This window comes from Astatotilapia calliptera, chromosome 19 (assembly GCF_900246225.1).
Source record: "Astatotilapia calliptera chromosome 19, fAstCal1.2, whole genome shotgun sequence".
NCBI lineage: Eukaryota > Metazoa > Chordata > Actinopteri > Cichliformes > Cichlidae > Astatotilapia > Astatotilapia calliptera.
This window is the reverse complement of record NC_039320.1, coordinates 14,709,204-14,997,561: the sequence shown is the minus strand read 5'-3', so window position 1 is coordinate 14,997,561 and position 288,358 is coordinate 14,709,204. Positions and strand designations below refer to the sequence as shown.

The following is a 288,358-nucleotide window of genomic DNA, read 5'->3' as shown; positions in this document are numbered from 1 at the left end:
CAGGATCAACTCCATCAGTGCTGCGGCTAACAGGCTAGCTGGCTGTTAAAGGAAACATTTAAAGGTACCGTTTGACAAGAGGTATCAGTCTCAGGGTGTCTCCAGTCACCTGGCTGCCGCCGAGGTTAAACAGATCAGAGTGAAAGAATAAAACTGCTTGGAAAACGAAGTCAAATATCATCATCTGTCAAGGAGGATGTTGGTGATCCTCTCAATACGTGGACCAGGAAGCGCTGCAAATAAGGACCCGACAACAGAGCGCCCTGAGAAAAGCCTGATCGAAAATTAACCAACGGTGTTTCCAAAGCGCAGAACTCACCTCTGTTAAGGACTTTACTTTACTGTAAATAAAAATAAATTAATGGAGAACAACAACAACAGCAACAATAATACTAAGAAGAAGGAGGCGGAGGAGAAGACCTGACCAACTGGTAAGTTGTTTACTGTATTTTTTAAAGAAAATTAAACATAGTTTTTAAGTTTAAATATGATCCTATTTTAATTAATATTCGGATAAACACGTATAAAGTACTCATCTTTGGATAAAAGCTTGCCGTTTGAAACAAATGAAGCTAAACACTGGGAAAACTACTATAAAATAAAAAATAAGAAATAAATTACAGACTATGGCCAGAGTACTTTATTTTGTTAAGACAATCGAGATATTATTGAAGTGCAGACTTTCAGTTTTATTTCAAGGGGTTTACCAAAAGTTTTATCAATTTTGTAGATTGTACCTCATTTTCAGAAGACCAAAAGTATTTAAGATATTAAAAAATAATTGCTTGTTTGTTTGTTTGCTTTAGTCCACTAACCTTAATTATGGAACACATGGACGTTGCCAAGTAGATGTTCTGCTAACCCTTTACTACTGTCACCTTCCAGTCCTTGTGACACTTTCCGTATTCAGTTTTTAATTTTTTTTGCTGTATGCAGCTGTATGGGTTGCCTGTGAAGGTTCTCAGTCATCCAGGTCATAGTAGTCTAAGGAGCTTGGAAAGAAAAGCCTCTGGACTTCTTTATGTTTCTTCAAGACGTTTCACCTCTCAACTGAGAAGCTTCTTCAGTTCTAAGACCAATTGGTGGAGAGTCCCTTTGAGCTATTATCCATTTGCACTATGAAGCACTGTTCAATGAGTTTGGGAGTATTTGGCTGAATCTGAGCAGAGAATATAGGTCTGTAGACTGTACATTTCATCCTGCTACTTCTATCAGCAGTCACATCATCAGTAACAACTAGTGACCCGGTTCCACTGACAGCCACACAGGCATATGCTGTAATATTATTTCCATTACATTGGATGCGGTATGGTTCAGCTGTTTCTGTGCTTCTTCGTACTTTTCTCTCCCATCATTCAAGTGCAAGTTCTTCTTGGTTTCATCTGTTCAAAGATTTTTTTCTCAGAACTGCACATTTGAGGGTTTTCTGGCAAACTAATCTGTCCTTCTTGTTCCTGAGTGTAATCAGTGTTATTGTAAACCTTCTCTATACATCTCCTAAATGTAGATCTTGACAATGATATGCCTACCTGCTTGAGAGTGTTCTCAACTTGGTTAGATGTTAAGTTTTTCATCTTAACCATGGATATAATTCTTTTACCGTGCCCTTTAGCTGTCTTGTTTTTTTTGGGCCATTTAATGTTGCTGAGCTGCCCAGTGCATTCATACCTTTTAAGAATTTACCAGAATGTTGTTATGCAGTTCCTGTGACATTCAGCCTAAGGATGACCTCCTTTGCTTGCATCTGCATGTCTTTGGACTTCCTACTTAAGAGTTGTCAAATACAAATTCAACATTTGGAATCAGCTCCAGCCTTTTTATTGGCTTCATTTGTCAACAAATGGTGAACACTTGTCAGTTAATTGCCTTCTTACTTTTGAGTGGGGCACTAGCATACAATCGAATGCGACTGTCTTCTTTGAGGGCACAATTCATTTGCTCATGTCTTGGCAGCTGTATCCAGACAAAACTGTCACTAGTTTTCTTTCCAGTCTTTGAAATCTCTCTCTTCTTACCTCTGCTGAGCTTGTTCTGTACTTGAAGGCTCTCTTTAAATTTCTTGATTACTTCTAACTCCAGTTCCTGAAACTTGGAAACATTGTTCTAACTTTGTATATTCACTTGTCCTCATCTGTAGTCCATGCAGAAGACAGACAAAATGACACAGAAGTTATGAAACAGTGCCCCTTTATTTTTTTCCGCACTCACTCAAAAATGCATATTTACATGGCATGCCACATCAAAACAGGAACTGACTATGGACACAATCAATAACACATAGAATCTGCTCTGGGAGTTGAGGGCATGGGAGTTATCCCATGAACAACCAACCGAGGGAAACCAAAAATGAAGCAACACTTAGAATAAGGTCGGCCATACAAAAGAGTTCCTCTTTATTTAGGTTGATTAAAAAGTGACAGATGTCCAGCTGACCTGTACTGAACGTTTTACATTTTTCATGAAGGGCCAACACTGTGGTTAAGTCAGAGATGATGATAGTGTGAACTCTGCAAATAACCACAATGCTGTTGAAATTTAGGATGGAATGCAAGTACAGATGTTCATACATACAGAGGGGGAAAATGTACTATTTTAATTTATTACTGATGAGAACAAGCTGGTCAAATCTGAAGATGTCCATAGACTTTAAAATGCCTAAACAACCTAAATTTTCTAAGATAGGTTCCTTGTTCAAGGTAATAATCCACAAGCGCCATGTTGTCTTTGTCCTCTTGGAGAAAAATAAAAAATAAAAAAAAAAAAAGGGAGTTGACTCCAGAAGAGTAGGAGAGAAGTTAAATACATTAAAAAAAACAAACAAACACACAAACAAACTCCGTATACAAGTTTGTCTGTGAATGCAAAAAGAACAAAAAAAAAAAAAACCCCCAAAAAACAAACATAACTGGACAAGGTTTTCTTTTTTCTTTTTCCCGAGAAAGATCCTTTGAGAAAAATGTTGTCTCCGTTTAATCAGTATTTCCTTTGTGTTGGATGAACAGTCTATTTTATCATCATTCAAACACACATCCTTCAGGACATTCTCGCTCTTGCTCATACATACAAACACCCAGTCTCTCACTTTCACTCACACACACACACACACACACACACACAAACTCTTGCTTACACATGCAATGTGGATTCTCGATGAGGTTCTGCCACATCAAATCAGCCCCCTCCTCTTCTTGTAGTCTTCCAGGTTGAGGGACCTGCGGGGAGCGCCGTCCTTCACTGGCAACGCGTTAGAGCTCACAGACAGAGACTTCGCCTCTGCAGACGAAGAGCAAAATTACACAACTTCACTATATCACTGTGATACACACTGGCATTCACCTTGTGCTCCAAGCAAGCAGAACATCTAGGTCGTATAGCTTCAACAGTACCACAAAACACACAAGGTTAAAACGAGGGTCTCACCTGCATTGGGAACCTGTAGGTCAATCTTTACATCAAAGTCGTGAACTTTAAACAAGTCTTCCGAGAGGTCAGTGGTTGGCTTCGGGACATCTTTGTCTTTCGGGTTTGTTTGACCCTAAAACAAACAAAGTAAAGATTTCTTCAGGATAAAGAGCTACAGTTCAGGTTAGTACTCATTTCCAGTCCAATCTCTTTTAACAAGACCTCAAAGAAAAATACATTATTTTCTGCTATAGTTTTGCCATATTCTAAAATAATAGTTTTGTTTTCATTCTTTTAAATATGACAGCTTATAATTCATGAATTCACCAAAAAACAAAAAAAACAAAACAAAAAAACAAAACAAAACACTACAGTGCTGAACTCAGTTTAGTCTTTCAAAAAGTTGAGTTTATCTCAAAATGTCTTTCCTTGGATAAAGCCAAACTTCAACACCAGTTTTGGCATAATTTTTATGAGCTATCAGAGAGGGTCCTGCTTACCAGTTTGTTCTTCTCTGGACTTGAATTGTCTGGTGTTGAACCAGAGCCATATTTCTGGTTTAGGTGAGCAAGAATAGCTGCATGGACTGACGGATCTCTGGCCTGCCAAATTAAAAGAATCACAGTGACAGATCAGATCAACGGAAGTAGAAGTAGTGGTAGTTTAGGGACATTTCAGACTGCTGTTATGCTGCGTGGACATAATTAAGCATGTCTTCAGTCTTATTTATAACAATTCAGTCATTTAAACTGTCACCTTCATGATTCAGGTATAAGTGTTTGTGAAAATGAGGCACGTGTTATTTCAGTGTGTTTAAACAAGCACAATTATCCAATCTGATAAATTTATTATAGAATACTTACATTAGACACCATGGTGGGTTTGCACTGTCTTCGTGTGAAAGGATCCATTTGTTGGTTTTTGGCATTTTGTCCTTCAGCCTGTTGGAAAATAATTAATAATATAAAAATGAATAAACTAAAAATTAGTATATAGAAACCCGCACTATCAAGGTGATGTATAATCATGAAAGCTGCATTAAAATTCATAGGTATGTTATTTTTACTACACATGCAATAGGACGTGACGGTTTTAAGCCTCTGCAGGTTGTCTTGGACATACAGGTGCTATAGTATAAAACTCTTAGGCTGGCAGATGCCTGAAGTGAACCACAGTGATACTGAACACGGTCACAGTAAAGCAGCACCAGATTAAGAAAACACCTGACATGAGGAAGCACTTTGAGGAAGATTATGAATGTACCTTTTTTATAAAATGCTGCAAAAACAGACTCCAAGTGTAAGAAAACAGACTTTATAGCCTGATGCTTGAGTCATTTATGGTTTTCCTATCCATAGATGTATTAATATGGTGTTATGCTGTCAATATTTTAGCATAAAGTTATGAATAATGAGTAATTGCATTATGTAATATAGCTTTTTTTTTTTTTTTTTTTTTAGCTCATCTAAGGTTGTGATGACTGTCTATGGTGCTGTTTAAGAAGGTGAACACTTACCACAAGAGCTTTCTCAGATTCAACAATGTTCCAGCTTCTGTTCCTCTGATTAATGTAGCTGGGTGGCAAAAGAACAGTTTAAGGTCATTACAGAGTAATGATAAAGGACTGTATTTACATATCACAAAAAGTTTTTTTAAACATAATACCTGGCACTACCAACAAAACACAATTTAGCTGTTTTTCTGTAGTTTCCAATAACTTTATTTAACATTAGGTTTACTAAAACCAGTGTTTTAAACTATGTATTTTAATTCAGGAACTTTGGATAAGCAGTTTTATTAAACAGTAAAATGTTTATAAGTGTAGATTGTGTACCTAATAGCAGAGATGTTCTTGGTCCTTTGTCTGTCGAGGGCTTCTGCCCTTTCCTCAAGCTCATTCAGTTCATCCTGGATCACTTTCACTCGTTCACCATCTCCACTTTCCTCTGCCATGGCCTTCAAACCAAAAGAGAAAAAGAAATGAAAAGGTAAGCCTGATTAGCCTTTGTCTCTCATCAAAGTTCAGTTCAATGACATTTGCTGTCAGTGTCCATGTTTTGTTGGTACAGATTTACAGGTTATCAGGGTGACATTTAAAGGGCTACGATAATTCCACCTTAACTTGGAGTTTAAAAAAAAAAAAAAAAAATTCTGGTTTTCTTTTACCTTATCTTTGAGTAACTGCGTTTTCTTCATGGCATAATTTGGTGGTGCTTTCCGGAATCTGTCCTTTTCTTTTACAATCTGCAGAGAGTTTAGACAAAAATTTTTATGATCGCTCATAATTAATGACGTCAGAAAAAAGAATGAAGACCTAGTAAAAAAAACAACAACAAAAAAACGACTTACATCCTCAATGTCTTTATCATTGAACTTGTAGTTGAGAGCTTCTTTGATGGATTGCTCCTTCTTGGTGATTTCATCCAGAGTTGGTACTTGCATTCCAGCAGCAATCATCTGAGAAAAATCGATGAAACACATTTCAGCATCACTTTATCGATTATATATTTAGGACTGTTTAAACATTCTTCTTTTTTAAAAATCACCTACCGCCTCTTTCCACTTCATGAATTCACTTTCTGTGAACTCTTGATTTGATACAAACTCAAGCCTGAAAACCCGTGTGTCACCACCATGCCTGTAGATGATTTACAACATTAAGAGTTGTGTTTTTGGAAACCAGGACAACTAAATGATCCATGTATCCATGACAGTATACCTACCTTAACTGTAATCCCTTGTTTGTTCGTGTTGATCCAAGCTGGTAAACCTTTGCCGTCTCTACTACATCAACAATTTCAGCAACCTTTCAACAACAAGGGAACAAGAAACTCAAACATAAGTAAAAATACTTCCAAAATAAATAAATAAACCTTACAATAATATATTGGTGGTAGAGGAGATGTAACGAGAATATAAGCTCACCCTATAAACTGGTTTACTGCTGCTGTTCCCGATTCCTATCCTTACAAAGCAGCCAGTCACAGTCTTAGCAAAGAAGGGCATGTGGCACCAGCGCTCCAGCTTGTGTCTGGACAGGCGGATCCTGTTGAGTTCATCTGGCAGGGAAACGGGCTGTGACTTTGGTGGAGTTTCCTCTTTTCTGGTAGCAGAACACAGTTTAAAAAGTTACTCAGAATCAAGAGAAAAGCATCAAAGTTGACCATTGCTCTTGTGATGGCACTGTGGTGAATGCACTGGTTGATACACTTACTCGTCTTCATCGTAAGATGATGAACGGGAGCTGCGATCGCTTTTGACAGATGACTTGTCATCATCCTCCTCCTCTTCTTCCTCATCGTCAGAGTAAACCTCACTCGTCTTCAGCGGCTGACGCTTAGCCAGCAACTCCGCTGTTAAGAGACGACACGTCAGCGTTTGAAAGACAATCAGATTGGCACAACAACCTGTCACAAAGGAGTACAAGGCATGCCAACCTGTTTTATTTTTCTTCTTCTCTCGTTCAGCCTTTAGTTCTTCCATAGCCTGGGATTTTTTGTCAAGTTTTTCATCACGCTTGGATCGTCTTTCCTTGTTGTGGGACATGACCTGTAGACATGAGCACTTAGAGGTTAGAATTAGAAATATGATAAAGACAACGTGTAATGCCACTCCTTCTCATACCAGGCAGAAATGAGAAGCAAAAGAGGAATCTGATTTCACTTAAATTACTGAGTGAAATTAAAACTTCAGTTCAAGCTCCTATTTAGGCAAGACTATCAATTATTGATAGAGGCTTCATTAATCCTACACTGGGGAAAATCAGTTGAATTAGACACCCTAAAGTATTATAGAAGTGTAATTTGTACTATATACAGATTACTACTATATACAGTAAAAGGCACTAAAAGACGTCACAGAGATTTTTTTGTTGTTGTATATATTATAAAGTGCAGTGGGAGTACTAATATACTCCCACTGCACTAAAAACATATTGCTAAAACAATATGTTTTAGCAGGTACTGATACACACTGTTGTATAGTATGTAGAGCAGGGCGATATGGCCAAAAATATTTCGCACGATTGAGTGGAAAAGTGTTAGCATTCATCCTGCAGCTTCACTGTGTTTATGTTATGCTAACATAGCTGTGTCGCTAGCGATCACGTAGCACATCATTATATACCAGCTAGCTCACCTTCAGTAACCCTACAAACGTCACTGCTGTTTAGTTTTGTCTTCATTTATGTTGGAAGTGATAGCAGAGCTGTACGTTTGACTTTTTTCAGAAATCTCTCAGTCAGAACATGCTATGTCATAGGGCTGTGCAATATGACCAAAATCTCATATGCCGATATAAGAATTCTATCGTCCGATAACGATATAAATCACAAAAATTTAACATTTTCTGTAAATTCTGTGAATCTCGGGCAGCTCGACTTGCGTGACGTGTTTCCAGCTGCGCGTCCTTCAACCGGAGTAGAGTGTTTTAACCAATGCATGAAATTATACATTTTTAGACATAAGTTGTAACGGCCGCCGTTTTCTTTGTATTTATTACACGGCGTGCTGCGGGTTGCCTGTTCTAACGTTTTGTCAAAGGTTTATTTTTTAGCACCTGGCGGCTCTTTTTTAATTCTCATCCATAAATAATCTGCTCTTTCACGTGATTCAATTTATTTTGAAAAGTCTCAACAGGATCTTGAGCTTTATTGTGAAAGGTTTATGTGGAACATAAACAAGCGGAGACGCGAAGGTGTTACTGTCATTGTTGCTAACGACAACGCATAAAAACAGGCGCTTGTCCGTCCGTAGTGTGGTTATATTACATATAAGAGAAAGAGAGAACTTAAGAAATTAATATAACCACTACAGTGACCATCAGAACGATGAAAAAATATTGCCGTAAATCGGTTTATTTTGCGACACCACGAAACAAACGATAGCATAAAATGAAACGATTGACGTTTTTATATTGTCATCCGATATATATCGTTATATGAACAGCCCCACTATGTCATGCTTAGGTAACTAGTGAAACTAGCGAGCTGACCTCCGCTAACTTCCTGCTAACGTCTAACTCTCTTAAATGTAATAAATTCTGTTTTCATGGATGCCTGGATGTTAAACTTAATTGTTACACCTGGTAAAGCAGCAGTGCTGATCATTTTATTAAGATGAAAGAATTTAGACAGTTTTTAACTCTCAGTGATGCTGCAGTGTTCGTTTGACTTTGGGACCTGAAGAGGACGGAGTTTTGGTCCCAGATTACTCCCAGATTTACGAGCACCTTAGTCCGACAAATACAGCAATAACAACAGCCCGCTTGCATGTTGTACAAAACAATGTGCTTTGGTGGGTATCTGACAGACAAACACTAAACCAGTTCCACATCACTGAAGTTGCAACATTTTTACAAACCAATTCTGTTTCATCCGTTTCACTCAACGATCCGCTTTCCCCCCCCCTTCTCATTCTCCGTTGCCACCATGCTTTTTCGGCCATGTGCGTATGAAAACAAAGACACTGTGCATGCGCGTTTTACCCATATTCTATCGCGATATTTTATTTTCTTATCGTTGCCCAACATTGTACCGGTATTACCGTGAACAGTATAATATGGCCCAGCCCTAATAGTGTGTCTAATATTGTTTTAGATGTGTGTGAAACTAGACTCACCACTTGTGTATCTTGAACCTGAGATTGCTTCCTTTTTTCTTGCTCTTCTTCCTGCTTTTTCTTCTTCTCCTCCTTCTCCTTCTTCTTTGCTGTCTTTAGTTTCTTCTTGATTTCAAACCTTTGAAAACAAGCAGAATCCTGAGTGAATAAACTGTGAGCTCACGTCATACCTTAAAAATGCCACGTTTTTGCATTTTTTGGCAAATTTGTTGAAGTAAAATAGGAGTGCTCTAGTGTATTTTAACAAATAACTATCTTGTAGGATTTTTTTTAACAACTAAGAAAAAGTTATTTATGCCAAGTACAACTTTTTTTAACGATTTTTATTCCCCACTCACCGTCTCTTTAGCACCTCTCTTTTCTCAATTCTGTTGAACAGCTCTTGTTCTCTCTCCTTTTCTGTCATCTGCTCAAGTCGAGCTCTGTCCTCAGCATCACCCATCAAGTCATCATCATAACCATCCCTGAACACCTCGTCCTCAGAGGAATCCGAGTCAGAGCTGGAGGACGAACTGTTGCTCTCTGAATCAGACACCTCGCCTAAAAAATTTCAAGGAACCAGAGACAGGGAACACAAAAAAAAAAAAAAAAGCTGTTTTCAAATCAATTACAAAACAAAAAGGTAGACACGTCATCAGAGAGATTTTAATTCTAATATATCTGACTTTTGTCTACGAAATGTGTCATAAACAGCTTTTATAAGCAGAATTTGGAAGGGAAGCTTTTAACTATGAAGCAGTTCTAAATCCTTTTAACATTGCCAATGTAATTAGGTCCCAAAAAAAGTAAATAAATAAGTGTAAATGGCTTAGTGAAGTTGTACTGTAGGCTTTTCCTCACTCAATGTAGACAGTTTCATGTTAGTGGATTACCAAAACTGAATTGGATTTGTGAACAACCACAAATTCCCAGGAGAATTTTTTTCCAGGTTTTTCTTAATGCTGTCAGCCAGTTCACACCAGGACAATGTGACAAAAATAAACAACAGCTTAGATGCTTTGCTGTGAGACACCTGAGATAAACAGGATGAGTGAGTGAGTCATGTAATCCTAACCTCTTGAAAAACCTGTGGATGCAGCACTCTAGTGATGTATAATCTACAGTTCGTAATATGTCTGGATGTCCCGCTCTACACTTCATGGAACATGTTTTGAACATGAGAACGCGTGCAAGTCTGTTTTGCTCACCAGTTTAGTAGCATTTCAAGGATACTAAACTTATGAATAGATGTGTGACTTAATAATAACTTAATCTTAATAATAGATTAAAAAAAAAAAAAAGGCTGCAAAGAAGCCTTATTTGAGAGCAGGGAAAATCTTTTTCAATGTGAACACTGAATTAAGAAACCCACCTTCCTCCGGTGCAGAGCTTTCAGCTGAGCTGTCCCCATCTGAGCTACCAGACGCTGTCGCTTTATTAACCTTCTTCTTTGTAGCGTTCTTCTTTTCAGACCCTTTGCCCTGCTTAACCTTCTTTTTGCCTTTGGTGCCACCGACCGTCCACTACACAAAAGGAATGAAAATGTAACTTTTGATTATATAATTGACAGAGAATTGAGGTTTAGTCTCCTGTGCCTCACATGTCCAAAACTGTAAGGTCTTTTAGAGTAAATACTAATAGTGCTATACCTCGTCATCACTGTCAGATGTCTCAGAGTCTGTGGAAGCTGCTGCTTTGCCAACAGGTTCTTCTTGCTCACCCGAATCAACCCTTTTCCTCTTTGCCAAAGACAGCAGCTCCTGAAAGTGACAAAACAGCGATGTGGTTCACCTACAGTGAGGGAAATAATTATTTGATGCCCTACTGAATTTGTAAGTTTGCTCACTTACAAAGAACTGAACAGTCTTTAATTTTGTTCCACTTTAATGAAGAGACAGAATATCAATCAAAACATCCAGAAACAACACATTACATAAAAGTTATAAATTGATTTGCATGTCACTGAGTGAAATTAGTACTTGTTTGATTGACTAAAGCCCAGCCAGAATTAAGGCTCCACAGGTTAGTACTCCTGCCTACAGAATCAATTTCTTCCATTCTGATCTCATGACCACCATAGGTAAGACCAAAGAGCTGTCAAAGGATGTCAGATATAAGATTGTACACCTGCACAAGGCTTGAATGGACTACAAGACCACCAGCAAGAAGCTTAGTGAGAAGGTGACAACTGTTGGTGCAATTATTTTGATCTGAAGACAGTTGGGACCACAGTCAGTAAAACACCATTCGTAACACATTACACATAATGAACTGAAACCTTTCAGTGTCCACAAGGTCCCCCTGCTCAAGAAGGCACATGTACAGGCCTGTCTTACGTTTTCCATTGAACATCTAAATCACACGTGTCAAAGTCAAGGCCCATCAAGTATGGATGTACTATTATTGTTATTCATGGCCCGGCGATATGAGGCGCTAATAATATACAAACTACATATCCCATAATGCAGCGCTGCAGCCTCCTTGCTGAACGCTAGGCTAACTGGGAACATTCCAGCGTCAATCAAGTCAAACTTCTGTTATTGCGAAGCTAGCCGCTCACAATGGTGGAGAGAAAAGTTGATTCTGAAAGCAGAGCCTTTCAGCGCCAGTGGGTGACTGAATATATGTTTACAGACATTGCTGGTAAACCCGTGTGTCTTATTACTGGAGCTAATGTGGCTGTAATTAAGGAATTTAATTTAAGATGGCACTACGAGACAAAACGTCAGGATAAGTTGAAAAACCTAAATGCAGAGCAGAAACTACAGAAAGTAGAAGAGCTAAAGAAGAATCTGACATTTCAGCAGACGTTTTTCACCAGAGCAAAATCAAAGTGAAGCTGTTGTGAAAGCAAGTTTTATTGTAGCAGAGGAGATAGCCAAATCAGCCCGGTACCACTCTGAAAAGCTGCATGATGAAGGTGTGCGGCGTCTTGTGTCCAGACAAAACGCAGATTTTGGCAAATGTGAGCCTGAGGAGAAATACGATTGCTGATCGGGTTTGGCCACTGATTTAAGAACACAGTTAGAAGCAAAAACTTTATTGCATACTCTCCTGCTGTAGATGAAAGTACAGACATGATGGACATTGCACAGCTGGTCATCTTCATCCGTGGAGAGGAAATATTGAACATTAAATCAATGCACGGGACGACGACAGAAAAAGACATTTTTTAAAGGGTATGTCAAAGTGTAACCGACATGAAACTGCCCTGGGACAAACTTGATGGACTTACAACAGATGGAGCGCCGGTGTTGTGCGGTGAAAAAAGCGGACTAGTCAGCAAGATGTGAGTAAAGATGCAGGAGGAGAACTGTACCGGTGAGTTATCAGCATATCACTGCATCGTACACCAGGAAAGGCTGTGTGGTAAAGTCCTAAAAATGGAGCATGTAATGATCACTGTAACGCAAACCGTAAATTTCATCTGAGCAAAAAGTTTAAATCACCGTCAATTTCAGTCTTTATGTGGGAAATAGATTCAGAGTTTGCCGACATTCCTTATCACACAGAGGTCCGTTGGCTGAGTTGGGATAAAAATGCTCAATAGAGTTTTTGAGCTCAGCAAGGAAATCTGTCAGTTCATGGACATGGCATGTATGATGCGGTGAAGGCATTTCAAGTGAAGCTGCCACAAATGCACCAGTGCAACCTGCCTCACTTTCCCTGTTGCCAAGTAATGTTGAACCAAGTCAGCGGACTTTGCTGAACTGCACCTGTGCAGATTCAGATGGAGCTGCAGTGTAATGATACACTCAAGGCAAAGGACGACACTGAATGGCCCACACAGTTTATTAGTTCCATTCCTGAAGCAATGCCCAGCTCCGTCTATATGCGTCTCGAACCTTGCGTATGCTTTCATTTATTTTTTCGGGGGTTTTTGGCAGCATGTTCATATTTCTAACTTGCATAATTTTGACAGGATATATTTTTATTTTATTTAAAGTTAAAGTTTATTTTTTTAAGTTTATTTAATCTGGAATAATATTCCTGTCTGTTTTTATTCATATTTATGTTTAAAAAAACATTGTTTTAGTGTGTTCAATAAATGTTTATCTTGTTTGGCCCGCGACCTAAAGTGTGCCTTGAGTTTTGGCCCCTGTGCAATTGAGTTTGACACCCCTGATCTAAATGATTCACAGGTTTGGTGAGAAAGTGCTGTAGTCAGACAAAACCAAAAATCAAGTTCTTTGTCATCAACTCAACCTGGCGTGGTTAGAGTAAGACAAATGCCAAGTATGATCCAAAAAACACCTTGCCCACAGCCAAGCACAGAGGTAGAAACATTACGCTTTGGGGCTGTTTTTCTACTAAGGGTAAAGAACATCACTACATTGAAGAGTCAAGTACCAGAAGATTTTCTGGTATGTGAAGAGTTTTAGATAAGAGACCCTTTCCGTCAGGCAGAACACTCCGGAGAGGTCGTGGATGGGTCTTCCAGCATGACAATGGACAAAAGCATACCACCAAGGGATCAGGAGTGGCTAAAGAAGCAGCAGATTAAGATAATGCAGTGACCTAGCCAGTCTGAAAAGTGTGAAGGGAGCTGAAGCTTTGAGTTGCCAAGCAGCAGCCAAGAAAATTAAAGAACTTCTTTATAAATGAGCAAACATAAAAATTCAGCAACGGGGTCAAAAAAAAATTATTTACCCATACTGCAGTACAAATGGACAGAACTTCTCAAGCCACTTGAACTGAAATTCATATAGTGGGACAAAGTCAGCAGAAGTAGAACACTTTAAATTTAATGATCAAACCCATGGAAAGCTTCTCTTTCTTATTATTTAGCAGCAATCTGTTTCCCAGAAGTAAAATTACATGTGCCTTGTATTTCTCAAAACACCTTCTGATACTAGTTTGATGATTAACTTGCCTCATTAATGCGGTTATTCAAGACAACTACTCAAACAGACCTGATAACACACAAAAAGAAAGTGAACCTGCATACTCCACTACTATAAAATGTAGAAAAAGAAAAACAAAACTATGCTCTCTCTCTCTCTCTCTCACTTGAGAGCTTTCATTAAATATAATTTCTTTCCCTGTGACATAATATAATGCAGGGAGGATCAAGTCGGGACACTGGTCAAAGATGGTTTCTCTCGTGAAGTTCACAATAGCAGCTTGCTTGTTTAACAAAGACTCCATTTGGTTTATTCAAGGTTACCGATTGTATAGAGCAGCAAAGAATGTAAAGCCTGACAAAACTGCTATATTCTCACATGGATGAAGCAAGACATGTGGTATTTGTACTAAAGAGCAAGCAGCGTGGAGAACATTCGCAATTCAGCTTAGAAAAACAACCGCATTTTCATATACAGCTCCTGCAGTTAATGTTAAGATTCACAGCCACATGCCTGTGAAAACAACCTGTTATACTATAGCTCCTCCAAAACACTGAGGGCATCTCTTTAGCTTTACATGCATTTATTAACCATTGCTCCATATCATTAACAAGTCCTCTCAGTCTTGCAGTTTCTACTTTTTACCTGTACCCAAAGAAAGCCATGTACGTCTGCAGTTATTGTCCTCAATAATTTGGCCAAACACATATCCATTAACTCTGAGTCTGCTTCTATTGGAGGTCTCTTCTTGTTACAAAGGAGCTTTCCTCACCGCTGTCTTGAAATGTTTGCTTTGGGGCTAATTTGAGGGTTCATCTCTATGTTAAAAAGATCTAGAAATTCAATTTGTAAAAAAAAAATCAAAAACCTTAACTTAAATTTAGCTAATTTAAATTTTCCAATGACCTGACTTATTTGGGTTCGGAAACTGCTGGCTCTTCCAATGAAAACTCAAATTCAATCTTTGGGAGACTCAAACCAAGTTTCTTCAGCAGCGATTATACTCATTGTGAATTTTGCTTGAGTGTTTAAGGTCCATGGCGAAACTTTTAATATCCACACTGAAGTGCTCAGAAAAGGAGTTCCAGGAACCAATCTCAAAATAGCATTGCAGGAAGAACCAGCGCAGAGACTGGACATGAGAAGAACGGCGCCTTGGCTACAAAATAAGGTTGGTGAATTAGAGGCTTATTAAAATGCCTTCTCCTACATGCATGTTCTGGCTGTCATCTTTGACACATTGTGCCACGGATTCACAGACGTCTTACACACCCATTTTCTAGTGCAATTACAAAACAAATTTGGTTATTCAGACCATGAGGGTACTATTGAGAAATACCAACAACACTATCATGCTGTAAACATGAATTGATGCATGTTGCTCAGATTAATGTCAGGCTTAAACAGCAGCAGCGTTGTCGTCTTTCTCACAAACTGTGTAAACAGGCATGCATGACAATGAGTAACTATGGTTACAGTGTGACGCTGTGAAGCTCATGATTGCCAAGAAAAGATCTTAAATTATTATGCATACGCAAAATCAAGTATGAACCTCAGTGCTTACGTTTAAGTAATATGGATATATACTCTGTGGGTGGCTGTAGCTCAGGAGGTAATCACAGGGTTGGTAGTTCAATCCCTAGCTGTTCCAGTCTGCATGATAATATCATTAGGCAAGATACTAACCCCGGCTTGCTCTCAGATATATCCATCGGAGTGTGAACGCTAGATAGGAAGCACTTAACCATAGAAAAGGTCCTTTTATGAATAGGTCAATGAGACAAGATGTATAAAGCGCTTTGAGTCCTCAGAATAAAATAGTGCTATACAAAAAACAGTCAATTTACTATGTAGCATAGATTACCTTTTCAAACATAATATTATTGACACAAAACTATATACTGTGTGAATAATCATATTTTAGAAGGAAACAATTAACCATCTGTGTGCATTTTATGTAACTTACCCTATAAACATTTGTTGTGCTATTCAGAGCTATGCATGTCTATTTATTCAAAGTGTGCCATAATAAGAAGAATATTTGAGTCTGATTAGTGCATACTGATTCTTTTTATATCCTGGACAGGAGGAGAACTGATTGCGTACTTAAAAAAGAAAGGCAGGCTAACACACTTGATTGCAACTGTTACAGAGTATGATATTTTACTATAATGTCTAATTAACAACTTTAAAAAGTTGCTGTTATCAAGTGAAAATCCAAAATATTTCTGGGTCCTTTTAATCACCCAAAGTTTCAAGACCCGAGCAATGCCTCTGGTAACATTCGACACCTCATTCCTCAAATTTAAGGCTCACCACAGTGGATCATCTGCCTTGAGCTCACACCATCCCTAGAATACCTGCATGTACTCCTTTACTACATCCATGAACTACATCTGTGGCTTCTATTTTTCTCCTGCCTCACAGATCCATATTCAACACCTTTTTTTCCAATATATCCACTATCCCTCATCTGCATATTTCCAAACCATCTCTAACCGTCTCCAAACTGCTCAATCTGAATTGTCCCTTTGATGTACCCCCCCTTAAATCTTGGCATTTTCTGATCACTCCCACTGATCAGTGATCATCTCTACCTACTCTACCCTGTCTGCACTCTCTTTTTCACCTCTCTTGTCTGTTGCTTTGGATGGTTAACATCAGGTATTTAAATGCATGTATCTTCACTACCTCCTTGCAGCTTTAGTTACACCTGTTTCCCTCTCGTTCACATACGTTTTCTGTTTTGGTTCTACTGACTTTTATTCCTCATCTCTCCAGATTTACTTCCATCTGCTCCCAGCTCTCAATACAGATCACTATGTCATCTGCAAACATCTTAGTCCATGGAGACTCCTGCCTGATCTCACCTGTCAACCTGTCCATCAACACTGAGAAGAAGAAGGGGCTCAGAGCAGATCTTTCAATGTAATCCCATCCCCACCTTAAACCCTTTCTCTTACCACACACCTCCCTACTGTCTGTGTCCTTATACATTATCCTGCACCAGCCTCACCTGACTTCCTCATGCAGCACCACAGATCCTCTCATGGCACCCTATCACACGCTTTCTCGAAATCCACAAAGACCGTGCAACTACTGAAGATAACTATATTAATCCGCACTTGGTCAAAAAACACGCACGATCAAACCTACTGACGGTTTGAGCAACCAAAGAAGCTCGTCTTACTGACCCAGTCTGAGCTTCTGTGGTCACAGTTTCTGTTTTCTCGGGGGGGGGAACAAACGGGTCAAATACACGTGAGTTTACAGGTGATGTAAACAGCGTTGGCAGCTCTTCAGACTGACATGTTTCTCTGCCAGCTCCAGTTTGACAACAACACCACCGAAATAGAACTTCGTCTCATGACGTCATGCAGGAGATAATGTTCTGACTAAAGCAAACGCGACTCCAGAACGATTTCACTTTATCAAAAAATAAACAAACAACACACTCCATTCCAGTTTAGTCTGAACGCTAACGCACCAATTATTCAACAGAGCACGGCTGCAGTCACGCAGCTTACGGCTCGAAACCAGTCAAAGGCCCACGGCGCGGCATTTTCATGGCTACTTAATACTGCATGATTGCAAGCGTTGGGTACCTTTCATAACTTAACGAGCTGGCTCTGTTCAAACTCAAACACTTTCCATTTTATCCAGTACCAACCCGTAAACGCTTAGTAGAAACCTAGCTCCGTGTTAAGATTTGAGTGTTTTATCACAAAGGAAACAGCGGTTGTAAATAAAATAGGCCCACTCAACGCAATCAGCTAGCACACATTAGCGTCAGCCTGAAACTGTTGTCAACTTCAGAATCCACCGGTGGGGAAAAGGGTAAAAATAACACCTACCTGATCTAAATTATCGTCACTAGCGCTGTCTTCGGAGTCAGAGTCAATAACGACTCGACCTTTCCGCTTCTTTACATTCACCATGATTAGCTGCAGAGCTAACCCACTAGCTACCACTGTGTCGTCTAATGTAATGTTCTCTACGATAGCTGTCGCTGCTACCTGGCTAACTCCGGAGTCGATCACACAAAGGCGGCACTGCGCATGCGCGCCTGTATTACCAGCTTGATTAACGAAAACATGTTTAAGTGAGATATAACAAAAATTTCTGTTCTTGGTCCCTGTGTATTAAATACGAAGATTCAACCAAAGAACATACCGCAGAAACGGAACCGCTGGATATAAGAGCATATACAGTTAGCAGAGAGAGGAACCATATATGAGTACAGGAGTCAGGACAGTAATCTTTGATGCACGGAAGCTGTGTTGAGTGATTACCTTGTGGCTCATTCAGTGACATTTCTGGTCGAAGGTTTGCTGAAGGAATTTCAGTCGTGTTGGTTTACCTATTTTTACTAGGACAGCGTACACCGGCAGTCTATATATTCTTTTGTACCTCATAGCATAGTGTATGATGAAACCTAACCCAAACAAGCCCTGATGTATCTACGAGACATTTGCTTCTACATCGTGGTCAAGGTAAATGTAAACAGTTTACACTGTGTTAAGTTATTAACTGTAGTTTACGTCATGTAATTCTTTCCACGAAGTAAACAGTTTCAATCATTCCAGTATGGTTAAGCTTTTGATTAATTTGTGTGTTTAGACAAATATAATTCGAAATGTATCTGACAGTCATTCTAAACGAATAGCACGCAATCAATTTTAATTCTAAGGACTTAGAGGTAACAGTCTTTATTCACCAACTGTGTAGACAGAAAAAAGTAAGTAAACCTCCTCATGACCTCTCCCGAAACAACCTGGAGTCAGGTGATCGAATTAAGAAGTGAGAGTGGGATTATAGAAATGCCCCTCCCTATTCTAGTAAGTGTCTTGGGTTGAATTCCTCTGTCTTTAATGTTTTCCCTGTTGTGAATAATTTTTCGCGTTGTAAAACCCTTCCAGAAACCTCTTTATGATCTTTGCTAATGTCATTTTTCATACACACATGTGAATGCTCCAGACCAGCAAACTGCCAAAACTTCTGCTCACACTTGCCGATATGTGAGCAAGTGTGAAAATGGGATTATACGTAAAGAAAACCCATGAACACATAATTCAAACAAGAAACCTTTCATTTTTCTACATAAATATAGTTGTTTGAAGTGGGACATTTTAAATGCCCTCTATTGGATAATTATACAAAACGATATAAATATTGTTTTAAGTGTGTCAGGCCATTATTTTGTTTTTGAGAAACATATTCTTATTTATATTCATTTTGACTCTGTTACTCTGTTTTGTATCTCAGCAGTGAAACCTGCAGATCAGCGTTGAAATGTCCCTGCCGAGGATCACACACCTCCCTTCTGGGAGGCTGCTGAGCACCATCCTCCACCACCAGCCGCTTCTCCCCTCCATCATTCCTCTCACTGTGCCCAAAAGAGCTGTGATCCAGGGTGAATACAGACGACCTGGCCAGCCCAAAAAGACCAAGTTTGCCTGGCAAAAGATTAACTTTAATTTCTCAAAAGGTTTGGAGGGGATAAAGAAACATTTCACACTCCTAAAAAAGGAGTTTACCGACCGCTGGGTTGGCCCTGAGGGTAAACCGATTGTTGAGCACATGCTGGAGCAGAACAGAGTTGTATGGGAGTTCAGAGGTCCAGAGAGCCTGAGGGAGTGGACGGTGTCCTCTGATCGTGAGATTGGAGGCCATAGTGAAGCTTACCTGAAGCTGGGAAGGAACAATAATACCTGTTTTCTGTACGGGACACTGAGCTCTACTCCCCCACGAGATGGAGAAACACGCTACAGTGGATACTGCACTATGCGCTCAAAGCAGCCTCTGGTTAGTGTTAACTGCTGGATACCATGTTTTTGTTGAATTCAGTAGCGCAGAGAGAGATTAGTCTCCCTCCCGTGATTACTTTTCATTTAGAACATAATATAGGATGGATGCAGAGGGGAGGAGGGGGTTCCCCCATTGCAGTTTATCAATGAAAGTTTATGTAAATGCCAATTTCCAAGTCTTTTGTGTCTTCTAGGCTTCCTTTGACAGAAAAAAACACCATGATTGGAGCAGTTTTAACACTCTGCAATTACGTGTACGTGGTGATGGTCGCCCATGGATGATTAACGTCTCAGCAGAAACATACTTCTCTCACCAGAAGGATGACATATACTGTTATTTCCTATATACCAGAGGAGGGCCCTACTGGCAGGATGTTAAGGTGAAGTTTTTTTTTTTTTTTTTTAAAGTAAAATTATTTAATAAATCTATATAGGTCTGTTTAAGAGGCATGATAGTATCAAATACGTTGATCAGCCTGACTTCAAATGCTCTTCTGCAGATACCTTTCTCCAAGTTCTTCCTTACACATCGAGGGAGGGTACAAGATGACCAGCATCCTGTCTGGCTGGACAAGGTAGTGCAAAGAAAAATTCCCTCACAAAGTGATGATAAAACTGATGTATCATTACCCTAATCCCTTTTTAGCTTGTGGCCTTCACATTGTTTTTCATATTTGTATTTACAGGTTAACACCATTGGGTTTACTTTGGGAGACAAAGCTGATGGCCCATTCCAGCTTGAAATTGATTTCATTGGTGTTTGCAAAGATTATGCACACACAGAGGAGTTTGCCTATGAAGCATACAAGAGGAACCCAGAAGTCTAAGAACGGTTAATGCTGCAGTCAGACTGTTGGGAAAAATTTGAACTTATATTGACACCATTTCTGTAATGTCATTATAGATTTCAAACTATTAATATTAATGACTTGTGCAGACCGTTTATTATTAAATTATGTATTAAATACCACAATAGAACAAATATAAAAAGACAAGATCTTGGGTCTTATGAGTGCCTCAATTCTAGCAAAGTAATAAAGCAAATGAAATTTTTAATTAGTAGTTTCAAAATGCAGCAAAACAGGACAGACTTATATCACATCAAAATATCCTTTTAAAAAAGGTATTAGCGTTTGAGCTAAAAGTATTTAAAAGAAATGCAGGATTTGAACCTCAAAGACGCTGGACAGTATATGTAAGCTTCTACTACTTTTCTATAGGGGCTACAAAATGCTGAAACTGAAGCTGCAGACAATGAAATATTTACACTTCAACAGGGTTTACAAACGGCCCCAAGCAGGCACAATATTTTATGCCATGACAAGGCCTCTTCTTGCCCCAAGCATACTTTCTTTCTTCTGCTTCCGATCTTGTATCTGCTTTGCTCTCCTGCCCTGCCTAAAATAAGAATAAAGATATTCAGAGATGTGGCATGAGCCAACTGCAATGGGAGAATTTTCAGCATCAATTAAAAACCTACCTTGACTGGACTTTGTGCTGTTTGTAAGCTTCCTGGTGCGGATTTGAGACAGACTTGTTCATGGCCGTGTTTTCTTTGACATCTTCAAATGGCTTCAGTTTACCTATGTATAAAATAAATAACTCAATGCTACATCTTGTCCAATCAAATGGTGTTTCACACGAACAGGGAAAATGAGAACATTTTTATACCTTTATGAGGCTTGTAGGTGAGGGGACGTGACAGACTCGCCTTCAGATCAAAGCTGGGTTTCTTGTTTGTGCCAGGCGTTGTTGAAGTGCTTGTGTTGCCAGTGAAAACAAATGGTCCTTTCAGAGGGGGGGAAAAAAAACAAAAAAAACCAAAACATAATCATCTACTTTTTAGAAACATACTTCAAATATATCATTCCAAGGGTTGAAAGGCCAAAGTACCTGGAGTTTTTGTTGCAGAGAACGATGCAGTTTTGACACTGCTGGGCTTTAATCCATTGGCAGTCGGTTTCTGCGGGGTGCTGGAAGCCACGCAGGGTGACATGCGTGCAGGTGTCTTCACCAGTGACCTTTTATATTCATTGTCATGAGTAGCTTCTGAGAACCTATATGTAGACAGTTCTTAACTTAAATTTGAATGTTTCCACTTTGCAATACCACTTAAAGTTTATTTTGGAATATCCACTCTTGAATTCAGGTTTATCCTTTAGAATGAACCATTATTTAACAAGTGTTTGCAAACAGAGACTGCATCGCTAAGTCATAAGTTTTATACACCTGTGCGAAAGTGATTGATAACTAATGAGAAGATTAAAAGACTGTGGCTCAGTACTTTTGTCCATTTAAAAGACACAGATCCCGAAGAAATTCATTAGATTTGTTGTATCAAAAGGCCAGAGGATAAAACGGTGACTCACCGAACATTGATCCTGCGAGTAGAAAGAACAGACGGCCTGAAGGAGGTGACCTCCTTTGAAAGAGGTTTTTTGGTGGCTGAAAGCACAGTGTGCCTGCGGTTTTTGCCACCTGGTGTCTTGTTCACTGGGGCAGGGCTGAACATGGAAGCACGAGTTGGATTTGCCCTCTGTGGGATTATATACATGTGTCATTAGTGTGCTTCAGAAGTAATCAATATATACATCAAATGTGGGTGACCAGTAGATGGTGGTGCTTACCACTTGATCTTTGCCATCAACTTGCAGCAGTTTAGTTTTGTCTGACAGACTCTACAGGTAAAAAAAAATAAAAATAAGACAAAGTTCAAGTAAAAGTTACCTTTAATTTTTCCTGAATAAAACTAAGCCAAGATAATTTGGCACCTTTAATTCCTTCACTGAATTTCTGTACGTCTCCATCTGTTTCGTCTTCCGCTGAACATAGGAATCAATGGACTCCATCTTGTTGAAATGAGCCTCGTGAAGTTTTTTGAAATCTGGATAAACAAATAAAATGTATAACATATTCAAAGATTTATTTATGCATTTTTTTTTGGGGGGGGGGGGGGGGGGGTTTCTTTTTAATCGATTAAGGTTTTATTTACTCAAGCAAAATAGTTGTGCATCTATAGAAAACAGGAAAATGTACACATTTCTCTGAAATAAAGTAGGACAGGCTCTGCTGTACATAGCAGAGACTCCAAAAAAGCTTTTGCTGAATCAAGCACAAAAAGAACCATATCATTGAAAGAGGAACAAACAAAACTTACTGGGGGTAACAGGCTTCAACAAAGGCTTACTCTTCTGCTGGAGACGAGGAATTCTACCAGCTTTTGCCCCTTTTGGTGCCTTTTCTGGACACAGACCTTTAAAGGTAAAATTTGTGCAAAAGTACATGATCGTAAAGTCCAAGGAAGAAAACATAAGTGTGTATCAGCTTTTATCAACTATTGCTAACCTGTTTCAGCAGTCACTGGTGCTTCATCCTTAATGGCAGGCTGTAGCTGCTGCTCCTCACGGTCAGCAGTCTGGATCTTTTTAGGAGGCTCATTTTTTTCTTTATCGTTTGTAGAGGACACCTTTCTCTTCTTACCACCCCTGGCATTGCAAGGTGCAGTAAGTGCATCAGCTTCAGTGTCATCCTTAAAAAGAAAAATAAGCATAAAGGTTTTAAACCTCCAGAATGCAAAGAACTTAAACAGCTGCAAAGCAACCCTATGCACAGGGATATAGAGTGCTTCAGATGTATTTATGTTGAATGCAGTGTAATGTATAATACCTTTGCAGCAACTGGAGGCATCTTGGCATCGCTTTTAGTCGGTGTCGCAGTATCAGAGATTTTTCTCTTGTTACCCTTTCCTTTACCTCGACGTGTGTTCACAAACCCAGTAGTGCTGGAAACTTCTTCCTTGCAAGCTGAATCCAGGACAACCTCAGATTTCTCCTGAGCTTCATCATTAATATCTTGCCCCTGGAACAGTCATAAACGCATTAGCGCTGTGCACATGAGATGCTGACAACAAAGCCAATACATTACAAAACAGCAGTAAGTTACCTGCTCCTTCGCCTCTTTGTTCTTTTCTTCTTGATAATGCTGCTTTATGGCCTTCAGAAGTTTGTCGGCCTAATGTTGCCGAAAAAAAACGGGAAAAAATGCATTTGAGTGTAGTCTGCCCAACACACGTTGACGTTAGAGAACAGCCAGCTACCGTTAGCGAATACAAGGTAAGTCTACCATAACCCCGCTAGAAGCAAATTTTTAAAAGTACCGCTTCATTACCTTCATGTTCGCCTTGAGTCCCAGCTCCTTAGCGAGACTTCGCAATTCTGCATATTTCATAGAGTCCAAATCCATGCCGGTATGACAGTTTATTTCGCTTTTTTTAAGAAAAAAAATCCGCGCACACGTCGGTGTTTCTCCTCACCACAAACGGCGTCGGTTAAAACTACCCTCCGATTCAAAACACAGAAGCGCGACACATTTGATTGGCTCTTCACTCTAACCGGATATGCCTCTCAGCCAATCAGAACAACCGTGCATTTTCGGGATTTTGTTTTTATCCCCCATGCTTATTTTTTCTTTCTAAAATCTTATTTTTTATTAGACATTTTATACATTTAAAATATTAAAATTTAATCAGTCACAATTTTTTTGTTAAACTTGTAGAAAAGTGTTATTTGGTATCTTGCACATTTCTTTGTAAGGGCGTGGTTACGCTGAGGGCGTGCTTTCCTCTGTTGTTCAAATTCGCGAGGAGGCCAAGTTGCTGGCTAGGCACCGTGAAGCATGGAATTTAACGACAGCTTTTTAATTAAACACACCGATGACTTAAAGCTGCCGGTCACAGGAACAGTGCACAGACAGCAGATGACTTTCCACTGTCAGCAGTGCAACGCCGTCCTGGCGGACTCCACAGGCGTCTGTGGAGAGATGAAAAGCATGGACTCGCTTATGTGCTTAAGTAAGTACACTTCATTTCTAAAAGCTTGTTCGCTGAGGCATTGGGCTTGTGTTAAATGCAGTATCAGTTTACAGTGCTAACTAAACTCATAGTAGATGGATTTTGACTTGTTTTTATGGCGACTGTTTACATCATATGACCTAATATGTTCGAGTAAGATAATCAATGAGATGATAAATACATTATTCAATAGCAATATGGTAGTATGCCTGGTGATAGATGCCTTTCCTGTAGCTGCAAAGCTGAATCAGTCTTTTAGAGAGACTGCCTATTCAGCACAGTGGTGGATTATCAATGATGGATAAGTTTCATCACAATATCCTCAAAGTTTCCAATTTACAGCCAGTTACAGAGTCAGCCTTTATTCAGTCTTCTCCCCCAGCAGAGTTCAGCCTATTGTTGATGCGGACACCCAGGTACCTGTACTCCTCCACCACCTCAAAAGGAACCTTCTGAACTAGATCACATTCCCTCTGGTCTTATTCATATTCAGAAGCAGATGAATCCTCCCAGGCCATGACACAAAATCATCCACTAGTGCTCTCTACTCTCCATCCTGCCTCTAAAATCAAACCGTTGCATACTCATTAGAGTATTTCTGTAGGTGCCACAACCCAGAGCTAAACTCCTCAGTGTCTTAGGTGTGCAAGGTGAACAACAATGGAGATTGCAGAGTCCCCTGCAGAGCTCCTGAACTGAACATCACCAAACACACGGAGTACTTCCCCAGTCTCATGTGCTGTGACCTGTCTGTCAGTGGATGTGTTTCCTGACATTTCCTGTAGATTCTCTCTCAGTAGCAGCAGATGAAATTGTGTTAAATGCACTTGCGAAATCAAAGAAGGTAATCCTCACTGTGCAGCCATTACTGTCTAGATGGCAGTAAGCTCCCTGCAGGATGTAGGTGATTGCTTCCACATTTGTTCTGTGTGCAAACTGCTGAGGGTCAAGAGATGATTTCGCCTGTGGTCTCAGCTGGGCCAAGATTAGTGTCTACAGTACCTTTGTCACATGCCGTGAGGGCAGCTGTTTGATAATCGTTAAGCTTTGGCGATGTTGACTTCTTTGGTACTACTTGGGCCAGCGCACTTGCTCTAGTGTAGTTTCTTCTGCTGTCTGTTTGGGAGTGGAGGGGATGGAATAGTATCTCGGGGTCTTGTTCGCGAGTGATGGGAGAAGGGAGCCGGAGATCGACAGACGGATTGGGGCTCCAGCTGCAGTAATGCGGACGCTGCACCGGTCCGTCGTGGTGAAGAGGGAGCTGAGTATAAAAGCGAAGCTCTCAATTTACCGGTCGATCTACGTCCCTACCCTCACCTATGGCCACGAGCTGTGGGTAGTGACCGAAAGAACGAGATCGCGGATACAAGCGGCAGAAATGAGCTTCCTCCGAAGGGTGGCTGGCCTCTCCCTTAGAGATAGGGTGAGAAGTTCGGCCATCCGGGAGGGGCTCAGAGTAGAGCAGCTGCTGCTCCACATCGAAAGGAGCCAGCTGAGGTGGTTCGGGCATCTGACAAGGATGCCCCCTGGGCGCCTCCTGGGTGAGGTGTTCCAGACATGTCCCACCGGGAGGAGGCCCCGGGGCAGACCCAGGACACGCTGGAGAGATTATATCTCTCGGCTGGCCTGGGAACGCCTTGGTATTCCCCCGGACAAGCTGGAGGAGGTGGCTGGGGAGAGGGAGGTCTGGGCCTCTTTGCTTAGGCTGCTGCCCCCGCGACCCGGCCCCGGACAAAGCGGATGAAGATGGATGGATGGATGGGGATGGAATAGCCTGCCTGTAGTCCTGTCCTCAACACCATTGAACACTTGTGGGATCAACTGGGACGTGCTGTTCGTGCCAGAGTGACAAAAACAACCACATTTGCTCCCTAATGCTCTTTTAATGTCTGTTTTTTCAGGGGTACTATACTTAAACTCCACTGATGATTTTCAAAAGTTTTATGCCAATATGATATTTCTACCTAATGTCTTTCTACCTAATTTTCTTTAGGAGTAACCAATGATGTAGTCATTAGTGACAAGATGGAGTCAGAACATAAAGGGGAAATGACTAATTGGTGAGTAGGGTTAAGCTGCAGCGTTTATTGACCTTGTAGAGGAAATTTGTTTTGTACCACAAAGCATTGTCATGAGCACAGCTTAGACTTTAGTAGTATAGACAGGTTGATAATGAATGTCTTGATCACTCCCAGCATCTACAGCTCTTTAAAATGCCGTGGCTGCCGCTGTGCTCTGGGGAAAGTCATTCACTCAGCACCCTCACGTTTGGCTCTGATTCGGTCCATCTTTCTCCTCTACAAAGCAAACATCAACTGGTAAGCCCTCCGGTTTCTACTAACCACACGACCATATTGACTACTTGTGTACATGTTTGTCTGGGGAGGGTAGAATAAACATGTGGCTTATGAGCTTTCTTTGTTAACTTCATATTGTGAGCTCAGGTCAGAGATGAAACAAACCCTGTATATGTTGTACACTTGATGAGTAGGTTTAACTATTCACTTTATAAATAAGTGTGTGTGGTAATTATATTTTTCATTCTTTAATGGAAACCATTTCATTGAAGTTATTTTTTGCATCCCTCGATCTTCAAGAACTTGCTTAATTCTCTCTGCAGTTACATCCTCAACAGCAGCTCCTTGGTGAAGGCATCCACACTCACATTTGATCAGAAGCCGCTCAGACAAAGCATGAATGAGGTGGGACACTGAAATAATAATATCATGTCGGAGCAAGAGAACCAATTTTACTTTTTTCATTGGGTTTTATTGTGGTTCATCAGTGCACACACTCACTTCACAATAGAAGAGATTAGTGCATAAAGCAATCCAGTTAGGAATGAAATAAATTATAATTGCCTCTGCTGAGCAGATAAATGTGTTACTTGCTTTCCGTTGCAGGTGAGACAACAGTTTGAAGCACAGCTGGAACAGATGTCACGCATTAAGAACAGACTGGTAGACAGAAGTGTTACCAGTAATATGGTCAACTAGTGTACACAGGACACCCAGCTCAACCTGGGATTAGGGAAAATATGTTCTTCAGTCTGCTGCGTACTGTAGATGGTTTTTGGTGATGGTGGCATTTATGCGCCTCCATATGCTTGTAAAGAAAATTATATCACTAATAATGGATTAGAGCTGAAATGTGTTTGTTCCATCGGAAAATAAAGGGAAGATCAGTGAACACTAATATGTCAGATTGTATGTAAACAATGGATGCAGCTCCAGCATTCAAGAGTGTGAATACTTAAACCGGACACAGACCTGCATTCTTTAGAAGAACCAGCAGAGGGCGCCTCCTCATTAAAAAATCAATTCTTAAGGTAAAGATGGAAAAACCCTCCCGCTTCTTTGATCTGCCGCTTTCCTGTTGAGTTTATGGCCTCCGTCACTATTTTTATGTCTTACTGAATACAGCATGATTGTTTTATTTTGTAAATTATGGCCCCGCTTAGGCTATAAGGATACAAAACAAAATGGTATGCTTTATGATAGGCTAGTTGCTACTGTGTGACCATGAAGTGTCCTTGGTTAATCTGTCAGATTCACCCCTCCCTTCGGATGTGTTGCTTGCTGACCAGAATGCTTCAGAACTGGACCTCACTGTGCCAACATCCATCTTTTATATACAGTCTATGTTGACAGCTACTAAGTGAAATTACTTTTTATTATTCATTTTCTTAATTGTTGTAGGTTAAATCAGGGCATTGTTGTGAAATATAAACGTCATTCCACCTGTATTGTTACTTTGGTTCAAAACATTGTTGCTGGTACCCTCACAAGGTATTTGTCTAAAATGGCAGAATGCAGATATTAACAATTGTTACAGATGATAGCAACAGTTGTTGACACAGCTTCTCAGATCCCTTCTCTGCTGCTGATAATGACTTCTTGCCAACGTTTGAGATATATGGTCAATGTTCAGTCACGCTCAGTTCAGTTCAATTAAAATGTCAAAGTAATCTTGATTTACTGTAGTTTGTTTGTAATGGACAGCATACACTCAGTGGCCACTTTATTAAGTACATCTTGCCAGTACTGTTTTTGCCTTCTGATCTACTCTAATTCTTCATGGCACAGATTCAACAAGATGTTTGAAACATTTCTCAGGGATATTGGTCCATTTAGAGATGATAGCATCACACAGTTACTGCACATCCATGTTGTGGATGACCTGTTTCACCACATTCTAAAGGGATTATTGGACTGGATTGAGATCTGGTGACTGTGCAGGCCACCACTACCAGTCTGAACCTTTAATTATGAAAGTGAGATCGATCCATACTTGCATATTGTTTATGCCAAATTCTGACCCTACCATCCTCTTGTTCTCGTAACTTTCTGTTGTTCAGTTTTTGTAGCCTGAGTTTCCCATTCTTAGCTTTGCCTTAATTTTCTTATGCTTGCATAATGACAATAAGACAATCCCCTCTTACTGAGAGGAGTGGCACCTGCTGCGATCATCTCTATCTGCTTCAAGGCTGGACATATTATGTTTTAAGACATGTTTTTTTTTTGTTGCATAGCCTGAATGGGTGCATAACTGCTAATCTAAATTATTATTGTTGACAGCAGTTTCTGCCATACTCATTCAAACAACCATGTCACATTCAGTGTCAGTAAATTACTTTTTCTCCCCGCTCTGACGCTCGGTTTAAACGTCAGTAGATCATCTCAACAACAAACACAGCCCTCAATGCTTTGAATTGCTGCCATGTGATCGACTGCTTAGATAATTCTATTATAAAGCAGTTGAACCTAATAAAGTGGCCAGTGAGTGTATATCTCATGTATTTGCTGTAAATGCTATTTTGTTAATAAAGTTAATTGTTCCCATGATTTTAGGATCAACAGTTCAGTGAGAGCAAAGGTGGTTTTGTTCCTGCTTACAATCTTCAAAACAAGCTAGAATTAGGTTCAAATCTTCCTTCAGTAATCATTTTCTGGTGTGTAACCAGCCTCAGAGTGGTATTAAGGACAACAAACTTTTGGTTTGTTGGTTTGTGTTATATGGCATTCAAACTGTAGTCGACACCCAAAAATTTAATTGGCACCATGCTGCGTTTTATTGCTTAACTTCTGATACAGATTCTTTTTTCTTTTTAAAGTTAATACAAAACCAGACAAGAGGCTCACACATAACAAGCATGCCCATTTCCTCCCTCTGGAGTGCATAGTTTCTACACAGTCCACGTCCTCTGTGGGAAAAGTTGATCAACAAAGTGATGTCGTTAATCTTACCTAAGCTCTTGATATATATATTTTTTTTTCCTTAATGGGAACAAAGGTTGATTTGTTTTTCAGCTGCACTGTGGCTACACTGTCAGGTCATATTTGACACAATGGAGAACTACTCTGTTCTTTACTGTATCAAACTAGCAGGTAGTCTGTAAAGCCGTTGTGTCAAACAAGTCCTGACAGAACATCCAAAATGAACATTTCAGTTTCCTAATTACACTCATTCACATTACAAAGTTGGATTATTGCATGCAATACAAATCATTCATTATTCTGCTAAGACATGCATATTTTTCAAACCCATATATTAATGTTGCTAGATGTCTACTTGCTTATAAATTTTTGATTACAAATTCCAAGAAAGAGCATTACAGGGTTGTTAGAACAAAGTATCCAAGACAGGGTGGAGATGATGACGGTGCAAGTCAGTACATAGAGAGAGAAAGTGCTTTTCAAACAAGTGTCAAGTTCGCTCAGTGAGGCCTTTACAGTTACAGAATTACTTCAATATTTATTTCTAAATAAGAAGTGGGCTTTGAATGGATGTAAAAATGCTACGATTGAAGTTTAAAGCATCTCTCGTGTACTGATGTAATAACATGACGCTACAGCTGTTCTAGAATACACTTTGTTCTGCAGAAAATATCCTAAGCTTTCAGTGATAAATCCATAACTCCCCAATGAAAGAAGTGTAATCGACTGCATGAGCAAAAAATAAATAAAATAAAAACGGGTGAATATAACCCTTTCCATGTGATGCTACAGAAACCTTTAAAACACTTTCACCCGGGCACTAAACTCATGCATTATTGTAGGTTATTGCTTCTAAAACTCTAATCAAATACAATTTTATGGAATTAAATATAACACTCTGAATCCCAAAACTATGAGGTAATATGTACAATGTGATGTCATTGAGAGATCATTATTCTAGGACTAAAAGTCAATTTCAGATCCTTACCAATCAGATCCAAATCTAGGATTAAATTTAATCTCATTCCCAATAGAACATTTCTTCGTCACCATCACATGTGAGACTTGAGAGATTTTTGGCTTTTGCATATTAACTAATTCTTTTAATGCTTTATAGTGCATAAATAAAATAAGTTACTTATTTTAAGCATATATGCTATAGTAAATGACTTGTTTAAATACTTAACTTACCCTGATTGTGCCTTACATTAGTTGTATTTCGATTGCACAAACTAGCCATGTGATGAAAATGAGATTTTGCAGTAGAGTTTAGAGTAAAGCTGTGTCTCTATGCAGTGTATTTAAATGTACCTAAGTCTACCACCCTTTAACTTCGCTGAAATAGTTTCCAAAGTTTGGCGCTCCAGCTTAGCCTAGAAATCGATTTCACTATTCCTCATGAAGCAAGCATCACTACTGGTCATGCACGGCTACTATAATGTTGGCACCACAGTCCCGCTAAATAAGCTAATGCACATGAGTCTATACATATCTTAATGGAAGACATTGGTGATTTTGTTGCTTTCAAACAACTTGTCACTTGTTTATACAATATACAGTTTGGTCAACAACATGACAGTTAGGATAAAATATTGCACAAATCCCGGTAAAATGTGATTTTTTTTCCTTTGAAAAATCACAAACGTGAACAAAAGAAAGAAAATGCACAGAAGCAGCATGCATTCACTTGAGGAACAATTATGCATTTCATTAGATTACGTTACCATTATCATGAGAAGCTCTGACCAGCCTACTCTTTGCCACTTGTTTATGCTTTCAAATACATACCTGAATGCAGTTTAGATGCATGAACATCAACTGAGCTGCGAAGAATTTTTTTGTTCGGCTGATCCTAAAGAAACACCATAATGTCCGACAGACCAAGATGAGCTATCTACCTAAAGAAAAAGCTACACTAGATTAAAATAAACAAGCAGGACTTTGTTTGATTCCATTGGGTGGATCTCTAAATTAAATGTAAAGCTTCTTCTAGGAGTAATTTCACTAATCTCTGAAATCTGAGATAATTACCTGGGTAATTCAGTGGGAAACTGTCATTTTCTTCCTCAAGTGACTGCATTTTACTTCTGTTAAAATAAAAAAATAAAGAAAAAGAAAAATGAGACCAGGTTTTTGGATGAGATAAAGCATGTTTGATAAAGAAAATCTGATTGCATCTTCTCACAATTCCTTAAAAGAAATCAAAACTGAAAATCTATCTCAACCTGAATGTCCCATTATACACGCCCTACATGCAGGAGGGGGGGAAAAAACCTCCCAGCAATTTACATGGGAAAAAACTAAATAAAAACATGTTAAATTGAAAATTTAAATTGAAAGAGACCAGATGAAGGAAAACTGAATCAGAATGCTTCAGGAGACAAATCTGAAATAATACAAGTTGCCAGATTTCTACGTAAAGGACTCAACATTAAAAGGAAAACTTCCCAATTTTATCTCTATGTGCTATTTGTAAAGAAACACCTGCCGACCTGACAAAGGAGAGCACAATACAATGCAAAACAGATGCATAGGAGACTACAGTTTGAGTGGTTCAGTGGTTTTTTGTTTTTGTTTTACCCAAAATGAGTGAAAGTGTGCATCGTGTGCTTGTGTGCTGCTCAGTCTTCTCCCATTTACAACCTCACTTTTTGACCCCCAGAAACAAAACTAATCATCCAACATTATACAACTTTCTGTGGCACTTGACAGCCTTTTAGCTAATTCACCACTCTCCTCGTCCATGCTGTTGGACTTCCCATGGCAATGAGGTAGAGCAAAAAACAAAACATTAACACACCCAATGAGTCTAATGAAAATCACAGGCCTTGATCTTTGCTACAGTATCTTGTGTCTTTTGCTATGTTTCCCAGAAAATTGGGAGCAGTTACTTTGTTCTTTATCAAACTGTTTTTTGTAACTGTGGTGAAGTAATTTTTTCCTTTCTTACTATTTGGGAAGTAGAGACTATGTTTACATGCAGCCTGACGAGAATGTCACGCGTATTTCTAAAGGACTTTCAGGCAGACAAAATAATACTAGGCTACATGTAGGCATAAGCAGTGTGCATCATGTAAGTCCGACCGCCCAAAATTTCAACAGATGGTGTTCACTGATGATCCGTGGGATGCTGTGGAGGAGAAGTGGTTAATGTCCCAGCAGGAAGGAGAGCACCAGTGTCCCAGAAGCCCAAATGAGGTCATCTTGATAGTGTCCGTTTACCTCCAAATGTCTTGGTGGTGGCGGATGTTACATGTTGGTGTTGCTGGGGTAAATTTGCAAAGCAATATCACTTGCAGAGGATTCATGACTCCATTAAATGACGGTTTATTCCTAAAATAACAATTCACATGTTACCTTCATAGAAGAAATATGACCATTATTCATAATTATACTCAGCACATTCTCTCATTGCATTTGGAACAATTAGATATGCAGTGATGTACAAAAATCTTAAGCCATTCTTGATTTCTTTATATTTTATCTCAGCAAATGGTAAATATTCAATATTGAAGTAAATTCAAAACTCTTCTTTGGATGTTCACTGCCTTTGTTTTGTTCTGTCCCAAAAATCTGTTTTATTTTCTCTAAGCTGTCTGTTATGTGTAAACAGAAGAACACAGGTCATCCCTTGAGCTAAGTGCCTTTTTTGTGCTTCAATGACGAGGTGATTATTAAATGGCTTAAACACTTAAACAAATAAATGAAATATCATGACTGGATTGAAAATGAGTGAAAAAGCAGCCAATGTCAACCCCCCAAAAGAAACATCAAACAAGGGAAACAAGGAGGGAGAGAAAGCCTGAAGCCACTTTGAAAAATAATAATAATTTAGGTTGACTCCGTGGAAAAAAAATTCATAGAAATGAAGGGTGGCTCAAGAGTTTTACACAGTACTGCATAATGAATGCATTATATAATGCTGCAATCGATTCTGCTCCTTAAGTTAATTTATTCGATTACGAATCATTTCAGCTTTAAACAGAGATTACAGTAGAATCTTATGGTGCTTAATGGACACAGTGTCATTTAATGCAGACAAACAATTTTCGATGGTGTGACTTTCGGTTAATGTACAGACGACTCCTTAAAATAACTCAAATAACACAACGTAGAAGTCCGCTGGCATGCAATTGTCATCAGTTTTCAAAAAGTGAAGACAGAGGTTTAAGTAAAAGCTGACCGAAGCACTGACCTTGATGCGAGTTAGACCGAAAGGATGCAGAGATATTTCCTCTGTGGTCTGAGCTGCAGTTGCACACAATGGTAAACAAAAGCCGTGGGGAGGAGAGGGGGTTTCTTCCGCTACCAGGACACATTTCGGACTCCCAAACGAACGACTGTCTGATTTATCTTACTAAGAGAAACCGCAGCGGTGAAGAAATAAAGTTCTGGACCCTCTTCTTTCCCCGGTTACCACAAACGAGGAGAGAAGAAGGTCCTGTCGTCCTGTTCTGCTGAACACCTCCGCTCTACGCCATTTTCGCTCCGCTACTACGAGCTAACGGGAAAAGGATTGCGCTGGATGGCTGTCAATCAACATTAAACCCGCCCCGGAAGTTGTTCTTCTTGTGTCCTGAACATGGAACGCTTCACTGCCGCTAACTGGGTCACCCAAAAAACTTGAAAATAATCCATACAAACAATAATAATAAAAAAATATGTTGGTTGTGTGAATTACATTTGCCCCAAAGACAAAATACTAAAATTCAAACCTATTTAATATAACAAATAATTAACACAGAAAAAGGGATATGCGGTTAATCTTCGGAAAGTACCAAACTCACAAATTTATTTACTCTAGTTTTTCACAACGTTTAAAAAGGAAACTGCGTATTACATTAAAACCATATCTGAATTCAAAAATAATAAATCTCAGTATATTTCTTATTTATTTTATTGCTATCGCCGTTGACTCCGTTAATGACTACCAGTGTTAATTGTATTTGCCAATATTTACGATTTTTTAAACTCCTTGAATGCCACATGTCATATCTAACATCTAAAATAGTTACAAATCCACGGTTCATTTTGTTTATACATGTTTTTTGTTGTTGTTTTTTACGATTGTTAAACCACTTTTACTAGAACAGTAATCATGCACTGCTTGTGGTGTTCCTTCTGACTAGAGTGTCACGCTAACCAATGCGACAATATTACCCATAATTCCAAAATAAGACAAGGTAAAGTTTCCTTCCTTTATTTACATAAATACACTTGTCCTTGACTCCCACAGTGCATTACACTCCACAACTTGCTTCTGTTTTTGAGAAAACACCAATATTAGCACTTATTGCAACCTTGTTACCGTGCATACTGAAATCAACTTTATAAAAACACGTTAAAAACATATAAAATACTGTTAAGTAAAATTTCTTAAAATGTAACCATGTCACCATATCATTTTCAATAAAAGTAAGCAAAAATATTTTTATTAGCTCACAAAAGGGTTTAATCTGTTGCCTTTATGATAAATGTATTCATTATATTGATAGTGTATTTAAGCATATATTTGAAAATAAATACAGAAATTACTGAGGGAAAACATGTGACTATTAAAAACTTGGGCAAGGATGTCAAAAGTTGCTTGAATGAGTGAAAATTCTCTATTAAGGTGATTTTTCAGGTTCTAGGGCATTGGTAACAGGGTTGAGTGTTGTTTAAACCATAGCTGCTTCCCACCAGCCAGACAAGAGAAATGGCGGCCTTGTGCTAAATGTAAAGGTACAGTGCTTTTACAAATTACAATTTTCAAAGACCACCATCCAGAGCTTTATTATTAGCAGAAAGCAAGAATAAAGCGTGTTATTATGTTTTGATTGAGATGATTCAAATTTCCACATAATCACTGTCTCTCCTATTCAGGGCCTTAGTGCACTATAGCAAGTCTAAAACTCAGCAGGTGATTATTATTTATGAATATCTGCTGTGTGCCCGCATCAGTGTAACATGATGATCTGTTTCCTGTGTCAACTGTTGATTAGCTTTGTGGGGGCAGTGATCTGATAAATGTCACCTTTAACATTTCCAGAATCCTCCCATAGATTTTTATGGAAGATTTTTGATATTTCTGGGCCATCCACTTATAACTGGCTGCTTTAACTCCTCTCCCTTTGAGGTTCCACAGATAATACAATTTTCTTCTAAATGGGAGATCTGTGCCCACGGTTGCTGAGATGACCGTATTAAGAATACCAAGCGTAAGCAGTCCAAAGTCTAAGAGTTTGTTAACATGGGATCACTTTGTACACACTGACCTCATCATGTGGAAATCTGGATATGGTTAGTATCCACAGTTCTAACAGTATGTCACACAGAAAAAGAAGGAAAACCATGATAGGTCCACTTTATATCCCTATAAATATAGTAAGTATATCTACAGTATATTATTTGTCACTGTTGTCATTGTTATCAGCCAAATATTTAATCCAAGAAATCAACATTAACATATGAAGTTGTAGTCTGTTATATTCTAATTTTATCACACTCTACAATTTTTTAATTCCTAAAGAATAAATAAATAAAATTGCCAAGCTGGATGTAAACTGTGAGTAGCACAAAAAAGTGTCATAAGAACATCCCAATAAATGAGACAAAGAAGCATGGCACTTATTTTTATTCAAATCAAATTCCTGAATCACTTTGATAATACCTCGACCAACATCACATAACGTGATTCACATCTGACTGATGATCACAGAATGATTGATAAAATGGTTGAGCTGTGTTTCCTGCACTGGAGGGTGCTCTAGTAATGACTTCACAGACTCACATTAAAGATTTAAAAGGGGTCATGCACAGTGACATGTCCCAAAAAAAATAATAAGCCCAATGCATCAGGCGCTGGTCAGTGAGGAAAGACATTCTAAGAAATACAGAGCAGAGGAGAAATCAGCATTTTTCCTTAGCTGCAGGGAAACTGATCAAATGAGTAAAAGCACAGTATGTTATCTTTGCCTGCTCTAAGTCTACAGACTAGCTGATCCCACAGCCCAATTTCCAAAACAGTACTTATAGCAAGGCCTTCTTTAAGTCTTAAAGCCTTTGAGGGCTGGTCCAGGTGGCAGATACTTTTTGAGGATATCAAAAAACCTGCTGTGAAAGTCTCACATACTGATGAGACACCAGCATTTTTGAAATCTCCATGCCACCGTTCTCACCTCTAATTGAGTGAGGCACTCCAGTGGCTCCAACAGGCCCATAATTTGAGTCTACAGGTAGCAGTTGATCCACGGTGTAGTGGTTTACACATTCATCTAACAAATGAGATTCCAGGGTTTGATCCCAGTCGTGAAGGGCATCCGGCTTAAAAACTGCCAACATCAAACATGTGGTCCTACCCACTGTAAATACGGGAGCAGCTAAAAGTAGCTTTAGATTCTACTGGCAGCAGCTCTGTTAATTATATGAAACCGTACACAAACATGGCCATGGGTTACTGTTTAGCTAATAACTTACAAAGGGGAACCAGACACTTCAGTGAATTACACAAGAACCTGAGGAACAGGTCAGTCCGATTTTGCTTCAAGAGACAAACTCGGATTGGCTGGTCTGGCTCGCTCAAAGGAAACAATTCACAACAGATGGCATTAAAACACTGACATTTTGAAGTGGAATCACACAATTTTGAATCTTTGCATATTTATATGGACAAAGATGCAGCATGGGCTAAATATCAGTGGAGCAGCATAAATAAACTTATAAACTTACCTACTGCGATAGCAAAAAGTTAATCTGCCACGCTATAAATATTTAAATGTTCATGTGAAAAATGAACAGAAGTGGTAATAACTACGATCCTCTAAAAAGTTTCCTAATAAAGAATGTATCATTACTGGGGAAAAAAATACATAGTGACATTGCATAAAACAACCCAAGGCACGCAACGTTTCCCTTTGTTTACAGAGCAGTGCAAAGGCCGAAACTCAAGATTTATTATGGTATCCACCCAATGCTTGGCCTGAAGGACTGAACCCATAGCGTGGGCCACAGCAGCTCGTTGAGCAGCCGGATGAGATTGTGTCTTGAAATCAACGGACATGTTCAAGCGCTACTCTAAATAGAATTACAAAAAAAAAAAAAATGATAACAATAATGAAACTTTAGTGCAGGAACCGGATGCTCATCTTCTGTTCCACATCCACCTTTTCCAAGACCTGCGAATAAACAAACAAAAACAAGAAAAGTTTATACTACAGAAAAATGTGCTGCTCTAAAGTTTACATTTGCGGCTGGGCCTTAAAAGAACATCTGTTTTAAATCAATCCCAAAAACAAGTCAAAGCTCTCCTGCCATTTCAGTTAACCATCACCCCTGTCCTGGGTGCTGGTTCACCCATTACACCACTACGACTTCAGTCCCACACAAACTATTTAAATCTCAATGTTACACAGTGTGACATTTTTGTCCAGCTACCCCATAAAACACCTTTAACTGTCACTATAAGCTGAAAATAGCACATTATATATTAACTAAAACAAGTCTTTAGAAGAGTTAGAGGTTGAGACAGTTTAACTTACTTGTAAATGTCCACACAAATCAAACTGTGAAAACCAAGGCCTGAATTAACTGGGATTATTTCATCCTCATCCTCTCTTAATAACTAACATAGATACACAATCAAATTTTTGTCCTCTGGAAAACCATGCTCTGCTATGCAAAATGCATGCTTGATAGATATATATATTTCCTTCTTTTCTGTGGTTAGGCTTGGGTTCTAGTTTGTGTACCACTGAGGCCTCAGATGCTAAAAATATACCTGCACATGGTAGTGGTCAGTTTTTAATTAAAAAGAATCCTTCAAACAGCATCTGTTATGTCATTTTAAGTTTAGCAGCAATGCTTCAGTGGTTAACTTAAAAAGGAAACCACATAACAGTACAAATATGTATGTTGACCACAAAGCTTGCCTTAATAAACTCATTGAAGGAAATGCAGCTATCTCCGTTTGTGTCAGCCTCCTGGATGGTCCTATCAGCAATGCTGCCGAGTTGTTCATCTGAAATGTTAACTCCAACCATCATCCGCAAGACCTGGAACAAACCAGCAAAATCTATTTTTAAGAGTCACCAAATAACAAGGTGACGTATATTTTTGCAAGATCACACAAGATCATTTGTAGCTATTTTGGTTCATTGGCCAAGCCACACTTGACTAGGAAATACATGATAATAACTGATGGTGCACGCATAATGAGTGAAAAACGAGTGCACAAATAGTACATTTAGCCCTACAGGTTCATGCATTACACAAAGCAGGTGACACAGTGAAATGTTTTGCGCAAAACAAGAGGTGTGGCTGAGTCATTAACCCTGAGCTTATAGCAATTACAGGTCAGAGAATGTCACTGAGCTTGACCCGCTTTAAAGCGGGACGACAAATAACACAGAGGGAGTGCAAAGGAAGCCAAAATACAGGATATTAGACTGTCTGGGAAGGATCAGCCTGTAGTTAAGGTGAGATATCACATCATTATCAGCACAAGGGCAAAGTCTTCTTTGATGGTGAAATCCTCCTCTCTGTAAAACACTTTAAAACAAATGTGGTGCAATAGCACTTGTTCATTTGTCAAACATACAGTCTGTAGATATAAATTTACAGAAATAATAACTGATATTCACCGAAAGGAAAAGTAGCAACTGAAAAGGTCTTACATTCTGTAATGTACAAGCAAGAAGGTAGGTATGAAATCATATCCAGACTTTATGAGGGCTTCCAAGAGGCCTCGGATGCAAACAGCCACCATATTAAAGACATATGAGAATTTGAAGTCAAAATAGTTCTATCTACAGGGGACTGGGATTAAAATGACACAAATCTCAACCCAAATACTGTTTCACGTACTTGGAGTGGATCCGATTAGAAAAATGTTGACTTTTATTTTATTACTCCTACCATAAAAGACACCAAAGAGTAGGAACAAAGTGCTGGAGGTTATACGGACTAACAGTAGCTAATCATTACCATTAATTGCGTTCTGAGTATCTATCTGGGAACATTTGAGCACAGAACATTCAAGCTAAAGAAGACAAATACAAATAAAAATACATGGAAAGCAAAAGCGAAATAAAGATGTGGTTACACGCTGAAGGCTGGCTCAAAATCATTTATGAAATCTACGTAAAGGAAGGAGTCATTTGCTCACATTTACAGCAGGATGAATTTATGGAATTGTGGTTAAAATTGATTGCATTCATCACCTCATTTAGATCAGATTTAGCCTAAGTGGAAGTCACAAATTATCTTTCACCGAGAGAAAAACAAAAAAAAAATCAACTTAAAACTTGTGTGTGAACTGCAACAAGAATAGAGAAGAGAGGGAAGTTTGACATCCTTCTGTTCTGATGTATTCTAGTGAAATTATACAGAAAAGTAAGTTAATATGACATAGAGGTTTCTTATAAATGTTACAGTTTTTGCTATATTAACAGACGACAATCCCATGCATGTAAAATTTAACCTGTATGCTGATGTTTTTATTTGGGAAATTACAATTTGACCTCGGAAAAATGATACATGACGTCTCAACTAAAGAATGACAACACAGGGCTGACTGAACTTCTGATAAATGGGTGTAGAATTAGAGATATTAATTTTTCTTGTAAGCCCCACAGTTGCCAAAAGACTCTGTAATGTTTAAACACACTAATTATTCACTGTGTGACATACTGTGTGAACCACAAACTACATGATGACTCCAAGTCAATCCACTCACCTGCAGGAGCTCATCTCGGGAGATCTTGTCATCTCTGTCCAGGTCATACAGACGGAAAGCAACTGAATAGAAAGAAACAGGTAAGTCACATACTCTTAAACCGACGCCAAGATGATACCAGTTACACCCCAACACTCACAAAGCAGCTTGTTTGTCCTGCTGTTCAGGGGCTCTGTAGCTGGGTTCTTGTTCTTCTCATTGTCTTCGATTGGTCTGAAGTGAGCCAGGGTCCGCATGAAACCCCGGAAATTTACCTGGTCCTCTCTAAAAATCACAAGCACGAAATATCTACTATAACTCTCTGGAAAGTTCAGTCAGATTACCTTTGTGCTCAAATGCGTATTGTGGACACCACAATGAGCTAGTAACCTAACACCAACATGCAGATTGGAATGGTTTCTACATAAAGTTGTTTAAAACAAACAGGCCAAAACCAGAGAAGCCAGAATCCGTCTGAAACCATTAAAACACAGAGCTGCAATTACAACGCCTACACATGTGACCTTTTAGAATTTTAATGATATATCTAAAGACATCTGTTTGGGGTTTTTTTCCCTCCCACAGTGATGAAAACATCCAAATAACTGTCAAGTATACAACTCAAAACCCCATTTGATTTACTTCCACGCAGACTTGGCAGTAAGGACTGAGCTTCTCCAGCCTGCAGTCAGGAAACCACAACTGAAAGCCTGGTCCAGCTTTGTGGCGATGGTGCTGGTGACTCAATTTTATAGTAGTGCAAAAACAAGCTATCCAAACTACTGCAGAGCAATAACACAGACTACTCACCCCTCAGGAAAGAATGCATTGATGATTCTATCTCCCAGAGGGTTGATGGCCAACTCGGGGATTCTCTGGAAATCTTCTCGACTGTAAAAATAAGGAGACGTGATCAAAGTTAAATTCTAAACTCAGTATGTTTTAACTGTTCATTTTTACCTAACAATTCACCAGTCTTATACTGAGAGTTGATGAGCTTTACTAAGACATGACACATAGCAAAACTTATGAGGTCATGTGATGAGTGATATATGACATAAATCATCATTTGTTTATTAGAACAAAAAAAAAAAATTGTTAAAATCATTGTTCAGATTTGTTACACACTGAAAAATTTTCTTACTCCAGTTGGTTGGACTAGAAACAAATCTGTGAAATCTCACTGTTGTGAAAACTAATGAAACGATAAGGAAGTCACACTGAACAAACGTGACTTCTACTGTGACTGGAAGCACTTGAGCAAGGAAAAAAAAAAAAAAGTATAGCCAGGAACTTATTATCTGTAAACACAACATCTTTCATATATCCAAGTTGAATGAAACCAAACAGAGTTGTGTGTGTGTGTATGTATGGGGGGGGGGGGGGGGGGGGGGGGGGGGGGTCCGTCTGCCCTTGAGAAACTGACTGTCCTTTCCCCTTCAAGGAATCATTTTCAAATAGCCAAAGGGCCATCAAATTTAAATTTTAGCTGCTTAATGATTACCAGTCTCTTCACCTATCAGTTAAGACAGAATCTGAACCAGATGAATAGTCAGTGACAGGAGAAAGATTCATTACATGATTTCATCACTGAAATGAGACAGATCTCACATTGCCCACCTTTATCTCAGCACAACACTTTGTCTTAGACCTAATTTATTAATATAAATACCACATTCAGAGAGGCAAATTTGGTAAAACAAAAAAATATATATATATATATATATATACACACTGTAAGATTTTCTCAATTTAAATACCCTTTGAGGTGTGTTCATTCTCAAGTCAACCAGAAAACTTAACTGCTTAGGTGACCTCTATAACGGTGTCCTTGTAGTGTGGGCTGGTAAAGGAACAAAACAAATGAGGTGCAGCTTGTGGCTCCTGTTTATGTTTTTGCTCACCTGAGGGTGCCGTTTTCCCCTTTATCCAGGCTGGTGAAACGGCTGTACAGGCGAGTGATCTGACTGTGGGAAACTGCGGCGACAAAGATTTTGACTATCAGATGAGCCAAAGATAGCTGATACACAACTGAATCCACAATAACCCCTCACCGATATAATGCAACAGATTAAACTAGCAAAATATAGAGAGTCAATGAGTACAGCCTCAATCAGAAAAAGCATTCAGCCAAAATGCATCTCAATATGAGAGTACAGCAATCAACTAGCTAATGTCCAAGAGGTTTTGTCTTCACACAAGGACTAAACTCTAAACTCTGAGCTCAACTTACAGCCAGTTTCCTTCTTAATTTCTTCAATTTCCTCTTCTCTGAGTAATCTGGACGCTCTGGATCCCATGGTGAGATTTTTTTTTTTTTTTTTTAGATGTTAACGGAGGTCGAGATGATTCTTGCGCAAGCTCTCCAAGAGTCTCTATTAAAGTTAGCAAACAAGCTAACTAACCGAGCTAAAAAGGCTGCTATGTTCGGTTAAAAGGAACGCAGCTGGTGTTGAATCTAGAAATCTGCTGTTTATCTTCCTGCCGATGTAACGCAGCTGTAAGTCTGTCTGCTGCTACTGCTTTTCTCCGGCACACAGCGACGTTTTGACGTTACCAAGACGGGTTTCGGTGAGGTTATCTTCCTGGTTTATGGAGGAGGCGGGGTTAGGGAGGCCGCCTCCCCGTTGGGCCGTTCTCACCGGGGTTAGGTGGCAGACTTGATGCCTGCCTAAAAATGTCAAAAACGGCGATGTGTTTATACACAGCGGTGTATAAACAATAATTACAGTTTTAAAGCTTAACAATTATAATTAAAACTAATAATGGACAGGACAGAGCTGGATATATAAATGCTTTTAAAAATTGTATAATTTGTGGAAAATGTCGACAGGTTTATTTTCTGGCTGAAGTAAGAACTAGTAAATAAATAGATAAAAATAAAAATAGTTTCAACTTTTAACAGTTCCAGATAAACACACGCAAAGTGGATATCACTTCCATTATACATTATACTATACCATTTTTAAACAAAGTTCACTATGGCTCATAAAATTAAAACAAACAAATAATAATGATACTACTACTACTAATAATAATAATAATACTAATAATAATACGAAGAAGAAGAAGAAAATAATTTCAAGTTACGTTTCTCAAAATTTGAACTTTTCAACATACTTCCACATACTTTTTTGTATGATGAAATTTTGAATACCTTACTTTAAATTTAAAGCTATCAAATCAAAAATTTAAGAGGCCTGAAAAGAAGAAGTCCGATTTTTCAGGTCAGTACCCACAAACCTGGGCATTCTTCATAAATCAAATTGGGGTTTTTTATATCTCCCACAAATAACAAATAAATAAATAGACATGTACATACATACTGATGATAATTCCAATGCAGAGCTTATACAGAGACATACACTGCTGTTCAAAATGAAGGACTCAACCACCATTTCTTTCAGTTTTGCTACCAAGGATCCAGATGTTCTTCTAAGTTTTGTGTTACGCACATAACATCGACCTGGGAATCATTCAAGCATAAAAAGAAGAAATGAACCAGTGTTATGTCTACACATAACAGACAACAGAAACTGTTTTAATTTTTTCTTTTGCCACTTTGTAATCATCAGCCTGTCACAAAAACACATAATTTGTTCCTGCTCCTTAGCTGAATGAAAAATCCTGAATTAACCAACTGTAAGGGGGAGGGGGGAGAGAGAAAAAAAGGTTTGCACCAACAAGGCGATTCTAAAAACTTAGCAAATCTCAAGAAATTGGACAACTGGAGGATAAATAAAGAGTGATTGCGTGTGTGTGTATTATGTGCAAGTGTTGTTGAGAGTGTGCATATGAGAAAGGATGACTCACGACTACAGATCTACCTTTGAGTAAGTAAGGTGAACCTGAAGATTTGTCTGCCCTAAAAAAAAAAAAAAAACTATCTCCAGCACATGTCTGGAATGCATTTCATCCAGCGGTCATGAAGATCTTATCAAAATGGGTGGAATCATCATCTTGACGCAGAATAGAGAACAAAAGCAGAGGTTTGGGTGTCCTTCAAGAGGCCTGGAGAACTATTCATCCTGAAGACTACTTAAAGAAATTACAAAAAGCTTGCCTAAGACGGTTCAGGCTGTTATGAAGAATAAAGGTGGTCATACCGAATATTGAAGTTTAATCTCGTTAAAACTCTGCCTGATTTACTGTATTTCCACGAATGTTTGCACATCTTTAAATAAACTGCTGCCCCTTATTTTTCACATTTCCACGCAAAAGAAAGCCGTAAGTGACACAAGGGTTTCACACAAGCATATCAATAACAACAAATACGGGGGCTGAGAAATATAGTCAGTCAAAAATTAAAGAACCCAAACCGAGTATAATTTTAATTTTAACATGTAAGTAAAGATTTCACCACTAGATGGAGCAATTTTATAGTTTTTCCGTCACACTAGTTCATTCAGTTTTAAGGGTTTCGTGTTATGTTCAAAACTCAAAGTATACTTAGAATGACATTATCTTTGATGTGTTATAAATAATATCAATAAATAACAATAAACAGCACTTCCGGAGGAGCTAACTGGAAGGTAATTAGCTCTTCCTAATTTGAGGTAATCAGCTCTCTTCTTCCTGGAATCAATCTCTTTCGTTTTCTAAATTATAATTTTTAAATTATCACAGTTTAAACATATGTTTAAATATATATACATAGGTTCAAAAATTCTTCTCAAAATGAGAACTTGTCAACTAGACTTAAAAAGCACTGATATTTATAACAACAGTCTCCACTGAACTCTGGAGAGACAAAAAATAGTAAAGGAAATGTGACTTCATTAGGTTCAAGTGTTCGACTGTTTGTTTTTTAGGCAAAATCACTAATCAGCCAATCTCATGGCCTCAACTCAGTGCTTGTAGGCATATATGGTCAAGATGACCTGCTCAAACTGTTCAAACTGAGCTTCAAAATGGGAAAGAAGGTAAATTAGGTGAATTTGAAAGTGGTATGGTTGGTACCAGATGGGCTGGTTTGAGTATTTCAGAAACTGCTGATCGGCTGGGATTTTCTCACACAACCATGTCTGAAGTTTACAGAGAAAAGTCCAAATAACATAAAATATCCATTGACTGTCAGCTGTGCATGTGAAAACTCCTTGTAGATGTCAGAAGTTAAAGGAGAATGGCCACAAGTCTACTACTAGAATGGAAAACTGAAAGTCCCACAGGCTCACCAAAACTGGACAGCAAAAGATTGGAGAAACATTGTCTTGTCTAATGAGAGCGACATTCAGATGGCAAGGTCAGAATTTGGCGTGAACATGAAAGCTGATCCATTCTGCCTTGAACTGACAGTTTAGCCTTCTGGTCGTGGTGTGAGGGAGTTTTTCTCAGCAATCTTTGGCCCTCTTAGTACCAGTTCAGCACAGTGTTTACCCATCTTGTGATAGCTGCTTCCAGCAGGGTAACATGTCATAAACCAGTTTCATCTGAAACTGGTTCCTTGAAAACAGTTTACTCAAATGGCGTCCACAGTCACTATATCTCAATCCAACAGAGAATCTTTGGGACATTTTAGAACAACAGATTTGCATTACAGGTGTGCAGCCGACATCTGCAGCAACTATGTGATTTTATCATGACAATATGGACCAAAGTCTCTGAAGTTTGCTTCCACTACCTTAATAAATCTGTGCCATGAAGAATTAAAACAGCTCTGAAGGCAAAAAAAAAGAAGAAGAAAAAAAAAAAAAAAAAAGAGTCAAAGCCAGTATTAGCAATGCTTAGTGAGTGCATTTTTACTTTATTTAGATTTCTTTCTGCAGTGGAAAATGAGGAAATTCCTTTAAAAACATTTTAAAGGAATTTACATAAATCAATGACACTAATAGCCCCAATGCTGTAGTATAAACAAGTTTGTTTTTAATTGATCAATCTCAAGCCCTTCACCTGATCTCTGATGACCCCACAGTCTCTGTTCTGTTTCTGTAAATATAGACCTGCTCTCGGGCTCATTGGTATCCTGTAATAAACTATCAGCTTTTAAAAATCAAGATCACAGGGAGTCCAAAATCCTGTTAAAGCTCACAGCAGTTCACAGCCAGAGGATATGGGTGCATTTATGTATCTATCACACAGTGGTGTGCAAACTTAAAGGTTTCTGATCATAGGAAATGCAGAATTATCTGGAAAAGAAATCCTTCTGAGGTTAGCTGCTGAAACAGTAAACAGCAGCTATTAGAAATATCATCCAGAAAGCATGTCACCTTGGCTCCATCGGATTTTATTCCCAGCAGTGTCACAAAAAAAGTCTCTTGAGGCTTAACATTCATTGTTTAGTGGTCTGCCCTTGGCAATACCACAAATAAAGCTTAGCAAACAATTTTATTTGCAGTCCATATTATAATTGTGTATTTTGTTCTAAAAACAAAACGGGTAGCAATAAAAAGTCTCGCACGCTCTTCACTGTGAAGTCATCATAAAAGAAAAATCAGTAAAATCAAAAACGACTTTAAAATTTATAGTGTGCTCATAAGACAATAAGGTCAGCTCCACATCCGACTGATTCCCAAGTGGTGCAAAGAGAAGCTCAGTTTTCGCAGCTTCTCAAGCGGAAGAACCAGAGGCTTTGATGGTTTCACAGAAATCCTTTTAGTGGCCACACACGGTGTCCATGGCCTGCTGGATGCTGCGGAGAGACAACAAAACAAGATTACCTTAGTATTAGATCACAAAAAAAAAAAAAAAAAAAAAATAATTATATATATATATATATATATATATATATATATATATATATATATATATATATATATATATATATATATATATATATATATATATATATATCACTTTTCAGTAAGAAATATGACTGATTATCAGCTATTGATTATCTGTCAAAAATGTTATTTTTAAGGACTGATGTGAAAAATTCACTTCATATGTTCCTAGAGACCAAGATGATTTATTCAAACAGCTTTCCCCTTGACAAAAACACAGCAAAACCCACTGTTAACAGACAGGAGAGTCATAAACAAACAAACAAAAAGCCACATTTAAATGGTGCAAAGGTTTTGTACTAGTGTATAGCTACTTCTATTTACAAGAAACAAATCGACTAAAATCTGAGTTAAGATCAGCTTGAACACACACACACACACACACACACACACACACACACACACACACACACACACACACACACACACACACACACCTAATCAGATGGCTGACACTGAATTACAGAGAAAAAACCCCCAAAGACAACAGAAACTCAGGTAACTCGTTACATTAAATGAGAAGTGGTCTATACCTCTCTGCAGGATATCCTCCCTCACAAAGGTTCACCAGCGCATACAGATGTCTGAGTGCGTATTCGTACTGCAAAGAAATCAAATCGTCACACGTCAGAAACGTCACCACAAGCTGTGTTTTACACGAATCTTCAAATGTTCACCAGCTTCCTCTTTTTTTCTTTTTTTATCTGATGCCCTTAAACGTCAGAAACTGTCCAGAGAAAACAAAAGAAGATTTTCAGAATAAAAGCACACAGCTGCATGAAAGCACCTGGGAAAATACTGAGTTTAAATCATGTGATTAAGGGCTTTCCCAGTCACTGAGATGACAATTAGTGTTACGGAAGTTACCGATACATAAATTAAACTGAATTGAAGTATTTCTGATCATTCACTGCCAGATGGTGTGACAACCACGATGAACAGAGAAACAATTTCAATTCAACAAGTTCAATTCTGTTTTAAAAATCCAATTAATACTAATTTTTTTTTACATGTAATTAACATATTTCTCAGTATTATTCTTTCTTTCATTATTTATTACTTTATCGAGTGATATTACTTTTAATTTACCTTATTATTTATATATTTTTTCCTCCATTTACCCTTATCCTGAACCTAAATAATCAGAGATCACAGTGGGCAATATGCTTACTGTGTGAAGCTTTTAACATGGCTTTCATAGAACTGTGAGTGGGAGTTCAAGCTTATTCTCAGAGTGTCTGGATTAGAGTCAGCTGAATGCAAAAGAGCAGATGAATGCGAGTACGATACCTGCTGATGAATAGCATGTGAAACTGGTCTGGCACTTCCCCTTTACAAGGAGAACCAGAGTCCAGGCATGAGAACGAAATTCTACTATAAGCTTGAAATGTGGCCACAATGGTGACTCATTTATTAATGGCTTTATATGAATCACAGACACTCTGTAAACTGCAATGGGATGTCCCGGGTCTGTTAAAAAGGAGCTGAAAGACTCATAGTGTGTGGCTCTACGTCAGAAACATCAGAAACTGTCCAGAGAAAACAAAATAAGATTTTCAGAATAAAAGCACACAGCTGCATGAAAGCACCTGGGGAAAATACTGAGTTTAAATCATGTGATTAAGGGCTTTCCCAGTCACTGAGATGACAATTAGTGTTATGGAAGTTACTGATTGTAACTTTGTATTCTGGTGACGTCTTTCCCTTATAATAAGCGCCTTGAGGCAAATGCTGTTGGGATTTGGCAATACATAAATTAAACTGAATTGAATTGAAGTTTTTCTGATCATTCACTGCCAGATGGTGTGACAACCACGATGAACAGAGAAACAACATTTACTGCTCAATTCTGTTTTAAAAATCCAACTAATACTGATTTTTTTACACGTAATTAACATATTTCTCAGTATTATTCAGCAAGTCAATCCAATATCTTAGTCATGTGATTTTCTTTCATCATTTATTACTTTATTGAGTGATATTACTTTTAATTTACCTTATTATTTATATATTTTTTCCTCCATTTTCCTTTATCCTGAACCTAAATAATCAAATATCACAGTGGGCAATATGCTTACTGTGTGAAGCTTTTAATATGGCTTTCATAGAACTGTGAGTGGGAGTTCAAGCTTATTCTCAGAGTGTCTGGATTAGAGTCAGCTGAATGCAAAAGAGCTGATGAATGAGAGTATGATACCTGCTGATGAATAGCATGTGAAACTGATTTGGCACTTCCCCTTTACAAGGAGAACCAGAGTCCAGGCATGAGAGCGAAATTCTACTGTAAGCTTGAAATGTGGCCACAATGGTGACTCATTTATTAATGGCTTTATATGAATCACAGACACTCTGTAAACTGCAATGGGATGTCCCGGGTCTGTTAAAAAGGAGCTGAAAGACTCATAGTGTGTGGCTCTACCTCAGGTTTGCTCCAGTTGAAGCAGTTGTGTTTGAAGTGCTTCACTGCCGCCTTGTAGCACTGATGCTGGGAGAGGTCAGCTCTGCTGTTTACCATGTCATTGGCTTTGAACGTATTGCCGACGACTCTCTCGACCACTTTGCGCATAGTGTCGGCCATAATGTCCCTGAGCTACACAGACAAAGGTTCACACACTCTTTAATGGTAAATTGTCATCAAATGGATTTTCAGTGTACTGGCACACTGCCACAAACATTAGAAAGCTTTGTCAGTCTTTACCTTGAGGTGGGCACTGATCTCCATGAGCAAGCCCCGTGCCACACTGATGTCATTGGAGGCCATCATCTTCCTCTTCAGGATGGCCAGAGGAACGTCAGGGCTCGGGGTCAGATCCAGGTTTGTAATTGGTGGCAGGTTCATCGGAGCTGGACTGTCTGCTTTGTGATTACCCTGAAACTGTATAACTTTCATGTGGGCCAAAGTCTGTAGAGAAAGATGTACAAGCGTTAAAATAGAAGGAGGAAACAAACTTTGTTTTTTTTTCACTCACATACATGAACACATTCTGCAAGTCATTCCAACTTTAAACGAAACACTACTTCCCCCTCAAATTTCTTTAGTCTAGAACTGACAAGTGCTCATTGAAGCATTTCGTTCACAGTTTGCACAGCCTTCTTGCTCTAACCTTGTTTCCGTACTGCTGGACGTGGCTCGTGTCTGTGTGGTTCTTCACAATCTTAAACTGCTGTAGCAATGTTTCTTTTCTCAGATCCTCCTGGATGCACAAAGACAGAAAAAAAAAAGTGAATGTGATAAAATGCTTCCAAAATAACAGTCACATGAAGAGTCAGTGAATTCGTTCCGTAAAATAATGTGTGGCAGTTTGACTGTCTCATGGTCAGGTTTCTGTTCTACTGTTACACACTTATGCAAAGTACTCGGGGCTGGTTAAAGACAAAAGTTCTGCTGCTACGTTTGGAGACGTTTATCACTTCCTTTTCCTGCCAATCTTAGACGTTAACCGTTTCTTCCTTTTTCATTCTCTCAGTGGATTCATGTTTCTGGATTAAATCTACATCTACACCATAATCCGATGTGCACCTCTCCCTGCAGCCTGAAGTCTAAACATTATAAGATGTGTTAAAGCCACCACACAAGATACTCTGAAGTTCAGAGTCACAATATAACAGACAACAATTACATTTTTCTTTTTAAAATATTTTTCAAAAATGAATAAATATTAGAAGCTGTGATTTGGACACAAATGAGGAAGATAATCACACACCACATCAGAGTCCTCCATCCAATTCACGCTGTACCAGTCACCCAGGTAGGTGTCCCGTTTCTCATCATAGTAGCAGGCATAAGAGGACTCCTCAGCGTTGGCTGCTGTGGTGGCATACACTGAAGAATATACAGAGATTCTCATGTTAGGAGACTTTAGTTTTACACTAGGCAGATCTAAAGGTCGCTCGCTAATCTGTTCAACAGCCTCAGAAAAATTTGAAGGTTGTAACTGAAGATCTAAACACAAATTTCAGTAACTGCTTTACACTTGGACACATCAAAAACAGACATTAATTGAAAACAATCAAAGAAGAATCTTGATCAATGTCATGTGCAGGTCCGGTTCTGTTTATCACTTGATGTCCGACACAGTAACTGTGCTTAAAGATGACCACAAGCTGGGCAGCTGACCTCAGCATTTAATGGATTCTTACAAAAGACTAAAAGTCAAAAGCAGAAGTCCTCAAACCACGGACCTGACATCTGTCTAGTCAACATAACACGTAGCGTAACGCAGGGCTGATTTAAAAAAAAAAAAAAAAAAATTAAAACATGAAAAATAAAAATCACATGATCCTAGTCTGATCCCATCAAAAGCATAGACCAGCATCAGTTTCGCTCTCATCACTTGATGCTGGTTCATCATTTTTTTTTTTTTTTTTTACAGGAAAGTAATTCTGCTGATAAAGTTCAACTCACCATCAACGTCAGTAGGCAGGTGGTTCATCATTGACCCCGACTCACATGCTTCAATGTAGAACACCATCTATGTGTGTGTGTGTGTGTGGACCAAACACAAATGTTATGACCTTACACATCAGCACAGCTACATCAACACTTTATCAACTGAATTTTAGACTGCGGGACGTGCCCACACTTGTACGGTACATATCAAACATCACCTTTTTGTATTTCTTGTTGTCGTGCATGTATGTAATGGCTGCTTGAAGGTCTTCAACATGGAGCTGCAGACAGAGAGGTGACAAATTTGCATTAACCACAATTATACACTAGTGTTTCTTAGAGCACCGTGATGGCATGCACTGCAAACATAAAAACTGATTTATCAGCAAATTAGGAGATATGTAAGGTCCCAAAACACGGTTAGTTTACTTGGTGAGGATGTCTTCCTGGTTTGACAAGTTAAACACTAACAATGCTGATTGCAATGATAATGTTAATGTTCAAATTGTGTTAACCATTTGTGTTTGACCTCAATGCGGCGACTGCTATCTTTTCATAATATTCCATCTAATAATTAGATATTTCACCAAATTGCAAAAAACAAAAAAAACAAAAAAAACCCAACCCAGACATATCAAAGTGATTGTGAAGCAATAAGGCTCTTTGTGAATCTGGTGTAACCTGTCTGTGGTTGTTGCAGTGCCAGGAAGTTAAAAAAAACAAAAAGGTACTCACCTCATCGGCGGGAAATGCCAGAATACCAGGTGCTCCGTGATCGGTGAAGTAAACAAACACATGATCATTGGGTCCACTGCCAGGAAAATGAGAACAAAGTTAACAGGGACAAAAAAAAAAAAAAGTATATAAACCAGATTTATTGTTGTTTGGCCACGCGCTCGTTACTTCCTGTCTTTTTTAACCACTTACCTCTTCAGCACTTTTCCAGAGCCACCTTTGACTTTTGAGGCATCACCCTTCAACACTGCCAGGAAGTTTTCTGGGGTAACATCCTGCAATAACAGACACATCAACCCACAAAGTTTGCTTTCAGCAGAGAAGCCTCTTCAAACAATCATCTGGAAAATATTGAAATCAGTTGATCTTTTATAGAAATGCACTGAAGCACTCACTTCCCCGATGTAGTCTTTAGGAACTCCCTTGTACACATCACTGCCATTTGGTCTATTGATCAGTATCCCAGGGGTAGGATTCCTGGAAGAAAAACATGATTCAGACACACAGAAGGAAGTGCAAATAGCTGATAAAACACTTTGTGAGATAAAAGGGAAACAGATGGATAACAATGATTCACTCATCTGGTGACAGAGCCACAAAACAATATGACACCACAGATGTTAAAATAAATCAATGAATAACATTTATAGTGAAATGTTATGGTATACATATCTGTGCACAGATACGTACAGTTTGTCTTTCTTTTTTACAATTCTGTAGCTAGATATTTATTAACCAGATGCTCAGTCTGTGATTACAATGGCAGTGATACAAGCGCGTGACACGGATATTAAAAATTATTTTTTTTATTTTTTTTAAATCCCATATTGCATAATGTTTCTCAAAAAACAAAGCAGACTGACATTCATGGAACATTTTAAGGTGTGGGAACAGTTAACAATAACAGCATTACTCAGCGTGCATCGTGCCTGTCAACTTGAATAAACATGTCTACACATGGGTTATGATCCAAAATAACCAAAAAAATAAGGAACATATGTCTCCCATTTTAATCAGAAAGTTCTATCAAAAACTTTACTAAATGTCTGAAATGAACCTGAAAGAATGACTCGATTGACTGCCCGGTAAACTTCAAGCAAAACACAGTGAAAAGTCTTTGTTGTAAACAGCTGCTAATATATTAAAGTATCTCTAATTAAAGTAACAGCTAACTACATGTGCAAGTCGGCTGGCACTGAAATTTAAGTAGCACAGGCCAACTCTATCAAATCACTGCTAAAGCTGGGTTTTACATCGCGTCCCACTATGTAACTGCCATTGTGATTCCCGCAACCAACACATCTCCTTACATTACCCCTCCTCTGCCAGTAACATAACTCCGAGACTATTTCTATGGAAGCACCTTCCTCGTGACTCCTCTCAGCACGACTCATTCACTCAACATGTTTTTCTGAGCGATGCAGGGCCCTGCAACACAGTGACAGGAGGAATGCCAATGCAGCTTTTTGATCTGATTGGGAAATTCCTGCGAAAACCCTGAAACCCACCACTATCTCCAAAGATGATGCCAGCAGACTGTTAGTTTTCCATGAGCTAGACTAAAGATGTTCCATCAGAATCAAAAAAGACAAAGACAAAAAAGTAATGACTGACAATACAACTATTTTTATTTTTTGAAAAAGTAGATCCAAGAGTAATTTAATCTTCTGAGCATTTTTAAACATCAAGAATTCATTCATTAAAAAACAAATCCTGTTGTTCAGTGTCTACAATGGTTGCTCTGATTTGTTTGTTTATGTCAGTCAGTCACCAAAGCTGAAGGCCATTTAAGGTAATTTAGCAAACAACTGGATTGTCAGCAGTTACTTTTTGTCTTTGTCTTTTGTGATCCTGATGAAACAGTGTTAGTCGGTCTTTACAGGGAGGAGATTCACAGTTTGACACCATAGAGAGCTGGGGAAAGTCTCCAGCTTTAGGTTCCTAGGAGTCACCATCACAGAGTGCCTTTCCTAAGCCAGACTCCTCCAAAAACCTGCTTAACAACTTCTATAGATGCATCCTCACAATCTCCGGCTCATCTTTAGCCTACTCACTGTGCAAAGAGTGAAGGGGAAATCCACAAAGACTCTGAAGGTGCTTCAAAGCTATCCTCACACAGAGACTTGAAGATTATTTCAGGCTTATTGCTGAACATAGCTGTCAAATGACTTTATAACCCTACTGTGATATATTCTCCTGCTCAATTCCACATGTTTATGCTCCTCAGGAATATATGGATACATTTATACGTTATATATTTAGTAACTCATGTAAAGTGCATTATCCTATTTTTTCAAATCCACCCTAAGATATATACATTACACATATTTATATATAAGTAGTTTATAATATCTCATATTCAGTGCTAACGTACAATATTCTTGTGTATACGTGTATTTGTATGTATATATACACAAACACAGCAGATACACGTGTCAGTATATTTATCTGTTATGTAAATGTAATGCAGCATGTGAGATAGTAAAGCTAGACTTTTGTTATGGATGCATAATGACAGCAGAGACTCTTGAATTTGAGTCAGATGTAACAGGGCCTACAAACAGCCTTTTCTGGCTTAAGATTGAGTTTTTGTGTGCTATATCTTACTAATAGTTAATAGCCTACTAAGGTCAACAGCTACTAAAATTAGGATGAGTTTGTGTCAAACATTTTAAGGAAAGAAGAAGTATGAACAAGCAGAGAAACAAAAGTGCCAACTCACTGTTCATTTTCAGCCAAATCATCGTACATCATGACCACAATCTGCTCGTCGGGGATGCCATTCCTGTGGACAATCTGGTAGGCATGGCAAGCATCGGCCTGAGCGAGCAGGAGAGCAAAAGATTCGGAGGTCAGTTCCACATTATCACAGTATGCAGCCTTTTAAGCAGCGGGAGGAGCACTTGGAAAACATGCATTAGGGAGGGGAAGTTAGCTTATCAGAGCTTAAAGCGGTGCTTATCAAAAACCATGAGAGAAAACTATCGAGTCATGCACAGCTCGCACGGTGGTCGCAGTTTCACCTGGTGCCTGTAGTTGTACCAGCCGTTGGAGCCAGCCACAATAAGCACCCAGTGTTTTCCGCCACTGTTTTCCTCTTCCTGGGTGGGAAACCCAATAACGAGTCCGGCTGTCAGACCAAGCAGGGCGAATAGGACGGACCGACACATCTCCTCGCTTTCTGTGGGATTCCTGGATGGATGACAGTAGGGAAAAATATTCAGATCCTCTTCTAGATTTCAGCTATGTTTACCGAGGTGGCAACAAACACGGAAAACTGAAAAAAATAAAAACACGTAAACGTCTCACCTGATAATTCTAGGAAGCTAACTAGCCATCAGTAGCACAACAAGCTTCGCAAAACATGGACTTTTAAAAAAACACTCGGAGTGAGTTAAAGCTATTAAGACACACCGCTCAGTCCTAGAAGTTTTAAAGGAAGACAAAAACATATTTTATTACCTTTTCTTTGCGTTGTTAGACGAGGAAGGGGGCAACAACCGACTACACTCAAATCCTCAGCGGCACTCCAGTTATATTTAATGTCGGGGGGCAAAACAGTTGGCATCGTCTTCTACGGGAGCCAATCAGAGTGCTCTGGGGCGGGGCTAATCATGTGAGTAAGGTAACAGCTCTCCGTCATGTGACACTATTATGTTATAAGGCTATAACACAAGTATAAATGCATTTATGTTTTGGATGTAATTTCAAAACACCATAATCTCCTTGGACATCGGTTTTTGTTATTATTTTTTATTATATTTTAATTTGGTTTTGAGGTAATTTTGTGTTTCCTTTTGAATGATCACCTCTACTTCTTTGTCGTATTTTCTCTCTGTGGTTACTATCTCTTTCACTTCATTTTAATCACCCTTTTATATACTACAGCAAAACCATAAATATAAAATTCAATCCACGTGCTGATCACAAGTTTGATTTTATGCTTACTGACACAATTATGACTGCTCAGCTTCTGCTTAAAAGTGGGAATTTTACCCCATATTTTCCATATATGGGGTATAATGTTAGACTCAGGCTTGTTGCAGCCCGTCATTAAGGTTGGAAGAGCAGGTAGGTGGGCTTGTTTTCACAGTTAAAGCGGTGCCCTTAACATTATCAAATTAGTGAAATCACCGCTCTTTAACATCAGAGATCCAAATGAAGAAGAAAAAATAACTTTCTGAAAGAATGATTTTAACCCATACAATTCTATCAAGCTTCAAATATTTCCTATGACCACCTTTGTTCTTCAACAACCAGAGCTCTCTTATTGTAATTTCTTATAAGTAGTATTCAGGAATAGTTATCCAGGCAACTTGAATATGGAACGCCAGGACTGATATAATGAATTAATTCAAAGCTCTTCTTTTGATGTTGCTGCCTAGATGATACCACACTGCTCCAGTAATGTTGAGGTTTGGACTCTAAGGATGTCAGTGTATGACATCGCTCCACAGCACCTGTTCCCACTGATTTTCAGTTTAGTTCTTGTTTAATTTGGCATACCACAGCCTTTTCTGCCTGTGCCTTAAGAATGGCTCCTTGACAGCCATCCTTCTATTGATGAGGCTTCAGTGAACTGAATAAACAGAAGAGCTCTCCCTCAGAGCCTGTGTTAGATCTTTGCTGGATAACCCCCCCCCCCCCATTTATTAAAGACATCACTTTCTGACACTGTTCATCTGCTGCAAATATATTTTTTAAGACTGTAGGTAAAGGAAGAGCTGGCAATTTTGTTTGATTTTTTTAAAATGAACTGCACACCATAAAATATGCTAATTGTAAGCAAACAGGTTTTTGGAAATCACCTTGTTGGTGCAAAAACACTATTTTATCTTTGTCCAACTGCATTTCCTTTGGCAATTTTCATAGATTCAGGTAAAGAAATGGGAACAAAATCTGCTTTTGTGACAGGCTGACAGTCTCAAAGCGTACAAAGACAGAATTTAAAATTGGTTCTTTGTCCGTTATTTGTAAACAAGACTAGTTTCAGCCTTTAAATTAGGTGCCATTTTTATGCTTGAATGATTTATGTAAAATACTGATCTGAAAATGGTCAAGAACAAGGATTGGACTGAAAATAATGAGTGAGTTTCACAGAGTGAAAAAGCAGCCAATGTCCAAATGAAAAACTTGAAAATGAAAAAAGAAAGTCTGTCTCCTTGGAAACAAAATATAAAAGATATGATTGGTGGGTTGAAACTTTTGCATGGCACAGAACAATTAGCAAAGCAGAAGAGAGCTACTTTAATGATAAAGTTGTTTAGGTTGTTCTTTTGAAAATAAACTCATGAATAAAATCATTCAGAGTATCAAAGACAGCAATAAATCAAACTTTTATTTCTCCATATAGAAAAGAATTAAGTTAAATAGAGAAACAGTCCACTGAAATTGCGGCATCTCATTTTCAACCAATGGTCCTTTGTACATTAATCTTTGTCCCAAAATGAAAAAAAAAAAAGATGTAACAAAGTGTAAATACCGTATTCACAGTAATAAATATTGAAAACAAAATCTTTTATACATTGACATTATATATATATATTTGTGTAAATATATATAGATATAGATATAATCATATACAGTAAAAAGTTATTTTCAAGTTTATCAAACATAAAATATTAAAATAAAAATGGCCAAAAACAGAATAATGATTGCATTTTTCTTTCCATTCCCAAGGCATCTGTAACCATGGCCATTCAGAATCTGTAATAAATAAAATGTGAATTTATCTAAAGATTGTAGTCCATCACTGTAAATTAAAAAAAAAAAAATAGTGCAAGTTCTTTTTTTCTTAGGCGTAAATTAATCTTGCAAATTTCAAACTAATCCAAACGGAATGACAACAATGAAACAGAGGGTGTTGAGGACAACATCGAGTCTCTGACTTCTGTCAGTTCTGCACCACAACTTTCTTTGTAGTCTTGGCAGCAAAAAACAAAAAATAAAAAACATAAGGATTTCACATGTATGAATCCATAGCAGATATTCAATAAACTTATTTGGCAAATAGAGGACAAACAAGAAAGAAGAAAGAGCTCCACGAGCTCCTTACACTCAGCTCTGTCAGGATTTCCAAAAGAAAAAAAGAAAAGGAAATGCATAGAAATTAATTACCAGTAGCAAGAACTAACTTAAGAGTTGTTTACTGTCATGCAGCATTTCTGAGACGCAAAGCAAGGCAGATATTGTGGATGTGAGTGTCGATGAAAGCATTGGATAAATGTATACTCTGCCTGTGCTTGCACATTTCCCTGGCTTCCTTTCCCCCTCAGCAGTAAGGAACGGGGGAGGGGGGAGAGCTCCCATTTCCTGTTTGTCTCCAGCCTCCTGTTAAAAGCCAGAAGAAGGTCTGACTTCATCTCCACGCAAGCGCGCAGGGGTATATGTGTGCGTGCAAGTGTCTGTTTGTGTTTGTGTGCTTGCTTATCCTCAAACCTCTGCACCCAACTCAATGACCCCAGTCTCAATAATGGGCACTAGCTTATCTTCCACCTGTACCAGCAGGATGGTTTTGTCTATATGGGAGCGATTGGCTGGGTCTCGGCTACAAGGCACCCACCGGTGAATCACCTGCAGGGGGCAATAGAAGAAACATCCAATAAAATTTATGAAGCATTTATGACAGAACAAGTAGGTCAGAAAGGGTGTTACAGGGCAAAAAAATAGGTCATGTGCAAGCATGATAATAACTGCTAAATCACATTTATAGCACCAGAGGTGAGTGGGTGTGTAAAATGAGTGTATGAGGCAAACTATAGCCACATATTTACATGACCTAGAGTTTACTTCATCTGTGTGTGAAAATAAGTAAAGGTGCTGATTTGGTAACATCTGTGAGAACACACTTACATGCCCTTCCATGCCCTCTAAAGGGCTCCAGTCTCTCCAGCAGGTCCTTCCTGCTCTCAGTCTCATGGTTTCGTCTGGCCACTGCAGCTCTTTCCGCTTCGATAAGTTAATGTTCTCCAGCACCAGACTCACGTCCACAATCTGAGGTGAAGACACGGACCGACAGTGTGTAAAAACTTATGCAACCACAAAGGAACTGAGGGCTTTTACTAGAAAGAAATCACTGACACTGCACGCACAAACAAACACACAAAGGATAAAGTGGAGAACAATAAAAAATAAAAATAGTTATATCAGGACTTTTTTTGCTGTTGTGGATACACAGAACAGAGTATTTACAAACCTGCACTCTGTAGGAGATGTCATCTCTCCGTACTGTGGAGACAGTGGGGTTGTGTTGCTGTAGGTGTTGATGATGGTGATGGTGCTGGCTGAGGGGGTCTGTCACAGTGTTGCAGAGGCCATCATTGCCCAGTAGGCCAACCAGTGTGTGGCGTTTGCAGGGAGGTATGCTGTGGCTGGAGAGGGAGGCCGAAGGGCCAGCGGGATCAGAGGTGGAGCCCAGCCGGAGCTGCAGAGATGTAGGGAGCGTGCGTAGAGACAGCTGGCTGGTAGAGGAACGTCGACAGGGCTCCAGGCCGGTGGTGGAGGTGCGAAGCGAGGAGTGGCGGCTGCTGCCATAGCGGTATGATGACGAATGGCTCGCCACGGAGGCCCGGGCGGGAGAGTGCCGCACCAAACCCGACTGAACCGACTGGGAACTTTGACTGGTGCCTGGACACAAAGGGGAGAATTGGTTAGTTTTCATACTATGCTGTTAAAGGCAAAATGTGACAGAGGAGCAGTAGTTCTCACCCAGAGTATGTGGCTGGTATGAGTGAGGAGGGGGAGGTCCTGAGGTGCCCCCCTGAGATATTGAGCTCTGCTGAGAGTCGCCACCTGTCCCATTCCCACTGCCGCAGGACAAACCCCCTGCATCTGAATCCTCGATATTTCCGCCACTATTACAGCCTGCACCACAACCTTTCCGTAATCTGACAAGAGAAATCTTCACATTAATCTCAACGCAGATCCAAAATATACAGAAGAAATACTCAACAGAGAAGAACAACACAATAGGAAATCCAGCAAACCTGTGCCAGGTGCTGACAATAAAGTTGCGGATGTTTCCGATGCTGATGGGACCTCCCAGGATGTGTCCGAGCTGCGGGTGTGAGTTGCAGTAGGAGGTTGTCAGCGGGGATACGTAGATTGGATATCCAATAGGCTGGTCGCAAGAAGAGTTGATCATGTTACGCAGAGCCTGCTTGGCGTTCTGGATGCTCCCACGCTCTGGATTTCTATTTCTCAGGAACACTAACTCCTGCTGCTGCCCTGCCCAAAGTCCTCGGACACATTCTTTATTTACCTGCAGCAAAATTCACAAGTTTGCATTAAATAACCCGGCTTAGAGTGAGTATCATTAAACCGTTCTGTGCAGTCTGTTGACTCTGTTGCAGACCCACCTTGATAACCCGGAAGCTGAGGTATCGCCTATTGAGCATTATAATTTTATACTCGTTGGTTCCTTCGTCCAGGACGTGGCGCAGAGCTAGGAGCGACGGGGCGTTTGACAGAACGGCACTCCTCCAGGCAGGGTCCCCTTCGTGAGCGATGACCAGGTTCTGCTGGTGAGAGGAGATGGCCTCGAAAAGAACTGCTGGCTCATCGTACTCGTCGGGGGACGTGAAGTGGTCCTGAGAGGGAAAAAAAAAAAGTTGAGAAGATAAAGTTGAGTATAGGGTTTAGGACAGTTTTTGTCTCAGTAGGGGGCTCAGTGGGGCCACATTCAGGGTCTCACCTGGTGTAGTTTGAGAGAGATTCGGATACCAGGCACCACAACTTTCCTGAGCAGTTCCATGTCTGCAAAGATCCACTCATCTCGCACTGAAGAGATGCGAAAATCTCCTTTAAAAAGAGCATGAAGTCCATAAAGGAAAGACTCCAGATTGCTGTGATGAAAAGAAGAAGAAGAAGAAGAAGAAGGAAAAAAAAAAGATTAGTCGGTACTCTTTATCTGGCTCACACAGACAGAGAGAAAATAGGAAAAGACAATGAGTGCATTTATGCTTAGAAAGATGTGCTTTTGAAAGCTAAACAGGAAAACTACAGGAACAATTGTCACAACAAGTCAACCTCCTGTTACTGTTTACTCTCAGTTTATGACACATTTGAACTCCTTCACTCACAATACAATAACAATTACTAAATAACCTGGACATATGATGGGCTGCAGTTCCCAGAGCTCTCCTTCCCAGCACGCACAGTCCAAAGCAGAGCAGCACCAGAGGTGAGTCTTTCTCACTGTCCAGTGGCTACAATCCAAGCAAAACATGAAAGATTTTAGAGGGCAGCTTTTATCTCCAAATACAGATATTTTCAACATGTCTCTGTGATCCCCCACATAGTTTTTTATTTAAAAAAAAAAAACAACCCCCCATATCATCTGACAACAACTGACGCAAATACAGGACCCCTTTGGGCAGTAACAAGATGCAATGACTTTTTAAAGAGTGATTAAAATCAAACTGCTCAAGGGATTTAAAGTCTTTGAAGATCTTAAGTTGCCACTGTCATGCTATTAGAATATTTTTTTATTTATTGTGACAATGCAATGAAATATGCTTTGCTTGTACAGCTGGGGGGGAAAAAGACCAATAGCCTGCTGCAATTTGGGGGACAATAACTGTTCCACAAGCAGAATTGAAGGCCTTATTACCTTGACCCTTCGGGAGTTGCAGTACTGGATCCAGCCCAGATAGACACCACAGAAACTGTCCCTGGAGATGCCCGCAAGCCGGTGGTCATAGTCCTCATCAATGTTGGGATTGAAAGTGGGATCCAGATCGACATAGTTCCTCTCTCCACATCCCCGCAGGCCATCTTTCATGGTCTCATTGGCCAGCCATTCCTCCAGTTTAGGAGAAGCAACTACATAGTAGATGATACCCTGAGCACAGAAAGGGATGATGCATTTAGAACTTTTAGAAATCCCACACTGCACTAAAACATTCTTCTCTCGTGTCATCCCACAAACCTTGACATAGTAGGTGGTGAGGATGCGGCGTAGATCGAACACCTGCAGCATGGAGGCAGCGCTGTTATCAGTGATGCTGTAGCCCTCCAGAACATATTTGGTGACCAGCACCTCCCACGCCAGCCAGCGCTGCCCAAAGGCAGCATTAAAGGATAGGATGTGAGGGAGATGGCCTGGCTCGCAGCAGCAGCAGCCCTCATCTTCCTCCACCCCTTCAGTGATGGCTTCGACTTCCCTCTGTTGGCAGTAAGTTCCTGTGGAGGAAAAGTCAGCATGTTATTGATGCTGTGTGGGACACAGGTCCGTTCCAGTTCAGTCCGGTAAAGTGCAACGAGTGAGAGAATCGTGATTATCATTAATAGTTCAACCTATAATTTTCTGTTAACTAACTCGTTGATTAATCACTTTATCATTGGAGCTTTAATCCAATAAACCGGCAGAAGGAAGATGCTCTGTAATAAACACAAAGCTGCTGACAGAAACTGGTGATGAGTGTCATGCTTTGGGGTGTGCCTCCAATTCTATAAAACGTTTACTCCGTCACATGTTCTCAGCTAATGTTTCAGCAGGTTTATTTGCAGCACAAAGCTTCAGGCTGAATAAAACAAAGTCACGCTGATGATAAAGCACGACCAGGTGTGTTTGGGAAGGAGATAAGAATGACTAAACAAATACAGTGGAATGCCACTGATGAAATATCTCAAGTAGTACTTGTAAATAATTCTCAGGGTTTAGTTTGACCTCCTTAAAAAAAAAGAAACAAAAAACAAAACAAGTGCACAAATATGAATGGAGATTGAAACTGGAGATCTATGAAATGCCAAACACACTTGAAAGCCAATACGTGTCACATTTATTTTGCTCTATGGCAGATCTACGATGGGAACTGGCTTCACAATTTTAAAGTTAACTTTGTGCTGCTACACTACATGGACAAACATACTGGGCCACCTACACATTACTCCTACAGGAAGTGTTTGGCCTTGGAAACTCATGTCATGAAGCTCCTTGTCCACAGTTTTCATGCTGATCGTAATGGAAGAGGAGGTTTGGAGCTCTGCAGTTACTGAGTCAGCACAGCGTTTGCAACTTTTACACATTACATGCCTCAGCGACCCCACCCTGTAACTTCATGTCATCAATTCATGGCTGAGTTGCTGTGGTTCTTGCACGGTTCCCCTTTGCAATAATACACTTACAGTTGATTGTAGAAAATCCAGGAGGGAAGAACTTTCACAAAATGATTTGCTGCAGCAGTGACGTCCTTCTACAGTACCATACTTGAAACCAGTGAGTTCTTTAGAATGACCCACAAACGTTTGTTAAGACAGATGGCTAGGTGCTTAATATTATACACTTATGGCCATGGGACTGAAAAGGCCTGAATTATAAGATTAAGAGGTGTGGGACAATACTTTTGTTCATGTGGAAATATAAAAATCTTGTAAATAACAGAGGTCAGACCAGACAAAATAATAATTACACAAAGAATATAAAGAATATGTTGACACAGCTGTCCAAGCTCTAAAACTAACTGAACGATACATACAGCCTGTTTAGTGTGAAGAGTAAAAGGAGAGATGTGATATGGGCCACAGGTCTGACCTGACACTTGAAAATAATGTTTAATGAGGTACACTAAAAAGTCATAAAATACATTTTTACAAACACTTACAAAACGTTAGACCACATGATCTTGGTTAGGTTGACAAGACCCAAATAAGGTTACGTTTGAAGATTGTTTATAATATTTTAGTCACTTGGGATTCTACTTGGAAACAAATAAGACTGATCATATTAGCTGTAGTGAAACACCTGTTTTCTGAATTTCTTTTAACCTTCAGTTCTTGCACTACAACGCATTTGTTAATAATTAATTGTCATTAATTAGTGACTGAATTCCTGCAACAGCTGGTTCAACACTTTTTACAAATGGATCTCCTCACCTCTGAACTCCAGCCCTCGAAGCTGAAAGGTAACAAGGCCGTTACCAATTTCTATGAGGTGCACCAACGCGTTCAGGTAGTCAGAAGCCAAAATGAAACAGTCCCCGGTGCTGAAGTTTCCCCAGCGGCCCAAGAGGAGGTCTCCACAGAGGCTGTGCTGCAGGGAGCGGGTCAGGTGCTCATAGAAGATGGAGTTCAAATTGTTGTCGTCAGAGCCTGAGGACAGATGAAGGAAGGAGTAAAGTACATTAATAAATCACACGTCACTGCTTTATTGTGTAACCAGTGTGATCACTAGGACACAATGAGGATTTAAGTCTGCCCCAATTAAATATCAACATTTAAGCAAGCAATTCTCTGGTTACAGTTTTAACCAAAAGACATGTCGTCACCTGGATTTCTGTCCAACTGAGAGGCCAGTCGAGTGTTTGAGTGATCCACTCTTTTAGTGCTGCAAGAAAACGGAAAAGAGCAACACATTTTAGAAGTGCAAGAAAGTGTCAGAAAAATGTTTAAAAACAAAAAAACTCTTCACTTGTAGTCTCTCTCCCAGAACTTGACAGGACGGACATAAGAAGTGATGAAAATGGCGCTGCCCAGAAAGGGATTGAGGGGGGTGGAGAAGATTGCTGACACTACAGCCTGGACAAACAGCATGGCAGAGTCTGATGAGGCCTCAGGTCAAGGTCATTTGACAACTTGCTACAAGAAAAACTACAGCCTCAAAAAACAAAACACTTAACATGTTATAACAGGAAGAATTTACTGCAGTGCTGCAGACCAACATAAGAAACTGCTGACTCAGTCTATAGTATGCTGTGATAAGAGACAGCAGTGAAAGGATACGAGGCACGGCAAAGGGCTGAGCAAAGGCGTGGAAGGCTGAACCCCACGTGATCTGCCAGGGGGCGATGTAGGTGTAAACAAAGTGCAGCTTATAGAACAGCTCCCACATCTTAAAAAAACAAAACAAAACAACCCCCCCCCCAGAAAGAAACAGTCAAGAAACCAGTAATATGAATCATCCACCTGTGATATGATATGTATGCATGTGTCGTGCAGTTAATCAGAATATTCACTCAAATAATTTAAATACATTTCTCTCACCTTGCTGAAAATGATAGACATCAGGAAGAGGTCAAGCAACAGCGTCTCTGACAGTTGACGGTAGTCAAAGGTGAAGAAGAGGACAGTGAAGAGGATCGTCACATACTGGTAGGTAGGACTGCTGTAGCAGGAGCGAAGCAGTTTCAGGCCTGCCACTGTGATCATCAGTGCGCCGATTCTGGAGCAACAGCAAAGAACATTTTTTGTTTTGTTTAAGTACCACGCATTCAAACTCGCATCACTCTAAAAAGCTGATAGAAATCAGAGAAAGAGTCACAAAGAGAAACAACGGAGTCCTCACTCGGTGTCGAGTCTTTTCGGGCTGGCCAGCTCTCTGGCGCTGCCGCTGAGCTCGTTGAGAATAACGAGTGGATAGAGAACGTTCTTTTCCACAAACAGCAGCCACACGTGCAGCTTTTCAAACCACATTACATGTGCTGCATCTGACAAAAGAGAGGAAGAGCATTTGAGATGATGAAGAAAATGAAGAAAGAAAAAGACTAAATAAAAATTATTTTTCTGATTTCCCCCATGTGACTCAAATTCACTGTACTTACCCCTGACTTCAAACTGGTAGTACTCCTTGTTTTTTAAAAGAGGGTGAGAGAAGCAGTACCAGGGTAGCTGCTTGCGAACTTGAGGCAGCAGGTAGTGGGTGAGCAACCCCACCGTCCCCAGCAGAGCATACAGGACATAACTGAGGAAAGGCTGCGGGAACACAGAGATGCAATAATGCTTACAGTTTGTGTTTGCTGGTTTTAAGAACAAGAAAAAATAACTGCATGGATCATCATGAGTGTTAAAAGAATATATAATGTAACAATACAGCACACATTACATTTGATTTTCTGTATTCAAAACCAAAGAAATGACTGTACCTGCAGCGCTATGAATACTGTGCTAACGTGGATGGCGAAGTAAAGGACAGCAATGACCACACAGACGATCAGGTCGGACTGCAAACGCTCATTCTAAAACATTTGAAAAGAAACACTTAAGGGATCAAAGAAACAAAAAAAACTATTTTAGACTGAAAATTAGAACTGTGCAACAATTTTAACAACTAAAATTGATGTATACTCACCACTGAAGACCTAAGTTTCTCTGGCAGAGGGTCCTGGACCTCTGACAGGGGGTCTTCTGGATTTTTGTCTCTTAAATTGGGTAAAATCTTGGACTGTACCAGTGAGCTGTAAATCAAAGAGACGAAAATATTACCGGTTTGAAGGCCATCAACCTCCTGTGAGGGATTATACAATCAGAAGGATCGCAGAGTCAACATCTGTTAACACAACTATTTGGTGAAGCAGTGTTAAGCTATTTGAACTGATTTCAGGAAATCCATATCTAAGATAACCCACAGAATATGTTTGAGTAGAAAGTTCACACTTAACTCTTAACGGATGAAGCAGTTAATGGAAAATCCTTATTTGAACCAGATAAGGCATTTTCACCCATCCAACCATTAGGACCAGTTTTGGTTTTAAAAATCATGTAATATGTGAATTTTGCTCTAATACAAATCAAAGCTGTGGTGCATGTCTGTAAACTTACAGGAGGACAGAGGGGTCACTGCTCTGCCGGCTCAGGTGGTAAGACACTGCCACCAAGAGGCCACAGAATACAGAAAATAGCACAGGGATGTGATGAGGCTCCCAGGTCTCCTGAAACACAGTATCAAGGATTTAACACACTTCTGGGTGTCTGACCTTATGTTGCTGGTATATTTACACATACAGTTTGTTCATGTAGATGCCTGATGTTTCCAAAACTACTGGATGGACTACCATGAAACAGTCCAAGACGAATCCTGACAATAGCTTCTTTTCAATATGCTAAATTATGGTTCTGTGTATCCTCTATCCTGCCATGACCCACAAATCTCTTCCTCCAACATTATGACAGATCTTTTAGCAGATTAAAAAGAACATAGAGAAGAGGCTTCTGGAGAAGCTAGGAGTGAGCAAGAACAAATGTAGCCTATATGTGGCATAGACTACATCTGCATAATTTTAAATGTTGCTCTTCCACATGTGATGCAGCTTATTCCCACGAGGCTTACTTTGTAGTGCTATGGATAAAGACCAGCAGCCAGTATAACAGAACATAGCGACATAGGGAGAGTCTCTATACCTTCTTGTTTCATGTGTTAAATCTAACACGTTTGCAATGTGGTTTGGCATCACGGAAAGCAACAGTTAGTCTTATTTTTTATTTTTATATTTAACACCCACACCTTTATGTAGTTAGGTATACTGTACAGTAATGATGCTTTACTTATATATGTGAATAAAAAATACGTTTTATGGACATTTGTACTTAACCGTTTTAAAGGTAATTCAGATGTGCAAAACATCAATACAACGATTAAAACTGATGCTATACGAGTAAGAACTCGTATAGCTCATAACAACTCAACTATGGATGTGTCTCTTCAGCACATCTCTCTCCCATCCTCACCGGGAGGACGAGAAGCAAGTGAGGGAAGCGAGGAGACATGGAGAATTAAAGGATAATGAATTAGGACAATAAATATCAAGTAGTGTATCCTGGTGATTCCACAATAAATTCTCTACTGCAAACTGAGCATCACAGTTTTTAGTGTCGAGTGATGTTGACAACAACTAGTTGGACTGAAATTCGACACAATCAGTCATGTTTTCCTCAAACGCCAAGAACAAGAATCAGGTACTTCTTATTTTTTCCATTTATTGTCACCACCTCAACAAAATACGTTTTTTTTTGTATTTTTAACATTATAGATCAAGAATACACTCCTCCTTGAGCGTCACTTGCACTTTGTGTTTAGTCGTTATTAGGCATTGTTTGCGTTCACCTTCAGAGCTCCGTAGCAGAAGCCGTAAAGCAGAGCGACAGTGACGATGCTGCGCAGGATGCTGTACAGTGCTGACAGAAGGCTTGTAGAGGCTGCAAAGGGAACAGGGAGGATGCCAGCAATGAGAGCACTCAAACTGACAGCAACAAGGGCAGGCAGAATTGAAATCAGCACAGTGGCCTCTTATGATGCCTGGTATATCATAATGTATAAGGTAAAGCAACGTGGATAAGTGGCTGACGTCTCATCCTGTAGAGGTCAAAGTCACCCCTGCAGAAAAGTTGTGTATCTAAAAGTTACTCACCATTGCCCCCGAACACATGGATGTCCAGCTGCTCGAAGAGATACATGACGAACGTGTTGACTTGTGGCAGCAGCCCCACAAAGAAGATGATGGGAAAACACAGAGTAAAGACTGCAGGGAGAAGCAAGCAAAGCAAAATTAAACACATTTATCATCCTATAATTCTGTAATTTGCAGGAATCACCTTTCACACACAGGAAACAATACCCTGAGGCTCACTTCAAATATTACTGGTTCCTAATAGTGTACAGCAACGTCTCCAAAGACAATGCAGCAATAATTATTGATTATGGGCTGATGAAAGGAGCATTTAATATCTATATAAACCAAAAGAAAAATTTTGTTTTTAGTAGAGATTTGTTGCTCACACACAGTCTGCACTTTATGACTGTTGCAAAATCAATGGATCAGATCCCAGAAACCTATTTCATACATCTTATTAATGGTGGCAAACGTTAGAACCATTTGGATTACTTTAGAGATTTCTGAACTCGGGCTATTTTGTCAGTGCTTCCATAGTTTAAAACACTTTCAACATCTCATGATAGCTGCTGGGTTGTTTGGTTATTACTGCTCACACCAGGAATTCTACATCAGATGAGTCCTGAAATTTAACTCTTAATATTCTCAAAAAATTTTTCCAAAAATGCTTTTGTCAGCTTTGAAAGTTCCTTATTTAGTCATTAATATTTTATCAGATAAAGTGCTTATGGCCACTTGCAGGATAAGCAAACTTTTTAGGGCCCTTAATATGTTTACTTATAACTTTTAAAGCATTTCCTGGCCTGGATTCAGCCTCCAGCTTTTGCACACATACACACCCAAACTGTGCTGCTCAAAGTTGTCTTGCTACGTCACCCCCTTTCATTAAATCACTTCTAAAACATCCAGGATTTAGCATTTTGGCATGTTTCTCTTTGACTTTCCTTTAAACACTGATTGTTATTCACAGAGTACAAAGAAGTAACAAGGTAGTGTACTCACCTATGACGAGGTCCCTGGCAGAGGTGAGCACCAGGGAGCTGGTGAGTGCGACTCCATACAGGGTGAAGCGAGAGGAAGTGGTCCGCAGGCTGCTGTAGTGGAGAAGCCAAATGAGGCCACAGCACAGGCAGAAATAGACAGGCCGGCTGTATGCTATGATACGATTATGGCCCTGCAGGGACAAGGGTATGAGGATACAAATGGATCATTAAAGAAACATTTTTTTTGTGGTTCAATATAGCTCAGTAAGACATACCCTGTGTATTAAAATAAGAAAAAAAGGAGAGAAAGCCTAATGTTTTACATTTTTCTTTCTAAATAACAATTGTCTGTTGTCATAGTATTTATTAAGCAAGATAAAAAGCCATAATGCTAGCATGCGCACTTGTTTTAAACCTTGGATAACAGCAAAAAACAGTAACTGCCAAGTGTAATACAACAATCATTCTAACAATCGTTCTTTAAAGGCATCAGTGTTATATCAGCCCCATGGAGAGTGACACAGGTATAAACAGAAATAGTATCAAGTGTAAGGTTTCACAGGAGAAGGAGGATGCATATCTGCAGCGTGCAGGTTGCAACCCAAGAGGCTATAAGATGTCCTGCTTTTCTACTCTGGGAGGCAGCGACAGCTCACGCACCACCAATCAGATTAAAAAGACTTTTTTTTTTATCTCCCCACCCCGAAATGTCGAGAAATGGGAAGGAATAAAGTCCTTGAGGTGAGATGAGAGGACACCCAGGGGGAAAGAGAGAGAGAGAGAGAGAGAGACAGAGACAAAGAGTAAGAGAGTGAGCTGTGGTCTAAACTCTGACCAGCTATTTAAAGCTTGTGCCTGCAGCTGAGTATGAGCTGCATTAATAAAAGACGCCGTTTCAGAGCAGGCCACTGACACAAGGGAGGGAGGAACACCCAGGCTCATAAGGAAGGGGTGGGGGGTGGGGGTGGAGCAGCATCAACTTTCAGGACCACAACAAAGCAACAAAAAGCTGCTGAATAATAACTACAGAGCTTCAAAGTACTACTGACTTTCTACTTTTTCTACTTCTTATATAAAATCCATTTAATATCTTGTTTTGATGTCATTTCTCAATAAGTCTCCCTGTTCTAATGATTTGCAAATGACATACTTACATGACGAGGGGAAGAGGAGTCTGGTTGAACACTCTGTCGATAAAGAAAGGCACAATTAAAATGATAATGTTGACATACCTCGTACGAACATGTTATTACAAACTCTCCTAAGTAAAGAAATAAATCATTTTTATTTTTGCACCAGCTATTCCCTTAAAGGCATAACAAACCTCTGCAGGCATGCCTAACACATTTTGCAGCTTTTAAACTGCTTCTTTGCAGCAGTGCTCCTCTGTTGCACTTTAAGGTTGAGTCCTGTACACCCAGCTACTCACCTTTAGTAAGGAATACTGGCAGCTTGCAATGACGAGGCAGAACTGAAAGACCCAGATATCAGTGAAGAAGCCGTGAACCAGCAGCACGGAACCCAGAAAGGCCACAAGGACAGCCAGCACCACTGCCAACACATTCTCTAAAACCTCACGGTTCCTGTAACAATTGGGAAAAAGTCAATTCAAAAATTATTTGGAAGATTTAACAGAGAAGAAAAAAAAAACTGTTCCAAAGACTGGGATCAACAAATAAATAATGTCAACAGCTCTCCATTTAAACTGGCAGCATGTGGTGATGGGTCAGCAAACTGGAGCGACTTAGGAGGATAATATTGACTGCAGAGATCCACGTGGTGCTTTAAAAAACAACAAATCAAAAATCAATTCTTTCACTGCCAACTGTGGTTATTCTTCTTGCTGCTGTTGAGAAGCTTACAGCTAGACAAGTCTGACTGAGTAACTCCCACATAGAGATAATTACAGGCAAGTGATAGAAAGCAGAGACTCCAAATCCCCAAGCAAGATGAATGATTTTATTTTCAAAGACTTAACAATGTGGCTGATGTTCTTGCTGAATCCAGAAACAGAAACAGAATTGACAACAGTGCTGTGCAAAAGTCCTGAGCTATCCTGTTTTTGAAGAAGAAAGAAAAAGAACAAAAACTCTCTTAGGCATGCATTCTTAAGGTCTGGGTTCTGGGGAAGCCAGTCCATGACCAAAGGTGTTGCATTGTGTGTTTTTCCATCCAGGTATGCTTTTAGTGCCCTGGCAGTATGTTTGGGATAATTGTCATGATGAAAAATGAAGCTGCTGCCAAAAGCTAATCAAGGTTAACCCTTTCTTCTCTTTTCTGATCAGAGCCATTTCTGTCTGGCCTCCTTCCAGAACATAATCAATGGGTTACTGAGGGTGATCTCTGCCTGTACAGCTTACTACAGCTACACTTGGGAAAAACTTCAAACATAGTCTTCATTGATAGATATTGAGGTGTCATAACTTGTCATTAGGGAATGGGGTTGTCGTCAAATATCATCTTTATCGCAGGAAGGCCTCTTAGTTTTTAACTTTCGTCCTCAAATTGTACAATTTGTTTTCTCAAATTTCTCAGGGCTACACTGCACACCATGCTGAGACATGTTACTTTTTGGCTGATCCCCTTTTTGGTGCAAAAATACAAATTTATGCCTGTAATCTGTGCTGTATTTGACATTTTGCATAGATTTAACTAAAGACAAGGGAAGAAATCGTGTGTTTTTGATACAGACTGCTAATAACAAAGTACCAAAAGACAATTTAAAATTTGTTCTCTGTTATGTAAACACACACAATGCTTGAATGATTCAGAGGTCAATGTTAATTGGCTTTAAAAAATAAAAATAAAAACGTGAAGTGAAAAGGATCCCATGTCCAAAGAAAAACTTTGAACGACCTTCAGAAAGCCCGGAGAACTATTCCTCAATTCAACTTTGGAAACAAAATATAAAGAAATAAGGTGTGGCTCAGGACTTTGGCTCAGGACTTTAGCACAGTACTGTCGATTACCATAACAGCTTTTGAGTTTACTATTTGAAGACAAGACTTTAGCAGGAAACTGCTAAACAAAAATGCTTACGACAGAAACTTAATATCTAACATCCTAAAATGTTCACAACAAAAGCTGACAGCAGTATAAAGCCAATGTAATCAACACAAATTAAAAATTACGGCAAACAAAACAAACAAAGCGATCCCACCAAGCTGTTGCTACAAAATGTTTCACAACAAAAGCACTGTTAATAAGCAGGGATTGAACGATCTGATATACAGTATCGGCCCAGTAATGACCTAATTTACTGGATCGGATATCGGGGAGAAATAAAAAATAAATAAATAACCCAATCCATTAAATATCACAAAAGCGCCTCACAAAACTTGCGACATGGTATAACCCAGGTCATGACCTTAGCACGACGGAGGAGTGTGCGTCACGTGATTGCGTGGCTAGCGTGTGCGAGATCAACTTAAAAAAAAAGTTCATCTCTGAATGTTTGGAAAGCATTCCCATGTTAAGCTTAACAACCAATATCTGGAGCTCGGACGTCTGTCCGATGTCATTGCTAAGTCTGACTGTACAATGGTACTGTACAATAACAAATGTGTTATTACAAGAATGTTTTTTAGTTGTTTTTTTAGGGTTTGGGCAGCTACTGCCTTTGTCTGCTAATAGTGCACTTCATTTGTTTTTCAGAACCAAAAGGGTTTTTGAAATTTGCACTTTTAATTTCTTGAATATTACTTTATATACTTAGATTTAAAGTTCTGCATAAAGCTGCCCACTTTCAGGATGGATGTTTGGATGCCGGTGACAGATAAATGGTGCTAAAGTTTAAATAAAAAGATCAGTATTGCTGGACTGAGATATATTTTGGGTGCAGTGTATTTCTTGCATTCAAGTATAATAGCTTTAGCTAGAATAGCTTTACTGCTTTGTCCTCTTAAATTTGTATATGAACTAATACAAAATGCAGCAACACATAAAAACAAACAAACAGTTAAAAAATAGACTATAACAGATTCATATCAGTATCAGGAGATATCCAAATTTATGATATTGGTATCTTGCCATCTCTATTATTAAGTAAAAACTCTGATCTAAAATTGTTACATGAGGTGTAGCAGCCTGAGAGGTCATGTCGGTGAGGATCTGGGTGTGCTTTAGCAAAGCTTATGCTATGACCATAATGATTCACTCCAAGCTTGTTCAGACATTTTTACAGTTTGTTTGCACATGCTGTGTTTCATTTACCTTTGCATTAAATTAGCAAAGGTCATCCCTGTCTTAGTGGAAACAGGTGTGGTAGGTGCAATACTCTGCTTAACCGTAAAACACAAGCTAACCTGTTGATCTCTTTGAGTAGTGAATGTAATGCTGTAATTCTGACTGGACAATGGAGAGCAGATTGTAGTTTTGTTTGTTTGTTTCAATTAAAGGCTTCTTGTGTGATTTAAATAAAGGCCTGTTTTTTTGTATTTTGGACTAGTAAACCTCAGCTAATAATGCACAGATAGATGTTTTTGCAAGCTGAGACAATTTCAGGTATACACTTATAAAGCAAAGTAACATCAAAAATTATTTCTATTGAATTTCACTTTATTCTTCAAAAGCAGGCACAAAATATCCTGCAATGGGTGACATTTAAGGAAAATTTATACATGTATGTGCTAGAGATGGACCGATCCGATATTACGTGCATCGGTATCGGTCCGATACTGACCTAAATTACTGGATCGGATATCGGAGAAAAATAAAAAATGTAATCCGATTAAATATCACAAAAGCACCTCACAAAACTTGCAACACGCCGTAACTCACCTCAGAACGTTAGCACGTCGGAGCAGTATGCATCACGTGATAGAGCGGCTGTGGCATGCGGGACCTGTGGTCTGGATAGCATTTGGAGCTTCGCTAGCAACCTGGCATTTCATCTCCGACAAAGTTATCCCCGAGAGAAGTAAAGCAAGTGTGTAAGTCCATCTCTGAATGTTTGTAAAGCATTCCTGCGTTAAGCTTAACGAGCGACTGCCTCTCGCTCTCCGGCTGCTACTTCAATCGTGAAACTGCTTAAATGATCAGCTGATCGGCTTTTCTGTCGCGAGTCCGTCTTTGTTTTTGGCCCACTTTGCACCAGAAAGAGGAAACCAGCGGCTGAACAACAGCAGCACGTTTAAGCTTGATAAGCTGTTGTTAGAATTTATTTAATATTACTTTCTACACCAGGATCGTTTTCTATGTAGCTGACGCTGGTAACTGTGCAGGGGCGGATCTAGCAAAGTTTAGCCAGGGGGGCCGATAGGGCATTAACTGGGAAAAGGGGGCACAAAGACATACTTTTCTTTCTTATTCTCATTTAAAATGTCTAGCTTTTAATAAATAATTATCTGACACACAAAGTTTTAATTTGATGTAAAATGAATAGAAGTCAATTACTGTATATAGTGACTATTAAGTCTAATATATATACCCTAGTAAGCTATAGTACTTTTTCCTTTGGGAAGGTACCATCTGTGCAGTCTGCAATTTTGTTGAAGAAAGATGTTGAATCTATTTAATATTTCTTGAAAAATAATTGATTTCTGTGCATTTTTTTTCACACTGCATCAAATTAAGGTTGATTACGTCGATTAAGCATCATGAGGTGGAGCGTGAGGGGTGGTTCCCTATTTTTATTTATTTATTTTTGTTGTTGCTGGGAGTTGGAACCCTATTAGTTAGGTTGCTTAATATTTACGCTAAGTACTCTTTAAAATACCAGAATAGGGAGGATGGTGTAGGTTTAAGTTTATTAGATTGATCAGTATTGCTGAACTATGAAATATTTTTTTTGTATACAGGTATAACAGAATAGCTTTAGTGTAGTTGTTGTTTTAAACTTGAGTATGAACTTGCAGACTTGCAAAATGCAGCAAGATATTTTAAAAAACAGTTTTGTTGATTAAAAAACACTATATCGGATTCATATCGGTATCGGCAGATATCCAAATTTATGATATCGGTATCGGTATCGGACATAAAAAAGTGGTATCGTGCCATCTCTAGTATGTGCTTGAAATACAGTTAGGTAGTTCTTAAGGAGCCGAATGCTCTAGGAGAAATGTCAGTCTCAAACTAGGGGATCTCTTTTCGTTCATTAGTCAGACACTGCTGCAACCCACTTGGCCTGCTTTTTAATTTAATTGGAACTGATTAAATAAATGGCTCATGCTGTGATAGGCAGACATTTCATAAAAAGAAATATCAATTTTCTAAATAATCTAATTTATCTAAAAAACAAACCGGTTTTCTAGTAGAAAAGCTCTAGACAAGTCCAACATTCAGTATTTTTGAGTCCGACTAAATTGTGATGAAGTATGCACGTGACACACCGAATTTAAAATTTGCATTGAGGTCACCAATGGTGCTTTGTAAAAATAAAGCTGAAGCAGATGGAAATGACCTGATGTGAAGCCCTACCTGTCGAACAGCGCCAGCAGGGTAAGTCGGTCAAAGTGCAGGCCAACCCACAGGTAGGGGAGAAGCCACAGACGGTAGTACTGCTTCGCTTTCCCAGCTGCAGCAGAGCCCGCAGGATCCTCTTGTCCCAGTGGTGCATCCTGAAGCTCCGGACTCAGATCTCCGTCCTGCTGTTCCAGCAGCTCTGGGTCCATAGTCAGCAGACGGTTCAAACGGATCTGAGGGAGGGAGATCTATCCCACAATCAGACAAATGTCCAAAAGACATGATTTGGAATAAAGAAGAAATTGATTACATTACAACAAGATAAAGAGATCATATAGGAGTAATAATAAAGCTTTAACAGCATTAAACATTTTCTTTTAGTACAATTAAATATTTGATTTTGACACAGGTCAAAGCTTGCACCATCACATCCCGTTCACTCTTCAAACCCTATGAGCCCTTGTTGCATACTTGGTTAGACAACACCACTGAAGACATCTTTGTTGCATATTGGCAAAAGAAGCAGAGCACATACAGTACTTTGCAAAAGTCTGTAGCCACCCTTCTCCTGTGTCTTTATGTTTGGCTCTCAAAGAGCCAGACCTTTTAAGTCTTCTTTAGCAATAACTTTTAGGCTTACATAAAAAGGCACCAATCTCAAAGGTTAAAGCAGTGTTGTGTCTACACATAACAAACAACTTAGCAAAGAGCCAATTTTAAAGTGTACCTTGAGACACCTGCCTGTTGCAAAATATACAGTTTGTTCCGGTTTCTTTAGTTAAATAGTTTAACAGACAGAAAATACTTTTTTGCAACAACAGGGTGAGTCCTAAAGAGCTATTTGCTGAAAATCTGGTAAGTGTCCTAAAAAAAATTTTTTTAATAATGAAAACTGCAAAGGGAATGACAAAGAAAAGAAGTGGCAGGGTTAAAAACAACTAACAGCAGATGAACACTATCTCAAAGTCTTTAGGAAATAAGAAAAACTCCAGCTGAGACCTGAGAAAAGATTTAACAGATGTATCTGTCCTTTCATTCATGGACTGTTTGGTGAAACCTTCTCAGATACATACTTGCCTAAGGGTTGTTAGAATTACGTAAACAGTTTTTTTTTCTTCTTATGTACTGAATTTGCACACATGTATCAAATTGTAAATTGCTTCACCTATTCCCCATTTCCTGAGCAAAACAAAGAAACGATAGGTGGCTTGAGAGTTTTGCACAGTACTGTATAACCACGTAAAACCATTTTAAACTGGTCAAGTAGACATTTGAGATGTGAAAGTCTCCTTTTTTTTCACAAACATACATGCCAAAAGGAGCTCACTGGTTGGGTACACACCAGGTCATGAGGGTAAAAGCGAACTGAGGTAGAACTGGAGAGGTGGGAGTCCGTATCCCTGCGGGGTATAAAGAAAATGAGAACACTGATGAAAGAAAAGCATCTGCTGCAATTACTGTATTAAACCATGATTCATTTCCTGATGACCTCAAACTAAATAGCCAATAGGCAATTTGCTGTGTTTTTGTACTGTACAGTCATGTTTTCCTTTTAAGCTAGGGTTCCATTAAAAATAACCATTGGAGACATGACGAACTCACTGCAGCGACTAGCAAAACACTACAATCAAGAAAAGGTCAGCAAGCTAACTTGACAAAGTTAGTAATGTATTTATTTCAATTTAAATCAAGGTAAGTGATCCGATTTCAAAACTCAAAAAATGCTGACCAAGCAAAAATCATCAGGGCATGTGTTATGGTGTTTAAATCCTTCAAAGCTTAATGAGAAGATTAAGACTTCTTCTCTTTCAGTGGCATTTTGTTAAATGTGAAGCTACTGCCATCAGAAAGTTCTTGTATTTTATAACAATGGAAACCAGGGAAAAAGGTCTAGCATGGTACAGAAGAAAAGGTAACAGAATCCACCCACGAGAAACCTTAGAGGTACTGGTAGATGCTTTCGTTTAACCAATCATTTCGCAGCTCTTTAGAGAAAACTGCTACCTCCTGATTAAAAACACAAAAAGCTCAGGGTTTGTATCCCGTCGTCTAAAAACCCACTACACAAATCAGGTGATCATTCTGATACTAACCATATGTTATTGGAGGCTCGTCTGGTTGCAGGTTCAAAATTGACCAGCGACATATCACATCCGCCAGCCTCATATAAAGAGGGAGTGAGCTTTCCTGGAGGCACACAACAAAAAGAAAGAGACGCAGAGTCAGTCCATGGAAATCACAAGCACAGAGTGGCGTCGTCTGTGGGAGTAATTTCATTAAATTACATGTTTATATGTGGAGAATTAGATGGATTTGACAATATTGCTGTATTCATCTGAGCTAATGTGATTATGCAGTGAAAGTGCCTCCTCCCAGTGGCTGTAGGCAAGTCACTCATTTCCTGCTCAGTCTTGACAAGTGGTCAGATTTTTCCTAATACATGTCTGTTGCTTCAGAGTAGTTTTACTGCACTTTTTTGTGATGAGGTACAAAACACCACCCAAAAATTACAGATGTACTAAGCCTTTCTATCAAATCCAAACCCTCCAGTATGAATCCACTGAATGTAATGGGTATTAAAAGTGTGGGGAAAACGCAATATAAAAAAAAAAAAAAAAAAAGCCTAGCTAGACATTTAAAATATTTTACGTACATTTTCTGACTCTCAGTGATAGAAATTAGGATTCCAGCAAGACAAAAAAAAAAAAAAAAAAAATCACTTTCAGGAATTTGTTACAACCCATTTCTATTGAAGTCCTTTCTGTTAAGGACCTGACCGTTTGTGCAACGCATATCCTCCTGAGAACCAAGTTAAAGAAAAATCTCTCAGTTTAACTTTTTTTTTTAGTCCACTACAGAGAACATAACGAATAGGCGGGATCTCAGGAGGACATGGCATGATGAAATTTTCTGAAAAATTTCGAAAGATAATATACTTCATCTAGTTGTTCACAGATGTTCCAAAAACCACATCTTCGCTTGAGTATTCTTTGAATCACCTTCACATCTAGAGTACATAAAAACCTGCATCAGACCACTCTCAGTCTGTCCTATACAGACAAGACAACGGGACAAGTGTACACACACACACACACACACACACACACACACACACACACACACACACACACACAAACCATGCAGCATGTCACAAAAGTAATCTGCTTCTAGTTCAATTATGAGCAGGAGTAATAATCCATTCATCACTGGTTCTGGTGAAGAGTGCATGGCAGCCCCTACACAACCCCTTCTTTTCCTTGATGTAAGTGTTTAAATAGACATGCTTACGTATAGACATCTATACCAATCTGTTACAGTGCTGTCAGCATTGGGGTATGTGCTATGATGTGACCATAAGGTAACATAAATATCCAAGTAAGGTCAAGTATTAGCTACAGACCACAATATCACAGAGATAAATGGAGCATGGATAATGGTGCCAGGCTTTGACTGATTACAACAGTCCACCGACTGTGGAAAATAGTGCACTGCTATGACTGATGGCCATGGTCATATCTGCGACAACTCTTTGAGCAAATCCAAAATATCAAGCAGCAGCTTTCTAATCAAGCATGAGGAAAATACCACAAAATATAGGTCTTATGACAAAAATGACCAGATCTGTCACCTCTCCCCAAAGAAATTCTTTCCTAACTGCTCAGCTCTGTTCATGAACTCCCTACCAAAGTCCTCCTGCAAGCTGGTGGCACCAACAGTTGAGGCCTTGTCCTGAGAACCCTCCAGGTGTGCGCTTCCATTCCTGGCCAGCAGGGACGCGCTAGCGCTCAGCACTGTAACCTGGGACGAGGTTCTGGATGGCTGACTTTTCACCTGGGAAGTAGAAGGCTGGGAGGCCTGGTTGAGAGCCTCCTGAAGACTGTTGGGAGGAGAAGGGAAGAAGGGGAGGAAATGAGTGGTGGAGTCCAAGGGGTTGGTATTGCTGGCACATAACGTCAAAAGGTGAGCAGGATATGACGTGTAGTTTTGAAATGGTGGGATTTGATGCGGAGGCTACAGACTAATTTTTGCTCCTCACACAATAATCGTTTTTTGTGATGGTGTCAGACATGGTTTAGACTTGTGAATGAAGAAGTTATTTCTTATTGTTTCTCAAGTTACAATCATTTATAAAGCTGTGTACCTAACTCCATTCTTTTAATTCTTCTTAGGAAAAAAAATCTACTAAGACGTGAATGTCCTGTCAAACTTTAGATGGAGATTATCCTTAATGAAGCTGATAAATTCAGGCCTCTGATTACAACAACAGAAATCAGACTAATGAATGCAGACAATTCAGAGGATTTTCATCAAAATAATAAACTCAATTGCTTTCCCTTATAATGTTGGATTAAGAAAACTACCTGAGAAGGCAAAGGTGTCTAGTGCAGCATAAGTACATAAAGTAAAAATGTGCTGGGAGTGAAGGGACAGTGAAGGGTGGAGGAATCAGTGAAAGAGGGAATGATTTTGCAAGTTTATTGACCCCTGGCAGGCTGCACGCTTGCTTTTGTTGCTTAAGGCTCAGCATTTAGCAACGTGACCTTGTAAGATAGATTAAAGAAAACAGAGCTTTGCCTAGAGCACAAGTAAATGGGAGGGGGTTTAAAGAGACCTCGGAGGAACCTGATGTGCATCCACAGAAATATATCAGTGGAAGATTAACATATTTTTTCTTTGAGCATCGACACAACTGCTACTTTACATCTCTGAGTGGTTTTCTTCCTTTTAATCATTCTACAAACCAAGGAGTAACGGTTCATTTGTAGTATTCTGCAGGGAAGCATGGAGCACAGAAAAGATTAATACACTCCAGACAGTACTCTGATCTAATATAAAGGGTGCTAGAGACCTGCTGAGTTTGACACTTACTAAACTTGTGTAAAGATGTGATTTGCCCATGTAATAAAATGAATAAAATGTTGCATCAGGGATGTGATCGGGACAAGCCACAACATTGGAATTAAATTACATAAAGGCATTTTTTTTTTTTTTTTTAAAAAGAGCTTGAATTTAAAAGAAAAAGGTGGGGACATTAAAACATCTTTGTCCAGTGTGCTGAAAAACTGTCAAAACTGGGCTCTTAAAATCTAGAGAAGAGCAACTGGGAGTATCACAGATAATAAACAAACAAAATAAAAACATTCTATCGTCACATATTATTATTTTATCATGTCAGGAAAGACTGCAGACCTAACCTGTGGCTTTTTAATGATCAGTATAATCAGTCTCTCTCTGCACAGAAAGTTCTTTCTGAAGGGCAGAGCAATGTGATACAGCGGGGCGCCTGTATTGCTTAACAAATCATGCGCACATCTGAGAGGAGACGGCGTGTCAGCCAAGTAGATTAGTCAGATCTTGTGGCCTTGTGCCTTTGAATTTGTAAGGACTCCAAGTGGAATTTAAAAGATTGGATGGGATGACAACAGGAGGAAGAGAGAAGTCTTGAGAAAAGGAGGACCAAAGAAACCACATGCAGAGTGGAGAAACCAGTCCAGTCATAAATGATGTCCCGTTTGATGTCATGCACAGCAGAAGACCGAAATTGGTGGTGATGTGGCACAGGAAAGAGCGCCACCTGGTAACATGCTCATACCAGGCAACACAACAATAGAAACGACCCCCTGCTCCATTCACGGCGTACCTGAGAGGAGATCCAATGATGGAGGTGGGTGGGGTGGGGTTACTCCCTGCGTTGTGTCGCCGCCGCACAGCCTGCCGACGAAATGTGCTACGTTCGCGGCGAAATATGACCGTCTCCTCACTTCCTGGGGCTGTCGTGATGAGAGACATCATTGGCCAGTTAGAATGGATAAGTTTCCTCTCTTTATGAGAGCTTTATGTGGACACGAGGACATGATTTTTCCGTGTGTTATGGCTGCTTTCAGGTACATTTTAAAACGGTTACAGAGCAACACCGAAACACAAATTAATGACATAGTCACTGAAAAATGAACCTGGTATGCATATCCTGCATCTTACTCTCTAAACAAATTGTCTTCCTACACCTTTATTGTCACAATAAAAGGTACAAGAAAATATTCCCCAATATATACCAAAATGTGAAATATTTTAAAGATGGAGGTGCAGTATTTAAACCATATCTGATGAATTCTGCTGACAAGCACATGCTCTGGTCATGTGGAACTGGAGGCAGGATGATGGCAGAAACAATGAATTTTGCTTTTACGGCGCTACTTGATCTGTTATGACCAGCAGCTCCTTTTAGCTAAAGTTAGCACATCCGCTAAGTAGGCACAGCCTGTTTACGTCTTATGCTCCATCAGATAAAACACTCCAAGGGTCGATAGGTGAAAGACTAAAAAAGTATGCCAAACAGATAAGGGCAATAAAAGCAACAAAATGACACAGCAGCTCCTAGCTAAACTTAAGTATCTCCTACTAAATTTAGTTAGCATTGGGTGCAAGTCAACAAGGAGTGCTGCAGCAGCAAAACCACCCAGTGTATCAAGATGAGCCAATGTGGCCTTTTGTTTGCATGATAAATAATGCACAACTTATTCACTGAAAAAGTACTTAAGCTTGTCACAGAGGTAGGGTTTGAATTCATCGGCTTCTTCCAAATCGGCCAAATCTCCACTAAAAACCACCACTGATAACTTCAAGTGCAGTCACGGACTTATATTATAACACCAATAAATATCCCTCGACTGACTGTGATATAACAGTGTATAGTGAAGTTATGACATGTTTCTAGCCAACCAGTCATATGCCCTGGCATATCCTGCCTCCAATACTGTATCCAATCCCACGAGGTGCACACTCCAGAAGCCAAAAAATAAGAACCCAGACAGAGCAAATGTGAGATCAGGTTGCAAATTTGAAGAATGTGGAGTATGGAATGTCTATTATACTATCTGAGCTTTACACTAATAAGAGAGCTGCTGCTTGTCTAACCTCAATACAAAGCACACACTGTGCCATCATGCTAACTGATCTACACAGGGAACACTATGCTTGCCACTCCATGGTAACTTACCATGGCTACACTGAACGAACAAGAGAGACAGCATCTTGTCTGCAGTCTTGTCTCACGCACTCACTCCCACACAAACACACACACAATTTTGAGGCAGCTGGACGACTACACCTAAACAGATTAAAGTTGATCAACTTTACCAGTGTGCTCCTGTTTCATGTGCCAGAAACCATGAGTATGACTAAAGGTTTCCAGCAAAGCAATGTTCACTGTGTTCAATACATATCCAAACCATCACCAGCGATTATGTAAACAATTTGCAAGGCAGGTAAAAACAAAACCAGACTAATAACCCTTAATTCTGTCTGCCAGCATAAAAAGTAGACTAGTCATGCATCACTAATGCAAACCACACAGAATGCAATGTGTACAGTACATTGGAGCTCAGTGTGTGGTACATACCCCGTAGGGAAGCAGCATTAGCATCCTGAGGCTCAGCGAAAGCTGCCTGGTTGGGCAGACTGTTTCTGGAGCGAGTCACTGATTCCAGCTGGGAGGCCCGACCCAGCAGGGATGCCGCATCCAGGACTTCCCCTTCTTTGGCTTCCAAATCTGACTTGGAGGTGGTAAGAGGTCGAGGTCCTGCTGGAGCTCCTAGGTGGGTGGGATCATTAAGGCATGCAGCCGTACCGCTGTCTAAGCTCAACACTCTGGCATGTGTTTTGGCACTGCCTGTGCTTGGAGTACGGCGGGAGGTACGCCGCTTCCCTCCGTTTCGAACTCCTGTCTCAGGTTTTACTGTGGTGGAAGAAGAGGAGGAGGCGTTGGCTGAAATGTGCTTGGCTTTCAGGGCCCTGTAGTGGCTCTCTGGTGAGTGGCAGGAGCGGGAGGTGGTGCTAGATGAGCTGTCTGTGCTTAGGTGCTTGGTGGAGCGGAGACTGGAGGCACAGCTGAGTTCACTCTGATCACTGGAGTCATCCTCTCCACCACCAGTGAATACAGCACTACAGGGCTTGGCCATAGCACGCGTAGAGATGTAATCCCGGTGATGGCTGGCATCAAAGCTGCTTGCTCTTTTCTTTCCAGTCCGCCGGCGTCCACTGCGACCCGCTGATAGAGAAGAAGTCCTCTGAACAATGTTAGCTGAGTTTGGTTGAACGTTGTCTTTCACCTGCTCCTGCTCTGTGACAGCTACACCTGTTGAGCCATCAGCACTGGTCCTGATGCCAGGCTCTTCGGCACACTTGACAGGTTCCACCAGTTCTTGGGTTGCAGGTGACTGAGTGTCCGCAGTTTGTTTAGCAGTCAGCTCATTGGCATGTGGGTTTTTATTGGCTTCCCTGGAGGGAAGATTACCGAGACTTCGAGGTCTAATACTAGAAGTTCTGTCGTCTGCAGGAGCAGATACTGTCTCTCCCGTTTCCCGTGCACGTTCATCCCCTGAAAGTGACAGCAGGCTCTCCACATGTGTAGAGCTGGTCTGTTCACTGTGGAAGCTGCTGACAGTGCTGTTGGTGTCTCTGTCTGTGCCACTGCAGTAACTCTCAGTGGAACCACTACTGCGAGTACTCAGACTCCTCAGGCTATCGGCACTTCGCTCCCCTCCTTGGGACTTTGCTCCTCCACCAGAGGCTTTTCCACCACCACTTCCTTCCACCTGGTAAAGTCCTGAGCTACTCTCCCCTGCTTCCTTAGAGGCTGAGCGAGCAACCCTGCGTTGCTCTTTGTGTCTGTAGCACTCTACTCCAGAAGTTGAGGGCACAGCTTGGTCCTGCTGGTGCAGGGGGTCTGCCCCATCTCTGTCACACAGCCCTGGCCTGTGTGGTCTGGCAGTCTCCAGCTCACGCACAGGGTCAAGGCCACCTCTTCTGGGTGGAGGATACAGAGCAAAGTCTGGCAGACTCGGGTCAGGGAAAGCGGAACCTGCCGAGCTAGAGGTCCGTGGCAGACCTCGAGAACGGAGCTCCTTCCTGAAGGTCTGAGATTGCATGGATGAATGAGAGGTTACCTCCGTGTCACAGGAGGAGTGTGACAGGCTGAAGTGATAAGCAGCAGAGTTACAGAGATCAGCAGGCTCCCTGGACAGCTCTGAAGGACACAAGGAGGTTGACGGCTGCAAGGAGGCGAAGGAATCATTGGGAACGAGGCAGTACATCTTTGTGTCTGAGAGCAGATCTAAATGGATACAAAGAAAATATACATTGAGGAAAATACTGAGAAGTAATAGTAATAGCATATGTGACTGTGTGTTTACCATGATCATGACTACAGCTCTCAACAAGAGTCAAACTAATGTCATCTGAGGTCCTTCCACAATCTCCTGAAAATATAGGAAAAACAGTTTTTAAGAAAACCATCATCTTTGAAAACCTACACGTAACTGGGAACTACAGACTACATAACAGAACATTATGAATACAAACTGCTGCCTTGCACTAAGAAATGCTTTTTCTGGGAGGTTTCCCTAATTGTTTATGGGGAAAGGCCACACTTAATGGAGGTATGAGCTAGTCTGAATAGATTCTTTGAATGCTCTGATGACAGCACAAGATAACAATTGAACAAAGATGTAACTGTTAGGATTTGTCTTGGAAATGTTAAGGTTTTTTTTAAGGAGTTGCCATGACTTCCTGGAAGTCTGTGGCAAACTGTCTAAGTGTACAGTAAAGGGGAGGGGAGATTAAAAAACTAAATCCCTGCAGAGCCCTTGTCCCACTTCAGACCATTTAGTCTCATCACAAACTGCCAGCTAATTAGAATGGCATCGAACAGACTCACTGAATTATTCAGGCAACGCAGGCGCCTCACTCAAACACTCAGTACAATGGCCCCCTAGCACAGCTACAAGTTCAGTTGTTGTCTTCATCTCTGTGTTTCAATAATGTGCTCTCAGAGAATGACTCCCATGCTGGGTCTTACAATGTATAACCCCCCTTCCCATTTTTTTCAAAGCCAGCAGTGCCTGTCGAAAGCTGCCTCATCATGGTGTGACTGTTGAGGTCACAGCAATGCTGAGTCAGGCTGCATCTCCTGAGCAGCTTGGGGGTGTGTGTGTGTGTGGCGGGGGGGGGGGGGGGGGGGGGGGGGGAATCATGGTTGCGGATGTGGTTCTTTCACAGTCAGAACATGCATTAGTGTTACATACAAAGGATTTTTTAAACCAACCCTACTTGTAACACGTCACTTCTTTCTCTTTTGCTCTTTTTAAGTTGAATAGGCACAGAAGAAAGCTGTGTGGCATATTACCTTTGGCAACTGTTGCTCTTCGATGTGAAGATGCTATCTGAAATTTGAATGAAAAGATAAGTTAAGCTATTTGTCTTTCAAAAGGAAAGGTGGTCAGGATATCAGAGGCTTATTTCTGCAACAACATTTTCATCAAGAAAACTGACAAGGTGTGATCTTTACAGAATATGACATCTCTAAGAAGACACCGTTTGTGTATTACAAATAGCTAATTGCTGTGTACTGTCAAAAGAAAAAAAGTTTTGGGTTGTCTTCCAACTTGCCACACAGCAACTGAGCAGAATGTGTAGGCTGATTAGAGACTCAAGGACATACAGTACAAAGACACAGAACACAGCACCCATGGGGATTCAGAGGTTAAATATATCTCACAGAATAAGGGAGCTAAAGAACTTTGAATATTAAAGGAGATATCAGCCTGACAGCAATATGTAAAAAAAATAAATAAAGAAATAAATCATTCCTAAGGAAAACACTCTAGTGCATATGCACACACACACACACACACACACACACACACACACACACCCCAACAGTTGCTTCCTCTAGTCCAGCAACAACAAAAGTAAAATAACTTAGCATGCTCAGAAGACCCTTATGAGGGAAAACATCGAGGGAACAGTTTACCCTGCCCGGGATAGGGTTACCGGGGGCCCGCACTGGAGCCAGGATCGGGGAGGGTGCCCGAGGGCAAGCGTCTGGTGGCTGGGCCTTAGTCCATGAAGCCTGGCCGGGTACAACCCGAAAAGGGGACATGGGCCCACCCTCCTGCGGGCCCACCACCCGCAGGATGCGCCCTAGGGGTTGGGTGCATTGTGTGCCGGGCGGCGGCCAGGAGCGGAGGCCCTGGCGGACTGATCCCCAGCTACTGGCAATTGGAACATGGAATGTCACCTCTCTGGTGGGGAAGGAGCCTGAGTTAGTGTGTGAGGTTGAGAGGTACCGGCTAGACATAGTCGGGCTTACCTCTACGCATGGCTTGGGCTCTGGAACCAGTCTCCTGGAGAGGGGCTGGACTCTGTCTCAGTCTGAAGTTGCCCCTGGTGAGAGGCCGCGGGCTGGGGTGGGTATTCTAATATCCCCTCGGCTTGCTGCCTGTATGTTGGGGTTCTTCCCGGTGGATGAGAGGGTTTGTTCCCTGCGCCCCAGGGTCCTGACTGTCATTGGGTCCTGACTGTCATCTGCGCTTATGCGCCGAGTGACAGTTCAGAGTACCCAGCCTTCTTAGAGGGCTTTCACTTCGGTGGCCTCAGAATCTCATCTCTGCTTTTCGCAGATGATGTGGTTCTGTTGGCTTCATCGGGTGATGGCCTCCAGCTCGCACTGGAACGGTTCGCAGCTGAGTGTGAAGCAGCGAGAATGAGGATCAGCACCTCCAAATTTGAGGCCATGGTCCTCAGCCACAAAAGGGTGGAGTGCCCACTCCGGGTCGGGGATGAGTTCCTGCCCCAAGTGGAGGAGTTCAAGTATCTCGGGGTCTTGTTCGCGAGTGATGGGAGAAGGGAGCCGGAGATCAACAGACGGATTGGTGCTGCAGCTGCAGTGATGCGGACGCTGTACCGGTCTGTTGTGGTGAAGAGAGAGTTGAGTGTAAAAGCGAAGCTCTCAATTTACCGGTCGATCTACGTCCCTACCCTCACCCTATGGCCACGAGCTGTGGGTAGTGACCGAAAGAACGAGATTGCGGATACAAGCGGCAGAAATGAGCTTCCTCCGAAGGGTGGCTGGCCTCTCCCTTAGAGATAGGGTAAGAAGTTTGGCCATCCGGGAGGGGCTCAGAGTAGAGCAGCTGCTGCTCCACATCGAAAGGAGCCAGCTGAGGTGGTTCGGGCATCTGACAAGGATGCCTCATGGGCGCCTCCTGGGTGAGGTGTTCCGGGCATGTCCCACCGGGAGGAGGCCCCGGGGCAGACCCAGGACACGCTGGAGAGATTATATCTCTCGGCTGGCCTGGGAACGCCTTGGTGTTCCCCCGGATAAGCTGGAGGAGGTGGCTGGGGAGAGGGAGGTCTGGGCTTCTCCGCTTAGGCTGCTGCCCCCGCGACCCGGCCTCGGATAAAGCGGAAGAAGATGGATGGATGGATGGATGGATGGATCTTAGCATGCCCTGCTAAATAGCTCTGCTTACTAGAAGCACAATACAGATAACAATAAGACAATCTGTAGAAAAAGTATGTACATTCAATATCAGAAACAGGCATGTTCTGAAAACCCTTGTTCAAAATTCACTATTGGGACCGTTAGGAAAGTAGTGCTTCTGCTGCTTCTGTGGTTATTTCTTTTATCATTCAATGAAATGTAAACAAGCTCAGCTGCGATGCGGTGCACTTATACTGGTGCATAAACACATTGCTTTCCCCATGCTGTAAATAGGAAATAAACTCCCTGCTGTCTCCCTTCTCTTGAATATAACGCCACACAATTAGTGATTTGCTTTATAGCAGTAGACAGTATTACATGAGTTGAGTGCAACATTGCACTGTATTCCCACTTGGCAGCAACACTTTCTGCAGCCATCATATGTAACAACTTTCCTGTGGAAACCTGGAATTGTTAATTGTTTAGATTGAAAAATGTCCAAAATATGCTGTACAAGCTAGAATCTAAAAGGTTATCATAATAAGCCGCAACATGTATTAACTTGGATTTGAATAAACAGCTGGTAGGAACATTGAAGATCAGCAAGCTATTAAATATAAATCTAATGAAAGGTCTGCAGAAAGTAATACAGGGGGCAAAGGGACTTGACAATCAGGATCCTTTTATTTTCAGCTAGTTATGGAACACAGTGTACAGCAGGCCAGTGCTCTGCTTACCTGCTGGTTAGACTCCATCCCAATATAGGAGTTCCTGGAACTGCAGTCCACTGGTGGAGTCTCTTGTCGGATGAAGTCTGCCATCTCAATACCCCCTCCAGGGTCCCTTTGCAGACACACAAACACATGCACATCGATGGAAACTACTGAGTTCACCAAGATTGTTCAGCCCTGTTACATGCCATTTATCTCCTTCAGTCAAACAGAAAGAAGATGGCAGCAGCTTCAATTTAGGGAAAACACACCAAGTGAACTTCTTAAACAGGCCTTTATTTTAAATATTTTGCACAGGCTTTGAAATTCCACAGAGAGAAAACAGATGAAAGCATCCATGATTTTTTTCTGGGTCTATATTTAGCCCAGACGTGCTTATTTAACCAGATGGTATGTAGAAACAAACAACTTGCCAGGGATATAAATCATTTCCATATGCCAAAACTGCATCATAGCAGGTCAGACCACAAAACAACACTTAAAGAAATCAACCACAACATGTAGCACCAAAAAAAAAAATACTGGAAAAAATGGAGCAGGAAGTGGGGAAATTGAGTTGGTGGTGGAAGAGGAAATAAAGAAGAAGAAGGAGAAGAAAAAACACCTTAATGAATATCATCTGAGCTTGTCGGCTTCACTGCAAACTCAAACAACCTGGAATGCTGTTCCAGATGTGTGGGAAAAGCTATGACTGGTTGAGAGGTCTCATTCTCTTTTTTTCTTTGCCTCTCCCCTGTCCCAGCATCCTGCTAAGCACTGCTTCTGGAATGTGAGTATGAGTCACTTCTTCAAGTCATTTGCAGTAAAAGGCTGAAACCTCAGTGGCTTTTGTTCACTGTGAATGAGAGCTAAACCTAATGTCAGAAACCTGGCATGCGGCAGCTAAATAATGCTCAACTGGTACTAAGGAGCCCGAAAAATATCCCCACACACCCTCACAATCACATTACACAGACCATCACGCACAAGCCAAATCCACTTTATATAGCAAGTTAGGGTGCTTCACGTCGTTTTTACACCAAATTACTGACCCATCTGGCTGAATCTCAATAGTAAACTGGAGCTAATGTCAACTGGGTGTAAGGTTTTTTCAATCATGGTGGCGAAAATGTCGACGGAGCGCGCTCGGCTCGGTATTTTTCGGCAGCAGAGCAAGAACTCTTGAGTGAGGGATTTCAGGAGTTTCAGAGTTTAATCAGAACGCAAGGGAACACTGCAAAGGCTGCAAAAGCAAGGAGCGAGGGCTGGCAGGAAGTTGCTGACAAATTAAACTCGTAAGTAATTTAATAATAACAATAATAATGGAGTGGATTGATATAGCGCTTTTCAAGGCACCCAAAGCGCTTTACAATGCCACTATTCAGTCACTCTCACATTCACACACTGGTGGAGGCAGCTACAGTTGTAGCCACAGCTGCCCTGGGGCAGACTGACAGAAGCCAGGCTGCCATATCGCGCCATCGGCCCCTCTGGCCAACACCAGTAGGCGGTAGGGTAGATCTATCATATGACACTATATTATCCAATATTATATTACATTATATTATAATATGTTATATTTTATCCTCATTCACATTAGAGCCACGACAGGACCCACTAGAACATGGGAACAGGTAAAAGTGAAATATAAGAATATCCTACAGAATGGTAATATTTATCACTTATATTGCTTTTAGTCTCTTGGAAAGAGACCCTGGAATAATCTGTTTGTTTATAACAGCAACCAAGAAAAGGGCAGAGGGAAAAAAGACAGGTGGTGGTCCTGCACCCCCTCGTCAACAAGTTGGTTAAGTGAATAATACCCTCATGGGAAAATCGATATCTCTCTATGAGCACACTGTTGCGCTGAGCTAAAGGATCCTGTCTGTCCCGCAATATACGCTGAATTCTGAGGACTCTCCTTATCAATCTTGCACCTTCCGCAATGGGTGGCTCGCGTATACGGACAGGACATGGCTGCGACAGACTTCCCAAATCCACCTTCGCTTTTATAGCCGTGGTCTCTCATCTTGATTACACGAAGTAATTTACAATTACTACTCTGAAATATGAATTAAATCTGTAATAATCACATACATGTAATAGAATGTTAATAGTACATTTCCCTTTTTTAGGAAATGACCTGTATGTATCTGTGTGACATCAATAAATGGATCAGGTGCTGCATTGTCTTTAGTTACATTGATGTTATTTATTTATGGTGAAACAGTGGTGGAATATCGCTGTTGCTTTCGTATGAATGACGCGGGCATACCTGCGTGGCCGCGATCTAATCCTGTTTACATAAAGTAAACCTGCTCCCCAGCAGGTTTACGCTTACGGCTCTGTTGCTATGACAGCAAGTCCCGGATGGGCTTCGGGGAACCGAACGATCCAGGATCACGCGAAATCGTCAACAATCTCATCCAGCTAACTCACTTAGCGCGGTACGAAGAACAGGCCCCTGTTCTCCAATTTTGGTGGGCTTGTGTAAATTCTAGCCTCAGTTTCCTGTTCACAGCCAACCAGATTGGGCCTTGGTGTGGTCTTCTGCTGCTGTAGCCCATCAGTTTCAAGGCTCAAAGTGTTGTGTGTACAGAGATGCTCTTCTGCATACCTTGGTCAATTAGTGGTTATGTTAGTAGTTCATGTTGATTTTTCTTTATCTCCTCTTAACTCTGCCACCAACAAGGCATTTTTAACTAGTAACAAAGTGGTCAGTAAGTGTACTCCTACAATGTACTACTGTTTCTTAGTATTAACACTGATGAAACGTATCCCCACAAAAGGTGGGGATTAATTGAAAGCACATATATACCTGTACTGTTAAAGATAAGTGTAGATTTATGTGGCCAATGAGAAATAATCTTAACATCTTTTTAGTTTATGTCACTGTGAACACTGAAATTACATTTAAATAAGATAATGCTTCAAAATAACTAACCAAATAAGTGCCTGAAAGCATTTCAAGATGGCTGCTGAATAATGACGCTTGCTTCAAGAGCTTTGCCAATATGACAGATCCAATAAATTGGGAGGAAAAGAAGTAATAAAACCCAGTGCATGCTGTGTAAAGCACATGGCAATAACTGTAAAACCTCTATTTTTTGTCAACTGGTAGCCCTCTGGAGGTTTTTCTTTTTCCCTTTAAGGAGTACTCCCTCGTTTGGTTTGTACTTTAAAGCAAACATGTGGGAGACATGATGAATCTTCCTGCCAACACTTTCACGCCACTTCACTGGCCTACAAGTGCTGGTAGTGTGCCAAAACAAAACCAACACACAAATGAACCAGAAAATGGAGGGGATGAAACAGACTGCTAATGTAAGTAACACTAGTTTTACAGACAGAATTTAAAAAAATAAAATAAAATAAAAAATCAGCTTCATAGAAATTTATGGCCCAGAAAATGCATCCAACACATTTGTTAAACCTTAAAGAAAAACACAATAGTTCTGGATGAATCTAAACTTAAGTGTTGGCAATATTATTGAGACGGACAGAAAACTCTGCAATGGTTTTTAGAACAGCGCCACATAACAGATGTTTTAGCTGAGGAGAAATTAAAAGTCACTAAACAGTTTGTTTAAAAGTAACTTCCTGAAGTGGTGTCAGCATGTATGGTTTAATAATTTGAAGTCACCCTAAAGCAGCTACCCAGCTAACCTTTGAGTAACTTGTGTGTTTTCCAGAGTCATCACTACTCTAGACCTCCTTCCTCAGCTCCATTAGACAATGACAGATCACATGAAGTGACTGATCACTTAAAGTCAGTCACACTTTCTGATCACTCATCTTCAGTGTTGGGTAAGTTACTTTAAATTAGTAACTTAGTTACATTACTAGTTACTTGTATCAAAAGTAACTCAGTTACTTCAAGTTACTCATTACTTTCAAAGTAACTAGTTACTAGGGAAAGTAACTTTGGTTTTACTCAGAATTCTCTTGTTAATGTGTTGCTTCCATAACTTTGCCAGTCTTCTAGCTTGCTTACTTGCCACAAGTGCACTGTGCCACCTACCAATAGAAAGAAAAAAAATAATGTGAATATTTCCACGAGAGAAATCCCACGCCTGGACAGTCATTGACTGCTGCCATGATTCTAGCGTACGTCACAGCGTCATGTGCGCTTTTTACATCCAACGCAAAACCTGCAGTCGAGGTGCTTTCGATTGTACTCAGAACTCGGAAATTCTGCCTTCTGAATAGGAAGATGTAGGCAACACCAGACTGCAGATGAGCTGCATACAGGGCTGGACTGGGACTGAAAATTGGCCCGGGCATTTTGACTACAGACCAGCCCACCATTATAGGAAAAATAATAAAGCCTTTGAATGAAAACAAACGCTGTTGTGACAGTGATGTACACTGTTCTGATGGTATATATGTATCAATGTATCAATCGTTTGTTGTAAGACTCAGATAATTATTTTTTAAAAGCTAGACATTTTAAATGAGAATAAGAAAGAAAAGTACTTCTTTGTGCCCCCCTCTCCCTGTTAATGCCCTACCTGGTCCCCCTGGCAAAACTTTGCTAGATCCGCCCCTGCACAGTTACCAGCTGTCAGCTACCTAAAAAAGGATCCTGGTGTTATTTGTCTCTCAGAAACAGTTCATAACTTCCCTTCAACTCATTCATGTCACCTAAAAGGTCAACCTGTTTCTCCATCACAGCTCTGATGATTCAGTAAGGACATCTCCTGGTTTCATCTTCATGTTTCCCTCTCACCAGATGACCAAACCGATAACATGACCAGCAGCTTTTACAGCTGTGGCTCCAGCAAACATCAGCTGATACTAGAAATTAATATTGAATAAATTCTAACAACAGCTGATCAAGCTTGTGCTTGATCAGCTGTTGTCGTGCTGCTGTTGTTTAACGCGACCTCCGCTGGTTTCCTCTTTCTGGCGCAAAGTGGGTGATAAACAAACAAGAGAGAAAAGCCGATCAGCTGATCATTGATCAGTTTTCATGATTGAAGTAGAAACAGGAGAAGGAGGGTGAGCGGATGAGAGAAGAAGAGGCAGCTGTACAGCTCCAGCTTTGTGTCTTTTTCATTGTAGCTGAAGTATGGGACAAACTGTGTTCCTTTTCACCTCAATACGAAACGCGCGATATTTTCTCTGAATATGAGACGATTCTGTTTTTTACGGGACGGTTGGCAACTCTAATAATTAACCTTGTGAACAAAATAAAGTTCAACATCAGTAACATCATAGCACCCACCCAGCTGTATAGAAACTCCGTCATGCTAGCTAGTACCCAGTACGGAAAAAGTCAGAATAACGAAAATAAACTCCACCTAAACTTGGTTTATATCTGACCCAGAGAGACTGCAGGTCATAACTTCTTACCTGAAGTTCAGTTCACACTCGGACCGGCGGCCGCCTCGGGTCTCTCCTCTTGCCTCCCCTTTCTCTCATCCACCTGCTGGCCTCCACCACTTGCTAATGTTACTGAATATGTGGAAGCTCCGCGATAGCCACCACACGAAGTAACGAGTAACGACCCTATCTAAATCCCAGTAACGACTAATGCGTTCCTGATTTTGGCATAATAACTAGTTACCGTGCTCGTTACCACAATAATAACGTAGTTACTGTAACGCGTTACTTAATAACGCGGTAGTCCCAACACTGCTTATCTTACAATGCGATTTATTTCTGCTTAATGATCTTGCACATCCTCTACAGAATATTTTATCAGTTGTGCACTACAGTGCTCCATCTCCAGATAGTAAATCCGCCAACAGACTATAACGTGAACTTACCCTGGGCCATTGCTGTCCTCCCTTCGGGTCACGCCTCCATCAATAGCCCCCTCTGTGCCACCTCTGCTCCCCTGATTCTCCTTAGCCTGATGCTCCACCACCTCCCCCTCATCCAAGGCATAGTGGAGGCGGTAATTCACCGTCTTCAGCAGCAGGAACATGGCAGCAATCACACCACAGTAGATTCCCACTATCACCATGGTTGGCGGTAGGGCCTGGAAGTAGAGGAAGAAGTAGGGAAAAAGGTTACATAGACAACCCTCTAACGGTTTCATTTTTACCCATGTTACAGCATTTTATATCCATTTTCTTTCCTGTGTTTATCTCAGCAGCCCAGGAGTGATGTTGATTAAATTTGGACATTCAGACATGACACATCATTTATAAACCCGTGAACTGGAACCAAGCAGTGCCACAGAGAAAATGAGCTCTGCTAAATGCAGCTAAAAAAGATAATTACATTATTGCACCTATTGTCCCAATTATTTATGACACATCTGCAGTGTCTTAAGATTTGATTATGAATTTTATGTCTGCTTAGTGCAGCTGACAAGGAGGCTATTACAAAAAGAGGTGACTAGATGGGCTCTAGGCTCTCTCTTGTCCTTGAGATATCCTCCTGCATCTGCTTGTAGCTCTCACAAACAGCAGCAGCGCAACTCAAACTTGCGGCTCAATATAAACCACAGAGCTGACCAAAGCATTTCCACTCCAGGAATAGAAAGGAAACCACAAACCTATTTCAAACACCCCAGTTTCTTTATATAGAAGTGAGCACACAGACATTCATAATCACGTCAGCAGTTATAAATGTGCATTTTATGTGTGCAGGACATAAAGTTTGGCAAGCAACCTTTTATTGACGTGCCACAGAAAAGAGCACCTTAAGAAAGTAAAGCCGTTTAGGAAACCCGCAAACAAAGACATTTTGAGATGAAAAAACTGAACAAGCAGCTCTCAGCTATATGATTTTGATTCCTGGGCTTTTACACGGGGAAGATCACTGCTAACATCCTTGTGAACTGTGCCCCTACAGTCACAGCTGGTAGCTTCTGAAAACTGGTGATACCGAAAATCACTGCCGACCGGAGGACAACAAATAGATAAAGATGGGGGAAGGGAAAATAAATTCACTGATTACAGCCTCACACAGTGTAAATATCCAAGTGGACCTTAACCGAAACACAGAATATGAACAAAAGAGCGTTTAGGTACGATCTAGTTGATGGACAGTAGACTGAAACCTGAAGGAGTTAAAGGCTCTTTTGTTAACGTCTCCACCAGAATAAGGTTTATTTGCTAAGAAATGCTTTTGCTTAATGGATAATTTGGATAATTCAACTATACTTCAAATATTCCACTCCGTTTTCTTAGTTTAATATTAGTGTACGTTGTCTTCGCTCCAGATAATAGACCGAGACCGACCGTTAGTGAGCTGTGGCTGCTAACCTAACGGACAGTTGGTTTGGTTAACTTAAGCTGTCAACAGTCATGACAAATACATAAAGAAATACCAGTCTATGAGGTAAAAATAAATAAAATAAAATAAAATAAAAAGGAGACAAAGCGGCTCACCATGTACAGCGTGAAGGGGAAACATAGCAGAAAGAGCCAGATGTATAGATGTAAAGCGTTGACGAACGTATTCTGATCGGGGTCGTAGTACCATCCGCCTGTGATTGAAGCCCAGACCCCCTGCCTCAGGATCTGCAAAGTCTGCGACCCCATGTTGTTTTATCCCCTCCGACGAATCCAGGCGGAACCGACCGACACAACAACCGGGGTGACACGCTGGGGCTAGTCGTCGTTCAACATGACAAACGGCGCTCTGTTTTCAGACACTGGCCTGAAAATCCCCTCTGCAGCCATCTTCTCTCTGCAGCTAGCCAGCCAGCTGGGGCACTGTTCAGTCCTCCACTGAGGAAGACTGCTATCCCACCACGCCCTGCGAGGAAGTTCTTCTTCGTGGCATCGGTACTGTTTACACTAAATATAAGACCATACGTATAAGCTTTGTGCCTTCACCCTTCTGGTTTTCACTCGCTCTCCTTATTGGAAAATTATATTTTTCAGTGAGTAGGCACGTTTATTTGATTGTGACTCAACAGGGTGATGGCAGAGAGCATAAACGTATGAAATAAAATTTTAAAAATCAGCCACATATATGGAGCTTTATACTAAATATGACTAAGTGGCGACACCTGTCGGTTAAAAAAATACCTGCTACGTTAAGGATGCAAAATGGTACGCGAATCCTCTCCCATTAACAAAAATCCTGGTCCCACATGGTGAAATATGGCATGTCTGTTTTTCTGTGGTAACTAGTCAAGGTGGGGTGACCTCCAACCACTTTTAATATATATGGTGTTTTAAAAAAGTAAGAAGCCTTTTGTTAAATCATGAATTAACTGCACATTTTTTTTGTTCAATTTCACTACTTATACCCAGGTCTGATTACAGCCAGACCTGACGAATTTAGAAATCACCAAAATAAAACATATTTGACAAACTGAAGTAGGTTAAAAGATCTTAAAAAGCAACATATCATGTCATGATCTAAAGGAACAACTGAGAAACAAAGTCACAGATATCTGTCAGCCTGGAAAGGATTACAAAGATATTTCAAAGGCTTAGAAACTCCAGCCAACCACAGTGAGAGCCATCATTCACAAATGGAAAAAACTTGGAACATCGGTGGGCCTTCCCAGGAGTGGCTGAGGTACCAAAATTACTTTAAGGGTTTGATGACTCATCCAGGTCACAAAAGAATGCAGCATATCTAAAGAACGGCTTCCTGTAATGATCGAACCATGAACTCCGCGCTATACCAGAAAATCCTGAAGGAGAATGTCCAGCCAGTTTGTGCACCAAAGCTCAAGCATACTTGACTAATACAGTAAGACAATGACCTGAAACACACCAGCAAGTTGAGCTCTGATTGTGTTGTGGTGAAGAGTGGTTCAAAAATCCTCCACAGAAATGTGAAGGACTCATTGCCAGTTATCACAAATCCTTCAAAATTAGTGTAATCAGGTACAAAATGGGACGAATGAATAAACCTACAACCACCCATGAACTCAGATCATGAGATTAATAAGAATCAGGCACAGATACAGTAATGTGCAAAATTCCACCCCTCATTTCTTTACATTTTGCTTCCAATAAGTAAAAGTGTAAAGTGTCACACAAAACACACAACAAAATCCCCAGAAACCAGATGACGCAGTGTGAGATCATCTTGACAGGGAGCAGAACAAAAGGCAGCCATCATCCAAAGTAGCATGATATAAAGAATTCAGGGTTGACGCAAGACAGGAAAAACGCTACAGTGCAGCAAATCTTAATCACAGGTTGAAATAAAACAGAAGAAAAACGGATCAAATAAATGTGAAGCCTGTTAAATGTTAAGAATTAAACAGATCAGAACACATTAATCAATACCATTTAATGTATATTAAAAAAAACATACAAAAGCAGGACATTTCTTCCGAAGGAGATGAAAGTGTCTGAAACGAACAAGCCATGTTCGGGTCAAGAGGCCATTTGCTTGGCAGATGAGATGACACATCTTGTTTGTAAAGCAGACAGCGAATTAAATGATCCTCTGAAGTCACTACAACAGAACCATTAGCATGATGTTGACAGTAAGCTGACACCGATGCTGATGTCAGCTTATCATCATCAAAAAAAAAAATCCTCCCCCACTTCAAATTGCTTGTTTGTGCTACAGCTGCTTGAAGCCTATCAAGGGCACAGGACTAATGCTGCAGCGTAAAAGGAGTCTCAGCACTTACATAAACAACTGACTCCTTTTATTTTCAGTATTCTAAAAATTGATCAAATAAGCAGAGAGTTGGGGAGGTAACACAAATGTCTCAAGTCATTTTCCCAGTGAGTGATGTAGGACTGCAGAGCTGTGCGCAACCTTCCCAGTGTCTGACAAATATGGCTGTCACTGCAGTCTTGCCCTTTTCTCAGGAGGTGGTTTGTTAGGTGGAGCTGGGGCAGAGGACTTGGTTGCCTGCTCCCTCTCCTCTTGCTTCACTGTTTCTGTGGGAGGTTCAGGTTCCTTTTTCACCTCAACTGCAAAACAAAAGCCTGTAGTTAAAAGTAAACTCAAGAATTTGGCCTTGAAGGACAGACATTAAAAACGAAACTTAACTGATTTTAAAATTGAAATATTCAGCAGAAAAACTAATTGATTTTCTTTTAGTTTAATCAAACAACATGAATTCAATTCTGAAAGTAAAAGCAATGCTTCACATATGAAAATAAATTAACATATTAGTAATCTGCAGAGTGTTAAGCACTTCCAGACAGACCCTGATAGACTCTTATTATATATCATAATGATCTATAAACAAAAAACTGTTTTAAATATCATACCTGGAATGGGCTTCTCACCAGGCTTAGGCTAAAAGTTCAGAGAAAAGCAAAAAAAAATCAATACGATTGACTCCTCTTAGACTCAAAATTCAAATGAACAAACTGGACAATAGCTGACAGTACCTGATAGAAAGTTGGTGGAAATTTTGACCTCAGGTCCAAAAGGAGTGTGTCAACGCGATGCCTCTGAAACAGAGAGCTAGGCTCCTCTTTCTTCTTAGTCTTTGGTTTGGCTTTTTCTGTATAAGAGATTCATGTTAATCACTTTCTGTCAAAGTCATTATTTTAAATAAACAAGGAAAACAGGTTCTGGCTCCTTCTTTGTTGCTAGTGTTTGTGATCACATCACATAACTGATAATCAGAACTTTAACATCTAAATTGTAAACTGCCAAACTGCTTACCTCTCTCCTCATGGTCCTTGAAGTGCCACCAGTATCCCTTGGATGGGTGATAGCGACAATAGGACATGGCCTCATCAAAAGCAGACTGGATTCCATGTACAGCGGAAAGCTAAAAACAGATATGATTAATATAAATAACACTGATTTTTTTAATCAATGTTACACAAACCTATCTTTTACAGAATTACAATGAATATTTTTACCACTCTAGAGCTGATAACTGTTCCCAGGTCTGGAGCCTGATACACGACTCCAGCTATGATGTAGTAATCAGCCAAGGGAACCACTGTAGTATGAACAGAGAAGCAGAAATTCAACTGATGTGAAATGAAGACTTTACAAATCTAACAAATAACGGCTTGAGTGTTTGGAACTCACCTTGAGTCGGTGACTGCCTCTGTTGTTTACGGATTATATAAAGAATTGGCTCCTGAGCATGAAGAAGGATGTATTCAACTCCCACCATCTGACTGTAAATGAGACAGAAGCAATGTTTTCACAAATCGGCAGATGTGGCAATATTATAATAGTATTACTTGTCTGTGTGTGTATGCGTTTGGGCTCTACTTGACAATATGATTTTGATCAGAATGTCTCCCTTCATAATACTTAATGTAATATGTTTAAAAACCTTTTCACTGCTCTGTATCAAATTTCCATCTATAAAACAAACTTACTTCAGATGATCCACGGTAAGCCGCTGCATCTTCACTACCTCATTATTGCAGGTACGGTCATAGAAAGGGTTGCTTCTGTCAGAAAAGTACTCCAGCACATTTCCAGGATTAAGACCTGGTACCCAATTGCTGTCCACCCAGGATATCCCGAGAAGGTTATCTGGAAATTAAACAAGCATTCAATTTATGAAATTATATTATTAACTGATGCTGCCTGAGAAATAACTGTGAGTGCATTTATATGTTAGGGATGAAATCACATCTCAGCTTGACATGGATATTGTCAATACTGATAGCATTTTATTGATGAAAATGTCTTGTTAAACAACTATAGAGATGCCTTCTTTTTGTGTGCATGTGTGTGTTTCTGTGTGTGTGTGTGTGTGTGTGTGTGTGTGTGTGTGTGTGTGTGTGTGTGTGTGTTGGGGGGGGGGGGGGGTATGAATATAATTGAGGAACTGAGTCAGTATTAACACAACCTGATAATGAAAATGGGTCAAATGTTTATGAAGGAAACATGACGGTAATTCTGGTTTCCTGATTAACATGATTAGGCTTTTGATAATAAAAGGTTCTATTTCAGGTAATAACAAGACACTCTATTAACAGATGACTTATCTCACTGTGAAACCCGCCTTTTGTGAGAGCCGAGTTCCTCAACAGATCCGAAATAATGCTCAAACAGAGCAGCTATTTGTATTTCTTGATTTTATATCAAATAAAATCAAACTACATAATATAGCTTAATCTTTTATATGCTTCTCTATTGCCAGTATATCTATCAGATGTTAGGATACATGAATAGAGATAATGAATAAATATAACTCGGAACAGCTAAACGGACCAGTGAGCAGCGTCCATATTACCAATAATGCAGACATCACTTTACCAAGGATGAATAACCCACTATACTGGAAAAACTGAAGGCTACAATGACTTGAAGTTGTTTTCTGTTGTAACCACCACCAAAAGTCATTCTAAGGCTCTGGCAGACAGCATAAGCTATGCTAGCCGATATGCTAATAAAAAGCGAAGGAGACGCTACTCGTTAACAGATTTTCTTGCAGCACAGACGAATAAGCTTGAAGCTGCAGAAAAAAAACAATCAAGGCGCTGTTTCGAAGTTATAAATAACATGAGATTTTTATACTAATTAAACTGCACATCTAAAAAAAAGAATATAATGGATTTAGCTACCTCTGAAATCCACCGACGCCATGATATAAACAAATGGTCTCCTAAAGATTACGTCTCTGGTCTTTAGGTCGTACTTTGATTACGTCATTGTACTTTTCGGCTGAGAATGTGATTAAGAGATGAGAAATGCTTTTGCTACAGCAGCTGAAATGGTGGTGAAATATTTCTGTTACTACTACTACTACTACTAATAATAATAGTAATACGAATAACAATACTAATAATACTAATAATAATGATATGACAGATATATATGACAGATATATAATGTTAAAGAGGGTGATGGCATGTGGTATGAAAGACTTTCTCTGTTTTTGTGGCAGCAGAGCTGAATCAGTCTGTCAGAAGAGATGCCTTTTAAATAATTTATTTACAATTTAATCAGTAACCTTCTCTTCACCACAGCTTTACTAGTCTCCAATTTACAGCCAGTCACAGAGCTAGCCTTTATCATCAGTTTATTCAGTCTGTGGGTGTGACCAGCTCGATCTCAGCTTTTTTGGAAAATAGTTTAGCTTGTGGATATAGACACCTAGGTATTTCCTGTCCCAGGATAGACATAGTTCATTTGGTATTCCTCTTCCTTCTGAAGCCTATCTCCACCTCTAGTCTTATTATTCACAAGCAGAACTCCTCCCAGACCACTCATCAAAAAATATCCAGTGGTGCTCAGTAGTCCTCCTCCTGCCCATCACTAATACATTCTGTAATTGGCACAGCCCAGAGGTGTACTGAAATTCTTAAGTGTAAAGCATGAGCAGGACTGGAGGCAGCACAGTCTCAGTGGAACTCCTTTGCTGCTCATCACCAGATCAGTCAAAAGCACTGCCCAGTCTCACATGTTTTGGTCCGTACTCAGTAATCCATGAGATCGATCAATCAATCAATCAATCAATCAATTAATCAATCAATCAATCAATCAATCAATCAATCAATTCACTTTAGAATAAATATGATCCTCCCAACCTACCAGTCATTACTATCTAGAGTGAAATAAGCTGTATACAGTATGCAGATGATTGCACCGTCCACTCCCAGATTTTGTGTTTATGCAGACTGCAGAGGGTTAAGAGATGTATTTCACCTGAGTGTTCAGAAATAATGCAGAATAATGAATGTTTATTCATTATGTATTTAAAAAGTGCATGCATGAAGTGGAGTGTAGGACAGAAAATTGTGCAAAAGTGTTTTATTATTATTTTTGATCACAGATTGAAAATATGCTATGATTCTAGGATAAAATAATAATAATACCAAGATAATGTTACCCAGAATCTACACAGTCAATGTAAGAGTCCAAATGTTAACGTATAATTCTTGTGATGGGCAGACCGTATTTTCCATTAGGTTCCCATTGTATAGACTTTATAGACTTTATAAAAAAGTTCATACAAAAACTTATTATAAGATTTTTTTTTAACTAAAATTATGCTTTATGGAATATCTTATTGTAAATGTACGTTTTGTAATTACCCCATGCTAATTTTAACTAAAGCGTTCGCCACCAGAGGTCAACATTTTGCCAGTAGATGTATTGAAATGTTTTTTGATGCCTGCCATTTTTCTTATAACTTTTCTTTTCTTTTTAGGCCTAATTCAATTTCCTTATACCCTCAGTTATACTCCATTGTGGACGTGTGCACAGACTTCTGGAGGTATAATAATAAGGCAATCTGTTTAGTTATTTGGTAAGATTGTCAGCTAGTTTTTAATATACATATACATATATATATATATATATATATATATATATATATATATATATATATATATATATATATATATATATATATAAAGATCTTGATATATATATATATATTAAGATCTTAATCTTAATATATATATATATATTAAGATCTTTCAGTTATTACAAACATGCAATAACGTCGCATATTTTCGGAGTGTAGATTTAACTGATCTCATTTAGTATTTAGTATTGACTTAAAACCTTAAATTCTACCCTCACTTTCAGTGCATACAAACTCTTGTAGTAAGGCTAAGAACTGCAGAGACATTTTTACACGTGTTCGCACTTGTTGACAGCAGCATGCTGTAGATCCCAGGCGCGTGATAACGATTTCATGGGTTACATGGTCTTTATTTCTGATCAGCAGCATTTGTTCAACGCTGAAATTCCAGAGACACACCCAGACAGACAGCTGACTTCATTGCCCCAGTGACAGTCACAGGACAGACACGGTGAACAAACAACCTGACACAATGGCCAGTCAAAATGAAACCGTATGCCCGAAAATGCTCCTACACATGCCCTTCCGTCTTCATAACAGAGACTAATAACACTATCATCCTGCAAAAACCCCATCCGAATGACATCATAGTCTGTAATTAGGAGTCTGTAGTCTGTCAAGAGTAGCTGCTCTGGCAAAGCTGCTCTGTAGAGATAAAATGAGCTGGATGAGCTTTATCTGATTCATCTGAGTAGAGATGACTACATTCCTCCACTTTAAGACAAGCGTGACACCAAACCCCCCCCCCCCCCCCCCAAAAAAAAAAAAATTTATATTCACTCCGATCAAGTCTTTCCATGGGGTATATGGCTTAGGAAGGATGAAATACGGCAATTTATTACACGGTCATTTGGCCTTATTTAGAAATACAAGAAATCCCCGATTGGGCCACAAATTACCACTGGCGTCTGAAGGGGAAATAGAATAACTTCTTCTTTAAAAAAAAATGTTAATTCAAATACAGGACTGTAACTTCCCTCTCATTTCTCACAGGTTGCAGATAAATTGATAATGATATTAAACCTCTTCTTCCTGGTGTGGGACCCCCATGGGACCACTGGCTCTGTGTGTATCGACCAATCGGCGCGTTTGAAGAGAAACATACGAGAGCAGGCTACAACAGAGGAGCGCGCATCGCGTAGGGGTGCGCACACAGACGTAGTTGCGACACTGGCGAGGCGAAGGCGCGATACAGCCGAGAGGATGCAGTGAAAAGCCTCAATTTCCCAGCTAATTTACAGCCGGGCAGGGCAGCTATAATAGAAATAACGTTGAAGATGAGTGTGATCCAGGCTGCGCACGACGGCAGGGTGGATAGTGGCAAAGGCAGCCACACTGACAACGCCTGCGGATCCCCACGGCTTCAGCAGTGCGCTCACCCCCCTAACAGCAGCAGCCGGACCAAAGATGCCAGATATCAGCAGCAGCTCCAGCAGCAGAAGCATCATGGTGGGTCGATGCTGAAACAACCATCCTACAACGAACCAGCGGACGTCGTGAGACGGGCGCTGGACTTTAAGAGCCAAGGCACCCAGTGCTACAAGGATAAGAAGTACCGAGAGGCAATCGGCAAGTATCACCGGGCTCTGCTCGAGATTAAAGGGCTGTGCAGGGTTCTGGGGGATCCGGACACAAGCTCCAAGTCACCCTCCTCCCTGCTGCCGACCATCAGCAAGTCCACCACGCTGACGGATGAGCAGAAGGGGGCAATGGAGAACGCAGAGCTGGAGTGTTACAACAGTCTGGCCGGTAAGAGACATTTCTCGCATACATTTCCCACAGATGGACACAGATTCCACTTATCAGCTGTCTTTTCAGCAGAGGGAAATTCTGGGAATACTCCAGAGCTCATGAATGATTCACTGCCAGTATGAGTCATTCTCAGGCTTACCCCACAATCCGCCTCACTTTCTTTTTAATTATCACTTTGCATAAATGGTATATTTATTCACCCCTTGGCAAACTTATAATATTTGCTATATGTTTAAGATTTAACCAAAGAATCAGCTGTGTTTTAGTCCCTGACAGGACATATTAGTAGTTCAGTAAAATAATGCAAGTCTAACATTGGGTCTTGCAGTGTGATCAGGAGTTTCGCCCTCTCTCCCCTCTTTTAATCTCTTTCTAGCTTGTCTTTTGCAAATGGAGCTGGTGAACTATGAACGAGTAAAGGAATATTGCCTGAAAGTGCTTAACAAGGAAGGAAAAAACTTCAAAGCTTTGTACCGATCTGGAGTGGCCTATTACCACCTAGGAGACTTCCAGAAAGCCCTGTACTACCTGAAGGAGTCAAACAAGCAGGAACCTTCAGGTAAGGATTGCTGGTTCATGGCAAGGAACATTACACTAATATCTGAAATACACAATACATTATTTATGCAGCTTGCTGACTGTGAAAAACATTTAAGGGTGATGAGATGACTAGTAGAGAAAATAAAATAAAAACAAGTAGGAGTCATCCTTCATCATGCTTCATTGCAATTCAAAATGTGGGTGAGATTCAGTATTTCAGTCTGGACCAAATAGAAGATATCTAATTTAGTTGCTTTGAGCATTTAAAGAAACTGAGTTCTGGGACAAGGTAAAAAGACGGCATTAGTGTTGTAGTGGCTCATTAGTGTAGTGGTTTATACATTTGCCCAAAAAACAAAAGATCCCTGGAGGAGACATAAATCCCTTTGGGGTTGTATCAGGAAGGGCATCTGGTGTAAAAAAACAAAAACAAAAAACATGCGGAGCTACCTGCTGTGGTGACCCCTGTGAACAAGGGTGTAGCTGACAGTAGCTTGTGTATCATGTAAAAGTGTTTCACATGAACATGAACAGGTGCACTGCAGAGATATTTGTGGACTTCAATAAATAAATAAAATAAAACAGGTGACTGTTGTGGTATAGAAATGGAATAGCAGGCTGTTGACTGGCACTAAACTGACTTCATGCAAAAATATCAAGTGCATTGCAGATATGACAGTGAAACCACTGAGTGACATGTTTAACATAGTACAGAGTGCTTGAGACAGAGGTAGCTGGACTTCTATTGAGTTCCTGAAGATGTTTCACATCTAAAAGCTAACAGGGGGAACCAGGTATTTGATTAATAATATGAAATTTACAAGATTAAGAGTAAAATTATCACTGTGGGCTTTTGGCCTATTTGTGATTCTGTTCCTAGATGTTATTTAAATAATTGGGCAGAAATCTGGTGCCTAAGATACGCACAGTGAATCAGATTTTCTAGCACAACCTTGGCCTTTTCAATGTGGGTGCTTCATTCATGTCACCCAACATTAATCAGAGCTACAGAAAATAACACAGGAAAACTAGTCAAGTTAGGTAATATGACAACTTTAGAGGTGTATTTGTTGCTTGAATGGCAGGTGGGAAAACTGTAGATGAAGAGGAGTCTGCAAACAGCCTCCTTCACGTGGTTAATATCTATTTGTTATGTGTATGTTTGTTTATTTATGTACTAAGCTAGTAAGATCATTTACAAAAAAAAAAACTGCAGATACACAAGATCTTCATATGGAGCTTGTTTTGTTTTTGCACTGCCAAAAAGCTGTGGTATAAATGACTTCTAGCTGCTTTAATTCCATGTACTACAGAGTTGTGTTTAAATGGAAGATTTACGACCTTATTGATGCACCGTTTCCTGTCTGAGCAGGAAATAAATCAGCCTTTTCCTGCCTTTGTTTTCCAGACACCAATGTCATCCGCTATATTCAGCTGACAGAGATGAAGATTCGGAGAAATGCCCAAAGGGAGAAGAAAGAGGCCACATAAGCATTCGCTGTCCGATGACTTCTCTCTCGTCATAAATTTCAGCCCTACTGTGTGCCACCCAGACCTTAAACACCACGGCTTGGAGGTTTTGGTGTAAAATGATGTTTGCTCGCTTTTGCCTTGCACAGCATCTGGTTGCCAGTTACGTGATTGAATTTCACTGTTGTGTGCTTGAAATGTTTATTTTTATTTTTTTTTAATTGTACAAGGTATTGTGTTTCAAACTTCCAATCATATCTAGTATGAATTTATCCTGAGTATGTTTTACCCATTCCAATCTGATGCACTGCCAGTCCAAACATCGCACATACAGGCCATAACTTGTGATGGAGACAGGAGCAATAAAGGTGAATCCAGCATGTCTGCAGGCGAGTATAACTGTAAATTAGCACCTGCCCTCGCACAAGATGTCTTTTAAATGCCTTGGAGTAAATGAGTAACAACCACCTACACTTCTGTCACCATACTTTGATTTTGAAAGCACTACAAAACTCACCTTTTTATACTCCCAATTATACCTGAAGTAAAGGTGCTAGTCGTAAGTAGGTTTAAAACTCAAAATGCTTGGACAAGGACATCAAGAGCACATGGTTGCTAACTGCGGTATGAGACATATGAGACATATCACAAAATGTAAATAGGCTACTTTATAAAATCACAAGAAGATATCCTGTAGAGGTGAGCTTTTTGTGTTTATTAATGCCAAAATGAAGCACTTCACTCACAGCATTTACTGTATCTTAAAATACTGTGTTTACTGTAAAGGTATGGTTGTAATGTGTGTCTATTGATTGCATTATGTTTTGTGGTGCTGCAGCATTGGATTTCTCTTTAGTTTTCCTTTTTTATTTTCCTAATGAGCTTAACTAAATGAATAGAGAAAACATGATGAAAGCACACGTGTAAATAAATAAATGAAACAATGCTGGGTGGAAAGAGTTAACGTTTTTGTCTCGGTAGTTGACATTGTAAAGCATAATGTTAATTTTCTAGAGGGATGGTATCAGGATGCAGAAATCCTGACACTGGCAGTTATTTAAGAGTTAATCAATGCTTTTCATTTCCACCATTTTAGTTGATATGGCTAATTTCTTAGCCCCAGCTTTTAAATCTTTATATATTAAGAGTATTATCATTGACAATACAATAAAGTATAAAACTAACATTTACTCTCTTTTATGGAAAATAAAATTCATGTGCTAGCTAGCTACCAACTTATTCTATCTTATCTTAAATGCTGGATTTCGGTCTTGTGCCTGTATCAACATTAGTTACATGTGAATCAAACCATTTTAATATATCTGTTTAATGTTTGGCAAAGGGATAGCAGCAATAGCCCATCCTGTAGCATTAGCTGCAACAAGGGACAATGATAGCTTTCCTGTTTTAAAAAAAGGGTTTGCAAAACTACAGAAACTGTACTGAAAATGTTTGCATAATCACTTAGGAGAAATATTCAGTCCAACACTCCACATACAAAGATTCTTTAGATACATCATTTCAAGTTGGTGGCTAATTGGTTGCTTGCTAGCAGATGGGTAACAAAGAGTTGAAAACTCGATTTTCTTTCTTCTTTTTCAAAGTTTTAAATTGAGGATTTATAGATATTTTTGGTCAATTTAGACCCTTAGCGGATTGCAGAATCATGTTTCGAACATTATTGGATATTAAGTTACATTTTTCTTAAGTTGCAATTTGATGCTAATGCTAATATACATAAAACAAACTGCTACTCAATAATTTTTCAGCAGCTTGTACATAATTTTGTCTGTTGCTTGCATCTGAGAAGAATTATGGTTTATAGTATATCTTTTTTAATAGTTTCCACTGTTTTCTTACATTTTTAGAACAGTAAAGTTACTGGTAGAGAATAATAAGTTTAAGCTGACATGAAGCTGAGGAGACCCAAAAACTTTGGCTGCCAGGTTTGTGGGACAAAAGCACCAGTGGCCACATGGTTGGGGATTATCAGAGTGCATTGGTTTTCATCTGCAATCTGAACATATGCATGAAAGCTTAAATGGTGATTCTAAATTGTCTGTAGGTGTACTTGCAACAAACAAAAAAAATGTCTATCTCTCTGTTTGCCCTGTGATTAACTGATGATCTGTTCAGGGTGTATCCTGCATATCCCGTAAAAAGCTCCAGCCCTACCAAGAACCTATATCAGAGGTGGGCAATTAATTTTTCCCAATGGGCCAAATGAGAAACTAGGACAGTTGTAGAGGGTAACACCAATAAGCCGAACTCAATCCTACTCAGTATTATTTTTATCTTATCGGCGCAGCCCCCCACAACAGTCCCAGTTTCTCATGTGGCCCCTTGGGAAAATTAATCACCCATTCCTGCCCTAGAGGGAAAAGTGATTAAGAAACTGGATGAACATTGTGAGGCATGCACAAAGGAGGCTGCAGAGAGTATTACAGCACATCGGGTGTGTCATCATGAGTAGCATCAGCGTGTATGTGCTGCTCTGTTGTTGGTTTGGTATGTTTTGGGTATAAATTGAACATTTCACATAAAATCTACATATTTTTTTACATGCAAAATAGTTCACTGGGATAAGCAACACAATTTACTCTTGAGCTACTCAAACCCTACTGACTGGCCTAGTGAATACACGCTTGTGTTATCATCATCATGGCCCATAGTCACATAAACAATTGTAGAGCCTTAACAAAGAAATACTGATCCAGTTAAATAGTTTACTATGATTTTACTCAAGTGTGTTCCAGTGCAATACAAATCAGTCATTAACAGTATTGTTCCCAGCATGAGCAACAGTTCAGCTTATTCGTGGTAACGTTTCAGACATGACACCTTAAGTTTGTTTCAACTACTGCCCATAGTTGAAATACCGTGTTTCTACATTGAGCATGAGCACATTCTGAAAAAGCATTCACATACACAAGGACATCGGGTCACACTTAGAATAAAGAGAGCTGAAATATAAGAGGCCACTTAACATTTGGAAATAAAATGAGAGAATCAGGCATTGAGACTGAAGTCAGAGAATATTTCTGTTCATTTTTTTTTCACATAAGTGTTGCTCTATTTTAATGTGGTAGATTTACAGTCAATTAACAGGATTAACCTCTGGCAGAAGCACAGTAAATCATTCCTAAATATATTTTATTTTGTTATAAACTGCCCTGTCCAGGAAATTAAAACAAGTAGAATCTGTGAGGAAAATCCCAGTTTAAATGCATTTAGCACCTATTTATTTCAAAGCTGCTACCTTGTTATTTTTTATTTAATAAAATGACTAAAAATTGTCATGAAATTAATTTTGATATGTAGCTGTGGTCATGAAATCTGTTGAATAGTGCAACATCAGATCAGACCGAGTGTTTATTTGCACAGATACTGAAAACCCTAAAAACATTTATGGAAATCATTAATAAGTGTCAGAAGGCAAATAAAACAAATTATATAAAAATAAAACATCAGATAAATTAATTAATAAATGCAATGAAATAAACGCAAATATAAAAATAACCGAGGCTAAACTTCCACATGCCACCAGGGCCTGATTGAAAGTGAAGTCTTTCATCACTGAGGCTCACATAACCTAAAAGCCACTTTGTATCCCTTATTACATCATCTTCCTAATCAACAATTTATGAGGCAGACAATTTACATAGTTACAAACACAAAGTTCCCTTTTTAGTTTGGAGAAATGTTTCTCTTCTGGCTGCTCTTGCAGGGTTACACCAAATAGTAGACAGGAGAGCGAATGGTCTCTATTTTGAACCCAAGCGGTAGTGACATTCTTCTTTATGGTCACCATACAGAGCTCGAGACGACGTCAGACATTAGTTAACGGAGACCGTTTCTAGACTGTAGGTTGCTAATACAAAGAAGTGCACATATTATACTAGAACATCCCCCATCACTGGGATAGTGGAAGTGACTGGTGACAACAGGTGGTCAGTACAAAACAGGAATCCATCTGCCATGAGAACAGGAGTGGGTGATATACATGAACAGAGGATTTCACATAACACAATGCTTTTACAGACAAGCAGAGCCAGAGGTTTTTGACAGTGGGAAAACCTGATGCTTTACATTCATGATGCTTTTCAAAAGTGCACTTTATTAAATGCACAATCTTTAACTCAATCTTAAAATCAACACAAGTATGCAAAGCTTTATGTAGGTGAAAGCCATTACTGACTTTAGTCTGAAAGAAAAAAAATAAATGACACATGAAATCTCTTTCCTCTAATGAACAATCGAGCAGGCTTGGGTCGGATTATATTTTCAAATTCTTTTATTTTTTTGTTTGAGCAGTTTTGGATGCAAGATTTAAAGATTTACTGCAGCAAATGCCAGAAAGGGAGTGTTTTCACAGTAAATATCTTCCTAGCATTTACGACCACTGTGTAGATGGAGAAAGGTGAATAAATTCCAGATTGCCAACTGACCCAGATTTGTGGTCATCCAAAAGCTAACAGCAGGTAGAGTCTCCATGTTGTGTTGGACCAGTGAGGGTCAGGCTGGGTTATGACCAGAATCCTGGTTTGTAGCGGTGAGGTGAGTTTTTAGGAAGACTCGTCTCCGGTCTGCAGAGTGGGATTGTTCCATCCCGATACTGTCCCTCATCCAGCTGATCCAACAAATTTTCATTCCGGCGTGGGGAGTACGGTGTTGGGGCCTCCATGGGTGTGGGTAGCACTGTTGAGTCTCTCCCGAACTCTACAGTGGGTGGAGTCTCTGTGCTTGAGGTGTGGGCAGGGGAGTCGCCGTTACCTAGGGTCTGTCCGTTTCCCCTGGGCCTAGCTTCTGCCCAAAACACATCGGAGCGCGCTCGTGGTGAAGGCCGAGGTCGTGCCACAAAGTCCAAGGTTTTGGGGCGTTCAGGAGGACAGCGACGGCGGGGTGTTGGTGGGAAGACAACATTTGGATTGGGCAGCCGAGGGACCTCTGAACAGTCTTCTTTTAACACTCTGAAGCCACCTGTTGTAGCAGAATAAAAGTTGGCTAATTGTTTGGCAAAAAATTAGGATATTATTATTAAATATCAGCTAGTGGGAAATGATTCTAAACAACATCATCCGATTAAGGATGCTTTACCTACAGACTGTATATAAATGATGGACATAGTAGAAATGCTGTGACTCACTCATTAACTTTGCTTGAACAAGACATTATGAGGTCCGACTGGGAATTCACTTAATCACAGGAAAGGTTTTTACTGAGGTAATAGAGCAATGGCGCAGGTTTTTAGACTTTGCAACAGAAAATCTTTTAGCAGCTACACATTTTTCAGAATGGAGGCAGTATATAGCTGCAATCTAGCATCTCTTTGCAGATTTGTAAGCCACATCCACATTTGTCTTTGGTTTTACCTACTGAGAAAACATTTAATTAAAATAAATATGATTGTTTAAATGTTGTCTTTTCCACACAGTTTATGTTTTTTTTCAGCTAATGGCTAATGCAATGATCACAACATAATAATAGCAACATGCTGGTGGTGATGCTTAATTAACACTGTTAATCCTGATTCCCAGGCTTCTGTCTTCCTTAGATTTATGTTAGACATCATGGGAACCAGAAAAACAAATCCAATTAGTCCACAAAACATCATCCATCCATTTTCTTCTATCTATGTAGTTCAGACTTGGGGGAGACTTGGAACTTAACCCAGTTGCCATAGGGCGAAAGGTGGGTTACACCCTGGACAGGTCGCCAGTCTGACACAGGGTTAACATAAAGAGACAGGCAACCATTCATGCTTCATAACTGAAGAAGTTTCTCAGATGAGAGGTGAAACGTCTTCAAGAATCTTAAAGAAGTCCAGTTGCTTTTCTTTCCAAGCTCCTTAGATTACTAAGACCTAGATGACTGAGAACCTGCACAGACCATTCATACTCATAGTCACAACATGGCAACACAGTCAACACTTTACCTGCGTTTTCTAATGTTGTTTTTTCCGGTAATGGCTCCAGATTATTAGGTGGGCAGCTCTTCTTGATGGCTCCGTCTGATGGCGTTCGACGGAGGCTGCGTGAGGAACTTGTGGTGCAGGGAACATGTGTGGGTGTGAGCGACTGGCGCGGGTTGCGCTTGAAGCTCTCAAGGTGTGTGTTGACCAGTGGGTTGATTGGAGTTTGGATGGCCTGATGCTGTGAGACATGAGAGGGAAGAGGAGGCTGTGTGGGCGGTGAGGCAGGGCGGCAGACCAACAGCTCCTCGCTGTCAGAGCGCAACAGCGAGCGAGTGGAGTTGCAGTCAGACACTGATGATAAAGACAGCAGTGTGTATGAGGAGGGTAAGCCTCGTTCAGGTAGTGAAGGTGCCGACGGTTTGAGCGGGCTTTCCCGCCGGAATAGTCTGCGCGTCGGGGGGCTTGTGCTTCGCCTCTGGCTCCCCGTTCTGTGGAAAAAGCCCTCCCAGCGTGGTTTGATATGCTCTTCCGGTTGGGCCAACGTTAGCAAGTTGTAGCCCAGCCCGACGGCTGCAAGCAGAGCCCCACAGCCCAGCAAAACCAGTTCAGAGCGTCTGCTTCCACCTGGGCTCTTCCTGCATGGTGGTGTTCCTGGCACCTGACTGCTGAGGCAGTATTCATCTCCATCACCATCAGCAGTGGCAGCAGCAGTGTGGGTCTCCTTATGGAAGGGAATGCAGAGGTAGGACTGACCAGGAGCTGCTCCTGGTTCAGTAGTGAAGCAGCAGTCTTCATTTTCTGGAAAAAAAAAAGTACCATGTTTGAACTATAAAATTTATTTAATTGGTTAAACAACATAAACATAAAACTAGTTTCTTTCTTGATATATTGACAGAAACAATAGTGTATGTTTAATAGTGGAAATGACCTGAAGTCTATTAGTATTTCAACTCCATCTTTCTAAATTCAGTTTGCTGAAAGTACATAATCTTCATACAGCTGCAAACATGCACATCTGTGAGTCTGCCAGGCCAACCACTAAGAACTGTGTGGGAGTGAAATAGCTCACTTCCAGCCAGCCTGCCACCTTTAAGCTACAGCTCCCTCTAATATAATGTGGAGTGTGCATATGTCAGACAAAAACAGATCTACTATGCTCTTCCTGCTCACCCATCTCCACAAGGCTTGGCACTCCAGGCACTGCTGGGCTGTGTCTAGGGGATCTGCGGAGGTTTGGGGCACTGCAGGACCGTTGTCGGCTGCCCTCATGGGGAGGCTTCACACTGTGAGCAAGAAAGGGTTTTGTATTCCAAATCATGCCTTTTAACTCTGGAAGCAATTCCAATATTGGAATGCAACAAAAAAAGTATAAGCCTTACTCCACAAAACCTCAGCAAAACTACAGTCTCCTCACCTTGCATCAGCGCTATGCTCCCTGTAGGGGCCACATCCACGAGTTCTGCCCTTCTTTCTTGACCCCTTCCTCTCACTTTCCTCCTCATCAGGTTGAAAACAAGTGTTGCGACCCCAACCTGTACAACCTTCCCCCGGCGTGACTGCAAAATGACATATTGCTAAATCTTTAGAAAGAAAATGCAAAATGGGTTTTAAAGAATAGTAACAAATAAAAAAGGAAACTACACGAGCCAATAACAAGTTTGATGGAAAGTTAAGTTATGGAATTTAATAATAAAAAACTGTATTATGCTTACGCTGGATGGCTCTCAGGCGAGGCAACATCGGTGGACTAGTGGGAGGGCTGGAACCGCTGCTAAGCAAACTCCTCCGTCGATCATGGGAAGGAGATGCCTGCACAGTGATTTTGTGCTGAAAATCTAAAATATTTAATCAGACTTGCATTAGTTTTTCTAATTGTGTATGCGGTACCTTAGTAAATGCAAATCCAAGACAAAAAAAGTAATATGAATTATAATACATGAATAGCTGGCAGCAGTAATGGAGAACAATTTTGATTAATCTTTATTTCTACAATGTCTGGACTGATAATTGAGTGCGTATGTTATTAAAATCATTGAAAATTGTCAGAGTTGTACAGCATTATGCACAGATACTGTATAAAAGATGGACATCACACATTCATTTTACACATTCACTGATTTGAGTGATTTTTAGAGGTCCCGATTGTCTGATTACAAGCCAGTCCGTTTCATGCATGTGCACATTCACTCTCTAACAACATGTTAGCGTGTGGCTATGACCATTAGCGAGTTCTTCATTGTGAGTGAAGAAGACACAGTTCGTTAAAATAGGGCTGTAGGGCGGGTTGTTAAATATGAGTCCACTTTTAAAACATGTTTTAAAACCCATTTTTATTCTTTGGCCTTTGACCTCAGTGAGATTTAGTTTCTCTTGTAATGAAATTAGTTATTAACTAACTAATTAAATATTTTTCTTTTATTGTACTTATTGTAATTTTGTTATTTAGTTAGCTGTGGTTATTTTTTTAAATGCTGCTGCTGCTGCAGAATTGACCTATCAAAGACTCCAATCCGGCACACTGGATGCCATTTGAAATTATGAAGGCGTACACAGATTTACAGTTTTATAGATTTTCTATTAATAAATACACCCTCCCCCCCAATTTGCCATCCATACTGCAATCAAGTAGTTTCACTGGTCCATCCCACTAATGATCAAAGTCAGTAGTATGTGGCCCACAATATAAAATGCATTTCACATCCCTGTTGTAGGGGGACCACCACGAAAATATTCATACCAACAAACCTAAATCACCCCCAGCCAGCTGAGCATAAACATTTCAGAGACACTAACAAAGGAAAAGTGGCTAAATTTCAAGCTATCCAGAGCTCAGAGCCAGCCACACGCCAGTAGCCTTGGTATGAGCCTCGGTATGAGCAATGAAAAGACAAGTAAAGAAGTGAAAAAGATTGATGTCCTGCTGTTTGGTGAAATTAAAAACATACAAGAAAGTGAACAAAGACCCTGTCATTTATTTTTTTTTATACAAATCTGTCAGAACTGCTTTTGTTTTCAAGATAATATATGTCAAGTAAAGGTAGGTATACCCCAACCCATTTTCTTTTAATTATTTGCAGCATGTTTTCATTTTCAGTTGTTTCAGTGAGACAAGTTCCTGCAACTTACTCCATTTCAGGGAAAAATGTAAGAATTTCTGTTATCATAAAGAAAGGGACTTACTGGGACATACTGCCTTCACTTGTAGGGCTTGGAAGTGACACCTATCTTTTATATATAGTCTGTGATTACCCATGAGGAAACTATTGCTATTATCTGTCATCTGAGTGTGACGCCACACCCCAGCTATGTTGACTCAAGTGACAAAGTTGAAGACAGCTCGAAGCAATGTCTCAGTGTCATCACGAGGCCATATAAAAAGCTTTTTATGAGAAAAATTCCAACTAAGAGCAATAAAAGCAGCAAAAACCACACATTTGTTAAAGATCTTGTCAGTATGATTTACTTTATTGATCATGTGACACTGTGCTTGTCATGCTGATGGGAATGAGTCTTTATGAACATACAAAAATATAATTGGTAATAATTACAACTATTTGCATAAACAATGGGGCAAAACATACAGGCGGAGTCTATAAATTCATTTCAGCTCGCTATAATCAATCAAGGGTGAAATATTGTATAGTGCAACTATGATTTTTGTTTAAGTACCATATTTTGTTTTCATTACCTGAAGGCAAGCTGATCCTGTTTCCATCCTTAAGTTTAAGACGGTTGCGGCGGAACTTGCCCTGCCTGCTCTCCACATGAGGCTTTTCCTGGTAGAGCTGGTGAATGATGATATTGAGCTCTCGCTCCAGGATGTGGATCTCACGTTCAGCCAGTTCCTGCTCCCGCCTCCTCAACGCCTCCTCCTGATACTTCTGCTGCAGTGCCGCTCGGGTCAGCTCCTCCTCCCACGATCTCAGCTCCTGGGAAATCCAAATACAAGAGGTGAATTTAAAACAACAACACTAAAACGTACAGCAAAAACAAAGCTGTATTTACAGTGAATGGGAAAAAGAAAAGCTCAGGACATCCCAAAACTGGGGTTGTTTTTCAGGAGTTTGGCTCGGCCCCTTGGTGCCAATGAAAGGAACTCTTAATGCATCAGCATAACAAAACATTTTGGACAATTTCATGCTTCCAACTTTGTGGCAACAGTTTGGAGATGGCCCATCCCTGTTCAAACATGACTGTGCATAACTGCACAGAGCAAAGTCCTCGAAGACATGAATGAGTAAGTTTGGTGTGGAAGAACTTGACTGGCCTCCACAGAATCCTGACCTCAACCCGACAGAACACTTTTGGATGAATTAGAGGGGAGACTGTGAGCCAGGCCTTCTCACCCAACACCAGTGTCTGACCTTACAAATGCACTCCCCCCGCCTCAAATGACTGTAAATCCTAACCAGCAATTTTCCAAACTACCTGCATCAAAGACCTCTCATCTTTACCTTTTCCTTGGTCCTCAGCTGATCAAACATGTCCTGGATCTCCAGTTTCCAGTCATCTTGGAGAGAGTGGAAGGATTCTGCTGGCATTTCAAAAAAGCCTGACTCCTCAATGGCCGTCAGCTGGTCTAGGATAGCTGTGAACTGTGGCCGAGAGTGAGGGTCTGGGCTCCAGCAGTCTGTGGCACCAGATGAAACACAATCCAAGCAAATTTGCTCTTTAACTGTTTCCAGAAAGTAATAAAATATTCTGTGCAAGTTTGATGCTTGTAAGTTATGGTTCACAGAATCTGAACACACAGGAATCTTGTAGTTAACCATCTCATTTTTAATAAAATAAAAAAAATAGAAAGAAAATCTGTGGTATGTTTGGGAAAACAAACTACCATCTGGTTAACATATTTGCTTCTGAATCTCAAATATATATGTGATTCCTTTCATCTAAGCTGAAGGGCGACACTTCACATGAACATTAAATTATGTTCTTTTCTTACCCTCCATAAGACGTGCAAAGGGCTCAGGACAGGTAGACGGGATTGGCAAGGCCATTTTGTTCATCGCCACTCCATAAGCTACTGCCAGACCATCGATACCACGAAATGGGACTTCTCCAGTCAGCAGCTCCCACAACAGCACACCATAACTTTTAGATTTTTTAAAAAGGAAAAGATAAAAAAACAGTTGCTGAAAAAAAAACCCAGAAACTGAAAGATTCACGAATTCAATTTGGATATATAACTGAAAAAAACAACAACAACAACAAAAAAAACATCAACAGGTTCTCTGGTGTGCTCTCAGGAGAAAGGAGCTTAATGTACATGCAGAAGTACTTGCACAATATCTGTCAGTGTGCCTCTAAAGCTAAAAGTGTGTATGAATATATGAATGTTAAGTACGATGCTTGCTGAAAGAGACTGTGAGTGTTCACCAAATCCATTTTATTTGAATAAATGTCAAAAAAGATTAGTGTGGCACTGCATTTGTGCACCACTCATGTAAATACCAAGGTGAGATATAAAAAGGTCAAAATGAGAAAATGTCAACAGGACAGAAAAGAAGCTCACAGATCCATGTGACTAATGCTGGAGCTAAATAACCAAGAAATCAAATAAATCAGGAATGCGTGAAGATCAGTGTATGACAGGTTAGTCTTCACAGATTTAAATCAGAAGGACTTGGAAGTAATGACACAAGCTATGACCTGACTGTCTACACAGTTTGTTCACCTATATAGCAATTAAACAGGTCAAAACAGACCTCTGTTCTTAGGAATTACTGTATTTGATCTGTGTTTATGCTACATCAGGGTGGAACATTGATTAGGAAGAAGAAATAATTCCCCTTTCTTGTCTGCACTCTTGAGAAAAGAGTTACTTTTATAATGCATACTTCTTGGTCTTGGCTCCCACAATTCTCACACTATATGTGATAACGTGAACAAGTTATTAATCCAATAACGTCAGGGAACTTTGAAAATTAGCCATTTTTAAAGTCTATTCATTCATTCATTCATTCATTCATTCATTCCTTTAACTGGCTTTCCAACCAGGGTGACAGAAGGGTTGAGTCTATCCCAGTTTTCATTAGGTGAGAGGTAGGGCTGCACGATTAATCGTTAGAAAATCGCGATCTCGATTCATACTTATGTGCGATCTCATTTCCAAATGACAACGATTTAAAAAAAAAAAAAAGAAAAAAAAAAAGAAGGACGACGACGACGATTGTACCGCATTTTGATCCGGGACGTACTCTGCATGAAAACAAGTGCTCACTCTTCCTGCTCAACAAATGACAAGGGCGGAGCCTTATACCACGTGATACAGAACATTTGTTGTTTTTATGTTTATTTATTGTTTTTATGTTCAGTCTCAACTGTTACGAAGTTGATGTGCAGTTAATAAGTGCAATAAATATTTATACTGGAAAAGAAAATCGTGAGAGAATCGTGATCTCAATTCTAAGTCAAAAAATCGTGATTCTCATTTTATGCAAAATCGTGCAGCCCTAGCGAGAGGTGGGAGACAGCCTGGACAGTACATCACAGGGCTAACACAGACAGACAGTCAGCTGTTTACACTTCACCCCTACACATAATTTAAAAATAACTTTTTATCCTGACATGTTTGTGTGGGAGAAAGCCGGAACACCCAGAGAAAACGCGTGCATCCATAAGGAGATCAAGCAAAATCAACACAGAAACGCCCCAGGTGACCAGCAGGCTCAAAGCTGACGGTGCTAAACCCACCACCAATATGCTTCCCACACTGAAATGACATACCCAAATTAGACATTCAAAGTGGAACAATTGTCATCTCATTTACATACACTGATGCTTGAGTTGGTGTGACTTGGCTTCAGACTGCTCTTGGCTCTGTATGATATCTCAGAGTGGGGATATCCTCTTTGCTGTCACTTCAGGAGTACAGCTCTGGCTGAGAGCACAGACTACCCACCCACCCACTGTGTAACCCTTCTGTTAATGAAGGGCAGCCAATCAGAAGAAAGCTGGGTTAAAGGGTTTGTGAAGGAAGCTAAAAAGGCCTATTTCAGATGCATGAACTGAGAGGATTCACCAAAGGACAGCACAAAAGATAAATTTAAATTATTTTGACCTGTAAATCATGCAGTTACTCGAGCACAGTTTAAGAATAAAAGCATGGAGATGGAAATGAGGATATAAGGCTAAATCATGATATCTAAATCCTCCAAATAAACAGGGCATTGTTATGTATTTTATTAAATATTCTGCTGATTATTTCCAGACAAATATTCCTTCCAGTTGATCAGAACATCCACTGACATCTTCAGATTGCTAATTTAGTATGACCAGTGATCCAGACACCCAGTGATACACCACTGGAGACAAATATTCATATATTAGAAGCTAAAACCACCACATGCTTGATAGTCTTGCTTAAAACATGACTGCAAAGTACTGTAAATCAATCAACTAGATGACCGGCCTTTTCAACTTTTAGCATAACAAATAACACTGAAATGAATGTATGGGACCTCTGCTCTCACATTAAATATGGAAATGAAAACACATGAGCTAAGTATGTGCAGTATATCTTAGCAGTTATGGGTGTGAGGGTTGCAGGTGTTTCTCTGTACACATTTCTGTAAATCAGATATGTGATTGCAAAAATATTTAAAATATTGATCTTTTTTGCTTCCTCATTATCCGTTGGCATAAAACATCACAGTGCATAAAGCTACGGTTACATGCACTGCATTTGTATACCCTTCTCATAAAACTCAACATAATGTTCTTGTTCCCATGTGTCAGTCTGTGCTTTGTCACTATGGCAACTGCTGCCCGGGCTGAACTTTTTTCTAGTGCGTGGTGTTTTAACCGTTTCAGACCAGTTCCACAACATGATGCTTTTGGTTTTTTTCCCTGCAAAAACACCCTCCCCTGCCCACCTCCAAACGTCGCTACCCTTGGAGAATGTAGATGAGCGGATGACTTCAGGAGCCATCCAGGCGTAGGTGCCGGCAGCGCTCATCTTGGTTGTGCGGTGCCACTCTCGAGCCAGTCCAAAGTCTGTGATCTTCAGAGTCTTGTTGCTGAGATCTTCCATCTCAACCCTCTCAAGGATAAGGACTGGACAGGGTGGCAATGTAGGAGGGGGAAGTGATGAGGGAATTTTATTGCATGATGGGGAAGAGGTTGGAGGATGTGGGAAGGGGAGGTATACGTGCAGATTGGTGGGAGGATTGACGTAAAAATAAAAGGTTTCAGTAATCGCCATCAGAAATGTTTAAATGTTGGGGAAGGCAGCAGCAGGAGTACCATGATAAAACACAATGCATGTGGAAACGCAAAAAATTGGACATGTAATGATTGAACAAAACAGGGTGCGGTTGGTGGGAGGCCATGATGAAAGGATTGGAAGGATAAAAGTGGAGAAGAGAAAAGGAGAGAACAAACAGAGAAACCAAGAAATGGTGAGCTACTCCAGTAAAGCAGAGATGAAAACCACCACCCTTGATCAGTGACAATCCTCTCATTATGTATTTTAACAGCACAAACCTCAAATAAACACTGATAATATGCTTAAACTACACAAATACCCTGCTGTGACACACCCATTTTCACCATTAGGCATTAAAAAAAAAAGAAAAAGAAAAAAGAACCCAATCCCAACATGCGCAAGCCAAACAGGACTCCTCCTAACCACATGCTCCTTCTCCCCCATTCAGCTCTGCACTGCCAGACCATCTGCTGTGGCCGTGCCCAGTGGAGGGTGTGTCTGCAGGCTGTGGTGCACATCAAGAACCCCCTTCATCTGGTGCTCATGTGGCTCTAATGCTAGACGGGCAGTTTTCAAAGAAACTGAAACCAAACACATTGCTAAAGTAACTCCTGATAGGGAACTACAACATGAAACAAACACAGCTGATTCCCCTTGAGGCCAAAAATGCTCCTCTCACTGTAATGCGCAGTGCTTTAGATAAGAGCATCTACCAAATGGCTATGAAGGAGAGGCCAGAGAGGCCAGAGAGGCAGTGGAAAGTGTTCAGATATAAAAATGGCATACTGCCGAGTGGGATAGAATGAAAAGCAAAGCTATGTGTCATTAAAGCAAGAGTTGCAGTTAAGCTGGTTTTCAGGTCAGCAAACGATGGAATATAAGGTTAAAATAGGATGTGGTGGATTAATAAAACTGTTTTTTAAAATATGGGCCAAGTTTTGACCATGTTTTGTAAAAACAGTCATACCAAGTACACTTCACGCTAGAAGAGAAGCTTGAGGATGGCCAAAAACACAAAGTCTCTGGAGACCAAGAATGTGCAATAGTTCAAGGAACTCCCAACTTTCTTTGTAAACAGAGTTATGCAGCTCTAGACCAGACAGTTATCTGGCCAACACTGCAAGTATGACTGAAAATGAGACTTCCACATAGATCAGTTCCTGTGTTACAAAAAGAAATCTTAACTTTTCTGCCTTTTTGGGGGATTAGTTGCATGATGCTGCCTTCAAACCCTTCATTACCACAGCAGCGTGTGACTAGGCAGTGTCTCACTTCTCTAATCACTATAATTCATTTGTCTGGATGTTAAAGAGACCTACTTTATAGAATAAAATGGGGAATTTTTCATTGGGGAATTTCTTAAACTAAACTCAGATACATGTACCTAAATATGCCCTAATTTCTGTTTAATTTACTATGCATAAAAAAGTTCTACAGACAACATATCTAATGTTGAAACGGAGAATAACTGTCTTCATTTTAAGTAAGTGTTCATTTTGAATCTAATAGAAATAAAGTTGACGATGAGTATCTTTACTGTTGAATTGTATCATATTTAATCCTGAAGAAACTGAAGAACCTGACAAGACCAGTTGGTGTAGTTTGGAAAATGAAATGTTCTCCCATGCTCGAAAAAGGATTTCAGTTGCTCAACTGCAGTTTAAAGCTGCAGTTACATGATATGTACTGAGAGTTCTTGTGTCGTCAAACCCAACTTAACACCAGAGCCGAATTTATATTTAAAACGGTCAGGGTTGATTTAAATGAGTGAAACAAATGTTTGCATATGAACCAGAAAGCATTTTTTTTTTTTATTTCAACAGCTTAGAAGCCCCTTTGTTGTATTTTTTGTTTAATAATGTGTCCCTTTTCTTTTCAGTGATGCACAGGTGTGGGCTGTAAACCAGTTAGCCTTGCACCTGTAGCCATGATCTCCCAAAATGTGCAGAATATGTTTTTGCATTGTCTTCCTGGAATAAGCAAAGGCCTCGCCTGGAGATGTCATCTTGATGGCAGCATACAGTCATTGCATAAAGAAAATACACCTACATTAACTTCTACAGTTACACATATTTATTTACCTCTTATTATTTTTGAATGTTACATAGTGGTTTTTCAAAATATATATAAATATAAATATTTGGTTCTTAGCAGCTTTACTAAGCCAAAATGCAGAATGTGAAAAACTCAGTACACCCTTACTGCTTCCAGTAACTAGCAGCCAGTTATGCTAATCAAATACACGACTTGATTAATTGATCATTAGCATGTGTGATCTCCCCTATAAAAGCAGAAGTTTTGGCAGCATTCAAGTATATGTCAATGCAATTCCAAGGAGGAGAGATACTCGGAATGACCTTAAAGAAGCAATTGTTGCTGCCCATTAGTTTGTGAAGGCTAATAAGACCATTTGCAAACAATTTGAGATTCATCGTTCTGCAGTGAGAAAGATTCACAACTGAAAAACATTCAAGAGATTTGCCAGTCTTCTCAGGAATGTATGTCCCAGGACATTCAGCTCAAGGTCAGACAGTGCCATGCTCAGAGAATCCAGTGTCAGACTCTAGCATTTAACATGCTAACCAAGCTTGTAAAGTTCATGGTAAGGCAAACAGAAAAAGAATGAAAGAAGTTCGGCTTTAAGTTTTTCCAGCAGAAAGCTCTTGTCTCTAAAATGAATGTGGCTATCATTAGCATTGTATCATAGCTACAGTAAGCTGTGCTGCAATGGAATAATGTCCTTTGGACAAACGAGACCAAAGTGGAGATGTTTGGCCATCATGTATAGCGCCAGTTTGGGAAAAACCAGGCACAGCATTGGCACAAGCACCTCATACCAACTGCAGAGCACTGTGACAGGTTGTTTTTTCCTGCCACAGGACCTGAGCACCTTGAAGTCATTGAGTCGGCCATGAACACCTCTGTTTACCGAAGTATTTGAAAGTCAAATGTGAGGCTGAAGCTTGGCTGAAAGTGGGTCATGTAACCTGACAAGCACAGGAGCAAATTTACAACAGAATGGCTGAAAAAGACAAAAATCAAGGTGTCACAGTGGTCGGTTCAGAGTCCAGACCTCAACCGGACTAAAATGCTGTGCTAGGACCATCAGAGTGCTGTGCATAAATGAAGGCTTGCAAACCTCAATAAACTGAAGCATTGTTCTGAAAACACGAGTAGACCAAAATTTCTCCCCAAAAATGTGAGATAATGATAAAGTCAAATGGAGAGTGATTACTTTATGCTAATATTACTGAAGGTGTTTCTACAAGCTTTTGACTCATGGAGCATACTTAGTTTAAAAACACTGCATCTGCATTTCTGGCTTAGTTTTTGTTAAATAAATAATGTAATATGTTGACATATATCATGTGCATCTGAAGTTATATTTACTTCAGTTTAAGACCTGCTAAAGACCAGATCTTTTTGTTTTTTCCCGATATGTGAAAGCTTGGAAATGCCAGAGGGTGTACTTTATTTTTAAATGACTGTAGGTTTCTGACAGTAAGCTCAAATTTTGATTTGTTAGACAAAAGGACAATTTTCCATTCAGCTCAGTACATCTTACATGAGCTCAGGCCCAAAGCAGCTGTTTGTGTAGAAACAGTGTAGAATACATACAAAATATAACTGAGCATTACAGTATAGGCCTTTAGGCATTCACTCAGAAACCACAGCACTGAAAGGCGAACAGTTTGATTGTTAAGAATCAAATTAAGAATTAAAGAATCAGATTAAGGAATCGCCAAGGTTTTTACAATTCATGCCAACAGTGATATGAGTCAGCAGTGAATTAATTACAGAATTTTTACCTGGGAGCCAGAAGACTGCTGCCAATCAATTATTTTTCAGAGTTCTCCTGTGCATCTAGAGTTCTTCAAATTCTGAAGTCCTCCATGTTCTATAGACAATGAACTCCCCTGAATCTTTTTTTTTTTTTTTACAAAATAAATATTATTCTTTCACTGTCAAACTATATGACCATTCTGTCTTTTGCAGACTGATGGACCCCCCCCCTATTACTAATAAAAAATGTAGAATCTGTGGGATGTTGGTTTGGTGCTTAAATTCAGTCCTGTAGCAGTCCTAGTATCAAGGTCAATGACTTCATGTGTTGTTTTTGTAGTAGTTTAAACTTAAATATAGGGCTTGAAATTGTTTTATTTACATTTTAGATAGTATCTTAACTTTTTGGAAGGATTTTGCAGTCTCTAAAGAAAAACAGATAGATATTCTTTCATGTTATGTATGTCTTTGCTAGGTAAACTAAATTTTGAGTCACAAGAAACAACGGAGGGGGGAAAAATAATCACTGGCATAACTCTGAAATAGCTAAATGACAACTGCGGTGTCCTGCAGCGCTCCTGTACCGTGATGAGGACATGGGTTTTCCCCTAATTTCCCAGGATGGTAACCAGTTAGACTGACTTTAACGCTTTAAAGCACCCTATTGAAGTGCGGCGTCTGAGCTGATCACTGCAGAACAAGCCAATGGCAGGGAAGAGGCTTGGGCTATGTATTGTCAGAGCCTCCAATAGGCAGTCTGGGACAGAGCATTGGGCAAATCCTCACTAATAGGCTTGGGATTTAGGTGATTCAGTTGAGTAAAATGCAAGATTACAACTGCTCCATAAACACACACGAAAACTCCTTTTCCTCTCTACTCTCATTCCTGAAGTGAATACAAGCAGTGCAGGTCACAGAATGAGCATTACTTTCAAAATTCATTTCATGTGGTACTTGAATAGTGCATCAGCAGAGCTATTATTGTCCCAGAAAGACTGTAATATGATATATCTTTGGGTGAGGGCTGTTTGGAGGTGTTAAGCACCAGTGATTAGTATCAGTGACAAAGTCATGTCAGTCTTTGCAATCGTGGCATTGCTGGGTGTAGATAATAACTTCTTGGCCTCTCTTTTGTTTGGCAATTACATTCCTTATCGTATCTAAATACTGAAAACTAATGCTGTCGACTTAAATAAAAGTCCATTTCAGCATATTTCACGTTTTGCCCACACATATGGCAAGACTTATGATGTATCACAGACCTTTATTGCTTTGAATGCTATAACTTATGCATGAAAGACATCAAAGGCACAGACAGTTGTTCAATTAATTGAATATTTCACAATAAAATAGTAAGCCATGTCTCTAAGAACAAAGCCAGATACTCTTTTCTTTCTTTCTTTCTTTCTTTTTTTTTTTTTTAAACATGTTCTCTTCAGGAAACCTGTTTTTCAGATCAGACACACAATATGAAAATTGGCCTTTTTCACCATTTTTCAGCATTGGTTCTTAAACTTGGTAATAAAAAGCAAAGTGAGATGACTCTTACTGTTGCTGGACTTGAGATCCCGGTGAATAATGGGGACAATAGCCTGGCAGTGGAGGTAGTGCATGCCTCGGGCAATCTGCACAGCCCAGTCAACCAGAGTACATGGAGGGATGCGTTTCCCAGCTAGAGCCCGGTTGAGAGGGCCTCCTCGGGCATACTCCATTATCAGGCACAGGTTAGGCTCCTGCAGACACACTCCCAGCAAACCCATAATGTTGAGATGGCTGAGCATGGCAAAGAGCTTGGCCTCCTGGCGAACGCTCTCCATTGTCTGCTCCAAATCTTCATCGGGGTCCCGTCGTGCTGCCTTCACCGCCACCTCTGCACCCCGCCACATTGCACGGTAGACTTTTCCAAAACCACCAACCCCGATAATTTCTTCCAAGGTGAGCTCTGAGAAATCAATCTCAAGAACTGAGAAACAAAGAAGACACATATGAGACAAACATAAACATCAGCTAAGTGTATTTGTACTTACAGCCATCCAGTGACATTAGAAGTCAGGGTCAACCTGTCTGCAGCCTTTAGGATTTCCCCATTTTGCTTTTCAACAAGGTACATGCTTGCTAGCAAGGATCATAAAAACAGGTCATTGAGTTGAAGGAGGCCTTCTTAGAGCTCTAAGCCACCCTGCTGCCCCAAATTCAGAAACTATCCCTCTTGCTGTTACACAAGGATAAGCATCTGTCCTAAAATCTGGCTAGAATGTCTGGAGAAGGAATAAATGCAGGTTATATAGAAAAGAAGGTCTATGTGCTGATGTGAACAGACTAAGTGTTTGAGGCTGTATGTGCTCATGTTGTAGAGTCCTAACAGTAAGCAGACTGACCTTGATGAATATTTCAGGTGTGTGAAAGTAGGCCAGCTGCCTCAGTATGAAGACATGAAAGCCAACAAGACTCAGACAGCTGCTAACAAAGATAGCTAAGGTGGTTTGGTCTGCCCAAATAGCATGTGATAGTTTGTGTTTTATTACCTTAAAACACCTGCATATGCTCACATGCAGATTTGTAGTTATCAGTCAAAAAACAGTGGCTTTGTACCTGTGTTTGGAGCATCTTTATTGCTTAAAGGCCAATAAGAAGGAAGAGTATTTTCATTTAGGGCTTCACAGTTTAGTACACATAGCTACTTGTAATTATGCTCAGTGTATCTTTCTGAGGCATTGGCCCTACATTTCCCTCCAGAAGTTACTTTTTATTTTTCCCTAAGAGAAGAATTTTACATTTCTTTCTCTCTTGCACCTGGACACTGGACAAAAAATCCTTTCTGAAGCACATAACATCATTCAAATTTCATCTAAGAATATCTACAGGATTCCAGTTCTGTGACAGGCTTCCTGCCTTGTATCCTGCACACTTTGTGCGTTGTAATTTGAGAACTGAGGTGGGGTGCATCACTGTTTGTTTGAAAGGCCGTGTGATGAATAGCGGTCCTGAAGCTGTCAGGATGCTTGGGGCATCCTGTTTCTAGGCCAACAGGAATGCACTGCGCCTACCATGACACAGCACTCTACGTGGTTTTCCCCCTCTGACAAAAGATAGGAGAAAAGACTGCAGCCCTGTGCTCCTTTTCAGTGATAGCACATTTATTTCATTAGCAGAAGTATGAAGCACAGTGGGATACTCACGGTGCAAAGGAGGCACGGGGTACTGCTGTTCTGAAGTGGCCCGTATTTCCTCCGGAATGCCGGTGCCTTTGCTGACATAATTAGACGGGAAGATGCCTACCCGGTCTGCTATCATACCGGTCCACCATCCCTCATCTCCTGACACCAGGGAGTCCTTGGACAGGACTTCCACCAGATCCCCCTTTCGAAGGCTGAGCTCGTCGTCCGCAGTCGCTTCATAGTCGAACACGGCCGTCCAGAAGCCCGGTGCGGCTGGTCCCGTATCCGGCGCGGCGCTGATGCCATTTGCCGGTGTGGGCCAGCGAAAGACATCTTCCTCTGCTTCTTCCGTTGAAGAAACGCACGCCTTAGGACTACTACTGTCCAAAGCGGGTTTGAAGACATCCATGGACGCGATCCATAGGGACTACCTGGATCACTGCAGGCGCATCCACCTGGCGCGGCTGGCTGGAGGCTCGGTGCGCCCTGCTTCTACAACACACACACACGGAGCTAAGTAGCGGCTAATCCGGCACACAAACACTGCAGGAAACCACCATCCTGCTGCATCGCACGCCCCTCAGTCTCAGCTGGCTGCTATCAAACATGCAGCGCCTGGTTATTTTCAATGCACAATCCTACACCCAATCATCGCTGCAACTTCTCGGACGCAGTGGTCTTTATTCTAAGCCAATTGTGCCAGCGTGGGAATCATCCCCGGCGTCCTATTGGTGCACAGACACGTCAACAACACTTTATTTCCCACCCTTGTCCCAAGACAGTGTCCTTTTATTTAGTCGTTTGCCTTCAGAAAACCAAACAAACCAGAACAAAAATACTCAAGTTAGGGTTAAATTCCATGCGCAATTTCCTGAAATACAAAACAAACAACCCCAAAACAAAACAAAAACAAAAAGAAAACAGACAACATAACAACCCTCACTATTTTAGTAATGTGATTAAAGAATGAGTGTATATAGATAGCTGAAATCCAATCAGCTGGCATTCTGCAACCCACTTTTATATTGATTTAATTAATTCCAGCCTATTTGCAAAAACTATAACTATCCTTAAATGTTATATTTTAGAAAGTCTCCATAGTGGAAATGCAATAAAAGTGATCTACTTGTTTTCTCAGCCTGAATGGAAACCACAAGTGAACAAAAGAAAACAAGTGTGAACAAGAGTCCTCTGCTTCAGTCCACTTCCTGACACGTTTTATAAGAAGCTGCTTGCAGTTTTAATTTGCACCCTGTATTTGCACGGATGCAACATGGATGTAAATAAATAATGTGAAAACACGATGACTGACATGATGGAAACCCAACACCCAAACATAAGAAAAGACATGGAAAATATAAACAGCATTATTCAGTTTCGATATTTTTTTTACTTAACATGTCAAAAGCAGTTTAAAATTAACCTGTAAGAATGATAAAGTCAAAAGCACGAGGCTAAAACTTAAAATCTGACCTCACTAAATAAACAATATGAAGTAATAGCTGGAAAGATTAAAGAATAAAAAATGATGGCCTAAATATTGTTAAAAAATCATCTGCATCCTTTTTTCCTCCTTTGGCACAAAAGAGCTTCCATATTTTGATATAGTTGAAAAAAATATTATGCAAGCTTATTAGACAATTGCTCTTTCTAACAGGCTTATTTTTATGAAGCAGCAAACAAAGACTTCATTTATTTTGTGAGTGGGAAAGAAAATGATGGATTTATTGAACTAAGAATGATACAAAGAAAAGAAAACAAAAGAAAAGGGAAAAAAGAGTTTTAGATTCTCAAGGAGGCTTTGATTTAATGTTTTCCAAAAAGAGTAATATACAGACATTGACAATAATCCTTGTTAGAAGTTGCTTCTTATCTGCTTATGGTTGTGTTTCCTCAGTGCTGACTTTAAGAAGTGTCAAATATAAATTTGGAAGATTCTGAGGTTTAGAAAAATGCTAACAAAGCAGTTCCTCTACTGCCGGCTCTTGGTTTCTTTAACAGCATCAGGATAAACATTAAACCATAAACAGCAGGCAATTTGAGGTGTGGCTAAACAACCTAATACTCGAAATATGCTTTAAAGCTGCAGTTACATGATATGTACTGAGATTTCTTGTGTTGTCAAACTCAACTTAACACAAGAGCCTTGAAATCTTATCAGAATTCTAATGAAATCATTGGTTTGTTGCTGGATTCCTGGTGATTTAAATGAGTGAAACCAATGTTTGCATATGAACCAGAAAACATTTTTTTTTATTTCACAGAAAAAAAGAACAAAACTGTTTAATCTCAAAACACTTTGGAAATTTGCTTTTTTATTTTTGACATCTCATTGCAGGCCAGGAAAACATACCCATCCATTAAAACGTGCCCCTTTTCTGTTACACAAAAACAAAGTTAAAAGAACAGTATTCACCTCATCAATGAAACCTTCCACAGTGTCTTACAACATCATCAACCACTAGTCCAGTTACTGCACGGTGATATTTCAATGCCATCCTATAGACAGAGAAGAAGAAAAAAAGACTGGTGCCTTCAGAAGTGATTTGTATGATTATGTTTTAAAAAAAAAAAATAAAATTTTTTTTTACAGACTTAAGACATGTATTAATACGACAAAATGACAGAACCAATTTTGAGTTGCGTCCCCGTGACGACAACAGCATCATCATCGGCGTGCACATCATCTGTGCACACGGGTGTGAAGAGGATGTGCAGCCTGGCTTCGGCACGGCAACATGCACAGCACACAAACACACACTGGCCAACGTTTCAACTCAATAAGTCCTGGCAGATAAAACCAAAAACACAACCAAATGAACAATATAAACAGCCACTAACGGCAGGGATAAAAGGAAGAACACTGGCACTTCCTTTTGTTCATGAATACCTGTTCAACTGAGGACCAAAATATTTCCTGTTGCAGGATTTTTACAAAGGGACAGATAACAAAGTGACCCCCTGTGACTTGCAAAAAAAAGAAGAAGAAAGAAATAAAAACTTCACACTTCCACTGGCTCAGACGAAGCGACTGCAGATAACCTGTAGATGAGATGTGAGAGTTGTATTGTCATGCTTTTTACCCCCCAGGACACCCAAACTGTGTCTATGTAAACATACACTGAAAGTTATGTACATTATCTGTTTTGTGTTGCATCTGAATTGGGACAGCAAGCCCCTCCAACTGTCCTCCCTATTGTGCAGCAGTGGACCCATCGCTCTTCATTGAATATATGCGTATGTGTGTTTATATGTAAGAGAGAAATAGTGTGAGAGAAAGAGAGATAGCGTGAGGTGAGCATGTGTGGTCCAGGGCCAGGAAAAGAGCATCCGATTCAGCCACGAGACGTATTTACAACACTGCTCACCACAAAGGAAGAACACTGAGGAAGAGGAGGAGAGTGCTGAGAAATTAAAGAAGGAACAACCACAGGGACTGGAGATTGACATCCCCCTTGTGGAAATACAGTGTTACTGCCATTTACTGTCGCCTACTCTAAAAAAAACGTTTTTTCTTTCCAATATATTTTTTCTTTATATACTTTAAAACAGATGTTGCATCCCACCTCCTCTTTGGTAATCTCTTGGGTGATTTTAAAATTAGCCAAGAATCAATTCCCACATACACTTTCAAATTATTCAATAAACATGTTTTCTGACACTTTGGGAGTTTCTGTAGTTTTTTAAACTCTTGTTTTAAAAACAAAGCACCAGTCATGTGTTAAACGTAGTTCATTATTAATATCGGGCTACTTTCAAATCCAACCTGGAGCTACCTGCTGCTCTCACGCCCACACCAACAGCTCTCGATGCTGAGCAGTTTCACCCCAAACGGAGAACCGCTGACACTTGCTCTTTACATAGTGACTACAGCAAAAGGAGGCCAAAATTATGCAACACATACAAAACTAATACAGTAATAATAATTCTAAGGAAGGATACATTTGTAGACTTTGGCAAAGAAACATTTAATTACTTCAAAGCTGCACTAATGACCATTTCTTAACTATGAAATAAATTTATGGAAAGTGTATTGAAATGAATGAAGTATTTTAGCAGTTTTAGTAACTGAACATTTGTGCTAAATGCCTGCAATTAATCGGAAATGAAGCTAGCCTTCTGCACACGTCAGGTAAACAAATTTTTCCTTTAAATATTCAGTGATAATTCAAAGAAAGTGAAAACTCTAAACCTATTACATACTTTATTATTTCAGCCTTCAAGCTCAAGTAGATTATAAAAGATGGTCAAGTCCATGCATGAACTGACCAGCAGGGGGTGACTTTTGTGGATGTATAATGAGCAAGAAGAAAAAATAACCCTGAAATCCTCACTCTGTAACCCCAGTGAACACTTAATGATGAATTCATGGGCTGATTGCTAGTTTCAGGTAATACTAAATAAAACATGAAGTTTATTCTCTGAGTTATCAATGGGGGATTATCCAGGATATCAGGAGTTTGCTGTCAGATGTTTGCTCATCATCTCCTGGTTTGAAACACAGAGAAGACAACAGCAATAATGCCCAGCTCATGTCATCATAACGAGACCAACCAATGGATGATGTGAGGATGGATATGCCCATCATTAACAGTCGACGATGGGCGACATTGCACTCACAACCTGGTGGCTGGTTGCAGATTAGGTACCTAAATGTTCCACTCTAAATATTAGACTTTGTTTTTTATTGGTTAAAGTAATTTCAAGGGTGTCTGTAGACCTCTGTAAATATATGTAGTTTGAATGCTTGAAGGACCTAAAGCAGGGATGTCAAACCCATTTTACATCATAGGCCAAACATAGCCCATTCTGACCTCCAGGCTTTAGTTTGACACCTCTGCTCTAAATGACACGGTTGACATGGATGGATTATAACTCTAATAATAGTCTTTTCTAAACTTAAACTTGTCTGCTTTAACCAAAGTGTCACAGAAAAAAAATCAGTGAAACCCCACAAAACCTATTACCTTTGAAGGACCTTTTCTAATGTAACCATGTGATGGTGAATGAAGGGCATCTGGTATAGCTAAAAAGCTAAGCGCACAACCAATCCATAGGAAAAAGCTTTTTGTGATTGTACAGATACCTGAAAGAGAGATCTTAGCCAAATTCAGTGGGTATGTGCTCCTGGAAAGCCCTTAATTCCATGATTCCAATCAATTAATGAAGCTTAAAAAAATAGATAAATAAATAAAAGCTCATGCACCATATAAGAAGGAAACGCTCACGTTCTTCAGCAGAGCAAAGAGCTGGTGGTTGTGGGCAGCTGCAGCAAACGCCTTTCCCTCCACAGGCACTCTGTTCAGTCCATAACGACACCTTTTTATTGGCCTTTTGCACATGTACAAGTAGAATTCTCCAGAAGTCGAACTATACAGCAAAGTGCATGGAAGGAAAAGTACAAAAATACCTCTGAATTTATCTCTGCAGCAACACGTTTTTTTTGTTTTTTTTCCTATTTTCAGATTTCTGATTGAAAAGGTGAAAACTTGAGTGAGACCAAGATATCAGTAAATAAATAAAATACAATGTCATACTTTTACCTAGGCAAGATACATAACTCTTAGAAATGTGAAGACATCGTTCCATTATATAGTTTATCCCCCACCCTCCCCTCCCACTTAGCCACAGCCTCTGTTGTTAGAGCAGAAGGTGACCACATTTAAACAAATATTCAAAATATACAGAAAATATGGAAATATATTATATATAGATACGTTTAGAGTACGGAAGTAATGTTCAGGGCAGTTTGACCATGTTCACGGTGTCCACCTCTTCCCCTCCTGTTTGAATGGTGACTCGTCTGCCAGTATGAACGGACGCTGTCGCTGCTGATTTTCCTCTTCGTGTAATTTCTGACAACTCTGCCGTGCTCCTTAGGAAACTATGCAAATAAAAATAAATACTATGAATCCATCCCACTGTCACTCAACAACATATTCCCATTTTCACTATAATCATTTGTTACTCCATAGATCTGAAAATAGTTCTTTGATTCCTCTTTGTGTCCTTGTGTGTTCGTTTTTTGTTTCTTTTATTTTTTGCATTTTTATCCCCAAAATACTTTTTTGTTTTTTAAAAAAAGTCATTCTCGTCAGATGTTGAGAAAAATATAGACCTCTGATTAACTCAACCCTCTCCGGATATAAGACTGCAGTCTCTTCCAGTGGAATGCAGGACCACCTATTGGCATCGCCATCTTCTGTACTCGGTGGTATCCCAATCCCAACTGTAAGCACACTCACACAGGCTCAGGGTCGCTCTTTATCAGCCAGGCCTGTCGGCACTAGAGGGCAGGATACACACCTCCAAGCATCCTTACAGAAGGGGTTGAGAGAGGAAGAGGAGTAGGGAGGTGTAAAGGAAAACCCTCTCCTGTCCTTTCCATACAAGATTGACCTAAATTCCACAGTGAGAATTCACTCTTTTACCTCTAAAGTTGTACTTTAAACCCCTGTATGTTTGTATTGTGTCACACTGGAGTCTTTTTTTGTTTGTTTAGAAGCCCTCTATATGACAGTAGGCCTCCAGACTGGAGAAGAGAATGTAAAGAAACCAGAGGCTGAAAAGGAAGGCTGATGTGGCCAGTCTGTGTCCCCGGGGCCCGCCCAGTTCTCCTCCGATGTGGGCCCGGCGCCGGTAAAGCAGCACCGAGATGGCCAGGAAGGCGAAGATGGTGAAGAGAGTGACAGAAAAGGCCAGCGAGCCGGCCTCCACCACAAACGGCTTCCCTTTCATGTGCCAGTAAATGGCCGCCACTGACCAGGCCATGCCGATTCCCAGGAAGACATTGACTGCGTTGCTGCCAGTCACATTCCCAATGGAGGCGTCTGCGTAGGTGTCCTGGACTGCTGCTACTTTACTGGCAAAGGTGTCTGTAGAGAGAAACAATCTGTCATGAATATTTTAATTTGATTTAATTATTTTAAATGTTGTGGATAAATCACAAAAGCTGTGATGGTGAAAGCAGCTGAATTTAAACACGAACTAATTGTGCTGGTGGGCAGCAGATTAGTGACGTAAAGAGGAAGGTAAGTACACTGTAGACCAAGTTATTTCTGCTCCATATGATACCAATCAGTGCAATATCCCCACAGCTCTGGCTATGAGTCATCCACATGTTGTTTAGTCTTTTCAGAGGTTTTGGAGGGGGCAGCCAATCAGAAGAAGGCTGCCTTAATGGGAAGGAGAAGGGAGCTAAAACTGCTTATTCTAGACAGAAGTTGAACTGAGGGGCTGCACTAAGGCTCAGTGTAAGATAAATAAAGAAATGAGAATGAGCACAGGACAATGAATAGGCTTTAGAGTTAATGCTCTCTCCTCATTCATTTATGGTAATGGGAAGGCATTTTCATAGCCCTTTTCTAATCTTACAAACCTTTTGAAGCGCAATACAAAGCTCTACAAATTTGATCCTTTTCACATATAAATTCATACAGCACATTTTCTATGCACTTAAGAATTTTATCTATTTGCATTTTGAATTACTAATTAACCTGAGATGCACGCTCTTTATTTTGGACTGTGGGAGGAAACTGTGGCAAATCCACACAATAACAAGGAGAACACGCAAACTCCACAGTGTGAGGCTACAGTGTTGATCACAGCAACAGCTTCAAATAAGCGCAGAAAAAATAAAAACATTTTATGGCATTTCATTTATACGTTTTCTAGAGCAGTACATATATGTGGATAAAAGAGTTAAAAGAGTCTTAACAAAGCTAATCTTAATTGCTTTGACTCAGTACTGGTAACATTAAATTTTGATTGAAATGCTGCTAAATCAGGTTTGATGGGCAGAACTACATGAAGTCAGCTTTTTAAGCAAATCCAAGCATAAACCGAAGGCCCAAAAATAATGACAACAACAGCAAAACACAGAAAAGAAACACCCTCTCAAAGCTGCTGGGATTTCCTGATTATACATAAGGTGTCCGCTGGAGTAAATTTCCTGACGCTGTGGGTAATGACACAGTCGGTAAGTGTTACTTTTCAGTTTGCAGAGTTAAGGCTGCAAAAGAGTGTATTTAAACCCAAACCATGATCTTTTCCTAAACCTTCAGTCCTGTCTGACAAACATCTGACTTACTCCACCGCAACCCTTTCAACTTCTTAAAGCAGACTTTGTAACTCTGCAAAAAAGGCAAAAAAGGACAAAGTAAACCTTGTTAATAACTTCATGTAACAAATCAAAGCATCTGATTTTGATGAAGATTTCTGAGCCGTGTTTAACTGTCATCTAGATTCTTGTAGAATAGCAGTTGATATTTTTAAAAATGGAAACTACGTTTCCCACAAATTGTGAAAGGCTCTTCTGTGAGCCAGGCTTGGTTGTTTTAAAAAAAATTATATCTATCTAGATATATATCTATATATATATATATATATATATATATATATATATATATATATATATATATATTAGGGGTGCAACGATACACAAAATTCACGGTTCGGTTCGGTTCGATACTTTGGTGTCACGGTTCGATATTTTTTCGATACAAAAAAAATGTTCATGCATTTTTAATTTGTCATTTATTAAAATTATAAATATATATTTTAACTCAAAAGTACAGTTTTTAAATTTAACCCTAACCCTTGTGCATGTTTTTTATTTTGACAGCGAATGCGCACCTGCGGACCACTTATGTGCAGCCCCGGTTATATAGCTCGTCATATTGCAGCCACAGAAATTCTTTTGTCCATGAAACCATGAAGCTGCACTTTCTTTTTGCCTTATAGTCTGATTTGTCATAACTTCTCCGTTTTGTGGTAAGCTTTTCTTTGGCTGTCACTTCTTCACCCTGACCTGTCTTATTTGGCTCAGCAGAACTAAAATATATATCCTGCTGCTTTTACACAGGCACTCACATAAGCTCAGCGATTCTCTGCACGATCAACCTGTCACATGTTTAAGCTTGCTGCGGGAGATTTCACTTGTCATGTTTGCATAGTAAGCTAACGATTAATAAGACGATGTCAGAGGAATTGGTGCACAAATTATCATCACTCACAGATCAGTGCTGTCATTGCAAAGTGAAAGCAAAAAAACAAGCGCAAATTCAAACGCGATTTCAATATGTCACATATTGACAGTGGCTCACCGATGCCAATGACATAATTACCCAGCTACATTTCTGAAAGAATGCAAAAGCATTGACATATATTTTTCCTTCCTACAATAGCCCGACAGGCAGGGAAGAGATAGATTTTGGTAGCCCGACTGAAAAAATCGCTAGCTCCGGGACGTCGGGCTAGCGATATTGCAAGCCCTGTATCTGATTGAGGAATCACTAATCTTTGGAAAAGAGAGTTTATTACAGAGAAATGTCTCTTTCCAAAATAAAAGCTATACTATCCGCTTCTTCTGGGCTATATTCTCAGCAGCATAAGGAGAATCATGTGCTAACAGCTGTCTAAATGACTCGGCTAAAGTTAGTAGCATGCTTGTTGTTTTTGTCTTTGCACTAGGATGATGTCGGCGTAAATGTGCAGTCATATTCGTTGTGTTCCCACTAGTGCTTTCAGGTTAATCTCGTTGAAATGACCTTAACGCCACAACACGGCAAATCTCCGTTAAAGAGCTACCGCCTGATCGCCCCGTGCATGGGGCTAGACTGCGCTAACACACTAGTTCCCACCCATGTAATTGAGCATTGCACGGCACATCCAACATACTGTTTTACTTTAGTCCATGACTCGCTTACCTTCAGGGTCATATGTCACATGAAAACCAAAATAATTCCAAACGCCAGATCTGAATGAGGGTGGGGGAGGTCCATGTTACAAGGAGAGCTTAACTTCTGTCTCGCTAGCTTGCCCTGTGCTCTTCCTCCTGACTATGCTGTCTGTGCTGAGCGCTCAGTGGATCTGCGCTCGACAGTGCAGCCTAGGCGGAGTAGTCGAACGCAGATTCACTGAGCGCTCCACACAGACAGCATCGTCAGAAGGAAAGTTGATAAAATAAATTACAAATTTTGTATTGTTCGATACATATGCGTACCGAACCGAAAGCACTGTATCGAACGGTTCAATATCGATACGAATATCGTTGCACCCCTTATATATATATATATATATATATATATATATATATATATATATATATATCATATTAGTGCCACATATAGGACCTTTAATAGCAGAAAATGCTGATGCAGTGAGAGTTTTTGGTGACATATTGTTCCTGTCAGGGTGGAAAATGTCATTTTGGAGTAAATAAGATCAGCAATCTTGATGACAAAGCATGTTTACTGTTGGAGCCCATGAAGTCACAATTTTCATAACAAAAATATGAACCACATATCCATCAAGCGACATAACAAATAATGAACACAATTTCAGAGCCCAGATTTGTATGTAATAAAAATTTGTGTATTGAAAATGACACGTGCTTTTCAAAAACAGTTCCTTCTGCTACTCTTGAACTCACCTGGGACTGAGGTGCCGAGTGCCACAAAAACCACAGCAGTGACTGAGTCCTTTAGGCCAATAGTGCAGCCGAAGTGAGATGCCAGGTCGCCGATGACGGCTGTGAGCAGGCCGATTATAATGATAGAGATGGTGAAACACGCCCAGCCATTCATGTAGTCCGTGGGAGGAACACAAGCAAACAGGACCTTCCAGAAGACGGTCAGGAAGTGCATGACGTAGTCAAAACAGGAAGGAAGCCTTTCTTCCCCTGTGTCATCCTCGTCCTCATCTCCTGGGCAGAAGTGGGGCCGAGCAGGGGGAGACAGAGGGGGAAAATAGGATGACAGGAAGGAGCGGAGGGAAAAATAGCAGCATATGGACAAGGATAAAGAGACAGCCGTGAAGCAGGAGAGGTAAATATTAAGTGAGGAGACAGGGAGCAATGAAGAAGAGAGAGACAGAAGATGAAGAAGCAAAGGGGAGTATGACACAGAAAGAAGGATGACAGATGATGAAGCAGAAAGTTGAGAGAGCGAAGAGGATAAAGAACCAAGAGTTGGAAAAAAGGGGTGAGATAAAGGATCCATAAAGTAAGCAGATAAGGGATGACAGAGGGGAAAGAAGAGAACAACATTTACTTAAATGACATCTCAACTTATTTCTCAGTGTGAGACAGAGAGAACCATCTATCTGTTTGTCTGTCTGTCTGCACAGTTGTTTACATAACTAATCACATGGAAGAAACTTAATACATTTGGACACTTAGACATAAAGACAACCTGCTGAAGCTGAAAAGGACGAAAGGACAACAGGAGCAAATACAAATCCAAATTTTAATATTCCAGAATGATAACGGAGGTCAAGCAAATGCAGACTACTAACACAGGTAGTGCAGAAAACTGGTGGGAAGGGAACAAATTTCAGAAGGATGGATGAGAACTGATGATTACAGATTAAAACAAAAACCTATTGCAACAATAACGTTAAAAAAATTTCAAAACTACATTAGATATTAGAAAACTCTCATGAACTCTCCCTAAACCAAACTACGAAGTAATTCTGGGCAGGTTTTAACAAGGTTTCAGATTTACACTCGAAATGTAATTACGTTCTGGTTTGAATGACATGTTTCAATCACACTGTGTTTTGGTCAATTAGATTTGATGTTTTCTCTTGTTTAGTGAGCGTGTCAGAAGTGTTACCCAGTTAACAGTGACATGGATGTAAACTCTAGCATATTAAAAAAGCAGTGCACATAGTACTATAAATCAGCTGCCCTTGCAGAAACTCTGGGGTAACATAAGAGGGATTTTCAAGGGATGAACGCAGCCCTTTTGATTTGCAGGATGGCCAAGTGGCCAGAGAATGCTCCTTACGAGCGCATTCGGATAAAAGTTTCATCTCAGCAGCTGAAAATGTCCGTGGATACCCTCCTCAGGTGAAGGAACAGGGTACTCTCTGTGTCCCAGCGCCTCAAAGGCAACTTAGCAGAAAGGCAGGGACACTGTCAGGACTCAAAGTGTCAGACTACGTGAACTGCATGCATTTTTCAGCCAGTGGTGGATCATGAAAAAATAAAGAGCATTGCAGGATTTAATATTTCAGCAGCAAAGTGACAAACCAAGGCCTTCATGGCGCTCACTGTTGTGGCTTGACGTGATAGATGAGGTATGTGTTATGTACAAGACATTATTCAAGAGCTTTGCTTTCACCGATATGAGTTTTTGCAAATGAATAGTGGCGTCTATATTTTTAGACTGAAGACTGCGGCAAAGCAAACAGTGCTGCCAGAGTCTTCGCCTGATTAGACTCTTTCTTTATGTTAAATAATTACACAGAAAAACGCATAAAAGATAAATGGCTTGGCTTTGTATACCTTTTGCCTTTATTGTCATACATAGTCACATATAACATCTCATACTGAAGTAAAGTTTGGGTTTTACAGCCCACTAAGAGCGGATTACATTACCTGCACTGACTGTAATGGCCTCCATGAACTGCTCTCTCCAGGAGTTTGTTCCCACCACCAGAGCCAGGTTGGTCTTCTTGATAAGCTTATCCACTGTGCTCTGCATGACACGACACCAAAACACAAATCAAATCCATCCGTTATTTAGCCCCAGAGTTTTTACTCTGCATCCATGGAGCCTCCTGAAGAAAAATACTCGAGCTTCACCACACGATGGCAGTGCTTTCCAATCCCTGATGACAAAAACCCGTTTAAAGCATGATAAAAACACACACACACACACCAGAAACAAACATGGAGGGTATATTTGGAGGGCAGAGGATGCATTAAAACCAAATCACCTCCAGAAATAAATCTATGTGGGATGGGAAGCCTCGGAAGAGAAGCTGAAATTAGAAATATGTAGCTGTTCTTTTATGCAAGGTCGCAGCTGGATTAGTTATTATGATCTCTGTCTTACTACAACAACCATGTATGCGAAGCTATCTTCACCTTGTTTGAAGAGTAACCTTTCCCACCTTAAATTCATACGATTCCTCAATAATGACTTCTAGCTTGGAGTGCTCTCCCAGCACCGGCTTCCCCATCTCCGCGATGCGCTTGGCTTCCTCCTCGTCAGAAGTCAGCTTCCTGTCTGGTACATCTGAGCAGACGGTGCAGGAGGGAGCAAAAGACAAAGGAATCAAAGTGAGAAAGATGACAATCAGAACAAGCAGACGCACAGCTGAGCATCGTGTGGTGTTGCACTTTGGAGCGCACAAACAAAAGATCAGAAGGTTGCTTTATTTAGAACTTTCATATTATGCTCAGAAAACACTTTTTATGTGCGGTGTTCAAGTTACTTCTGTGTCAAACTAAAACAGTCATTGTGGCAAAGCATTAAAAGTCTCTCTGCACTGCATTTGGTGGTGAGCCAACTTAGTTGTTTAAAGGTTAGACAAACGCATTCTTTATCGATCACAGCAAAAACTCAACCCAGGCAAATATTGGGTGTAAACATTTTCCATTTTGCTTTCAATTTTTTTTATCCACATGTGCTGGACTTTACAGCAAATTTCATACTATAAGTCAGCACTTCATCAGGAAATCTGTCATGCTTTCTTATTAGTCTTATAGGTATTTACTGTAAATTCCTCCATCTCCAAAAACATTGTAGCTTTTGGTGAGCTTTCAGTCTCACTTAAGCTGACTGCTTTATAATCAGAATCAGAATCAGAAAGGGTTTTATTGCCAAATGTTGAGCCGTATTTGACGTATAGACGTATTTGGTGTATTCCAGGCTTTAGCACTCAGTATTTCTTGTATTTCAGAGACACAAGTCTCAAAAGCTCAGCATAATAAACCAGATACAGTATAACTTTGCATGTAGCTACATGATATGAGAGGTGAGAAAGGGCATTCCTTGCTCAGTGTCCACATACTGGCTTTAAATGATATTACATGATCTTTACATGGCAGAGTAGAGCTTGTTCAGTTGTCAGTGAGATGGATGTTGTTGGTCTGCAAATTCAGTGGCTGATATGATTTTTACAGTTGGGAAAAGGTCAGCAGATTCATCTCAATGACAACAGAGTAGATCCATACACCGACGAAGACAGCTTGATATCGAAGAAAGTTCACGAAAATGAGTGAGTCTTAAGTTAGAATTATTTTATCAACCTTAGGAGGAATAATGAACTTTTAAGGATTTGACAGCTCAAGCTACAGCGCTCTAACAACAAAGTCCAGTAGGACGCTTTTAGAAGTATCTATTCTTATTCCTTGCTGTATTTTCTGTTATCCACACACTGTTCCACTGGTGGATGCTACAAACATGGCTGAAATTCCACAGAAGTGCAAGTAATTGAGAGATAAAAGCTAAAAACTAAACTTTATCTGACACATTGTTTTTCTACTCCTGTCTCTGTGTGATGACAGTGATAGTGGATATGCTTAATACAGTAGAATACAGATTCTACAAGTCTCACTTAGTTCATGAAACTACAATCAGAAAAAGGCTGAACAAGTATGGCTTATTTGGAAGGAGGACACCTCCAAAGAAGACCATGGCAGGACAGCTTAGGATTGCAAAGCTGCGTATGACAAAACCAATGTGGAGATATTTGGATGATGAAAACCAAACACAGCTTATCAGCACAAACACCTCCTACTAAGGCATGGTGGTGGTTGGGTGAGTGTTTGGGCTTGCCTTTCAGCCGCAGCTCCTGAACACCTTACAGTCACTGAATCAACCTGAATCAACCATGAACTCCTCTGTATACTGAGGTATTCCAGAGTCAGATATGAGGCAGTCTGTCTGACAGCTAAAGCTGGGCTGAAAGTAGGTCATGCAACAGGACAAAGATCCCAAGCACAAACAGAATGGCTCAAAAAGAAATGAATCAAGATGCTGCAAGGGCCCAGTCCAGACCTAAATCTGGCTGAAGTGCTGTAGTGAGACCTTAATAGAGCTGCACCTAAATGAATGCTGGGAAACCTCAATGAACTGAAGGAATCTTGTAAAGAAGAATGGGTCAAAATTCCTTCACAACATGAGCGACTCATAAAGTTATGCCAGAAACCATTACTTGCAGTTACTGATGCTAAAGGTGGTTCTGAGTTATAATCAATCATGGGGATGTACTTAATTGTTTTTCACAGGAGTGCATGGAGTTTTTTTGAAAACCTTCACATGACTTCACTTTCCAGTTTTTGAGGGACAGTTGGTTTAAAGAATCAGCAGCTAAGAGAGCTTGACTGAAGCAGAGGATAAACTGAGGGGCTCCACCAGGTCCCAGTATAACATAAATGAAAAGTTTTGCAAGTAAAGCTGAAAGAGCAATAAACATGGAGATGGAAATGAGCATGACAGGTCCCCTTCAACTGTAATGTGGAAGCTCTGATGAATTTGCTTCCAGTCCGTGTGTGCCTGCGTGCCTTTGCTTTGCAAAGAAGCAGCAATGCTTTACTGAGCTCCTAAGTACATTCCATCAAGCCCCATAACATCAGTCCTGTGCTGTTCAGCTCTATCAGGAAGGAGCCCTTGTGCATCCAGAGGCCTCTCATCCTACTCTGCGTATGACACCCCCACTGAGCCACCTGGTGCAGAGACCCTGTCATCTTTTATACGACTTCAGAGTTAGCCCTGCTGCTCTTTGCTGACAACATGCTTACCATTAAATATTTACATTACCATTAACGATCACAGGCAAGTCCCCTTGATAGGAGGGCGCGTTTGCAAGTGCACACACGCGGGCATGCATAATATACCAGTGCATGAGTGCCTGCCTGCCTGCACACACACACACACACACACACACACACACACACACACACACACACACACACACACACACACACACACACACACACACACACACTTTTAAGCTAAATCAATTACACATCCAAGACAGTGTGTACCCTCAACTCCTGACAGCATTCCTTTTGCACAGTGCTGGGAAATATAATAATAACAGAACCACAAAGAGGTAATTAAATTTCTAATTTCAGGACTGTAGGTTTTTATCTTGATTGTTATCAACTGTTTGTACCTTGCTCTTGACTAGAGAACATAATTTATGGATTTGTGATTAATAATCCTCTGATTAGCATGCAAAACCATCATTAAGTGAAGAAGAGCGCTTCAAAGGAGCCATGTATTGTTTGTAACAATGACAAGAGAAGAGGACACGAGCGTGGGCATGCAGTTTATTTATACCAAACCTCTCAAGTATCAGTTCAGACTCAACATCTTTGATGGTGACAAAAAATTGTTGTGATTTGGATTTCAGATCATTAAGGCCTCATGTTAAGACCACAGCACGCACAAGAGGTGATGTTAGTGGAGATTCTTATAGAGAAGGAATGGACAACTTACCATCTGCTAACAACAGGGCTGTTGATGGAGAGGAGAGAGGGAGGAAGAGGAGGAAGAGGGGAGGGAGGAAGGCATGGAGAAAACAGAAAATGCAATGAGCAATGGAAATGCAACAAAGAAACAAACAAGAAAGAAAAATGGTTAATAAGAAGGAGAGAAATGTGATGGCCTCGGAGAATTACTTTGTACTGACCCCGAGGTGCAACCGAACGTTCGATTGGCTGATGAGGAGGAAGGATTACGGCACTTTGTAGCTTTTTACAAGCATTTATTATGTTCATTAGGGGGGAAACGGTTAGAAATCAACAAAGCTGTTGAAAGTTTTCCTTCCCCGCCTTTTTTTCATGTTTTTTACTCTCAGCTTTGGTCAGATAACTGAGAGTAAAGAGATGACAGTTTCACATGAACACATATTTAACAAGAACGCTCATCTCCTAAACTACTAATGACCTCTCCTCCTCTACAAGCCCTTTAATAAACAGAAATAGTACGGTAAATACTAACCCCTGAAACAAATTAATATATGCATCAATTGCAAAAGTGCATTTGCTGTGGGCATCTGCAACTCGTGAAATGTAACACTTCTATAAATACTGTATTATGTAAAAGCTAGATTCACTACTGTCAATATGGTGGAGGGGAGGATGACAAGAATTTATTTGGCAGCTTCGGTTAGGGGGTGTGGGCTGTGAAACAACAACAACAAAACCTGCATCAACCTGTCGTGAATAGCTGCCAGCCAGCCTAAAAACCCAATGAGTGTTTTAAGGAGTGTGTCACGAAAGCCTGCACGCTGCTTTTAAATTCTGCAGAGATTCAAAACTAAACACTAGCAGTTCATGAAAATTCCCTGAATTTAAAGATTTTAGTCATTTTAGTCATTTTCAGTTTAAACCTGCATTAATTGGTGCTTGGCCCCTCAGCAATGATAAATAATTGTCTTGTAATACACATGTGTGCATCAGTATCAGCAATCATTAATTTCTACCTAGTTGTTTGTGGTCACCACGCACTGCTGAGAACACTAGGTGGTTTTTCAGCTGCTAAACTTTCACCTTTGTGAACAAGCTAATCATAATCCAAAACATGGAGCCCATTATACTCAACTGCCCACATTGTTATTGAGTATTTTCGTAATAACATACTTGAAACTATGAGCAAATATCTGTATTTAAATCTCTTTTTGGGCCGATCAAAAAATGTCACAGGACGAGGAGGCTGTGATAAAAAAAAAAAAAAAAAAATACACTTCTGCAGTATATGTTCACCTAGAATAAGCAAGCAGGCACTTGTGCACTTGCTGAAATATTCTTAGTCAGATGTGGTATTCTGTAACACAATGATGAAAATGTCTCTCACAGCTGCTCCAAAACATCACTCCCCTTTCCCCACGTTTTGATTTGACTTTGCCTGGTTGTTTATCTGCATGCCGTAGCTGCGGATCACTGACACACTCAGATGCCCTCGGGAAAGTTTAAACCATAACAAAGATGAAATCATAAAGAAAAAAACTGGGGGTTTGTAAAGTAATTTGGCAAGAAAGATAATTGCATGACAAATTTTGCCATTAGTGAATGAAAAGCGAGGAGAAAAGCGTCCCTATGGCTTTCAGCCTCTAGAGGTTCACAGTGACAGCTCTACCTTTTGACATCTTCACGGTCAAATTCTCCTTAAATTTACAAACCAAAGATTTCACATGACTTTAAAAAAGGAATAGGACGACAAGCAGGAAGAAACTAAGCTGTCTACATCCAACATGAATGGACCGGCTGCTTACTGAAACCTTTTTCACTGAGACATGATACTAATTGACCTGTTTGTGTTCAGAGGCACCTTATCAACTCCCGAAATCAAATACAGTCCACAGTTAATCATGATTAGAAGCTAAGTGCATTAATTGCTATGGGTGACTTGCTTCATTATCATTAGTGGTCGCCGAGCTGTGTTGATCTTAAGCCAAATGTGGTGGAGTGTCCACACCACACTAAGTAATAATAGGATGACATTTAAAAAAAACTGAGAAGGGAGCGTCTAGCATTCACACATTCAGGTGCAGAAAATACACTAGAACAACTACACATTGTTAAAGTGGGTTTCTTAAAATCTCTAGCATGTATTAATTCATCAATAACTGTTCTGAACACCAGAATGATATCTATAAAGTACAAATGTTGTCTTTGGTGAACAAAAATTCAATTCAATTTACTTCTAATTTATTTATATAGCGCTGCCAAATGACAACAATAGATGCTTCAAGGTGTTTTATATTGTAAGATAAAGACTCCATAATAAATAAATAAATATTTCCAGGTAGGAAAGAAGTGTTTTTGCTCATTATTTTGTTCATAATGATGTTGATAATGTGGAATGGTACGAGGAAGTTAGCTGCATCTAAATGTTCCAATTTTCATGACATAAATTTATGTTTTATTAATCCAGAACAGCCATGTTTTGATTGCAAGGGCCACTGCTCATTTTTGTCTAACATGCACACAGAGATCATTGCTAGTTGGTCTCTTTTTATTAGTTGTTTATAAAAATATATAAAATGAACTATGTGCATGTAGTCATAACTAGGGCCTCCAGTGAATGAAAGGCTATAGTGACATGCATGTTCTTAGGCCATGAAGCCCTCATGAAGTAACAGCTCGGGGGGTTTAGACAGATTGACAAAATACTGGACTCTGATGCAAAAAAAAAAAAAAAAAAAAGCTGTTTATTTGTGCAAATGCTCAATTACTTTAAGAACAAAAATGCCCAGAATGTCAACATGTGTAGGAAGCCTCTATCCTGTATCATTTTTCACTTTCGGTGGATAATTTCTGAGGCATTTTCAGCACAACCATCAGCGTGTGCACCCACAGTCATGCCAAAAAGGGAGCAAACAAGCTCACAAATCTATTATCAGACACATAAACAGGAGTGTTTTAAAGGCAGTGGGCTGGCAGTACTGACTGCACTCACAGGCCAGAGTGCTGTCATTTTGCCAGGAATACAACTGCGATAGGGAAGATTAACCTAAGAGATGTAATTGTAGAGGTGGAGGAGTGTGCTTGTGTGTGTAGACAGTGAATGTGTAAGTGGAGGGCTAGGATATCTGTGTCTCTGTTTAATTGCCATCATCAGCATGCTCTTTTGTGTGCTCTGCCTCATCAGATCTGTCCGGCTACAAAACAGTGAGTCCTCCTCTTGATGTTGCACACATCTGGACTCTGAGACCGGCATCAATACGACACTAATGGGGCGCCTTTTCTCTCTTTAGCTCATTACGGAAGAATCATCATTTGACTTACTGGGGCTACTCTGGTTGCCAAGGACAAAGTGGCTGTGCTGGGAGTGTTGTATGTGAATACATGAAGGAGTGGATGTACGTACGTATGGATTGGGGAAAGAGATACAAAATGAAGGAGAATTTTGTGCGTGCACAAGCAAAGTATGGGAGATGGGTAAATAGATTTATGAGGCAATAACAAAAGAATAGAAATGAGCGATTGGTGGAAAAAGGAGAGTAGCAGTGGAAGCAAGGATGGAGAAAGAAATTGAGGAAGCAAGGGGTATTAAAGGATAGAATCTGAAGAGATGGATGGATGAACACTGGCAGGAACTGCTACATGCGGATAGACAGATGAAGGGAGTAGTAGATATGATAATAAAAAAAAAGAAAGAGGGATTATTGAGTGGAATGAAAGGAGTGGGTGGTTGGAAAAAAAGATGGGATCAAAGATGAACAATCTGTTGGATGCAAGGAAGAATAATAATTTAGTGAGTAGTTTAATGGAGGGATTGGCAGAAATGGGAGGGCAAGAATTTACAGAGCAACCAAAGATGTGAGGTTGAAAAAAGGAGGAGTGGAGGAAAGAATACATAGGCCACAGCCAAAACAAGGACAACTAATCTAAGGAATATGAAAGAAAAAATGGGAATCTCAGCAAATGAACTAATGGACAGGAGGACAGATGGATGTTTGTGGGGATTGAAAGGATGGATAAAGGTACTAACAGAGCTAGGATGAGTGATGCATGAGTTCTCTGATGGATAGAAGAGGTACAGAATGAGCACCATTGATCTATATACAGAAAGATGGATGGAAATGGAGAAAGAGACTGCAAGAACAGGCTATGGAGCAAAGAAGGGATTGCAGATTCTTGATAAGAAAGAGATCACAGCTTAAAGGAAAGGCTGGAGCATACAGTTGGATGTGATGTTAACTTGTCTGCATTTCGCATGTGTGACAGTCATGGTTCAAGTGAATAAGGTCCCATTCACACAGGTTAACAAACAACATGGCAACCACCAGTCATGAGGGGAAAAATGTGTTTCATAGCAGTTGCTGGAAAATCAATTGCTAAAGCCCCAAACACACAGCGACCACCTGGCAACCACTGGTTGCCATGGAAAAATGTGTATTCCCAAACTGTGAGGCACAAAACCTGCTTAAGATTGCTGTGGTCACCTGTAGCTTGCATGACTCATGACGACTTGTCTACAAATACTCGCCAGCTGCTCTCTGAGTGGTAGCGAAACTGGGAAAAGTGCGACAAACCAGAAACAAAGGCCGCTTGTTCCTAATGCAAAAAGTTGCATCTTTTAAAATGTGTCGGCCGACTTTTACTTTGAAGGTAGGCAATCTCAGTCTCCAGTTTGCGTTGCACTTTTTCAAGTTTTTTCTACGACTTTGCTTGGAATTCATGGGTATTTTCAGATTCAGAGCTCCTTTAGAGAACTAAGCTATTACAAGTCATCTTAAGGAGGATATCTGCAATCCATGTTATTGTTATTGCAAAAACTTCACCAATTTTTTCAGTCTCATGGTGCCACTGGAAATCAGGAAAATTATTAGGTCTCATCAACCACACTGTTCAAACAGATAAATAAAGACAATCTGCAGGATGTAAGCTAGAGACCATACAGCGACATGCTCAGGCAATAAAACCTCAGACTACACCTGCCGTTGAAAATATCAGAAACGGGTACAGATACCTCATATAGAGGGCTAGAAAGAATATGAGTCAAGGGTGTAAAGTGGCCAATCACCTTCAAACTTAACTTTTATGTGATTTAATGTGAAACTTTTGCGACTGTATGCGACTATGACAGAGCTGTGATATCCCTGTATTGGCAAAATCAGTTCAACACACACACATACACAGAAATGCGATCAGATAGGACAAAAAGGATAAGTGGAAGGCTGAAGATGTGGACATAGAGGGAAGGAAGGAGGGTTGAGTGATGTTCATCTGTTTCCTGCAATCGTCCAATCATGAAGAGACATTATCTACTGTACTGAGCACAAGTCATCAGTCTTCATAAGGCACACATTTGCATTTGTGAAGATATCGACACCCGTACTGCACATCATTTCCACACACACACACACACACACACACACACACACACACACACACACACACACACACACACACACACACACACACACACAAAGCGACTGTGAGAGAAAACGTGGTGCACAGGAATCTCAGCAGACAATCTGAGTGTTTCCTGCAGCTCAGAGTGATTCGTTAAATAATAATGGTTCAGGATTGCAGCTGAGTGGCCACCGTCTCCGGTCTGCACCGCTACTCAGCTTGCACCAAACACACGCACACAATTGTCAGCCTGTGAGAGAAACAAGATGACAAAGACGGATGCTTCAGCTGCCTTTATTATGTTTCAATATGCAGGCTGTGTAACGCGTCCATCATCTTGTTATGCTGTATCCATGTTTCTGACGGTGTGGAATCGGAGGGAGTCAAAATGCTGAGCACACACCATGCTTCATCTTCTCAGGCAACGCTGCTAGACTGAATGAACTGATAATTTAACTGAATGCTGGATGATTTCACTTGAGCATCCTGATAGAGGTCTTTCATGGATGAAAAGTCATGTTTTTAATCTTGCTGCGCTAATTAATGCCGCTATGAGTAACATTTTGACATAAACAAATCGTCGGCACATTAATTTTGAAATATTATAGTGATTACTGTAAACAAATACAATCATTGGCAAGAAGATTGGCACACCCTACCACACACAACACTGTGCTTAAATAACATGCAGCAGGCAGCTGATGGTGGTCTGGTTTACGACAAATGAGGAAGAGTTTTGTGTTCTCCCATCTTCCTATTTATTGCGTGTAATTCATCTTATATCATATCACAGCATATAATATGTTGATTAGAGATGCTGGTAGGTGAGTTCTGTTAACCGTGAATACAACAAAGCCAGCTTCTCCTCTCTGATCCCACTCTTTCTGCTAATATAGGTACAGTAATGATTAAAGTGGTACTCACTTGGTAGAAAACACTAATTATGGGGATTTCCCCAAAAAGCCTAACTGTTTCTTTAAACATTTGTAGGAGGAACTGATCAGTTGCTAGGTTCCATATTTGGTTTAATCTGCATCTCTAGATAACGGCTGCTTGGGAAAGCCCACAAAGCCCCAGACAGTCTGCCTCGGGACACACCAGAGATGCTCCTAATCGGCACATATGGCGCATTTCGCTTGGGACGTTTTTTTATATTAACAAGAGTCTTGTTCCTCTCACTATTACTGCCTTATCATCTCTTTGTGGCCTTTCCCTGTCTGTCTCTGGATCTTTGCCTTCAATCCTTCGAATGTTTTCTTTAACATCTTCTTTCTGTGCCTCATGTGCACATCTACCTCTGTCTTTATTTTCTTGTTTTCTTTAGCTATAATAACTTGGTAGGTGTGAGGTTTAAAAGGTAGTGATTTTAACTGATTTTCACTGTCATTTTTTATCTATCATTTATATTTTTATAAGGGTAAAACTAATTGAAAAATTAGGGTCAGCGGGCTTTACAGTCTTTCTGTCTTTTTCACTTCCTTTTAAATTAAAACTAGACTACGTAAAACTCAATGCAGGTTGGATCTTCCTGTTGTAAGTAAAAAAGAAATTTCATGATTTTACATAAGCTACATTCAGCTCTTCCCTTATTCAAAGGGGGTCACCATAGCAGGTAGCTCTGCGTGTTTTGCACAACCCCTTCCCGACGCAACCTCAAAGGGATATACGTCTCCTCCCGGGATTGAAATGAATCTTTCATTTGTTAGGCAAATGTTTGAACTAGTACACTAATTTCCTGCTTTTATGTATGAAAACAATTTCTAAGACTTATTAGAAAGATGTTCTGGTTCTGGATCAGCTACTGGCCAGCTTTACTGATATTTGGCATCAAAGATATCTCACAGAGTCCTGGATCACTAATATAAGTTTGACTGCTTCGGTTTTCATGACTCTTGAGCATTCTTAAAATAGTTTTTAATATCATGCGGCGGCTAACATTTTGACAGGAAATATCAGAGTAGCAGTTTCTGCCTCTGTAAAGGCACCATTCTGAGCTTCTGTGGATTGATCGATGTGTGGAGGTCTCTACCTACGCGCGACGTGTGACTTGCTGTGCTGCAGTGGTTTCACACGATCCCTCTGACTGATTGCGCTAAACAAGCAGGAGAGGATGTAATTAATGTGGGTTTAAAAATCAACTTTGAAAAGATGTTCTGGTGAAGCAAATGAAATGAACACAGAGGAAACATGTTCGTTAAACCTCAACGATGCACAGTGCATTTCCATGTGGAACACTAACACACTAAGCAAACTTTATTTGCTTGCAAGGAGAAAAAAAACTATTATCTCAATCGACACCTTTCAGCTGATTTTGTATTCTGCAGCTGACTCTAGAACGTTGCTACTACTGTACACATTCTTGGCCTCCAATTTTACTCTGTGTTCTGTATTTGTTTACACGTTATTTGATTCTTTGATCTGGCTTTGAGGACTAGCTGCCCATTGCTTGTAGAGATAGCATAATTCACTATTTTTAAAAAACAGGCCATATTCTGCCAAATAATGCCACTGTTACAACAGCACCACCTCTTGTCTATGTTCATTCCCTACACATCCTCCTCGCCTTTCTCCATCCTGCCTCCATATTTTATGCATCTCTTATTCCTCGCCTCTGTTTTTCTCTCTCCCCGATTTGTCCGGTCCAAATTTCACGCTGAGCTGCGCGGATCAACTGGAGACGAGCTCCCTCTACTTGTTAACACTCTGTTTATTCTGCAGCCATATCAGCCTCTCTACCGTGTCAGCAGCAGGCAATTACAGAGCAGATTACCAGCTCTGATAATGTCATCAGACCAAGGCTTCGACACAAACACGCGCAGTGAATACACACATATGCATGCAAACAACTAAACACTGAAGTTCACCAACATGTAGAGGATAAGCAAACTTACACCTGCAAGTAAACAAGCGTTCCGCAAGTGTGGAAAGAAAGTTTATCCCGCTACATTGTAACTGACAGCTGTATGTGATCATTTATAATAAATTGAGTAATTACATAGAGTAACACAGTAGTTTAAAACTAACAGTTCACAGGTTCCTGGTTCAATCCTGCCACCTGGCTGGGTATTTTCCTGGGTCTACTGCAGCTTTCTACCAAAGCCCAAGGACATGCAAGTTAGTTCATTATTTTAAATTGGTGGTAGCTGTTGATGTGAGAGTGTGTGCTTGTCTGTCTCTCATTGTTAGCCCTGCGACTGGTGATCTGTCGAGGGTGCACCCTCGCCCAAGCAACCCTGGATGGATATCGTTTCTTTATAGCCAGTGTTGCAATGGACGTATGCTGAAGTACAATCCAAAAATTATTTTATGCTTCTTTCTACTTTAACTTCACTATAGTTTGGGGGAAATGTCCATTACTCTGTCTATCTGAGAGCAGTAGTTATGTTACAGCTAAAATATATTATTAATGGTATACAAGAGGAATCATTTATCATACAGTCAAACAGGATAGTGAATAATAGAACACTGACAAAGTCCTTTTCTGTAATAGTTTTATACTCTATGTTTGCTGATAACAGTTTTACTTCAGGTTTAGCAGCATTTTTACTTTAAACAGAGTTATTTAAAATTGTAGTTTTGCTACTGGTTTGAGAATGTCTTCCACCATTGCACCAAAGCAATACTGTGTAGTTAAGATAAGATCAGGTGACTTGGTGTTCAAACTGTGTTGCTGTCACACTCCGATGACTAAGTCACAGAGACAGAGAAGTTTTGTTAAACTGAGATGCAACTGCTATGTTGCAGAGAAGCTTGTAATCATGAATCATGTTTAGCGATATCACTGGATTTTAACCTTTTGCAGTCTGGCAAAAACATCTGCATTGTGTTCTTATCTGTTTAGCGAGGACTATGCATTGGTCTGCAATCCACCAGAGGGTTCTCTCTCTGGAGACTGTGTGTTGGAGATGTGCTGAGTTCATCGGGAATCGAGGGGTCTCTCAGCTACTCGATTTAATCTATTGTGGCCACTGTGCTTACTGATGTTACCCTGAGAGCTGATTAACTGCCTTGCTTGGCCTTTGCAACCACACAGGCAAAGCTGCAGCCGCCACTAAGTCGTCTCATCGGCTTTTTAAAGCCCAAGGGGTCCTTCTAAAGCCCTCAATATCCACTTATCATATACAACATTATTATCTGCACCATTATTATGCCTTTTCTACTAAGCACTAAACTGGAAGTAACTTTTTTTTGGTTGTTTTACCCTCTGGATATAAGACAGCCTGCATATGAATATTTCAACATGTGTATTTTGTCCCTAAATGAGACATCTTTCAGAATAGCTGGCACCACACAATTAAAACAAATGATTCAGCAATGTTACTCATTTGTTGACACAAAAAAGAACAATTTCTTAGACTAAGCCAACTGAGATTCAATCTAGAAATACTGAATTTTTACAGGCAAGTAATCTTGTCAAGAGAAAAAACCTAATTTCTGCATCATTTTATGTATTTATGGTACACTGCAAAAACTCAAGATCTTACCAAGTATATTTGTCTTATTTCTAGTCAAAATTAATCTCATTACACTTAAAATAAGACACAATCAGCTGCAGGGTAACATTAGAGACTAGAGATTTTTTCCCCTTTTCCACTGGCAGATTTTTTTTCACTTATTTCAAGCTAAAATATCTTGTATTAAGTGAAAAAAATCTGCCAGTGGAAACAAGTGAAAAATCTCTAGATGACACGGATGACACGCTCCTCTTCTTTAACTTCCTGTGCCTGATTGCTACAGTGGATCATTTGCTTTCATCCTCTTCTGTCACACCAACAACCTGCATGTCCTCCTTCAAACATAAACCTCCTCTGTGGTCTTACTTTTCTCCTCCCAGATAGTAACTTCATCTTCAACATCTATCCACGGTCTCTCCTCTTCACATGTCCGAACCATCTCGACCTTGACTTTATAACCTGATGTCCATCCTGGTCACTCCCAATGAAAAGCTTCACATGTTCAACTTCGCCACCTCCAGCTCTGTGTCCTGTGTTTTTGTCAGTGCCACCATCTTCAAAACCACACATCACAGCAGCTCTCGCTGCCTATTAAATAACTATTAAATGGTAATCTAAGTCACCTGTAAAGATTTCAAATAGTTAGCCTAACAGCTTCTGCATACATGTAGACCTACATTTCACTCACTTTACTCACTTTTAGACCAATAGGGATCCAATTTTCTATTGTGTACATTCCTGTAAATTTATGGCTGGTTTGATGATACAATTTTGTAACAGTATTTGGGTTGAAATGAAAATGAAAGCTACAATGTAGCTGCAACAGTGAAATCTGGTTTAAGCGCTTTCTTCAGCTGAATTTGGTCAAGGAAAAAGAAATCATTCATTCTTTCTTTTTCTTTTTTAGGGAGGGTACTATACATAGGAGCATGGACACACAACCACACACGTGCTCCTCACACGTCCGAGGTGACTGCTGACATGCCCCAAAATAAACTGGTTTAGTCAAAATAAATCAAATCAGAAGTCAAGTGACTACTGGGAGCCATCTAGCATTAAAGGGAGGGACCTTCCCTAATGCAAGAAAAAGCACCTGAGCTGCTCCTCCTGTTAGGTGTGTCAGTGAGGGGTGAGCTTGGTTTTCGGGAGGGTAGGGGCAACACAAGGTCATCAGCGACACAGACTTTAATGAGGGCCCACACAGAAGCCGGTGCCCTTGCCGGTCCCCCCGTGTGTTAAGACAGGCTTGACACTGTAGTGTGCCACTGGCATGGCAGGTAGCAGTGCAGCTCATCCATATCTCTGTGCTGAGAACAGCCCCTCCACACACCTCTCAGGAACAATTACTGCTCTTCCAGCTCCTCATCACAGATGGCGAGGGCTTTCAGAGCGACCCCCGCCCCTCACCGCCTTTCCTCCGCGTCTCATTGTATCTTTGGTTGACTGTGTCTGTCTCTCTCCACCTCTCTGTCTTTTTTTATTTATGCTTAGACTATTTCTGTCTGCTTCCTCCTCCCTCTGCTTCTATCCCCCTCCTCCTCCGCCTTACCCCTTTGCCTCTCCCAGCTCCAAACTCAACAGTTCAATTTAAATCCATTACACCCAAGCCCCTGACAGAGTGTGGCATCCATGGTAGCCGTTACTAGACAACATTCTCGCTGTGACTCTGCAGCAAGGCCACCGCTGGCAGGGAGATGCACTGAAGGCATGTGGGGCCTTTTGACGTAAATGCCTGTGTCATTTGCTAAGTGACAGGTCCCGTCCCTCAACCGCAACCCCAATGTGGAAGGGGAAAAGATCACATCATAAATCATATCGTGCTGACGGAATGAAACATATTTGTTTAAAAGCATGACAATTCAAAGCAGAAGGATGAATCTAATTTGATAGCAATATGGCATCCTTCTATTGTCATTCCCTGTGCATGGCTGCCCCTGTAGCCCTCCTATCTGCTGAGCATGATGCTGAGTAAACATGGGTAGGAATTTAGCAGCAGTGATGGCTGAGGTAAACCTGCTCCAAGCCTCCGTCCTTGAAGAAAGAGTAAAGACACGCTAAATCACCAACACAGCATCTCACATCCTACACTAACTATTGTACAAAACCACAGTAATCATAGCAGAGAAACTCAGCTCTGACCTTTCCACTTGGAAGGCGGTGCTGTAAGCATACACTGCACTTCCACTATTGTCTTGATCCATGCAAAGTTGGGCAAACAATGTACATAAAGATAAAGATTCACAGTGAAAATATGCAAGGTTATAATCACAATCAGAGATAATTAAAGGGACTGCTCATGCAGTGCTTCCCACAATAACACTGCATCAATGAATTACCATTTAATTGCATGTTGATACAATCAATGCTGCTGTGACAGTTAGCTTGGCGCTAGCAGAAGGGGAAAATTATCATGCATTTCTTCACTATAATGGAAGGAAACTGTAAAAGAAGACATCTGCCTTTTAAAATAAGTGGCAACTGTTCTTGGAAAATGATTGCTGCCATCATGCCATTACAGCTGTCTGAAAAACTTTTTGTGGACTTGATGCAAATTCTGACACTGTTTTGAAATCTTTATTCTCTGCAATAGTCATTCCGTCATTCTGTAATACCTCCTCTGCTGTTACTGGTAGATTTAGCTGTTACTGTGCTAGATTTAGAATAAACAGGCCTCAAATCCAAACACAGAAAACGAAGAGGTGGGACTCTGGTGTGGTGGTTATCAGTGTCACCGCAGAGCATAAATGTTCTGGGTTGGTACCTGCGAGTCTGCTGGGGCCTCTGAATCTGCATTTTTTGCAGGTGCTCTGGTCCAAAGACAAAGAGCACAAAGGTTTGACAAAAGCGGCGTACGCTAAAGGTTTAGCTTGCTATTGTGCCCTTTTTAAAAAACATATTTTAATAGGTGGCCTTTTCACCACTTTTCTAGCAACGGTGAGCTGCAAGGTGATCGTTGTCCTCCAGCAGCTTCCTTCTTATTCTTCTCACTAAGCTCCAACATGTACCAGCTCAATTTAAGTTACGGTATTTTGGATGCTGAAATTCTTGCTTTTTTTCTTTATTTTTGGCATTAGCAGCCAGTTTCTCTCTTAACAACTTCACGGCTGTCTTCATGGCACTATGCAAATTGTAGATAGCAATCAAAGACCTGTCAGTTTGGAATGGAGGTCAGAACAAACCAAGCTGGTGGACACGTACATACATTTTATGGTAATGATGATTTTTTTGGGCATTTTATGCACACATTAGGAAACAAGGCACCTTGTGAAGCATCTGAAGAGCCATAGGTGACAAACTCAAGTTAACTGCTTATTATTAGCTTTCTTTACAAAACTTGAGTTTGCTTGGCTGCACTATAAACAGATGAACCAACTAAATATCTGTTTACGTCTGCCAAAGCAGATGTGGTTTTTTTTATGAATCTTTATTGATCAAAACTTCGATAGCTCCAGTTTTCAGCTTTTAATTGACAATTTTCTGTGTCGAAGGTATCCCAGTTATATAGACAGTACATTAACTCTACATAACCTTCATTATCATGTCACACCCTTCCTCTGACAATCTTCTCAATGACCCGAGAAAGAAGTGGAGCTTTAATGAAGTCAGGGTCTGCGAATGCATGAATAGCACTGGACTCCCATTTGAATTAAATCTATTCATCCATGCCAGTGTGATTTCTCTGTGGTACTGAGGAAACCGAAGGCCCTCTGAGTCGTGACATTTGTGCCATGGCTGGTGGAGCAGGCTGGGAGGTGAACACCCATCTGCCTATATCCCTGACCACAAATTCCAAACCCATTGCAATACACAGACTTTGCCTGGAATGAGAAAGATAAGGGGAAAGGAAATCACAGTGTAATAGGTTTGTGACCAGGTGTTTTAGCAGACATGTATACATGTGTCTATTTGAAAGAAAAGCAAAAACACATTTCTTACAAGCAAACACTGTTATTCTTCCACATACACCAACAAAGGAGCATCCAGATTCACTTTCTGCAGTGCACCTGTGACACACAGTCTCTGGGGCGTATTTTATGATTACATAATAATCTTTACTTAAATCCATTTCTTGCATGGGAATTAGTATCAGTGTCACACGATTCTAATTTCAGAAGTCTCTCGACATACTAAAGTAATCCCTCCCAGATTTCAATATTAATTTGTCATGTGTATTCAAAGAGAGCCTTGCACGCTTTGAAAATGAGCTGAGAACAAACCAAGAGACTTTGCTGACAACAGAGAAGGGATTTAAATGATTTTAGACAGGGGGAGGTCAAACTGTGAAACCCCCACCAGGACTGACGCAAGTTCATAAGACAGATGTGCAATGTGCAAAGCAGATCTCCAGCAATTAAGACAAGAGAAAATAGCACATCAGAGATATAAGAGATGTTCTCGAGGCTGATTTCATTGCTCAAATGTCAAGGTACTGATTATGAGAAAGAACTGCAGCACAATGCTGAAAACACAGTTTTATACACTGTAGTCCATGCGCTATTAGTATTATTAATAAAGTGGACCTATCCTACTTTTTTCCTATTTTCTGTCATAACTATGAGCTAAAACTCAAGAGCAAAAATTTATTATAAAACTAGCTTAAAGGGAGAGGTTAAACTCAGCAGCTTCACCAAGTCCCATTGTCAGATAAATACAGACTAGTTATTATAGAATCTGCACAATTACTCTAGCAAAGAATAAAAATAGGGAGCTGGGAACGAGCTTGATATGCACCTTTTACACTCTTATTAAACATCATTCACACCACAAATCACCAGACTACACAAAGCATCAAGTCCAAATTGCAGCTCATTATCATTTTGTTGAAGGACTGCTGTGTTAACTCGTATAGTAAATCTGAAATCTGACAGTCTAAGCCAAGATAATGATCAATAGTCAAAGCCTACTGCTGTGCTCCCATACTATTTAATTAATCACTGTGCAATGTTTCAATGGAGATTGTCTTTATTTTTAATTCAGGGCACAAAAGAGTTATTTAGTAGCTCCATTTCAAAAAAAACCTGGTCAAATCTATTGTCTCGCTTTGTTTTTGTGCATTGTTTATTGTGTCAGTGGTCTCTGTGGTAATGCCATTTCTGCAAAGCTGTCGAATACATTGTAACTTAAAGCGAAACACTGATCAACACAGTCTTATTTGATAAATATAAAGTCACTTTCACTGGCTGATTAGCTTAGCACAGATGAAAAAAGCGACTATGTTGCAGAAAGCCCTGCTCCCAGTCTAAAAAAAAGAATCTAAAGAGTCCATAAAAAAACAACAAATTATTTTTCATGCACTATAGCTATCACACAGATGAGGTATAAATTGTTATTTTTGTAAGTTGCAGTACTTGTTTCCTTAGTCTTTGTGTAAACCCACAACTCATTTCTTTATATTTTTCCAGTAAATCTGGAAATAGGTGCAGCTATTTATCAAAATGTATGCAAAAATAAGGAGCATATGAGGGAAAAACAGAGTATGTAGAATCTAAAAAACTTGAAGGTGAATGTTTGGTATGATGACCTTTATTCTTCAACACAGCCTGAACTCCCTTAGGAAAGAGTTCTGTCATTTCTTTAAGTAGCTTTCAGGAATAGCTTTCCAAGCTTCTTGAAGGACATTCAAAGCTCTTCTTTAGATGTTGGCTACCTTTTGTTTTGTTTTCTTCTTCTAACGTAGTTTTCAGACAGTACTTCATGGCGAATCAAAATTTGATGGTACATTTCTGCGTACATTTTCCAAGTCCACAACACCACTGGCTGAAATGCTGCCTCCACCACATTTACACCTGGCTGAGTCTAACCTCAGCCTTTTCTCCCTGTTATTCATTAAGTATGGCTTCTGGACAGTCCCCCTTCCATTTACAGCATTTCTGGTGAGGCTCCAGTGAACAGGAGGTGGATCAACAGAAGGTCCAGATGTATCTCTCAGGTCTTGTGCCAGGCAAATTTGTTCCTATTTCTTCAGGACATAAGTTTCACATATTGTTTATCAGCTTCAGATTTTTAGGCCTGCAAGTTCTTTTTTTCTCTTTTGTCCAGTTTATTCGGTTTTGTTTTTCGAGATATGCCTTATGCATTTTCAAACTTTATGTACAGGAACTAAGCTGATCTTTTAAATTAAATTCTCAGTGGGAAAGCAAACAGAAGGTGTTGAGGATTGTATAGTGAGGCAAAACTCACCTTAAATACTTCAATTTGAAGCCTGAACATTGCTTGATGTTACAGATCTTACTGTAATTGTCAGCGTTCATCCATCTCTGCCATCACTCCACCCACTTTTCTTTTTTTCCTAAACTGAGCTTCATTAAGAAAACAGACTGAGGTCCTAGGGTCACATCCCTGAATTGTTTGCCAACAGGTGGTGAGGTTGCTGCTCCTGCAGGGAGCGGCAGCTGTTCCCCATCGCTCACTCACCAAGGTCTTGCTGTTTCTGCCATCATTCGTGGAAACAAGGGCAGAGCTTGATGAGCCTCTGGAAAACTGATGGCAAACGCACCGGGAGACAGCTAAAATGGCAGGTATTAGTAGATTAGTGGCTCTTGTGTGTCATTAGCTAAGGTAATAATGGAAGGCTTTGTGGGAGGTTATGTTGTGTAATGATGCATATGATAGCATAAGCCCTTATTAAACTACATTTCAGGCCTATACTGACCCACATAAAATGTGTCATTTGATCAGTAAATGGCATCTAATCCATGGATTTTCTGATTACCACTTCCTGTGCGTTCTTGTGCGGACTGCAGCCGTCGGTTCTCTGCACACCTGTTAAATTGTAGGAATATTTAATCCACCTTTCTCAGAGGATACCATGAAGGGAATGTGTCCTTACATGCTCGTGGTGCCGTGGGAGGTTCCACTGCACAGTCACATAAATGGTTGTTCAGTGTAATCCAGCTCACGCACCTATGCAAACCTAACCATGCTGCAGTATAAGTCTCCCGTTTTGTTTTTTTTTAATCTTAAAGAGCTTAACACAAAAACACAAAAGAGAAAGGAACAGGAAAGTATTTTATGGAAATACCCGCCACAGGCCACCTGTCATCCAGACAAATTGAACTGAGGTAAAATATAAATAATTTACGCTGAACAACATAATCCAGAATCTGTTATGCTGTGCTACTTTACTTCCTCAAAACTTGAAATTAATAAAAGACATATTAATTCATAATAAGTTCATAATAAGTAGTCATACAATGTATAGTTGTGGTGTGCGTACAGTACACATCCTTTTCCTCAGATTTCCTGGATTACTATGAGATTGCCAAAAAACATGAACAGCTTCATTCTGACATACTGGCACATCCATTGGGAGATCCCCAGTGCCATCTGTAATGGCTGGTGGGGCTGGTGATAAGGAAAGTGAGTCTTTATCTCAGCCCAATTAGGCAGCTAATTGATTCAATACCAGTCATTTAGACCTCCTCCAGGCTCAGGATTGAGCACTTCAAGCCTTTGAAAAGACATCAGGTCCCCGCAGGGGAGCAACCAGGGAAAGATTGTGTTTGACCCTGCAAAGGAGGTAGATTATAATCTAGATTTAAATCCTCTAACTAGGAAGAAATGGGTAAATCTGACAAGAGATTCAACCCTTAATATTAACTGTCACTTTAATCTCTGACTAGTTTCATTGATTATAAGACAAAACTGTTTCATTTTAACTTCGCAGTGATCAATTAGCATTTTTTTTTAAAGATATTAGAGTATTTTTATGGGTGTTTATTGGAATTATTGACCAATAGAATGTTAATAGTAATATAAAACATGATATGCTTCAAAATGTGTCTATTTTTGTGTGGGCTATTGGTTCCCAGCCAAGTGTAAAGTGGATGGAATGAGAGTTAGCGCCTCCAAGTCTGAGTCCATCGTTCTCAGCTGTAAAACGGTGGAGTGCCCCACTCCGGGTCAGGAACAAATTGCTCCCCTAAATGGAGGAGTTTGAGTATCTGCAGTGATGCGGTTGCTGTACTGGCCTGTTGAGGTACAGAGCGAGCAAAGTGTGAAAGCACTGTCAATTTACTGGTGAATCTACATTCCTACCTTTAACTATTACCATGAGCTGTGGGCAGAGATCATGATTACAAGCAGCAGAAACAAGCTTCCTCTGCAGGGTGGCTCAGCTCTGCGAGATAGGATGAAGGAGTCTGGTCATTCATCTTATCTCCTCCACATTGAACGAACCAGTTGGGTTGGTTCAGGTATCTGATCAGGATGCCTCTTGGGCGCCTCCTAAGTGAATGGGGAGGAGGCCCCAGGGGAGAATAACTCTTGGGAATTTCTTGGGGTCCCCCCTGGATGAGCTGGGAAAAGTGGCCCGGGAGAGGGAGGTCTGGGCTTCTTTGGCCTTATGACTCAAACATAGATAAATGGAGTGGAGACCAGAAAACACGGGAATGCATAGATTTTGAAAAATGCAAGACAATAGGGACAAAATTGCATACACAGCAATTTTGTCCCTATTGTCAACGTCTGTAACAAGTACCACCTATCATACATGCTTATTACAAACTGCACAATTACTATAAAACTATTTATAAAAGAGCACTGCAGATTAACACTTTCTCAAATCGAAATATTTAAACAAATTTTTATCCATTCTATTTTCTATAACACCTGGATTTTCCATGTAATCTATCTACATATTTCCATAATTCCATTGATGTGCGATCAGATTAGGTGCAGATCAGGATCAAACTGCAAAGTGGGACACTGCCCTTGATTGAGAATATGCTCTCTTAGTGTCCTTCTGAAAAAAGGATGAGCCTACTGAGCCTATACTTGCAACATAAGAACAGTGCTATTTACAGAGATGGAGGTGGCCTTTCATTTCCCACGGTGCTAATCCAGCACTGCCTCTGGCTTTCCATTTCACTTTTCTGAGGAGGCAAATAACTCTTTTTCTTGACATACTGAAAGCAGGCGATTCATTTGAGGTCAAATACAGGTTGGCTGCTAACAAAGGGATGATAAGCTTGACTTTTAATGCAAGACAAAGAGCAGGTACATGAAATTCATTGAGTCATAGAGATTTATGCAGCCCGTGACCTCAGCAAAGGGAACGTAATGAGCGTCAAGTTCATAAGTGGTATGCTCTTGGTTCTATCACGTAGGACAAAGCAGATATTATTCATAGGATGATGACATGGAGGAGACTGTGTGGAGCATCACGTGGTCTCTAGTGGTTAGTCTAGTGGTTATGGAAATAAAGCAAATCTCAAAGAGATGCCATTTTAAACAATTTAGTCTGGGTATAATATTACAGTATTGTGGTCACATGTAAAGGCCTCATCCACACATACACTTAGTCTTGCTTCTTTAATGAAGACAACTTTTTCCCTTTACACACAAAGCTCGTGAGTAAAACATTTTAGATGCAGGTATCTTCAGAAACACAGAGAAGTGCAGGAAAATGTCGATGGCTGGAAAGCTGGTCACAACTGAAATAATCTGAAATGGTTCCCAAACGTTTTGAATTAGTTTCTAATCAAATGGTGTCTAGCTGTAACTCACCTCTTAAGTTAGATGTCTTTAGCTATTTCTGGGTGCAAACTCAAACAAAGACTGTGGCATCACTGAGAGTTAAAAACGGCCCCAATGCTTCCATCTCCAATAAAATGTTCAGTGTGGCTGTTGTCCCGCATGTTAGTTTAACTGAAAAAGAGGATTTATACAGTTTAACAGAGTAAGAACTTAGCAGGAGGTTAGCTTGTTGGATTTTTTGACAATATTAAATTACCTCTACAACTTTTGCATATTCACTGTTAACTACCGTGCCACTCACAGCTAAAACTGCTACCAAAGCCTACAACCATGGCCAATGCTAATGGTACTTTTTTCTTCTTTCTACACACACTATTCCTACCGCTAGTTAGTCTCCCAAAGGCGAACTGTGTTTGCAAGACATTAATTTAGAAAACACACAGCAGATGTTTCAGATTTGGTTGAGCATCACATTTAATTTCTGGCTCAGGCTGATGTCAGTTTAATTTTGTGCAACACATAAGTGTCTCATACCACATCAAACACCTCCTATATATGTATTTGTATTCAACATGATAATGTTCTACAGCACAAATGTCTTTATATTCTCAGAGGGCACTTGCAGCAACATTTTAAATTGTCTATTTGAACTTCACGTGTCCTAGCGTTGGTGATCTGGCCTGAGCATCCCGCCACAATATAACTCACCCCTCATTCGGAGGTAATGAATGTGTGTGCGTGTGTCTGTGTGAGATGGAGAGAGAAATCTGGAAGAAGGACCCGGCCAAGCTCAAAGAACAGCATGTGAAGTGCCCTTAGATGCCACAAGAGCTCACTCTGAGCGAGGCGCCTGACGGGTGGCACATTTCCCAACGATGGGCATGATTTGAATGAAAAGTGGCAGGGTTGGAGATGGATTACCACAGGGAGGAGAAGGGAATTAATCCTCTAGCCACGCACGCACAAACGCATTAACACATGCAACAAATGTAGGGGATAATAATATACTTTCATCACAAACACGCTAAAGCCAGGAATACTTTCTCCCTGATTCTGTTTTAAACAAATGCAAGAAACACACTCAAGTGTTTGCTCCTACACAACACACCACAGTACATGAATGATGACACTGCCAGCCAGTGCTTTGTAGCACACTTTTTGCAGTGTCATTTGAAGGTCCCACACTTTCAAGTCTACCCAGGATGCTCCACCCCTCCTCCATCCCCTTTGCTCATATACTGATGTTTTTCCTGAAACATTAAAGTAGCTTATTGTTTCCTCTGTCCTTCCTTTCTTCCTGAACATATCAATTATTATCACGTCTTGACTCCAACTGGCCAAGTTTATAATGGCTTTAGATGTCAGGAAGCAGACTGTTTGGGTATGATTATTAATTTGCATCTACTTACCGTAGAAAGCTAGATTAATTAGTTTGGCCAATTTTATTTGCAACTAGTGCTCAAAAGACTTGTTAATTAGTCTTTTAAAAGCAAAAATACATATAATGTGAAGATGTGACCTTTTTTGTTGTAAATATATATCTTTGTATTTTTGGACTGTCAGAATGAACAAACTTGACATTTACATTTGACATTTTTGAAACATGCTATGAGTCTGATTGCATAGAAGTCTATGAGAAATTACTCTACAGCCACTTTGATGTAATGCAAGAGTAAAACCTTCCCAGCTGGTCGCAGTTGGTACTTTCTAGTCAAATTTTAGTACAGCAGGATATTCGTTTTGCAGATTAAGCTTCCATTTTGTGCAAAATAGACTATTAATCAGGGTATGAGTTAGTGCATGGGTACCCTGAGATTGACAAGTCACTAGTACAGGTAATCAGTATCCATTACGTTTTTTCCTAAATCTGTAAAACAGTGGTTATTAGATAATCAAACCAGAGGCTAAAGGTGAAAATTAGCCTTTGTTGTCTCAGCAGTGTAAAAGTCACACTCTATGCTGTCCTGTGAAAACTAAGTGCACCCCAGCTGCTTAAACAGGAATTAAGAGGGTAAGTAGCCAAGTGCTTCTTCATTAATTGATTATCAGCTAGTCTCACCATCTCTATAAAAGCAGAGGTGCTAGAATCTTCTCAGGAATGGATGTGCCAGGAAATTCACCCTGAAGTCAGACTGTGCAAAAAAACCCCAAGACCTACATTGCACAGTCTACAGGCCTCGGTTAGCATGTTCAGTGTTAAAGTTGATGACAATGCAATTACAAAAAAGTCTGAACAGGTATGGCTTGTTTTCAAGTATTGCCAAGAAAAAACTCTTCCCTCTAAAACATCTGGCTGCAGGGTTTTGGTTTGCATAGCTGCATCTGAACAAACACAAAGACCTCTGGAAAAGATGAGACCAAGGTGAAAATGCCACATTTAATAAAACCAAACACAGAATATCAGCACTAACACCTCATACCAACAGTCAGCACTTTGGTGAAAGGGCTGATCATTTGGCTTGTTTTGCATCCATAGGACCTGGGCGCTCAGTTATTGAGTCGACCACAAATTCCTCTGTATACTAAAAAATTCTGGAGTCAAATATGATGCCATCAGTCCAACACCTAGAATTTGGAGAAAACTGGGTTATGCAACTGGACAATGAACCCAAGCACGACAGCAAAATTACAACAGAGTGGGTGAAAAATAAAAGAATCTAGGTGTGTAATGGCACAGTCACAAGTCCAGATCCCCAAAGACTGGAATACTGTGGTGATGATGTGAGATACTGATAAGCCAAGTTACTGTAAAGCTGATTTTAAGTGAATGCTGCTAAAGATGGTTCTGTAAGTTCTTGAATTCTTGAGGTGTACTCAGTTTTTCACAAGACTGCATAAAATCTACCTTTCTGTTCTTTCTACCTTGCTGCTAAAGCTTTCATTCCTGTGAAGAAAACTTGAAAAACATCTGATTATAAGCAGCACTCCACAACAGAAACCGCGCCAGGTTCAATAGTGATGTCTCCAAACGCGACTTACTGCTTTCTATCAGATGTATTTTACTGCTTTGGCCTGGATTGCTGCTAATTTAATTAACGTCAACAATCCAAAGATTTGTTACTTTATATAATTTTAAATAAGATTCCATCATTTTTGAATGTTACAAGGGACATTCAAGTGAGTTTCACTTGAGTTTAATAGTTTAATGCTGCATATTTATCTGGTTTACGCACATAAAAAATGGCAGAATTAACAATTAATACTACTTAAATCAAATGTAACCTATGCCAAAAAAAGGCAAACATTTGTGCCAAATCAACGACAACAACATAGCTTTGTTGCATATTACAATATGTGTGTTTTAGGTGAACATCCATTCTTTATTATTCTACAGAAGCCCTGGCCTAACGTCTCCACACATGTCTGACATGAATATCGACATGCCTGAAATAAAACTCAGTGGACTGGGAAGTGACAAGTCCTAATTCTGCAGCTTGTGTTGTAGCCGCGTAAGTGGACTGGCTGGACTGGCCACCTCACCAAAGGTGCTAATGGTATTGACCACTTCATTGTGAGTTAGGGAAGGGCATTGCTAGAGCTGGCAGTAAACAACTCCAGACTGACAGGTCAGGGTGACTGTTGGCTTGATTGCTTTCATTACTCAAACACTGTCCAAAGTCTGACCCAGCATCAGCGCCCAGCTTCAGCACCCCCAAAAATGAATCAAAGCACCCCCAAAGATTTCTTACTTTTTTGACAATATTTGCTGTTTGTGTGACACACTGCTAAAAATATAAAAAAGCATACAGTACTTTGTTGAGACATAACATTTTAGTATAGATACCCCCCCCCCCCCCAAAAGCTGCATTTAACCTTCAGTTACTCTTTATATAGTTAGGTAGGAGTCAGACCATGTTTCTTTTTAGCTGAAAAACATTACACCAGGTAACCTGGGTGTAAAAAAAACAAAACAAAAAAACAAAACAAAAAAAACCTTTTCCGGCGATGTTTGCTACCCTACAATCTGTCCTACACTGTAGTAAAATCAGCGACATTTGACCATCCTGTTGCTCCCATTGAAATGTATACAGCCTATTTAAAACCTAAAACTTAAAATTGTCCGTAGCCTACTGTTGTTACCACTGTCCTGTTTTAAGGACAGTGGTAACTAACTAGCTAACTAACTAGCTAACTGACCGAATGCCCATTAACCTTAGAACTCCTGTTGTGTGTGTGTGTTTTGGGGCCACCCTGGGGCGCACACATGTCAGTGCGCCCCAGGGTGGCTGTGGCTACAATGTAGCTTGCCATCACCAGTGTGTGAATGTGTGTGTGAATGGGTGAATGACTGGATGTGTAAAGCTCTTTGGGGTCCTTAGGGACTAGTAAAGCGCTATACAAATACAGGCCATTTACCATTTTTTTTTGTACAGAGAGACAGCCAGTTCTGTTGGCTTCATCGGGTGATGGCCTCCAGCTCGCACTGGAACGGTTCGCAGCCGAGTGTGAAGCAGCGAGAATGAGGATCAGCACCTCCAAATCTGAGGCCATGGTTCTCAGCCGGAAAAGGGTGGAGTGCCCACTCCGGGTCGGGGATGAGTTCCTGCCCCAAGTGGAGGAGTTCAAGTATCTCGGGGTCTTGTTCGCGAGTGATGGGAGAAGGGAGCCGGAGATCGACAGACAGATTGGGGCTGCAGCTGCAGTGATGCAGACGCTGCACCGGTCCGTCGTGGTGAAGAGGGAGCTGAGTGTAAAAGAGAAGCTCTCAATTTACCGGTCGATCTACGTCCCTACCCTCACCTATGGCGACGACCTGTGGGTAGTGACCGAAAGAACGAGATCGCGGATACAAGCGGCAGAAATGAGCTTCCTCCGAAGGGTGGCTGGCCTCTCCCTTAGAGATAGGGTGAGAAGTTCGGCCATCCGGGAGGGGCCGAACGAAAGGAGCCAGCTGAGGTGGTTCGGGCATCTGACAAGGATGCCCCCTGGGCGCCTCCTGGGTGAGGTGTTCCAGGCATATCCCACAGGACCCGGGGGCAGACCCAGGACACACTGGAGAGATTATATCTCTCGGCTGGCCTGGGAACGCCTTGGTGTTCCCACGGATAAGCTGGAGGAGGTGGCTGGGGAGAGGGAGGTCTGGGCCTCTTTGCTTAGGCTGCTGCCCCCGCGACCCGGCCTCGGATAAAGCGGATGAAGATGGATGGATGGAGACAGCCAGGTTCATAATGGATATAAGGGAGTTTTTGGGGTTTTTTTTAAAAAAAAAGGAGCCACATTCAGGTAAAAGTGTAAAATCAAATGATCCGTCAATCAAGAATAATGTTGGATCAGTGTTTCAATATTTTTTTATATTGAATTTATATTGAATATTTTATATTTCTTTATACTTTTATTAGATGTTCATGTGGTTTGGTTATTTTCCTTTTGGTTGAAAGTAAACTGAGAGAGGACTTTTTGTTAGTGATCTTAATAGTATTTTTTTCATATTAATGTAATTTTTCATCTAATTGAATACAATCTATTTGTGTATGATTGTCAGTCCAAAGAGGAAGAGGAGAAAGAGGTGAATGTGAGGAGAAAGTACAAGGTCAGGAAGAACCAGGTAAGAAAACAGACAGGGAACAGTGACAGGCAAAACAGAAACTATTAAACTGACAAAGAGAAAAAACCTTATTTTACTCATACAGTCTGGAAGTTGTGTTCTCCCTATATTAAAGCTGCTATACAGAATCTGCAAAACAAACTGGTTTGAAACATTTTTGACTCTCTTTAACAACATTCCAACATAACATTATAATTGATCACGGAGATTAAAATTAATAATATATTTTTATGTGGTTCAGCCACAACTCTACTAAAACCTCAGCCAGTAATAGGTAGGCCAACTTTTGAACCATCCAGTTGTCTGTATGACTGCCGCTGTCACGGTCCTGGGTCGGATTGACCCAGCATTTTGAGTTTTTTTATGTCTTGGTTTATTTTTGAATTATGGATTGTTCTTTATGTTTCTCTGGTGCTTTGTTGGGTTTTATGACGAATCTGTGTTTCAGTTATTTTGGTGTGTTTTTGCATTATGGATTGTTTTCTTATTCTCTTGTAGGGCTTGTGGTGGTGGTGATGATGATTATTAGTTTCATGTTTCTGTTTATCCGTGTTTAAGGATTTGTTGTTGCATGTATTGTTTGAGTTGCATGTGTTATATTCTGTCTGCGTCTTTGTTTAGTGGTTTCTTATTTTCTGTTTTATTGTGAAGGTCTGTCTCATGTGAGTGTGTTCAGTTCTACTGCTCCCCCTGTCTCGTTAGTCCAATTTCTCCCAGCTGTGTCTCCCTCCTGTTGCCCATTCCCTGATTACCACCCTGTGTATATTAGCCCTGTGTTTTCCTGTGCTCAGTGTCGCGTCGTACCCTCAGATCCTGCCTGTGTGTTCCAGTTAGTGGTTTCATGTTTGGTTTCTGTTCTGTTCTGTTTTGTTTGGTGCCAGCAATAAAGCTGAGGTTTTCAGTTACATTTCCATCTCTGAGTCCTGCACTTGGATCCACACCTCCACCTGCCCGCACACAGAGCCCTGACAGCCGCAGTACGTGCGCCACATTTGCGCGCTATCAGAAAGTGCCAAACGGTGCCCTGGTGGAGTGAGGAGCTGTAAGGAGAAGTAGAGTGCTCTGTTTATATTCTAAAAATGTTTTAAGCTAGCTTGTTTCAGAGATTCTGTACAGCAGAATGTGCACACATACTTTTTACAGTGTGTACCACCTGATAAAAATGTCAAGCTCTCCTAAGTACCACTATGAAAGAATGAAACCCATAAATCTTACAGCACAAAATTAGTATTATTAAATTAGTAAAATTAGTGTCTGCAGTAAATATTTTTATTTGTAATAATTTATTCTGTTTTGGGAGTGTTTTTTTATGTATCTGTATTATATTATACATAAACATTAAAAGAGAATCTCTGTCCAAAAAATGCACTCAGTTTACTTTTTACTCACTATGAGCATCATTCACTATTCTCCCCCAGTAATTAAGGTTAGGATATGTATTTTTTCTTTTTATTCCAATCCATTCTTCTTTGGCAGCATTTAAATAACCTTTATCAGATTTGATGGTTTTGTTACAAACTTTTCAAAAAAAGTGTTTTGCTTTTCTTTCACAAATGTGGGGATTAAATTGTGTTAAAATGTACAAAACAGTGATGTCATGTTTTGAGACAAGGACCCAAGGACAGAGAGACTTGATGAATTTAAGAATCCTATGATTTATCTTGCCTGGCTGGGCAGCTCTCTGGGTACGCAGCACCCCCAAAGCTCTAATCCTAGAATCGCCCCTGGCTGCAACAATGAGTGATGTCACTGTGAAGATCAAAAATCTAACAGTTGTTTTTTTGTGCTCCTAGTTTGATCATCATGGGAAGGAAAGAATAAAGAACTAAGAGCTAAGTTTGTTGTTGTTTGATGCAAAGGCTGCGAGGAAAATGGAGCAAGGCTGTTGCATATGAAAAAAAGGGCAACAAAACAAAGACTCTCATAGAATATTCATCAATTCTGCTCCTACACTACAGCTTTAATAAGGAGAAAAACAAACCCAATCAGCCCCACATCAGCGGTTATGAACAACAATATAATCGCTACATTATATATGAAAACGGAGAAATTCTCATATCATCCATATCACTGTGATCCAGCAGCACCTACTATGGCAGCAGGAGAATAGTGTATATGTAACCTCTAAAACACTGGTGTGTGCTTTCTCTAATATCAAATCAAACAGATTTCATCAGCACGGGCACATTCATAAAAGATAATCGTGCACGGGAAATAAATAGAGAAAAGCTTTTTCATTACCTCCTCATCACATATAGATCAAACATTTATTACCCTTGATCAAACATTCATTACCCCGTGCATTTAAAAAAGTAAGTAGACAGAGCTCACATTACTCACTGTCAACACGGTCTGCACTTTCATTGTGTTTTTATCTTTCTAGTATCAGAATTAGTAACACTTTAATCAGTCTGGCAATAAGTATACACGAGTATGTTTAACAGAAAAAAATTGAAAGAAAAACATGCATTGAATATTTTATAATCTGCATACAGAAACCACTCAAAAGGTTTCACTTTCTTTCCCTTCAGCCTATGGCCCAACAAAGCAGCTGTTCTGATTTCTTTAGACTGAACCTGGCCATTGGCATGTGTCCTCCTCAGCTCCAGCCGTCATTATCCATCTTCATCTCTCCCTCCATCTGAGCAGATAGCTCGCTCTTCCTCCACTTCCTCTTCACCTATTCTGTCTGTAACAATCCTCACTTGTGTTCACTGCAGTGAACCCAGTAGTCCTGCAGTAGACCTCGACCGTTGGAAGCAATAAAAAACAAACGCACAAGTGATTAAAAATTTTTTTTTTTTTTGCATTATTAAAGCACCAGGAGGCACCTACTGCAAGGTCTAATCATATTTACAGCAATCTATCAAAATATATTTATTATACCTGTCGATACAAATGCTTCCAAACGTCTTTACCTCCTTTTAAGCACCTGTCTCTTTAAAGTTTTTGGCTTTTTGTTTAATTTTACTCATGTTGGAAGAAATATTATACACTACTAAATATATTTTTGTGTTGTTTTATATACTAAATGCTAATTTGTGTGACTAATTAGTGAAATCTTGTTCAGATTTGATTTGATACTAATGAATGTATGTGTCACAGGTTTTATTGACAGCTTACGTGTGCATGTTGAAGCTTATTTTATTAAGAGAATATTCAAAAACTAAGAGTGGACGTAAAGGAAACGTTATACAGTAGATGCTTCACCAAAATTTTGCACTAACTGTTTGGGAATTACACATTGTTTTATACAGAGTCTTTATTTTCAGAGTCTTAAAATGAACTTGACAAGCTAACATAATTTTACATATAAGAACTCTTTTTAATCATCTTTGCATTCAGTGACTGTCTGACATCTGTGATGCTCTGCCAGGCTTTTACTGCAGCCACTTTCAGCTCCTGTTTGTTTGTGGGTCTCTGTGCCTTCATTTTGTCTTCAGCATGACCTTTCCGTTTTTTGCCTTGAGAAACTCTTGGGTTACTATTACAGTATACTTTGGGCCATTATCCATTTGTACTGTGAAGCCCAATTAGTTTTGCAGCATTTAGCTGAATCTGAGCAGAGATTATATCCCTGTACACTTCAAAATTCACCCTACTGCTTCTATCAGTAGTCACATCATCGATGAACATTAGTGGCAGCCATACATGACAATGCCACAACACTGCTTCCACCATGTTTGAATAATCTTCACCTCATGAGCTGTTCCTTCCTGTTCTCTATGCTTTGGTTTTCCCATCATTTTGATACTGGTTACTCTTGGTTTCATCTTGACAAAGATTTATTTATTTATTTTCATAACTGTGCAGACTCTTTTCGATGCTTTCTGGCAACGTTTAATCTGGCCTTCTTGTTCTTGAGTGTAAGCAGTGGTTTGGACCATGTAAACAGACACCCTGTTGTGTGTTTACAAGGCCAAAGATCATCTACCAATTGGCAAGTCCGTGGTTGGCTCCCTTCCTGCATGTGAGTTTGTGAATATTACATTAAAAGTGCTTATGCACAGAGAAAAGCACATAAGCGATTGAAGATTGTGGTAAAAAGTGCTTTGGTTGATCAAATAGAGCAGAAAGACATAATTAGGGATGGGTATCGTTTAGGTTTTATCCGATACCGGTGCCAAATCGGTACTTTTGAAATGGTGCCAGTGCTCAAACGGTGCTCAAACCGGTGTTTAAAGAATGGAGAACACAAAATTGGTCCAAAAACCTCTCATGTTCAGCTGTTTTTTGTAAAAAGATAACAATGTTGGCCTTTTCTGCAGCTATGGGGCATATATGGTATCACTCTTGGCTGGAAGCAGTGCCTAAACAATGGAAAAAACACAAACTTTGTCCAAAAACCTCTCATGTTTAACTGTTTTCCACTTTTTCTTTGGTCATTTTAGCCTTTTTGGCCAGGGTGAAGGGAATATCTGCCATCAAACAAGAAGACAGCTGCATGTAGCTACGAAGGTGTTTGCTAGTTCACCTTACATGCATTAATGTAATAACGTGGTTAGCCTACTCAACGTAAATTACACACGAACAACATTTAGCTACTCACGCAGAAAAGAACGGCTGCTGCTGCATCATCATCCGTCATCATTTCTGCTACACTGGCAGGGCTAGGGGCCAGGACTCTCCTCTTCGTGTTTTTGGGGGATGTTGCATAACAGGCAGCCCACCCGCAGTAGATGCGCTCGGTGTGAGGTCTCGCAGCAAGCTATCAAATACGGCGCATTTCTGGGCTTTTAAAAAAAACGCTATGCGTCGCCAGGTGTTTCATCGGATTTGAGGTGTTACCTCCTTTGACAGTATCACAGTATCAGCTTAAAGCACTTGTTGCTGCTGAGTTTGCATATTTTGCTGTGAAGTACAGCCAGACTTTTGACCGCTTCGCCTTGGACATTTTTAATCTGTAGCTCTGCTCTAAAAGAGCGTACGTACCTGGGCCCGCCTACTATCCTCGGAAATGTAAAATGATTGGCTAGAAGTGTATCACAGCTCAGGAAAAAAAAAGCACCGAAATAAAGCACCGAAATGTGCGCTGCTTTTCGGTCTGGTTACTACCGTTTATGTCAGAACCGGTACCCATCCCTACATATAATTATAGTTTATTTTTACTATTACATTCACAATTGGGATAAGCTTAAAGGCAATCTTACAAATTTAAAACAAGATGCTTGACAGACAGCTTGCATGTGTGCGTATGGGGAAAAAACCCCTGCAACAACACAGAAATGGAATTTAAAAACAAGAAGCATCACAGAGCAGCGGCAGAGTGACGCGGCTGTCACTCATGGAGACCTGCGTAGTAGCTGCTCTTCATCATGACTCTGAGAACATGGGAAGCTGGCGCACAGACAGTGCTGCCAGACCCAATAACGTAAACATAATGAGCTGTAGTGTTTGGAGGGAACAGCCAAGTGTTAGTTTCTGCACCCTCCGCACCAGCTTGTGAGCTTCTCCCGTTGCCTGGCCTTGAGCATGGTTAGATAACACTGCATTAGATAACGGTGCACAAAACTTAAGAAAATGCCTGTTGGCTTCTTTCAGCACACATTATCAACAACAAAAGGCAACAAACAAAACTTATGACGAAAACTTGCTCTGATTTGGATTCTTTTATCTTACTTTTATTCTCTTATTCACCTTGTTGCAAAAAAAAAAAAGTTATGCTTGTTATACAGGAGAAGAAATATAAGAAGCTAAGAGATGCACATGTCCTCATTATGAGATGCTATGATAAAAAACAATGTTTAAAGCTCACATAGTTTCAGGTAAACTATGAAATTCAAAGATTCCTGTGAGTTATTCTGTCTCACAGCAAAACAAAAACCGGCAACGTAATTTCACCAACAACGGCATGCTTGCATTTTTCACTCAAGCAAGAATATGGTTAAAAATAGCTACTAGTAAAACGTGTCTTTGCATAATAATGGCTACTTGCTCCTTTGAGAAGGTAAATGAAAGCAGCTCCTAGACTCCCTGTTCTCTTTTTATGCAGATGATGATGCTGTCTGGGGAGACTGTCATTACAATAGCGATGGTGTGATTTTGCAGCTGTTTTTATTTATTTATTTTTTTGAAAGAATAGCTGAGAATGGGCGTAAAATAAAAGGAGGGTGTCGTGAGGTGAATAGGGCGCCAATGTCGTAGAGTAGTGTAATGAAAGAGTAGGTGAAGCAAGAGGACAGATAAGCAGGGAGGCTATAAACAGTGAGATATAATACAATGACAATGTAAGAAGATAGCAAGAAGAAACTGAGGGAAAGAAGGGAAGTGGTTAAAAAATAAATAAATAGAGACAGTACTGCACCTTTTTGCAGACTCATGTCTACCATGCGAGGTTCGGCCAGCTCCAGGAAGAAGTTCTTGTTTTTCTCATACTCCTCATCATCAATTATTTTCACGTGAACAAATTTGCTGCAAGAGGGAGGAGGGGAGGAGGAAGGGGGGGGGGGGGGGGCGTGAGAGAAAAAAGGACAGAAAAGGAGAGAGAGGGGAAAGAGAAGAAGAAAAAGGTTAATTTGTGATGGAGGGACACAGGAAGTGTGCTGTAAGTAGGATTAATAATCAGCATGGAAGAAAGGTTAGGAGGTGGAAGGTCAGCTTGCTTTGGACCAGCCTGTCTGTCAGCAGCTGGACATGACACACACACTGGTTTCAGTGAGCTCATTGGCTACAACGGGTGTCATGACAACCACATTTATCACGTCGCCAGACACAAGTGGAACGAGTACGAGGGAGGTGGGGGACGTTGAGAAGCACTCCCCGGCAGGGCAGATAAAAAGAGCACAATGAACTGAAAACAGCAGCGTGTAATCACTCGGGTTGTAAAATGTGTAAACGAACATTTCGCAAGGGCAAGAAGGTGAATGAAGGATAAATGAAAAAAACTGCCACTACTACCTAAATTGATTTTTGCGGCTCAGTGTTTCAGTCAGAACCCCTTTAAACGAGATGGCCGGCTGGACACAGCGAGAGCTCGGCCACCTCTCGAGGCACAGACGTGGCAGAGGAAAGAGAGAAGCAGCTCGTTGCTGAGTTCACTGCTCCGGTTTGGGGAGAACACCCCTTTAATGAAGTGGAATGTCTGGAGGGCTCAGGCTCCTTCTCTGGAAAAGGACTGCTTGTGACTTCATCACACAGAAAAAGCTCAATATGGCACCTCAGCCCCAGCAGCGTTCTCACCACTGATCGCCCTAATTGATCTTTATAAAGAGTTATCGACAAGCGCAGGCAATTAAGTGGTCAGTAGGTACCCAGATGCCTCAGTGACTTGCCATATCGCAGCACGAAGCTCCTCGAGGAAAAGCTCTGTTGGATTCAACGGGATTCACGAAAACAGCTCATCGCACATTGTCTGGTGCTGGAAAATATAAGCAAATTCAAGTCTTGCTGCATTCACTACATCAAGGCCTTGAAAGCATTCCCTGCAAGCACAGACAGGTCAACAATACTCAACGGCGACGCTGCCGCCCCTCAGATAGGGATGACACACTTCATTATGCGTCTGACATCTTCACAGGAAGACGCTTTTCGTCTTGATCGGCCAAAAAACACAATTTTCCGCATGTTATTTAGGGAAAGTACTTGGAGAGCAGGGGTTCAGCTAGTAAGATAAGTAGCAGGGAAGCATTCATTATGGATAGCTGCTCATGTATCAAGTCAAAAAGCAGCTCCCTCTCCCAAAATCCCGCTGATGTACTTCCAGCACCATGACATGTAGCGCCGCTTGTGTCAGTCAAAGCACTGACACGCACAGAAGTCTGCCGCACAAACCAGCATGCTGCACACATGCCACGCATATAAAACTCCTAATCCGAGCATCTCGAGAGGAATGAAAATGCATAAGGAACCTTGCTGTAATGTATAGCCAAATTCCTGTCTCTGCCCGGGGTATTTTCTAGATCTGAATTTAAATTGCTGCGGGGTGTGAGCCTACAGTTTCAACCTGTTAGCACAAAGAAGATCCATGTTTGTCTTTCCCCCTCTCCTTTCACATTAGATCAGCAGGTGAGACGTCTCCAGTGCTGTGAAAAGCGCCTCAGTTGTCATCAGGACTGAAAGAAGAAAGACCTGGAGTCTGATGAGCAAGTGGAACACGGCAAACACACACACACACACACACGGCCTGGCTGCTGTAGGCAACGGTAATCTGGCCTGACATTCACAGCGAAGCTACAAATGCAGCGTCTCGATTAATCTAATCCCACATGCAAAAACCCCAAAACAGCTACATAGTTAATGACGCTGAGTAAAAATGAGCTACAGGACCCAGATTCCCAACTTTCTCTACGCACTTACTACAGTTTTCAAGCCAAGATGCTATCCTTGCTCTTAGATCCTTAGGTTAATTTAGAAATAGGCAACAAGTAATTAGACAAGTGAATTTTTTTATGCCTTAAACCTAAAAGAGTCACATTAGACACAATAATCTTAAAGTTATTGGATTTCTGCACTGCTTAAACCTAATATAGTAGAAAATCATCTGGAAAAAAAAATCATATTTAATTTTCCATGAGTTTGACCAACCTGACAAGGGACTGATGCCAATGAAAATGATCTTCTAATAATAAATGACCATATTAGTGTTATTGAATAACTTCTCAAAGAATGAGTCACATTTAGCAGGCAAATGAGTAAATGAGATCACAAAATTAATTTCTTTTTGTTTGTGTTGATAACAGAGTAAGCATCATGCTTTTGGAGCCTCTTCAACTGAAGTCAATAATAACCTTTCTGCATATTGGATACTACACTCCTGCAAACCCAATAGGCTCTGGTTTTAGGCTTTTAAAAATCTAGGCCAGGGGTCTCTAACTCCAGGCCTCGAAGGGCCAGTGTCCTGCAGTTTTTAGATGTGTCCTTGATCCAACACAGCTGATTCAAATGGCTAAATTCAAATGGCCTCAACATGTCTTGAAGTTCTCCAGAGGCCTGGTAATGAACTAATCATTTGATTCAGGTGTGGAGACCCAAAACCTGCAGGACACCGGCACTTGAGGCCTGGAGTTGGAGACCCCTGATCTAGGCAATGAAAGGAGATTTTATCCAATCACAAGCCTGTTTAGACAAGATCAGTACAAACCATAATATATCCTTCAGCATAAATTAGTACAAAGAGGAAAGAACATGAAGAAAGAAAGACTTTGTAGTGCGGTGGGTTAAGTAGCGGACTTTCACCTGGAAGAATGGGGTTCATTTCAGAACATGTGTTCATATGCCCAGGCTCGTCTGGTGGGAGTGTTTTATCTATGTTTTGGCCTATAGGATTGCTGCAACTTTTAAATGGCAAATGTTGAGGCTCATTGGTTGAGGCTCAAGAAGTAGCGCCCCCTGTATTAGAGTTTGCAGGGATGGTAATAGCATAGGACGAAGGTAAAGGGGCAGCTATGGACTATGGTTCACTCCTCTGCGAAGTTATACACTTTTCTCACCTGCTGGTTTAAAAAACTAAAAACGATTTGTTTTTTATTGTAAAAGACTGTGGTTTGGTTTTAAACACACACCTTCACATCAGTAATGCTTTATGTTGACAAGTTAGAAGTGACAGCCCTGTCTCACTAATGCCACAACCTAGTGTGTCACGCACCACCGCCAAAGGACACCTTGTGCGTAAGCGAGACACAGTGAGCAAGTGAGAAAAAGAAGAGGAAGGGTGAGAAGATAAGAGATAATAGAAAAGGAGTCCATACAATAAGTCCTTATTATAAGTTTGTATATGACTGGTGGCAAAAAAAAGGAAAAGAAAATATCTGTGTCCTGCAGTGTTCCCTTTTTCTAATTTAGAGTAATATTCACACCCATGGCACACACTTCACAAAGCATCGCAATCATAACTGCCGACAGGCTAAATATATTCATGCACAAACCTATACAGTGCTTAACAAATTTATGTAAACATCTGTCGTTAAAACAAGACAACAAATGTTTTGGAAATCTGTCAAAAACTCAGTCATGTCCAGAGGGCCGGCTCAAAATTTGGTTATAACAACATTAATCCGGTTTTGTTATTTGCAAAATAAATACCATTATTTTTAGTTCTGAACAAGTCAGAAATGAATCATACATAACATTCAGCCACTAAAATGACTCACACAAACAATTAATTTTGGTAAGTAATTTGGCATTATAATAAAAAATAATAATAACACACTCGACTATTTTTATATGCATTTTTTGCAAAATGGTAAATTTGAAAATTCATGGATAGCATTAAAAATGTCATTCAGATTAAAAGACTAGCACACACTAGTAGGTTAAACATTATTTTGGTAATTACCAATACTGTAGGACAGCTGTGGCATAAACCTTAAACTGGGTGGGGTTTAATAAATTTGTTAGACACTGTGCATGACATGAGATTTGTCTGTGAAAATTGTCAATAATTCGTTCATTCAGGCAGGTTGATACAGTTTGTGTGAGTGCATTGTCAAACATCTGCTGTGCACACTGACGCAAACCAGAGTGTTTAAAGAGAAGTTTTAATATCGCCTTTATCTACAGGGAGTGGTGTAACAGCAAAGCTTTGGATTGATGTGTTGACATAAAAGACACAGAGGGTTTGATAAAGTGATACAGTATACACAGACACACAAAGTACTGTAAGCTTCTGCTGCTCTGGTTTTATTTATAGTTTTTTGATACATTTTTTGAGTATGAGCTGCTGTGATATTAGTTTTTCGGAGGTGTAACAGGTATTTTCATGAACCAGTTGAGATGTGATTATCTAAACACTTATCTTTAGTCAATCTTTATGCAGTTAGCTTGACATGCACATTACAAAGGAGAAAAAAAGCAGCAGAAGTACAAAGACAAATGCATAGTGTTGATATGCAATTTCATATTAGTAATTTACTATATTTACTGACATGTAACAGAGAAATATGTGTGCAAAATACCAAGAAACAACAATTCCATCTATTAAATATATTAAATGACATGAGAAAATGGTACATGGCTTCAAATGAAGCTGCATGACATGGAAGTGTGTGAATGGGTGAATGACTGAATGTAGTGTGAAGCGCTTTGGGGTCCTTAGGGACTAGAAAAGCGCTATACAAATGCAGGCCATTTACCAGGCCATTACAAAGGTGGCAGATGGTGGCTTTACACATTAGCACAGGATGCTATAGCTTAATATACAGTAGTGTGCAGCAGTCTTGAGCCACCCCTCATTTCTTTCTATTTTGCTGCTAAGGAGCCGGACTTTTTTAACCTCCTAGGACCTGGCGTCCACATGTGTGGACATCACATTTTGGGTTGTCTAGACCAAAATACTAAATTTTGCTCTACAAGTGCCTGATTATAATTATACTGATTATACGAGGACATTATACTGTCACTGTTCTATCGAAATTTAAAGCAAATGTCCTCATGTGGATCTCATTGTTCTCAGAAAATACAAAATCAGGTTAAAAATAATTAAATTAATCTTTGTTTTTACATTCATCAGGTCCCAATCAGTCCAAAGAGCAAAGAGACATTAAAAATGCATGCCATGAAAGAGCTCAGGTTTTAGGAGGTTGTGATCTTGAGCGGTAGTTCTTCAGGCTTTTTGAAGCATTTTTTCTTTGGACATTGTCGGCCTTTTCACTCATTTTCATTCCAGTCCTTGTACATGATCATTTTCAGAGGAATGTTTTTTTGTTAAGCCACTCAATACTGACCTATGAATCATTCAAGCATAAAAAAGGCACCTAACTCAAGTGATGCACCAGTATTGTGCCTGTATATTACAGTCAAAGAAACAATTTTAAATGTTATCTTTTGGCACTTTGTTACCAGCAGCCTGCTGCAAAAATGTATAATTTGGTCCCTTTTGTTTAACTGAATCAATGAAAAATGACAAAGGTAACACAGCTTGACAAGCATAAACAAATATTTTTGCCCCAACAAGGTGATTCTTAAAGAGATAACAGCCAGTATATCTCAGTATACAGTATATCTCTGCATGGTGTGTAGTGTGTGCTTCAAAAATATTATGAAACTGGTCAAGTGGAGGACAAAAAACAGTGGCAGTCCTGAAAAAAAAAAAAAAACTATCTAGAGTAGATGAGTTTCAGAACAGTATCTGAAAGGTATGTCCTCGATGGGGAAAAAATCCAGCAAAGACCTGACACAGGACCTGACAGTTGCATCTGGCCCTTTAGTTGATCCATATACTGTTCACTGAAATGGTCTCAGTGGAAGCATGGCTGTCAAGAAGCCTTTTTTAAGGAAGGAGAAAAGGGAGAAAAGGCTGAGGAGTGCCAAATTACACAAGAACTGGGCTGAAATTCACAGGTAACAGGACTTATGGAGTGATGAATAATTTGAAATCCAAATTGTCAATATGCAGGAGAGAGATACAACTGTGTACAGCCATCTCTAAAACACGGTGGAGGTTCTGTCATAATTCTTGGCTGCTTTTTAGCGAGCGCTGAAGAGATCATACGAACACAGAAACATACAATCAGATATATTAATCCACCATCTAGAAAGCATCCGATTGGCATTTTCATACTGGCAGAGCACTTAAATATTATAGAGAAGGCAAATTTACTGATGAGCAGGATCTGAAGGTTTATGTATATGGTGGGGGAAAAAATTAAGTAAATATTAATAAGCAGTTTAATGTCAGTCAGAAAGGCTCTACTTTTGGTACATGACTGCGAGCTGCGAGGCTAGAGCAGGATAGAACTTATGACTCAGGAAACAAAGTTTCTGTACTTCCTGTAACTCTCAACAGATTGTGGTTCTGCACTGTACTTACAGTAGAAAGGCAAGTAAGCAAGACAGTCATTAAGTATATTACCTATGATGCCAAACTAATCCTTCAATGATGCTATCTGTAGCAAGTGGCTTTGATCCTTGTACCCCCTTACTGCATCCCTTTACTGTTCTACTTCTATGGAAATTGTGTTTGCTCTAAAATGTGGAAAAAATAATAAGTCATAAAGCTCAAGTATGAAATTCAGCAAAAATAACATAAAGTTGAATCTGCTCAGTTCTGTGTCATTGAATATGCATTCTTTGTTATGAAATAAGAAACACATCATGCAGGAAAGTACAGCAGAGTAAAAATGATGTCTTCGCACCAGTGTCCTCATTTGTTAAAGTGAATTACCCTAATGTGTCAGAATTAATGTGATAATGATTTATTGATGCTAACATACTAGACATGACGCCCTTAAGTTGAGTATTAGTGTGGGAAGTGCCAGTGGGTAATGACAGACGATTAGAGGGTTCACACCTCCGCTGCACTGGGCTGCCGGGCGGCCAGCAGTCTCTGTGTTCCCCAAGTCCAAAGCAGATGGAGAAGAGGAAAAAAAGAGGGATGGAGGGGGGGGAGGAGAAAAAAGTAAAGGGAATGAGACATGAAAGTGGAGGTGGTGCAGGGAGCCAAAGAGAGAGAGGGAGAAGAGATGGAGAGGCTGATACAGAGTGCCTCTTTCTCCCTCTGTTCTGTGGCCAAAATCCACACTGCGGCTGAAATTTGCTTTAGCTGCCACCTCCTCTCCATTTTCAGATGCCTCTTCTTCGACAGCAGATTTACTGTTTTGGTCTCCTCGCTGGCTTCGGTTCCACAAACACTAAATAATACAACCGCTCAGAGTGTGAAGCCACTGTGGTGGAGTAACACATCAGAGGAGGTGATATGTGAGATGTGTGATATCCAATCTCCAGTTTGACTTTTTGCTTGTCTGTTGGTGCAGACTGACCCTCAGATTATTGCTCAGCTTTTCAGCAAAGTTCTCTCTTTTTGAGAAAATCTTTGGAAAGACTCGGGTACTCAGGCAGCTGAAAGCATTGCAATTAAATGTGACCCTTTTTTTTTCCAGGGTCGTCCTTCTCTATAAAACACCTGCTAACACCAACCTGCTGTCTTTCTGGTTTAAACTAAAGACAGTGTGTCCAAAATGTCTTTCCTCTGTTTCCATCGACTGAGTTGCTTTTTCACCCTCACGCAAGGCTGCTTTTACACAGCATGCACGAAGGGACTCGAGCAGGGTTTTTAAACAGAACCCATTACTTCTACTTCAGTGGAGCAGCCCTTGTTGGTTGTAGGATTGTGAGAAGTTCACTTCCTAAAAAGTTTTTGTAGTAAACATCATTTGAATATTGCTAGAGGTAAAAGCAAACATGTCATAAAAGATCAGTAAAAACCAAATATTCCAAAACCAATCTCTTTTCCTTCGACAGATCTTGGAGACATCTCCGCACAAAATACCAAATAAAGCGAAGCCTATAAAGTCAGGGCGAGGACAAGGGGGGTGAAAAAAAGGCCCGGTGCCCTGTGGGAAATCAGTGCCTTAATTAAGCAGGCCTGGTTTCTGTCACCAAGCACAGGGATTATGGGCCTTACTCATTATAGTCCTGATTATTGCTTTTCCCCAGCAATCACAGAAAAAAAGCCAGTAAACACATTTGTCAATGATTTCTTGCCAATCTGACAAGCTCACATCAGATTTAATACTCCACACCCAGCAGGCCTACATGACTGGTCTTCCTCTTACCCTCATCTTACTTTCATTCTTTTCATCCCTAAAAAGAGATCAAACTATACTTGACCTACTAGTAATCATCCCAAAGAGCAAAAGCCTTGATAAACAAAGAAATTGTGACTGACCTGCTTGAGTCAGACATCAATCTTATACAAAATCAAACAAAACTGAAAGTCTCTAATTGGCCGCTTGCAAATTTGCTGGACAAACTTTAGCCAGATGAGCTTTGAGTGGGAGTTGTTTAAGGGAAAACGCATCAGAGTTCGTGCAGTGGTGCCAGATGTTGTTTGAATAATACATGCGTCAAAGTGACTCCCAGTTTAAACAGTGCACAGTCGATTCAGGAGGAGGGAGAAAGCAATTTGGCCAAATTTACCAATACTGAAGATGTGATGTACTCCCTGTTATGTTCACTCAGTGTGAGGGGAAGTGTTGGCCTTGTATGTGAGAGACAGTCATTCATCCTGAGAACCCAAAGTCAAGCCCCCGCTCTGGCAAACACCCTCCCTTCTTAAGTGTCCTTGAGCAGTTCATGAAGGGTGTGATCACACTAGAGGCAGCGGTTGTTTGTAGAGAGAAATTGATTTCAGTGTTTATACAACTAATGTTTTAAAAGGGGCATAACATTCACACACAAATATGCACTCTGTATCTACAGTACTGCCAAGGGACTTGCGTGGTGATTTAGAAATAATACAATAATCTTTAATGAAAAAAAGAAAATGTTTTTGAGTTTCTAGTTTAATAATGCATTGTAGATTTAGTTCAGTCATTTGGACCTCTGGTGGAACTTAGCCCTGTAAAGCCAGTTCAGGTCATTCTATTTTAAATCAGTTCAATTCAGTTCCCATTCTATTTAAGTCCAATGTATTTATAAAGCACCAAGTCACCAACAAGAGTTGATGTACTATAAGGTAAAGAGCAGACCCCAGCAATTAGAGGACCCCCTATGAGCAAGCACTTGGTGACAGTGGGAAGGAAAAACTCTCTTATAACAGGAAGAAAAAAAGGGGCAGCCAAGAGCAGTTGGGGGTGAGGGGTAGAAAAAAGGACAACAGAATGGATGAACATCCTTACTAAGAAAAAAAACATCAATTTGCATATATGAGTTTAAATTTGTATATAATTTTTTAAACTGTTTTTTCATCCTAAACAACAACAACAACAACAACAGCAAAACATCAGAGAGTTCGAGTTAAAAAAATCCCACTGATGATGTCGAGATCTCAAAAACTCATGTATCAAATATAACACACTTGGTGCTACAGGTTTAAATTGATCAGAAACAAATATATCAGCACAAATGATTTGAAAAAATCCTGAACTTTGTTTTAATCACTGCTTTTAAAACTCATCAGTTTCGCTCAGTGGGAATCCCGGGTGACTCACCTCTGTTACATTTTTTCCTTAAGTATAACAAAAACACTTTATATCCAAATTATGAGATGTTAAGCTTGAACCTAAGAACATCCTGGTGTGCAATAATGTGTAGAAAGAGATTTTGCATCATATCCACACATCTAAAGTAAGTACAGAATGGGAACATCACCAAACTGCCCCAAAAGTAAATCTCATGCACACCATCTGGTTGCAAGATCTGTGGGAATGAAAGAATCTGCTTGGGAAGATTCCCCTGATCCAGTCTCCTTCTATTTCCACATGGAAATTTCCGATCTCAGAGTGTGTGAATATGGAAAACTTGGACACTATTATTCTTTTTCAGCAGAAATGGGGAAGACAACTGGAACTTCTAGGGTTTTGACCTCTGCCTTATGTTTGTAGTAGTTTTTCTTGTGTATCTCATATTTCTGTTCCAGGATATTGTGTAGATTCACTCACTTCCCATGATTTCGATTATGGACTACACACTTTACACCTTGAGAAAAAAACTTAATAATAACTTCATAACACACATCGTCTTCATTGTCTGAATCACTTTTATAAAATAATCTGTAAAATTTCTTCCAAGATAAGACAAATTTATATTTGCAGATAGCACTATTGCTTCTACAACACTGTATCCTAAAAAGAAAAAGCATTTTTGCAAATAACGTATTTGGCATATAACAAACACGTTGTTTACTGTTTCCTTCCCTGGAGAACTTTGATTATTTTGTCTTGTACAATATTCAGTTGTATGGTTACACAACACTTATTTACATAAAATTGAAATCCTTCTCCAAGCTTAGCCAAAGATTGTAGTTTGAATGGAACACCAGTCTCTGATGTATTAAAGTTGTGCTTATCATTGACCCCAACGCCCTCCTGCGGATGCAGGTCATAAATATGGAGCTTCATTTATTGCAGGTGAAATCCATCCATCCATCTTCCACTTATTCAGGGCCTGCAGCCTACATGGAAAATCCCAGACTTCCCTCTCCCCAGCCACCTCCTCCATCATATCCAGGGGAACACAGAGGCATTCCCAGGTCAGTCAAGAGATGTAATCTCTCCAGCGTGTCCTGGGTCTGCCCCGGGGCCTCCTTCCAGTGGGACATGCAATAGAGGGGTAGTAGCTCTACTCTCTCAAATGACTGAACTCCTTTCTACATTCTTTAAAGGAAACTAATTTCTGCCGCTTGTATCCACAATCTCTTACTTTCGGTCTCTACCCAGAGCTCGTGACCATAGATGAGAAAGTGAAAAAAATCCAGCCAGTGATTACGATGCCACAAAAACTGTGTCTAAGAAAATAATTTAGTTATCTAGGAATGTAATTTCTCTGTGACAGGGCTGCTCAATAACACCACAATTCTTTACATAAGGTGTAAGAGGTAACCTTGGGTTCTGTAGTCCCTCAGATTGGTATTTTGGACAACTATCTGATACCTTGACTAATAAATGGAATATTAAATCATTCCAAGCCCCCAAACTAAGCTCTACTTTGGTTTACTCACTCCGCTTTTCTTCTGATGCCTTTAAAACGACCACTTAGAAACCAGCGGTAGATGTCACTTTCACCTCGTCCACTATTATTTATTGTCAGTGGCTTCAAAAAAAGAAATGCAGTGTGCCCAGCCTTCACCCTGAGCAATCACGGCAAGCTCAGGGGACACAGCTGCAGTTAACTCTGGGGGAAGTGTCATGGGTCATGGCAACAGACTGATCAATAAAGTATTACATGACTTCACAATATCAGGTAGAGGACGTAGGGGAGGGAACGTTTTATCAGTTGCAGGCGCATATGCAAACACGCACGTATACAGAAGCAGATGGAAAGGTGACGCCTCGCAGTGAGGTACACATTCCTGCAACTCACTGGGGTGTAACTCATGTCGAGAGCTTGCAGTGAGAACGCAGCCAGGTTTATTAATACTGCTGCAAAGAGGAATCATGGGTAGTCACGATGCTGGACTAGGTGTCAGATTTTATGGATTCCATGGCAGGATTGCAGCTGTCCCTTCTCAGCCCTCTCGCTTTCTTCAGCATAGCCTCACACACCTGCATCCATCTTTGTGGGAACATTATATCTCTCATTTATCTTGCCTGGTGGGCAGCTGATCAGGTTAGAGTGTGTGTTACATTTAAGAGAGGGGTGATCATATATGCCCTCACAGACAAGACACGTATGAAATTCTCCAGCCTCGGATAGAAATGTGTAATGTAAAGAACCCGCTCCCATTTGCTGCTCTTGCTTTTCCTTGTTGTCATGGATACAAAACCCCTTCACCAGCCCGACTCTTCTTTAAATGCGATGCGTGACACACGAGCACTTTCTGCAAAACTTTTCCATTCATTTTCTTTTCATGTGAAGGCATCGAGCTAAGCAACACAATGAACCTGTCCCTGGAGGGAATAAAGACCCCTAACAGGTTTACCTCTGTCTGCTGACACACACTCCATTACTTCATCTCCGACCTGCACACACATTAACCTCAGCAGCTGTTGCAGGTGGCAGGAGGAAGGACCAGGAGTTCACACAGTGGCAGCTTGCTTCCTGTGCCCTATTGGATAGTTACTCCAGCACTTAAACCTATTGTCCACATTAGTAACAGCTGAGATTTCATAGTTCTCTTGGCCCTGCAGAGGGCACAAACAGCACGTATACCCTACTCTTGACATGCTCCTTAAACATTACGTTCAGAACGTAAACTGAATCTAACAGTCAGGGCCCATGGTTCTGAGAAAATGGGATGAGCTTTTTACTATTTCATGTCTTTTTATATCACATATCTGATCAACAGGTGGTGGTAGCACGGCGTTTGGCAGCAAAGATGATGACTGAGAGTGAGTAAGCATTAATGTAAACAATGCAGGCTTTCAAATTCAAAAATGAGGAAGGAAATCCGCTTTTCAAAAATTACAAGAGGAAGGATAAAGTATCCATTGTCTGTCTTTAATCTACATGTCTGCATTATCAATTTAAAACAAATGTGTGAAAAATAAATACAATCCTTCAGTACTTTTGGCAATTGGGTTTTAACTACTTTTTTTCCCCTTTATTTGCTTTGGAAGTTTAAATTGTGAGCAGATTATACAAGTATGTTTTGGCTACAATGATCATGATCACTCTAGTTTATTATTAGAAAATAGAATTGCTTCATTATTAATGTCTGAATAAACATTTTACCTTTTTTTTACCATAGACCTTGATTTATTGGAAAGCTATGAAACTGGGTAACAATCATTAACTGGACCTCAATCAAATCTTTAATCTTAACTCTTAACACTTTGCACAAAAAAATAGCTCTCATCATGCATTCGCTAGCTTAAGTCATAGGAAAGGGAAGATTTTTCCTAATAAGATTCGAAGAGAAAGGCCAGGGTACGGATTTTGGACAGAAAGCGGGGAAACAGAGAGCTCTGATAAACCAGGAATACTAAAGACATGAGGGACATGGCTGAGAATGAAATGTACTTTCTGGAGAGGCAAGAGACTGTCACTGATCTAAAGAGAGAGGCCTGGATTGGGAGGAGGAGGAAGAGTGGAGCTGGTCGGCTTCACTTGTCATGCACCCTTGCAACACTGTCTCCATAAAAACATGATGACTGCCAGCACTGAAGGAGAAAAAGACAAAAGAAGAAGATTAAAAAAGGGAGAGGACACTCAAAGGTGAGCGAGAGAACGGGGGAGCAAGTGAAAAAGCAGACAGCCATGCTCCATATTTTCTGAGCAGAGAGCAAGGCGAGCATCGGGTGTGGGATTTGGGGGGGGTGCACGCTCTATATTTTTAATTTTTTTGTGGGGGGAGGAATGTCTGGAGCAGGCCCAAAGGTCCTCCTCAACAAGGACACAACGCAATAAAACACTCAGAGATGAAGTGTCTGATAGGGGGCGACAAGGGAAGGAGAGGAGAAAGAGTAAGTAATAGAGGATGGAGTCAAGCCTCCACAAAGAAAGAAAGAGCACCAGCCTGGTGGGGATGAAGGAGATGGTCGAGCTGAGGGCAAGAAATGCACGAGTGTTATTCTGGGTGTCTGGTGTGGGTCCGTGACAGCCCAGAGAGCCGAAGCAGGCTAAGTTAAACTGCCGGCAGCCAAATGACAAACACCATCATATATGAGTGACTTGGGAGAATGAAAAGCTCCCATTGCATCAGGGACGAGTAAATCTTAGAAATGCAGTGCACATAATAAAGCATAACCTTTCTTGTCAGAAACAAGGCAAATTGTTACAGTTTCGGAAAAAGAAAGCTGGTCTCCGCTGTTGCTCTACTTGCTCATCCGTGGGCCTGGGTCAAGACTCTAAAGCCATTAGATTCTTTGACTGTATATAAACAGTCAAAATATGTAGGTTTGCAAATAACTGTAAATTGCCTGTTATTTTCTCTGTTACTTATTTGATGACTTTAAAAATTATTAAATTTGCTTAACATACACAGCATAGTAGACTAAGTTACTCCATTCAAGAAGTGCATGGTGAGAATACTGGTGAAATACGTCTGCTGAGGAGAAGAGCCAACATCTAGCTTCAAAGCAAGAATCTGATGATGGTGCATTAGTAACACAGGATTGGTAACTTCCTAGTGCTAATCGACGTACAAAGGTACTGGAGCAATAGAGCATGATGCCATCCAGATAATATCATTTTCAGCAAAGGCTTGCTTGCTTATTTTCAGCAAGACCGCAATGTGCATGATTCTGTAGAAAGAGTTCAGGTGCTAAATTTGCAAGTGAAAATAGATTTTTTTCAAAATATGTAAGTAATAGTATCCTGTTGCTCTACTGATTAAAGTGTACACGCTGTATTTTTTCCTTAACTTTATTTCTTCTTAATTTCTATCAGAAAAAGGAAATAAAATTGTGGCTTCGAGTCTTTCTCCACTTCTTGTCACACTGTCCCACATCACTATCTGAACAGTAATAACCTTAACATATTCTTATTATTCATTAGCCCAACAGCCTTATCAGTTGGTTTTTCGAATTTAATTTAGACTTGGGATACGAGGCTATTGAGCCTCACTTCCAGATGACTGAGAATAATTTCCCCACACTGTCGCGGCCAGTGTCAAAGTTGTCAGCAAAGATAAAAGGTAACTTAGCCTACTGTCTAATTTATTTCTGCCTGCCGGTTTTTCTTTCAGCATGACCACAGTCGTTCGCAGAACACGACTGTTCCAAGATATCTGACTCCCACTGAACAAAAAATAATTTAGCTAGAAAGCAAACATAAAAGTCATGTTAATGTCCACAGGGACTAAATGTCATACATCATTGATGGCTGTACAGAAATTCTCTACTCCCCTGCTCTCAAGGAGGACACAGCACAGAGGACCTATTTTAGAAGAAAATGTGCAGTTGTTTAAATATTTTCCCTCACACTCTCTGCAAACATAAAAAGTACAGTGATCCTGCTCATGAAGAAATACGAAGAAGAAATCTTAAACAAATGGTTATAGTTGATTTATATCATACCGTATATACATATCATTATTCATCTAGCAAAACTAATGAGTCCAAGTCCACGAACGCTGTCAGAACTTGGGCCTCAGTCACAAAAGCCTAAAGACCAGTCGGTGACCACCTAGCATCGCGTAATTCTGCAGTAGTCACCAAAAAAGAGGGTGCAAGGAGATCTGAAAGTATGAAACAAAGAACTCTTTGGCCTGAATGCCAAGTGTCATATCTGGAGGAAACCAGGCACTGCTCATCACCTGGCCAATACTATCCCCACAGCGAAGCAGCATCATGCTCTGGGATGTTTTTCGGTTTTATCTTCTAATAGGACAACGACCCTAAGCACACTGCCAAGATAACAACGGAGTGGCTTTGGGACCACTCTGTGAATGTCCTTGAGTGGCCAGAGCCAGAGCTGTGCTCCATCCAAACTGATGGAGCTTGAGAGGTTCTGCAAAGAAGAAGAACGGGAGAAACTGCCCAAAAATAAGTGCATCAGGCTTGTAGCGTCATGCTCAAAAAGGCTTGTGGCTGTAATTGCTGTCAAAGGTTCTTGAACAAAGGTTGTGAATACCTATGTGCATGTTATCCTTTTTTATTTTTAATACTTTTGCAAGACTTTAAAGCAAACGTTTTTCACTTTGTCATTATGGGGTATTGTGTGTAGAATTTTAAATTGAAAATATGAATTTAATCCACTTTGGAATAAGGCTGTAACATGACCAAGTACAAATGGGGATAAGTCTTTCTGGGTGCTCTGTATATAGCATTATTATCACTTTAACCTTCAAATCAATCATTGTCCTTCAAGGAGAGGTCAGAGGTCAAATGTGACATAATATTTTAAATCTTTATAAGGTACTTTTTATGCTCTGACAATACAAACCACACTTGCAAGAATCACACACTTAGCTTATAACTTGTAGTTATAAGGCTTTTTGTCTTTTTTTTTTACCAATAAATCCTTAAGCTGGCCTTGAAGACCTCGGTGGATGTAACAGAAATCCACTCTACGCTCCTACAAAGTTTTATCAGAATTCCTTCAAACGTTTTCGAGCATTCACATTTACAAATACATGCGAATGCTACCAAAAACACGGCCTCTTTGGCAGAGCTAATGTAGCACAAATTAACAGTTATAGTACTGTGCAACAATAACACAAGTGATCATTGTCAGTATAACAGTTAAGACAAACAGGCCTGTACACTATAAATAAAGCCTAAAATAAAATCTAGTGTGCCCTCTTTGTTATGCACAGTATGTACCAAATAGAGGTATCATCACGTATCGAATGGTGGTTTTCGAGCAGTAATTTAGACGCCTACTAAATGATGATCCCTAAAGTTGGGTCATCACAATGAAATCCTTCTCTGTAATTACTAGGGCACGCTGTCACTACCTGTAATGTCTGAATTAGAGCTCCAACCACACCTGTCTGTCATGTTGGCTTTTCTGTGTGTTACGCTCTAGAGGAGCTGGGCAGCAGACCAACCCCAGCACAGGTTTCACACATAAGGCATCCCTTCCTCTGCTCCCGTTCTGCACATTAGTGTTATGTTCTGCTTCTTTTATTTTTTCCTGCACCAGGAACAGAGGAGACCAATAAAAGAAAATAAGAAATAAGACACCTCAGCAAATCTCTAATCAAGCAAAAGAAAGCACATTTATGAGTGTGAATATGTCAGTTGGCGCAAATGTTCCTGAGCATTATGTCAATTTGCGCATTCTGTGGATGTCACCATTTTTACAGCTACAGTGGAAAGAACAGATGTGGCAGAGGGATTGAAGTTTTTTGCATATGTCCAAATGTTGCTTTTCTTAGCAGGATAAATGGTGTTTTAAATATTGAGAATGAGGACGAATGTAAGACGAGGGCATTTTTTAGGGAGTGAACCGTCTGAAGAATAAATCAGTATTTCAAAATGTCAACAGCTTAGTTATTCTTGTGACTACAAAACCGATTTGAAAACAACTTGCTGCAAACCTACAGTATATTTGGCTGCCACAGTGTTACACTGCTAACACATTTCACTGCGTGTTATGCTTGTATAACTATGCATGTGATGAATAAAGAATCTTGAATCTCATAACCATTATTGTATGAGTGCAACATGAGGTAAGGGTGCTGTTGTGATATTTATTCTGCTCGTCCACTGTAACCTCCAAATTTATTTAATTCGAGGGAACATCAGTGGTCCTGACAGATGAACTCCTCCAGAAAAAAAAGTTGAACCTGGCTCAGAACTTGGCTCAGTTGCACTGCGTTAGCCAATGAAATACGGGTGCCACTGAGTGTCATTCTGCTGCTTACAATTGGTAAGACAGAAAAGAAAGGAACTGCAGCAGTGATGATAAAATCCTGTGTCTTTTGAAGGCGGGCCCTCATGGCTAGGGGTTATGGCCACAACCATGAATGTCACCCTGCATCTCTCTCATATTATTTCTTATTTGCTGAGATTTGGAAGCATCACACGATCAGACAGGAGCTGAAGCGGTCAGAAGATCATAGAGAGCACACAGTTTCAGCTTTGTTTTTCAGTCACCCAGCTACTACATTAACCAATCCCAGCTGTTCAGGTGCACATTATGGGTTGCCTTTTTTGTGACCTGAAGTTTTTTGGGGGGGATTTCACCTTTTGAGTACATAATTTGGGATATGGCCACTGTGAATTGGGCTTTGAGTGCTCCCAAAATGCAGATGACCTACAGATCAATATTGTTTTCAAATTCCCACTGTTTGGACATACACTGGTGCTAATGTGCTGCTCACATTATGTAGACACAGAGTAAACAAACCGTTTACTCAGTTTACCGAAAAAGAGACAGAGGTGTGAATGGTAAAATTTTCAGCTATCTCTTGTAAACAGCCATTACTGCTGACTTCCTGCTTTTATTAGAGTAGCATGCAGACAATTCTTGTGTGCAATGATGGGTTGTTAGTAATGTTTGGGCAGCCTCGCTCACAGAATTATCTCTAAATGGAGATGTTAAGAACAGTGCTCTCCTGCCTCGAGGTTAAGATGATCACATTTCTAAAATCCTATTTTTTTCTTGCTAAATACAAAGACTTTCGGTATACCCCCTATGTGCCATAAAGTAAAACAGGCTGAAAAGACAAAAATCATGTTTTGATTGTACAAAAAATAGACCACTCTTTAAGTAGATGTGACGTGTCTGATTTCATTTAAAGCAAAAACAGGGTGAATGAGAGTCCTAACAAGAACTACAGACGTGTGTGTGTGTGTGTGTGTGTGTGTGTGTGTGTGTGTGTGTGTGTGTGTGTGTGTGTGTGTGTGTGTGTGTCTGGCTTGGTTTCAGTGGGGGGGCTCATTTGATTCGATGCAGACATTGAAAGACATCACTGATTGGGAAGCGGATCGCACAGGGAAGATGCACACATTTCTAAAAATAGTCAGGGACATGGATTCTTTCTGGCAGGGTGTGTGTGTGTGTGTGTGTGTGTGTGTGTGTGTGTGTGTGTCAGTCAAATACCTCTGTGTCTCTGACATTTAATGACTACAAGCATACACCCTATAATACAGCAACGCACTTTAACTCACATGAACACAAACTCTTGAAAACACCATGAAATTGTGATCACTATTCAGAGCCTGGGGTCCTGCACACACAATGCTGCCATACAAACTCCACATACGCATACATAACATGCTCATAGCTAGGTTTAACTCTGCAATTCTCTACAGTACATCACAGCTTTCTAACCTTAGGGCTGGCAACCAATGCAGTGTCTTCTGATGTTGAAATGGGTCCCTTGATAAATTCCTAATTATACAGAAATGACTGTGGAATGTCTTCAAATGGCCTTTGGGCTGCATAGAACAAGTATAAAACGTCACACAGCTTGCCAATGAATTTCCATTGACCGGCTTATGAGAGCAGCTTTATTTCTGCCCTCTGGAGCGTTAAAACACTCCTCTACTGTATGTAGTCTACAGCCTCAACCTAAACATTTCCTTCAGTAGTTACTGGGGTCAATGTGTATTTTGGTCTCAACACAGGGCTGAATAGCAAAAACTAAGATTCTGAACCTTACATAAATTCATGCCCCTGCTGTTCACGTCTTCAAATGTAGTGCTGTGAGGCGAGCAGGTGCAAGGTTTCTTCAGCTGGCATGAGGGTTTGGGTGGAGGAATGGGTTGTTAACAGCAAGGTTAACCTCTAAATCAATCCGGCCCTATTATAATATACAGTATCTATCCTTGTCTTCTAGGTGCTGAGAGATAAACCCACAAGAAAAAAAATGAAGTCAGCTTTGGAAACTGAGCACAAAGGGTAGAGAAGACTGCTGGCTTTGTCCCTGAGAGAGGATGTACTGCATTATGCATTGTATGTTAGTGAGTTTAAGAGGTTAAACTCACTATCTGCCCATAAATGTGCTTGGAAGTCTGTTTTTCCAGCTCCAGTTTATGCAACAAATCCAAGCATTTTTATTTTTTCATAAGTCACCATTAAATGAAACTGATATTAGAATATTGTTCAGATGTTCATTAAACATTTGCACAATTTAAAATAAAGTTTGTTAGCTTCCAGATGTGAGTTAAGAAAGGTGAAACTTTAGCAGGAACTGCAAAGATATTAGTAATATGCTAGTGCTTTTACTGCCAGTTTAACTGTGTATTAAATTCAATCTTATATAGTGTCACTTCCCAGAAGTTATCTTATATTAAAGGCAATCCAATCACAGAACTCAACCTCTTGGCCACCTTTGTGTTGTTGGAGCCTCTTGGAATATTTTTAAAGGGCTTTATCACACAGATACTATGGCCTGTTGGAAGATAAAGCTGTACTCCAGTTTTGATGAATGGAATTCACATATTATTGTATTAGTCTCTAGAACTAATGCATGACTACCAGTCCAGGCTTCAATCCAAAGCGCAGTATCGTGTGTATGTTCCTGACAGTCTCTGGCTGGGCACCCTACTGTCCATACAATATAAGTAGACTTTAGGGAAATTTCTTTGACAGTAAAACAGTACAACAAATGATAAAATAACTTAAACTTTACTGCCTGTGCTTAGAGCGGTGGTGAAGACTTGCACATCTCCCATTAAGAAAGAGAAGTTAAGGGATTTCATGTAGCATAAGAATCATAATCTGACACTATATACTGTGCATATACACTCACTAGCGTCTTCATGAGTTGCACCATGCTAGTACTGGGTTGAACTGTCTTAATTCTTCATGGCATGGATTCAACAAAGTGCTGGAAACACTCCTCCCAGAGATCCGTGAGATTTTGGTCCATGATGAAATGATAGCATCACACAGCTCCTGCTGATATTTGTCTTCTACATATCCTGGTTCTAACAAGTGATTATTTGAGTTATTGGTGCCTTCCTATCAGCCTGAAACAGTCTGGCCATTCTCCTCCGACCTCCGACATCAACAGCGTGTTGTCTTCCAGAGAACTTCTGCTTATTAGATATTTTCTGTTTTTATACCATTCTTTCTAAACCCTACAGGGTGGGGAAATCTCAGTAGATGAGCGTGGCTGGCACCAACAACCACATTCAAAGTCACTTAAATCACCTTTTCTTTTCCCATTCTGATGCTTAGTTTGAAGTTCAGCAGGTCGTTTTCACCATGTCTACATGCCTAAACGCATTGAGACACGACCATGTGTTTAGCTAATTTGAGAATTTGCGTTAATGAGCTGTTGAACAGGTATAACAAATGAACTGGATAAAGCATTACCAACTTCCAACAGGTATCACAGTGTTGTGATTAAAACTAATGTTAGAAAAGCCTAACTAGATTACTTACTTTTAAGCGTTAAAGTGGTAAAAAAAAAAATCTGTTTGTCATATTGTGTGTTTTGGACAATAAAAGACTTGATTATAGTGAACAGAATTTCTTCGAAGTCTGTCAGGGTTAATGTGCACTCTGTATTCAAAGACCTGTAAATGCATAATTTCACAGTATTAGGGGTATTAGTGTTATTTTAAATATGCATAGAAATCTGAAAACAAATGTGCAGAAATGCAGTACGATCACTGTGTGTTTAACAGTTACTGAGAAGATGTTTGTCCTGCCAGCGTGCTGTTTTCTGTCTTCACTTCAAAGCACAGCTGACAGTTTGTTACAAAAAAAAAATTAAAAATCTTGAATTTCCTTCACATGTACTCTGTACGACTGATAGTTCCCTTGCCACATTACACCTTTCTATAATGCAGACAAGGATGCTTGCATACACACACATACACACACACACACACACACAGAAGATGAATGGCTGCATGGCGTATTCCCATCTCGCGCACACACATAGCAACAGGGAAAATAGGGGTGGAGGAGTAACAGGAGAGGAAAGAATTGAGATGAGCCAGGAGAGGAGGATGATTCAACATGTAAGGGAGGAACTCGCCTCCGTCGCACTGTATGTCCTCTGGTGTCTGATGAGATTATTGGGTGGCTCCTCCCTCCCTCCTGGCCCTCAACTGTGTTGTCTTAAAAAGATTAACCACACCATTGTCTCTGCCAATAATGACGGGATAACAGGGCCTCTGCCTCACAGGGAAAGTTGAAATGCTCTGCGCTAATTCCATCCCATGGAGCGTGTTGCCATCATCCGTCCTCATGAATCCTGATTACCATTAGCTAACAGCGCAAGAGATCGGATTGGGTGCCCGAGTCGCGCAATCTGTCCCACTAAGCACAGCCCAGTGCTGGGGAGGTATTCTACCTGTTTGGAAAAGACTGAGGCCTCTTTCCCCAAATTTACTGGCAGCAGCAAACAGTTAACAGGCCGACAGACCACACTGTTACCCGTGAAGCCAGCAGATTATAAATAACGAGCTGTGTGGGCTGATGAGCTGCTGATATGAACCTTCTCACATCTTATCATAACGCCACGTCAAATCATTATCATTTCACAACTGAGATCCAACAGCCTCTGGGCAAAACTAATTACGTCTACCTGAGTTGGAACACTGAGTACAGCATCATCTTAAAAACAGCAATCACATATTCAGAAATGACTCCTTTATGATATTTTATACTCCACAGAGGTATAATTATAATTATCCATTTTCACTAATTTACACACTATTTCATTTATAATAAAGCATAAAATATGTAAACGCTTAATGTATTTGTATTTGTCATGACCTGAGAGATGTTGACTTTCCGATCATAATTCTCTAATGTCTCTGGACTGAGGTATGCGTCTAGTACACCCTGGTCATGCAGTTTTAAAATTAACTGAGAGTTTAATCATGTTTTTAAAGTAACGTTATTACCCATAAAGTCTGCAGATCCAACAAATTCAGGGGCGCAAATCAAGTTAAACTCAAATCCTGGCTTACCTTTGCGGTCGGAAGCTACCTATAGATCCTTCTATAATCTGGGAATGCAACAGACCTTCAAGTTTTCTGTCTGTCCTTTGGATAAATTTAAAACAAGGCTTTTGAAGCCTTGCCATGAACATCAGATCTCTGACCTTGAGTGCTTGTTATTAACTTTAATTGTTTTGTGGTGCATAACAAAGAAAAATAGTGGCACCAGCTACACAGTCATCCACTTTGTAGGAACCTTCAACATACTTCGGATGTCCATCTACACTATCACTCGTAAGATTAGATCCAGCATCCTTTGCTGCATTTATGATGATGATGACCTTGTGAGCAGCAGGATATCAGCCAGGTAGAAGGAACATGCAAATGGCAAGAACCAACAGTAGAGGAAGTGGGGGGGTGGTGAAGTGCTGGTGCGCTGTATGCCTCGGGGAAGAGGGGAAATGAAGAGCATGTAGCCAGTCAGCCAGTCAGTGGAAGCATTTAGGTTCGCTGAGGCAGAGATGGGAATGCACAAATAGCAGAAGTGGGGGCAAGGGAAGAACCAGCAGGAACTAAACGATCGATACCGTCCTCCGTCACTCACCTCATTCACTATGACATTTGTTGAAAACCTCTCGAGGACAAGCTCTACAGCTGTACATGCCTATTCGATTAAGATGCCTGCCTGATGTTTTGCTCGCATTCCCCTCTGTGCCTCCTTTGGCATGCCCTATCTTCATCTCTGTTTCCCCACATTATCCCTGTTTATCTCTCTTGGCTCTTATGTTTTTCACCAAAGTTAGTTCAGGGACTAAACTCGCGAACTTAAAGCTTCTTTTATGTATTCTGTGTATTCAACTAAACATGCCACACAATCCCTGAAGTCTTTGTGACGTTGCACACAAGTTATTATCTCACAAGCACAAATCATTTATTATTTGAGCAGTGTTAGATGTACAAATGCATACACAGAAAGCTAGGCCTTCTGTGTATGCATTTCTAGTTTTAAGCTCAGCACTTTGCTGTAGCTTTGTATTCCCAAAAAAGTCGAGTCCATTCTTTTAAAGATCAGTTGCATCTCCAGTTCCTTCTGTTGGCAACACATTAAAGACATTTCATGTTTGCTTACAGTGTGAATGATTGTTGATTTGTGTTTGAACACTAAGCAGCGTGCAGTGCTGCTAACTTGGCCTGCATTCCAGGGCCCACCGGGAGAAAACGCCCACTAAGCTGCTCGTTTTCGGGGGTTTAGAAGTTAAATTTAAGAACCTATCTCAGGTGAAATGCAGACATAGTCCCTAAGTTCATAAAAAAGGTTGTGTTCTGGAAAACTTCTGGGGTTGAAAAGAGTGTTTTGTCGCCTGTCACGACAGAACATTCTGTTGAAATTTATTTAAATCTTCACTGTACTCGAGCAGCCTCCATCAATCATGTCAAAGCAAACACTAAGAAGTTATTGCAAATCCCATCTGACCCTGGTATGACTCTGTTTCATATTCACCCCCCTTCCCGTACTATGTGAGCTAATCCCTCTTTACAGTATGTGTCTTCTTTCTTTCTCTCTTGTTCGTCGACTTTCTCCTTTGCCCACCCTGCGTGACCATGTAATTCAGCCTGAACAATACAGCAATGCCTCCTGCAGCCACTGTTCCTTAGGAGCTCTGGTTTTTTTCTCGTGTCCCCCCCTGCTGTGTTTGTCAGGAACACAGTGTGTCAGCACCTAAGGAAACACCTTAACAAGGCATAGCAGGGGCAATCATGGAGATATGGTTTGCCCCATTCAGCCACCTTTTCCTTTTTCCATCCTCATCGTCTCTCTCATTTTTCCCCACTGTCTTCTCCTCCCCTATACGCTCCTTCTTTCACTCTATGTATATCTTCTACCTACCTTCTCTCCGGGCCACCCTTGCGCTCATCATATCCTCCACTTCAGCAAATGCTTCTGCTTTCATTTACTTTATTTTCCTGTCCACCCCCAGTCGGTGACAACATTATTTTTAGACACTCTTGGCAGTGTGTAGCAATGTTTGTGTGTGCAAGTTTAGGAAGCTGACCCGATTTCCTAGTCATCTCAATGCCAACTTCATTCCTAACATCTCCTTCAAGTGTGGCCCCCGACAGGGAAATAACACCTGTTCACGGCACCGTAGGTGTGCCAGCTGGGCCAAATACAGAAGAGAAGCAGGGAGGAGGTGAAATACAGGGATCGAAGGAAGGAATGAGATATTTGGGAGGGGAAGTGAATGTCCAGCAGCTGCCCAGACCCCAAGGGAGCATACTTGGGGTATTGACCTCCATCAAAAACAGCTCAGAGTCCCTGAAACACTGTGACAAGCTGGGATTAAAAGCGTGGATTTGGTAATAGTTATGACTGATAACCACTGAAATAGACTTAACTTTAAGATCTAACATTGATGCTCACTGCATGTCATCAGTGTCCGGATCTGAAGAAGTTCTGCCTTTTGCCCTGGCTCTCTTTTTTCATTTATAAGACTTTGTTTGTGCTAATGTTTAATATGTACAGCTGCACTCAATACTGGCAGTGCTAGGGTCAAAACATGTGTGCTGTTATTGCAGTTTCTAAACAATATCCCATCTCAAGCCACCATCTATGACAGCCACCTCTTTACTTTCCAGCATACATGTGTTGGCATTTGCTGTGAAGAACATTCGACTTCTAAGGTGGTCGTAGAACAACTGTCCAACTCACGATGAATATTAGAGGTTTCAGAGGAAGTCACGGAAACATGCAATGTGATCCACAGGTGAACAACATCTGAATGACTATTTAAAGTATTGGAATGAACCTTTTCTAACCTTTTAAATCCATTCAATTTGCATCTAGAACAAAAAATGTAATTTGTCCAGCGTAGCCTGGTGTTTGAGTCATGACTAAATACCTCATATAGCTTTTATTAATGCCTTCATAATAAATAAATTATTGTAGTAGTCAAACAATATCATAGTCATGGTTGAGGTATGCTGAAGGTCAGAGCTAGCCTGTTAGATGTGAAAAAAATCAGAGTTGTAACAAGTGCAATTCATTAATTGTCTCTGTATGCTTGATCCTTTTCAGTCTTAAAAGATTTTGGGAATCTTGGGCTGGGATTACCAGTCCACTGCAGAAATAACACAGACAGGAATTTGCAATTTAAAATCTCAATACTTTCTGACCTGCACGTCTGTCTTCAGAGTCTGTAATGAAATCCGTCTTGAAGAAGCCCAAACGGCACAGGAATAATGCAGGCCTGCATTAAACCCAATTAAATTATCCATTTATTTTTTTATTTGCTTCAACTGGTATCCTTAAAATGCATTGAAGCTGGAAAGTAACAGTAAAGCTGAAGACAAAGGAAACACAAAATGACCAGCCTAATCCACAAGGACCTCTCAGCTGTATCTGGCGACCTTGTGAAGGGAAGTAATGACTATTTGATCATTAGAAGATTAAAACAATACAACACCACAATAAACTTAGATTCACATCCATGAGAGAATAGGTCAGGATCATTCAAGTCTTGCATTAACCCATAGTCTGCTGTGTCCTTGATCTCACATCCTCTGTTTTCTACACTGCTTCCTTCCCATCATCCCAAACTCATCTCTGTTCAGTCACCAGCTGTTCACACATCCAAACCTACGCCTCTTTCGCTTCAAGTCTGCTGGGGAGGTGCACAGATCGTCTGCCTGCTATGTCCTTCTGGCATGCAGCAACCACTTGGATTCTCTGCTTCTTGCTTGCACACAGCCCTCATTCATTCAATTTGAGTCCACTCCACAGCCAGGCATCATTAGTTGGTAACCATTAGATTTATCTGTCTGTCTGTGTGCAGGAAGGCCGCAAGACATAGACTGATGTAAATCAATGCAAACAGGGATGACATATGACAAGGTAAGGAAAAAAAATGACATAGGAACATGGTAGACAAAGCGTGGCCCACAGGGAAGAGCTGGCTGACATGCTTTAAATGAGTGTCATCTGATCAGGGCAGAGAGTTTGTCCTTCAACACGCTTTCCCCTTTGGACACAACAGCACTATGGATAGTGAGCAAACATGTTTAGGCTACTGAGTAAACAGTTCTTCCAAGTATTCCACTTCTTAGCCAGCACTGCTGGGAATCGGAGTTTTGAAACTGGCATTTTAGGACATACAGTAAAAGACACGTAAATTATATAAGAAAAGAAAACACTATTTTATTATATTACAAATGTGCAACTGAATTACGTCTTAAATCTTAATTTATATAAATATCCATTTAAAGTCATAGACTGCTCCACAGCATTTTTTCTCCCTCCCACAGGAACTGAAGTCAGCTGAGTATGCAAAAAACTAAAAGACATGATGGATGTTTTTTTTCTGCCTATCGTCCAGGTGATTAAGGAAAAAAAAATGTAAAAGCATAGTTGTTTAATTTGAATTTAGCACAACAAAGATGTAAAGAAAAATGTATTTAAAGTAATGTGCTACTGTGGGATGTGTTACACCCAACCAATTTAGACCAACAGTTTGAATACACGACTATCTGCAGCCCTGTGAAAAACTACGATTTAGTAACTTGGAGAAGCATATTTAGCAGCAACAGCAGCTTCATTAGTCTCTCACATAGTTGTGGAGGTGTTTTGTCCCACTCTTTTCATTGAGGTTTGCAGAGATTCATTCGTGCACAGCTCTCTGAAGGTCCCGCCACAGCATTCAGTCCAGCTGAGGTCTGAACTTTGGCTGGACAATTGCATCATCTTGATTCTTTTATTTTTCAGTCATTCTGTTGTAGATTTGCTGCTGTGCTTGGGATCATCATCCTGTTGCATGACCCAGTTTTGGCCAAGGTGTTGGATAAATGGCCGTACATTTGACTCCAGAATACTTTGGTATACAGGGGATTTCACGGTCGACTTAACGACCAAAAGGTGCCCAGGTTCTGTGGCTGCAAAACAAGCCCAGAACAGCAACCCTCCACCGCCATGCTTGACAGTTGGTATAATGTGTTTGTGCTGATAAGCTCTGTTTGATTTTGTGCATTATGGCCAAACATCTCCACTTTGGTCTTGCCTGTCCAAAGGACATTGTTCCAGAAGGCTTCGCAAGCCATTTTCTTGGCAACCCTTCAACAAGTCACACATTCTCAGTCTTTTTCTAATTGTACTGTTGTGAACTTTGATATTTAACATGCTAACATAAACAGCTAATCTGAGGCTACAACTCAAGAGCTGTAGCTCTTAAGTTTCGTGCAATCTCTCTAAACATTGCAAAGTTGAAAGATGTCCACTCTGGAAAAGATTGTGGATTTGCATTAACACACACCTGAATGGTCCAATCTAGCAACATTTCTACTTTTGTAGAAGTGCTCACATGATCAGTTAATCAAGTATATTAAATTAGCAGCAAGTGGCTGCTACTTACCCTTTTAATTCCTATGGAAGCTGTAAGGGTGTACGCAGGTTTCACGGAACTGCATAGAGTCCTGTGGAAACTTTCTTTTTCACATGACTGCAGGTCAATTTTATATTACTCGTGACTTCATAAATAAAATATTCGTATTATTTAACGCAAAAAGATTCAGTTCAGCCTTGTAATGTGTTAAAGAGACACCTAAATGAAATAGTAAGATCACATTCAAGTTTTACAACAAGACAAGAGAGCTCATACAGAGAAAAAGTCAACACTTTCAGATGCTGTAAGATTGTTAGAAGTGCAGCCTTAAAGGGGCTTAAGGAGTTCAGAATTTCCTACACAGTTATATGCTACTATAATAAGTCATTTCTGGTTTGTTTAAAAATTGAATCATGCATACATGCTTTTAACATGTTGTCCAGGGCTCATGTTGTCCATTAAGAACTCTCCCAAGTTATATAAGGTATGCAATCAGGTATCTTTTGTTTACACCTCATGATTCACCTTTTACCACACAAGCATGCAACACACCACATCTCTTTCTTTATAAAAACAATTAAGAAAAGTTCATTTAATTTGCATAGAAGATTGATGAGTCATCCAGAGCACCCCTATGTTTAGTTGTCAGTTGTGGGAGGCGTTCACTAAGTTTGACTGTGCCTTGCCTCTCTTCTCACCAGTGAACACTCAAAACTGCAGATCAACACACGTTTCAAAAGGACACGCCTTTTCATTCATGTCAACCTTTTTCATCCTGAGAAATCGAGAAAAAAAAACCCCACTCTGGCATGAATAATTTATATTACCAAACAGATATGAATGAACTTTGACTGGGAGCCTCTGTCTCACAGCTGAACAAACAACGCTGCTCACGTGACCAAAACCTGAGCAAACCACCATAGCCACATGGACTCTATCTCTCTTAACTCTGCCCTCAGTGAAAGTTCTGTAGCAACAGAGCAGCACACGGCGAACCATCAACATGCAGAAGCACTTTAATGAAAATTGGATGAAAACTGGGTTTAAATGTGGGTAAAAAGCAAATAAATTCTGACGGTTCTTTCAGTGCCAGATGCACGGTCATTGTGAATGCGAAATGTAAACTGTGTGCCAACACTACATCTTATATTGCTCTTAACATTTCTCACCAAAACTACTTAATTTTGAGGCTAAGCAAGTGCATCCATTCTAATAGAGAGCTTTGAGAGCAGCCTTATTTTTAGTGAGGTGAAACGGCCAGTTCACCTCACTTTCCTCCTAATCACTGCTAACTCTTTCTGGCCTGAGGAGGTTGAGGAGATCCGTGCCTATCACTTGCACCAGCTGCTTCTTTTCACGCAACAATGAGATGCTTTCACCGCTGGGAAATGACTGGCTGCACGTGGTCATGCTATCCTACCATCCCAACCAACCTAGGTAAGTAAATGTTGAACCAACATGGCATCAGGAAATGTGGATAATACACTCTGAAATACTAAACCTCTGTCTTTGTTGTTTTGCTTGCTCCTCTTCTCTGAATACGTGGACACACACTGATACAATGAATGAAAACTTATGACTATTGTATAAAAAGATAATACAATAACAAGCTAATAAAAGTAAATGGAAAGTTATAGATATAGAAAATCTTTTAAGGAAAATTACAGAAGGTCATTCAGCAGAATATAAAAAAAACATCACTAACTGAAGCAAGTCACAGCCATTAACCATGTTCCACAGTGGGAAATGATCACTTTTTGATGTGTGCTGAATAATTTCCAGGTAAGTGGACTTTGAGAACAATAATCTTTTTTTTCTGTCTCTGACCAGTGACAAATCTGGCTCTGGACTACACATCCTGACTCAGAGAGTGACACAACGTCATGTGACCAAAATGGTAAAGAAGAGGAGGGAGAGAGAGGAAGAGAGGATGAGGAGGTGGATGATGTCACCCTTAGTGACTTTTCTATTAACAAACATGAGTAATAGACTACATATCTGATCATCAGAAGTGCGGCCATTCCTAAAAAAACAAAGTTAGAAAGAAGCTGAGGAGGAGGAGGTAGGGGGGCGGACAGTTGTTTCTTTTGACCAAAGTCTGTGCAGCCATGCATAAGGTGTGCATGCATGATTATATAAGAACATCTGCTAAACCTTTTGCACATGGATGTATGCAGGTACACAGACATGCATGCACGCACACACACACACACACACACACACACACACACACACACACACACACGCACGCACGCACGCACCTAGACCTTGTTTTATGTTTGTGCGCATACTTAAGATACATTTGGTGAGCTCAGAGAGGAAGAGTAGCAGCATTAGAAGGCTCATTAGCATAATGCAGGATGCAGGGAGAGATGCCATGTACTTAATTTGCTTTTGCCTGATCCTGTCTGATGGTATGTGTCACATACACCCTGAGCAACTCCCCAAGCTCCACCGCCACACATACACATCTACCCAGTCTGTCCTCCCTACAGTCCCATCTCTCCCTCTCCTCTTTTCATTTCTCATCTGTCTTACTATCCAATAACACCATCCTCCTTCCTCATTCTCATTCTCCTCTTTCTCTCTCTGCTATCCTCCCATCACTTCTTACCTCATGACTCTTCTCTTATTCACTTCCTCCTTTCTCTTATTTGGTCCTTTGTTCTGCTTCCAACACTGGACTTCAGATTTTGGACAGTCTGATAAAAATGCACATATTCTGACACATTTTATTTAGATTACATTATATTAAAAAGTGCTAATTGGAGGTTTATAACAGGTTGTTGACTTTTGTTGCATGCCACTTCCCTCTGTCTGCACTTATTAGCAGCAAAATGCAAAGTTTTAAAATAAGAGCAGACAATCAGAAGTCTTTTAGTGTTATATTAAAGAATAAAATGAGTTTTTATACAATGCTTTATCAGCCTTTAATATTATGTTACTGTTAAGGCATAAATGTTTTACATATTCATGGTTAGACTCAACTAAGGTTGAGCAAAAGTATTTCTCTTAATTTTAGTGCACAGGCTTAAATGTACTTAATCACAGAATGTAGCAGATAAATCTAATCATCTAAATAATCCGTAGCGTTATATCAGCTTTAATGTTCCCTCCTCATGCTCTTCATACATCAAACTTCTCTTCTTTACCTCCTGCCTTATCCAGGGACTCCTCCCCCCATTTAATTTCCAGGCTTCCTCCACCGCCTGTCATGGCTCATCTTTGTCATTAAAAATTAAAATGTTGTCTGCCTTTTTGCTCTCATTAGAGATCACACAGTCTGGGGTAAAAAAAGAAAAAGAAAAGACAAAAGGAACGTGAGCGATGCAGGATGACAAACCTACATGAGCCTGATTTAAACCTGCAACACTACAAATTCATGGCACACCCCTCACTCGGGTGAACTATGAAGACACCCCGTCTAATTTCTATGGCTTCCTCCGTTGCCTCTCGTGGCCCCTCTTCGTTATTAATCTGACACTTTCCTTCCCCCTGAGTCAACACTTTCCCGGCTCGATATTGCCTTGCCTCGCAGCCAGATAAGGGGAGGGGGGGAAAAAAAAAAAACACGCAAACATGCGCTTTGAATTTTGACAAAGAATGGCATCCCAGACTAATCATGTCCAGAATATTAGGTCAGTCTCGCTTGAATGGAGGGATGAAATTTTTTTAGAAAAGATACTAAAAGCCTTGGCATGACAGGAAAGAGATGTGGTAAACAGCATCTTCCACACCTGTCATCGACTTTGGTTTGCGGTATTTTAAATCAACATCACTCTGCATGGTCCTGACAGTACAACCAGCCGCTTCATAACACAGATGAGCGCAAAGCATTGAAAAGGAGAAAAACAGCAAATAAAGCTCTGTCTTAAGGGAACTAAATCCTCCTACCAGCACTTCTAAATCCCTAAATCTCAATAATAACTAAGGTACAGTGGGGCAAAAAAGTATTTAGTCAGCCACCGATTGTGCAAGTTCCCCCATTTAAAATGATGACAGAGGTCAGTAATTTGCACCAGAGGTACACTTCAACTGTGAGAGACAATGTGAAAAAAAATTCCATGAATTCACATGGTAGGATTTGTAAAGAATTTATTCGTAAATCAGGGTGGAAAATAAGTATTTGGTCACCTCAAACAAGGAAAATCTCTGGCTCTCACAGACCTGTAACGTCTTCTGTAAGAAGCTTTTCTGTCCCCCACTCGTTACCTGTATGAATGGCACCTGTTTGAACTCATCATCTGTATAAAAGACACCTGTCCACAGCCTCAAACAGTCAGACTCCAAACTCCGCCATGGCCAAGACCAAAGAGCTTTCGAAGGACACCAGGAAAAGTATTGTAGACCTGCACCAGACTGGGAAGAGTGAATCTACAATAGGCAAGCAGCTTGGTGTGAAAAAATCAACTGTGGGAGCAATCATCAGGAAATGGAAGACATACAAGACCACTGATAATCTCCCTCCATCTGGGGCTCCACGCAAGATCTCATCCCGTGGGGTCAAAATGATCATGAGAACGGTGAGCAAAGATCCCAGAACCACACGGGGGGACCTGGTGAATGACCTGCAGAGAGCTGGGACCAAAGTAACAAAGGTCACCATCAGTAACACACTACAACAGCAGGGAATCAAATCCCGCAGTGCCAGACGTGTTCCGCTGCTGAAGCCAGTGCATGTCCAGGCCCGTCTGAAGTTTGCCAGAGAGCACATGGATGATACAGCAGAGGATTGGGAGAATGTCATGTGGTCAGATGAAACCAAAGTAGAACTTTTTGGTATAAACTCAACTCGTCGTGTTTGGAGGAAGAAGAATACTGAGTTGCATCCCAAGAACACCATACCTACTGTGAAGCATGGGGGTGGAAACATCATGCTATGGGGCTGTTTTTCTGCCAAGGGGACAGGACGACTGATCCGTGTTAAGGACAGAATGAATGGGGCCATGTATCGTGAGATTTTGAGCCAAAACCTCCTTCCATCAGTGAGAACTTTGAAGATGAAACGAGGCTGGGTCTTCCAACATGACAATGATCCAAAACACACCGCCCGGGCAACAAAGGAGTGGCTCCGTAAGAAGCATTTGAAAGTCCTGGAGTGGCCTAGCCAGTCTCCAGACCTCAACCCCATAGAAAATCTGTGGCGGGAGTTGAAAGTCCGTGTTGATCGGCGACAGCCCCAAAACATCACTGCTCTCGAGAAGATCTGCATGGAGGAATGGGCCAAAATACCAGCTACTGTGTGTGCAAACCTGGTAAAGACCTATAGTAAACGTTTGACCTCTGTTATTGCCAACAAAGGTTATGTTACAAAGTACTGAGTTGTATTTTTGTTGTTGACCAAATACTTATTTTCCACCCTGATTTACGAATAAATTCTTTACAAATCCTACCATGTGGATTCATGGATTTTTTTTTTTCACATTCTGTCTCTCACAGTTGAAGTGTACCTCTGGTGCAAATTACTGACCTCTGTCATCATTTTAGGTGGGGGAACTTGCACAATCGGTGGCTGACTAAATACTTTTTTGCCCCACTGTATATCGATGTATACCTGTACAAAGAATTTTCTTTAGCATTTTCTATTTCTGTTGTGTGAGTGAAAGATGCAGTGCTTTGTAAGGAGATTGACCATCTTTCCATACTTTTTAACTGTGTATCCCACAAAGGTTGCAGAGGCTATCAAAATATATCCTTATATGTACAGCTATGTATCCATGCAGCTGTGTTTGTATAGTAGTGTGAAGTGAATATAAATGTATAAAAGGTCAGATTCAGTCACCAGAAAATTCACAGTGAATCAAACTGCTCGCTGGAAAACCCAACGAATGGATTCCAGAGGAGGTGTGAACCCAGAATGTTAATGAAAGAGTAGACAGTACAAACACGACAGGCATACAATCCTAAACATGCATCCACATATAGAGAAGAACATAGGTGCAGGGAACTCAAAAGCAGCATAAAAGGTCACTGTTGCTCGCACTGCCTTGAGCAAGATGTAATGATGTGTCACTGAGCTGTCAGGCAGAAAACTACAGCCAGTGGAAAACCCTCTCTGCGGCTGCCTGTCAGTCCCCCCAAAAAGCCACGTCTGAGCTGCACAACACCTGCACACACAGACGTAAACGCTCCTGCATTTCACATATGGGGTTTTCGAAACGTAAACCTGGCTAGCTCATGCATATTGCCTCAAAATCCTTTTCATACATACAAACGCAACCCCCATCTGCAGCAGACTGTGACCAAACATCACTGTAGAGCAGCAGAGCAGTCCCTCCGTGATGCTCACGGCTGTTTCTCTCGACTCAGCTGCAGCAGTGAACATCAGACCCAGCTTCGTACAATGACTGAGCAGGATGAAATGACTGTGAGTGCAACAGAAGCCAGCGCAGGACTGTCGTTACCAAAAAGCTGTATCAACAACAGTGTGATAGGTCATCGCTTTGCTGCCTCGCTCTGTAATCCAAGATCAACAATAATATTACACTGCTTTGTCCACGTCTGCCATCATAATGCCTGGACGGGCGCCAGATGTAATTTCCTGACTGACCCGAGAAGGTTTTTTCATATTATCAGATTTGAGAGCTCGGGGTGAGCATCCAAGGTTTTTACACGGGATAAGGTCAAGATAACAATGTGGAAAGGGGCAGGTTTCCTAGTAAGCAGTGCACACATTTGGCAAAAACATAGTCACTACTAGCTGAATTTACTCACGACAGGAAAAACAGGAAAAGTTGAATCATTCAAAGAATTTCACATGTTGTCAATGACTGTCACGGTCCGCTGTGACTGACCGAGTGGAGACCCAGGTGCGTACACAAGTGAACAGACGGGAGTGAGCTTTAACAGAAGGCGAGCCTTTAATATGGCTGAAAACAAGGTGTGCAAATACAGCAGGGATGGCGTGGCTAAACAAAAACCTAAACTGGAAACAAACTATGGTGAGGCTATGGCTTGGAAGACAACAGACCAGGCATGGAAACACAGAGGGTGGGAACACAGACGACGCGACACAGACTGTAAGAAACACAGAGACTAAATACACATGAGGGATGATCAGGGGAAGTGGCCACACATGGGAACGCAGCTGACACACATGAACTTAACGACAGGACAGGAGGAGTGAGCTGAATACACAGACAGTGAATGCAGGCCTTCAAAGTAAAACAGGAAACATGAGACATGAACCGGGGAGACGTAGTACAGGGGGAGGTGACATAACTGACAGCATGAACTTGACAGTACAAGACACACAGACATAAACACACGAAGGGCAAGGGAGACGTAATGCAAGGGTAACATAATTACAAAAAGGACTGGACTACCTTAAAGAACCTAAGCAAACAATAAACATCAAAATAGGTTAAGCATAACACACTGGGTCACACGACCCAGGACCATGACAATGACCTTCTTTGAAGAACCAATTTACGACCCTACGTCACCAGGACTGTAAACTTGCATTTGGTGAGTTGCATCTTATGTTGTTGTTTTACATTATGAGTAAAAAAAAAAAAAAAAGAGTTAAGGGGAAGCAGTTATCCCCCCATCAAACTCCAGAAAATTATATCTAAATTATATAAATGTAGTACTAAATTATACTAGCATTCATTTAAAAGAGGAAGTGTTATTTCCACAGAAGAACTACAAATGCACTAAGTTAAATATGATATTATGACATGTCATTTGGGACAAAACAACAGTTATACTGCGTTGAATGTATATTATTATTTTTTTCTAGTTTGTGGCAATTTTTTTACTGAACATGTTCAAATGTTAAGATGCAGGTAATTGTTCTCTATTACTCTTTTCTATTATATAGCCCAGTATAAGCCAACACTACAGTAATGACTGGCTCTTTGTGCTGTGGGCAAATAAAATTGCGGTAAATGCAATATATGTGATAAAAGTGGGTCATTTTAGCTGGTTGCTAGGTGGTTACTAGGCATGTATAATTCAGTGTGGATACAAATGATGTTATTGTAATGCAATTAAAATGAAAGCATGCTTTCATAAGGTTCTGTAGGTGCATAAAGGGCTAAAAACAGATCATTATAGCCCCTTGTTAAGTGGTTGCCAGGCAGCATAATGGCGTCATAATATATCACGAATAACTCGGTTTTTGTAGATACAAATGAAATGATATTGTTGTGAAATTAAAATGATAAGATGGTTTCTTGAGGTGCTGTAGGTGGATAAATGCTAAAAACAAGCCATTTTAGCCTGTTGTAAGGCGGGAGTGAGGCAACATGGTAACATCATAATCTCTGAAGTACATGTACACATGTGGCTGCCCAATTCCTGATGGTCTAGCAGAAGCTTGAGGCCGACGAAACAGACACAGGTTTTGCATATTATAAGATGAAGGAATTCTGTGAGTTTTTATCTCTTTTTACAAAATGTAAACAAAACTGCATCATTTAATTAAATATTTAATCACAGAGTATATTTAATAAAGTATCTACTTTAAAAATCAAAACTATTATGTTACAATGGATGTGACTAAAAGTAACTCTGTTACAAAGTATAACAATGCATGTTACTGCAGAATACATACAAGCATATCTATACCCGTAAATTACTACAAGTTCGATAGTTTCCACTTAAAGTAAAGTGAAACAGTGTATATTAAGAATTAAGTGGGTGGTTTAGCTAACATAATAAACACAAATGACTTTTGACCAGTGACTAGATTTAAATCTTGTCTTGTCACATCGAGCTTAACTGACCTGGTTGAGTTAAAATATTTACAAGTGACTAACATTGATTTTAGATCGATTTTAATGCCTCTTCTAACTCTGGTTGGGGGTGAAATGCCTGACTGTCTGTGTTGGATCCAAAAGTGTTTCCGGCTGAGGTCCAGCAGATAAACCATATGGTTGTGTGTACAGTAGTCCATTAAAACTCCTTGGTTAGGGTGAGGGTTAGGAAAAGGTGGAGTGAAAAGGAAAAGGTCAGTAACTCCTGAAATCAGAGACAAATCAGACCTCGACCAAGAAGCGGTGCAATCCTCAGTTTATGCCCCCAATCATAGCTGCTTACAGTGCCTCCCTAACTACAGTACAGTTACTGCTTGAGATGCTGGCACGACCAAGTGTCAAGCAAAAGTAATTAGAGATGATAGTGTAAGCATTTTTCCACAGCTGTACAGAAGTGGGATGCTGTGCATACATGCAGTAGCTACTGTTACTTTTTGATGACTCCTCGGATGTGGCATTGATCCACTCGTTCGCATCAAATACACCTCGCCGTACAGCAAAGACCAGCAAACATGTAAATCCACAGAGAGGTCATATACGGGTAAAGCTGTGATTTGCTGAATATTACGGGAGTAAGGCAGAATGGGTTATTCCCACCAGCTTGGCTGCTGGCCTTCATGAGCCCACTCTGCCTCTGATCCCACTAACTAATCCTGAAATGTCATCTATTTTCAAATTACCTTAAGGAATGAGCTCACGCAGACGGGGAGGAGGGGAAAAAAGGGCTAAACAAGAGTGTGGATCACAGCCCACTTGGGATATGAGTCTTTAAAAGCAGCAAGCAAGACTGTCAGAGAGGATCTCTGGTCTTTGAGAAGTCTTTGTGCACTCTGCACCACCTTCTTCTAATTCTGTAGTGTTACAATCTGTTTACTCACCCATTTCTCTCTGTGTTCTCATCGTGTCTCTATCTCTTTTGCCTTACCATATTTTCTCTAATTCTTTCTCCTGCTACATTGCTCTTTTGCACCCCCCGTTAACAAGACTATAGAGTGCCATAGCAAAGGTAGAGATGTCTGTGTGGCGAGGATAAAGAAAGAAAAGAGAGGAGAGGCGAACAGATACAGATGACAGTTGTGGGAAAGACAGAAATGCACGAGGAGAGGAAAAAAAAAAGGAGAAGATGTTGAGTCAAATATATAATGAGGCAGGGAGCATGGGGGGACTAGAGACTGAGGCCGGAGAGATGGAAAGAGGAGTGGAGAAACAAGAAAATACCAGGAAAGAAAAAAAAAAAAAAGAAAAAAAGCAAGAGAGGGAACACATCGGAGGAAAAGCAGAGCAAATTTGGCAGATAGGGGCTAAAGGAAATACAGGAGATGTTTTCCCCTTCCTTTTATTTCCCCCTAGTGTCACCCTGATTATATAAGCACCACGTGCTAAAAATAAAGCCTGCAGTACAAACTGTGAATGTGAGGCTCTGTGTGTGCGCGTACCAGTGTGTATCTCCCTCTTGTGCACACATGCCTGCACTTGATGCTCACAGAAAAACACACACACACACACACACCAACCGAACGACAGTTACACTTCAGACGGAGGCACACATGCAGCGGCGATGAGCCGATGTGTTTGCGCACCACACATTCATGCATGCGCACGTACAGCCCAGCCCGGTGAGCCGGGAAACGGGTGCAGATTCTCGCTCGTTGCCATGGTGACGTAGCCTCCTTCAAATGGAGAGGAGAAGTGCTATGACTTCCTGGAGGGACAGAGCAGAGCAGAGCAGAGGCGCTCCCACAACCAGCATGCATCACATCATCCTCCTTGGCCTTCTCCCTTTCCTTTCGCTTCTGCGCCTCTCCTCTCTTTCTCTCCTCTCTTTGTCTAATTTCCTCCTCTCAAGTCCTCGCTAGTGTTTCATTTGTCTTATTTTCCTCTGTGTGTTTACTTGACCCCTCCAGCCAACCCCAGCGTATTCATAAATCCCATCATCAGCACTCCAGAGAGCCCTCACTGACTTGGGGCCAGGAGCCAGAGGGCTGGGGCTGCTGTGCCTCTGGAGAGTCAAGGATGAGTCTGCCACTCATCCCCTTCACACCTTCATCAGTAATCTCCTCATGTGCTGCTTGTGATGCGCTCCCCTCCATCCATCTCTATCAGCGCCTGGCAGGGGTGAGACAAGGGCCTCTTAGAGCCGCTTTCATCTGTTTTAGCAGCTCCACTCCTGCAGCCGAGGACCACATCACATCAGCTTCCATCAGGAGGACGCCCGGGGAAAACGAGGGTGTCCAGAGATAGAGTGGGAAGGGTACAGTTACTGGAAACATGTGATCCATCCAGCTGACACTTATAACTGTGGCAAAAGAGCAGCGACCCAAACACTATCTGGGGCTCGAGAGATTTTTTTTCCCCCTCACATTGAGAGCACGTGCATTCACACGAATAGCAACACTCCAGTCAGTAAAGCACTAGCGGTGCATTCCCCAAAATAATGATGACACAGGTACAATCTACACACACACACACAGTCACACACACACATGCACTTTGTAGAGATTTTGCAGTTTCAACACAGATTCCCTAGCAACAACGGCTGGGCTGCTGCCATCACTGAGTACCATGAGAGAATTGGCTGTGCTCAAAAGAACATCTAAATGTAACAAACGTGAAACCTGTAAAATACTTTTGTGCTGTCAGCTCCATGTTTCCACTTTAACACCTGCCAGGTAGAATCTATTTGGCAGGGAAATCACATCCCAATATTTCAATCCACTGATATATTTTTTTAATTCATTACTGATATCTACAATGTAGTGGTTTACACATTTGGCTAACAACAGAAGATCCCTGCTTGAACTCGAAAGCAGACACAGATCCCTTTGGACTTGCATCAGGAAGGGCATGCGCCCTGAAAGATCTGCCAAATCAAGCATGCAAAGCTACTCCTTGTGAATAAGGGAAAAGCCAAAAGTAGCTATCGAAACGTCTGAACCCTCCCTTAATTACCCTGCAACAGGTCCAGGCTGCTCAGGGCTTCACATGAATTTGGTGTTGTGTGTGAATACAAGAACTTAAATATAGTCGGTTACTCCTCTGTACCATAGAACTCAAACAATAAATGCCAAACATGTTCTTTATCACAATGAGCACAGGCGTCACAGTTTATTTTGAGCCAATCTCCCATAGATTATAATCACCAGTAGAGCAGGGCGATATGGCCAAAAATATTTATCACGATATATATTTGAAAATTTGCGATAACGATATAACTGACGATATAATTGATGCAAGACAAAATACAACTCCACAACATTACTAGCGCAAAAAGACAACCTTCCATTTATTTTCACTTAAACAAGAAGCTGGTTTTTATGTACATTAAAGCTTTATAAAAATGTAACAGTGCAAATGCAAATTCCTTGCTGAAAGTTTAACCAAAAGGCATTTCCAGTAGAAATGGGCTGACATATCCTGAGCATAACCATATATAATATCCACTGAAGTTAAAAAGAGGTGCTTTGCAACATTAAACTGCAGTGTGCAGTACGTATTTTTTGGACCATAAGGTGCACGGGATTATAAGGCACATTAAGCGAAACAAAGCAGTCAGATAAATCAAACTTTATTAAACTCCTTCTTCTTGCTTCCTCCACTTCTGTACCATTGATTCATTAATGTTGAATTCTCTAGCAGCTGTTCTATTCCCATGTTGTTGCAGTATATTAATGACTAACCTCGTATTGTGGATGGATTATCTCAGTTGTTCTCCTGACCGAAGTTTGGTCTGTTTACAGCATCCTGCCATGCGATTGCATTTGTCTCTAACCATGAGGAACCTTCACGTTAACTTTTATAAGTGGAAAAGTATTAGTGTTTGTCCTCCAGCTTCACTGTTTATGTTATGCTAACATAGCTGTGTCGCTAGCGATCACGTAGCACATCATTATATACCAGCTAGCCCAACTTCAGTAACCCTACAAACATCACTGCTGTTTAGTTTCCTGTCTTCATTTATGTTGGAAGTGATAGCAGAGCTGTACGTTTGAATTTTTTCAGAAATCTCTCAGTCAGAACATGCTATATCACGCTTAGGTAACTAGCGAAACTAGCGAGCTAACTTCCGCTAGCTTCCTGCTAACTTCTAACTCCGTTAAATGTAATAAATTTTGTTTTAATGGATGCCTGGAAGTTAAACTTCATAGTTACACCTGGTAAAGCAGCAATGCTGATCGTTTTATTAAAGATGAAAGAATTTAGACAGTTTTTAACGCTCAGTGATGCTGCAGTGTTCGTTTGACCTGAAGTATACGGAGTTTAGGACCCAGATTACTCCCAGATTTAAGAGCATCTTAGTCCGACAAATACGACAATAACGACAGCCGCTTGCATGTTCTGCAAAAAAATGTGCTTTGTCGTGTATCTGACGGACAAACACCAAACCAGTTCCACATCACTGAAGTTGCACCATTTTTACAAACCAATTCTGGTTCATCTGTTTCACTCAACAATCGGCCATGTGCGTATGAAAACAAAGGCACTGCGCATGCGCGTTTTACTCATATTCTATCGCGATATTTCATTTTCCTATCGTTGCCTAACATTATACCGGTATTACCGTGAACGGTATAATATGGCCCAGCCCTAATCACCAGTACATCAGAATTGGTCCATCAAGAACATCATGCTTGTCCATAAACATGTCATTTGCAATAAAAATATTAAGAGAATACCCCCCATCCTACAAAACTCTATCTTTGATATCTTAGATAATCATCCTTTAAATGTTCAGCATGTAAAATAATTAACTTTTTAAGCTCTTTAAGGCAGAGTTGCTGTTTTTTAATATCCTGGCTTAAATTTCTGTGGATCATTGAGCAACGACTGTTAGTTTCTACCATCACCAGTGTGCCCTGAGGGCAGACTGAATGTAACACAGATTCAGTTTCTCACTGTGAGATACAAAGTTGCATTACATGAGGATACAAGCGAGTGCAGGCTGGTTAGCGTGCTAAATTCAGCAGAGATTTCTGCAACACAGTACATACATATGAAAGTCAGCATTTGAAATGACTGCCGTTATTCATCAAAACAACCTGAATTATATCTGAAAAACTTTCTTTTTACTTGTATTTGATCATTATGAAAATGTTGAGAAGGATTGCACAGAAAATGAGTGAAAAAGCAGCCAATATCCAAAGAAAAGTGTTGACAGACCTATCAAAGGCCTGCAGAAGTATTGCCAGATACCTCTTTAAAAAGATTTAGACTTTCAAGACGTTTGCACAACCCAGTACTCTTAATAATTTTAGGTAATTTTGAAGGTTATAAACTATTTTTGAACTAAATGTCTAACATATTGGATCTTTAAGTGCTCGCAAATTACGTGTAGTCATCTTGCACTGGTCCTGGTTTTACACATCTACTTCTCTTATTTTGACCTGCACATTCAGTCCATTCAAAGAAAAGTCTTGCTTCTTAGTTTTGAGGAGGTATGCGACACACTGAGCGCTAAGCTCGGCTGCAGAGAAAGTAGCTTTAATGACTGAAAAGCAGATTATAGAGCAGCCTACAAACTCTAAGAGCCACATTTCAGAGCTATTCCCACTCCAAAAACAATTTCTTTAAGCTTTTGGGGTTCCTGTGTTTGGCACAGGAATGAGGATATTTCTATATAAACTTTTTTTAGTTAACCAGTTAGTTAGAAAAATTTGCTAACATGCTACGATGATCAAATCAAAGCTGATAAGATGTGTCAGAAGCAAAGTGATCAGCTCCCAGCTAAATCAGTGCAGAAATTAGCCATGTCAAACACAATTTTCACTCCAGACAGCCACGACTTTCATGTCTTCACTTGAGAAACCCAGTGTGACATTCACAGTCATTGTTGCCCATGACCTCAGGACCTCTGTCACGACTCCCAGAAGGGACATTACATCATCTGAAAGCTTCCTACAAGCATGTGTACTTATGTACAACTCACAGAAACAAGCTAGTGTGATATAGTCTTTGTGGCGGAGTGTGGTTTGTGGCTCAGCTACAGGGGAGGGGTGGAGCGGTGGGTTTGGGGGACAGTGCCAGAGAGGATGGGCCGGCACAGCTGAGGTACATCACGTTAACCACGCTTTCCCTATTTCAGTAGCTGCCAAGGCCCGGAAGAGGTGTGTGAGGTTTGGAGAGGAGAGCAGTGGACTGGAGCACGCTGGAAAGCGTACAGCTGCACAGGTGGATACCTGTGACAGCAAAATAAAAATGAGTTTGCTAAAACAACCTGCAGAATCTTTGGGTCCTTGTGTCACAGTCTTACTTACAGTTTAAGCTTTTTTTTTTAAAAGCATCATTCCTCACTGCTCTCTCACTGCTAATCTCCTCATTGCATACCACATGTATAATGTATCCTTGGGTGATATGATCAAGGCTTGGTATAAATTCAGACAGAAAACTAATCCACATTTGGTCTCAGGGTAACTTTAGATGGATTGTAATCCTATAGCCTCCAACGAGGCCCCTGAAATTCATGGACATTAGAGGAATGTGCTGGGTCTCTTTGGCAGATAGACATATACAAATAGCGTATTGACACAAACACATTTGGAGCCATTCACACACGTATCAACTTCTTACAAGGTTGCACCAGCTAACTAACCATCTAGCTCATCTTGCAAAAATCCCCTTCATCTCTTGCCACAAATAAAAACCTGGAGGGCATCCCAAAGGCCTTGTCACATGGGCAGCCATCTACACGTTTTATTGCTCATCCCAAAGTGCCTTCTACAGCCCGTAAAACGTGGTCACGCTATCAGGCAAAGACACGTACTCACGGGCCACATTGGTACGTGTAGGATACAGCAACTGATCTCTTTCTGTGTTGTTCTGTTAGTATTACTAAGATATTCATTCAGAGTGTTTCACAGCATGTGAACAATGCAGACAGCCTGTTATGCTTAAGCTGACATTGCTTGGCTGACATTATGACAGTCTGACAAAAATAAAGAAATTAGATGCTTAGATTAGACGGTCTAAAAATACCTGATTTAGCATGGAAACTTCAAGCTGAGGGGGAAACTTGTACCCCACCGGCAGGTCTTATTTTTCCTATTTCCATGTCTCAGCGTGCAGCTTTCACATCACAGATTTGCTTTCTCTTTCTCTCTGCCTGGGTTTCTCAGTCAGTCACAAGCCTGTCTCCAAACCAAATCAAGAGAATGGAGAGTCCCACTAGCTCTCCCTTGTCGTCCCGTTGCTTTTGTCAGGCTCTCCAATTATTGCTGCGTTCAAAGAACGGACTCTCACCCAAAGAGCACAGTTCCATTTTCCATTCGTTTTCATTCAAAGCCACTTTAAGGCCTATGAGAATTCACTGAGAGACCCACGTAGTTGTTGTGCTCCCTTTTTTTTCCTTTTTTTTGTTTGCATATTTGTCACACTTACATGTTTCAGATCATCTAATAAATTTTAATTATAGAATTGCTCTAAATGGTCGTCCAAATTTTTGTAATATAAGTGTAGACGCCGTCACTGTTCCGGGATATTTATCCTTTTGTAGTAAAGCCATACCTCTAAAGTATGGAATATTTTACAATAAATGTTTACAGTTTTCTGTCCAAGATTATAAGGAGACAAAAATTTGATTTGATTGTCATTGTGAAAAACGTCCAAGCTGTACCTGAACTCACGACCTTCAACATACAAGTGAGAGGTAAGAGAGAGGACTGGCTCTTCCCTCAAAGTTGATGGGACTTCATCTCCAGAAAAAGTAAAATATTTCAGAAACAGTATGAAATTTAGAAAATCAAAGCCCGCAGTGCAATGGTCATTTTCTGGTATGAATGATGTGATTATAAAAAAAAAGAGAAAACATGGCTGATGACAATAATATTAATAGTATTAGTATACTGATTGTTTTCCTAAAGTAATGATTTGTATGTGAAACGTTCTTATACACAATTTGCGTGCAGATGTGTGCATATACACTGTTAGTGAATGAGTGCTATTGAATGGATAACAATATAATAAATATCAGTGATATGGTATCATCCTGTATACCAGTGGTTCAGCCACTTTTAGGAGCAGACAACAAAAGGTCATGTGCAGTAACAATAACCTATGCACGCTACACCGGTCACCAAGTGTTGTCTTTTTGTATCATTAGTCTCCTGTATACAGGAAATGACCACAGCATCTGCATTTATTTTTGCTAGTGCCAGTCTGTTGTTGCTTAGTAACTTTAACCATTATATAAAAGTGAAGACAGCAGGTGTTAATTTACCCTTATTACACAAACTTACATTGCCCTTAGTCCACAAACTGAAACCACAAGAAAATCTCACCATCTTTTCTTGTCTTTGCCTCCCACAGCCTGACACTACTGTACATGGGCGCTGCAGGTAAACTGAATATATTTAGCAGCACATTTCTTCTGAAATGGACCACAAACATTATGCATTCGGTGTTTTTTGAGTTATCTGTGACTATCAGCACAGATATTGCATCAGAAGAACTAACAATGTAGTTTTAAGCTTTAAGCGTTTATACATATGAAAGAAAAATGACTTTTCAGTTCAAAATGAATCAGTGGTAATCAATTACTTATTGTTTTTATTATTAAGCAAATATGTAAAATATTGAGAATTGAGAGTAGCAAAGCATAAAGAAGCTGTCTGTGCAGGCTTTTGGACTGTAATGCCTATTCATTTCTATTTCTTTTTTTAACATTTTTGAACTAACAATGAATCAGCTGAGCAACAAATTATTCGTAAGACTAATCAGCAATGAGAAAAATCATTAGTTGCAGCCTTGGAAACAGCAGACCAAAGGACAATGTAAATCATGAGCCAAGCACATGAGTCAAACTCAGATGAACACTTGGGCTAATTCTTATGCATCTACTGCCGGAGAGGAATCGTTGACACTTCAAAAATAACTTGTGTTTTCAGTTCACAGTGGAGATTAAACCACACCATCACTTTCAGCGCTGACAATGAGATTCATCAGCCTGAGTATTCTTGGGGTGGCAAACACCTGCACTAATCCGAGCCTGAATGATGTCCTCCATCCATTATACGATGATTAAATCATTACCACCCCCCTTTCCCCCAGTCACATCACTGTTATGAACCAGACATTCATCAAGGTCCTGTCTCGGCTTTTTTGGCAAGAAGGTGAGCACTGGGAGACTGAGGATGTAGAGGAGCATCTCTGCTACGCAGCCAAGCAACTCCCAGAAAATGAGGCATGATGGGTAAAGACCCAGTGACCCGTTAGGCCTGCGGTCACGCACACTGGCACTGATGCTGAAAAGCCAAAATGAGATTTAAACAAAGCAAGCGTACTACTGCTTCAGATATCACAGCTTCAGATTAGAGGATGCTGTGAGTATTTCAAAACGTAGGTCAGCCAAATAAACACAAAGTCATACGATGACCATCTTTTTCTAGAAATACATGAAAATAGCTGCAGATTTTAGGATGTTCAGCTTGCTTAGCTTCCTCCATAGAGTCTTAATTTTACATATCATTACTTCCAAAGCCAAGGGAATGTTTTTCCTACATACTACACAGTAAGATTAATGGTTACGGAAGTACTGAGGATAAAGTTATTTAATGCCATGAAGTTGGCTGGATCATCATGGTAAGTTATGGCGCACACCTAACCTGCTCCAGAGGAGGTTATATTCAGTTTCTGTTTACAATCGGCTTGTAGGGTCATATTTTTTAGGTTCCATTTAAGATTCTCTCAGAGTGAAAATAGATTCTCAGCTGAGATGTGAAAAATAAAATTAGTAATGGCACCAAATTAAACTATATTTACTAGGGGTGCAACGATACACAAAATTCACGGTTCGGTTCGGTTCGATACTTTGGTGTCACGGTTCGATATTTTTTCGATACAAAAAAATGTTCATGCCATTTTAATTTGTCATTTATTAAAATTATAAATATATATTTTAACTCAAAAATACAGTTTTTAAATTTAATGTTGCTGAAACAAAAGTAATTAAAAAAATAAATATATCTGATTGAGGAATCACTCATCTTTGGAAAAGAGAGTTTATTACAGAGAAATGTCTCTTTCCAAAATAAAAGCTATACTATCCGCTTCTTCTGGGCTATATTCTCAGCAGCATATTTTAGCGGGTCAGGGCTGTTCGGGGTTCTGTTTGTACAGTTATGTTTTGTTTATGTTGCCATAGTGACGGGTGACGCCCTCTCGCTGCGACGGTGTGTCCTTCCGGGGTCAGAGGGCGCCTTGTGTGTTGTTGTTGTTGCTGTGCGGTTGCCGCGCTGAGCAGTTAGCTAGCGGCAGTGTTCTTCTGCAGATGTCAATAAACGGCTGTGCTCCCTGGCTAGCTCACGGGAAGCAAGACCAAACGATACCTCCGTCTCCTCCTTGTCTGAGCTCGCCACAATATTAAACATATCAGGTCCCCATAAGGAGAATCATGTGCTAACGGCTGTCTAAATGACTCGGATAAAGTTTGTAGCATGCATGCTTGTTGTTTTTGTCTGCTTCCACTTGTCTTTGCACTAGGATGATGTTGGTGTAAATGTGCAGTCATATTCGTTGTGTTCCCACTAGTGCTGTCAGCGTTAATCTCGTTGAAATGACGTTAACGCCACAACACGGCAAATCTCCGTTAACGAGCTACCCCTGCATGGGGCTAGATGGCCAACACGTTAACGAGCTAACTGCGCTAACACACTAGTTCCCACCCATGTAATTGAGCATTGCGTGGCACATCCAACATACTGTTTTACTTTAGTCCATGACGTGCTTACCTTCAGGGTCATACGTCACATGAAAACCAAAATAATTCCAAACGCCAGATCTGAATGAGGTTGGGGGAGGTTCAATTTGCCATGTTGCAAGGAGAGCTTAACTTCTGTCTCGCTAGCTTGCCCTGCGCTCTTCCTTCTGACAATGCTGTCTGTGTTGAACGCTCAGTGGATCTGCGCTCGACAGTGCAGCCTAGGCAGAGTAGTCGAACGCAGATTCACTGAGCGCTCAACACAGACAGCATCGTCAGAAGGAAAGTTGATAAAATAAATTACAAATTTTGTATTGTTCGATACATATGCGTACCGAACCGAAAGCACTGTATCGAACGGTTCAATATCGATACGAGTATCATTGCACCCCTAATATTTACAGGAGTGTGCTGTGATAACTGCATGTTGCAATGGAAATTGAAATTGACACATTAATTTTAGCTCTGGAACCATTGTAAAAAGCAAAACAAACAAACAAACAAAATAAACAAACAAACGAAAGAAAACAGAAATTTGTAGAGTAGATCATTTAACTGTTTATCTGTTACTTAATAACTTTGGCCATGGGGGAGGTCTTTATCAGCAGGAAAAGCTGTAAAACTTAAAAAGAACAAAAAACAAACTGTTAAAAGTCCAAAGTTTAAGCCATATTTTCCAAAGCCCTCTAGTGGGCCAAATTGAAGTCTTTTTCTAGCCAATTCTGACCCCTGAGCCTTATATTTGACACCCCTAGTATAAGACCTGATTATAATACTTGGTTATGGTATAAAACTGTATAAATAAACAGCAGGAGGTGTCAAAAGAGCTCTCAGTGGTAAAATAAATATATTTAATCACATATATACAAGATTACAGTTTTTCTATTGCCTTATTTGTGTTGCACTTTTCAACAATGTTTTTTTTTATATATTTCCGTGACTCAGGGGACAAGACTTCAACTCAAAAACAGCTTTAAAGTAAAAAAAACAAAACAAAACAAAAAAAACGAACAAAATAATGGCCACGGTGGAGCCAGGAATTCAAACACTAAGAATCCAGGGGAAACCACAGAACAAGGGAGCACACAACCAAGAGGGAGGATATGACAAAGGGCAAGAAGAGAACTGAGGTATAAATTCACACAAGATAATGAGGCAGAGGGCAAACCGGTGGGAGACACAGTGGGAACAAATCACAGATAACAAGACACAAGAGGAAAACCAAATGCAAAGCACAAAAGACACAGGACTATCAAAATAAAACAGGAAGTAACTACACACAGAGACAAGACTAATATAGAAGTTGACACAGAAGGACTCCAGGGAAAGGTTAGGAAAATATCAAGGCTATACCTGATGAGCCCAAAGCAGAATACTAATGAAAATAGCCATTTACATAAAACAAAGAGCTGAAATTTAGGAACTACTAATTAATCATGACTGAACTAAGAACCAGAAAAGGCCTGGTTATGTTGAACTTGCTATTGACATAACACGCTACTATAAACTTCATTAGCTAATCAGCTAGCTTGGATGCTGACATATAAGCAAGAAACGTCTTATAAAATATCAGATATTTACACTTTAAGTTATATTTAAAATGCCTTTTACACTGGGTGTAACAGACTTATAGAGCACATAACTAATTGGCAAGCTAAAAAAGAAACAGTATTGTAATATATACACATAATATTCTTTGAAATGTTACTTCTGTGCTGCTAGGTTTCAGGTGAACTTTTTTTTCACAAAACAGCTTTGCCGTGTTTTGAAATGAAACCTTTCAGCTGTTCTATCTTCCTGCCACTCCCATCTTGCCTCTGACAGCAATTAAAGCAACCGAGTCTCCTGTTCAATACTGGCTCTTCCACAAGGCACTCCTTTGAAACTGTCACTTTTCTGTGCGCACGTCTCTCTGTCTGCATGTAACTGACAAAGACTGGGACACACCAAAAAGAAGAAGAAAAAAAAAGATCCAGGAAAAGACATAAAGGCGGGCAGAGTGAGACGTAAAGAGGAGATGAAGGGGAGGAAGAGAGTCTAGCCAAAAAAGAGAAGAGAGAAAGATCTCAGACAGGTTGTGTTTGTTTGCGAAAGGCGAATCCCTATTTATGGGCTACAATTACCATCACATAAGACCTCAATTATTCAGCTGCAGTTCTTTTAAGCTTTCATCTGTTACACATAGGCAAAAAAAGTTCCAATCAACTCTCAAACTCACAACAAGTAAATGTCTGAGTTTCCACTCTGGCCAAACACGATCGTCATTGTAGCTCAATGATGAACAGTGTGTGTGTGGGTGGGGGGGGGTTGTATTGCTGCTTTTGTGACACAACTCTGTTTCATACCTGCAGCTCGAGGGAGAAAATCTACAGCTTCTCGTGAAATCTCATTCCCAGCGAACAATCCCTCATCAATCTATATCTCCCCCAAGTCGGAGTCGGCCTTCCCTCCCCTTTGGGTGCCACATTTGTTCTGTTCTCCTTTTGCTTGCATTCATCAGTAGGCAACAGAAATTCTATGCTACTCTTTTTTCCCCTTATTGACATTCTGATGAAATGGCCTGGCCAAAGATGACATGCAACAGATTCCCATTAGCCAGGGCTGCCACGCAGCGCGCTGCCTTCCGAAGACACGATGTCCCATGTTTAACCACGACCCATCAACAGAGGAACACCTCCACCTCAGCTGTCTCCTGCACTCTTTTTCTCTCTCTCACACACACACACTTCCTATCCACAGACTTTTTACTCCATCTTTAATCTAGGCTGACTCAGAAACAGGCCAAACTTCAAACAATCAAAGATTAAAAGTGTCTGCTACTGCCTTTATCTTGACGCCAAATTACCTTGTCAGAGTTGGCTGGGTTGTTCCTGCAAACGAGCTAGTGGATCACTTTAAACTTAGGGTGTTTAAAAAAAAAACAGCATAGCATTACAACTGGTAATTTTGACAGATCGACACTGCAGTAATTGCTCAATTAACAGTTTCATAAATTGTGGCAAAAGGAATTAAAGCAATTTTGAGGATGTCAAAACATCAAAGGATGGATTTCCAAAAGAGAACACATGGAAAACAACAGAGGCTTCAGAATGAGCCGTTTTAAATATCTCAGAGGATTGATGCCTGCGACGTGAAAGCAGGAGGGAACAAGAAGACCAGAGATGACCCTTCCCGACACGTTAGGAATGAGAGATGCATTTCTGCCCACTTCCATGTTGACGTCTGTCAAGCTAAGTCAAACAGAAAGTGCACTTTGAAACAGCTATTAGCGTTTCTGTAATTTAATTCTTAAATAATAGCCATGTGATTTTTTTGGCTAATATGTTTAATATATTTTTCAAGCCTATTATGTAAAGTTTGGAGTCTAATTACCAAAGGAGTTTAGAGAGTCCGATATGCATGGGAGAAAGGATTAGCATCATTACTACAGTGTAAAGCAGGGTTGGGTTCAGTTCACTTTGCAGTTTAGGGAGTAAATTATAATCTACTCTGAAATCCCTAATGTTTTTGCAAAGTTTTAATTATTATAATTAATCTAGGAAGAAATTACTGAAAATGAAGGCATTATTTAAAACCTAGAACTCTGTGTTTTTATTGCAAAACCTATAGAAAAACTAATTTATATCATAAAAACTCCAAACGCTCTTATTTGCTTTCAGACAAGAAGATAGATGATGGAATTAAGAGATTAATACCATCTCATGTTTATGAACTACCTGCAAATTTACAGCCCAGCCTGTCTAGCCCAGTGAAAAGACTTGAAACCTTCAAAATGGCCTTCAAAGTTAGATTGTAATTTACTCTACCTTAACTGACAGCCAGTATTAGTTTTACTTGCCTGAAAAGCTGAGTTAATTTCAGACTAAAGTAGCATCAGCACAGCAGAGAACAAACTAACCAAACAAAACCCTGGATACGGATGCTTGCTGCACAGAGGCCTTGTGTATGGAGAATTCAATTTGAAGAGCAAAACATACACTCACTGTTAGGTACACCCATTCAGCTGCTCATTAATGCAGATATTTAATTAGCCAATCACATGGCAGCAACTCAATACATTTAGGCACGTGAACAAGGCAAACTGCTTAAGTTCAAACTGAGCATCCGAATGGGGAAGAAAGGTGATTTAAGTGCCTGATAGGCTGGTCTGAATACTTCAGAAACTGCTGATCTACTAGGATCTTCACACAAAACCGTCTGTAGGGTTTATAGAGAATGGTCTGAAAAAGAGAAAATATACAATGAGCGGCAGTCGTTTGGGTGAAAATGCCGTGTTAATTCTGGTGGTTTAGAGGAGGATGGCCAGACTGTTAATAGGAAAAGTAAAAGTAACTCGAATAACGACTCATTACAGCAAAGTTATACAGTGGACCATCTTTGAACGTACAACACTTTGAACCTTAAAGTAAATGGGCTAAGGCAGCAGAAGACCACACCGTGTACCAACCCTGTCAACCAAGAACAGAAAACTTAGGCTACAAATGACACAAGATCACCTAAATTGGACAACAGAAGATTGGAAAACATTGCTAGTCTATGAGTTTTAAGTTCTGCCTTACAATTTAAGGTCAGAATTTTGCGTAAACAACATGATCCATCTCCATTTTATGGATCCATTCTGGTTCAAATCAACTGTTCAGGCTGGTGGTCATGATGCAATGATGTGGGGGATATTTTCTTGGCAAACTTTAGTACAATCTGAGCATCTCAGCCTACATGAGTATTGTTGCTCACCGTGTCAAACCCTTGACCACAGTGTACTCGTCTGTTCCCTGGTTTCTGAGTCACTGCACTCAAATGGCCCACACAGTCACCAGATTATATTCGAATAAAGCAACTCTGTTATATGGTGGAATGGGGGATACACATCATGGATGTGCAGCTGACAAATCTGCAGCAACTGTGTGACGCTATCATGTCAATATGGACAATATGTTTCTAGGACCTTGTTGAATATGTGCCATGAAGAGTTACAGCAGCTCTGAAGGCAAAAGTGGCTTTTTAAGCTGTTTATTTCTCACTTGCTAGCTATTAATAGGTTATAAGTACTACTGATTCAGCCAAACCCAAACATAATAATCAAAGCTTAGCCCTACCCACATTCTGCTGGCTGACTTAGAAACAGTTAGCTTGGCTCATTCCAAGCTAAGCTAAGCAGCTGCTGGGGTAAACCTCATATTAAACAGGTACATATAAAATTGGTACCAATCTTCTCATCTGACCCTCTGCCAGAGAGCAAACTTCAAAGCATTTCTTAACTTATGCGAAGAGATTCAAAGTATCCCTGGGGACTTTCTTAAACTCGCAGTACATTTTGATCCAGTTCTGCTACAATGCACTTGCAAAATACTACAAAATGTCTCATCTGAATGCACACATATGTACATCATATATACCTGTACTTGGAAACCTGCTTCTGTGATTAACTCAGAGAACTAAAACATCAAGAGAGTTATCAATTGCCCACGAAAAACAGCAAAGTGACCATTATTCTGATGAAAATAACAATAGAGGAACAATAAAGAGACTCAAACAAGAGGAGATGGTGGGTTATAGGACAGAAGTACAGAGGGGAACTGCGACATTGAAGCCCATCCACTGGGACTCTATAGAGAGATCAAAGAGAATTCATAGCATTGGAAGTTTTAATTAGGCTTGTCTAAAGCCTCGCTGCCTTTCTCTTTATGAGGCCTCTGACAATGAGAAGAAGAAATACGTGCTTCCTGTCTATTTCTGGTTTCAAAGACCTGGCTCTTTGCTGACACCCACTTTGCTACAGTTTTGTGTAGTTCAATTGCAAGCGTATAGTATTCATTTCCCACTGGAGCCACTTGTTGTACAAATTAATACACTCATAGTACAACAAGCTGCAGTGTCAACCTAATAACATCTGTTATAGGTGTCACAGCTATATGATCTGCCAGAATTCCACCACCTGACTGTTTGATACAAAAAGTTTGTACATCTACATACAGCCAACTAGCAGTAGAGATGGACCGATCCGATATTACGTATCGGTATCGGTCCGATACTGACCTAAATTACTGGATCGGATATCGGAGAAAAATAAAAAATGTAATCCGATCTATTAAATATCACGAAAGCACCTCACAAAACTTGCAACACGCCGTAACTCGCCTCAGAACGTTAGCACGTCGGAGCAGTAGGCATCACGTGATAGACCGGCTGTGGCATGCGGGACCTGACGGTGGTCTGGATAGCATGTGGAGCTTCGCTAGCAACCTGGCATTTCATCTCCGACAAAGTTATCACCGAGAGAAGTAAAGCAAGTGTGTAAGTCCATCTCTGAATGTTTGTAAAGCATTCCTGCGTTAAGCTTAACGAGCGACTGCATCTCGCTCTCCGGCTGCTACTTCAATCGTGAAACTGCTTAAATGATCAGCTGATCGGCTTTTCCGTAGCGAGTCCGTCTCTCTTGTTTGCTTTTGGCCCACTTTGCACCAGAAAGAGGAAACCAGCGGCTGAACAACAGCAGAACGTTTAAGCTTGATCAGCTGTTGTTAGAATGTATTTAATATTACTTTCTACTCGAGGATCTTTTTCTACGTAGCTGACGCTGGTAACTGTGCAGGGGCGGATCTAGCAAAGTTTAGCCAGGGGGGCCGATAGGGCATTAACTGGGAAAAGGGGGCACAAAGACATACTTTTCTTTCTTATTCTCATTTAAAATGTCGAGCTTTTAATAAATAATTATCTGACACCCAAAGTTTTAATTTGATGTAAAATGAATAGAAGTCAATTACTGTATATAGTAACTATTAAGTCTAATATATATAGTAAGCTATAGTGCTTTTTCCTTTGGGAGGGTACCATCTGTGCAGTCTGCAATTTTGTTGAAGAAAGATGTTGAATCTATTTAATATTTCTTGAAAAATAATTGATTTCTGTGCATTTTTTTTTTTACACTGCATCAAATTAAGGTTGATTACGTCAATTAAGCATCATGAAGTGGCGCGTGAGGGGTGGTTCCCTATTTTTTATTTATTTATTTTTGTTGTTGCTGGGAGTTGGAACCCTATTAGTTAGGTTGCTTAATATTTACGCTAAGTACTCTTTAAAATACCAGAATAGGGAGGATGGTGTAGGTCTAAGTTTATTAGATTGATCAGTATTGCTGAACTATGAAATATTTTTTTTGTATACAGGTATAACAGAATAGCTTTAGTGTAGTTGTTGTTTTAAACTTGAGTATGAACTTGCAGACTTGCAAAATGCAGCAAGATATTTTAAAAAACAGTTTTGTTGATTAAAAAACACTATATCGGATTCATATTGGTATCGGCAGATATCCAAATTTATGATATCGGTATCGGTATCGGACATAAAAAAAGTGGTATCGTGCCATTTCTAACTAGCAGCACTAAGAGCAGTCACCTAGCCTTCCCTTATCAGTACAGATGTTTTTACACATGAATGTCTGGAGAGACAAAGCCCCAAGGTTTTAATGAACTAAAAATATCTTGGTGGATATGATTTTATGACTGACATACCAAAAAAAAAACAGTCCTATGTTCTGTTACACCCCCCAGGTGGATGCTGTTTTCTCTCTTGCTAAATAATCCCTCATGTTCTGTCTAGGCTCTGTCCTGATTGGATGCTGCTCAGAGAATCCGCCTAATTGCCAATCAGCAGAGCACTATATAATCCATGGGTAGCTGTGTTTCTGGGCCCTCTGGCCATTCTGACTGCCATACTTGTGCAGGCTTGCATGCCTTTTGACGTGTATGTGCATTTTGTGTTTCCATATTCAGATTGCTTGTAGGGGAGAGCTGCCTTTTGTTTTGATCGCCTGTTGTCTCCTGTTTATGTGTTGTTAGGTAGGTTATGGTTATAGGTTGTATATTTTGTTTCCTTTGGAGTTAGGTAAGTTTCTTTTATTTTCGTATCAGCGATGTTTTGTTTGTTATGTTGGCCTTGGCTCTCCCTGAAGTTAATCCTCAGTCTGAACCAGAACTTTAATGCTAGCAGAAAATAAACATTTTAAAACTACCATCTTGACTCCTCCTTCACTATTTTACCTTTATGTTAGTCTCTTCTAACCCCTAGACTAGCCTGGGGATGTAAAAGTTCTAAAAAGGTAACAGATCCTCAACAAAATCAAGCTATGCTAAAAAAAAAACAGTTTCATTCCCTGGCCTGTCACATATCTGTTGTTTGGCACAAAAGTTTAATGGATGGCGAATGCAAGGTAAATATTTTTCCTACAGACAGTTACGCATGCTTCTGACATTCATTTGCTCCGAAAATCCACAATAAAAAGTGCCAGTTTGATCAAATGCCACTAACTTTTAACAATAGCTAAATAGCTATAAATTCAAAGTCCTCTTGCTCAGACGTTCTAATTTTAGTTATCAGGGTTTTTTTTCACCAGTTTGAAATGGCGCTGAAAAGAACAACAAAGAGAGCATTGATGTGCTGAGCAGGAAATTGTGTTGTGGTTTTTTTCAGTTTGTGATTGGCTCAATCAAATAATCTCGCTCAGATTATCTCGCTGATCTCACTCAGAGATCTGGCTGGACTTCTCTCCTTTGTCTCCTAACGATGGAAGATTTTCAAAGTGTCCAGTTCAATAATCAGTATTGATTGTGAGGAAATTCAATCCCCTCCGTTGTGACCAAAACACTGCTTTCCTCCTCGTCCTGTTTCCTCAGGCCTGGTCAGAGAACATCTGTGGGTTCCTCTCTCTTCGCTTCTGTCTAGTATTTCACTCTCCTTCTCAAACAAGCTCCACTTTTGTCTCTGCCCCTCATTCTTTCTTCTTCTCTCTCCATCCCTCCTTTTTTGTCTCCATTTCTTCTGGCTGCCTGCATGTTTCATTTCACCGTCACAACCTCCTCCACCCCGCTGTCCTCTTGTTGCTGCAGTTGGTGGCATGTTAAAGAGCGCTGCTAGACCAAGTTGGATGAAATCCAACATGACAGTTGCCTTGACTATTGCAGGAAGGCAATGTATTTTTTTGGAGTTTACATCCAGAAATGACAGCCTCTCATTTCCTTTGACACTGGTCTGAATGTTTTAAAGGCTTCATTTCCTATAAATAACCACTGTGTACATAGGCTGGGAACACCCTGAACTAGATTCTAGTACATCACAAGTTAACAGCAATATTTTCTGAGACTGCAATACACTTACTCTTCCAAAAAAAAAAAAAAGCCAAAGCTGATACATCATTTTAAATGTAAAAAAAAAAAACAGCATTAAAAGAGTTTCACAACAGCTAAACATTAGAATTAACAAAAAATAATAAAACTACAAGACATCAAACGATGAAAGTGAAACGCTTGAATCTGATGTTGAAAAAGTGTCAGCGGCATGTTTACTCCTGCATTGCATCACCTCTTCTTTTAATAACACTCTGTAAGCTTTTGGAAACTGAAGGAACCCACTGTTATAGACTTGAAAGAAAAATGTTTTTCCATTGTTGCTCGATAAAAGATTCCAACTAGGAGAGAGATCCGAACAGAGCCGGAGGCCAGTTTAGCACCCATATTCTTTTTTAAAGAGCAGTGCTGCTGTAACATATACAGCAAGTGGTTAGACATTGTTTTGCTGAAATAAGCAATTATTTTACTATATATGTAGCTTTACCCATGCCATGTGCACTACTATACCTCACATCTAATGAAAGCCAGTATTAAATTTAAAAACTGAAATAAATAAAATGAATGAAATGTATCTGTTTGTCCATTTCATAGAGTCCTTAAATAGGACTTTATTTGCTGATGACACCAATTTTTTGGTATAGAGGAAAATTTCAAGCATCTTTTGGATACTGTGGGAAGTGAAATACTAATTGCAAAAATGTGTTGACTCTAAATCTAATTCAAGTTATCTTCACCTTTGATAAACAAAATGTATAACATTTGGAAATCTTACATTATATACCCAAAGAAATGTTCAAATGAATGAAATTGGCAGGTTTATGTTTATGTTGATAATAAATTAAATTGGAAATTGTGAATAAACTTGTGCAAAGCAAAATGTTTAAATCTGTGGTAATATTGTACAGTGTATTTTAGATTATTAACTTATTGTTAGATATATCACTTACTATGTAAATCTGTGGAGAAACAAAGATAAAAATAAAAATCATAATAATCAACTCAAATGTTAGTCAAAAGAATTTAAATGCATCATAACACACAAACAGCGCCTATGGGTGTCACGGAAATTCAACAATTTTGCAAATTATAAGATATTTCATTCTTATAATGGCTCTCTTTCACAGCATGTTTCTATCCTGTCTTCATTCGCCCTCCCTGAGCCTGGTTGTGTTGGAGGGTTCTTCCTGTTAAAAGGGAGTTTTTCCTTCATATGATTGTTGGGGTTTTCTCTGTTTTTTTGCTGATGTATTATTGTAGGGTGTGTTATTGTGATTTTTTTAGCTAAATAATTAATGTAATAACTCAAGAAAGGGGGGGAAGAAAATGATTTATCAGTTGCAGCTTAACATCATGGTCTTTACATCCAGTGGGAGAATGTACTAATTCACACATCTCAGTTCACCAGAAATGATCTAAACTGTGCGTGACCAGTTTGCCCACAAGTTTAACACCTCAGCCCTGATGCTGTGACACTCTAAGGGACATTGGTGTGAGCAGCTCTCAGTCCAAAGCACAATTACAGGTTGAGACAGAAGTAGGCCAACATCTATAAAGAGGAAACGGCACATACGGAGGCACTGCTGAGGGCTTAAATAATAAATATGAGCAGTGGGAGGGTGAGAAGAAATAAGATGGAATTAGAACGATTCAAATGAAAAGAAATTAAGGCGATATAAAGAGGAGGAGGATGGAGAGAAAATAGAAACCTGGGTAAAAATGTAAGAAAGGTTGTTTGAAAATAGGCTTGCGGGGATAAAACAGAGAGCAGCATACAAGGGAGGGGGTGTTGGGGAGGGGGCATAAGTGAGCCAGGAACAAGGATCCCCAACACGATAAGGGACAGAGGAACTTGAGGAGAAGAAAAGGAGAGGGTAATGAAAGGGGCGATAGTGAAGGAGATTAGGCTGAGTGTTGTAAAGGGAAAGAAGTCCTGCAGGCTTTGGCAGAGCTGTGATCCAAACAGCGTAACCTCTTCATCTTTCGCCAGCTCCCTCAACATGACAGCTCTTCCCGTCTTTGGACCCCAGAGGGGCAGCGCAGGCACGTTTGTTTGCCAAACTGACCCTCCTACCGACCATGCAGTCCCATTACTAAGCCTCTGGCAGGTCTGGCCTTTGACATACAAGTGGCCAAAATGTAAGCATCTCAGTTTAAAATTATTGCACAGACACTATGCATTACAGGCATCTGAATTTGTCATTCGTTACCAAACTTTGTTTGCAAACCTGTAAAACAATGCCAGTGAAATTCCATCACCTTATTAAGCTGCTGTGAAGAATGTGTAAGCAAATAGCAGCAACAGCAGCATTTATTTGGAGTAATTTCTGGCCAGCTCATGAATGTAAAGCTGCATCCAGGAACGACTCGCTGGTCGCTAACGGATGTTGCAGTCTTCGGTTGCCTAGGTAACCCTCTAATGTATTTGCTACCCTGTCATATTACAGTATCCTGCACTCTCACTGGCTTCAACCGCTTGCATCGAAATTGACAGAAGTTTCTCTCGGGATCCGCCTACTTTGCATCACCATCCATAGTCATTGGCTTTCTGTGGTCTCTGGTTGCCATGTCGCTCCAAGGCGCTTAAAACCTTTTTTTTGTCTTTGGCAGCTGTAAAATGCTGCACTTTCTAATAATCCCACTGTACAGACATAGGCAGCTATTTATACAGCGTTGTTGCATGTGCATTATCGTTTTATGTTTTCTAATTAGTTTTTATTTTTACTTCATTTTGGATTTTTGTTTTTAATTCGGTTTAGTTTCAGTTTAGTGGATTTTCGTTTTAGTTTAGCTTGTATTAATTTTAAAAACACTCTTTTATTATACAATAAAGTCGTCCCGCCCCCAAAACGATGTCATATTGTTAAAGCACACTGGTTGGTCAATTAGGCATTCACAACAGGACGTACTCACTAAGGTTCAAACCTTTAAAAGCATAGTTAAATTGCATACAGGTGGTCGATGGTGACAGTTATCAGCTGGCAGCGGCTAGAAATTCTCTGCTGGCGCTTTAATTCTTATCCTTAGCTTATGGAAATGTATTTTACAATCTAAAGAAATAAAAAAGCAAACTAAACCTTATATCTGGCTACTGCTATAATGAAAATTTACAGAAGCGTTCCACAGGGCCTCAGTTATTCCAGACCATCCAGTGGGAGTTCTTTGTAGTTATCCACAGTTAAGTCAGATCAAACAAACAGAAATCAGTGAATTTCAGAAAGAAACCTTAAATAAGTTTTTCCTAAAAGTTCAGCAAACAAGTAAACAAGTGGTTTTTTTTCCCTTTTTAAAAAAAAAGGCTCTATAAGTGAATTGTGATTTCTTTTTTTTTCGGGGCGGGGGGGGGGGGGGGGGGGGGGGGTAAATGTAGACCCTATACGTGGGAGGCAGCTTGTAATGCTGGTGTTTTGACGTTATGTTAAAAATAAAACACAAGCGAAGAAAAGAAATTCAAACTCCAAAGGTAAACAAAACTGACAGAGTACAAACAAGCAAGAAAAGAGTGAAAAACAGCACCCCACAAACACACAGACTAAAAAAAGAGATGGCAAGCAAGTGACAAAAACATCAGAAGTGAAGAAGCACAACAGACAGGGAAACAAACACAGAGTTTATCTCTATAGACAAAACTCAAGTTCTGTTGAATGTGGACCTGAAGATGTCTGCATTCACCAAAGCACATAAAAATGTGATGTCTGATTCCTGGGGCGGGCAAAGCAGACACAACTTCTTAGAACTAAGAATGTGCAGGCTTTTTAGAATGAAGGCTAAAAACACATAAAACAAAAGAGGAATATAAATATAACTCCACAGGTAGAGCCAAAAAACCCAATGGGAATTACAAAAAGGAGCTCACCCAGAAAGGAGACAAAACAGAAATGCTGAAAAAAAACAACAAGACAGAAACAGACGCCAGAGAAATGTACTGATAAAAGATAAGGGACTGAAACAAAAGACTAGACCAGAGGTTTCCTGGATTCGGGATATCTTTCTGCTGTTCAGCAAAGTTCATCGGATCACCCGCAACCTTAGCCGACCCGAGGCTTATGCTTCCTGTTCCCTGTCGTGATTCATATTGTGCTATCCAATAAATCCTTGAGGAATATAGTTATCAGGCAACTTTCCCCCTGTTGTGAGCCTAAGTGGGAGGGATTGCTGCGCTATTACCACATTCAATTCTCAACCTCTTAAGGGATGTGGCACACTGCATAGAGGATGCTTTATTTTGCACCTACTGTTGTGGGTTTGAAGCACGTGGAAAGCCCTGAGAGCAAACCTTCCCTTGGTGCAAAGCGTACGTTGTCTAATAAGTCTGCCACTCGAGTATCAACAGGGAGGATTAGGAGGAACACAAGATCTATTTCCTCTCCCTCTCTCCCACCGGCACAGACGCATCAGGGAGAAATTTCACGCATACAAACACACACACTCAGTCTCACAAACGCACCCCGACAAGCATTCAATATGTGTCGAGCATGCAGTCTGTCTTCAGCTCTGTCCTCGAGGCACCAGGGAGAGTGTTTGGCTAGCTTTTGCCTCAGGGACCGGATTGTTTTTTTCCTCAAGGGGGAAGAAGGAAAGTTGAGACAGACGGGGGGGGGAAGGGAATTGGACAGAGAAGAGATGCATAAAAAGAGAAAGAAAAAATATTTTCCACTGATTACAAGTCTGTCTGAGCTCAGATTTATCTGTCACAAACGAGCACTAAGACACACTGCCTCTCATCAAAGTGATTCCAATCAAAAGCTGGCATTTTCTTCCTGTCTTTTTACACACAGTGTTGCTCACCAAACACAATGAATCTATGATAGGACTGTCTGAACCACACTGCCAATGTTTTTTCACCAACTTGGAAAAATAAAAGCACTCATTATGCAGCGGGATAGTCACAGGCTGTCGGTATACATATTTGTGGAGCATAATTATGGCTGGGCGATATATCGGTCTATATTTTGGGAATATCTACACCTGAGATTTAGCTGCACTGTTTTAACTAAAGTATCCTAGCACAACTTTAGCATGGCTTCTCCACTGAAATCCAAAATTAGACTATTTCTTATTATGGTGAGGTAAGTTGAACATTCATCTGTGTTATTCATTGAATTAACTGGATTAACTGACTTTCTAATGTAACAGTTTTATCTGCAGATGGTTTCCTAATTTAAACTCAGATGAATGATTTACTCTACTGCGATACATCATAGTACAAGTATTGAGCTACCCCTCATTTCTTTATATTTTTGTGAGGACAATCAGAAATAAGAAATAAGAAAAATGGAAATTTAATATAAAAGACAAGAACAGAGTTTGTAAAATTCTAATAAGCTTGAAAGCTAATATTTGGTATTGGCCAAAGACTGCAACACCACTGACTAAATTGTGGCTTGAGCCTCCACCTTGTTTTCTCCTTGTTTCCCTTCCTAAATGGCTTCTTGACAGCCACCCTTCCACTGAGACAAAGCATCTCTCAGGTCCTTTGTCATCCTTGCTGAATTTTCCCTCCTGTTTTGTAAGGACATAACTTTCACATACTGTTCATCTGCTGTAGTTTTTATTTTATTTTATTTTTTTAAACCTGTCACTTCTTTTTTCTCCACTTGTCCAGTTTCCTCAGATTTTTTTAACGCCACACTACACGCCATGCTGTCTGTTAAACTGCCTTTTCTTTTCTATTTTTGATAGACTGAGCTAAAGAAATGGGAACAAATTATGTATTTTTGCAAAAGGCTGTTAAAAAGTGGCTAAACATACAATTTAAAATTGATTTTTTATCAAATGATCTGTTATGTGTAGCCATAACACTGGTTCATCCCTTAAGTTAGGTTCTTTTTTTTATACTTGAAGGTACAAAGACTTGAGTAATAATGAGTGAAAAAGCAGCCAATGTCCAAAGAGGAACTTTAAACGACTTTCAGGAAGCAAAAATATATATTATTGAAGACCACGTTTTAAAAAAATAAATCGAGAAAGCAAAAGTAAAATATAAATAAAAAGTAGCTCAAAACTTTGCAGGAAACTGTATAGAACAACTATATAAATTGATTTGATCCCTGTGACCCTCATATACTGATGGATAAAAGTGTAATATAAACAGGTGAAATTATTTTATTATGTGGAATATTGTAAAATAACCAGAATTGATCATATATATGTTAAATGACTGTCTGCAAAGTAAGGAGGAACTATTGCAGTCATTTAAATTAAATGCAAAGTTTCCTCCTGAAAGGCAGTGCAGATAAAGTACTGTAAAATGATAATGTCTAAGTAAAGCACATGTGCTTAAGTGCAGAAGCTGAGTAAATGCACTCTCTGATTCTCCACCTCTGCTGTTTGTAAAAATGATCTGACAAATACAGCTGCATAAGTAAGATGAAAACAAGAAAAGGCAGACGAAATGCTAAATAATACAAAGCATGTAGATAATAAAAGTGGATGGATTCATGATAACAAAGTGCATTTATGACACAACATTCACTTTTTCTTGTTCTGCATTCTCACTGAGATGTTGTCCAGCTATGCAGTTCCTCACAGACACCAAAAAATATTTAAGAATCAATGTCTCCAGTCTTTTAAGTTAAATATAGAAAAGTCCTGCTGGCTCTGCAAAGCAAGATTCACTGCCTACCCTAATTTAGCTTCGAAACACAAATTAAGCAATTCCTTTAAAACAGCTGATACGTGAATGTTGAGGTCATGCCTGCTTTTGCACCAAAGAGCTGCTGCCCCAACAGGAAAAGGATGAAAAAGGAAACAGGAGAAATGGGAGGCAGCATAGGAAAGAGATGAAGGGTGAGGGTTGACATGCAGGAACAGGAAGAGGAGCGAGGAACTACTGATGCATTCTGGCGTATTTTCTGCTGCAGCATCCAGGGAATATTACGGAGAAATGAGTTCCCCCCCCCCAAAGAAGGCCCCCTGAGCTGCTCACAGAGCATGCTGGTCCAGCCTGAGAGGAGAGGAGAGGAGAGGAGAGCTAGGGGACTGTGGACAGTCTACATGGTAAAACTGGAAAGAGATCACAACAAAAATCTGTTCGGGGTGTTTCAAGAGAACGAAAACCCCACTGCAGGGACGGTGGACTTTGGCAAGAGAAGACTGCTACAAGTTGGATAATCAAAGATGAAAGAAAGAAACACACACACACAGCTGAATGTGAGCTTCCTTGAATGCTCTGCATGGATCGCTACATTATGGCACGACAGTTGTCTGAGTTCGGGGAGTGAATAATGGACCTGAGGCTGATGCATTTCACTCACTGACCTGACCAGAAGATAACAGAGATCGACTGGACAGATTAGCAGAAAGAGAGCTACCAAAGTCAGTTACTTGTAATACAATTACATTTTAATATTTTAGCACCAACGTGCAGTTCCTCTACTGGCCACTTGAGGTCGGCTTCAAAAGTAAGCACACAGGGGTGATTTTATTTATAACTCACAGTTCAAATTTTTATAAGCCTTAAGTTTATGTAATATTGTGGAAGCTTTGAGTGACATGTCAGCTAGGCCACTAGCTCATCCATCCATACACTTCCATATAGCTCCAAAATGTTAGATGATGGACCAAGATGACAGTCAGATTGCTAAATTTGAGGTTTCCTACCAGATGTTGACAAACCATCGGGTGAAGTTACAGTGATCTAAAAATGGTAATTTACAAATTCCCATTCAAAAAGTAATCATGCCTCAGTTACACAGGCCTAGAAAGATCAGCACTCCCCCTGCTGACCTCGAGTCAGGGGAATAACCGTGTATGGTTGCTGAAGGTTGCGCTGGTCGCAAGACACACACTTGTCTGCAAATATTTGCTGTTTAATCTCAGAGCTGTACTGAAATTTGAAAAAGTGCAATACAAACTAAAGTGAAATAAAGCTGTGTCTGCAGAGCTGCAGGAACGTGTTTCAAAAGGCACAACTTTTATTTTGAAGGTCAGTGTTTTCTGTTTCCAGTTCTCGTTGCACTTTTCACAGTTTTGCTACTGCTTGACCAGTAGTTTGTGATAGTTCGCAGACAAGTGGGCATCTTCCATTCAAACTACAGTTCACCACAACCACTTGCTAGCGAACAGAGCAATAGCAGGGAGGTTACTGAAGCAGCATATGGCTATTTTCAACCAATTCCATGCCAGCAACCAATCAATAACCACTCTACAAGCTGTTGCAGAATACAATATTGGACTATAAATTACCAGTTAACTGACATATAAATTCAGCACTTAATAGAAAAGGAAAGGAAACACAAGTAATAACTTAAAAACAGAAAAATGGAAGCTGTCAAATTATTCTGCAGGACTGACAGGTGATCTCTGGGAAATGAAGTACTAAAAACTCACAGCAATTAACAGTCAACACCAAAGACACCTCCGCAATAAGTAAAAAGGATGATGCAAATTCCCTGCTTCTTTTCTTTTTGCAGAAGGAAGGGAAATAAAGGTGAGAAATGTTTACAAAAAAGACCTAATTCAGATTCATTCATTCAGCTTTACTGATTCTCATCTGCCTCCGGGGTTGCTCAGTGAAGCACTTTGTATATTGGTCAGACATCAAATGCCAGTAGCCAAATTCACATATTCACCGTAGTACAATTGAACATTTGCGAACACATCCCATTCTCTCATATCCTTTTCTATTGTTCTTTAAGGTACTACAAAAATAAGACAAGAGCAGGGGAGGAAAAAAAGCTGACATCTTCTCTCATCTCCTTCAGCCTTTTGCAACCTTAGCTCCTCTCTCTGTGAGCCGTATCGATTTCTAGTCCTAATGCTGCTGCGCTGTGCATGGAGGAAGATGCTGTGAAGCGAGACTGACCTTTATCAAAGTATGCAGATGCTGGATGTAGGTGCAGGGGCAGCAAGGGCACCTCCACTGGCACCACAGACCGCCGCCCTGGCAGGTAGGGACCAAAATGGGAGCAGTGACCTGTATTGACCAACACTACTCTCCGTCCCCTTTTTTCAAGTTCAAATCTACATCCAGACTTACACACAAAAAAAAGACATCAACAGCAGTGTAAAACTAAAGAGGGGATAAACACAGTCACATTTAGAGATGAAGTGACGGGCAGAAAAATGAATTAGTATTACTAAAAAAAGAAAACTATATAGTCTCTTAAAAAGCTTTTTTCCAAGACCATTGAATGAGAAGATTGCTCCTTATGAGGTCCAATATGAAGTATTAACCTGATTAAATGCAAACTGGCATTTCTGATAATGTCACTGCAATTGATTATTAGGAGAATAATTCATTAGGTGCAGTCGTATAGCCCTTTCTTATCTTAAAGATCTTAAAACTTTTGCCTGTATGCAAGTTTGTTGTATTTGTTTATTCTTCCAGTATTTAAAGTGTGAGAACACATGGCTCTGTCTTTGTCAACATTTTTGAAAAGTGCTCTATAAATAACTAAAAGCTAAGAGCTAGCACAGCCTCCACAAGTCAAAATTGAAGCAGTAACGGTCAAAGCGTCCTGACTTTTATAGTCCCTGTGGGTAAAGTATCATCCATTGTGCTTAATGGTAAACAGCCTTCGACCTCCAGTTTACCACTTCCACACTTTCAATAAAAATGTGCAACTTCCAAATCGAAGCATAAAACAACCTGGAAACTTTTTATTTTTTTTATTTATTTTTTTATTTTTTTACAGACTTTAGAAAAGTAATACTTCTCTAAAAACTTTACTAGATCATCATGGACATGTTTTTAATATTCACTCTTTTTTGTCTTGCCATTTCTGCTGACATACTTCCACATGTTTTTATGTCAAGCTGTAGATATCACAGCCAATGAAGAATTCCCACATATCCTACTTGTCACCTCTAGGAGGCCAACATCAAATGTTTTTCCCAGCAGGCAGTTCCTATTTACAGCACATGTTATATGACTGAAGGCAGCCTCAGAGTGCTTGAATAGTCGACTCACAAACAAGCTCGCACTAATTAAAGACACATATCTAATACCGCAGCACGCTCAGGTTTCAGGCTGCATATGATCATAACATCAGCTATGATGTTGCTGTGCTGAACAGGATGCGTTTAAGGAGGATCTGCGTTATATATACTACAAAATCATTAGTATTTTGTAGTATTTGGTAAGAAATAAATGTACTGGACACTTTTTCACTCAGTAAGTCCTGGGATTATCTGTTATTAAAACCTAACCTGCCATCAAGAGTTTTTGGATATCTCTATAGATAAAGGGACATCAGTATGACTACACTGCAAAAACTCATTTCAAGCTAAAATATCTTGTATTAAGTGAAAAAAAAACTGCCAGTGGAACAAGTGAAAAATTCTTCTGGCAGTGTACAGTGGGGCAAAAAGGTATTTAGTCAGCCACCGATTGTGCAAGTTCCCCCACTTAAAATGATGACAGAGGTCAGTAATTTGCACCAGAGGTACACTTCAACTGTGAGAGACAGAATGTGAAAAAAAAATCCATGAATCCACATGGTAGGATTTGTAAAGAATTTATACGTAAATTAGGGTGGAAAATAAGTATTTGGTCACCTCAAACAAGGAAAATCTCTGGCTCTCACAGACCTGTAACGTCTTCTGTACGAAGCTTTTCTGTCCCCCACTCGTTACCTGTATGAATGGCACCTGTTTGAACTCATCATCTGTATAAAAGACACCTGTCCACAGCCTCAAACAGTCAGACTCCAAACTCCGCCATGGCCAAGACCAAAGAGCTTTCGAAGGACACCAGGAAAAGTATTGTAGACCTGCACCAGACTGGGAAGAGTGAATCTACAATAGGCAAGCAGCTTGGTGTGAAAAAATCAACTGTGGGAGCAATCATCAGAAAATGGAAGACATACAAGACCACTGATAATCTCTCTCGATCTGGGGCTCCACGCAAGATCTCATCCCGTGGGGTCAAAATGATCATGAGAACGGTGAGCAAAGATCCCAGAACCACACGGAGGGACCTGGTGAATGACCTGCAGAGAGCTGGGACCAAAGTAACAAAGGTCACCATCAGTAACACACTACAACGGCAGGGAATCAAATCCCGCAGTGCCAGACGTGTTCCGCTGCTGAAGCCAGTGCATGTCCAGGCCCGTCTGAAGTTTGCCAGAGAGCACATGGATGATACAGCAGAGGATTGGGAGAATGTCATGTGGTCAGATGAAACCAAAGTAGAACTTTTTGGTATAAACTCAACTCGTCGTGTTTGGAGGAAGAAGAATACTGAGTTGCATCCCAAGAACACCATACCTACTGTGAAGCATGGGGGTGGAAACATCATGCTATGGGGCTGTTTTTCTGCCAAGGGGACAGGACGACTGATCCGTGTTAAGGACAGAATGAATGGGGCCATGTATCGTGAGATTTTGAGCCAAAACCTCCTTCCATCAGTGAGAACTTTGAAGATGAAACGAGGCTGGGTCTTCCAACATGACAATGATCCAAAACACACCGCCCGGGCAACAAAGGAGTGGCTCCGTAAGAAGCATTTGAAAGTCCTGGAGTGGCCTAGCCAGTCTCCAGACCTCAACCCCATAGAAAATCTGTGGCGGGAGTTGAAAGTCCGTGTTGCTCGGCGACTGCCCCAAAACATCACTGCTCTCGAGAAGATCTGCATGGAGGAATGGGCCAAAATACCAGCTACTGTGTGTGCAAACCTGGTAAAGACCTATAGTAAACGTTTGACCTCTGTTATTGCCAACAAAGGTTATGTTACAAAGTATTGAGTTGTATTTTTGTTATTGACCAAATACTTATTTTCCACCCTGATTTACGAATAAATTCTTTACAAATCCTACCATGTGGATTCATGGATTTTTTTTTTTTCCACATTCTGTCTCTCACAGTTGAAGTGTACCTCTGGTGCAAATTACTGACCTCTGTCATCATTTTAGGTGGGGGAACTTGCAAAATCGGTGGCTGACTAAATACTTTTTTGCCCCACTGTATGTGAAAATCTTCATTCAGCAAATTTTTGAGCTTCCAATGGGTCCTGGAACCTGGGCTAAACAAGTGATTTGATTTAGTGAAGTGATTCACGACCTTACAGGTTGTGCACTTTAAGCATTTCATAGCATGGTTACCCAAAGCACCGTGACTATACTTGCAATCATTGGTTGTTGGACTCACAATGTCCAGTTGGAGATTATTAACATATTGGCAAACCCATTACAGCGATTTAATTAGTCATGGGGGTAAACACAGATCTCTTTCTGAACTTAATTTCATAAAAATCAGCTTCTTCAGTATTTTATGGTGTCTTTAGAGGAGATGATCATCAATCTGGACCAATGAACCTAAAGACTGATACTGTCATGAATCGCTGTGCGGCAGGCAGGAGTTGGACCCAAAATGCAGGACTCACAGACTCAGGGGATGAACTCAAAACACAGCTTTATTTGCTGGCAGGGGAAAAACATAAACTAAACTAAACTAAACTGGGAAACCACAAACTAAGAACTCACAGAGAGACACAGGGAGATCCACACAGCATGAGGGACGACGCAACACTGACTCAGAGAAACACAGGGTTTAAATACACTGGGAAGTAACGAGGGGAATGAGACACAGAAGGAGAGCACAGCTGGGAGAAATCAGGACTGACGAGACAAGCAAAGCAGGACACATTCATATAAGACACGGAACTTCAAAGTAAAACAGGAAGGATCACACAGAGACGCGAACTTGACACAGTGGAGACAGCAACTAAGAAACACAGAGACATAAACCATAAGGCAGAGGACTCTAAGAATCGAGAGACACAGAGGGGAGCTCAAACATGCAGACACAGACTACACAGAACAGAGGGGACACAGAGAAACATGAAGGGCAAGGGATCGAAACTAGAAACCATAAAATAACTCACACAAGTACAATATTACAAACATCACAAGGAACTAAAAACGCTGGGTCAGGGGACCCAGGACCATGACAGATACTGCACTCCACAGCAGCCATTTTCAGTCCTATAATTCTCAGAAATTAACCCTTTTTTAATGAGCATTTTACTGTAGTATGCATAATAGAAAATGTTCACATGGCTACACAACAATAGCGTTTATCTTTTTTTTTCTTTTCTTTTTTTTTTAACTGCTCGCTTATTAGTGCAATCTGTTAATTTTAGCCTCTAACATTAGCTGATGAGAGTCATTTTCAAGTGTGTGACACCTTAGAGTAAACACATTCTTGGGGTTAATTAAAGGAGGCATTTTTCTGAATTATTTAAATTTTATTATTGCTTTGAATACCTGCAGATTTAAGGTGAAATAGCCCTACAATGCATTGCTGATTCTGGTCTCTGAAAGAATTACTGTTCTGTTGAATGAGCACTTAAAATTACAACGTTGCACTATTAAATCACCACGTATGAATAGATCTCTATAGCTATGAATAGTCATCTGTTATAGAATGAAAGCAAATTGTAAATTAGTGCAGGGTGCCTTTGTTAAAACATCTGCAGCTCTGACAGTCAAATGGGTCAAACTGATGCACTTACTTCCATCCTAACTCCATTAGGCTGGAGAAGCTGTCAAAAGTTTGGGGAGCCTGAATATACAATCCCAGTCAGATTTACACACTCTGGGGGTGGAGGATGGTTGGGGGGGCTCAGAGCTGGTGACACGCCCTGCACTGAACTGTGTTATAAATAAGCTTTAACTTAATTGCATTTCCCCAACTGAGAGAAACAAACGCACAGGCAGCATATTTATTACCACTAAACCTGTACGTGATTAAATGTGTTGGTGTGTGTTTGTATGTGCGTGTTCCTCTACGGTATTTGTAAGTAAGACCAAAGTGCAAAAGGTACACTAAGTTGGCAGAGGAAATGTTTTCATGAATCTTTTGCTACTGTACGTCTGCGGTTGTGGTTAGAGCCTGTGTGAAACATTTGTTTGGCCTTCGTTTCACTATTTTATACTTTTTTGTAATGTTATCCAATCGTTCTGATTATTTTTTTCTTTAATAATAATAATAATAATTATTATTATTATTATTTTTTCTTTACAGCTCAGACTCTCATCTGTCCTCCAGTAGGCTGTTTCCAGAAACTATTTATATCATATTTTTATTATTTATGACCTTTCATGACTGTGACTGGATGGAGGTGTAGCCCTGTATTTACCTCCAGCCAACTGGAATACACCTTAATGAATAATGCAAAACCTATGTAAAGAGCGCTCCTTTCAACTTAAGCTAATACAGCTTCTATGAAGCGAAGACTGACCCTTGATGGTAAAAGGAAACATCTAACTGCACCAATTACCACTCAAAAAGACAAATTTTCTGCATTGCAGCCACAGGTAGGTTAGCTTTAGCATAAGTTTTGCTGCGCAACACAACCACTTGGAAGGAACTGAAGGAAAAACTGCCTCCAAAAATTAATTTCAGCCATTCCAGATGTAATTTTTCATCCTCATGAAAGCTCTTTACAGACTATTTAGCTGCTGACAAACAGGCAGAAATACCCTTCAATGCATCACTTGTCATCTTAGCACACTGCAAAGCAAACTCTAGCTATAGAAGTTATGTGCATACTCACTGTGGCACTGGTCACAACAGACCACTTCAAAATTGCTTCATCTTTCTAGGAAGATGGATGTTTAACAATTTGTCATCATAATCTAACCCAAAGCGTCTTGCTCTTCTACAAAGAACTGCTACAAGCACTGGGGGCTGAAGCACAGCAATTCGTGTCGTGTTGTGTGATTCCCAGATTATTTCCCTAGTGTCACAATTAGGTAAAAAATCTTTGTCTCCTGCAGAAGTTTCTTGGCTGGATTGGCATGAAACTTACAACAAACACTTGTGATTTGCAGAGGACGCTTCACTGACTTAATTCTTCAGGTGAATATTCATTTAATGAGAGAAATATTTCTTTATCTGCAAAAAAAAGAAAAAAAAAGAAAACATGGAATGGAAACACCCATCGTCCCCAAGAGGATGAACTCTAATAGTATTGGTGACCTGTGACCTTTTCAAAGGCCCGCCCATAACTACTGATTTATTGGTGACATGCAGGTCAAGACTTAGATACACAGGCTAAAATTGGACTCAATTCGGGAGCAAAGATGGCTGATGTAAGCGCCTTGAGGCGACTTTTGTTGTGATTTGGTGCTATATAAATAAAATTGAATTGAATTGATGTATTATCAACATTGAAATTTCTATATTTAGAGCAGGGGTCCCCAATCCCAGTCCACAAGGACTGGTGTCCCGGCAGGTTTTAGATGTGTCCTTGATCCATCACAGCTGATTTAAATGGATAAAATACCTTCTCAACATGTCTTGAAGCTCTTCAGAGGCCTGGTAATGAACTAATCATGTGATTCAGGTGTGTTGACCCAGGGTGAGATCTAAAACCTGATTTAGAGCAAGCTTCACTATGAAATATAGCTATAATATAAATACCTTTTAAAAAATATCACCTTTCGAACCAAAAACGGACTGATGTTAACCTACACGTGAGGAGAATTTTTCCCCCAAGGAGGAGGTAAAGCTGAGTGGTCAGCAGGATGAGGATCAGTGTGGACATGTGTTCTGTCAGTCATGGCACCCAGAGGGGGTTACAGCTACACAGTCCTTAGATATTAAGGAAAAATGTTGCATGAGGGGATTTAGGGGAGGTGGGCATTCATCTCCTTATGAGCACAATGCAACCCCCAATGCAATGTTTTTCATACAAAAATATAAGGCGAGTTTACAAGCACAGAGGCGTGCTCACAGAGGCGTAACTACAGTGGCAATTACTGTAGGTGATTCAGGTCTGTCTGCTGCACACCACTCATTTGTTTATTAATCTTTCAGTGCCTGGTTAAACAGCCGTCTCTCCGGGGGATGGAGCATCTCCACTTCACAGCTGTGTTATCTTTAATGGGTCAAAGGAAACAGAGGCCTACATTTATTATTCTCAGCAGCTTAATACCAATGGCTCCTGAGCTAAAGATAAGAACAGCCACCCCTCAAAGACACAAATGAGGGGTCACAAAGGTTTACTACCAATTAATATTTCAGTAATTTTCTTGATTATTCATTTGTCAAAACAAAAATTCAGTCGAAGACTGAGAAGTCTGAGGTGTCTTCTTCAACACACATGGATATTCAGGTCAGGGAAGCAGCCAATAGTCATTTTTCTTTAGTAATTATTCAAACTCAAGGACTTGCTTTGAGGATAGCTGCTGAATCAGGAGATGATCAACCAATGTGAGGTTTTGCAAATACGTGAGCATAAGATAGTAACTTGTCCATCGTTTTGGACTGTGACAGTTACGCTGACAGTCTAGGATCAAGTCCATAAGGTCTCATGTATATAGGACTAGAGACTGGACTGTGACCATCAGTATTCCCCAACCGGTTGTGAGTGATTGGTGGAGGTTGGTGACTGCTGAATGGTAGCGATTGCTGGAACCACAGTAATGCAGGTTTACAGACTGATCAGAGAACCATCTGTCGCTAAAGTAAATTTTTTATTTTCCAACGAGTTGCCAAAAAACTCCTTTTGATTGCTTGGTTTGCTTGCATATGGCTGCAGTCATAGTTTGAATTGAAGTGACTTATTTCTCTCCAAACATTGCCCAGCTGCTCTCTGAGCTGTGGTGAGACTGTGTGACATAAATTGGAAATGGAAACCATGTGCCTTAAAAGCAAAAGTTGTGACTTTTGAAACATGTTAGCTGCACCTCTGAGGCATAACTTTTACTTTAACAAGGAACTTTCTTTATTTCTGGTTATATTGCACTTTTTCAAGTTTTACTATAAATGCTGGCAATCACTGGTTTTGTGCCACATTAGGGCTCCCAAATTTCTTATTATGTTCATCCTAATCAATTTATTAATGAATACAACGGCAGCATTCACTGATCATTGCTTAATAATTATTGATAAATAATCATATTTCTAACATATATAATTAAACTTAATATAATCAAATAATATAATTGATTAAATTAAATAATTATTAATTTAAATGAAATTAATAATTTAATAAATAAATTGTTGTAACATTGTAAATCAAATACATTTGGATTGTATTTGGGGTCTGAGTGTTGATTAGGAAAGATTCTTGACTGTTTTTATTGGAATTTTTTAATCAATTAATTCATTAGGAAAAAAACTAAAAGTGATACAAATCAATTTATGGTAATGGTTAGCTGCAATTATAAATGAGAGATGTAGCTACCCACTGGTCTGTGAATTCCTTTTATGAATTTCTGAAATGTGCACCAGTTAAATTAGCCAAAATTAATAATTTATTAGGAAGCAATCTTGGAGTCAGAAGTTACTGAGCAGTTTTGACCACCAATTTAAGAGGTATAATATAAGACGCTTATGTTATCTTGATGAGATTCATACCAGTTGGCTTGGCCCATAATTACTGGCACCAATAACTGAACTATGACAGCTATTGTCCAGCTAAGAAGTGAAGTGATGTATTCCAGAGTTCCAGATTAGGACTCTAATACATTTCCAGTCTGGTTGTTAACAATGGGACCAAAGTATGTCAAAAGAGATTGAAAGTCAATGCCTCATAAAACATGAGGAGAACAAAAGGAAGAGTGAAAGAGTGGAAGCACTATGTGGTCTCATTGCCCTATAGGGCATCAAAAGTGCCCTGCTCTTTAGACTCTGCCCTCACTCGGCTCGGCTGCCACAGTTACCAATGAATTAGCGTCAGGAGCGTTTTTATATGCATGCCAAACAGGGAATCCTCCTGCAAAATGGAAATAAACAGAAGATTCCCATTTTTAAATATAAATGTGAACGCAAAGGAGGGAAATAAATTCAGTATTTTTTCATGTAAAGAGCATGAAAATGACCCTGGGGAGAGCTTTCAAGGCAGTAGAAGAAACATTGTTGTAATTATGCCTTTAGTGAATATTCTACACATTCATCCCTTTTGTTTTGTACATGGAAATGTTCTCATGAATCTTCTGGTATGCTTCTGGATGAAGCTGTCACTTCCGCTGTCTTTTTCTGTCTCTCTGTCTTTTTTATGGATACACACCGAATCTAATTCATCACTACCCAAGTGTAATTATGGAAATTTCTGGAGATTTGTTGGAAGTTCTGAAACAGCAGTCTGCCATTCTACAAAAGATCTAATAGTCTCTGCAGAGAGGAGCAAAAATTTTCATATTAATACCGGAGCGTGTTGATGCTTTTGACAATTTTCAATATTTTAACTGCTTAACTGAAAATTCATTCAACATCTGTCATTACTGCATACAAGTACATTCATCAACACTGACAGTGTTCAATACCTACAATGTTTCAGGATGTGCTTTCGCAACAAAAGTCTTATTTTGTAGCCTTCACTTCTGTACAGACTGACACACGTTATGTCTATATAACTGCAGGAAAACTGACTTTTTATTTGCGTACCATATAATTCCTTCCTTAAAGTGCACAGCCTCTTCTTTCCACTGCCAGTGAAAACCTCAGAGTTTATATTTATCACTGATTTAAAAGCCAGACTATGATTTTAGAGCTCGCTAAAAGAATCAAGGGTTGACTTTTTTCACTGTCCTTAACCTTTGCCTCACAATTCATTGCAAAATGTTGACACAAATTTTCACATCCTGGGTGCATGTATAATAGAGTAAGGCTATGTTTCAGAAGGTGTTTTGGTAATTTATTTAGCTCTTTCTTAGTTTAAAATTAGTTTGAAAGAGAGGGTGCCAAACATAAGGCCCATGGGCCAAACGCAGCATGCCAAAAAGGTCCTGTTCTGTCAAACTGAGGGGCTTTGCAAAGTAAAAGAAATAAAAAAGAAAATGTACTGAGATTTCTGATGTGGTAACAATAAAGCACAGGAATGGAAATGCATGGACAGGCGGACGCGTTTCTAGATCACAACAAGTTGCTTGAATCATAGAGACGTAAAGTACAAGTGCTGATGAGTAACAAAGTGCTGATCTGATACCTGGATCAGATATCGGACCGATACTGACCCAAAAAGCTGGATTGGCTATCGGTGACAATGAGCCGATCTATTCAGTTCAGTTTTATGCTGTTCCGAGTTTACTTCATCACTGGAGGGCGGGAGCTATCGGCAGAGTTAATGTAGCATGGAGGAAGCTAACAGCAGAGGGACAGCAGTTTGGAGGTATTTCACGCTGCTACACCAACAGCTTCTATCTGTATGTTTGCAAAGATTTTTCACTTCACTGCAAACTGTGGTCAAAGTGAGCTGACAAGAATGAAAAGCTCCAACAACGGGATGCTGTCTCTCTCTCTCTCTCTCTCTGTCTCTCGTCAGTCTCTCCCTCGCTTGTTTATTTTACTACTTACATTCAGTCAGAGAAGAGAGTTGGGTGAGTGCAATACTTGTTGTTGAGCTATTTATGGTGTTGTCAACAGTATTAAATATTATTTCACTTCAGTTGTCTCCTGAGGAGAAAGTGCACTTGTGTCACTTCAAATGACAGCAGTTTGAAATGACACCAGTGCACAATAATGCAAATAAATTACTGTATTTATCCTGGGCCTGTTTTCATTTATTATTTCATCAATAAATACAAAAGAAAAAAGCTCTAAATTTATATTCTTGGATATATTTATATTTGTGACTTCCAAGCTGTTTAAGAATGGTTCCTAATCTCTTCCTGACAGCCAGATTATTAATATGAAATAATAATTAATACTGACACTCGGTAGACAGTATTGGTATCAGATCAGATACCAATTTTAGAGTGAGAGTGTTCTGTGAACTGCATTGCAGATATAATACCAGGAGAGTAATAATTAAGTGACATAATAAGACCTAATGGTTAATTATTGATAAATGATTTTTTTAAAGGCCATTTTTTGTTAAATAGACAAGTTATTACATATTGGTTTTAACTGCCAAGCCAACTTGACCTTAAATTGGTCTGCATGTGACATAAGAACTAAAATTACTTTAAGTTAACAAAGCGTTAAAAGTGTTTCCATTTTGCAAATAAAGCCTTTCATTCTGTTACACGGGACTTTTAAATCTGATAATTTATAATTTAGCTACAACTAAAACACAAAGAAAGAAACAGTTAAAAATCCACCATCATGTAAACCCAGATTGTTCACCCCATGCGAAGACAGATGCTATAAAGAGTATTAGTGAGCTTTACAAATGCTTGTTAGGAGGATTTAGTTAACATTATAGAGAGCCTGGCTCGCTTACCAGCCCCTTTTCCAGTGTTTATGCAAAGCTAGGCCTGCAGGCTGTGGCTTTAAGCTACATGTTTCGATTAAGGGTAAACATTAAAAAGTATAAAAAGCATTCGTTTAATTATTTCAACATGGATTCTCATTTTTATACCTGGCTTGTTTATATTGTGAGATTGAACGCATCCAATATATAATAACGAAAATAGTTTGGACCATTTTAAAGAAACGTTTGCTAATTCTGCTTCTAACACATGACTGGTCTTTATTAATTTACAGTGTTGTGCACTCATACTGAAGCTGTGCCGCACTGTAAGAAGCTCGCAGCATGATGCTCAACACAATGAGCAGATCGATACGCTAACATTCCCTCACAATGCCGACAGCATCACAGCAGTCTCTCTCCGCATTTCTCCCTTCTAACTCCCTCAGCAGCCCAGCTCCAAAAAAAGCATCTCTCACATAAATCAAGTAAAAGCCTGAGAGCTCAACGGGCCCCAAGAGCATGGTGATCACCCCGACCCCCCGGTCCCCTGGGCTGCCTCAGCCCTCAGGAACCCACAGCCTGGAGCACAGTCCCTGCCAGTCCGCCACGGCACACTGAGTGGGTCCTGATTGGCGGCGGAAGGGAATGTCACAGATGCATGTCACTTTGATTCAGTGCCTGCAGACCAATATGTGAGAGGCAAACGGATGCAAGCTGTGAAATAAACAAATCAATATTTTTTAAGAGCCACTGTTTTGTGTACAAGCCAGTATCCTAGAGAACTGCTTTGTATACATCTTTTTTTTAAATGCAGCAGTGTCATACAATATATGGCCCTGATAGAATTTCTGCTACAGTATGGTATGTTGGTGTTATTGCAAAAACCGCCAAAAATGCCCACTCATTTGTAAGGCTATGTGTTTTTGGGGGTTTTTTCCGTTGTTGTTGTTTTTGGGCAATATTGTACACAGATGGTACAGCTGACAAGGCTACACAACACACACAATTTACATAATTGTACTATCTAAAATAAATTCAGGGTTTTTTTATTTTGTTTTTTTAAATCGGGGCTGCCTCATGGAGGAATCACACCTACATGTCTCATCATGCTACAGTCTACCTGCTAACCTAAAACAATGCCATGTACGAAGATTTAATTTTCTCTTCTAATATCTGTTTCCATTCGTGCTTGCTGAAGTGGAGAGACACGGAAACAAAACCAAAAAAAGGAAGTGAGCAAAATCCCAGAGTTTGACAAAACAAAAACAGCAAGGATTAGAGACGAATTCGTGTGACGAATCCAAAAGTTGAATCCCTTTTGCATGCGACACACACGCAGGATTGCTACCAAAGCACTGTGATGACAGCAAAATCTCCTGACGGGAAAACAAGGGGATATAGAGTGCACGCTCAGATGAGAGGATACATCACCCAACCATGTAAAGAAAAAAAGGCATTTAAAGGTCACAGCTTGATGAGTGCAAGCTACACATGAACAGGTTATCAAAGTATGCTCCAAACTAAATGATGTCAACAGGCAAAGAAGACCATATCTCTTTTCAAAGCAAATGCGACGAGCTTCTCACAGCCTTCTCGCAGACTGCTGAATATCTTTGAAGCTATCAAATAGTATATTATTTCTAGAAAGGTACACCGGCATCAAACTGAATTTCAAAAGCAAAACATAAATCAGTGAGTTTAAACTAACCCAAAATTATCAATGACTCCTGGGTGCATTTCATTTTGAATAAGCTTGCTAACTAAAAATACCAAAAACACAATAAGAAAAAGCAACTCCTCTTCAACCACACATAGAAAATGTTGGTGCCTTACCAGGTTTCATCATTTTTGAACTCAAGCTCTCCGTACGTATCTTCAAAGTCCTCTCCTCCTCCTTTGGCAAGTCCCTCCACAGTGCGATAAGGCACGATGACCGTCCCCCTTGCCCCAGAAGTCCTCAACACTTTGACTTCCATGATACCGATGCTCTCACTGACATGGGCTGAGTTACTCTCAAAGGTGAAGATGCCTGAATGATCATCGTCCAGAATGGTCACAGTAGCCACAGTGGGGAACCCCAACACCGCCTTTGGATATGGGAGACTGTTGGCAGACAACACCTCATCCTCAGTTTCCAAGACGCGCAGATTACTGAGACGTACAAAGAAGTGCTCGTCCTCTTCGAAGATGTCATCATCTATGATGCCAATGCTTATTTCCTTGATCATCTCTCCGGGTTTGAATACTACCATACCCTCTGTGAACTCATAGTCTGCCCCGGCATTAGCCGAGCCATCCTCCGTCTTATAATCCACGTAGATAGTCTTATTGATGTCGCCTCCTTTTCTGGTGATGGTCAGAATAACGGCCCCGCAGTTCTCGAGGCACTGGTAAACAGCAGGCTCAAAAGCGATCCGGGAAACATACTCTTCTGGTTCCTCCACGTGCACCTCCTGCACGCTGGCGCTCTTTTTCGCCTGTTCTGCTACGTGTTTTTTCAGGATATTTCCAGCTCCGGTCATCATGCGCGTAGCTTGAATGCGGTAAAAGGCACGGCTCTTTTGCTGGTGTGAGAGAGCGTAATAGTTGGCCATCTCAACAAGCTGATCCAACTCTTTCTCCGGGTGCTTCTGCTTCAGGTCTTTCAAGATGCGAATCATATCGCGTCGGGACTCATCTACCTCTTTGCTCTCAATCAGACCAATCAGATTGCTGGTTGCACCTCCATCCATGAAGTGAGAGTTAACCATCTTGCCGTCCATTTCAATCCCCTTGGAGCGTTCGGTCTCGGTCTCAATGATGACACCCCTATGTTTTTCAGTGCGGTACTTCTTGTGCATGAACTTATAGAAGAGCAGTCGTCTGTCTGCCACCCATGCGAGGAGTACACATATGGGGAAGAAGGCCAGCGTGACTAGACCCTCCCAGACTTGGACTTCATTGGGAGAAAAAACAGCCAGGATCATGTAGAGCCAGATGTAGGCAAAGATACTCCAGCCTGCAGTGACAAAGAACACTCTGAGGTGCTTGACCTTTCGTACCTCGCCTTGGGGGATGACAGACACGCAGAGGCCAATGATGACAAACATATTGAAAGCTGCACTGCCAACGATTGTGGAGGGCCCAAGCTCACCAGATTTGAATTCATGTCCACAAACTTCGATTACAGAAAGCATGATCTCAGGAGCCGACGAGCCCAAGGCCATGAGGGTAAGGTTGGAGACCGTTTCATTCCACACACGGATCGTGGTGGTGGTTGTTTCCCCATTGGGCCTTTTGATAACAATTTCTCTCTCTTGGGAGGTGATGACCTCAATGGCGGCCATAAAACGGTCAGCAATGATGGATACTCCGAGGAACATGTAGATCAGTGCCACGAAATAGACAATGACCCGTGCAATCTTGTCTCCCATGGAAGGATCCTCGGGATACCAGATGGGCAGGATAATCCCTGTATGACACTTTGTGTTCCCTTTGCAGGTGCCATTGCTGGGGCTGAGCAGAGGGCTCGGAGTGGTCCGGGCCTCTGTACAAAGGAAGGCTACAGCCACAGAGACCAGCCCCAACCAGAGGCAGGCTGAAGACCCTGGTTTTACAGGCTTTGAGCCCTCCATGCACCCTCCTTCGTCTCAAGGGTCCTTACCACACTGAGAGTCGCTCTGGGATCCAGCACTGGGCTGTGTCTTTCCTCCGCCCACCACCTAAACACACCAGACAGAAACAACAGATATTATACAGTTTATTACAAGAATGAAAGACTTTATTTTCAGCCTTACAAAGCAACTGTCTCACATTGCTTTGTAAGCTTTTTTTTTTTTTTGCCTTGAATATTTTTAGTACCAAATAAATATTATTGTACTAGAGTACAGTGCATTCTCAATAGTTGCGTAATAATTTAATATTTAATGTAATGACATAATGGAAGGAGTATCCAACCTCAGGGTATTTTCACATCGTTTTAAACTTCAAGTGGTACAAGTCTGCAAGACTGTGTTTGCATTTCACAGGGAGAAACAAACACGAACTGAAGCAAGAAAAGAATTTCTTAATTTTAAATGAGCGCAAGAATTCAAATTATCCAACCATCCTTCTGTGCGGCTTAATTGGGTTTCTCCTTTCTACTTCAAACACCATTTTCATGAGATCTTTATGTTATCTCCGAAAATGCTCAGCGATTCAGGTCGGTAAATGAATATGTGAGCAATGCAGACAACATTCGTTTAATAAAATTACAGCCTGCGGGCTCATTTCCAATCATAAACTTTATTTTGATTTGATATGTGGATACATGCAACAAATAATGTGGATTTGAGCATGATTGTCTGAAATCTCTCGGGTAATACACAGCTCTGAACCGAACAGCTCGCTCAGCAGGCATGCAATGTTGCCAAACTAAGCACTGTCCAAAATGTCGCATTGGCAAAAAAAACAGCAGCAGGGAGGCAGGAGATTGTCAAGAGGCAAAGTGAAACAAAGGCTACAGATGTCCCATCCAAATTCATTATACACTGAGCCCTAAACACGCACTTACCACTTCTGCAAGAGAGAGCAGCATTACAATAGCAATGCAGACACTGTCCAAATTCATAAAAGCCCTAGCTAAGCATTTTACGCACCTCTTCAGCTCTTATGAGATACAACTCGACCATCCTTCTGATGCCAACAGCTGGGGCCTAAGGCAGCAGGAGCATAATGAACAGTTGACCACCCCAAAACTTAGATGATATAACACAGGGGGGAATTATTATAAAGGCTCTCCCCTTGGTGTTACCCGATTGTTTAACAGTTCAGTGAGTTGGATGGGACCCTCTATGCAGCCTCCACAACACCTCCGGACCTCCTGAGGCTCACAGGCAGTTTAGTCTGAATTAAAATGATCTCTTAAGAGAGATACATGCAGGGTAAGTTAATAACGCTACCCAAAATTCACCAGAGGATTACATTTTTGTATTACTGTCACACTTCCCTTTGCTTTTTTCGAACTAAATCTAGTTCAAGTCATTTTTCAATTTGTACACAAAAAAGTGCATTCTTAGGTTCTGATTCCTGCTTAAAGGGTTGATTACCTCTGGGGCCACCCTGCACTAAAAGGTGTACAATACAAACCCATGGCACTTTAAAGCACTCTCGGGAAAAAAAAAAAAAAGAGATCCATTAAAGGACATATTTTATGCAATGTAATGCACCTTTCTTATTTGATTTAGCTCATTCAATCTGAAAGGCTCTTACAATAACACCAACTACTTGAACTCCCAGGTGATGTTTTTGGATATGATATCATCCGGGTGGACCGCTGGCTAATTTGGAAAGCTGAAAAAACTTTTATTGGAGGTGTGCATAGCAAACAGTTGGTGGCATATTTTAAAAAGTATACCAATTCAAAAGCCAAATATTGGATAGGACAATGATAACCCACACCTTCTGTGAAATCTGCAAGAAACCGGGAAAATCTCTCTCAAGGTCTTGTGTGCAAGCGTTGATAAGATCAATTCATCTATTCTGGAATAAATTATCCTTAATATCTCTAATTTAATGGTTCACAGGCATAAATAATTGCATCACTTGCAAGACTATAATGTCTTTTTGAGAGATCATAACCTCAATAACATCCACAGAGATGAGTCTTTTTAGAGGTGATACAGAGGCGATCTCAGCTCAATATAACAATCCTCTGATGTTAATGTTAAAAAAAAAAGACGTTGATTGCAGCACAGCACACTGATCTGGAGGACAGAAAATGGGATGACAGCAAACGGCAGCAGAAGCTGGAGACAAGGAACTTAAATTTAACTGAATCAGCAGCGCCATTTATATGGATTGGAGCCAGCTATGCAATCCCTGTGAGAACCAACAGCGCCGAGCACAAACAAAACCAACAGGAGAATAATTGAGTGACAAAGTTATAACTTAGCGAGAGAAAATTTGAATTTAAAAACTCAGGTTTTTGCCTTTGTTTGGACCTGGACACTGATGAGAGTAAACTTGGGGGGCAATTAAATAAAATATGTGTGCATTCCCCTTGTTAGTGCTATAAATCTCTAATAACACGTACTAACCATTTAATTTAAAAATGTGAAAATGGTCAAACTGACAAGCAGGTATTAAAGAGCTGCTGAAGCCACTGAGAAAGGCTTAAGGAGATGCTTCTTCCTGTTTTAAAATCAAGAGCAGTACTGCTGAGCTGCTAGCTTCTCCTTGTCTTTTTATTGCATGGTGACAAGCTGAGGTGGAGGGGTAAAAACTGCAATGAAGCACACAGGATTTAAGATTGCAGGGTCAGCCTCTCTGCATGATACATGTTGGGAATGGCAATAATTAATTCACACTGCTGTTTCCATAAAGAAATAAAAGCTGATTTGAATGAACAGTTATACCAAAAAAAATTTAAAAGTTTTAAGTTTTATTCATTATGTCGCATTACCTCTACTTTTAATAACACTGTGCATGCTTTAGGAACAGGCACAGACAGGCCAGGTGAGTTTCACACCTGGCCTCTTGCAGTGGGGCCATGCTGTTGTAATGCATGCACGGTGTGCTTTTGCACTGCTAAAGTAGTCAAAGCTTCCCCTGATAAAGATGTCAAATTCAAAATCTCTCTGATCAGACCATATTTAACCTTTTATTTAACCTGCCACCATAAATGAGACACAGCGGAAGCATTTTTGTAAAATGTTTATGCATGTTTTTCTCTTTCAGTGAAAGAGTTTTAACTTGTATTTGTGATGCAGTGATGAACTGTGTTCATTGGCGCTGCTTTTTGGTGATTTCCACAACAGAACGTTGGCTGTTTTTAAAGACGCGCCATCTGAAATCCCAAAAATCAAGTCCACTTTGTTTTGCAATAGAAATTTTTAAGGATTCTGTGAGTTTTGTTAAATTAAATGATTCTGTACTTGTTAAACTGTCATTCTTTGTCAAATACCACACAGCCTGGCTGCTGCTATACCCTGCCCTGCTATTAGACCCCTTTGCAAATGTAAATTCAAACCTTACAAAGACAACTTGTTTCAGATTCCCAAAACAGTTTTTAGCCTTTTAGATGTCACCAGATTTCCTGTTTTATTTTAATGATTTTATATACTTTAACCCTTTAAGACCTACCATAGAACCAAGTCCGCCAGAGCTTATATTATATTTTTACATGTTGTGGAGCCATTTTTGGGAGCATTTCAAGTTGCTATACATCAATACAACCATTACAGCCTAAATTTTAATAATATGCATGCATTAAGTGCATAGTAATTACATAAATTGCAAAAAAGTGCAATAAACTATAAAAAAATTGAAAATCGTTTTTGTTTTTTTAACATATATTTCTAGTTAGAGAAATTTAAGAGGCTTATCCCTCAAAACTGTAAATACAAAAAAGTTGCACAAACTAGTTTCCCACCACAGGAAATTTATTTTGAGTGTCTTTATAGTTTTATTTTTGAAATACACCAATTTCTATACACTGCAGGAAAAACGAAAATAAATATTATACTGCAAATTTGCAAAAAAGCAGCATATGCATCAAAATAAACTATTTCCAGCAGTGCAATATGAGTCCTAAGCATCCCAGAAACGACACAGAAAGTCATAAAGTCAAACATAACTTTTAAAAACACCAGGCCTTGATGGCCTTGATGGGAAAAAACTATATTTCCACGAAAATGACGTCACTTCCGGTTTCGGGCAGGTCATGGCGGACATGCGATAGTTCGTGCTGATGGACGTAGGAAGTGTTATGAACAGCTGATCGGATCGGCAAAGCCTGTTTCTGGAATATTATGTTTTTGTTGCTGCAAGTGCTTTTTATGCAGTTTTTGCAAAACTATATGTGGAAGGAAACTGTGACCTAGGACAAGCTGATGGCATAAGATGTAAGTACAACTCCTCCGGTTTCATATGCAAAAAAAATTATTGCGCTAGCTCATGTGGTTGCAGTGCTACCAGGATTTAAAAATAGTTACGCAAAACGGAGCATGTCCGCTCTGGCCGGTTTTAAAGGGTTAATTAAATCCCCGAAAACTCCTTTCCATTTGGCTATGCAGTCTTTCACAGAGAGATGAAGCCCACTCATCTTTACCTCTTAAACGCTCAGGCTCTCTGGGATGATTTTTATGCCTTGTCTTGTTACCTATTAACCTGCTTTGTTGTGAAATGTTCCACCAGGTCTGACAGTCTTTTGTTGCACTTCTGCAATCTATTTTTTTTAAAATGTGCTGCTTGCTCAAATTTGCCCTAAGCACATATTTTTTTTAAAAGAAATAACGATAGAGTTTCAGCATTTGATACTCCGTCTTTGTGTTATTTTCAGTTAACAGACTTTAAATAATTTGAAATCCGCACACTGTTTTTGCTGTGTATCATCTTCTATTGTGTCAACTCAAAACAGGTCATGAATTTAAAAAGTACATTGCCTGTCCAACTTATTACTATAATAACTCCTGTGGGAAATATATTATCTGCTAAATGCTGCATTATATATCATCGCTGTTTATCTCCAGTGTTGTGCTGAACAGGTAGAGCGCAGCTGGTTCTCTGAGCTTTTTCACTCAAATCAGCTGAAAATTACACTGCAAGAGCTGTGCAGATTACACCGCTCTTATGGGGTAATTTTCAACACTTTCAAAACGATAAAACCAGATCACGACCAACAAAAAAGGGGTAAAACGCTGGTGTGATGATGAGCACTGTCGCCTCACAGCAAGAAGGTCCTTGCCTTTCTGTGTGGAGTTTAAATGTTCTGGCCAGGCCTGTCTGGGTTCTCACTGGGTACTCTGGCTTCTTTGCAAGGCCAGAGGTTAACTGGTGATTCTAAATTGGCCGTGGTTATGAGTGTGAATGGTTGTTGGCCCCACGACAAATTGGCGACCTGTCCAGGGTGTACCCGACCTCTCAGCTTGTGACAGCTGGTGTGAGTCTCCAGCCCCACTATGACCTTGAATTGGATAAGCAGAAGAAGACAGATGGATGGACCAAAGCAAGAACAGACGGGCCCTGCAGAGTTAACTGATAATTTGCTGTTGATTTATTGCTACAAATGACGCCTTTCATTCATTGCAGTTAATATAAAATTATTGATTCTAGCTGCTTCCAATGAGCTGTGATCCCCTATGATTTTAACACTTTGCTGTCATTTCCTGCAGCTTTAATTGAGGCAGCGGCACTCTTGTGCCTCCAAGTGTAATGTGTGTGGAAGGGGAGTGATGAAAAACACTCAAATGTGTTCAGTCACTCTGCCTTGGATAAACAGAGGTAAAACAAAATGGCAAACAAGCCAAATACCCACGAATCCAAGAGCAAACTACCAGGCTGACAGAGAGGTTTTAAAGATATAATGCCATACAGTGACACTGGACACAGAGAGTCAATTGCTTGGTAACTTCCTCCTGTCTTATCCCATTAGACTTATAAATTTCACAAGCTGAATAAAATCATGCTCGGAAGAAATACTTCAGCTGTAAACCATAGTCGTGCTCATTTTCATGCCTCCCAAAAGACAAATAATAAACACTTGTACTTTTCTAAGCTGTAGATTTTGCCGTTTTAAGGGCACAGTCATTCCTTATGCATGTAAAAATTCCTTCCTCGCATTTGCAGCCCTAAAAGCGAGGAGCTGATTGATTGACTCACTGACTGACTAACCGAAGACACAAAAGTACATAATCTTAAGGAATAAAGTAAAGTTCATTACAGTAATTACATTAAGCACTCAGAGAGACTGTTCAGGTGTATGACCCCGCGAGGATTTTGTTTTTGAAATATTGATTTTCTATCTTCACACAAATTGCATTCGGGGGCTGTTAAGCAGTGGAGATTTAACCATCCCATTACTCTACGTGCATCACCATTAGAACCGTGACCCCTAAATTAGGAGCTACACAGAACAATTTGCATACTAATTACTGTTTTAAGGATTGTATTTTGCATTGTGAATGCAGGGGCATTTAATCGAGGCCGTTCAGCAACTCCCGGAAATGTGCTAAAAATGAACAGATAAGACCAAGTTATTAACATATGCTGTACATTAGCATAGGAACCACATCACAAGTGACATTTCTAAATTAAGGCTAAAGATCAGATTTGACGTTTTCCAATTAAATCCAACAGTGACCTCTTCAACCACAAACAGTTAAGAGTGAAAACATTTCAACTCCATTCACACAACTTTGAAACACTTTTTACTTCAAGAAAATGAAGTTCAAGTGATATTCTGAATATGCAGAGTTCTTTGTGTATGTATATAATTGAACTTGATGGTGAAAAATCCAAACGTCTGATCTACATATGCCAAACACATTTAATAGACGAGGCACTAATCTAGATAATTAACAACAAATATTGAGTCATACTATTGTTGCTACTGCAGATTAAATGCAAACAGATTGTTGGCTTCATTTTGAGGAGATTTTAAGCTGAAACCTACAGGCCTGAAAACCAGGACAACAACAGCATAGCATAAAATTGATTTCATTTTGCTAAGATTAGGCAGTCCTGTCAACTTTTAGCAACAACCTTTAGCAAAAGTTGTCTAAAACATGAACTGAAAGTGTTACAGATATTTATTATCTGTAATGGGGAGCCTCCAGTTAATCAGCACACAGGCCAGTGTTGCACAAAATCATCATTTCAGTGTTTTTTGTTCTTCTTGTTAAAGCTTCTAAAAATGTCAATTTGTTGCTTTCCTTAAATTGAACAGAATATATTTGTTAGTTTTATTTTGAGCTTTTTCTTAGATGTCAAATCCGTTTTTTAGTAAACAATTTGTGGATTATAAAACAGTTTTTAAAAAGTATCCAAGTATACCATGCGGGGTTTAACAGAGAAATGCACATTTTCTTATCATGTGCATCATATAGTAATCACTGTGCACCCCCTTCTATATGTCCTGACAGATGCAGATAGCATTATGGACGAGACAGTTGCTCTTTCTCTATTTTGGGAAGAGGGGTCTTGTTTAAGGAGGCTATCTGAGATCCGTGAAACATGGACTCAGCAGACAGGGAGCCGCAGCTGTTGCTGATTAATCATCAGAAGGCCGTTTCGCTCTCCGTACCAGTGTCAGTACTACCTGAGGGGGGAATCCCTGCTGGAGAGACTATAGGCCCGCAGTTTAACTTATAGTGTGCATGCAGGCCTGGGCTGCACATGTCTAGGAGACACTCGTCTTCAGATATTAACTCCCAATTGAGACACAGCGTACAGGAGAATCCGGGATATAAACGTAAACATAAAAGCACATACGTGAAACTGGAAGTCCAGGTGTTCAGCCAATCACCAGCAAAGATGAGCTCGGCAAGCTGTAACAACCGGTATCCTTCAGTTGCGTTGCCAGACGCCAATTATTTTAATGGCACACCCATTAGAGTGTATCACGAATCCATTTCAGTCCGTTGCAATGGATCATATCTGCACAATCACGAGGAGCAGTGTGAGCGGACAGACAGGTTAAAGCCTGGGCAGAATGAAGCGCTCCGGAGTGACAGACCGCATCCAGCTATCGCCTGTTTTTGCATCTTAAAACGCATGTAATGTGATTCGTGTTCAGCAGCATATTATATTTAAAATTCTGTCTTCTGCATACCAAGTTGCCCTCCATGTCACGAAGACTAGGTTCTATAGACATACCTGCGAGTTTGAATCATGCCTTATTCATTGTAACCTACCTGGATTTGTATTCCGGGGAGTTTAGCGACTGCGAAATAGCTCCTGTCCGCCCCCTTTATTATTGTTTTACCGCGCAGATCAGCCTGCCAACAGTCTCAAAATAACCTCGCTGTTTGGATCTCTTTAGTCTAACGTGCTCCTCGGACCAAAATCCCCCAGTGATGCCGCTGTCTCGGTCTCCAGCCTGCTCGAGATTGGCGATTGGATCAAACTGGTCAGAGGTGATCGCCTTTGGTCTTCTTCTGCCTTGGCGCCCTCCTGCCCAGATCCTCCCCGTCTGACGGATTGACCGGGTCGCAAAGCTGTCAGTGACAAGGGAGGAGGAGGAGGGGGGTGGTCAGTATTTTAAGGTTGCAGCCTTGGTGGAGATGGATCCTCTTAGCCTGTCCGCACGGCTCTCCCTCCTCCTGCAAGCCGTGAATCAGCGCTCTCCTCCTCCTCTCTCGGCTGCGGTAGCGCAAGAAATATGTGATGTAGCTGTTAGAGACACTGGCGTAAAGCTCCCCGCCTGCTGTCTTCGCTACAGATGTGACATCGTGTGTTCATGGAAAGCTCAGCTGTGCATCCAGCTCTCTGAGTTGCCAGGGCTCTCTGCTGGACTTGGCGCACCATCGGAATGACCGCGGTGTGTCTCCTGTGCGCTCCCCTCAAAGTCAGTTTCTGCAGCTTGCAGTAAAAGCTGGAGACGAGCGTGCCGTCCTCGCGTGAGTAATATTTAAAAAATGTGTATAGTTGTCAATATTAGAACCACTCTCACGCGACGATGGTGTGAAATGGTTGCGCCCTACAGCCCTCCGCCCCCCATTTCTAAAAGTCACACAGACAGACTCGGTTAGGCGCGCAACTACGTCACCATCAGCTGAGAGAAGAAACCTGCAACACAAACCGTGAATCTCTTCCAGACCCACAGTCCGCTGCTGCTAAGAATGAGAGGAAGGGGATAATCGAGAGGTAGGAAATCAGAAAGGTTTTGACACAAAAACTGATTGCTGTTTTTTCCTGTTTGTTTTTCTTTTTATTAGTTCTTTAGACCATTTGTTAACTCTAGCAAATACAATATGCCACAGAAGCGAGATGAAAATTACTCTGGCTGGCTACATCCCACAGATATTATTATTATTATTATTATTATTATTATTATTTGGTATTCCTACAGAAATAACGCGCGGATACGCTGGATACGTGTATATGATACGATGGACTAATCTTAACAATTTCTTTCCATCTTATGAGCATTATTATATAACCTACAATGGCTGTAGGCATGCACTTAAAGAGCCAACTTAAAATACCAGCAAACATTAAAGGCCCAACACATCAGCACACGTGTTTTACTCACACAAACTCTTAACTTACTTTGTTATGTCATGATGGCTGATCTCAAAGACGAAGTTATCAGCCAATGCTTCCCAGCTTGGTTAGTAGAAGCTACAGCTGAATCCAAGCAGGGCAAGTGACAAAAATGGCAGTTCCCCTAGGTGCCACTAGAGGCTGCCTGCAAAAGGGAGTCAATCCTCCTGGATTATCATGTTAAAAATGGCTACCTCTACATAATTCAGAAAAGTTGTGGGGTGAGGGGAATTAGTTTTATAACTCTTCCACCAGAAGGACTGAGTCAGTCAGATATCTGTGTTGAGTGACAGGTGTCCTTACCAGGCAGTTAGAACCATTCGTTAGAGCCATGGCAGCAAGACGGCAATCAAGTGTTTTCTGTAACTGACACACTCTTTCATACTGCTGTGGAGGAATTTTGGCCTACTATTATTATTATTATTATTATTATTATTATTATTATTATTACTATTAAATAACAATTATTCCATAATTGTTTTAAATCAGCCACACTGGAGGGCCTCTCTAGTATTACAGGCTTTCTAAGGTCATTCCAAAGCATCTCAATATGATATATTCCAGACTTTGACCAGGCCACTTCAAAACCTTCATTCTGTTGTTTTGGAGTCACTCAGAGGTGGACTTGGAGTGGTGGACATCAATCCATCTTCTACCAACTATCTAAGTCCGGGTCGTGGAGGCAGCAGTTTACGCAGAGATGTCAAGACCTCCTTCTTCCTGACCACCTCCTCGAGCTCCCTTAGTACAGTTAATTATGATTTGTGAAATAATGACATTAAAATTTGCTCCAAAAGTAACCAACAACTTAATCTCTGTCAAGAGGTCCAATTCAGTGACTCAGTTTAGCAGCCATCTGTTGCCTAAAGACACCTGTGTTCGAAGTGGCAAATATTCATTAACACAAATAAAACGTGTGAGATTTAAAATACAATACTTTTTTGAAGCTGTCTGCTGTCTTCTTAATTCTTGTTGGCGTTTTAGCATGGGTATCTATAAAAAACAAGCCTCAAGTGGCCATTGGATGAACTGCATGTTCAGTGACGACATGGTGCTTCTTGTTGTTATTTATTATGTTTCATATCAGGCGACAGAAGCTTTTTCATAAGAGTCTTTGTTGGACGTTTATAATACAGAAGTCCCTGAAAAATAAGCAATAAATTGAGGGCGCCACAATCTGTCGTTCCTGCTAGTTAAACCCACATTTGATGCATTATATTGTCATCAGGCAGCGGTACAATCAATCACACAAGTTGTCAACATACAAATTATATCCAGGTGGCTGTGGCTCAGGAGGCAGAGCAGGTCATTCACTAAGCAGAAAGCACTTTGAGTGCTCAGTAAGAGTAGAAAATAGTATAATATAATTACTATTCCACTTCCATTTACCACCCTAATTAGTATCAGCATTAGGGATAAAGGCTGCCTTTAGAGGTGTAACATTAGAATAGGATATATTCTATTAATGATCTTGAGAAAATCAGATGGAGTACATGAAAACATACTGAATGTGTCAGGGCACAAAAGGTGTAATTTAACTATAAGTAACAAAACAACAGGGCAAAAAAAGCTTTTATATCATGTTTGTACTTATATTGGATGCATGTGTTTATAAATGTATCAAATCACCAAGGAATTAGAAATATTAAAACATATAACATCAAAAATGAGTACTAATACGTATAATTCTTTCATAAAAGGAAACTCATTCAAGTTATTTGAATATGGTTACCATCGACAAGGGATCACTGGTGGTCCTGCTGAACACATTCTCAATGATCTCTCATCAGCTCTTCTGTGTTGTTGTGCCCATTGTTTAGTTGCATTGCACAACCCGATGATCTCTATCTCCAGTTATATGCATTACTAGTCAATAAGAGCTTCGCTGGGCACACAGTCCTTGATGCAGCACAATCACCCTGCTGACGAGACAGACGAAGCCCCAGAGACGGGAGCAAAGCAGGAGGATGTTGACACCACCACCACCTCTAATTATAGCATCATACAGGCCTGAGGCACTGTGAGGGAGGGGGAAGAATCCTTAAACTCCCAGAGCAAACCAAACTGTATGTAAAATTAATTCCGGTATTTAAGTCTTTTAAAATAATTAGCAGTTAATCAATAATGAATAATTATTCCCCTGTCTAGAAACAACACGGATAGACTCTTACTGCAGCATGCAGAGTCCCTCTCTGTTGGGACGGAGCCTGTATGCAAAGCAGGAAAAATCAATTGGATCCGATTTTAATTACATAGTCCGGCACTGTGGTACAGAATCTCATTAGCCTCTTCAGATTTCCATGCTTGTTGAATTCAAGTCTGAGATTCAAAAACAATCACTCCCCAAATGGACAGACTGTGTTTTTGTGTGCGTGCGTCTGTGAGGAGTGCGGAGGTAAAGAGGGGGAGGGGTGCTATGATGAGCCAATCTGTCCAGGTAGTCCAAACCACTAGCACTCCCCCATCCTCCACTCCTCTACATGCAATGCTGTAATTAGTATGGAGACTACAGTTGGATTTTTAATGAAGTTTTCTTATCTGCAGGAAAAAGGGTGGAGGCTGAGAATACACTGGACATACTGGTGGTGCTTAAGTGTACCTGCACCCAGCATGCATCACATGATTGGAATTCAATGCCTGCTCTTGCCCCTCTCATCAAAGTCCTCAATGCATTTAGTGATGATTAATGGATTATACACCAGGCCTGCTTGTGCTACCCACTGAGAGGAGCAGCACTTACAAGGGGGAGGGTGGCTTGATGGTCTTAGCTCTGAAAACTAACTGCTGACATTGATTCTCAGAATAAGGCAACTTTTCTCCAGCTCCTCCTTGCTAATTTCTCTCTTCACTGTTTTACCACAAGAAGCTTGACAACGGCATGCCACACCACGCAGGAGCACCAGCAGCAGTGGGGAATAAAACAGCATAGCAGGAGAGAATAGTGCTGCACTTGCATTTTCTGATTCGTAATTTCACTCTCTCTCTCTGTGCTGCACTCGGCACTTGCTGATAATTTGTAGGATTGAGATGCAATAACTTTGCCCACCCAGGCAAAGGCACTGTGGGAGCGGCCAGAGAGAGAAACAGGAGGGAGCGGTCATCAGGAAAGTTAACATCAACATCACCCCCTAGGCGACGTCCACTTACAATAGGTGGTAATGAACGGTGAACCTGTGAAACAAGAAAGGTAGAGAGTCACCTTGCATCAGGATCGCAGGGATTGCAGTCACTCTGAAGACTTAAAAGATGCATGGAGTGTGATTTAAATCAAAATATGGCTAGGCTGAAGGGTCATTTGGTTTTCACTGCTTAGCTAAATGGCTGTCTGGCATTATACATTAGTTTTAGTGTTATCTACCATGTAGACATTTGATTGTAGCATTCGTAATGTCATGAGAAACCTGTGACCACATCTGGTAGCCCCTTCTATCCTTGAGATGAGCTGACACACACTACCACCACCCAGGATGTATCAGAAGAAGATCTATCATCTAATTCTGAAGAAGTCCAATCAAGGACTGGTCGTCTTCTACCGTGAGTTTTTTTCTATCCAGGCATGCTTTTACTGCGTTGGCAGTTTGTTTGGGATCATTCCCCATGAAAAAATTAGGTCAGTTGACAGTTGGTTCATTTCAGATAGTATTGCATGGTGGATTAAAATCTGATTGTACTATTCTGTGTTCATAATTCCATCAATTTTGACCTCCTTCGTGCATGACGATGACTTGAACAAAAAATTTAGAATTTGGATTCATCACTCCATAAGACCTGCTGTCTGAGATTTTCAGTCAAGTTCTTGTGTAATTTGGCACACCTCAGCTTTTTCTCCACACTTGGTTTCTTGAGAGCTACCACCATCCACTGAGACCTCTGAGGTCCAGGATTCAGATGAGGCTTCGGTGAACAGTAGATGGATCAACCAATGGGGAAGATCAACCTCTCCTATGTCCTTTGTCAGTTTTGTTTGATTGTTTTGTTTTTCTTAAGGACGTGACTTTAAGACATAGTTCATCTGCTGTAGATAATTTTTAGGCCTGGCACTTTTTCTTTGTCCTTCTAGTTCCCTGGACCCTGCTGAGATATGCCGAGTTTTCAGCTAATGGCTGTCTGGGACAAAACAAAAATCTATTTTATGCCCAGCAAAGTGTTATCTTTGGCATTTCTCATATATTCAGCTCAAGAAATGGGAACAAATCACACCATAGGGCGACCAGCATTTTTATTCCGCATCTATGCTTACAAATAACAGTAGATTGCTGTACAAAATGTGCTGCAAGAATTTGCTCAAATGTTTGAATATGTTTGCCATATAAATATACTCACAATGTTGTAGTCCCAGAAGGAAAAATCCTAATATAGTAGAACAGCTCACACCTCCACTGCACTAGAAATATTTTCTTCTTTTTGTGGCATCTAGCCAAACACCATCACCTTTATCCCATCATCCAGACATACATGCTTTGGCTTGATTAGGTGGGGATGCACATAATCAAATTGAGAGGACGAGCTGGTTATTTTTTCTATAATGCAATAAAAGCTTTACCACTGTGCACCAATAAATCCTCTCCTCAAATAAAAACCTGACAGTCCATAAATTTGTACTGAGTGCAGATAGAGAGGAACCACTAAGCTTTCCCAAATATATGATAAATGCACTTTTACTTCAGTATTTGCTCACATAGTGTAGCCTGTCTATGAAGAGTGCCACCTCCGCAGCTGCAGCTATTGGAGCTGAGCATTCAGTGGTTCACTGGTCCGGAATATATTTGCAGGGGAAGATGGGTGAGTGAGGGATACCCGCACCGACTCCATTACATCAGAGGGACGGTGCACAGAAGACGAGTGTAGGACACTGGACTCCACATTCATCTACTCGTCTCCCTTGTGCCTTATGGTGCTGAATGAAAGACAGAAGGACAGGATGGAGGGTGGAGCATCAAAAGTACGGGATGGCGATATGAAGGAAGACCGGATGAGACACAGATCAAGGCGGAGAGGTCAGTTCGACTGAGGGACTTAGCGTCACATTGCCCGGGCCCCTGTGCCCCACAGCCACATCTCCATGGCAACTTGTGGCCCCTGCCTCGGTCGCGGGGAGAGTGGAAGTGACGGCGGCGATCTGTGCGTGTTCCGTCTGGCTCATTATGTGGCGAATGAAGTGAAACAGCCAGGGGGTGCATTTGTTCTGCGTGGACTACCCCCTCAGCTGCCAAGCGTCTGTCTATTTATAGAAATGAAAGAAAAAGAGAGAAAGCGGGCCTAAATAAAATAAGCACAAGGGCCATTTCTCGACTCACTTTTCCTCCTCTCTTCCCCCTCCTCCAGGTAGTAAAAGTCTCTATTTTCTGCATCTCTCTGAGACTCAGAAGGGTGATGAAGGCTCTCCCTAACTAAAGACCGTTTTCATATTTGATAAAACTCTGTTATTTTCCTTTAATGTATAAAATTTCACAGATAAAACATAGAAAATCCTGAAACTACAAACTGATACTGACTGGAGTCTAATACCAGGCATCATCATGAAACAAAGTTTAAGTTTAATAATTGAGTTATTAACATTTTAACTGATAGATGACTGAATTTAGACAGAAAAATCAATGTTTCTTTAAAATATATAACTCTATATTGATATATTACAGTGAAAGCCTTGTATCTGTGATGATATGCACAAGTTATTCTTCCATGATGTTAATTATTTTGCCCCCAGCCAGGAAGAATATTCAAATCCTCAGTCAATTATAATACAGAGGACAATAGACAGTTAGCGAGTGACTACCCTACTAAAAAGGACATAGGCATGCAGGAGGGGTTTCCACAAGTACTAACTAAACTGGCCTTTTTGAACTTATTGCAGAGAAAATGGTGCCGAAATCAAATGAGTGCAATACAGATGTGTGCAGTTCTTTGTTTGTTTTGCATGAACAAATTTCTGCAAATCTCAATGAATTGAAATAACAAGAGCAAAGCAAAATTCCTCCACATTGATGTGAGAGTGATAAAATCAAACAGAAAGTTATTACTGCAAGTTATTGCTGCTAAAAGTGGATCATGGTGTGTACTTGGCTTTTTTTAACTAAATAACAACACTCTGTAATATGTGTTGTTGTTGTTTATAATATTGAGATATTAACACCTGGTGAGAACTAGATATGTTTTTATTATGTCCAGATATGTCAAATCTGGACATAGTGGGCATACATTCTTTTTTTTTTCTTTTTTTCTTTTTTTTTAAACCATGCCTGTACATCGAGTTCTCTAAAAAGCAAATTCATCAAAAATCCGAACATCAGTCTCTGTGACTTAAAGATTTCAAACTTTCTGCTTATTGCAGCTTTAAAACAACAGCATTGATGCTAACGTCAAAGATCACATTAAATACAGTTCCTGGAAAGAATCAATTCTCCAGTGTTTACTTTGTGTCATCAAAGTGACACAGTATTTCTTTTAAATTTTCTGGTGATGATTTTTAATCAAACTACCATTCCCTATATAAGTGACAGTCTGCTGGTTAAGCTGTCACTGATTAGCATTAAGTAACAAATATCAAAACGTTGTGATTTCAGTCTGGTGTGAGAATTCACCCGATGATGACAAATGAGATATTATATTCTGCATTTCTCTCACTGAAGTGAATAGTCATGTCTGCAATCCTTGTGAAAAATGTCTTCTCATGAGATAATACCAGTGGTAATTAATCATCATCTGGGGAATGTGTGAGTGAATCTGCGGAGAGGGAATTTTTCATTCATCAAGGGCCAAAAGGACTGTGAGCAGAACGCTTTTTCTGCAGAGTTTCCACATCAGAGTTGTGATGATTTGGCAGATTAAAAACCAGACTTGCAGGGCTGCTAATTAAAGGGGGAATCGACTGATGGAGGGGCCCCAGAGCTGAATAGGGCCACTGGAAGATGCTCAAGATTATTTTGAGAGCCCCAGTTGTCACATTGCCCAGAATCTCAACCGACTCCACAATTCTTGTTTCTCAAACTTCATTAGTTCTCATCAAACAACACGGTAAATATTGAATTTCATTTCCCCCTTGTTTAGCCTTGTCCACTTAATAGTTAATTGCATTTTCTTGCATTCTCTAATAAAAAATTGATGTGCATGTGAATGGGCGTATGTTTTTCAAATATGGGCTCCATCTCATAACACATCTTGGCAGCTCACTTACGATAGCAAGCCCTTCCAGGCTGACCTATTTTGGCCTCTGATGACTACACCCCCGCTATATCTCCTCATCGTAGAACTGTAGAGCTGTAACATGTCTTTTGCTTCAGCGCTCTTAAGTCTTCTTCACGTGACTCACTTGAAGTAGGCTCTGTGGAAAAGCTGCGAGGCTGTAGAGCCGTACACAATTAACAAGGTTACACGGTTCACCAAACACTGAGCTAAATAACTTCCATATAATGTACAGTGAAGTAGGACAGTGTGGAGGAAATAAAGAAACAGCTAAATGAGTGGGATGTTTAGCTGAAAGCAAAGCCACCTCACCTAATTTCACACATCATTTTGTCTTCTAGAGATTTCCTTGCTAGCAAGAGAAGGGCCCACTTTCCTAGACATGTGTTACACTTCGTCCAAGAATCTTGTTTCTTTTTGTTTTTTTTTCTTTTGTTTTTTTTCCAGGACACGGTGCAATCTGTGTTTAGGAGACCGACGCCAAAAGTCTGCAGTGATGAAAGGACATCTGTGAGGAAGCTAACTGCTAATACTATCATGCTGTGATCCATTTGTTACCATGTTAATATCAACCACGTTCATGCTGACAAATATTTATCATGTCCACGGAAAAATCTTGAGCTACCCCCATTTCTTTATATCTTTGCTTTCTAGGAGCCAGATTTTTAATTTTATATTTCGTTATTTTTGGAAAAAATGATCATGAGTAATAGTTTTCTAGGTTCTCTTAACGTCTTTCAAAGTTTTTCTTTGGACACTGGCTGCTTTTTCATGACTGTTTTAGGGTTTTTGGCTGCATTTCATCCAGTGATGTTGATGATCTTGTCAAAATTGATGGAATACTTTTCCGCATCACGAAAAAACACACTGCCAGTTCCCTTTCTACCACAACTGTTTGATTTGTTTGTTAGTCTGATTGTAGTGCTTCTTTTACTTAGACTTTGAATGTGTCACTTTTTATTGTATCACATTTTCAAATGTTCCTGTTATTTAATAAAGAAAATAATATTTTTTTCCACCACCACAGCTAACCCCTCAGTATATTGAGGCCAAGCTTAATGAGCATCATCAAACTCAATATCTTTTCTGTCCCAAAGAAACAGCAGCATCCTCGCTGTAGTTCTTATTTCTAGACAGTATTCATCTAATCAAAAACAGCCCTGGAGCCACCCGGTGGAGCCTCCAGCACGAGTGTGTGATTCACCTCTAAGATTACAAATGCACCAACATGTGGCTATTCTAATTTTAGAAGCCTCTTCGCAAAACACCAGACATTTTTATCAACCCTCCGCCTGACGCAAGAGCTTTGATGTGATCCGCTAATCCTGTTATAAACACTTGATTACTCCGCTTTGTTATTCAGAGGTGTTTGGCGGATAAGAGGCGATTGCTACTTCATGGCGCTTTGCCACACATTCAAACAGCCTATGACAAAACAGCACTCTGAGCAAGATGTATTTTTGTACAACCTGTGCATGGGAAAAATAACCCTCACATATGATCTGCTGTTTGTTTCCTGAGCCCAAGAACACTCTGTATTAAAACAGCTCAAAAGTCAAGAACGTAAAAAAGGGATTGCGGAAAATGTATCCCAAGACATTTTCATGCACCTGAAGAATATTCATTACATCTCATTTCACAGCTGAATGAGATGAGGCAGCACATGCATTATCTGTCACTCACCCACACATTACCTAAACGTACGAATCTAGGGCCATTGTTGCATACAGAAAATATCATGTTCTTTTGTTTTTAGGACCAAAAAAGCAAAAAGGTAATACTATTTCTATTATAAGCACAATAAATCCACTGCAGTGCAAAGTAATAACTGTCAGAAAAACAGATTACTGTCGAGAAGTATAAAGCCTGAGGAAAGGCTGGACTGTTCTCTTATTTATTCCTTTATGCTTCCAACTGGTAAATCAATGCAATACCATTGTAAACAAAGACCCACCACATCCACCAGCTTTTGTCAAAAACAAAATGAAAGTGAAGGCAACACTGTGGATAAACAACAATAATTTATTGAGTCATGTAAATCATACATGGATATATAATCCTTTCTTTGTGGAAGATGCAGCAGGACACAGATGGGCCACCTGCTGGCTGAGACAGGTGACACCTGATTTATATTTGTGCATTAAATTATAAGTATCAACTTTTTTTTTATTATAACACCAGTTTTGCTTCTATGGCATAATAATAGTAGTAATGGACAGCTTGAGCCAATCACAATGCTGGTATTTTGGGTGTAAAAAAATGATGATAAAGTCATTGTCTATCAACTTCCCAGCAAATCAGAAAACACCGCTTGACTCTGCACCACCACGTATTCAGGTGTGAAGCCTACTCTGCTCCACGTGCTGAAAACAATGGAGACAGCATGTGTTTTATGACTGCATTATATCTATATAAATATATATTAATAATAATATTACTTAATATTGGACACCACATGAATTTATCTGTGAACGCAGAAATGGTCCTGATGATACATCAGTCTGACTAATAGCTGTGAACATGTTACAACCAGAAGAAACCATTATCGCCTATTAATGTATATTCCCCAAGTCTGAATTCCTGCACAAGCAAAGACAAAAGAGTCCAGGCCCTGAAGCTGCAGAGACTACCATAACTGAATCTCAGGTCTCTCCACAGTTCATTCTTGTAATGTTCCCGGTGTGTATTTGTGTGTGTGCCTGCTCAGCCTGATGTCCTCCAGTCTCAGTCTTTATTGCTCAGCTTCCTGCGCTGCTGCTCCTGGTACTCCCTGGAGTCCTCCCAGGGACGAGGGCCACGGATGTTCTTCCATTCGTCCAAATTCATCTCCTTTAGCTTCTGCAAAGCAAAAAACCCACAAGAGGCAGAGTTAAACTCCAAGATGCCTTGAATGAAAAAACAAACAAAAAAATATAAAAGAGGATCATCTGCCCCCATCTCATCCTATGCTAACATCCTCCTCTGTCACACAAACTCTCCTCTTGCCTTATTGAGCTCCATATTTAACATTTTTGTCTAATACATCCACCATCCTCAAACCATCTCAGCGTTGTCTCCAAGCCACTCAATCTGTGCTGTCCCTCCGATGTACTAATTTTCAATCTTGTCCACATCCAAATCTTCACTTTCTGCATCTCTTCCTCTGCCACACCTCCAGCTCCTGTCTTTTTTGTCTGTGCCACTTTCTCCGAACCATACATCACAGCAGGTTTCACTATCTTGTCAATCTTTCCTGTAAATTAACCTGGTACTTAAAATTTTTAACAATGCACCAAAAATTCTGTCAGTGAGGCATTTTGACACTTAAAAGCATGATTTTTGCTCTCCCAGCTTTCTTGCAGACACACTACACAAGTCAGAGTCTTTGATCTATTCCACTGCTAGTCTCACAGCCTTGTTCCCCTTACCTCGTACTCTTCTTCCAGTATGACCGGCTGCCTCTGGATGTTCACTTTAGCCTCCAGTGAAGGATCCAACTGCAGGATGGGGGAAAAAAAGAGGGGAAACAAAATGTTTACTTAGCTGTCACAGCGTCACAGAATTAAATTCCAACAGTAAGAAATAAAGAGATTATGCAAAGGCTCCCCTTGCTTGAATGACTGATTTGTAGATAGTTTGTTAAGAGGAAATTAAAAGTACTAAAATGAGGTAAGAGAAGGTTTGTATAGTTGCAACTTGCAAATGAGGTCACCATTTCATTTCCCACAATGTTATTAAATATTATGTATTATGCTATTTAAAAGATGACATATGCAGAAGAGGTGAACTACTTTCCTTGTGACTATAAATAGAAGTAAGAAACACTCTACACTTTGTCTCACCGGTGTAGAACTCTCTAAACCCAGAGGGAGGATCCAATTTACCCTGTTTTACTGTACAAATTGTTCTCCTTGAATTGCCATCAACATTACCCAGTTCAGTTACATATACACACACACACACACACACACACACACACAAGAAGGTTATCGGAGAGAGAGTTGAGTCCAGTCGAGTTATGAGGACTTTGCAATTCAAATTGATTTTGCCTGAGAATAGGGCTGAAATGAATCCCATTCCGAATCGTTACTTTTAATGAGTTCTAATATTTCACAGCAATAATGCTGCAGTTACACAGCTGACTGATGAATTTCATAACACCATGATTGATTTACAATTAGACCTACATTACTACAGCCTATTAATAATATATAGAATATTCTAGAGCATTGACACCAGGGAATTAATTGCCTAAGTTAGTCAGGTACCTGCTGTGGAGGTGTTAGCAGCTGAAACTGGGTACAAACTGGGTATGCCAGAAATAAAGAAAGTTCACAAAAATCTGAACAGGGAATAAAAAAAAAGGCATTCAGGTTCATCTCTGCCAACAGGCTAAATCAAATCATTGAAGGGAAGATGCAAATTGGATCACACAGTGACTTACTCTGAGTGGCTTCACTGACTTAAGTGAGCACTTATCTGCGAGAACAAAAGAATGAAACTGGCCAATAACAGGCAAGCTAAAAACAGTAAGAGTGGTTTTAATCATGAGCATACAACTTTTTAGATATGCCATGCATTAAATTATACATGCAAACACACACACAGCAGAGTTCAACATTTACTCCACAGTGTCAGAGAGAGAGGAACAAGATTCTCTTTGCTGCAGGCCCAATCAGAAGAGAGTGATACGTGTGGGGGCTGCTGCACAGGCACAGTGCCAGGGGCCCAATGCCCTCCTCCTCCTCCACCATGATGATGATGATGATGATGATCATCATCATCATCATCAGTCTAGTGCTGCTTCACATGGACAGTAATAAGAAAAGAAGCCCCTGCTATCTGGCTCCCACCCAGGTATCACGCATCAACGTATGTCGAAATAAAATAACACAAAACTTGTGCTATTACTTCCCCTCACAGCCAGCTTATCAGACTGTAATGCCTTCTAATAAATGCCCAACCTTTTATCATTTTAATGAATTGGTTGTCATTTAATGTATTATTAGAACTTGTTCTCCCAGCTTGCTCTTCTACCGACTCTACCGCTTGTCTGAAAAGATGGGTAGACTAAGTATTCAATTCAGATGTCTTAAAACTTGACCACACTGTACTAATCTGTAACAATCCAGGAGTCTTAACAATGAGACAAAGTGTGTTTTGTTTTGACACCTTACACTTGGGAGGAAATCTGCTGCAATTACAGTTCCAACCACTGGGTGGAGAACTTGCACACTGTCTACTGTATTGTACAGAGAGAAAATATTTTACCCGCTAACTGTACACTTAATTACATTGTATAGGAAGGGGTCTTCCCACTTAACAGTTTATGTAACCATAAAGATCTGGGAGTTTAAATGTAACTGACAATTAACTGACTTTGAATAAACCTCGACCAAATCCTTTTTCTTCTTCTTAAAATCCAAAAGGAATCAAACTACAAACCCTTTTTCTGATCTTCTGGGAATCATACCGGATTTGTGTGAACTCCCGCAAGCCAAAGGAACCACCAACTACCAGCAACTGAAATAAGAAATATAAGAGAATGGAACCATAAGCATTGTGGTTATCTACAGCACCGTGCAAAAGTCTGGAAGCACTACACACTTTGTAATATTTTGCTAGGTAAATCAGTAAATAGCAGCAATCAATTTATTGAAATAAACACACATGTAAATACAGTATATAAAGCAGAAAAAATGAAGCTGTTGCCGATCATGTGCTTTCTCATGGTGGATCAAATCTGATGGTAACTTTCTGTGTTCATAATTCCATCATTTTTGAGAAGATCTCCAACACCACTGGCTGAACTGAAGTCCCAAACCATGACAGACCTCTACAATGTTTAACGGATTGTTGTACCTGTCTCCTGAGGTCCTCTGCACATATTGGTGACAGTTTGAACCAATAATTTGATAAGATTTCTATTCATTACTGCAACAGACCTGTTGTCACTGATTTTCAGGATGACTCCTGTTTCCCTTCCTTAAGAGTGGCTTCCTGACAGCCAGTGACACCATTTATGATGAGGTGAACAGTAGATGGATCTGAAGGGTGAAATGCACCTGTGAGGTCATCTGTCATGTCCTTGACCGATTATTTCCCTTATTTCGTAAGGATGTGACTTACGAGGAAGGATAGGCAAAATATAAAGAATCCAGGAATGGTTCGAGACCTTTGCACAGTACTTTATGGTATAACTTAGGTATTTCTCGTTAAAGTGGATATAAATAAATAAGAAAATAAATGCTGCGGTCACTGTAGCTTTCAAGACTTTCAAAACAGAACAAGAATTGCTAACTATCTAAAACCTTAATGATTTAGTCCACTGTATGGGCCTGTATGCCTACCAGACGAACAAATACAGCTTCCTTCCTAAAACTGTCAACAAAACCAAGCACTACAACCTTTAAGATGCTTCGACTCACATTTGTATACCTAACTATAGAAGCCTGGGATTCGGTTTGAAATACTGTTAAACAGTCACGATTAAAGATAAATGTCGTTACAGCAAAGAAAGGAAATGCCCAAAATGGGCTTTAACACCCAATTTAACTATAACTAAGACAAAACGAAAAAACAACTAATACTATTATGAAGTTCCAGATACAAGATCTTACTTCAATATTAGGAGTGAACTGGTTAAAGAAGTCATTTACACGCACCACGGTGGGGTCATGTAGTCATAAAACAGCTAAGCTGCTAGCAAATATTAGCTCAAACTGCTTAGTCTCCGTAAATATCGTCGCATAAAAGTTACTTACAAGCATAGGGATTCCATATTTCACCGTTTTGTTTTTCTGCAGCAACTTTAAATTAAACATAACTCTCCTTCAGACTACAAGCCCATGTTACAGGTTCAAACAACAAACAGGTGACATCTGAGATGCATTTCCTGGAACGGTCCCACACTCAAACTGGTCCGTATAGTTTTGAGGGCACGCTGAATTGTTCCGTTGACTGTTCGTATAAGGGAAATGAGTTTGTCACATTTTTTCTCGTTGGTTTAGATAAAAAGTAAAATATCAGATCTTTACTCATGTCGCTCAACCAGGGGCTCTATAAATGTTCCCAGCAGGATATTTTGAGCACCAATCATTTTATATCCTGTGAATTTGTAGCATGAAACTTTTGTTGAAATATCTTTATAAAAATAAAAATAGATATCTTTCTCTATTATGCACCCTCTAATTTCTAACTAGGCAACCAGCCAAATTCTTTAAACAGATCAGCTGCAACAAATTTGAGACTGATGATGTTGACGATTAGTACAGATGATCCAAATTCAATTAAATAATATAAAATGATTCACAGAAAGCTTTGGAGAGTAGTGGAAAGGGCTGCTGTCAGGTGTAACAAAACTGAGTTCTATCCAAAATATCCAAAGGTGATCTGAAGTAGTTTATATCCCACAAAACCAGATGAAAATTATTTTTTTTAAAGATACACCAACTGAAGTTTATTCTGCACTGAAATAGTTTCGATTAAGCAATTTACTGATAAAACGTTTTTTGTTTGATGATTGCTTACACAATAATGAAAAAACATCTCTGAGAATTTCACAAAGTGACCTTCAAATGTTTTCAGTTCAAATGTATTCAAATAATGGCAAATTACAGCTCCGTCACTGATGAAGTAAATGCAATTCAGTAATTAAAGGTGAGTGGCTATAATTGACTAAGTGTGTATACTGTATCATAAGTGGACAGACATGGATGTAAACCACACCTTAACTGTTTGGCTGAGGCAAAACAACCACAAGGCAGTGATTCTAACTTAAAGGTACTCTGGGTATTATTAAATGTGAACATATCGTTAAAAATGACATTTATTGTTTGTTGGGTGTCCTGTTTGAAGAAAACACTTGGGAGCCACTTGAATGAATGTATATAAACACATTTACATGAGAGGAACCTGATTTCAAGGAAATGAAAATGCTCAAATTTGAAAGTTTCTGAGTTATTTTGTTCATGTCCTCGTGTATTAGCTGTTTAGTTGTTTTATGATGAGATGGACGCTGTCATTATATTTTAGTATAGTGTTTGAGTTGAGGAGAATAAAAGAATATTTAACATTAATTGTTGTGTACTAAGCACAGATTAATTTGATAAGTTATAATTTACGCATTTTTGAGCAAATGGTGTATTAGGTTGTAATTGTATGTTTAAGGATATAAAGAAGTACATTCACACAAAACACAGAAGCAAACAATATAAACAATATCTTATATGTAAAACAAATGAGTCATAATAAGTGAAAAGAAGTGCTTGGAAATGGTAATATAAACAGAACTTTCAATTTTTCTATTACCATAAAATATCAGTTAATGACACAAAACATTTATTCAAAGAGTTTTTGAGTTCATTTGTGAAGCGCTTGTGCACAACAACTGCTGTTTTCTTATTGTCAGGGACCTGGTCTGTGTTGGCATCAGTCCAACACTTTGCAGGTCCGTTAGTGTAAAGCTGCTGTGCAATGGCTATGTGTTTGAGAATTATACCAGGGAGTCAAGTACTTCTGATTTGATGCTCTATTTTTCCCTGGTGCTACATATATATATATATATATATATATATATATATATATATATATATACATATATATACATACACATATACCACAAGATCTAGAGTGTGATTAAAGTGGTGGGTGGGTTCTTTTACATTTTGAGAGAAGCCAATTGAGTCTAATAACAGATTAAATGCTGTGTCGAGGGCGTCATTTTTAGCACCTACATGAATGTTAAAATTAGCCACAATAATTATTTTATCTGAGCTGAACACTAAATCAGATAAAATGTCTGTTTTACTCTTTGGTGCAGATGTGGATATTGTTCTTTCTTTGTGATTTTTTATGTTTAAGTTGTTTTTTTGGTGGTTTTTAGTTTATTTTTTGCCTGTTTGCGAGCTGCTAAAGGGATGGAATTTTTAGGGGGATAACAGGAGGAGAGAAGCTGCAGAGAGGTGTTTAAGACTGCAACTTTGCTTCCTGGTCCTAACTTTGGATAGTCACATGTTGGGGGATTTAATAAATTTGGCCAGATTTGTAGAAATGAGAGCTGCTCCATCCAACGTGGGATAGATGCCATAACTCCTAACAAGACCAGGTTTCCTCCAGAAAGTTTCCCAATTATTTATTTATTTATTTATTTGCCTGTCCCCTTGGATCTTTAGCCATCAGAATTGTTGTCTGAAGGCCAAGAAAGATGCCAAGCAGATTTACTTTACCAATTGGATGTCTGTGAAGGTTCTCAGTCATCCAGGTCATCGTAGTCAAAGGAGCTTGCAAAGAAAAGCGTCTGGACTTCTTTAAGTTACTTGAAGACGTTTCACCTCTCATCCGAGAAGCTTCTTCAGTTCTGAGGTCAAATGGTGGAGAGTCCCAGATATAAACCTAGTGGGAGTGACCCCCCACAGAGGGACAAAAGGACCCCCTGATGATCCTCTAATCGCCTGAGCCAAGGTGTGAAACTGGGTGTGGGTCCCAATCAGCCAGAGTTTCGGGTGAGTTCATTGTGAAACCTAGCCCCGCCTTATCATGCGAATTCCTGAGATCAGATGGCCCAGGATGTGAGTGGGCATTAAGGCGTCTGGGAAGGGATTCCCAATTATTGATAAAACCCACATTGTTTTTTGCTCTTCATAGACTACAGCTCTGCATTTAACACCATAATTCCCTCCACACTCACCACCAAGCTGGAGCATCTGGGACTCAGCTCATCTATGTGTCAGTGGATCTCCAACTTCCTAACTGGCAGACCACAGGCAGTAAGGATGGGCGGACATGTCTCAGCCTCCACCACTCTCAGCACTGGAGCCCCCCAGGGGTGTGTTCTGAGCCCCCTGCTGTACTCTTTGTACACATATGACTGTGTGGCCACTACCAGCTCCACCACCATCATCAAGTTTGCTGACGACACCGTCGTGGTGGGCCTGATCTCTGATAACAACGAGACGGCCTACCTGAAGGAGATTAGGAATCTGGAGAACTGGTGCCAGAGGAACAACCTCCTTCTAAACGTCAGTAAGACAAAGGAGCTGATAGTGGACTTCAGCACTAAGCAGGAGAGGAACTACCAGACCCCTGTCATCAACGAGTGCCCAGTGGAGAGAGTGGACAGCTTCAAATACCTCGGAGTTCACATCACGCAGGACCTGTCATGGTCCTGTCACATCAACACCGTGGTGAAAAAGGCCCGTCAGCGTCTCTACCACCTCAGACGCTTGAGAGACTTCCAACTGCCCTCCAAGGTGCTCATGAACTTTTACTCGTGCACCATAGAGAGCATCCTGGCGGGAAACATCCTAACCTGGTTCGGGAACAGCACCATGCAGGACAGACGAGCTCTACAGAGGGTTGTGCGGTCAGCTGAGCGCACCATCCGCTCCGAGCTCCCTGACCTGCACTCAATCTACAGCAGGCGGTGCTGGACCAAGGCCAGGAAGATCGTGAAGGACCTCAGCCATCCCAACAACAGACTGTTCTCTCTGCTGAGGTCAGGAAAGCGATTCCGCTCCCTGAAGACCAACACAGAGAGACTGAGGAGGAGCTTCTTCCCGCAGGCGATACGGTCTCTCAATCACACCACCACACAGTACTGACCCACACATACAGTTCTTACACACACTGGACATTCTGGACATTGTTTCACTTCATCACTTAAATCACTTTAAGCATATTTGCACTGCACAAGACATAATGTGGATTGCACAACACTGGTCACTATATTCTTCATTTCCGGTTAATACTTGTACAGCTGCTGTTATTGTGTATATATTTATTTATATTTAGATTTCTTCATACATTCTTATATAGTTCTATATTGTGTATTTTGTTGTACAGTTATTTTATTTTCAACTTTAATTTATATATTTTATCTTATTCTTTCCCAGTTAAATTTACCCTTCATTCTAATTTGTGTTGTACAGTTATTTCATTTTTAACCTTAATTTATATTTTATTCCTTCCTAGTTAAATTTACCCTTTTTAATTTTTCATATTTATTTCCTATCTTATTCATAGCCTTTTCCTTTTTTTGTTTTCTTTAGGTCACGAGCAGTTGTCCAAGCATTTCACTACATATCGTACTGTGTATGACTGTGTACGTGACAAATAAAATTTGAATTTGAATTTGAATTTGAATTTGAATTTGGACTCCACTCAGACAGACAGAAATATAAGGAGAACATGTGGCTAAACATGTGACTCCTGGTCCAATTGGGGAGGGGACCAGAGAAAACTACAGAGCCCGATATTGTTCTGGTAAAGTTACACACCAATTCAATATTGATTTTCATGACCTCTGATTGACGTAACCGGGTGTCATTACTGCCTTTTTCATTTTACTGAATTTACATTTACCCTCAGCCAGCAGTTTTAAATTTCCCTCACTGTCACCTGCTCTGGCTCCTGGAAGACAACTGACTATGGTTACTGGTGTCTCTAGCTTCACATGTCTCAGAACAAAAAAAGAAAACAAAAATAAATAAAAACAATTCTTCCCTCTGAGGGAGCTGCTGGGTCCTATTTGATTACTGGAATGAACTTCAGGGTTCCTGATGTTTCTGACATAATGTCTGCCTCATCTGGCACAGGACAGCTGTGATGAAAGAAATGGAGTACGTTTCTACAAAACACTAGACCAATCAGTCCAGACCCAGCTAGACCCTGTTTCCTTTGCTTGATTTCCCCAGGGCAACTGTAGCTGTTGCATTGTAAAATCTAATTAGTTCGTAGAACTTAAAAAAAAAAAAAAACTATGCAAAATTGTTGCCTCAAAAATGATTGCTGAATGTTAAGTTAAAAATGTTGAATAAGCTGATATTCACACAGAAGTTTGAAAGTTGAAAAGTAGCTCTTTTGAGTAATGACAAAAGAAAAAAAAATAGAGTCAGAAAACATCTGAACATCTCAGTGTCCTTTTCTCCCTGCTTTTAAATCAGATGTCACTCTGAACATAAACACAAGCTACATGTGATATCTCTGATTGGTACCTTTTTCTGCCTGTGCTCATGCTGGCATGATTAAAGCTAGCCAAGCAGCAGTAAATATGTGAAGCATGGCAGAAGGATATACTCATAAAATGAACAGAGTCATAAGGTTATTTGAAATTTATATATGAAACAATGAGACATGTATTTTTTTCCAATATTCTTTTTTCATTTGTTTTAATTAATTTTATTCATTATTATATACAACTAAAAGTGACTCGCAAATATGTTTACATTTAAAACATATTTGCGAGATGCCAGTGAACTTTTTTTTTTTTTAAAGCCCCCAAATCCCCTATGAGCAAGCACTTGGCGACAGCGGTGAGGAAAAACCCCCCTTTGGGGGAAACCTCCGACAGAACCGGGCCCAGGAAGGGGTGGCCATCTGTCGCGACCAGGTGGCGTTTAAATGTTCACTGACAATTTAGCTGTATTGTAAGGAAGATGACTCCCTTACCTAGTATTCGTTCTTTTATAACTATAACTTACAATTGTTCCAGGTCTGGCACAGCTCCTCCTCACCAAGAAATGTGGTCGTACGTGTAGAGAAAAGAATTGTTAATGGGAGCAAATAAGGTCTACAATTAAGGAGAACTAACGCAAATGTGTTGTAAACTTCCATCTGCAGCTGTTACGCTCTGTTATCAGATGAGGAATGCCGCCAAAAGAATGGCACAGATAAATACAGTAGCAGCAATTAGGAATTTGAAGGCATCATCACGCCAAAAACCCCTTGGCCTCCTTGCAATCTGCTCGAGGATTTCGTTCATACAGAACTGAAAAACCTTCACAATTATTCTGTCCACAGCAGGATCTGGTGTGGTAATTGTGTTTTTCAGTTTCTCAGCAGTTAGTACCTTTTGAAGGTCACTGAGGACAGCCCTGCTGATCCGTTTGACGACATTTTTTGACATGTCTATGCTCTTTGGGAAGCTGAGGCCCTCCATTATCTGGTCTAGCAGCACTTTAGTGTGGGTGGCATGCTCGTCTTTAGTGCAGCTTTGGAGAGCATTACATTTACTCAGGACTCTGACCAATACAATGCAAGCAAACAGCCGGTGCTGCTCTTCCTTGGCTGTTGTTTCAGGACCTGGCTGTGATCGGTCAAATATATCTCTTGCCAATGGTTCCATAATGTAAAGGGTTTCTTGTTTTTGTTGTCTTCCAACTAATCTCAAAACTCGCCAAAAGTTCACTGACAATTTTGGTGAGTTTAAGGTCCCTTTATGTGCCCTCGCGAATTCTCATATTTGTGACGCATCAAAGAGAACTCGTGACGCATCAAAGGTTTACATTCGCACATGCGCACACCCGCACACTTATAAATCATAGTTTTTTTGTTTGTATTTCCAGGTGAATTGATCGAAATGGTTTTATTTACATATGTAAATGCAGTGTCCCAAACGTGTGTGTGGAAAACAGATTCTTAAAGTTTAAGGAATGCCTGCAGTGTCGCATTCAGTCCAGAAATGCGATAATGCAGAAATGCTTAATGAAACGAGGGAACAACGGTTGAGTTGCCAGGATCATATGGTGATGATCGGTAAATAATGTGTTAGTATCACATCCGATAGGTCATTTCTAAGTAAGGAATACACTGGATCTTTAAGCATTTTTTTTACAGTGTTTTAATTGTTTTTGTCTAGAAATTGTTCATACAATAACATATCCAAAATGTTTTCTTCACCACAATAAAACTAAAATCGGCTGCATTCACGCAGTCATTAAATAATGCTGCCATTAATGTACTTTTATCATTAATATTGTACTGTAAGAACAATAATCCGGACTCTTCTTCAGCTCCGTTGCAGAGCTTATTTCCTGTAAACACTGGTATGCTTCCGTCTCTCTCATTAACTCAGTAACCCTCATTAACTGCAAATTTAACGCTGTATTGTGAAAATGTTTTCACAGTATTTGTGGCTGAAACAAACTGTTTATAGAATCGGTTTCATTTTATAGCAGGTATCTCAGTTGGTTGATGGCATAGGTGATGTCCATAAAATAAAAGAAACCTGCTAAATTTAAAAAACAACAACAATAAAAATAGTAAAGTAATATTTATGTGTTGAAACCAAATGATGACATTTTAGCTTATTAAGTCAAAGTTGTTGTTTTTTTCAGGAGACTCTTTTTTGGGGGTTCTTTGGGGTTTGTTTGTTTTTTCCATATATCAATACTAAAAATCTGTCTGCATCGTTCTTTTATAACTATAACTTACAATTGTTCCAGGTCCTGCACAGCTCCTCCTCACCAAGAAATGTGGTCGTATGTGTAGAGAAAAGAATTGTTATTGGGAGCAAATAAGGTCTACAATTAAGGAGAACTAACGCAAATGTAAATGTGGTGCAAAGAAGTGGTCAAGATGTGATTACTCACACCAGTTCCGCTTCTTCTTTTTCTGTGGTTTTACTTCTGGTGGGCTCTTAACCTCTGGTGTCCTTTTCTCCCGCAGGCTCCTGAAGAGACATGAGGTCTGTGTCCTCTTTTTCTTCCTGTTCTTGTTCTCCGGTCTCTTTTTCTTCCAGAGGTTCCTGAAGAATGGTCTTGTTGGAGCAGAGCTGGGCTTTCAGGTGTCTGATTTCCATTTTGAGTGTCTCCTGGTCCTGGCTATGTTTAACTACCTGTTCTTGGAGTTGATTTTGACATGCTAGGAGCTGTTTCTGGAGCATCTCTATCTGATCATTTTGGTTCCTACACTGGTCCTCCAATTCAGCCTCCAAAGCAAACTATAAGTTTTAATAAATGTTTGTTAAAAAAAAAAACCTAACCAATGTAGAAGACGACTGTTTAGTGGAAAAGTATTTGACATTTGAGAGATTCTCACACATAATAACTTATTTTAATCACGCAAACTAGGACATTTAGAAAACTTTCATGTTTAGTGAAAGATATTTATTAACACTATGCAATGACTATTACTGAATGTCTGTTGGCAGTGGGATCTTGGTGGTTGCCAACGCAACAGAATGTCAATAGGGACAACATTTATTAAAGCTTTCGGGGCAGGGAGCATGTCTTATATTGATGCTGCTGAGAGTTACTTTATTGACAGCTCTAAAAACATAGATCTACGTCCTTGTTGCTTAAACTGGGCTCAACCTTAAACATTCCATAAAATTTAAGCAATTTCTGGAGGATCACAGTTTTGTAAGTATGCGCATTTACATGTAATAATGGGTTTTTCATCACACCCAGTAGGTCAGCTGTTATACAGTGGCTTGCAAAAGTATTCAGCCCACTTGAACTTTCCCACATTTTGTCACATTACAGCCACAAACATGAATCAATCACGTGAAAGACCAATACAAAGTGGTGTGCACGTGAGAAGTGGAACGAAAATCATACATGATTCCAAACATTTTTTACAAATCAATAACTGCAAAGTGGGGTGTGCGTAATTATTCAGCCCCCTTTGGGCTGAGTGCAGTCAGTTGCCCATAGACATTGCCTGATGAGTGCTAATGACTAAACAGAGTGCACCTGTGTGTATTCTAATGTCAGTACAAATACAGGTGCTCTGTGACGGCCTCAGAGGTTGTCTAAGAGAATATTGAGAGCAACAACAACATGAAGTCCAAAGAACACAGCAGACAGGTCAGGGATAAAGTTATTGAGACATTTAAAACAGGCTTTGGCTACAAAAAGATTTCCCAAGCCTTGAACATCCCACGGAGCACTGTTCAAGCGATCATTCAGAAATGGAAGGAGTACGGCACAACTGTAAACCTACCAAGACAAGGCCGTCCACCTAAACTCACAGGCCGAACAAGGAGAGCGCTGATCAGAAATGCAGCCAAGAGGCCCATGGTGACTCTGGACGAGCTGCAGAGATCTACAGCTCAGGTGGGGGAATCTGTCCATAGGACAACTATTAGTTGTGCACTGCACAAAGTTGGCCTTTATGGAAGAGTGGCAAGAAGAAAGCCATTGTTAACAGAAAACCATAAGAAGTCCTGTTTGCAGTTTGCCACAAGCCATGTAGGGGACACAGCAAACATGTGGAAGAAGCTGCTCTGGTCAGATGAGACCAAAATGGAACTTTTGCCAAAATGCAAAACGCTATGTGTGGCAGAAAACTAACACTGCACATCACTCTGAACACACCATCCCCACTGTCAAATATGGTGGTGGCAGCATCATGCTCTGGGGTGCTTCTCTTCAGCAGGGACAGGGAGGCTGGTCAGAGTTGATGGGAAGATGGATTGAGCCAAATACAGGGCAATCTTGGAAGAAAACCTCTTGGAGTCTACAAAAGACTTGAGACTGGGGCGGAGGTTCACCTTCCAGCAGGACAACGACCCCAAACATAAAGCCAGGGCAACAATGGACTGGTTTAAAACAAACACATCCATGTGTTAGAATGGCCCAGTCAAAGTCCAGATCTAAATCCAATCGAGAATCTGTGGCAAGATCTGAAAACTGCTGTTCACAAACGCTGTCCATCTAATCTGACTGAGCTGGAGCTGTTTTGCAAAGAAGAATGGACAAAGATTTCAGTCTGTAGATGTGCAAAGCTGGTAGAGACATACCCTGAAAGACTGGCAGCTGTAATTGCAGCAAAAGGTGGTTCTAGTATTGACTCAGGGGGCTGAATAATTACGCACACCCGACTTTGCAGTTATTGATTTGTAAAAAATGTTTGGAATCATGTATGATTTTCGTTCCACTTCTCACGTGTACACCACTTTGTATTTGTCTTTCACGTGATTGATTCATGTTTGTGGCTGTAATGTGACAAAATGTGGGAAAGTTCAAGGGGGCCAAAT

At 40.2% G+C, this 288,358-nt stretch overlaps 13 protein-coding genes and 2 long non-coding RNA genes across 29 annotated transcripts in view; 4 read left to right on the top strand and 11 right to left on the bottom strand.

Moving 5' to 3' along the window:
* Positions 1 to 305, bottom strand: part of golga5 (golgin A5) — a 7,244-nt gene extending 6,939 nt beyond the window's left edge. The window contains exon 1 of the mRNA XM_026151278.1: positions 69 to 305. The gene's annotated coding sequence lies outside the window, so the exon portion shown is untranslated. The remainder of the gene's footprint in view (positions 1 to 68) is intronic.
* A 1,865-nt stretch (positions 306 to 2,170) lies between these two features.
* rtf1 (RTF1 homolog, Paf1/RNA polymerase II complex component) lies at positions 2,171 to 17,858 on the bottom strand. The gene is made up of 18 exons (XM_026151279.1): positions 17,698 to 17,858; positions 10,649 to 10,759; positions 10,372 to 10,522; positions 9,359 to 9,560; positions 9,021 to 9,138; positions 6,840 to 6,951; positions 6,617 to 6,755; positions 6,328 to 6,505; positions 6,126 to 6,208; positions 5,953 to 6,040; positions 5,752 to 5,859; positions 5,569 to 5,646; positions 5,237 to 5,358; positions 4,919 to 4,976; positions 4,266 to 4,343; positions 3,903 to 4,004; positions 3,421 to 3,535; positions 2,171 to 3,273 (listed from the first exon to the last, which is right to left on the bottom strand). Exons 1-18 carry the CDS (start codon positions 17,779 to 17,781, stop codon positions 3,167 to 3,169), a joined length of 2,034 nt encoding a protein of 677 aa, XP_026007064.1. The 5' UTR covers positions 17,782 to 17,858; the 3' UTR covers positions 2,171 to 3,166.
* Positions 17,859 to 17,914: 56 nt separating this feature from the next.
* On the top strand, positions 17,915 to 20,575 carry ndufaf1 (NADH:ubiquinone oxidoreductase complex assembly factor 1). Its single transcript, XM_026151281.1, has 5 exons — positions 17,915 to 18,336; positions 19,109 to 19,648; positions 19,845 to 20,030; positions 20,151 to 20,225; positions 20,337 to 20,575. The coding sequence occupies exons 2-5, from the start codon at positions 19,136 to 19,138 to the stop codon at positions 20,475 to 20,477; spliced, it is 915 nt and encodes a 304-aa protein (XP_026007066.1). The 5' UTR covers positions 17,915 to 18,336; positions 19,109 to 19,135; the 3' UTR covers positions 20,478 to 20,575.
* Positions 20,576 to 20,659: 84 nt separating this feature from the next.
* Positions 20,660 to 24,069, bottom strand: nusap1 (nucleolar and spindle associated protein 1). The gene is made up of 12 exons (XM_026151280.1): positions 23,818 to 24,069; positions 23,593 to 23,661; positions 23,317 to 23,508; positions 22,996 to 23,179; positions 22,808 to 22,903; positions 22,422 to 22,534; positions 22,278 to 22,328; positions 22,020 to 22,186; positions 21,544 to 21,707; positions 21,322 to 21,438; positions 21,131 to 21,233; positions 20,660 to 21,048 (listed from the first exon to the last, which is right to left on the bottom strand). Exons 1-12 carry the CDS (start codon positions 23,890 to 23,892, stop codon positions 20,961 to 20,963), a joined length of 1,419 nt encoding a protein of 472 aa, XP_026007065.1. The 5' UTR covers positions 23,893 to 24,069; the 3' UTR covers positions 20,660 to 20,960.
* Positions 24,070 to 24,168: 99 nt separating this feature from the next.
* oip5 (opa interacting protein 5) lies at positions 24,169 to 29,362 on the top strand. Its single transcript, XM_026152141.1, has 5 exons — positions 24,169 to 24,499; positions 26,493 to 26,559; positions 26,695 to 26,817; positions 27,120 to 27,201; positions 27,403 to 29,362. The coding sequence occupies exons 1-5, from the start codon at positions 24,325 to 24,327 to the stop codon at positions 27,493 to 27,495; spliced, it is 540 nt and encodes a 179-aa protein (XP_026007926.1). The 5' UTR covers positions 24,169 to 24,324; the 3' UTR covers positions 27,496 to 29,362.
* A 184-nt stretch (positions 29,363 to 29,546) lies between these two features.
* Positions 29,547 to 34,237, bottom strand: LOC113012134 (uncharacterized). Its single transcript, XR_003270654.1, has 2 exons — positions 33,911 to 34,237; positions 29,547 to 33,048 (listed from the first exon to the last, which is right to left on the bottom strand). It is a non-coding gene; the product is annotated as an uncharacterized LOC113012134 (long non-coding RNA).
* Positions 34,238 to 36,313: 2,076 nt separating this feature from the next.
* chp1 (calcineurin-like EF-hand protein 1) lies at positions 36,314 to 43,034 on the bottom strand. The gene is made up of 7 exons (XM_026152631.1): positions 42,642 to 43,034; positions 42,313 to 42,385; positions 41,219 to 41,299; positions 40,569 to 40,693; positions 40,430 to 40,491; positions 38,625 to 38,747; positions 36,314 to 37,871 (listed from the first exon to the last, which is right to left on the bottom strand). Exons 1-7 carry the CDS (start codon positions 42,706 to 42,708, stop codon positions 37,818 to 37,820), a joined length of 585 nt encoding a protein of 194 aa, XP_026008416.1. The 5' UTR covers positions 42,709 to 43,034; the 3' UTR covers positions 36,314 to 37,817.
* Positions 43,035 to 46,121: 3,087 nt separating this feature from the next.
* Positions 46,122 to 55,813, bottom strand: lgmn (legumain). Its single transcript, XM_026152487.1, has 14 exons — positions 55,715 to 55,813; positions 55,276 to 55,444; positions 54,975 to 55,072; positions 52,648 to 52,729; positions 52,445 to 52,527; positions 52,253 to 52,328; positions 51,736 to 51,798; positions 51,533 to 51,599; positions 50,832 to 50,950; positions 50,232 to 50,321; positions 49,826 to 50,029; positions 49,547 to 49,717; positions 47,661 to 47,728; positions 46,122 to 47,036 (listed from the first exon to the last, which is right to left on the bottom strand). The coding sequence occupies exons 2-14, from the start codon at positions 55,420 to 55,422 to the stop codon at positions 47,000 to 47,002; spliced, it is 1,305 nt and encodes a 434-aa protein (XP_026008272.1). The 5' UTR covers positions 55,423 to 55,444; positions 55,715 to 55,813; the 3' UTR covers positions 46,122 to 46,999.
* Positions 55,814 to 57,569: 1,756 nt separating this feature from the next.
* On the bottom strand, positions 57,570 to 96,495 carry pcnx1 (pecanex 1). Of its 9 annotated transcripts, none has more exons than XM_026151433.1 (37): positions 96,059 to 96,494; positions 94,484 to 94,698; positions 88,740 to 88,845; positions 85,924 to 85,960; positions 84,932 to 84,997; positions 83,140 to 84,852; positions 81,382 to 81,511; positions 79,424 to 79,617; positions 77,834 to 77,927; positions 77,050 to 77,140; positions 75,756 to 75,988; positions 70,768 to 70,921; positions 70,493 to 70,525; positions 69,358 to 69,529; positions 68,374 to 68,484; positions 68,070 to 68,161; positions 66,788 to 66,897; positions 66,318 to 66,423; positions 66,112 to 66,204; positions 65,791 to 65,941; positions 65,535 to 65,676; positions 65,234 to 65,411; positions 64,973 to 65,081; positions 64,662 to 64,791; positions 64,519 to 64,577; positions 64,127 to 64,342; positions 62,181 to 62,434; positions 61,863 to 62,093; positions 61,358 to 61,458; positions 60,945 to 61,095; positions 60,610 to 60,840; positions 60,238 to 60,512; positions 59,960 to 60,138; positions 59,448 to 59,878; positions 59,105 to 59,245; positions 58,691 to 58,825; positions 57,570 to 58,582 (listed from the first exon to the last, which is right to left on the bottom strand). In XM_026151433.1, exons 1-37 carry the CDS (start codon positions 96,209 to 96,211, stop codon positions 58,382 to 58,384), a joined length of 7,218 nt encoding a protein of 2,405 aa, XP_026007218.1. In that variant the 5' UTR covers positions 96,212 to 96,494; the 3' UTR covers positions 57,570 to 58,381. The 9 variants fall into 9 exon arrangements, with proteins under 9 accessions (XP_026007218.1, XP_026007219.1, XP_026007214.1 ...); XM_026151434.1 differs by having other exon boundaries at positions 77,083 to 77,140; XM_026151429.1 differs by having other exon boundaries at positions 65,535 to 65,941; positions 96,059 to 96,495.
* A 1,416-nt stretch (positions 96,496 to 97,911) lies between these two features.
* med6 (mediator complex subunit 6) lies at positions 97,912 to 101,224 on the bottom strand. Its single transcript, XM_026152124.1, has 8 exons — positions 101,147 to 101,224; positions 99,950 to 100,109; positions 99,651 to 99,742; positions 99,476 to 99,558; positions 99,273 to 99,381; positions 98,993 to 99,108; positions 98,870 to 98,897; positions 97,912 to 98,566 (listed from the first exon to the last, which is right to left on the bottom strand). Exons 1-8 carry the CDS (start codon positions 101,166 to 101,168, stop codon positions 98,436 to 98,438), a joined length of 741 nt encoding a protein of 246 aa, XP_026007909.1. The 5' UTR covers positions 101,169 to 101,224; the 3' UTR covers positions 97,912 to 98,435.
* A 2,786-nt stretch (positions 101,225 to 104,010) lies between these two features.
* ttc9 (tetratricopeptide repeat domain 9) lies at positions 104,011 to 107,800 on the top strand. Its single transcript, XM_026152167.1, has 3 exons — positions 104,011 to 104,643; positions 105,023 to 105,205; positions 106,595 to 107,800. Exons 1-3 carry the CDS (start codon positions 104,172 to 104,174, stop codon positions 106,675 to 106,677), a joined length of 738 nt encoding a protein of 245 aa, XP_026007952.1. The 5' UTR covers positions 104,011 to 104,171; the 3' UTR covers positions 106,678 to 107,800.
* A 1,576-nt stretch (positions 107,801 to 109,376) lies between these two features.
* Positions 109,377 to 129,113, bottom strand: map3k9 (mitogen-activated protein kinase kinase kinase 9). 2 transcript variants are annotated; one of them, XM_026151388.1, is made up of 11 exons: positions 127,742 to 129,113; positions 126,112 to 126,525; positions 120,448 to 120,628; positions 117,516 to 117,664; positions 117,025 to 117,200; positions 116,259 to 116,499; positions 114,283 to 114,405; positions 113,985 to 114,150; positions 113,741 to 113,853; positions 112,592 to 113,368; positions 109,377 to 111,636 (listed from the first exon to the last, which is right to left on the bottom strand). In XM_026151388.1, the coding sequence occupies exons 1-11, from the start codon at positions 128,127 to 128,129 to the stop codon at positions 111,182 to 111,184; spliced, it is 3,183 nt and encodes a 1,060-aa protein (XP_026007173.1). In that variant the 5' UTR covers positions 128,130 to 129,113; the 3' UTR covers positions 109,377 to 111,181. The 2 variants fall into 2 exon arrangements, with proteins under 2 accessions (XP_026007173.1, XP_026007174.1); XM_026151389.1 differs by having other exon boundaries at positions 113,985 to 114,126.
* A 4,224-nt stretch (positions 129,114 to 133,337) lies between these two features.
* On the bottom strand, positions 133,338 to 266,081 carry slc8a3 (solute carrier family 8 member 3). Of its 6 annotated transcripts, none has more exons than XM_026151344.1 (8): positions 264,445 to 266,081; positions 253,270 to 255,137; positions 175,105 to 175,211; positions 143,959 to 143,976; positions 140,621 to 140,745; positions 140,103 to 140,202; positions 138,153 to 138,425; positions 133,338 to 134,595 (listed from the first exon to the last, which is right to left on the bottom strand). In XM_026151344.1, exons 2-8 carry the CDS (start codon positions 255,048 to 255,050, stop codon positions 134,219 to 134,221), a joined length of 2,781 nt encoding a protein of 926 aa, XP_026007129.1. In that variant the 5' UTR covers positions 255,051 to 255,137; positions 264,445 to 266,081; the 3' UTR covers positions 133,338 to 134,218. The 6 variants fall into 6 exon arrangements, with proteins under 6 accessions (XP_026007129.1, XP_026007128.1, XP_026007131.1 ...); XM_026151343.1 differs by lacking the exon at positions 264,445 to 266,081 and adding an exon at positions 263,088 to 263,863; XM_026151346.1 differs by lacking the exon at positions 264,445 to 266,081 and adding an exon at positions 263,088 to 263,862 and having other exon boundaries at positions 138,153 to 138,422.
* On the top strand, positions 210,018 to 214,624 carry LOC113011713 (uncharacterized). The gene is made up of 2 exons (XR_003270603.1): positions 210,018 to 210,249; positions 213,446 to 214,624. It is a non-coding gene; the product is annotated as an uncharacterized LOC113011713 (long non-coding RNA).
* A 7,541-nt stretch (positions 266,082 to 273,622) lies between the features above and the next one.
* On the bottom strand, positions 273,623 to 278,539 carry cox16 (cytochrome c oxidase assembly factor COX16). Its single transcript, XM_026151386.1, has 4 exons — positions 278,364 to 278,539; positions 277,045 to 277,122; positions 275,028 to 275,096; positions 273,623 to 274,458 (listed from the first exon to the last, which is right to left on the bottom strand). The coding sequence occupies exons 1-4, from the start codon at positions 278,421 to 278,423 to the stop codon at positions 274,345 to 274,347; spliced, it is 321 nt and encodes a 106-aa protein (XP_026007171.1). The 5' UTR covers positions 278,424 to 278,539; the 3' UTR covers positions 273,623 to 274,344.
* Between the last annotated feature and the right edge of the window lie 9,819 nt (positions 278,540 to 288,358).

Bases quoted from the DNA above. Each gene is read 5' to 3' on its own strand.
- rtf1 (XM_026151279.1), bottom strand. From the start codon at position 17,781: ATGGTGAATGTAAAGAAGCGGAAAGGTCGAGTCGTTATTGACTCTGAC. The intron at 5,860-5,952 runs GTAGGTGATTTT...GATTTTTCTCAG, and splicing joins TCATGAAGTGGAAAGAGGCG to ATGATTGCTGCTGGAATGCA. The intron at 4,977-5,236 runs GTACACAATCTA...TTTGCCACCCAG, and splicing joins AAGAACATCTCTGCTATTAG to CTACATTAATCAGAGGAACA.
- ndufaf1 (XM_026151281.1), top strand. From the start codon at position 19,136: ATGTCCCTGCCGAGGATCACACACCTCCCTTCTGGGAGGCTGCTGAGC. The intron at 20,031-20,150 runs GTGAAGTTTTTT...GCTCTTCTGCAG, and splicing joins CCTACTGGCAGGATGTTAAG to ATACCTTTCTCCAAGTTCTT. The intron at 20,226-20,336 runs GTAGTGCAAAGA...TTGTATTTACAG, and splicing joins ATCCTGTCTGGCTGGACAAG to GTTAACACCATTGGGTTTAC.
- nusap1 (XM_026151280.1), bottom strand. From the start codon at position 23,892: ATGGATTTGGACTCTATGAAATATGCAGAATTGCGAAGTCTCGCTAAG. The intron at 23,180-23,316 runs GTATTATACATT...TTTCTTTTTAAG, and splicing joins TGCCTCCAGTTGCTGCAAAG to GATGACACTGAAGCTGATGC. The intron at 22,535-22,807 runs GTAAGTTTTGTT...TTGTTTATCCAG, and splicing joins GTTGAAGCCTGTTACCCCCA to ATTTCAAAAAACTTCACGAG.
- oip5 (XM_026152141.1), top strand. From the start codon at position 24,325: ATGGAATTTAACGACAGCTTTTTAATTAAACACACCGATGACTTAAAG. The intron at 26,560-26,694 runs GTGAGTAGGGTT...GATCACTCCCAG, and splicing joins AAAGGGGAAATGACTAATTG to CATCTACAGCTCTTTAAAAT. The intron at 26,818-27,119 runs GTAAGCCCTCCG...TTCTCTCTGCAG, and splicing joins TACAAAGCAAACATCAACTG to TTACATCCTCAACAGCAGCT.
- chp1 (XM_026152631.1), bottom strand. From the start codon at position 42,708: ATGGGATCCAGAGCGTCCAGATTACTCAGAGAAGAGGAAATTGAAGAA. The intron at 42,386-42,641 runs GTAAGTTGAGCT...TTGTCGCCGCAG, and splicing joins AATTAAGAAGGAAACTGGCT to TTTCCCACAGTCAGATCACT. The intron at 41,300-42,312 runs GTGAGCAAAAAC...TTATTTTTACAG, and splicing joins GGGGAAAACGGCACCCTCAG to TCGAGAAGATTTCCAGAGAA.
- lgmn (XM_026152487.1), bottom strand. From the start codon at position 55,422: ATGTGTCGGTCCGTCCTATTCGCCCTGCTTGGTCTGACAGCCGGACTC. The intron at 50,951-51,532 runs GTGAGTTGAACT...TATATTCTTCAG, and splicing joins CCTGCCTACTGACGTTGATG to TGTATGCCACCACAGCAGCC. The intron at 47,729-49,546 runs GTAGAGCCACAC...ATTTCTTTGCAG, and splicing joins TCAACTGGAGCAAACCTGAG to TACGAATACGCACTCAGACA.
- pcnx1 (XM_026151429.1), bottom strand. From the start codon at position 96,211: ATGGGGTCGCAGACTTTGCAGATCCTGAGGCAGGGGGTCTGGGCTTCA. The intron at 65,412-65,534 runs GTGAGGACTCCG...CTGTTGCTCCAG, and splicing joins CCGAAAAGACTCGACACCGA to AATCGGCGCACTGATGATCA. The intron at 60,139-60,237 runs GTTTGCTGGATT...TTCTCTTGTCAG, and splicing joins ATTGTCAGCACCTGGCACAG to ATTACGGAAAGGTTGTGGTG.
- med6 (XM_026152124.1), bottom strand. From the start codon at position 101,168: ATGGCGTCGGTGGATTTCAGAG. The intron at 99,559-99,650 runs GTGAGTTCCAAA...TTCATACTACAG, and splicing joins GAGGCAGTCACCGACTCAAG to TGGTTCCCTTGGCTGATTAC. The intron at 98,567-98,869 runs GTATGATATTTA...TTTGTTTTGCAG, and splicing joins TGGTGAGAAGCCCATTCCAG to TTGAGGTGAAAAAGGAACCT.
- ttc9 (XM_026152167.1), top strand. From the start codon at position 104,172: ATGAGTGTGATCCAGGCTGCGCACGACGGCAGGGTGGATAGTGGCAAA. The intron at 104,644-105,022 runs GTAAGAGACATT...ATCTCTTTCTAG, and splicing joins GTGTTACAACAGTCTGGCCG to CTTGTCTTTTGCAAATGGAG. The intron at 105,206-106,594 runs GTAAGGATTGCT...TTTGTTTTCCAG, and splicing joins AAACAAGCAGGAACCTTCAG to ACACCAATGTCATCCGCTAT.
- map3k9 (XM_026151388.1), bottom strand. From the start codon at position 128,129: ATGGATGTCTTCAAACCCGCTTTGGACAGTAGTAGTCCTAAGGCGTGC. The intron at 120,629-126,111 runs GTAAGAGTCATC...CACCCTGTCCAG, and splicing joins GGATCTCAAGTCCAGCAACA to TCCTTATCCTTGAGAGGGTT. The intron at 116,500-117,024 runs GTAAAGATGAGA...TGGATTTCCCAG, and splicing joins AGCTGAGGACCAAGGAAAAG to GAGCTGAGATCGTGGGAGGA.
- slc8a3 (XM_026151344.1), bottom strand. From the start codon at position 255,050: ATGGAGGGCTCAAAGCCTGTAAAACCAGGGTCTTCAGCCTGCCTCTGG. The intron at 175,212-253,269 runs GTAAGGCACCAA...TCCCTCTTGCAG, and splicing joins TTCAAAAATGATGAAACCTG to CAAATTTGTTCACGTGAAAA. The intron at 134,596-138,152 runs GTGAGTTCAAGA...TTCTCTCTACAG, and splicing joins ACTCGGCACCTCAGTCCCAG to ACACCTTTGCCAGTAAAGTA.
- cox16 (XM_026151386.1), bottom strand. From the start codon at position 278,423: ATGTTTAATTTAAAGTTGCTGCAGAAAAACAAAACGGTGAAATATGGA. The intron at 277,123-278,363 runs GTAAGTAACTTT...TTCTTATTTCAG, and splicing joins AATATGGAATCCCTATGCTT to TTGCTGGTAGTTGGTGGTTC. The intron at 274,459-275,027 runs GTAAGGGGAACA...TTTGCTTTGCAG, and splicing joins TACTGGAAGAAGAGTACGAG to AAGCTAAAGGAGATGAATTT.